Raw genomic sequence first — 288,358 nt, forward strand, 5'->3', positions numbered from 1 at the left:
TGAAACCGTGTCTCTACTAAAAATACAAAAATCAGCCAGGCATGGTGACACATACCTGTAATCCCAGCTACTTGGGAGGCTGAGGCATGATTTTGCTTTAACCCTGGAGGCAGAGGTTGCAGTGAGCTGCGATTGTGCCACTGCACTCTAGCCTTGGCGACAGAATGAGAATGTCTCAAAAGAAAAAGAGAGAGACAGAAGGGGAAAAAGACTAACAGTATACACAACATCTTTTCCAATTACAATGGAATAAAACTAGAAATGAATAACACCAGGAAAACCAGAAAATTCACAAATATGTGGAAATTAAAGTCTTAAACAACCAGTGGGTAAAAGAAGAAATCACAAGGGAAATTAAAAAGTATTTTGAGACGAATAAAAACAAAACACAACATAGCAGTGCTAAGAGGAACTTATAGCTGTAAATGTATATGTTGAAAAAGAAGAAATATCTCCAATCAATAAACTAATTCTACACCTATGGAACTAGTAGAAGCAAACTAATGGAGAAAGAAGGAATCATAGTGGTAGGGCATAGATTAAGTACAGAATCAAAACTCAATAGAGAAAATCAATGAAACTAAAAGTTGATTCTTAAAAAGATCAACAAAACTGACAAATCTTGACTAGGAAAAAAGGGAGGAGACAAATTACTAAAATCTTTCATTCTCGAAAGGGGAAATAAAAAAAGAAAAATTATTACTGAAATTAGAAAATGAAAGTAGAGATACTACTACCAATTTTATAGAAATGGAAAAGACCATAAGAGAATGTTATGAATAGTTACAAACCCACAAATTAGATAACCCAACCTAGGCACAACTTAAGACGCCTAATTAGATGAAATAAATAAATTCTAGAAACACACAATCTACCCAAACTGACTCAAGAAATGAATGCAGGCGGGGGTCCCATGGAAGGCAAGCTGGCAGTGTCGAGGGCTGTTGGGGGTGAAGGCATCTCATACAACAGGGCCAGGCGCAGACATGCATGTCTTTGTAAAGTGAAACATTCAGTGATAATCTCCTTCTGTAAACATGCTAAAGACTGTTCTCATGCCAAAGAACACAGCATGTATATCCCAGTATCAGAGCTCAGATACTGGGGAAGACTGTTCTATGAAAGCAGGCTTCCAACCAGACAGTGATCACTTTGGACTCACTAGCCTACATTTTCAGTCAGCTTGAGAGGAAGGCTTCTGAAGATTGAACAGTTTTCTATGATCCTTACAGGAGAAATGCCCCAGAGAAATGCAGTATTTATGTATAGTCCATTGGTATGTATTGGATCTCTAGGAAATACCAGAATTATCAGTGTAGAATATGTTCAATGGTTCATGGGCCACTACGAAGCGTTATTCTATAGCTTGACAGTACAACTCCCGGAACCAGCTCCTATTTCTGCAATGAGGTGTTCTTTCAGAGTCGGTGATAATGTACCAAACCTGGAAATTCATGTAGGGCACATTCTGAAGTGAAAAAAACAAAAAGGAAACCTAAAGATGCATTCTATGTTGCAGGGATAACAATGATTGATCTTAACCCAAGAGACACCTGGAATTTTGTGTTTGGACAGGCTTCTTTGACAGATGGTGTGGGGAATTCAGCTTTGCCAGGTATGGCAGTGATTTTTATTGTTCATGATATAAAAGCAATGTGAAGAGGTCCCAGAGAACATCTTCAAGTGACAATTACAGTCCTGGAATGGCGAGTATTTTGCCACTTCAATGCTGCAAGACTTGAGCGGGAGATGGATGACTTGCTTAGTAGGTACAGTGTGTGTTGCTCCAAGGATGGATGCACTGAGGGCCCTGTCTTCACCACAACACAATATATTACAGTGTAGCAGAACTGCGTTTTTATTCCTTGAATATATACAAAGAAAGAAAGAAAGAAAAGAAAGTTTTTCTATAAGAATAATTTAGGCTGGGCATGGTGGCTCAGGCCTATAATCCCAGCACTTTGGGAGGCTGAGGTGGGTGGATCGCCTGAGGTGAGGAGTTCGAGACCAGCCTGGCCAACATAGAGAAACCCTGTTTCTACTAAAAATACAAAAATCAGCCGGGCGTGATGGTGATCCCAGCTACTTGGGAGGCTGAGGCAGGATAATCACTTGAACCTGGGAGGCGGAGGTTGCAGTGAGCTGAGATCACACCACTGCACTCCAGCCTGGGCAACAAGAGCAAGACTCCATTTCAAAAAAAAAAAAAGGAATTTAAACCCGCAAGGCGTAAAAGTGTAACAACTCACCCTCTCTACATATCATAAAATTCTGAAATTTCCAAAAAAAAAAAAAAAAAAAAAAGGCCAGGTGCACTGGCTCACACCTGAAATCGTAGTACTTTGGGAGTCCAGGACAGGAGTTCAAAACCAGCCTGAGCAAGAAAGCAAGACCCCATTTCTATAGAAAATTAAAAAATTAGCTGGGCATGGTGGCATGTGCTTGTAGAGCAGCTACTCAGGAGGCTCAGTGGCACAATCGCAGCTCATTGCAGCCCATCTATTTGCCCATCTATTTCTGCAAGTTGCAATGTGCTACGGTTTCAACACTAGAAAGGTAACCAAGTGCTTGATGATGAAATCTCCTGACATTCCTGGAGTCACTCTGAAACATCATCATGGGAATAATGTGAATTTACCAGACCCATGGAAACTTTTAAGAAAAGAGTGGATAATAAAATGCCTTGCAGCCCTCCAAAATAAACAATCTTTTAATAGGAGTAATTAAAATGAAATAGTTGCACACAAAAGAAAAAAGAAATAGAAAATCTGCAAACAGTCATCTGCCACATAATGACGTTTTGGGCGAGTCAGACCTCATAAATGACTGTGGTCCCATAAGCTTTAATGGAGCTGCAAAATTCCTATTGCCTGGTAATATCGTAGCCATTGTTGAGCAACGCATTACTCACGTGTCTGTGGTGATGCTTGTGTAAACAAATCTACTGCACTGTCAATCATAAAAGCATAGCACATACAATTAAGTACAGTACATAATACTTGATGATAATAAACAACTATGTTATTGGTTTATGTATTTACTACACTATACTTTTAATCATTGTTTTAGAGTATATTTGTTATGTTTTTTGAAACAGGGTCTCACTCTGTCACCCAGGCTGGAGTGCAGTGGTGTGATCACAGCTCACTGCAGCCTCGACCTCCCAGGCTCAAGCAATCTTCCCACCTTAGCCTCCCAAGCAGCTGGGACTACAGGCACGCACCATCATGCCCGGTTAATTTTTTGTATTTTTAGTAGAGACGAGGTTTCGCCATGTTGACCAGGCTGGTCTTGAACTCCTGAGCTCAAGGGATCCACCTGCCTTGCCTCCCAAAGTGCTGGGATTACAGGCGTGAGCCACTTGTGTCTGGTCAGAAAAAATTTGTAAATTAATTTAGTGTAGCCTAAGTGTACAGTGTTTATAAAGCCCACAGTAGTGTAGAGTAATGTCCTAGGCCTTCACATTCACTCATCCCTCACTCACCAAAGCAGTTTCTAGTTCTGCAAGCTCCATTCGTGGAGAGTGCCCTATATACAAGTACCATTTAAAAATCTTTTACACCATATTTTTACTGTACCTTTCTTATGTTTAGATATGCTTAGATACACAAATACTTACCATTATGTTACCACTGCCTACAGTATTCAGTACAGTAACATGCTGTACTGGTTTGTAGCCTAGGAGCAATAGTCTATGCCATATAGCCTAAGTTGGTGTAAGTACAACCTGTGATGTTTGCACAACAATGAAATTGACCAATAACACATTTCTCAGAATGTATCCCTGTCATTGAGGGATACATAACTATAGACCTAGAACTATTAAGGAAATTGAATCAATAACAAAAAACCTCTCAACAAATAAACGCAACCAAATGGCTTCTCTGATAAATTATAATAATTCTACAACAATTACTCACAAACACTTCCAACATACTAGGGAAAAGGGAACACTTTCTATATCACCCTACAAGTCCAGTATTACCCTGATGCTCAGATTAGACAAAAGTACAAGAGAGATATAGACTAATATCCTTTATGAATATACATAAAAATACTCAGTAAATACTAGTAAACTAAATTCAGTGGCATGTAAAACAGATTATACACCATGACTGAGTGGGATTTATCCTTAGAAAGCAAGGATGGTTCAACATACTAAAGTTAATGTAATATATCATATTAATAGAAGGAAGGAATAAAACCATATAATGACATTTTAAGCTAGATGATTAAAACAAACAAGTAAAAAAAAAAACAAAAAAAAAAACTATATGATCATCTCAAATGATGCAGATTTGAAAAAATTTAACCTCCTTTTATTATAAAAATACTCAATGAACCAGGAATAGCAAGAAACTTCCTAAACATGATAAAGCCAATATGAGAAAAATTTACAACTAACATAATAATCAATGGTGAAAGACTGAATGCTTTCCCTCTAAGGTCAGGATCAAAGCAATGGTGCCCACTTTCACCTCTTCTCTTAGAGTCTCACTCTGTCGCTCAGGCTGGAGTGCAGTGGCATGATCTCTGCTCACTGCAACCTCTGCCTCCTGGTTTCAAGTGATTCTCCTGCCTCAGCCTCCTGAGTAGCTGGGATTACAGGCAAGTGCCACCACGCCCAGCTAATTTTTGTACTTTTGTAGAGACAAGGTTTTGCCACATTGGCAAGGCTGGTCTTGAACTCCTGACTTCAGTGATCCACCCGCCTCAGCCTCCCAAAGTGCTGGGATTACAGGTGTAAGCCACCACACCCAGCCCACTTTCACCTCTTCTATTCAATGTAGTAGTGGATGTTCTAAGAAGAACAATTAGGTAAGAACAAGAAAATGCATCTAAATTAGAAAACAAAATAAAGTTATCACTGTTTGCAGATGACAGAATCTTTTTTTGATGATCTTATTTGTAGAAAAACCTAACAACTCCACAAAAACTATTAGAGATAATTTGAAAATTCAGCAAACCTGCAGGATACAAATTAACTCCCAAAAAGCAGTTGTATTTTTATACTTTTGCAATAAATAGTCTGAAAGTAAATTTTATTTATTTTATTTTTGGAGACAGAGTCTTGTTCTGTTGCTCAGGCTGGAGTGGAGTGGTGCGATCTCAGCTCACTGCAACCTCCACCTCCCAGGTTCAAGTGATTCTCCTGCCTCAGCCTCCCAAATAGCTGGGATTACAGGTGTGTACCACCACACTCCCCCACCTAATTTTTGTATTTTTAGTAGAGAAGGGGTTTTGCCATGTTGGCTAGGCTGGTCTCGAACTCCTGACCTCAGGTGATCCACCCGCCTTGGCTTCCCAAAGTGCTGAGACTACAGGTGTAAGCCACCATGCCTGGCCTGAAAGCAAATTTTTAGAAACAATTCCATTTATAATAGCTTCAAAAGAATACTTAAGAATGTAAAATGGGGCTGGGCGCAGTGGCTCATGCCTGTAATCCCAGCACTTCAGGAGGCTGAGGCAGGTGATCGCCTGAGCCCAGGAGTTCGAGACCAGCCTGGGTAACATGGCAAAACCCTGTCTTTACAAAAAGTACAAAAGTTAGCCGGGCGTGGTGGCACGTGCCTGTGGTCCCAGCTACTTGGGAAGCTGAGTTGGGGGGATCACTTGATCCCAGGAGGTTGAGACTGCAGTGAGCCAAGATTGTAACGCTGCACTCTAGCCTGGGCGATAGAGTGAGACTCTGTCTTAAATAAATAAATAAATAAATAAATAAATAAATAAATAAAAGAATTTAAAATGTTGCAGCTACTATAAAAAATAGTTTGGTGGCTATCCACAGAATTATCATATGATACAGCAATTCCATTCACAGATATAGATCCAAAGGAATTAGCCACTTAAACAGACGCTTGTATGCCAGTGTTCACTGCAGTATTACTTAAAACAGCCAAAAGGTAGAAACAACCAAGTATCCATCAACACATAAATTAATTAAAAAAGTGATATATACAGTGATATATACTTACAATGGAATATTATTCAGATTTTAAAAGGAATGAAGTCCTGATGTGTGCTACAACATGGATGGACCCTGAAAACCATCTGCTACATGAAATAAGCCCAACACAGAAGAACATATATTGTACAATTCTAGTTATACAAGGTATCTAGAACAGGCAAATTTGTAAAAATAAAGTCGATTAGAGATTACCAGGGGCTTATTGGTTACAAAGGAGTAATGAAAAACTCTTAGAATTAGATAATGGTAATGTTGCACAACATGGTGAGTATAATGATTGCCACTGAATTGTACCGTTAAAATGGCAAATTTTATGTTACATATATTAATAGTTTTAAAAATTAGTAATTTAATGTATCAAAAATCTTTGAACTGTATACTTACAATGGGTAAGTTGCATGATATATGAATTGTATCTCAATAAAGCTGTTTAAATTTTTTTTTTTGAGATGGAGTCTGCATGAGCCACTGTGCCTGGCCAAAAATGTAAAAAAAAAAAAAATCAATTGTATTTCTATTGTATACTCATTGGTTTTGTAGTACCAATGAGTACACCAAATATGAAATTAAGAAAACAATTAAGAAAACAATTCCGGCCGGGCACAGTGGCTCATGCCTATAATCCAAGCACTTTGGGAGGCCAAAGCGGACGGATCACCTGAGGTCAGGAGCCTGGGTGACAGAGTGAGGCTCTGTCTCAAAAAAAAAAAAAAAAAAAAAAAAAAGTCAATTGCTTTTTCTATATACCACCAGTGAGCAACTGGAATTTGAAACTGAAAACATAGTGCCATTTACAATAGTACCAAAAAAATCAAACACTTACAAATCTTAGTGAAATACATATAGGATGTATACGAGGAAAACTGCGAAAACTCTAGTGAAAGAAATCAAATATATAGATAAATGAAGGGATAGTTCATATTTGTGGATTAGAACACACAACACTGTTATCAATTATTTCCAACTTGATCTACAAAGTCTACATAAAGCTAATCAAAGTCTCAGCAAACTATTCTGTAGATGTCAACAGTCTATAATTTATAGGAAAAGACAAAAGACCTGAATAGCCAACACAAGAATGAAGAACAAAGATGAAGAACCGACATTGCCCAACTTTAGGACTCCCTATAAAACTACACTAATGTGCTATTCATCAAGGAAGTGGATCCATGGAACAGAAGAGAAAGCCGCACAAATACAGTCAATTGATCTCTGACAAGGGAGCCAAGGCTTATTAGCAAAGGCTTCAAAGAGAAATCTTACTAGGATTTCAATGGAGCAAGGAGAGGCTTTTCAACAAATGGTGCTGGAACACAACTGGATATTCATATGACAAAACAAAACACAAAAACCCTGGCTGGGCGCAGTGGCTCACGCCTGTAATCCCAACACTTTGGGAGGCAGAGGAGGGTGGATTGTTTGAGCTCAGGAGTTTAGGACCAGCCTGGACGACATGGTGAAATGCTATCTCTAAAAAAATACAAAAATTAGCTGGACATGGTGGCATGCGCCTGTAGTCCCAGACACTTTGGAGGCTGAGGTGGGAGGATCGCTTAGGTCCAGAAGATTGAGGCTGCAGTGAGCCATGATCATGCCACTGCACTCCAGCCTGGGTGAGAAAGCAAGACCTTGTCTCAAACAAAAACAAAAACAAAAACAAAAAGTCCTTGACAGACCTTACATCTTTCATAAAAATCAACTCAAAATGGGTCATAAACCTAAATATAAAACATAAAAATATAAAATTCATAGAAAACAGGAGAAAACCTAGGTGCCTTAGGTTTAGCAATATCTTTAGATATAATGTCCAAGGCACAATTCATGAAAGAAAAAATTAAAAAGTTGTATTTTACTAAAATTAAAAACTTCTGTTCTTCAAAAGGTACTACTGGCCAGGCACAGTGCTGTAATCCCAGCACTTTGGGAGGCTGAGAGGCTGAGATAGGAGATTCCTTGAGCCCATGAGTTTGAGACCAGCTTGGGCAACATAGTGAGACCCCATCTCTACAAAAAATACAAAAATGAGCTGGGTGTGGTGGCACATGCCTGAAGTCTCAGCTACTCGGGAGACTGAGGTGGGAGGTTTGCTTGAGCCCGGGAGGTTGAGGTTACAGTGATCTGTGATCATGCCACTGCACTCCAGCCTGGGAAACAGAACAAGACCCTGTCTCAATTCAAAATAATAATAATAATAAAAAAGGCAAAGATGTGAATAGATATTTCACCTGAGAGGATACTAAAGAAGGCAAATGAACACATGAAAATGCTCAACATCATATATCACCAGGGAACTGCAAATGAAAATGAAATACCACTACACACCTATTAGAAAGACTAAAATCCAAAAAGCACTGACAACACCGAATACAGGAACTCTCATTCATTGCTGGTTGCAATGTAAAATGATACACCCCTATTAGAGGACAGTTTTGCAGTTCCTTACAAAACTAAACAGTTTTTCACCTTACAACCCAGCAATCACACTCCTAGGTTTTTACCCAAACGATCTGAAAAGTGATTTACACATAAAAACCTGCACACAAATGTTTATAGCAGCTTTATTCATAATAGCCAAAAATGGAAAGCAAACCAATGGGTCCTTCAATAGGGAAGTGGACAAACTGTTGCATCCTCACACAGAATACCACTCAGCAAGAGAAACAACATACTGATACTCATGACAAATGGATGAAGCTCAAATTATGTTGAGCAAAATAAGCCAAACACAAGTGTGTACTGCATGAATCTATTAAATGAAGTTAACGAACAGACAAAACTAATCTGTGTTAACAGGTGGTAGATGAGTATTTACCTTTTTTTGTGGGGGGCGGGCTGAGGCAGAGGGGTACTGACTACAAAGAGGTGCTCCTTTGGGATTATAGAAATGTCATGTGTCTTTATTTGGGTGTTGGCGATGGGTGTATATATTTGTCAAAACACAAGATTTTGACAAATCTTATTAGGATTTGAGCATTCGACTCTGTACTACAATAAAAATGATTATTTGGAAAAGTTAGTGGGGCACTGGAGGGCTGTGATTACATGTGGCAGTGGCGAAGCTTCTGGAGATGACTGACAAGTTTCTATTTCTTACCATGGGGGTGATTTGAAAGTTGTTCTTAAGAATTGATGAATCTATACATTTGCTTCATGTACTAGGCTTTTGGATGTGTGGTATTTTATAATGTAAAAAGAAAAAAAATTGTTTTTAAGGAGTCCATTTCATCATTGGTTGGGTTGGACTACATAATCTGTAAATAAATATTCAATCCTGTAATTGTATGACTCTCTATTATTACTATGACAAAATCAGTAGGTCAGGTGCAGTGGCTCACGCCTGTAATCCCAGCACTTTGGGAGGCTGAGGCAGGAGGACTGCTTGAGGTCAGGAGTTTGAGACTGGCCTGGGCAACATAGTGAGATCCCGCCTCTACAAAAAATTAAAAAACTAGCTAGGCACGGTGGCGTGCACCTGTAGTCCCAGCTGCTCAGGAAACTAAGGCAGGAAGATTGCTTGCACTTGGGAGGTTGAGGTTGTAGTGAGCTGTGTTCGCCTCACTGTATTCCAGCCTGAGTGACACCAAGACCATCTCAAAAAAAAAAAAAAATCACTCGTTATGAAGACATAAAAATATTACAAGCCATTTTCTTTTTAAATGTTTTCTTGTAGAAGTGGGGTCTCACTATGTTACCTAGGCTGGCCTCGAACCCCTGGGCTCAAGAGATCTTCCTGCTTCGGCCTTCCAAAGTGTTCAGATTACAGGCGTGGGCCACTATTCCTCTTTAATAAAACTGTATTTTTGTTTGTTTTTAGACAGGGTCTCACTCTGTCACCCACGCTGGAGTGCAGTGGTGTGATCTTGGCTCACTGCAGCCTCTGCCTACCAGGTACAAGTGATTCTCCTGCCTCAGCCTCCCAAGTAGCTGGGACTACAGGCATGCGCCACCACACCTGGCTAATTTTTATTTTTTTTAGTAGAGACGGGGTTTCACCATGTTGGCCAGGCTGGTCTTGAACTCCTGAGCTCAAGTGATCTGCCTGCCTTGGCATCCCAAAGTGCTGGGATTACAGGTGTGAGCCACTGCGCCCAGCCAATAAAACTATATTCAAAAACCATTGTTTGTAGGCAAGAATCATCCCCTTTGCCTCTAACTTCTGACTGCATTGTCCTCATAAGGGGAAGAAATCCTGAAAACACTATTTTCTTACCTGCACTGACTTCGAGGCTTGTACTGACAAGCTTTCTTCAAAAAAGTAATCTCTAGCCTGAGCAACACAGTGAGATCCCATCTCTTAAAAAGAAAAATAAAAAAAAAAATAGCTGGGTATGGTGGCAAGCACTGGTAGTCCCAGATACTCAAGAGACTGAGGCAGAAAAATCGCTTGAGCCCAGGAGTTGGAGGCTGCAGTGAACCACGATTGAGCCACTGCACTCCAGCCTGGGTGATAGAGTGAGATCCAGTCTCAAAACAAAACAAAACAAACAAAAAAAAAGCCATAGAGAATTATGTCTATAATATAGGATCCCACATACCTGAATCCTTTCCTGCTCTAACCAAAGACCACATGTGACCACTAAGGCAATGTGTGTACTGATGAGAAACTGCAGCAAAGGAACACTATTCTAGGAGTTATGCTAGATTGGCACCTAGTAAAACCTTCTCAAGTTTTCTCCATATCCTCATCGAATACTCTAGTCAAGCAGCCTCGATTGCGCCCAGGCTGTCTTTAGCCTAGGCTCTGCAGGCCTGGGTGGTCTTCCCAATCCCACAGATGACAGCTTACCATTCTACTATGAGGAAGGCTGTCTCAGGTGAGCCAGGGCATTGGTCCCAAAGGCATGGGTAGAAATGGAACACGGCCCATCTCAAATCTGTTCAACTCAGAGCAAAGGGAAGCACTCTAGCCCCAACCTGGTAGCTGAAAGCAGGTGTCCTAAGGAAGGAGGGTGGTCACGTCGTGTCTGCAGAGGCAGAAGCCTCTGAGAAAAATCTTTCCTGGTCTGTTACATGGAGGCCAGATGGAGACGGTTGGTCTTGTGCCCAAAGGAAGCCGATCTGAGCTGCCTTTCCACTCAGGTTAGTTCAGACGAAGAGCAATGTGTGGAGAGGATCCACCCGCCCGAAAGCTCCGCCCCCAGTACTGCAGCCTTAATAGTCCTGTAATCGGACCAATTTTTATCCGCACTGGGCCACAATACAGGCTCGTATTTAAGGGAGCCAAGATCCAACAGGTTTCACCACTGTAGCATATTTAGACTACCCTCTAAGAGGAACTCTATGCGAACAGCATAACTTCAACAAACAAAGTAGGCTCCCAACAATGTGTGAAAAACTGAAGCAGGGTAAACATTTCAGTGAGGGTCAGTATGGCACTGATTCACTTTACAAAAAGATGCAAACTGCGCAAGTACAAAAACCTCTTTGAGTCCTTTATTAACGTCTGGAGATGTGTGGTACATACAATTAACAGCATCACACCAGCTACAGAAGTACAGATAACCAAGAATGTACTTCAGAACAAGGATCTGAGAGCAACTTATGGTGTTGCCTGCTCTGAACCTCCACAAAAACCCAGTTCTGACACACGCAAGACAGACGATATAACAATTTCACTTGGGAATGGTTTTTTTTAAAAAATGACAAGAACTAATAGTTCAAACCCTTTAGAGTGTGAGATGTGGCAGCTCGCTTGGTGCCGTGGCACTGCTGTAAAAGGCCAACATGGGCATTTGAAGGTCAGGCAGAAGAACCGAATGGGGTGGGTGGAAGAGGTTTTATTTTCAGTGTAGAGAGATAACAGATGGTCCGAGTGGATACTTTCAGTCCAGGCTCAGTATGGGGCCTGCAGGAATCCACTAGATAAATACAGTCTATAAACCGGAAGGCTGAAAAACACCAGCCAGCCATCCTTGTCATTGCTTCCAACTGGTGGACACTGATGCATCCGGAGTCACTTATGACACAGATCAGGTTTAACAGGGGTGCACCCGAACGCAAGAAGGCAGCTCACTATGTCCAGTCAGCTCTGATCCTTTCACGCCCTTGGATGTCATGGGTTCCTCTGCTTTCACACGGGAACTAAGGAACACTTCCTTTATTTCAATGTTCCACTTTGGAAAAAACCAAAACCCTCCCCCCACCCCCACCATCATTCTTCATAAATTTGCTTCCAATCTCCTGATTGTTCTGGGTCTAGACTTTTTCCTTTCGCTTCAATTTGGACACTTTTTTGACAGTCCCGTTCTTGTTAAGCAGCTTCAGGACACGGTCTTTATGATCTAAAACCTTAAGCATGGAGTCTCTGGCTTCACTGATTTGATCCATCACAAGTTTACACCTCTGCATATTTCCCTGAAACAGAAGACATTGCATCATCAATCAGTGACCATGAGGATAGTACAGCTTTTAAAAAACTGCTTGCCTTTGGGCAGAGGCCATGTTGAGGCTTCCACAACAGAGAAAATGTCTTTTTGTTTCTCAGGAGTGCAGGCTGAAGCACGTATGTTTTTACTGAAGATATGAGGGAGACGGGGGGAAACGGGAGAAGTAGGGCTTTACAGAAAGCAACTTCATAAAGTAGATGATCAGAAGGGAAGGGGCGCACTCAAACCTGTATCAGTTCGTTTATTCGGTGGAGATCATCATCTGTTGCTGCTTTTTTCTTTGGGATAATCCCTTCCTGCAGGTTAGTAAGTCTTTCATAGACATCATGTTCTAGATTCGTCTGCAACACACAAAAGGGAGGGTATCATAAGCTCGGAAATATTTTTCTATGTCAACCCCAGGCAAATGAACCCACCTTCAATCACCTTTGTAAACTGTCTAAGAGTTGTTTGGGTGACAACGTCCTTTCTCCTAAGGACTAAGATACTAAGGTTTAAAAACAGTAAAGGGGCTGGGCGCGGTGGCTCACGCCTATAATCCCAGCACTTTGGGAGGTCGAGGCGGGTGGATCACCTGAGGTCCAGAGTTTGAGACCAGCCTGACCAACAAGGTGAAACGCCATCTCTATTAAAAATACAAAATTAGCTGGGCGTGGTGGCGCATGCCTGCAATCCCAGTTACTCGGGAGGCTGAGGCAGGAGAATCGCTTGAACCCGGGAGGCAGAGGTTGCAGTGAGCTGAGATCCCGCCATTGCACTCCAGCCTGGGCAACAAGAGCGAAATTCCATCTAAAAAATAAATAAATAAATAAATAAATAAAATAAAAACAGTAAAGGAAACTGATCAACAAAGATTTACATTATAATTTGCCATAGTTCAGAGCCTATCTTCAAGGATAACTTTTGAATACTGCCTTGAATCCACAATTCTTCTGAAACACAAGTCTCCAAGTTTCATAGAAGTGATTTCTGCTAAGTCAGAAGTAGCCAAGGCACTACATTTTTTTAGATACTGACAACAGACAATGTTCTTCAGGTCACTGCTACTGAAGAGGAAAAACTTTATGAGGTTGTTGCCTCCTCTTCACCTGCTGGTGAAGGAGGGATTCTTGCCCTAGGGTTATAGAAATGGCCAAACATATAAGATCCAACACTGGATGGATAAGATTAACAGCAGTTTATGAGTCACAAATACAGTCATGCTCTGCTTAATGACAGGGATACGTTCTGAGAAATGTCTTTAGGAAATTTTATTGTTGTGTGACCATCACAGAATGTACTTACACAAACCTAGATGTTATGAACTACCACATATTTAGACTATATGATAGAGCCTACTGCTCCTAGGCTACAAACATGTACACCATGTTACTGCAAGGAATAGTGCGGGAAACTGAAACACAGTGTTAAGTATTTGTGTATCTAAACGTATCTATACATAGAAAAGGTACAGCAAAAATACGGCATGACAGATTAAAAATGGTAAAGAGCACTTACATGAATGCAGTCTACCAGGACTGTTAAGTTGCTCTGTGTGAGTCAGTGGGTGAGCAGGGAGTGAATGTGAAGGTCTAAGACATCACTGTACACTACTGTAGGCTTTATAAGCACTGTGCCCTTAGGCTACACTAAATCTATTAAAAATATTCTTCTTTCTTCAATAACAAATTAACCGTAGCATACTCTTTTTACTTTATAAACTTTTAAATTGTTTTAAACTTTTTGACTCCTTTGCAATAAAACTTAGCTTAAAACACATATTGTTGGACAAATGTGGATACTGTTGGGCGGTTACAAAAAATATTTTCTTTCTTTGTATCTTTATTCTATAAACTTTGTTTTCTTCCTTTTTTTTGAGAGTGTCTTACTCTGTTATCCAGGATGGAGTGCAGTGGTGCGATCATGGCTAAGGGCAGCCTTGGTCTTCCGGGCTCAAGAGTTCCTCCCACCTCAGCTTCCCAGGTAGCTGGGACTAGGGGGTGTGCACCACTACACCCGGCTAATTAAAACACTTTTTTTTGTAGAGACAGGGTCCCACTATGTTGTCCAGGTGGGCCTCAAACTCCTGGGCCCAAGCAATCCTCTTGCCCCAGCCTTCCAAAGTACTGGGATCACAGGCCTGAGCCACTGAACCTGGCCCCTTATGTTCTATTAAAAAAAAATTTTAACTTTTTATACTTGTTAAAAATTAAGACACAGTACAGCCTGGGCAACATAGTGAGACCCTGTCTCTACAATTTTTTTTTTCCCCGAGAGGGAGTTTTGCTCTTTCGCCCAGGCTTGAGTGCAGTGGCATGATCTCTGCTCACTGCAACCTCCACCTTCTGGTTTCAAGCAATTCTCCTACCTCAGCCTCCCGAGTAGCTGGCATTACAGGCGCCTGCCACCACGCCCAGCTTATTTTTGTATTTTTAGTAGAGACAGGGGTTTCACCATGTTGGCCATGGTCTCGAACTCCTGACCTCGTGATCTGTCCACCTCGGCCTCCCAAAGTGCTGGGATTACAGATGTGAGCCACCGTGCCTGGCCTCTACAAAAAATTTTAAAAAATCAGCTGTGTGCAGTGGCTCACACCTGCAGTCCCAGCTGTTTGGGGGTGCTGAGGTGAGAGGATTAACTTAAGCCCAGCAGGTTGATCATGGCTGTAGTAAGCCATGGTCGTGCCACTGCACTCCAACCTGGGTAACAGAGCAAGACCTTGTCTCAAAAAAAAAAAAAAAAAAAAAAAGAACAGGAGAGAGGGAGAGGTATGCCCCGGTCTCTGAATGATGATGTGTGTGACTGGCTTATCTGAGTAACATTGGAAATTGGAATACTGGAAGCTGGCAGGGAACTGGAGCCTACTACTCAGCAAGGAGCAGGAATTGTGTGCCTGGTCCCTGTGGTATGAAGGGTTGTTTGCCTAGGAGACTTCATCTGAGGGAGCAGAGTTGGGAGGAGGGACTCTCGGTTAGGCCGTTTGAGGCTCCCCCTATTTCAGATGTCACAATATCACATAACACTGAATCTTAAATTTAGGTCTTACACCACAGTTGTTCCATATATTTTGGATCTGGATACCAGAACTTAGATATATTTCAATTTTAATCACATGTAACTGACACAGTGTGATATTACATAGCACACATAAAAATTCTATCATAACCCATGTTAGCTGGGAATGCTTCAGAGTTACTTTTAAAAAGTTCTATGAACTCAGCTATCTGCAGTGTCTTCTCCTCTCTTCAGCATGATGAACAACTGCTAGAACTCCACCTACCAGCTGTAGTAACTGGGCAGCACAGAGGTGGACTTTCCAGCCTTGAGCACGACAGGATACTCCTTTCTGATTAGCTATTTCCTGCAGCATAGCTTTCTTCTCCTCTGGAACCATAAAAAATAAAAATACATGTATTTCAGTGTTTAAAAAGGTAAATGATTTGTGTTCGAGCAGTGTAAATGCCATTATTTTAACAAGAATTTTATTTTTTTTTTGAGACAGTGTCTGGCTCTGTCACCCAGGCTGAAGTGCAGTGGTACAATCTCAGGTCACTGCAACCCCTGCCTCCTAGGCTCAAATGATTCTCCCACTTCGGCCTCCCAAGTAGCTGGGACTACAGGTGTGCGCCATCATGCTGGGCTCACTTTTGTATTTTTTGTAGAGATGAGGTCTTGCTATGTTGCCCAGGTTGGTCTTGAACTCCTGGGCTCAAGCAATTTGCCTGCCATGGCCTCCCAAAGTGTTGGGATTATAGGCATGAGCTGCCGTACCTGGCCATAAGAACTTTTTTATTTGAGGTAATGGTTTCATCTAGGAGAGGCAAGCCAAGAGGACACCAGGCTGCTTACTCCCCTCCTTTACCTCCACTAAGTGCTACCTCCTAAAGCAGGGCTGTCACTCAGAGAGAAGCTTGCCACGTGTCAAGCCAGGGCCTCCCCCATCTCTAAGGCCCTGGTTCAAACATTTTGCCGGAAGAAGTGGGCTGTAAAACAGATACCTTCTAATTTCTTCCTGAAGGAAGTGAGTCCATTTGCAAGAGTGTGAAGAAGTTCAAACCTAAAGGTGCTCCCCATAACAGTGGAGGCTGTGGCAAAGGGAATTGGGGGAGATTTGTGAACTAATGAAGATATAGCCTAGACTATGTGCAGGCTGGTTTGAAGGAAAGAACAAAGCATAAGACAGCTGGGGGAGCCTTTCCAAGGGCAGAACAACTTTATCAAATCAAGGAAGAACCCTTCTTTTTCTGTTTTTGAACACTGTTTATCATGAAAAGGTGTTTAATTTTGTCAAATTTTCTATATTGATTGATACAATCATGTGATTTTTCTTCTTTAGCTTTTGTTGTGGGTTGAATGGTTTTCCCCCCAAAGACATGTTGAAGATCCTTGGTACCTGTGACTATAACTATATTAGAATGTAATGTAGTCTGACCGCAGTGGCTCACACCTGTAATCCCAGCACTTTGGGAGGCCGAGGCAGGTGGATCACTTGAGGTCAGGAGTTCGAGACCAGCCTGGCCAACATGGTGAAACCCTGTCTCTACTAAAAATACAAAAAATTAGCGGGGTGTGGTGGTGGGCGCCTATAATCCCAGCTACTCAGGAGGCTGAGGCAGGAGAATTGCTTGAACCCAGGAGGCGGAGGTTGCAGTGAGCTAAGATCGCACCATTGTACTGCAGCCTGGGGGACAGAGCGAGACTCCGTCACAAGAAAAAACAAACAAAAAAGGTAATTTGGTTAAGAAGTCATACTAGATTAAGGTGAGCTGTAAATCCAATGACTGGTGTCCATACAAGGAGGGAGGGAGACAGAGAAGTAGAGAGAGAGAGAGAAAAGGAAGGGGAGAGAAGGAGAGAGAGAGAGAAAGGAGGATGGGAGAGGCAGAGAGACACAGAGAAGAATGCCATTTGAAGATGGAGGCAGGGACTGGAGTGGTGCAGGTGCAAGCCAGGAACACCAAAGATCGCTGGCAATCACAAGAAACCAAAGAGACAAGGAAGGATTCTCCTCTACTGCTTTCACAGAGAACATGATCCTATCAGACCTTTATTCTGGACTTCTAGCCCCCAGAACCATGAGAATAATTTGTACTGTTTTATGCCACCCAGTTCACAGTACTTTGTTATGGCAACCCTAGGAAATTAATAAGGCCAGTTAATATGGTGGATTACTTTGGTTTTCAAATGTTGAACCAGCTTTGCACAGCAAGAAAAAATTCTACTTGGTCAAGGTATATACTGCTGGATCTGATTTGCTAATATTTTATTAATGCATTTTTACATCTATATTCATGAGGAATATTGATCTGTCATTTTCTATATTTGTACACTCTGTCTGGTGTTGATAGCATGAAAATATTGGCTTCATAAAATAAATTTGGAATGTCCTTGCCTATATTTTAAAAGACACTGCAGAGAAATGGATCATTACCTGGTCAGCCGATTATCTTATCAGTATGTAATATCCCTCTGTGTCTCTAGCAATTTTCTTTCCTCAGAATTTTACTCTATGTGACATTAATATAGCCACTCCTGCTTTTCTGTAAATTAATTTCATATTGTGTGAATTAATTTTGTATTGTGTGTGTCTGTGTGTGTGTGTGTGTGTGTGTGTGTGTGTGTGTGTTTTGAGACGGAGTCTCACTCTGTCACCTAGGCTGAAGAGCAGTAGCATGATCTCGGCTTACTGCAAACCTCCACTTCCCGGGGATTCATGCAATTCTCCTGCCTCAGCCTCCTGAATAGTTGAAATTACAGGTGTGTACCACCATGCCTGGCTAATTTTTATATTTTCAGTAGGGACGAGGTTTCACCATGTTGGCCAAGCTGGTCTTGAACTCCTGACCTCAGGTGATCCAGCCATCTTGGCCTCCCAAAGTGCTGGGATTACAGGCGTGAGTCACCACACCTGGCTTGTATGTATTTTTCCAGTCTTTTACTGTCAATCTACCTATGCCACTGCATTCAAAGTGAGTTTCTTGTACACAGCACATAGTTGGACTGTGTTTTTTCACTGATTCTGCCAATCTGTGTTTAATTGGTATGTTTAGACTATTTACATTTATGACAATAACTAGTATGTAAGGCTTAGGTCTGCCACATTACTATGTGTTTTCTGTACTTCTTTTTTGTTTCTCTTTTCTTTCCTGTGAGTTTTTTTTTTTTTTTTTTTTTTTGAGACAGAGTCTTGCTCGGTCACCCAGGATGGAGTGTGGTAGCGGTGGTGCGATCTTGGCTCACTGCAACCTTTGCCTCCCGGGTTCAAGAGATTCTCCTGCCTCAGCCTCCTGAGTAGCTGGGATTACAGGCACCCGCCATCATGCCTGGCTAATTTTTTTGTGTTTTTAGTAGAGACAGGGTTTTACCATGTTGGCCAGGCTGATTTTGAACTCCTGACCTCCAGTGATCCGCCCGCCTCGGCCTCACAAAGTGCTGGGATTACAGGCGTGAATCACCGCGCCTGGCCTCCTGTGAGTTTTAGTCTATCTTGATGTATTTATATATAATTTATGTTATTTTATAGGTGAGGCAAAATAGCTGCACTAAAGTTTCATAGTCAAGAGGCACTGTGTAAAGGAGGTTAGTATGAATATATTGAAACAGAAGATTTAGGGATCATAAACCTTTCAGCTGTCAAGTTATCTTTCTTGAGATAGTTTTTGAAGAGCGAGTCCCAATAAGCATTTAGACTCTTGTAGTGTGGCTTGAAATGCTACCAGGCAAATTCCTAAATATTTTTTCTATGGAATTCTTGTGGCATGAAGAGATGTTTAGTGGTTCATATCCTACTTCCACTAAAAGGCAACACTCCTTGACCTCTGGAAATCTCACCCTCTTTCCAAACCTCAGAGTACACTTGTGAGGAAGAAAAGCTGGGAAATGTAGCCGCCTCTGTAATTCCATTCAGAAACTGAACTGTTAGCATGTCCACCTCTGCTTACTTAGTCAGTACTCCATCCAAGTTAGACTCATCTTGAGCCTTCAAGAAAACCCTTAGAGCAGTTTCCAAATGGGATTTATGTAAGAGAATGGGAAATGTGACCAATTATCTAGAGGCTCACATTTCTTTGTACATATATTATATTTGAGATTAATGGCACTTAAAGTCCATCCGTAGAAATATTTGCAGGTATTTGCAAAGTACTATCAGCATTTTCAATCATATGTGGGTTTATTAAAATGTTATTCTCAGGTTCCACCAGAACAACAGAACATTCATTGAGGGCTTACCTTAGACCACTCCAAGAGCGTTGCATATTTGTTAAACAAAAGATCTTTTGGCAGAAATGCTTACAATGCATGCGTATTTTTAGCATCTTAGGAACTACTGTGGACTGAGAACTGTGTTACACAGTAACCCAGTACAGCTCTTCCACAATGACTCTGGAAGCCACAGGTATCCTCTATCAGTACTTTGGGAGCTGTTAACATGTGGGTTTTACAAAAACCAAGGCTGTCACTTAACCATTAAACTGCAATTCCAATAAATACACACAGCTTGCTAGGGCAAAGGGTAATTTTCTAGGTTTTATATTCTACAGGATATACTTAAACACTAAAGCCTCAAGATTTTGTAACAAAAACTTATGGTTTTTTTGAAACCGGAAAATTGTGGTTCTGTTTTTCTCTTCTATTTTAATTAAGTTTACACCAATTTCATGCATTAATATCAAGTGTTTCTGGGGAAACTAACCTTTGACCCGGACGTCACTGTACCTCTGAAAGTGGTGGTAAGCAGCTTTCCAGGGGTTCCGATAGTGACGAAGCAAAGTAATGGGGGGTCTTGGACGCACTGGGACATATCTCACACCTTCCTCATCTGTTAAAGAGAAGACATTAAACAACTTAGTAACACTGTCAACAATCCTCAAAGTTCATTTCCAGTAAGTGAGGTACGAGTGAGGCTGACTATGTAACGAGCCTCTGGGTTGGACTCTGACTTTATTGGGAAGCATCATAACACAAGTCAGCCTGTGACCATTACCAATATACTCCTTGGGAGGAGACTTGCGCTTCTCAGCCTTCACCAGAAGACTCTTGGCAGTGGACTTCTCATCATCAGTGCTGTTTGTCTCCATCATGTCACCTTCTTCTGTTGAGATCACATGCTGTTGCTTTCGAGGCTTTTTCCTTGGGGAGGCACCAGGTGGTAGGTCACTTGTAGGCATGGACAAGTTGTTTGCCAGCAATGCAAGAGATGGAGACACAGTGTTGGTAGCCAGTGGAGGAACTGCTGTCATAGGAAAAGGAGCACACATATCTGTAAGAACTCAAAGATAACAGAAAGTTTCACTTCCTTCCTTCCAACAAAGATGATTAAGAAGACAGCACAGAGCACCAACATTTATTGTCTTCCTATGTGTCTGGCACTGTGCTAAGCACTCTGTGGCAGAAGCTGCAAACTCCTCCCTTATAGCCCATATCTTCATCTTCCTTAGGTCCAGGACGTCCTTTGACAAGGACACAATGATATTCAGCTAAAGAATGTACTTCCTAGCCTCCATTACAGGTGTGGTCATCTAAGATGGAAGTAGAAGTGTTTTGTAGCACTTTTAGCAAATTTCCAGGAGGGAGAGAGAGAGCAGGTGTGATCTCCTTGTCTTCTTTCTGTGATCCTGGAACTCAGACGAGATGGCTGCAGCATCAGCAGCTGTCCTGAATTAAGAGCATGAAGGTCAAATCCTAGGGGTGGTGGAGCAAAGAGGTGGAAGGAGCCTGGCTTTCTAATAATTTGATGAAGTCCACACACCATCCCTGAACTGTTTGCCTCAGGACTTGCTCCAAAGGAGATAACAGGACCTTATGAGTTAAGCTACTATTTTTCACACTTTTTAAACATAAATGCCTAGCAGGTAACCTATTAACTCATTATCGTAAAAATCATCTGAATAAGTAGGCATTATTATTATCCTCCAATTCACAGATGAGAAAATATGGCACAAGTCACACAAGTATGAAGTGGGCAAGCTGGGATTGACAGAGGCAGTCTGGCTTCAGAGCTTGCACTCTCACCGACCGCAGTGTGCTACCTCCAGATAAAAAGCATGTGTTGTGAGGACGTAAACATTTGCTTGAGCTTGTATGAATCATACATCTAGGAATTTAAAAATCATGTTAAGGGCTCACCTTAACTCTTATTTTCACTCTACCACATACTTGCCCTATTTTCCTCTACCCACTCTGCTGCCCACTCCCAACAGTCATACCCTAAACTTTCCTGTCACCATTAAATAGAAACTGCCTCACACCCAATCTGAATTTCTAGCATCCAACTCCCTAGGTAAATCCAACTCCCTTTCTAGGTTCCTCCCCTCGGTACTCAGCCTCCAGCACTTCTTAGGCCTACAAGGAACCTGTTCATCCGACCATGTTCCTGCAGTCACTCATCCCTCTCATGTCTATCCTCCCCCATCGCTAGGTCTGAACCCTATAATCACTGTATTCCTTTTCTTCCTTCATTGTCCCTTCCTTTTCTTGCTTTACTGTGCTCATTTAGCAAAAGGCCAAGAGGTTAAATCCTGTTCTCCAACCAGTCTGCACCTACGCAACTGAATGTCGCCAGAGGGAGACACACTACCATGCTGACTGGCCTCACTTGGACAACCCTATCTGTTAAGTCCAGTCTCTCTTGGGATGACTACTTCACACCTTCTTCTCCCTCAAACACTCGATGCCTCCTCCACCATCTGTACTCTCAGTGGATGGCCTTGCTTTCTATTTTACTGAAAAAGATAGATGCAATCACAAGAACATGTTCATCAAGTCCCACCACCTTATCTCCCCATCTCCACTGTGTCCCTATATTCTCCTTCTCTCCATGCTTTCAGCAAAGGCCAAACTCTTCAGCTACACACAAATCCCACCCACTCTCGCCTCCTCAAACAGTGCTCCAGGAATTCACAACTTTCTCCTGCATCATCAATTCTTCTCACTCTACTGGATCATTCCTATTAACATACAAAACTCTTATTTGTCCCATCTTAAAAAAATCTTCTTCTTGGCCAGGTGTGGTGGCTCACATAACCCTAGCACTTTGGGAGGCTGAGGCGGGCAGATCATAAGATCAGGAGTTCGAGACCAGCCTGGCCAACATGGTGAAACCCCATCTCTACTAAAAATATAAAAATTGGCTGGGTGTGGTGGCAGGTGCTTGTAATCCCCGCTACTCAGGAGGCTGAGGCAGGAGAATTGCTTGAAACCAGAAGGCAGAGGTTGCAGTGAGCCAAGATCACGCCACTGCACTCTAGCCTGGGCAAAAGAGCACAACTCCATCTTAAAAAAAAAAAAAAAAAAAATCTTCTTGACATCATGTCACTTCAAACACCTTTTTTCTCTTCCTTTAGAACAAATGCCTCAAACGTGCTGTTTATATATAATGTCTCTATCTCTCCTGGCTTTCTCCTGAACTTGCCCCCAGTCATGCTTTTACCCCATCATTACAGAAAAACTGCTTTTCTCAAGACCTCTGTGACTTCTGTTTGCCAAATCCAAAGGTCACTGCTCAGACCTCATCTTCCTTGATCTCTCAAGAGCATGTGATCCACCTGATCATTGTCTCCTCTCTGAAATATTTTTGTTCTTGCAACTTCCAGGACACCACATACTATAAGTGATATTCCTACCCTGTGTTCCCTCCATTCAGCCTCCTTTGCTGGACTTTACTTCCTCCCCCATCTCATGATAGCACAACACCATCCTAAGACTAGATCATGGACTGCTTCTGTCTTTATCAACATTCATTCCCTAGGTGATGTGAACGACTCATCCAGGCTCATGACTTTAAATACAATTTATATATATAATGACAACTCCCAAATTTGTATCTGCAACTTCATTTTCTATTCCAAAAGCCAGCCTCATAGATCCAACTATTTATTTGATGTCTACATTTGAAATGTCTAACAGACATCTGAAACTTACCCTATCAAAAACTAAACTCCTAATCTTTCCCTACAAAACATGGTCCTCCTGCAGGCTTTCCTAATTCAGCCAATGGCAACTCTATGGCTTCCAGTTGCTAAGGCCAAAAATCTTGGAAATTGTCCCAGATACTGTTCTCTCACACTCAACATCCAATCATTACACACTCTTAGCTCTACCTTAAAAACATAAACAGAATCCTACCACCTCACACCACTTCCGCTACTACTACCCTGGTTGAGCCTTCATTGCTCCTGGCAATTAATGCAACAGCCGCTTGACAGGTCTCCCCGATTCCATCCCTGTTCCCAGAGTCTGTTCTTTCCCCAGCAGCCAGAGTGTTTATCTTCAGTCCTAAGTGAGTGCTTGGCACTGCTCTGCTCACACTCCCTGCTCTGCTCCAACAGCTCCCTGCCAACCCCAGCAAAGCCAAAACCTTTACAACAGCCTGTGGGCCCTGTTCTACCATGATCTGATCCTGCTGCCTGCCACTCCCCTTATTACTTAGCTCCAGCGACCTTTGGTTCTTTGCTATATTTTGAGCACATCACGCATGCTCCTATCTCAAGATTTTTGTACTTACTGCTCTCTGGCCTGGAATACCCTTTCCCCGGATATCCTCATGGCCAGGAACTTCATTTCTTTAATGTCTCTACTCAATGGTCACTTCCTCAGTGAGGCTTTCTCCTAAAACTCTTTACACACATTCCAGCCCTGGCTACAGCTTTCCTTATATTTTGTCCCTGCTTTGTTTCTCCATAGAACTTATCACCCAAACATATATATACATACATACATACATATATAATTTAGTCATCTTTTTGCTTTTGTCTCCCTTGCTAGAATGTAAGACCTAAGAGGATAAAGCTGCATTTGTCTTACACAAAGTTGCATCGTCAGTGCCCAGAACAATTCCTGGAATAGACTCCTATAGGTTGAGGTAGGATTACAGGCAGTTTCCTAGCACAGAGAGGTAAAGGGAACCAGCGAAAAAGAGCAGGTGAGTAGCATAACTGAGGGTGCTTCATTTTTCCCTTCTGGATTACTCATGGTATCTTTTGAAGAAAGTGCCAAGGGTAAATATACCCACAGAAAGAGATTTCATGGCAGAATAAACAGATGAATAAATAAACAGTAGATTAAAAAAACTACAGACACAGCACAATCACACCTCTATCGGGCAAACAGCATGAGAAAGAAATGGAGGACTTCTCACTGAAATAGCAGGTAATACTGGGTACCAGAGCACAAATAACTTGCTTTCTTCTTTGGATTTGTTTATACTTCACACAGTTTGTATACTGAATATGTTACTTTTGTAGGAAAAACAAAATTCCACATAAATTATTAAAAAAAAAAAAGAAAGAAAACCTCTCAAGTGACTTGACTTTCTCAAACCGGAAGTTTGGAGTTAAGATGAAGTGGTAAAGGGAGAAATGAATTGTTTTAAGATTTTACTAATCACATATAGGTTTTTCAGCAACACAAATCTTACTTGATTGTATAACAAGGCAATGAAACTTGGAATAAATAGTACTAAAGCCATATTGTGCCTCCTTTTACATAGTAGTATTTTCTTAATACTACTTTCTTAATACTACTAGGCATGGAAGGAAACTATGTTGAAGGATATCCATGGGGAAATATTAATCTCTTTCATGATTTTGGCCAGAAATTAAACTTTATTACAAAAGGGAAGCAAAGTAGTTTTACTTTTCACAATGAGTTTACTGCTTTCTTCTACTTATCAAAAACTAATGACATGCAACATCTAAAATGGGTTATCAGGGAGTCTTGGCTGAGGGTTACAGAAGAATCTGGATGCTGGAGGAGAATTAGGGAAGGGGAAGAGGCAATTGCCAATGGAGAGTATTCTATGGACGGACTTACCAGAAACTGGCCTCATGATATCCATTGGTTCTACTTCTTCTTTCACTTTAATTTCAGGAACGGGAGGGCCCAAGACGGAGGAAAGACTGCCACCCACAGTGACTGATGGAGGTGGTGCAGCTGCAATGGTGGTGATGGGTGGAGTGATGGGGACCGCTCCAGGAATGGTTGAAAGGGCAACGGCTGGTTGTGACGGGGGACTGGCTGCTGCAATCATAGTTGGAATGGTCGGTGGGGGCTGCTGGGCAGTTGGAGGGACGGCAATGGTAGGCTGATCATTATTTTGATTGGATACAGTCTCCATGGACACAGTGACCGGAGTGGCCATAGACACGTGGATTTCAGACTTGGGTTTGGCACTAAAACACAAAAGAAAAGCACATGTAGCAAATAAGAAAAAAACTGCCTTCATCTACAACATCTCAGAGGATGAGTATTTGTCCAATTATTTCTGTCCAGCACACTGCACAATTTATACTCTATTTCCTTTTTTTAAATTTTTAATTTTAAAAAAATTTTGAGACAGGGTCTCACTCTGTTACCCATGCTGGAGTGAAGTGGCGTGATCTTGGCTCACCGCAACCTCTGTCTTCTGGGCTCGAGGGATTCTCCCACCTCATCCTCCCGAGTAGCTGAGACTACAGGTGTGTGCCACCATGCCAGGCTAATTTTTGTATTTTTTTGTGGAGATGGGGTTTCACCATGTTGCCCAGGCTGATCTCCAACTCCTGAACTCAAGTGATCCGCCTGCCTCGGCCTCCCAAAGTGATGGGATTACAGGTGTGAGCCACCACACCCAGCTCTAATACTCTATTCCTTGACTTTAAAGTTTAACAAAGCAATTTTAAATGGAAATCAGGTTTTAAAGATATACTGTATGTCCTGCTCCCAAGTTTTTATAAGCAGTAATAAAATTAACTAAGAAAATAACACTTTAAAGAACTCAAAGTCATATCGTCATAGCACAACCAATTTTCATAATATTAATGTATCTTTTCTCCCAGAATTCCTTAATATATATGTTGTCTTTGGAGTTGTTATTTTTCTGTTTTTTTTTCTTTTCTTTCTCTTTAGCTACAGTTGTAATTGAGAGGGACTGAGGTTGAGCTGATTACTAATGGCCAATGCCTAATCAACCATTCCTGTATAAATGGAATTTCCATAAAAACTCTAAAAGACTGGGTTCAGGAGCTTCTGGGATAGCTAGCACGTGGAAATTCCTGGAGGGCAGGCGTGCCTGGAGAGGCCATGGAAGCTTCATGTCCCTTCTCCCAGGCCTTATGCTTCTGTTCCATTTGGTTGGTCATCTGCATCCTCTGTAATAGCCTTTATGAAAATAGGTTAGTGTACGTAAAGTGTTTTCCTGAGTTCTGTGTGCTGTTCTAGCAAATTAATCAAACTTATGCATGGGAACTAGCTGGTCAGAAGAACAAGTAAAACCACCTGGGGCTTGCATTTGGCGTTGAAAGTTGGGTGCAGTCTTCCGCATGTTCTCACTCATAGGTGGGAATTGAATAATGAGAACACTTGGACACAGGAAGGGGAACATCACACACCAGGGCCTGTCATGGGGTGGGGGGAGGGGGAGGGACAGCATTAGGAGATCTACCTAATGTAAATGATGAGTTAATGGGTGCAGCACACCGACATGGCGCATGTAGACATATGTAACAAACCTGCACATTGTGCACATGTACCCTAGAACTTAAAGTATAATAAAAAAAAAAAAAAAAAAAAAGAAAGTTGGGTGCAGTCTTGTGGGACTGAGCCCTCAACCTGTGAGATCTGACACTATCTCCAAGTGTCATAATTGAATTGGAGGGCACCCACCTGGTGTCTTCTGCAAAACTGATTGGTTGGTTGCTGGGGAGAAATCCTTCCCCACTTCTTACTAACCAAAGGTCACAGAAGTTTCTGTGTTGTTGTTGAGTGAGAGAAGACAAAAACAAAAACATTTTGGTTTTTACTCTTATATTCTCAGATGAGAAATTGTATACTTGGGATTTTCAACCTATAGAAATGAAAATATTGAGTTGGGCACAGTGGCTCATGCCTATAAATTCCCAGCAGTTTGGGAAGCTGAGGCGGAAGAATCATCTGAGGCCAGGAGATCGAGACCAGCCTGGGCAAAATAGTAAGACCCCATTTCTTAAAAAATTTTTTTTAATTAGCCAGGTGCACTGGCATACACCTGTAGTTCCAGCTACTAAGGAGGCTGAGGCAGGAGAATTACTAGTGCCCAGGAGTCTGAAGTTGCAATGAGCTATAATTGTAACACTGGCACTCCAGCCTGGGCAACAGAGGGACTAGAAGTTCTGGAATACAAAAGTGTAAAGGCTGAAAGGGGAAAAAAAAGAAAAAACACTAGAGTCTGAACTGTATATTTGAATAGGCATAAGAAAGAACTGGCTAGGCGTGGTGACTCACGCCTATAATCCCAGTGCTTTGGGAGGCCATGGCAGGAAGATCGCTTGAGCCCAGGAATTTGACACCAGCCTAGTTAACATAGGGAAACCCCAAAACTACAAAAACAGAAACACTAGCTGGGCGTGGTGGTGTATGCCTGTGGTCCTAGCGACTCTGGAGGCTGAAGAGCAGGAGGACTGCTTGAGCCTGGGAGGTTGAGGCCGCAATGAGTTATGATGGCACCACTGAACTCCAGCCACAACAGAGCGAGACCCTGCCTCTTAAAAAAAAAAAAAAGATAAGTTATGGCAAAATATTAAAAGTTACATATGTTTGATTACTATTATTTTCTCTATTTTCTCAGACATTTACAGATTTTCATATTGAGAAGGCTTTAAGATAAAGTTGAAGATATCTAGAAAGAAAAAGAGAGAAGAGAGACAGTAAATAAGAGAGAAAAAATAAAAAAAATCAATTCTAGAAGTTCACCTGACAAATAAGAGTTTCCCCAAAAAAAGGAGGAGATGGAAATTGAGTAGCAGAAAACAAATCATGAAAGAAATAATACATTAAGATTTCCCTGTACCGACCAATACAAGTTTTCAGACTGAAGAGACCACTGAGTATACAGCACATATAAAACCAACCAACTGGTACAACAAACCACCATGGCACATGTATACCTATGTAACAAACCTGCATGTTCTGCACATGTATCCCAGAACTTAAAGTATAAAAAAAGGCTGGGCACAGTGGCTCACGCCTGTAATCCCACCACTTTGGGAGGCCAAAGCAGGAGGATCACGAGGTCAGGAGTTCGAGACCAGCCTGGCCAACATGGGGAAACCCTGTCTCTACTAAAGATACAAAAAATTAGTGGGGCGCAGTGGCGAGCGCCTGTAATCCCAGCTACTCAGGAGGCTGAGGCAGAAGAATCGCTTGAACCCAGGAGGCAGAGGTTACAGTGAGCTGAGATCATGCCACTGCACTCCAGCCTGGGTGACAGGGCGAGACTCCGTCTCAAAAAACAACCAACCCAAATTCTACTGTCAAGTTTTTGAACATTGAGAACAAAGATCATTAAAGCGTTCAGAAAGAAATGAACACATAAGATATAAAGATCAGCACTCAAAAATCATATCTGGGTTTTCAAAAATAAAAACAAAATGTAGAAGACAACAGAGTAATACCTTTATATGTATGCCACACACTCTCTCTCTCATATATATGAGAGTGAGACAGATGAGAGAGAGAGAGAGAGAGAGAGAGAGAGAGAGAGAGAGAGAGAGAGAGAATCTCTCACTGTGTTGCCTAGGCTGGTGTGCAGTGGCATGATCATGGCTCACTGCAGCCTTAAACTCCCAGATTCAGGTGATCCTCCTGCCTGAACCTCAGTAGCTGGGACTAAAGGTATGTGCCACCATCCTTGACTAAGTTTTGTATTTTTTGTAAAGGCGGGGTTTCACCATATTGACCAGGCTGGTCTTGTACTCCAGGACTGAAGCAATCTGCCTGCCTTGGTCTCCTGAAGCTGTGGGGTGAGCCGCCACACCCGGCTAATATTTTTAAAGAGAAATGATTTCCCATCTAAAATTCTGCCTGCCATTCTATCATTTAAGAGTGAGGAGTTGTGTTTCAGGCATGATGGAGTAGACATACTTTTTCCTATTCCTCCCACAAAGTATAGCTGAAAATTGTGTTATATATAAACCAAGCACAACGAGCTGCTGAAAAGTGAGGAGAAAAAGGCACATTGTCTAGGACCTCGGGACCCCAGGAATGGCACGGCAGTCAGTTCCCTGGATTTGCTTTTTTCCTTGTGTGTCCCGGACAGGGCGCTGGAGAAGCTGATAACATGGAAATGCAAAAGAGCAGAGACAAAAAAAAGTCCCAAGAAAAGCCTACTCTGTCTAGCCCAAGAACCAAGAAAAAGGGGTGGCTTGGCATGACGAAAATCCTGTAGACAATAATTGCTATACTCCAGTGAAACGTCACAGAAACAACTGCGGCCTTGGCAAAGGCTGAGAAGAGTCTAGACTTACCCGGCCAGGTTGTAATGAGAGACCTCAATCTCCTCCCCATCCCACTACTCATGTGGTATCATCAGAGGCCAACCGGGAACCTGGCCTTCACTGATCACCTGGCAGTAACAAGGCAATGCCCCCTCTTCCCTGCTGGTGTAGTTTGAGAGGAGGCCTGCTAAAGTATAACCTATATATAAATCCAGTCTTATAACTTAACACTTAAAATGTCCAGTTCCAAACAGAAAATCACTCATCAAGAAACAGGAAAAATCACAACTTGAGTAAGACAAGAGATAAATGATGAAGCAAATTACCTGACAAGGACTTTAAAGTAGATATCATAAATATGTGTTAATATGCAATTACTAATTCACTTGAAATGAATCAAAAAGATAGAAAAAACTTAGTAAAAAAAAACCCCAAAGTTATAAAAATTTTGGAACCAAATAGAAATTAAAGAAATAAAAAATGTAATAACTGAAATAAGACGGTCTTGCTGTGTTGGTGAGGCTGGAGTGCAGTGGCTCTTCACAGGCATGATCATTGAGCACTACAGCCTCCAACTCTTGGCCTCAAATGATCCTCCCTCCTCAGCCTCCTGAGTAGCTGGGACTGTACAGGTAAGAGCCATCGCATCTGCCTTAGAATCAATGAGGCCGAAGATGGATCAGTATTATTAGCCTAATCTGAACAATATAGAGAAAACAGACTGAAGAGTGTGGATAGAATAAAGATGTTTTCTGATATGCCAAGTATCAAAAACTGACATCTTGGGCATTCTGTCCCTACTACTGAAGAGGTGCTCTTACAAATCAAGGGGGTAAATCAAGAAAAAGGAAGCATACAGGCTCCAGGTGACAAGGTGAAGGGAATTCAGAGCCTGGCGGAGAAAGGAGGCACCAGGAACAACAGCTGGGCACCGAGTCCAGACAGGCACCGATACAGACTGCGGCAGGCAGAAGCAGGGCTTCAAGGAGGGATATGATCAAGAAAAACCAAAAATGACAGAGATCTGACAGGTTTAACTCATTGAGAGCAGTTCTGTAGGTTTGGTGGAAAGTTTGAAGATGAACTAGTGATATCTAGAAAAGCCTACACAAACATTATAAGCCTTGTAGTACTACATAACTTAAAAAAATTACATTTACTTATATTGACAGCTATTGGATTTCCTTTTCAAATCTATTTTATATTTTCCAATATATTAATTTTCCTTAAGTTTTTTTGTTTGGAATTAGTAATGCATTCACATGTTTCAAACGATATATCAAGAAAGCTCCCTTTTTCTAACCCATCTACTATTATCTTCCACACAATACCACTATATCTCAGCATTCTACTGACTCTAAGATGGCAACAGTTATAAAATGAACCATTATTTTGTGCATACTTAAAAATGCAATAACTGAATTCTAGAATATTAAGATGTCATCAGTTTTAAGATACTGATTTTAGAGATGCTATGGTTTTAAAACCTTGTTTCTCACAATCAATGAAATATAATAATTTCTTGTATGACCTTATAATACTTATGAATGAGACATAAGCAAATACAAATGTTTTTTCTTTCTTTCTTTCTTTTTTTTTTTTTTTTGAGACAGGGTCTGGCTGTCGCCCAGACTGGAGTACAGTGGCACGATCAGGACTCACTGCAGCCTCGACCTCCCAGACTCAAGCAATCCTCCCACCTCAGCCTCCCAGTAGCTTGGGACCACAGGTGTGCACCACCACACCCAACTAATTTTTGTATTTTTTGTAGAGATAGAGTTTCGCCATGTTGTCCAGGCTAGTCTCAAACTCCTGGGCTCAAGCGATCCACCCATCTCAGCCTCCCCTCCCCAACCCCTCTAGCAGCTGAGACTACAGGGGTGTACCACCATGCCCAGCTAATTTTTTTTTTTTTTTTAATTTTAGTAGAGACAAGGTCTTGCTATGTTGCCCAGGCTGGTCTCAAACTCCTGAGCTCAACTGATCCTCCCATCTTGGCCTCCCAAAATGCTGAGATTACAAGTGTGAGCCACTGCACCTGGCCCAAATGTTATTTTCTTACCCAACTTCCCTGCTTATTTCAAAACTGTCATAGCATATACCTCATACCTTGCTTTTTTTTTTTTTTTTGACTCAATTGGGTTGCTTTTTTGACTTGTAACCATATTTTATTTACCCAGTCCCCTATTTGTGGAGTAGAGTATAAAGACCAATACAGGTAACAACATTCAACAGACTAAAAAACTATAAATTTAACTGGGAATATTTGGAGGCGGAAGGTGAGCGGAATGCACGCACTTCCCCAGGCTCCCCATCCTACCAAGAAATGCAATGCCCAGCCACAGTGGACGAACCACTTGCTGTCAGAGCCAGACTTCCCAAAGTATGTTGCTTCCTTGGTTCTCTACACTAAGGAATTTGGGGAACGTGAGGGTGGCATGAAAACTATGGGGGTGGGAGGAGGTATTTCTGAGCTCTGGTGCTGACTGTTCAGGAGAGCTGCATTTCAGAGTGGAGCTGTCCAGGGAGCAGCAAGCCAGCTATCTTTCAACAGAGCCCTTCCAACTCTGGCGTGTTAGCTCTCAGCACGTTGACACCTCTGTCATCTGATATATGTGCTAGTGTATCTGAATAATAAATTACCACACATACCTGGGAAAGAAAAATGCCTCTGTAATTTTGGTAAGTATTGCGAAGTTGCCTTTCCATAAGGGTTATAACAGTTTGCACTCTCACCAAGAATAAAAGCACCCAATTATCCACAGCTCTTCCAACAGCATATTTCAAACTCCTGGGATTTTGCCAGTATGAAAGGTAAACGTTGATGTCTCAGTGTGCTCTCAGTTGCTCATCTCTTGATATAAAGCATCATTCCACATGTTATGGACCACTGATACTTCTTGACCTGTGAACTACTTGTTCCTCAGGGATCTAGAACTAGAAATACCATTTGACCCAGCCATCCCATTACTGGGTATATACCCAAAGGATTATAAATCATGCTGCTATAAAGACACATGCACACGTATGTTTATAGCGGCACTATTCACAATAGCAAAGACTCAGAACCAACCTAAATGTCCAAAAACGATAGACTGGATTAAGCAAATGTGGCACATATACACCATGGAATACTATGCAGCCATAAAAAATGATGAGTTCATGTCCTTTGTAGGGACATGGATGAAACTGGAAACCATCATTCTCAGCAAACTGTCACAAGGACAAAAAACCAAATACCGCATGTTCTCACTCATAGGTGGGAATTGAACAATGAGAACACATGGACACAGGAAGGGGAACATCACACACCGGGGACTGTTGTGGGGTGGGGGGAGGGGGCAGGGATAGCATTAGGAGATATACCTAATGCTAAATGACAAGTTAATGGGTGCAGCATACCAACACGGCACATGTATACATATGTAACAAACCTGCACGTTGTGCACATGTACCCTAAAACTTAAAGTATAATAATAATAAAATTAAAAAAAAAAAAGATGACTGGCTTGATGTCATAGAATAAACTAGAAATAATCACATAAACCTTAAGTGTTGCTGCTTCAAAGAAACTGAATAAAAATAAATTGTATATAAATGTCTGAAAAAAAAAAGAAAAAACAAAAAGGTTGTTCATTTTTCTACTGGACTTACTTCTTTATTCTTCATTTCTGGCAGTTATTTATATACTATGAAGATTAGCCGTTAGACTGTGATATGAGTTGGAAATATATCTTCCCAATTCATCATTTGTCTTCCACTTTGCTTATCAAGTTTTTTCTTGACAAAAGTAGTTTGTTTTTTAAATAATTTTTACTGAGTCAAATTTCTCTCTCTCTTATTAAAGACAGGGTCTCACTCTATCACCCAGACTGGAGTACAGCGGCATGATGCTGGCTCACTGTAGCCTCGACCTCCCAGACTCAAGCAATCCTTCCACCTAAGCCTCCTGAGTAGCCAGGACCACAGGTGCGTGCCACCATGCCCGGCTCATTTTTGTATCTTTTGTAGAGATGGAGTTTGGCCATGTTGCCCAAGCCGGTCTCGAACTCCTGGGTTAGAAGCAATCTGCCCACCTTGGCCTCCCAAATTACTGGGATTACAGGTGTCAGCCACCATAACCAGCCCTGAGTCAAATTTCCCAAAACTTTCTTTTTATAGATTCTGAATTTTGAGTCATAATGTGTTATGGTTTGGCTCTGTGTCCCCACACAAATCTCATCTTGTAGCTCCCATGATTCCTATGTGTTACGAGAGGGACCCTGTGGGAGATGACTGAATCACGGGGGCGGGTCTTTCTTGTGCTGTTCTCGTGATAGTAACTAAGTCTCATGAGATCTGACGGTTTTAAAAAGGGAGAGTTTCCCTGCACAAGCTCTCTCTTTGCCTGCCACCATCCACGTAAGATGTGACTTGCTCCTCCTTGCCTTCTGCCATGAATGTGGGGCCTCCCCAGCCACATAAATTTATGCATGGTTTTTTCTATCATTATTTGCATAGAACTACGTAAGTTCAATGTAAAAAACTCCTTTTTAATTTTTTTATGGGTTATCTTGATTGGGATAGTGTTAGGCAGGCAAACTAGAAATAGGAATGAAAGGAGAAAACAGAAAGCCCTTTTTACCCATTTTAAAATGTTCTCTGAGAGCTGAGCATAGTGGTATGTGCCTGTAGTCCCCTACTCAGGAGCCTGAGGCAGGACGATGACCTGAGCCGAGGAGTTCAAGGCTTCAGTGAACTGTTTCACACCCATTGCACTCCAGCCTGGATGACACGGTGAGACCCTATCTAAAAAATAAGGAAATTTAGGCTGGGCGCAGTGGCTCACGCCTGTAATCCCAGCACTTTGGGAGGCCAAGGAAGGCAGATCACTTGAGGTCAGGAGTTCGAGACCAGCCTGGCCAACATGGTAAAACCCCACCTCTACTAAAAGTACAAAAATTAGCTGGGCGTGTTGGTGGATGCCTGTAATCCCAGCTACTCGGGAGGCTGAGGCAGGAGAATCACTTGAATCCAGGAGGTGGAGTTTGCAGTAAGCTGAGATTGTGTCACTGCACTCCAGCCTGGGCGACAAGAGCGAAACTCCATCTCAAAAAAAAAAAAAAAAAAAAAAAAGTAAATTAAAAAAGCCACAATGAAAGCATTATACAGCAGAATCAGTGGGCTGCAATGAAAGCATTATTTAGAAGAAAGTTCATGGCCTTAAATACTGAAAACTGTTAGGCTGAAAAACTAGAAAACAAACAAAAAAAAATAAAGGAAACAATAAATATAAAAACAGAAACTAATAACTTAGAAAAGAGACTAACACTGGCTGGGCGTGGTGGCTCACGCCTGTAATGCCAACACTTTGAAGGCTGAGGCGGGTGGATCACCTGAGGCCAGAAGTTCGAGACCAGCCTGGCCAACATGGTGAAACCCCGTCTCTACTAAAAATTCAAAAATTAGCCAGGTTTGGTGGCACACACGCCTGTGATCCCAGCTACTCAGGAGACTGAGACACAAGAATCACTTGAACCCGGGAGGCGGAAGTTGCAGTGAGCCGAGAACGCGCCACTGCGCTCCAGCCTGGGTGACAGAATGAGACTCTGTCTCAAAAAAAAAAAAAACAGGCTGGGTGTGGTGGCTCATGCCTGTAATCCCAGCCCTTTGGGAGGCCAAGGTGGGCAGATCGCGAGGTCAGGAGATCAAGACCATCCTGGCCAACATGGTAAAACCCTGTCTCTACTAAAAATACAAATAAATTAGCTGGGCATGGTGGTGTGCACCTGTAGTCCCAGCTACTTGGGAGGCTGAGGCAGGAGAATCGCTTGAACCTGGGAGGCAGAGGTTGTGGTGAGCCGAGATTGCGCCACTGCACTCCAGCCTGGCAACAGAGCGAGACTCCGTCTCTAAACAAAACAAAACGAACAGAAAAACCCAGACTAACACTAACCCAAGTAGTCCCAGCTACTTTGGAGGCAGAACAGGGAGGATCACTCAAGCCTGGGAGGTCAAGGCTGCAGTGAGCCAAGCCAGGATTGTGCCACTGCACTCCAGCTTGAGTGACACAGTGAGATTCTGTCTCAAAAACAAAAAAAGTGAGGGGTGGAGGGCGGGGCAGGGAGTGGGCATGGTGGCTCACGCCTGTAATCCCAGCACTTTGGGAGGCTGAAGCGAGTGGATCATTTGAGATTAGGAGTTTGAGACCAGCCTAACCAATATGGGAAAACCCTGTCTCTACTAAAAATACAAAAATTAGCTGGGCATAGTGGCACACGCCTGTAATCTCAGCCACTCGGGAGGCTAAGGCATGAGAATTGCTTGAACCAGGGAGGTGAAGATTACAGTGAGCCGAGATCATGCCACTGCACTCCAGACTGGGCGACAGAGCGAGACTGTCTCAAAAAAGAGAGAGAGAGAAAAAGAAAAAGTGTAATTAACACAGGGAATTTAATATTATCTATTTCCCCTTATTATTATTTCGATTTATTATTATATCCTATTTATTTGTTGTCTGCTAGAACTGATGAGGCCTAAAAAACGTGAATTAAAGCCCTTTTGCTCCTAAGCTGCTCTTTGAAACTCTCCTCATACTTCTTGTAAATTCTGCTTTATGAGTCTTAATGCTACATTATTTGGTACACAGATATTCTTAACTGTTAAAACTTCCTTGTAGGCTAGGTGTGGTGGCTCACGTCTGTAACCACAGCACTTTGGGAGGCTGAGGCGGGCGGATCACAAGGTCAGGAGTTCAAGACCAGCCTGACCAACATGGTGAAACCCAGTCTCTACTAAAAATACAAAAAAATAAGCCAGGCATGGTGGCGTGCGCCTGTAATCCCAGCTACTCAGGAGGCTGAGGCAGGAGATTCTCACTTGAACCTGCGAGGTGGAGGTTGCAGTGAGCCGAGATCGTGCCATTGTACTCCAGCCTGGGGGACAGAGCGAGACTCCGTCTCAAAAAAATAAAAATAAATAAAACAAACAAACTTCATTGTAAATTAGATTCTTCAGCATTATAAAGGACCCTCTGTGGGCCGGGTGTGATGGCTCACACCTGTAATCCTAGCACTCTGGGAGGCCGAGGCGGGCAGATCATCTGAGGTCAGGAGTTCGAGACAAGCCTGGCCAACATGGTGAAACCCTGTCTCTACTAAAAATACAAAAATTAGCCGGATGTGGTGGCGCATGCTTGTAATCCCAGCTACTCAGGAGGCTGAGGCAGGAGAATCGCTTGAACCCAGGAGGCGGAGGCGGCAGTGAGCTGAGACTGCGCCACTGCACTCCAACCTGGGCAATAGGAGTGAAATTCCGTCTCATGAAAAGAAAGAAAAAGGACCCTCTGTGTTTTGCTTTTAAGCTGAATTCCACCTTTTCTGATAAGATTTCAATTTGTTTACCTTTGCTTGATAAATCTTTTGAAAAAATATTTGTGTAATTTGAGTCCTCAGATGACATTATCTTTTTTCACTGGTATTTTAAAACTGGTTACCATGGGATTACAATCAACATTCTAAATTCATATCAATCTAGTTTGCATTGATACCAACTTAACTTCAATAACATACAAAATGTGAAACGATGGAAAAAGATATTTCATGAAAACAGTAAGTAAAAGAAAGCTACGGGCCTATATCAATATCAGAGAAAATGGATGTTAAATCCAAAACAAGACAAAGGACATACTATATTAATAAAAGATTCATCAAGAAGATCAAAGAACTTGGAGAAATGAGCAGTTACTAATTAAAGGGCATAAAGTTTCAGTTAAGCAAAATGAAGAAGTTCTAGAGCTCTGTTGTGTGACACCGTGCCTACAATGAACAACAATGTACATTTTAACTTCTCCCTACCAGGGCAGAACTCATGTTAAGTGTTCATACCACAATAAAGAGAAAAAGAAACAGCAATTATAAACCTTCGCACATCAAAGAATAGTGCCCCATGTGACAGAATAAAGGAGATACTGACAGAATTAAAGGGAGAGACAGAGAGGATGACAAGAATAGCTGGAGATTTCTTTTCTTTTTTTGAGACGGAGTCTCGCTCTGTTGCCCAGGCTGGAGTGCAGTGGCGCAGTCTCAGCTCATGGCAAACTCTGCCTCCGGTTTTCAAGTAATTCTCTGCCTTAGCCTCCCGAGTAGCTGGGATTACAAGCATCCACCACCATGCGCAGCTAATTTTTGTATTTTTAGTAGAGACGGGTTTCACCATCTTGGCCAAGCTGGTCTTGAACTCCTGACCTTGTGATCCACCTGCCTTGGCCTCCCAAAGCACTGGGATTACAGGCGTGAGCCACTGTGCCCGGCCATAGCTGGAGATTTCAATAACCCCACTTTCAATAATGGATGAAACATCCAGACAGAATCTTGGCAAGGACACAGAGGACTGGAACACTAAACAAACTAGACCTAACAGATATATAGAATACTCCACCCAACAACAGTGATTGTACATTCTTCTCGAGGGCACATGGGACATTCTCCAGGATAGACCATATGTTAGGTCAAAATTCAAACTTCAAAAAATTCATAAAGTCTGAATCCAAACTAAAGATCTTTTCCAAGTACAATGGAAAGGACCTAAAAAATCAATGAGGGAAAATGGAAAAATTCACAATGACAGGTGAGACTTCTTCCCTGAGTCAGGTAACGGTTTTGAACATATGCAGAACACTTCCTTAAACTTTTGGCGTCTTCATAATGTAACAGCTATAGTAAAGCATTTTTTTTTTTTTTTTTAGGCAGAGTTTCACTCTTATTGCCCAAACTGGAGTGCAATGGCACCATCTTGGCTCACTGCAGCCTCTGCCTCCTAGGTTCAAGAGATTCTCCTGCCACAGCCTCCGGAGTAGCTGGGGATTACAGGCGGCCCCCACCATGTCCAGCTAATTTTTTGTATTTTTAGTAGAGACAGGGTTTCATCACGTTGGCCAGGCTGGTCTTGAACTCCTGGCCTTAGGTGATCTGTCCGCATCGGCCTCCCAAAGTGTTGAGATTACAGACGTGAGCCACCATGCCCGGAGTTGGTTTTTTTTTTTTTTTTTTTTTTTTAAAGACAGGGTCTTGGGAGGAGGAGGTTGCAGTGAGCAGAGATCGCACCACCGCACTCCAGCCTGGGTGACAAGAGCAAAACTCCGTCTCAAAAACAAAAAAAAGACAGGGTCTCACTCTGTTGCCCAGGCTGGAGTGCAGTGGTACGATCTTGGCTCACTGCAGAGATCTGCCTCCCAGGCTCAAGCAAATCTCCCACCTCCCGAGTAGCTGGGACAACAGGTGCACCACTACGCCTGGCTAATTTTTGTATTTTTAGTACAGACAGGGTTTCACCATGTTGGCCAGGCTAGTCTCAAACTCCTGACCTCAAGTAATCCACCCACCTCAGCCTCCCAAAGCGCTGGGATTAGTGAGGGCACTGTGCCCAGCCTGACAAGCACTTTCAAGTTCTGTATGACTAACGTTTTCTCCATTACTTTCTTACGTCTAGACCAGGCGTTGACAAACTATATCCCAGCCCAACATCAGTTTTGCAGATGAAATCTTTCAGTACAGCTACACCAGACATGAGGACTCATGACAGAGACTACGCGACTCACAAAACCTAAAATAACTTACTATTTATCTTTCCCCTTATTGAAAACGCTTACCAATCTCTGCTTAGATGATCAACAAAACAGTAAACAAAGTGCTATTGATAATTTCTGTGGAACAAGTGCTCCAACTGGGGCCAATTTCAAGCTGCCAATGCTAAATGACTCAGTGTGGAGTGGGGTGGAGGTTGGCGGGGGGAGAGGGAGACATGAAACAGCACACCATTCTACATAATTATTCCATGGGAAGAAGGATAAAATGTAGTTGAATAATTAGCAAGTACTGGGTATTTTAATTTAATTACGAGTTTTTACCCAGGATTATAGTTTTTTCAATGGCTGTGTCTAACACTCACCTCATAAAATTCCTGATAATGTATCAATCTACTCTTGTGAGTTAGCACAAGTCAAGTTCAGCATCCCTTTACTTAATGTTTCATTCTGACCTTCCTGAATCACTTTGTGTTTGGCCTGCCTCTGAATACAAGGCAGAGCAGAAGTGGGTTCTGCTTTGCAATGCAATCTGGAAACAGGTGAGTTAAGACCTGTATTAGATTGCTAGAGCTACCACAACAAATCATCACAAACTGTGTGGCTTAAACAGAAGTAGCTTGTCTCACAGTTCTGGAGGCCAGAAGTCTGAGATCAAAGAGTTGGCAGGGCTGGTTCTTTCTGCGGGCTTGAAGGACAGACTATTCCATGCCTCCTCTCCCAGCTTCTGGTGGCTTTGCTGGAAATCTTTGTTATTCCTCGGCGCCTTCCCGATCTCTGCCTTCATGTTCACATAATGTATTTGTCTGTGTCCTAATTTCCCCTTTTTCTAAGAATACTAGTCATGGGTCAGGTATGGTGGCTCATGCCTGTAATCCCAGCATTTTGGGAGGCCAAGGCAAGAGGATCACTTGAAGCCAGGAGGTTGAGACCAGCCTGTGCCATATAGCAAGACCTTGTCTCTACTAAAAAAATTTATTTAGGCCAGACGCAGTGGCTCACGCCTGTAATACCAGCACTCTGGGAGGCCGAGGTGGGCGGATCACGAGGTCAAGAGATCGAGACCATCCTGGCCAACATGGTGAAACCCTGTCTCTACTAAAAATACAAAAATTAGCTGGGCATGGTAGCTCGCACCTGTAGTTGCAGCTACTTGGGAGGCTGAGGCAGGAGAATCTCTTGAACCTGGGAGGCAGAGGTTGCAGTAAGCCGAGATTACCTCACTGCACTCCAGCCTGGGTGGGAGACTCCGTCTCAAAAAAAAAAAAAAAAAAATTTTAAATTAGCTGGGCATGGGCCAGGTACAGTGGCTCATGCCTGTAATCCCAGCACTTTGGGAGGCCGAGGCGGAGGGATCATGAGATCAGGAGATCAAGACCATCCTGGCCAACATGGTGAAACCCTGTCTCTACTAAAAATACAAAAATTAGCTGGGCATGGTGATGCGTGCCTGTAATCCCAGCTGCTCAGGAGGCTGAGGCAGGAGAATAACTTGAACCAGGGTGTTGGAGGTTGCAGTGAGCCGAGATCGTACCACTGCACTCCAGCCTGGCGACAGAGAGCAAGACTCTGTCTTAAAAAAAAAAAAAAAAAAAAAAAAATTAGCCGGGCATGGTGATGCATGCCTGGAGTCCCAGGTACTCGGAAGGCTAATGTGGAAGGACCACTTGAGCCTAGATCACACCGCTCACTGTACTCCAGCTTGGGTAACAGAGCAAGACACTGTCTCCAAACAAAACAAAACAAAACAAAAAAAAGACCAGTCATATTCAATTGAGGATTCACCCTACTCCAGTAGGGCTTCATCTTGACTAACCACATCTGCAATGACCCTATTTCCAAATAAGGCTGCATTCCGAGGTACTGGGAGTTGACTTTTGGGGGACACAACTCAACCCACAACAAAGTCACTGACATGACATGATATGACGCATGCTTGGTCTTACTTCTATCACGATATGCTCTGTATGGTTTTTCTTTTATCTTTCTCTCTTTTTTTTTTTTAGACAGGTTCTTATTCTGTCACTCAGGCTGCAGTGGAATGACATGAACACAACTCACTATAAACTCAACCTGCCAGGCTCAAGCAATCCTCCCACCTCAGCCTCCTGTGTAGCTGGGACTACAGGCCCATACCACCACACCTGGCCAATTTTTTTATTTTGTTTTTAGAGCTGGGGTTTCGCCATATTGCCCAGGCTGATATCGAACCCCCGGGCTCCCCCCATCTGTTGACCTCGGCCTCCTAAGGTGCTAGAATTATAGGCATGAACCACAACACACGACTATCTTTCTTTGTATTTTATCCACTTTTTCATTTCTTTTTTTTTTTTTTTTTGAGACGGAGTCTCGCTCTGTCACCCAGGCTGGAGTGCAGTGGTGCAATCTCGGCTCACTGCAAGCTCCACCTCCAGGGTTCACACCATTCTCCTGCCTCAGCCTCCCGAGTAGCTGGGACTACCGGCACCCGCCACCACGCCTGGCTAATTTTTTGTATGTTTTTAGTAGAGACGGGGTTTCACCGTGTTAGCCAGGATGGTCTCGATCTCCTGACCTCGTGATCTACCCGCCTTGGCCTCCCAAAGTGCTGGGATTACAGGCATGAGCCACCGTGCCCCGCCACCCACTTTCTCATTTCTATCTTCCACGGCCAATACTCTCTTGTGCAGTTTTAATTTTGCCTTCCTTCTGTGGTATCTTCATTAGTTCTCTACTGAGTCCTGTCAAGTCCTGTGTCATCACTTCATGTTTTGCCATTTACTCCAGGAGTCTTTTGTATTTGAACTTTGTGTTTTTCTTCATAGAGGTGGTTATTTTGTTATGTTATTTAAATTCATGGTGGCATGTTTCATTATAAATTTCATCTGTCCCCTGTCAACATCTTTTGGTCAGTGTCTTAAGGAACAGATTAATATACTTTGTTGTTCTTTTCCTATGTTTTAATTTTAATTATCTTCATATTAATCCTTTTTTGTTACTCATCAGTGAATGGAGTTGGCTATTTCTAAAACAGCCATTTATATGAGATTACTTTTACTTGGGTGTGGGAGTGTGGGGGGTTTATTCTTCCAGCTAGTTATTTCTTCACAATCCAAATGCTCTCTTCTTTCAGGTGCCACAGATTGACTACTGCAAATAAAGCCAGTCTGAGTGCCTGTGTGGGCCCTACCTCCACAACTTCTCTGAAGCACAGCAAATCCAAGAAAGAGTCTAAAAAAGAGACCCTGCTCACCCTATTTCTGCACCTGCTGTTGCTCACAGGGAGACTTTGGTACCTCATGGCAGGTTCTTCACCTTCAGGACCAACACTTGAAAACTAAGTCCATATGAGACTTTGTTTTGAAAAAGACAAAAACAGAAACAGACCAGGTGCAGTGGCTCATGCCTGTAATCCCAATATTTTGGGAGGCCAAAGTGGGAAGATCAGTTGAGGCCAGGAGTTCAAGACCAGCCTGGGCTACACAGTGAGACTGCCATCTCTACAAAAACAATATGAAAATCAGCTTAGCAGGCTGGGCGTGGTGGCTCACCCCTGTAATCCCAGCACTTTGGGAGGCAAAGGTGGGCAGATCATTTGAGGTCAGGAGTTCGAGACCAGCCTGGCCAACATGGTGAAACTCCGTCTCTACTAAAAACACAAAAATTAGCCAGGTGTGATGGTGGGTGCCTTTAATCCCAGTTACTTGGGAGGCTGAGGCAGGAGAATCACCTGAGCCTGGGAGGCAGAGGCTGTTGTGAGCCAATATGGTGCCAGTGCACTCCAGCCTGGGCAACAGAGTGAGATTCTGTCTAAAAAAAAAGTAAATTAAAAAAATAAAAATAGCTGGGCATAATGATGACTACCTGCAGTCCCAGCTACTCAGGAGGCTAAGGTGGGAGGATCCTTGCACCCAGGAGTTCAAGGCTGCAGTGAGCTATGATCACGCCACTGCACTCCAGCCGGGGTGACTGGGCAAGACCCTGTCTCTAAAAATAAAACAAAAATAAGCAAACAAAAACCCGAAGTGTTCATTAGCTGAAGACTAACTGTGGCACCAACACACCTCAGAACATCACACAGTATAGGGAAACAGTCACTTTTTCTGGTTTTTCATTTTCCTGACCTCTAAAGATGCTATGTCCTCAAGCCTGGTCCTTGCACCACTTCTGTTCTATTTATACTACCTTCCACTCTCATGGCTCTAAAGAACATCTACCTGCTTACAATTCCCAAATCTCTATCACCAGCACGGACTTCTACTTCAATTCTAGAGCTGTATTACTTCAGAATTTTTTTGTTGTTGTGAGATGAACTTTCGCTCTTGTTGCCCAGGCTGGAGTGCAATGGCGTGATCTCTGCTCACTGCAACCTCTGCCTCCTGGGTTCAAGAGATTCTCCTGCTTCAGCCTCCCAAGTAGCTGGGATTACAGGCATGCGCCACCACGCTCGGCTAATTTTGTATTTTTAGTAGAGAGGGGGTTTCTCCATGTTGGTCAGGCCGATCTCAAACTCCTGACCTCGGGTGATCCGCCCGCCTGACTCCCAAAGTCCGAGGGAGTGCTGGGATTCCAGGCGTGAGCCCCTGTGCCCGGCTTCCTTCAGAATTTTCTATCTGTCTATTTGACATCTCCACTTGGGTATCCAATCATCTAGATATTGCAAAAGTAAAACGACTGAAACTAACCTGATTTTTTTCCTGCTATTCTCATAGCTTTCCTCATTTTAGAATGCTCAGGTAAAATTTGGGAGCTATCCTTGACTCCTCTCTTTCTCTCCATTCCATCAGAAAATTTTGTCAGCTGTACCTTCAAATCATATCAAGAATCCAAACACTTTTAAGACATATGGGCAGGGTGCGGTGCTCATGTCTGTAATCCCAGCACTTTGTGAGGCTGAGGTGGGAATACTGCTTGAGCCCAGGAGTTCCAGACCAGCCTGGGCAACATGGTGAAACCCCGTTTCGACAAAAAAATACAAAAATGAGCTGGGTATGGTGGCTCTTAAGTAGTCCTAACTACTCAGGAGGTTAAGGTTGCAGTGAGCTGAGATTGCACCACTACACTCCAGCCTGGGTGACAGAGTGAGACCCTATTTCATTAAAACAAACAAACAAACAGACAAACAAAAAACACTACCTCCATGCAGGTTCAAGCCATGAAGATAGTTAACGATTTTATCAGCTCTCACCTGGTCTTCCTGCTTCCACCCTTGCTCTGCTGCAGTTTATTCTCAGCACAGTAGCCAGAGTGATTCTTTTAAAATAAGTCAGATCATGTCACTCCTATGCCTTAACCCTCCAATGGCTCTCCGTCTTAGAATAAAATCCAAAGGCTTCTGAATAGCCCACAAGGCCCTAAATAATCTAGCTCTCAATGTCATCTCTAAGCCATCTTGTACAACTCTCACCTCTGGTTCCAGGCTAGTCTTCCTTGCTGGTCCTGTGATATTATTCCTAATATACAGGGAGTCCTCACTGAGCACGAAGCTCACACATGTAAATATCAGATATAGTCATGCAGCACATAAGGATTTTCAATGAACAAAGGACCATACACATGACAGTGGTCCCATAAGATTATAATTTCTGGCCGGGCGCGGTGGTGCACGCCTGTAATCCCAGCACTTGGGGAGGCCGAGGTGGGTGGATCACCTGAGGTCGGGAGTTCAAGATCAGCCTGACCAACATGGAGAAACCCTGTCTCTACTAAAAATACAAAATCAGCCAGGCATGGTGGTGCATGCCTGTAATCCCAGCTACTCGGGAGGCTGAGGCAGGAGAATCGGTTGAACATGGGAGGCAGAGGTTGTGGGGAGCCGAGATTGAGCTACTGCACTCTAGCCTGGGCAGCAAGAGTGAAACTCTGTCTCAAAAATAAATAAAGATTATAATTTCTATGTTTAGATACACAAATATGTACCACTGTGTTACCACTGCCTATAGTATTCAGTACAGTAAAGTCCTGTACAGATTTTTAGCCTAGGAGCAATAGGTTGTACCACATAGTCTAGGTATGCAGTAGGCCATCCCATATAGGTTTGTACAAGGACACTCATGATGTTCATACAACAATGAAATTGCCTAGGGATGTATCTCTCAGAACGTATCCCCATTGTTATGTGGCTAGCTCTATGGTCCCCAAATCACCATGTAACTAACAGATGCCCATCATGATCAGTAACCAGTCACATCACTTCTTAAGTCTGGTAATGATCAATCACTGACCATAAACAGTTCTGCATAAACAGTTCATAAAGAAAACAAAGCATGTAGTTGTGTTGCTCTGGCATCCTAGTGATAAACCAATGTGAAATTTTAAGAAAATGGAAGACTGAATGTGAGAATGGGTCAACCAAGATGAAAATGCAACAAAAGACCAAAAAGGGATAAGGCCAGAAGTGAAATTGTATGTGATTTGAAGATTTCAAAATGGCCCAGCAAAAAGAAAAAAGGATAAGACCTAGACTTGTAAAAAGCTGTATGGACCATATTGAAAAAGTCTAGTGAATATAAAAAGGAAGGTAAAGTAGCTTTAATATAATCTTTCAGTTTAAACTGCATCAGGAAAGCCACCTATGGCAGAAATAGTTTATTTCTATTTTGGATTGACAATAGTAATAACCAAAAAAAATTACAATTATTCAAGGCTGAAGCGTTGAAGTTAGCTGTCACACTGAAAGAAAATGGTAATTAGGAAAATGAATTACTGCTAGTGAAGGCTGGTTTTAGCATTTCAGAAGTCAGTATGACTATGAGTGGTGTTGAGTGAATCAGCTAACTGCCATCACACAGAAAGATGGTACTATAAAGTGTGTACCCAGAGTCCGAGGAGAAGTGAAGGCAAAGTGGTTTTGAGGAAAAAGATGAAGGGGTCTCAGAAGTTACGCCGGCAAAAACCTTCACATTTAATGAAGTCTTGGAGATGTTCCACGACACTGTCACCCAGGCTGGAGTGCAGTGGTGCGATCTTGGCTCACTGCAAGCTCCGCCTCCTGGGTTCACGCCATTCTCCTGCCTCAGCCTCCTGAGTAGCTGGGACTACAGGCACCCGCCACCATGCCCGGCTAATTTTTTGTGTGTTTTTAGTAGAGACAGGGTTTCACCATGTTAGCCAGGATGGTCTCTATCTCCTGACCTTGTGATCTGCCCGCCTCGGCCTCCCAAAGTTCTGGGATTACAGGTGTGAGCCACTGCGCCCGGCTGGTCATTTTTATGTTACTGCACTAATGTGCAAACTGACAACTGCAAGTATCCTTATATCAAAGCCTTGGTTCCTCTTTCCTCTGCCTGACACATTCCAGCATCAAGGAGCACATGGCTTATTCCTTCATACTCTTCTCAGAGAAGCCTTTTTCTGTAAATCATCACCTCTTCCTCCCATTACTTTTTATTCCCTTTACTCTGTCTCCCTTTCTTCTTATATTTATTATTTCTTCACATCCACTAGAAAGTAAACTGAAAGGGAATGGACACATTACATCTATTTTTGTGACTGCTCTATAGCCCCACATCCTAAAATAATACCAGGCACAAACAAGGCATTCACAATTTTTTTTTCTCAAATGCGGTTTTATGAAGAAGTAAATCTAAATATACTAACATGGCAAACTATTACTGATATAAGTAAAAGTGCGAGACATAAAACAATATAATCAGTAAGATCTCTTTTAAGAATCTATCAACTGGGGCCGGGCACGGTGGCTCACGCCTGTAATCCCAACACTTTGGGAGGCCAAGGCGGGCGGTTCACGAGGTCAAGTGATAGAGACCATCCTGGCCAACATGGTGAAACTCCGTCTCTACTAAAAATACAAAAATTAGCTGGGTGTGGTAGCACGCTCCTGTAGTCCCAGATACTCAGGAGGCTGAGGCAGGAGAATTACTTGAACCTGGGAGGCGGAGGTTGCAGTGAGGGCCACTGCACTCCAGCCTGGTGACAGAGCAAGACTCTGTCTCAAAACAAACGAACAAACAAAAAGAATCTATCAATCTATCTACATGTGTATGCAGAAAAAGACGTGGAAAGATACTTATCAGAACTATTATCTTGATCATAGAGGAAGTCTACAGGAAAAAACAAACAAACAAAACCCCAAAACTGTTACCAGTCAACATTATTCTAGGAAGTGGGATTGGCAATGTGGGTAGAGAATGAGACAATAATTTTCACTTTATACTTTAAGTATTTTTATATAATCTAATTACTTTTTCCAGTATAATATTACTTGTGGAATTAAGAAGAGAAAGAACAAATACTGTCATAAGGCCCGGCATGGTGGTTCATGCATATAATCCCAGCACTTTGGGAGGCTGAGGCACGTGGATCAATTGAGGTCAGGAGTTTGAGACCAGCCTGGCCGACATGGCGAAATCCTGACTCTACTTAAAATACAAAAAAAAAAAAAAAAAAGCCAGGTGTGGTGGCACATGCCTGTAATCCCAGCTACTCCGGTGGCCGAGGCAGGAGAATTGCTTGAACATGGGAGGCCGAAGTTGCAGTGAGCCGAGATAGTGCCACTGCACTCCAGCCTGGGCAACAGAGCAAAACTCTGTCTCAAAAACAGAAAAAACAAAAATAAATACTGTCACGATGTCATTTTTGAATGCCATAGCAACTGGGTGTTTGCTATAAGGCACATACAAAGTGTTTTAAAAGTATCATTTTGTTTAAATACACAAAAATTCTATGAGGTAGATGTTATAGGAATGCGCAATGCCCACTTTATAAATGAGGCAAATGGGAATCAGAGAGGTTGAAAAATGCGTTCAGGTCATGCAGCTAGAAAGTGCATATAAGTTGGGAGTGGTGGCACACGTCTATAGTCCCAGCTACTCAAGAGGCTGAGGCTGATCACTTGAGCCCAGGAGTTCAAGGCTGTCGTGTGTTACAATTTTCTATGATGGCGGCTGAGAATAGCCACTGCACTCCAGCCTGGGCTATATAACCTAACAAGACTATGTCATGCAGGAATATTAGACTCTCCCCAACTGCAACGATGTGTGGGTAAAAGCAAGAGTGCGAAGAACACTTAGGTGCTCACCCTGCAGGCCTAGGTGACCCAGACGTACTCCGCATAGAGCTTTCCACTCGAGGACTAGCAACATCAGGAGGCTGAGGAGGAATGAGGGTTTTCCGAACTGCCATTCTGAAAGAGACAAGAGACAAACCCGGAGAACAGCAGTCCAAGGGCATTCAAGGCTAAGAAATACAGGATGCACATTTGCCAGGCATACCTAGGACAAAATAAAGCCCTACATTGACTAAGTATTTTTAAAATGGATTTTCATTTTCTCGGATACCACAGACACATTACCAAAAAACTCAAATAGTACACAAAATCTTAAAAAAAAAAAGAGCAGGTCCCTTCCCCATTCCTGCTCACTTCCTGCCAGGCTCCCTCCAGGAAGCAACCATTGTGACTCTTTTAGCCGCTGCTTCTAGCATGCCACATCTCCTTTCTACTTAATGTTATTAACACTGACATCCATATTAAGTGTTTACAATTATTATTATGCCTATGGTGTTTATAAAGACCCCGAAGCCAAGTGAAAAAACCTGATCCAGGAAGAGTTGGAGATCAATTGTGCTGTGCAGCAGAGAGGCCACGTAAGGCTCTGACAGAGAATTATCCATCAGGTTAGCACTTTGAAAACATGAGCAATCTTGACATGTTTAGTTTTGACAGAGTGGTGGGAACAAATACCAGTTGAGAGTGGATCTGAGAGAAAATAACTAGACAGGAATATACCAGTTTACAACACATAATCACTAATGGATCCAGGTACTGATCTTCAGAGCCACTAACATCTCAAAAAGGGTGAGCACCAGACATCATGTGTCTTCTGGTAAGAGACTAATCACCAAACTATGAAGTAGTCTTGCCATAAGAAGAAATTAAAAAAAAGAAAAATCAGATCAAACCTTCAGAGTCAAGTAACAACTTACAGAAAATGTGGAAGATAGAACAAGTGAAATTACTCTACGGGTGCAGTCAGTTGAACTGAGTTCTTTAAGAAGATACATGTAAGTCCCAATCTTTAGTAACTGTGAATGTGACCTTACTTGAAAAAAGGGCCTTTGCAAATGTAATTAAGGATCTCAAGATAAGAGATTCTTAATTACATTTAGATGTAGAGTTTTGGATGTAGAGTTTAGTTTAAAATCCAGTGACAAGTATCCTAGTAACAGAAAGGGAAGGGAGATTTGAGACACAGGTACGAGGGCAAGGCCATGTGACGACGGAGGCAGAGATTGGGGTGCTGTGCCTGCAAGCCAAAGAACACAAAGATCAACAGCAGCCACTGGCAGCCAGCACAAGTGGATTCTCCCTGAGAACCTCCGGGGGAACTGACCCTGATGACACCTTCATTTCAGATTTCTAGCTACTGGAACTATAAGATAATACATGTCTGTTGCCTTAAGCCAGAAGATTTATGGTAGTTTGTTACAGCAGCCCTAGGAAATGAATACATTGGGGATGCCATCAACAAAATCCAGAGGGGGTATGGCCCAGAAGACCAAGTTTCTTCAACAAATAAACTGCAGGAAAAAAAAAAGATAGAGGAAACCTCGATAATAAAATGGCTTTTAAAGTCATATTAACTAATCACAATGTATGCATCTTATCAGAATACTCATTCAAATAGATAATATAAAATATAACAAATTGTGTGACATTTCAGACCATTGGAAACCTGAACAATGACTGGCTATTTGATATTAAGGGGTTATTGGTTTTTTAATGTTATGTATCTCTCCATAGGAACATGCTGAAATACATACAAATGAAATGACATGGTATCTAGGATTTGCTTCAAAATAATATGATACGAGCAGGTAGGTAAGCATATAGGTGAAGCAAAATTAGCCAAGAGCTGATAAGCTGAGAACTAAAGTTGGGTGACAGGCATATATTCCTATGTTCAAAATTTTTTTCTTTTTTTTTTTTTTTGAGACAGAGTCTCGCTCTGTTGTCCAGGCTGGAGTGTGGTGGCACGATCTCAGCTCACTGCAATCTCCGCCTCCTGGGTTCAAGTGATTCTCCCGCCTCAGCCTCCCGAGTAGCTGGGATTATAGGTGCCTGCCACCATGCCCTAGCTAATTTTTGTATTTTTACTAGAGACGGGGTTTCACCATGTTGGCCAGGCTGGTCTCGATCTCCTGACCTCAGATGATCTGCCCGCCTTGGCCTCCCAAAGTGCTGGGATTACAGGCTTGACCCACCGTGCCTGGCCACAGGATTTTCTTATGTTTAAACTTTTCCATAACAAAAATAAGGATAAAAGTTAAAAAAGCAAGACCAACTGCATTGCTGCCAACCCTCCCACCCCCAACACTGGCCAAAAACTAACCAAACCAAAAACAAATTTAAAAAAAAGAACCTAATGCGAAACATCACTATAAACCGACAGAATGACCAAACTCACAAAGACTGCCCAGAACAAGTGTTGGTGAGGATGAAACAATGATTACTCCTGGTGAGAGTGTAAATGGGTAAAACCACGCAGAAAACCATGCTCCATGAAAGTTTAAAACAAGCACACCCTATGACATAGCAAATCCCTCAGTATTTAACAGAAACGTACTCATGCATGAATCAAAAGTCATGCACAAAAATGTTCAGGGTATCATTACAGGAAAACATGGAAGCAACCCAAATAACCATGGATAAAACACGGTACTGTTATACATGGTATTTTATACAATTAAAAAATTACAATCAAGGCCAGGTGCTCACGCATGTAATCCTAGCACTTTGGGAGGCTGAACCAGGTGGAATGCTTCAGCCCGGGAGTTCGAGACCAGCCGGGGCAACATGGTGAAATCCCATCTCTACTAAAAATACAAAAACTGAGGTGGGAGGATCACCTGAGCCTGGGGAGGTAAATGCTGCAGTAAGCTGTGATCGCGCCACCACAGTCCAACCTGGGAGACAGAGTGAGACCCCCATCTCAACAACAACAACAACAAATTCATAGGCAATAATGCAGATGAATTACATAAAACCGAGTGATGAAAGTCAGACTCACACAAAAAAATGCACATCATATGATTCTATCTATCCATTGGTTAGTTACCTTTGGGAAAAGATGTTGGTAACTGTTAAGGTCACCACGACCAGACCATTTCCTTCCCCTCCCACAGGCCTTACAATACAGTCCCTTGCACTCTCCTCACAGCTACCCGAGGGCAAAAGACAAACCCCCACCCCACCCTTCACTGACCCCTCCAGTAACTGTCCAGTTACAGGATGCGGTTAACATGTCTGTTCACCTCGCACAACAAAGCTGGCAAAAAACATCTCCAGGATGCGGGTAAAGACACCTGTACCCGACTCAGCACTCCCACCCTGACCCAGTCCTCCTGCACCCCCAATTCAGCTCCCCCACCCCAACCCAGTCCTCCTGTACCCTCGACTCAGCTCCCTCACCCCGACCCAGTCCTCCTGCACCCCCGACTCAGCTCCCGCACTCCGACCTAGTCCTCCTGCACCCGACTCAGCTCCCTCACCCCAACCTAGTCCTCCTGCACCCCCGACTCAGCTCCCTCACCCCGACCCAGTCCTCTTGCACCCCTGACTCAGTTCCCCCACCCCGACTCAGTCCTCCTGCACCCCTGACTCAGCTCCCCCACCCCGACCCAGTCCTCCTGCACCCCCGACTCAGCTCCCTCACCCTGACCCAGTCCTCCTGCACCCCCGACTCAGCTCCCCCACCCCGACCCAGTCCTCCTGCACCCCCGACTCAGCTCCCCCACCCCGACCCAGTCCTCCTGCACCCCCGACAGCTCCCTCACCCCGACGCAGTCCTCCTGCACCCCGACTCAGCTCCCCTACCCCGACCCAGTCCTCCTGCACCCTCGACTCAGCTCTCCCACCCCGACCCAGTCCTCTTGCACCCGACTCAGCTCCCCGACCCCGACCCAGTTCTGGCCCTACAAAACCCTGCTATAGTCTGTAAGGGGGGCTGCCTCCTCTAACTGTGGTGGAGCAGCCAAGCAGCTCAATAAAGCTTGCTTGCCTGACTTTGGGTCTCCTCATCCTTTCTCTTGGCTGACCTTACAGTAACATTGTTTCTTGACCTATACAGTGGTTGGACACTGTTTATTTTGAGACTATACATGCGTCTGTGACATTTTCTATATACTTCCATGAAAATGATGAAAAAAAGACGGACAGAAGAACTGGACACAGCAAACACAGACAATTTCTTTTTACAAAGAAGAGCAAAAAAAAAAAATTTAGGGTGGTAGATAGTAGAGCAAAGTGAGCTCAACAGAAGGATATTTCATACAGAAGAAATGACGGCATGTTTATACTGTTTATGTGAATGATCTACTAACAAGAAAAAGCTGAGGCCGTAGGAGAGAGGGGGAGAAGAACTAGAGCATCATTCTTGAATAGACAAGAGAGGAGGAGACAGGGCATGTTGGAGAGGAGCCCATAGAGCTTGTCTAGAGGAACAGACAGAGGCAGGACATGGGGTACTGCCACCGTAAGTATTATAGATGTGATAGCTGCAGACTGTGGAAGTTGTCTTTTGATTTTCTTTTTCTCAAAAAAGGAGCAATTTGTCGACTAACAGTGAAGACGGAAGAAGCCTGGGAGTTTTGAGAGAAGGAAACGTAAAATAGTTATCTGGAGTGGTGCAAGAGAGTATACTTTGATGGGCTGCTTTAAGACCTTAGTGCGTCTGCGAGGCTAAGCAAGACCAGTTGGCAAAGTGGCTTTCCCTGCTGCAATTTGCTGTACATGTGCCAGCGTAAATGAAGCAGAAAGTTGGATTTAAGTCTGGTTTTGACAAAGCGAAGTGGGATGGGGGTTAAGGAAATGACTGCAAGTGACCACAGACTCTGAATCAGGAAGAGCAGAGAAAGAGGCCATGAGAGGCAGTGAAGAACATGAAAAGGTGGATCAATGGACTGGAGGCTGCTGGGGTCCCTCTGGAGCTGGAGTTCCATTGGGAGGGAGGTGGGAAGAAAGAAGATGGGCTAGGGGCATGGGAGCACAGAGACAAGGTCAGGAAGGCTCACTGAGCTTATGTGCTAAGTGCCCAAACTGGTGGGGAGGGTGGAGGCAGGAGAAGCATTCAAGCACCTGAGGGGCCAGGGAGCTGGAAAATCATTTCTGATCATTAAAGGTGAAGAGAGGGTTCCACTATCACTAAAAAGTGCCAGACATCATGTCCTTCCAAAAGGCATACAGATACACCTGCAAAATCTAACTTGACTCTGCGCCTCTAGATCTGCCCTGCCCAACAAGAAGGCCATATGGTACTACTGAGCAACTGAAATGTGGCAAGCGCAACTCAGGAACAAAATTTTTAATGTTATTTCATTTTAATTAATTTGAATTTTATAATGGATACTCGATCCAGTTACTGAGAAACTTTTTATTGTCTGGAATAACTTGGCTATGTGAAACTACTTTTTCAACTGTACATTTTATGAAATCTAAATACAGATCAAGTGCTTTTGAGGAGAAATGGTCTGAAAATGGCAGTGAGGCATGACAAGGACACCCTGCCTACCTCCAGGCTGAGTGACAGTAGGGATGTGGAAGAGAGGCAGGGACCACTTTAGACAGCTGCAGGGCAAGTTGAGTCCCAGGTTTAAAGCAAGAAGGCGTGGAGAAAGAAGAGACAAGGGCACTGGGGTGGAGGTTGGAGTGTCATGTGATGACAGGCTGTGAATTAGAGGGCACAGTACAAGGGTCTTTGGGAGGAAGTACGGGAGAAGCAGGCACATCTCTTTGTCTCCAGTGCTGCCAAATTTCAAAATACTGGCCTGAGTTTATTGCATCCATTGAATACTGTGCAGGGCATTTCTGTAACCAGGAAACTCATTTCTTTCAGTTTTGGTAATTTTCTATTACTTTGTTGTTTTTTTTTTTTTTTTTTTTTTTAAACATTTATCTATGTATTCAGAATCACACACAAGTTACCTTTACAGTTCAATTTACTATATAGAAATCATTGGGTTTTATATTTGCAGTTAACTTTTGAACTGAGATTACAATATTATAACAAACTCCTTACTTTGTAATCCCTGTTCCTTTTCTCTGATCTCTCTTGTTGAAACCCATTACCTGGAGGCTGGATTTCCTGACCTGGTTCTTTTTATTGTTGTTTTAAATTTTCTCCTATCGTTTTCTCCAATTTTCTTGTCTTTTTGTTCCACGTTTGAGATTTCTTCAATTTTATCTTCCAACTCTTCTACTGATCTTTCAATTTCTGCTATCTTATTTCAGGACCGGTTCTTTTCTCCTCTGAATGTTCTTTTTGCATAGCACTGTGTTACTGTTTTGTGGATGCAACCTTTTCTTTTGTCTTTCTGAAGGCATCACGGATACTGTTTGCTTATCCTTGCTCATTTGTTTTGTGTTTTATTCTCCCTGCCAGGCCTCTACATCTTCCAAGGTGCTTTGGGCATGTATTTATTGTGGTTTCTGTCTTCCACCGTTAGAGGTCCCCTCAGATATGTGCCTATCTTTGGTTGTATGTTCATGATTAAGAGTCGGGGAGAGGGACTGAAATGCTGGCTGGGAGCTCTGAGCTTTGGAAGGGCATGTCTACTATGAGGTCCACTGTAGGGTAATCTAACCCTGTCCTTAAGGAAGCCCTAGTGTCAGTATCTTTAGAGCTTCCCCTTGGGCTGGATAGACTCCCCAGAAGGAAAGTAGAGTCCTCTTCTCATTTTCTATCTAGAATCAAGTTCACCTGCCAGAGTTCTATCAGCTGAAAGCAGGGAGTGGACTGGGAAGTGTTCAGCACTCCACACACACACGGTGAGTCACAATCTCTTTCTGGTAAAATACTCATGACCTCTATAGTGCTGGGTGACCCTAGCGGACCATCTGCAGAGTTTGAACTTTCAGGCTCCTGCTAAAGTCGGGAAGGGGCAGTACACCACATGGCATAGGTAGAAAATGGGATTCTGGGCTCTAACTTTAACACTTTTCAAACTCAAAGGTTTTAACTTATCCTCCTTAAAGGACAGAGCCCCTTCCTTCGCCCCCAGGATTTGCCTGTTGTTGGTCCTTTTGAAGATTTTCCAATTTTAAAAGAGGATGGTTCTCAACTTTCCCCTACGCAAGCTTCACATTTAGCTTTCTCAGAGCCAGGACGCCATCGCGTGATGGTCTGCTTCCCAGCTTCAGTTGCTACTGTGTCCTCTCCTGTTCTCCCCATCCTTGTGTGTTTACAACTTTTTTGAAAAAAAGTTATATAGGGTTATGAGACAGAAAGATTTTAGATGTGTGTAATCAATCTGTCATCTTAACCACAAGCTTTGCCTTGTGTTTTTACTAATAAGGTAACTTTGTCATGGACTGACTTATCCTTTAAAAAAGTACAAAGTATTCATAAACAGCAAAGATAGGGACTCTGGTATATGCACAGCTCTGTGCAAATAAAAACCCTGCATGGACCCTAGTCCCAGCAATTTAAGTTTGCACTTGCTTTAATCTTTTGATGTTGATGCTATTAGCTCAGCTGAGCCACAGAAACTCTGCTCTCTGAAACATGTCTGCTCATCTCCCACCTCCAGAATGTTTAACTCAAACAGCACAGCACATACCTTCCTGCCTATGATCCACCAACTGAGAAGCTTACATGGCAACACAAAACACTATCTGCTACCAAATATGACCCTTACTACACTTCAGAATTTGTTTGCCCACAGTGACATAGAAGGGGAGTAGGGAAGTGCTGGGAAGGGGCGGGTCCCTGGTGAGGGCTCCACCCCCAGCCTGTGCCCACGGATCTAGGTGAGGACAGGCATTTTTGTTTTCCTGCCCAAATGTTGCATTTCCCCCAGACCACCCTGGCCTGCTACGCCCTGATCCTGTGCCTGTAAAAACCTCCGAGACCCTAGCAGACAGGCACACAAGTGGCTGGACGTCAAGAGGAACGCATTGGCAAAAGACACAAGCAGCTGGACGGCGAGAGGACAGCAAGGGGAGCATGCCGGTGGAAGAGCACATGACAGACGCTGGCATGCCAGCAGGCCCCCGACCAGCAGAACGACGCAGTTTGGCCAGGGCAGTCAAGAGAGCTGGGGCCGCTCCATCTCCCTTCTGGCTTCCCCCATCTGCTGAGAGCTACTTCTACTCAGTAAAACCCTACACTCATTCTCCAAGCCCACGTGTGATCCCATTCTTCCAGTACACCAAGGCAAGAACCCTGGGATACAGAAAGCTCTCTGTCCTTGCCATAAGGCAGGGGTCTAATTGAGCTGGTTAATGCAAGCCATCTATGGATGGCTAAACTAAAAGAGCACTCTGTAACACATGCCCACTGGGGTTTCAGCTGTAAACATTCACCTCTAGACACTGCTGTAGGGTTGGAGCGACACAGCCTGCCTGTCTGTATGCTCCCCTAGAGGTTTGAGTAGCAGGGCAATGAAGAAGCGAGCCACTCCCACTGTTGCACGCCCTGCGAGGGGGACAAGGGAACTTTTCCCGTTTCAACAGCAACGATTCATGCTGAATGAAGTTTATAGTATGAGTTAAGGTAACTACCTACACAAGCCCAAGAGTTACTTATAAACTACTTTAAAAGTTCTATGATTGAAGTTCCAGAACTAGAGAGAATTAAAGCAGTATGCAACAGATGCTTACAAACTAACACCTCACTGACTCCAGGATTTGTTAAGATCTTACAGTCTCAGCTGGGTAAGGCTCTACTGAATAATCCTGTGGTCAAGTTGTTTTGGAGGAAATTTTAACACACCACAGAAAATGAGAGATGAGTTTGATACCAGCATTAGATAAGAGTGCCTATTATGTATACCAGTTATATCCAGAACCAGAGGTGTCATTCGGCACTACCAGGTCTACTCACCCATCTGTGGCAGGTTTCTTCCGGAGTATGCTTGGCCGTGGCGATGAGCCCTGGGCGGGAGCGTTGGTGCTAGCACTCTGGCTGTGGGTCTGCACCACGGTTGTTGCTGCTGGAGCAGCACTGAATGGATTGCTAATAGGGTTGGCCACAATTGTGGCTCCATCTGCCAACACCACTGCTACAGGAGAGAGGCAACAGGAAAGAACATTGAAGAGAGGGAAACAAAATGCCATAGAAGACATAAATAAAAATGATGAGACCACTAGAATTAGGTATCCATGTTCTAACTGTCCAATTTCAAACTGATAAGGGACAGGAGCACAATGTTCATCCGACAAAGAGCAGATAGCTAAATGGGAGCAGTTACTAAGTCTACTGATGCATGATCCATACCATTATTTTTTCTTTTTCTTTGTTTGAAAGAGAGTCTTGCTCTCTTGCCCAGGCTGGAATACAGTGGTGCAATCTCAGCTCACTGCAACCTCCACCTCCCAGGTTCAAGTGATTCTCCTGCCTTAACCACAAGAGTAGCTGGGATTACAGGCGTGCACCACCACACCTGGATAATTTTTGTATTTTTTAGTAGAGACGGGGTTTCACCGTGTTGGCCAGGCTAGTCTCGAATTCCTGACCTTAAGTGATCCACCTGCCTTGGCCTCCCAAAGTGCTGGGATTACAGGCGTGAGCCACCACACTTGGCCCATACCATTATTTTTTCTTTGCTCTATAATCACAGTTACTAATAAATGAGATAAGGTGAACAAAGTACATAGTATCTAGTATAGTCTCTCACTCTACTAGTTACTTTACATTTTTTACTGATATAATTCTTACCATCATTGTAATTTCCATTTTAGAGATAAGAAAACTGACAGACAAGAAAGGCTTAATACAAGAGCCACAAATAGAAAACACTATCTACCAGCCTGATAGCATGCTCCAATGTACACTTCAAGAAATGTACTCATTCAGTTTTTGTAAAATACCAATCTCTCTCAACCCTCAATAATGGTACCCTCCCCAGTCTATCTTTAGAAACACATTCAACTAACAGATATTTTAACTATACACTTAAAGTTAGCATCAAAATACTGGTGAGCATGAGATCATAATCAGAAAATACCTGTGTTTGACAGTTTTTGACCTATAAAAATGGCAATTTCATAGGAGTCAACTTAATATCATGAGTTTTCTGGCAGGTGCCCTTAAATATGTAGTACACCATCCTACCGGGTGGGTCATCATGGGTAAATTGCATCTCTATCATAGACATTTAGTTTAGTAATAAAAAATCAGAGAGACTTTGATTAAATAGTTGAATTCAAGGTCTACAGAACAATTAAAATTCATAGCTCCAGCCAGGCACAGTGGCTGATGCCTGCAATCGCAGCACTTTGGGAGGACAAGGCTGAAGGATAGCTTGAACTCTGGAGTTCGAGACCAGCCTGGGCAACAAGCAATATCCTGTTTCTACAAAAAATCAAAAATAATTACCCAGGTGTGGTGGCATGCACTTGTAGTCCTTGCTACACGGGTGTCTGAGGCATAAGGACTGCTTGAGCCCAGAAGGTCAAGGCTACAGTGAGCCATGATTGTACCACTGTGTTCCAGCTGGGCAACAGAGTGAGTGAGACCTTGTCTTTTTAAAAAAAAAAAAAAAAAAAAAATCAGTGCCTTGGCTGAGAAACAGCCATTTTGTTTTTTTAAACTACATTAGAGAAATGGCTAATCAATAATAATCCAAGTACATGGAATCTTAAATTCAGCCAAAAAAAAAATAACCTAGCTGGTGTAATGACTCATGCTTGTAATCCCAGCACTTTGTGAGGCCAAAGTGAGTAGACTACTTGAGCCCAGGAGTTTGAGACCAGCCTGGGCAACATGGCAAAACTCTGTCTCTATTAAAAATACAAAAATTAGCCAGGCATGGTAGCTTGCACCTATAGTCCCAGTTACTCAGGCGGCTGAGGTGGGAGGATCACTTGAGCCCAGGAGGATGAGGCTGTGGTGAGCCAAGATCACACACCACTGCACTCTAGCCTGGGTGACAGAGTGAGAATCTGTCTCAAAAAGATCTAAATACAGTGACTTATTCCATTTTTCAAAATGTTATTCCACTAGTATTTCTTTTTAAGAATTCATAATATTAGCTAACATCAGCATAAGGTTTTACAGCTTTATGTACAACTCTGAAGAAAATCTTCAATGAGAATACTACTTATAAGGTGAATTTTTTCCCACAACTAGGAGCTTTTAAAAAAGATAACACTTCTCATTATGTTCAAATGAATACTAGGGCTGTTGATGTATACTGTATCTTTTTTTTTTTTTGGAGACAGAGTCTCACTCTGTGGCCCAGGCTGGAGTGCAGTGGCGTGATCTCGGCTCACTGCAAGCTCCACATCCCCAGTTCACGCCATTCTCTCGCCTCAGCCTCCCGAGTAGCTAGGACTACAGGCCCCCGCCACCACGCCTGGCTAATTTTTTTGTATTTTTAGTAGACAGGGTTTTACCACGTTAGCCTGGATAGTCTTGATCTCCTGACCTCGTGATCCACCCGCCTCAGCCTCCCAAAGTGCTGGGATTACAGTGAGGTATATTATTTCTAACGTTTACAGTGACCCTGAAACTCTAAGTTCTAAGCAACTCATATTATTAATACAAAGAAGAAAAGGCCTAGAGAAATTATAAGACGACAAAGCCAGTGGCAGAGAAAGGATTTAAACCCAAATGTATTTCTTTTCTCCAAACCACCTTCTATGCAAAAATTTAAAATTACCTGAAGTCTTTCCTTCAGGCTGAGGCTGCTGAGTACCCATAGGTGCAGGCTGAAGCCCTTGTGTGTTGATTGGGGTTGCTGAGTGAATTCCCTGTGTGCCAAGTGGTGCAGGCTGTATCCCTGGGGTCCCAATGGGGGCCGGCTGGATACCCTGGGTACTGATGGGTGCTGGCTGGATCCCTTGAATATGTCGAGCATGCGATGCATCCACTGTCATCAACTGCATGGGGTTTAGGTGGACGGTAGACGCTACCCCAACACCAGTCTGAGCTGTGATGGCAGAGTTTGGAGCCTGAGCTGAAACTAAAAATGATGCGAAAGGTAACTATAAGAAGGTTAGCTTCATTTCACACAGTCCACATAAAGAGAGAAACACTAAAAACGGATTTCCTCCACTGTATAAGATCTAAATCCATGGTTTGAAAAAAAATAAATAAATAAACATTGTTACTTGAAACTTACTATACTTGGGATTGTTATTTCCTTTCACTTCCTACCAATATGATGTTGTTTTTCTACAGACTACTAGAAATATGATTAAAACAAGAAAAAAGGCAATCAGCTATTAAATTGCAAATATTAGCCAGGAAACCATGCTAAATAATTAATATAAAACGTCAGAAATACACCCAGAGGTCCCAGGTCAAGAACCTCTGCTTTAATTGATAGGGCCACTATCACAGGTGGTTTTGAAATACAGTAGTTATGAATTTCAAATGGCATGTATCCACCAGAAACAGAGAACAAGCAAGTGTCCTGTGTCTTACAAGGCAAACACCCCATCTACTGTGTATATTGAAAAAAAAAAAAGAAAACAAGAGCATTCACAGAAAGCAACAAAAAAGGAGGAATTTCTTACTATCTGTGGAAAGAAAATAAACACAGAGGACTTTTTCCTCAGTCATCAAAACAATCCAGAGATGTTGGAACTTGTTTTCAAAGCTATTTAAATATCTTACACTTATAAGCTACCTTTTCCCTAAATAAACAAGTATCTTACAATGTTTGAAATTTTAGACCGGCACTGTTCAATGGCATAGTGGGTCACTCACACAACTTTAAATTTGCCAGTGGCTACAATAAAAAAGTAAAAACAGCCCGGTGTGATGATTTGTACCGATGATCCCAACGCTTTGGGAGACTGAGGTATGAGGAATGCTTGAACCCAGGAGTTGGAGACCAGCCTGGGCAACATGGCAAGACCCTATCTCTATAAAAAATTAAAGAATTAGCTTGGCATCATAACACATGCCTGTGGTTCCAGCTACTCAGGAGGCTGAGATGGGAGGATTCCCTTGAACTCAGGAATTTGAGGAGGCAGTGAGGTATGATTGCACCACTGCACCCAGCCTGAGTGACAGAGAAAGACTGTCTCAAAAAAAAAAAAAAAAAAGTAAAAGAAACAGGCCAGGCACGGTGGCTCACGCCTGTGATCCCAGCACTTTGGGAGGCCGAGGCAGGCGATCATTTGAGAGCAGGAGTTCAAAACCAGCCTGGTCAACAGGGTGAAACCCCATCTCTACTAAAAATACAAAAATTAGCTGGGTGTGCTGGCGCATACCTATAATACTATCCACTGGGGACAGTGAAGCAGGAGAATCACTTGAAGCTGGGAGGTGGAGGTTGCAGTGAGCCAAGATCACACTACTACACTCCAGCCTGGGCAACAGAGTGAAACTCCGTCTCAAAAAAAAAGAGACAGACCAAATTAATTTTGATCATATATTTTATTTAACCCAATATATTCAAAATATTACCATTTCAATATGTCATTAATAAACATTTTTTTTGGGACAAGGGTCTCGCTTTCTTGACTAGACTTGAGTGCGGTGGTGCAAACAACATGGCTCACTGCAGCCTCAACCTCCTGGGGCCAAGCAATCCTCCTGCCTCAGCCTCCCAAGCAGCTGGGACTACAGCACGCACCACACCATGCCTGGCTAATTTTTGTATTTTTGGTAGAGACTAGGTCTCATCTAGCTTGATCTCAAACTCCTGGTCTCAAGCGACCTTCCTCCTCAGCCTCCCAAAGTGCTAGGGTTATAGGCATGAGCCACCGCACCTGGCCTAAAAATTCTTAACAAGATATTTTACATTCTCTTTTCTATATTATGTCTTCAAAATCTAGGGTATATTTTACTCTTCGAGTACATCTCATGAATTTTTATCAGAAATGCTTAATCTGTATTTTGATTTCATAAAGCCTACAACTGAAAAAGTAGTTTTGCATTGCTAAGTTGTTCCAAACATACTTGAAATTTCTTGAAATTAAACAAAATTAACAATCGAGTTTTTCATGTACTAATCTACTTCAAGTGCTCTGTGGCCACACATGCCGCTGGCTGCCATATAGCACCGTGTGGCAGGAGGGCAATGTCCACAATCCAGGCAGCAATAACACTTTCTTTTGTCTTTTTTGTTTTTTTGAGACAGGCTCTCACTTTGTTACCTAGGCTGGAGTGCAGTGGCGCCATCATGGCTCACTGCAGCTTCAACCTCCTAGGCTCAGGCAATCCTCCCACCTTAGCTTCCTTAGTAGTTGGGACTAGAGGCACGCACCACCATGCCCACCTAATTTTTTAATTTTTTGTAGAGATGGGGTCTCCTTATATTGCCCAGGCTGGTCTCAAACTTTTGGGCCCAAGTGATCTGCCCACCATGGCCTCCCAAAGTGCTGGGATTACAGGCATCAGCCACAGCGCCCGGCCCCAGGCAATAAGGCTTTTTTTTTTTTTTTGAGATAGTTTCACTCTGTCACCCAGACTGGAGTGCAGTGGCACAATAGTGGCTCACTGCAGCCTCCGCCTCCCAAGTTCAAGTGATTTTCCTGCTTTATCCTCCCAAGTAGCTGGGATTATAGGCATGTGCCACCGTGCCTGGCTAATTTTGTATTTTTAGTAGAGACAGGGTTTCTCCATGTTGGCCAGGCTGGTCTCGAACTCCTGACCTCAAGTGATCTGCCTGCCCTGCCTCAGCCTCCCAAAGTGCTGGGATTACAGGCATGAGCCACTGCACCTGGCTGGAAATAAGGCTTTCTGATGCCCAGAGTGACCTGAGGGTTCCACAGTAAAAGACTACACAGACTCTGACATTTAAGGATTGTTTTTCCTGGATTAGCAAAAAGAACACTATTCACACGTCATCATGATGAGAGGAGAGCATAACAACTAAAAAACATATAACTGGTACACCAAATCCCTGTGCATGCAATTTATCAATATAACAAACCTGCACAAGTACCATGGAACCTAAAGTAAAAGTTATTATAAACAAACCTTTATAAATTTTTTAAAAATATAGCCAAGATTTGCATAAAACAATGGAAACCCTATAAAAGTGCAGCTCTATTCATTGTAACTACTGTCATTTTAAGGAGTAACAAAAATTGTTAACATGAGTATCCTCAGGGTGGCATAATACTATGCAAATATCACTAATGAGTAACAACTTTTATAGATCACAAAGATGATTATTTAAGACCTTCAAGCTTCACATTTTATCTGAATCTGAAAACAGAAGCTGAAATAATTAATCTCATACAAAAAATAACCCCTCATCAATTTCTACATTATTGTTGGCAAAAGTTAAACTGTGAAAAGTCATCTAAAAAGCAGGGCTCATACCTGGATACTGTCGGATAGTGGACACGGAACTGGTGATTGGGGTGTAGGTATGTGCCGCCAGTGGGTATGCAGAAGGGGGGTAAGTTGGCAAAAAATATTGGAACTGAACGGGAACAGACGGTCTAGAGACAGAACAGATGATAGCAAACAAAATAGTCATTTTCTTCTTTACTTTCAAATGATCCTATACCCCAGTTCCTCTTTGTGTCCTTCAGAACTGTCAAACAAGCTTTGCTCAAATTGTGTCCCAAACAAACTCTTACATCACAGGACACACACCAAGAATGCAAAATTAAAAAAAAAAAAAGTGGATACTATAAATACCTATATCAATAAATGTAAAAACATAGATAATATTCTATGGGTGATTTTTGAGAGTAAGTCTGAAAACCAGTTCACAAAATCTCAGTAATCAAATCTTCCCTGCTCAATTCCTCATGAACTACACTCAACTCAAATTGGTTTTACTGGCCAATTTCATTAAAAATACATAAAACAAATAATCCCAATTTCATTCAAACTGCTTCAGAAACAATGGAAAGAAAAAATGGGATCCAATTTATTTTTATTTTTTTAGAGACAGGGTCTTGCTATGTTGCCCAGGCTGGAGCGTAGTGGTTATTCACCAGCACAATCATGGTACACTATAACCTTGAACTCCTAGGTTCAATCAAGCCTCCTGCCTCAGCTGCCTGAATTCTGGGACTACAGACATGTGCCACCGTACCTGGCTCCTAGTTTAGTTTTTGAGCTTAATATAGCCTTGTTACTAATATTGGAACAGGAGAATATGACAAAAGAAAGATTATAAACAAATCTAACTCACTACAACAACAAAAAAACCTACATAAAATTGAATTAAGTACCATATAAAGTTAAATACATCATGATCAAATAAAGTTTATCATAGGGAGAGAAATACTTCAACATCAAAATGTCTATTCATGTTTTAGATAAATTTTAAAAATTAAAAGAGAACAATAATTTAAAACCTAAAAGATAAAAATATTCGACAGCAGTCAATAGTTATTCATGATATAAATGCCTAAGAAAATAGAAGTAGGCCAGGCACAGTGGCTCATGCCTGCTATCCTAGCACTTTGGGAGACTGAGGCAGGTGAATCATTTGAGCTCAGGAGTTCGAGACCAGCCTGAGCACTCTGGGAGGCTGAGGCAGGCAGGCTATTTGAGGCCAGAAGTTCAAGACCAGCCTGGCCAACATGGCGAAACTCCGTCTTCTACTAAAAATACAAAAATTAGCCAGGTGTGGTGGCACACGCCTATAATCCCAGTTACTCAGGAGGCTGAGGTATGAGAATCACTTGAACCTGGGAGGCAGGGATTGCAGTGAGCCGAGACTGCACCACTGCACTACAGCCTGGGCAACAGTGTGAGACCTCATCTCTACAAAAAATAAAAAAACTTCGCCAGGCATGATTGCATGTGCCTGCAGTCCCAGCTACTCGGGAGGCTGAGGTGGGAGGATCATTTGAGCCCGGAAGTCGAGGCTGCAGTGAGTTATGATGGTGCCACTGCACTCCAGCCTGGGCAACAGAGCAAGATCCTGTCTCAAAAACAAAACATAAAAACAAATGAAAATGATAAGACCCTCTTGCTTTCCCCTCAAACTGTCCTTATTTGTAGGCAAAATAAACATGTACATAGGAAATTCATAAATCTATAAACATTTAGAGCTAATTTACAGAATTATTTAGAGAATCTATAAACATTTAGAGCTAACAGGAGTATTCAACAAGGGGGATGGACATATCAATGTATCAAAATCTGTAAGCATTCCTAGACACAAATGATCAAATTAGAACACTTAACAATAACCTGTTTTTGAAACTACTTTGTGTATACTGTATAGGGTTCTTTATGGGAGAGGCAGATACAAACATGGAATGGGGGAAGCGATGGGGTTGAACTAGAGATATCAGCATGAACTCAAATGTTCTTAAAATATTATATACTTTCTACCTCTGCCTGCTCAAAGGGCCTAGAAGAATGACAACCCATAGCAACAAGCAGGGCTAATGCCCAGATCTTGGTTTGTAAATGACAAGGGGCTCCTTGGAGAAACAGCAGATTTCACAGCCAGACAGATAAAGTTCAATAGGAATCTAGAATATCTCGTCATTGGAAAATAAGGAAAGGCTAGAATAGAGGGGATGGGGCGAAATCCACAGAAGCAGACAGAAAGAACCCCCAAAGACCAAATGAGATCATGTGAGCACCAAAATAGATGACAGCAATGGATTCTAATAATGAATAAAAGCAAATCTACAAGGCCGAGCCGATTAAAAAACAGTAAAATGCTCAACATAATAAATAAATGGGGGTGGATAAGAGAAAGTTTCTTTACGTCAGAATGCCAGCTAATATATATAGACAACACGTTAGAAAAACTCACTATTTTGCAACTATCATATTAATAATTGATTCAGCCAGGAATTAATAATAGATCTACAACTATTGAATGAATGTTTACTGGAGAACAGGATATTTATACTCAGATATTTCCATACAGATTACTTGTTTACAAAGGAGAAAAACATGCTTTTCCAGTAGAAAAAACCAGCAAACATCACCTTCACTAAGTAATGAATGTTAACATAACCAATACGGGAAAAACAGACAGCATGAGCTCTCTGATGCAATGGGAAGAACACACTGCTTACCTGGTATAACCTGAATGTAACCATGAAGAAACAACGTGACAGTACCAAATTCCCTAAAACAACTGGCCTCTCCACACTCTTTAAAAATATCCATGAGTGAAAGAGAAGGGAGAGCTCGGAATCCTTTCAGATAGCTGTACCGCGGTGACATCAAAGAATGTCTTTACTCTTCCGTGCTACAAATGGAGGTACTTACGGATAAATGGTCATAATGCTGCAACCCTTACTCTCAAAATGGCCAAAAAATGTTAAACACACAAAACCCAAAAAATGGATACTAGGAAAACATCCATCAAAAGGAGACTGGCTTGAAAAAAATCGCACATAAAAAAAGGAATTATACGAAGTGTTACTTTCAGGGGAAAATCTGAAAACATGAGTAATAAATATAGGCCATATTTGTGGGACACTTTGTTTTATGCTGATAAAGCAGAACGATTAATGACACAGTGAGGCAGAATAACTGACACACAGCCTCCTACCTGTTGTCACTTCGGGTTTCCATGGCCACAGGATTGGGAGAGGCCCGATGTCCGGAGATGGGAATCAGGCTACTCCTCTCGGCAGGGTAGTCTGGCTGGATCCGAGGAGAAGTGTGCGTGATCTGCTGGGGCACCACCTTGGCTGCAAACAGTAAATGCCAATTCCATGACCATTCTACACTTTTTTTTGGCATGCCAAAACATTCTTGGCTAGCAGCAATCTTAGGAAAGCAAACAATTAAAATAAGCCTGGATTTTTAATCAAAATAAAAAATGAAAAATAAGTACAAAGTTCAACAGAATTATTTCAATCCTATCATTCACTGATATACTCCTACTGTTATTAAAGCAGGGTTCAACATTAATACTGAAACAAAGATAGAAGTGACCAGGCTCTTTTCTCCCAACCTGGCTTTTTAATGACAGATGCGGTGGCTCACATCTGTCATCTCAGCACTGTGGGAGGCTGAGGCGGGAGGATCACTTGAGTTCAGGAGTTCAAGGCTACAGTGAGCCATGACTGCACCACTATACTCCAGCCTCACTCACAGACTGGGACCCTGTCTCAAAATAAATAAATAAACACACAATTTTGGATTAAAAAACGGAAAAAACAAACAAACAAAAAACCTTGGATTCTACTCCAGGTCCATAATTATAAAATGTAGCTAATTAGCAATGAGAAAACGACTTTAATTCCCAAGTCTGTTTCTTTACCTATAAGGACACCTTCTCTAGATCACTTAATAATTTCTAAGGTCCTTTGAATGTCCTACGATTTTATATAATACTTTAGAGCAAAATTAAAATCAATGACCATAGAGTTTTCAAATTCAATCTGAGGCTCCAAATGTGTACTCCTTTAAAACTTGCAATCCAATTTTGTTTGGAAGGTATAGCTGAACTAGAATACACTTGACACTATTTTTTATAGATCTATCTATTAACAGTATGCCTGGGAATTCAGAAAGAAAAGCCATGATCTATATCAGAAATATAGACAGACAGCTTCCATCTTTGTAAAAACCCGTTACACCAGTGAGAGGCACATTAACAAAGAGACTAGACTAGGAGGATGCCAACATATTACCCTAAATGCAGAACATTTAACACCAAAGGTAAGCTGCACAGACCCACTGTGATGCCCAGCCAGCTCCTGTGGGAGGCAGCTGGAGAAGTTTTCGCAGGGTGATAACAGGAATGCCCATCTGACCACTGAAGATCGCATCTATTGGCCAATGCAAAGAGAAGTTGGCATGATAGGGTTTTCCATCAGGGAGGTAAGCAGTGGGGATGGTGAGCAGGGGGCAACTAAGCCTTGTTTTTTTCACTGAGCCCCATGAAAGGTAGAAGAAAATGATGCTTCCAGTAGGAATGAAGCTGCCATGTGACAGAGTAGCTAACCAGCGGTTGGTAACCAGACATACCCCACCACTCAGCCATTAATTTAAATCTTTGTTTTCTAATTTAAAAAGCCATAAAGGCTGGATGCAGTGGCTCATGCCTATAATCCCAACACTTTGGGAGGCCGAGGCGAGCAGATCAACTGAGGTCAGGAGTTCGAGACCAGCCTGGCCAACATGGTGAAACCCTGTTTCTACTAAAAAGACAAAAATCAGCCAGGCGTGGTGGTATGTGCCTGTGATCCCAGCTACTCGGAAGGCTGAGGCAGGAGAATTACTTGAACCTGGGAGATTGCAGTGAGCTGAGAGCATGCCACTGCACTCCAGCCTGCATAATAGAGTGAGACTCCATCTCAAAAAAAAAAAAAGAAAAAAAACCATACATTCTCAATAGTTAAATAAAAACCAAGGAACTATATAGCACAGAAAACATTAAGTCTGCCATAATGTTATCTCCAAAACTTATCCCTATTTTCTGAATGATGTGATCACCAGATTTTGCTTTCCATAATTCTGAGAACATGATCATATGTTGACCAGAACATGAAGAAAATAAGAATGGTATTCCATTGGAATAGAGGCAAAAACCTTATACTTGTGATTTATTAGGCTTTTTTTCTGAGCCAACATATTCCTAATAAGAATAGCTGAATTCGATTTAATATCACCTGGAGAGGGCAAGCTCACTTGGAAAAAGTCACTTAGGTGATTTTAATATGTATGTTTTACTTCCCAACTTGAAAATCAGTGGTCTAGGGTTATATCAGGTTTCCCTTCTCAACTGAGCTACCTTTCTTAGAGAGATCCTATTATAATACAGAAATATTGGGGTTAGCATAAAAGAGAAAAACAAAATGACAGCATAAACCCCATGGAACATAGGAATACATGTATGTACGTTTCCTGGTACTTTTTAGTGAGTCTACTTCCACAGTGGGATCTCTTAGGAAGATAGAAGGACATTCACAAGAACCAATCTCTAAAAAATTCTTCATGGTGGAGGGTCAGGAGGAAACTAGACAGTCCCTCTGGGCCACAAGGGCCCCTCTTTATTGGTCTGACTTTCGATCATAGATACAAATACCCGAGTGAGGCTCCTGACTTGATAAACGTTAAGCGTCTGGGCTTGGCTCTGCCGTGATAGCACTCAGGAGAGCTGATGACGCAGGCAGAGGAAGGAAATGGGCTGAGATGGCAATATGGACAATTTACTACCTTTTCAACAGGTGTGTTATGCTAAACAGATACAAACAAAACAAACTTCTTTTGACAAATATGAATTAAATTCAGAAGGTTACGGGAAAAATTTGGTCTCTCCAATGGCAAGTCATGGTGAGCAGTGATGCAGAAAAGACCCAATAGTAGCACCCTCTGTGCTAAAAGACTTCTGTGAGGCTGAGCACCTACTTAAGGGCTGGTGTAGGCTGGTCACCCTAGAACAGGAGTAGGGACTTCCTGGGTACTACCATTATTCCAGAAAATGGGCTTCAAAGTTTGCTCAGAGGGGCTGGAACCCACACTTTACGTCCAGTCACCAGTATGTCAGGGTGTCCTCTTCACAAAAACTGCCTTATCTCAGCTGAGTGCGGTGGCTCATGCCTGTAATCCCAGCACTTTGGGAGGCCGAGGCGGGCAGATCATGAGGTCAAGACCAGCCTGGCCAACGTAGCGAAACCCCATCTCTACTAAAAATACAAAAAAATTAGCCAGGCATGGTGGCATGTGCCTGTAGTCTCAGCTACTTGGGAGGCTGAGGCAGGAGAACTGCTTGAACCCAGGAGGTGGAGGTTGCAGTGAGTCGAGATCACGTCACTGCACTCCAGTTTGGGCAACAGAGTGAGACTTAAGGAAAGAAAAAGAAAAGAAAAAAAAAAAAAAGAGGAAATCAACAATGGTAAAAATCAATACTAGCCATCACCATGAAGGCCTAGTCTGAGGGGTTACAGCACTCCTGGTAAGCTTCTGTCCGAAGGCAGCAGGCCACTTACCGACTGGGATGTTTGAGGTGGTCACAGCAGTAGCATGGGAGGAATGGGAGGGTACTGTCATGGTAACAATGGTACTTGTGGGAGCTTGCGTGTGTGACACAGATCCTGAAATAGGGGAAAAAAGGAAATTCTTTAACAAGAACTTCTCTGCACACGTTACAGATTCTCAAAAACCTGGGAAATCTCCTGGAAAAAGTTAAGAGAATTTTTCTAGCCCGTTGTTTTTCTCTGACTGAAGGTGAGAAATGAAAAATTAACCCATCACTCTTGCCTCCTTTTTCCCCAGTAGAAGGAAGAGGAGGGTCGTGGACTTACCAGCTGTGGTCGCTGAAGGAATGGTGTTGGTTGCCAAAATAGGTGCTACTGTGGCTGCAGCCACTGGCGTGCCAGTACTGAAGATTGTTTTCTGTGAGGGAAACCCCACAACACAGTTATAAGAACATTATCCACTGCGTCCAGGGTAAACACAATCAATGCCTTCGGTATCACCAGGCCCTCAGCACATTTTGCCCACTTTTGGTTTTACCCAACAAAGTACACAGGTGGTTCTCCACTTTTGGTTTTACCTGAGCCATTGTATGAAGCTGCTGTTTTGGCGTCCCTAATGCAGGGTGAGATGGTAGTGTGATTCTTGTTGTGACATCTCGTGACTGGGCAGGACGCTGAATACTGATTGCTGCAGATGGAGGATGCTGGATAGACAAGGTTGGCCTACTGAAAAGATAACAAAGACACAATGCAGATGGGCAAGGTCATTTACAATCTTCTCCTAGGTTAGTCATGCAAGTTATACTTTTTCATAGGTCTATGAAGTTCGGAGTTAAACCAATACTTGGTCTTTAATCACACCAATGTGGCAAAAGGTGCACTGAGTTTGTCTTGTTTTAAAAGGCATCAATTTGTACCACAAACTGAAGAAATTAACCCTTACTTGTTCTCAGAATCCTTGATGTAGTTAATCAACACTCCGTAACAAACTTGAGTTAATATCATTATAATAATTGCACTTCAGGTCAGGTGCGGTGGCTCACACCTGTAGACACAGTGCTTTTGGGGGGCGCAAAGGCTGAAGGATAGCTTGTGCCCAGGAAGTCAGGGTTACAGTGAGCGATGACTGCCACTGCACTCCAGCCTGGGGGACAGAGTAAGACCTTGTCTACATAAAAAATAAAAATAAAATAATTGCACTGAACTCTGTGGATAAATCTGAAAATATACTATAAATTTACATGCTGTAAGTTTTTGACAAATTTCCTGAAGAAAGATCAGAGACAATTTGGATTAACAGCAGCTTAAACTATGACCCTTGAAGCATGGACCTTCCTCCCAATTTTACATCATTCCTTAGCAAATGTAAGAACACTCCTAAAATGATAAAAAGTTAGTTATGGCTGCCTCAGGATTGGAAGGGAAATCAACAGAGGATGCCAAATTAATTGGTAGCAAGCTACTGAAATGGCAACACTGGCAAGAAAATTTGACAGTATAACAAAGTTGGCTATTCAAATCAGAGGGGAGGCCACAGGCGGCAGCTCACACCAGTAATCCCAGCAGGAGGACCGCTTAAGCCTGGGAGGCCAAGGCTAAAGTGAGCTCTCCAGCCTGGGCGACAGAGTGAGACCCTGTCTCCAATAAAATAAAATGCAAAGAATCACTTCAGGTGACATTCAAACACATTGCCACTCTGGTTAGTGGGATCTAGCTGGAGGACAAAAAGAACTGTGAAGTTAGTTACTCGGTATTCTTATTGTTAGTAGTAATCTACAAATAGCAAGAGGTTAATTTGTGTCAGATGGACAAATGATACAGGTGCCTCTTTTTTAATCTTTTACACTGTATTTTTACTGTACCTTTTCTGTATTTAGATATACAAATACCATAGTGTTACAACTGCCTACAGTATTCAGTACAGTAACAGGCTGTATAGGTCTACAAACTAGGAGCAATAGTTATAGCATCATAGCCTCGGTGTGTAGTAGGTAACACCATCTAGGTTTGTGTAAGTATACTCTTATGATGTTTGCATGTCAAGACTGCCTAACTATTCATTTCTCAGACTGTATCCCCATCATTAAGTAATGAATGAGTGTAAAACCTCAGAAAGCAAAAAAAAACCAAAACAAAACTGTAATGTTAAATTTCATCTGTAAATACCAATATGCGTCCATTACCAGAGAAGGAGTGAAAAAAACTTTTTTTTTTTTTGAGATGGAGTCTCACTCTGTCACTAGGCTGGAGTGCAATGGCATGATCTCAGCTGACTGCAACCTCCACCTCCCAGGCAGAGGCAATTCTCCTGCCTTAGCCTCCTGAGTAGCTGGGACTACAGGCGCGTGCCACAATGCCTGGCTAATTTTTGTATTTTTAGTAGAGACGTGGTTTCACAATGTTGGCCAAGATGGTCTTGATCTCTTGATCCGCCCGCCCTGGCCTCCCAAAGTGCTGGGATTATAGGCATGAGCCAATGTGCCCGGCCAAAACTTTTTAATTAACATAAGATTTAAAATAACATAAGATTTTAAAACAGGTGGTGGCTCACGTCTGTAATCCTAGCATTTTGGGAGGCTGAGGCAAGTGGATCAAGTTCAAGACCAGCCTGGCCAACATGGTAAAACCCCATCTCTACTAAAAATACAAAATTAACCGGGTGCGGTGGTACGTGCCTGTAGTCCCAACTACTCCAGAGGCTGAGGGAGGAGAATCACTTGAACCTGGGAGGCAGAGGTTGCAGTGAGCCAAGATTGTACCACTGCACTCTAGCCTGGGTGACAGCGCAAGAGTCTGTCTCAAAAAAATAAATAAAAAAATAAAGAGGAAAATATCAGCAGGAAGACATGACTATCTTTACTATACTGAGTACCTCTGTCCCCAGAAAGAGCCCAAAAGCAATGACACACCAGAAACAATGAACACTTCTAACACCCAGAACTTGGGTGTTCTACTCTCCACTAAAAAGAACCAAGGAGAATTGGCTTATTTGAAAACTAAAACAAAAAACAAAAAACAAACAAAAAAAACAGGAGAAAGCATGAGACATCGTGTATCAAAAACAATAAAGTACTCAAAGGCTAACGGGAGTCATCAAAAGGAAACTTGGGCCAGGCCTGGTACAGTGGCTCACGCTTGTAATCCCAGCAGCACTTTGGGAGGCCAAGGCAGGCAGATTGCTTGAGTCCAGGAGTTCAAGACTGGCGTAGGCAACATGGCGAAATTCCACCTCTACTAAAAATATAAAAATTAGCTGGGCATGGCACCACACACCTGTAGTCTCAGCTACTTGGGAGGCCGAAGTGGGAGGATCGCTTGAGAGCCCAGGAGGCAGAGGTTACAGTGAGCTGAGACTGTGCCACTGCACTCCAGCCTGGGCGACACATGAGAGGGTCTCAAAAAAAAAAAGACACTTGAGCCAGCAAAAAGGGGTTCTCACTAGCCCAATTTGGGGCACTGGGAGCAAAAGAAAGAGACTTTGATTAAAATATTTTGAGGCTGGGCGCAGTGGCTCACATCTGTAAGCCCTAGCACTTTGGGAGCTGAGGCAGGAGGACTGCTTGAGCCCAGGAATTTGAGACCAGCCTGAGCAACATGGCAAGGCCCAGTCTCTATGAAAAATAAAACAACTAACCAGGCATCTTGGCATACACCTATGGTCCCAGGTACTCAGGAGGCTGAGGTGGGAGGACAGCTTGAAGCCCAGAGGTTAAGGTTGCAGTGAGCTGTGACTGCGCCACTGCAACCTTGACTTCTGGGGTTCAAGGTCTCCTCCCACCTCAGCCTCCTGAGTACCTGGGACTACAGGTGGGCGTCAAGATGTGATTCAGCCTGGGTGACAGAGTGAGACGTTGTCTCAAAAACAAAAACAAATGACAACAAAAAAAATCCAGTCTGAATATTTAACATCGACAGGTCCATAGTGACTCACCCACACGTACCAAAAACAGTCAGAGGGAGTAAGTAAGGTCATTCAGAAAGTGCTCCCTAATCTGTTGTCTAATCACCATATTACAGGTTGAGTATACCTTATCTAAAACGTTTGAGATGAGAAGTGTTTGAGATTTTGGAATTATATACTTACAGACTCAGCATCCCCAATCCAAAAAGCAGAAATGCTTCAAGGAACATTTCCTTTGAGTGTCATGGCAGTGCTCAGTTTCAGATTTTGGCATATTACGGATTTTGGTTTAGGGATACCCAACTGTGTAGTTCTCCCACAGATCAGCTTTTTTTTTTTTTTTTTTTTTTTTTTTTTTTTGTTGACAGCCTGAAAGGCAACTCCAAGGATAGAGCCCCAATTCAGTGATCTGACATCTACAGAAAATACAGGGGTTAAATGATAAATGGACTTGTGATTATCCTCCAGTGTTCAGATGGGTCCTTGTATGACTAGCTTATTTGGAGGACAAGGGGATTGTAGGCAGAGACTGCCAGTGTGGTATTTTCTCCTTCTCCTCTCAGAGGATAGTAAGGAAATAGTAAGGAAAACAAAAAAGAGAAATACAGTATCCTCCTTTCGCAAAATTAGGAGACATCTGAAATCTCAAACCACAGGACAGAAGAACTGCCAAAGGTAGGGACAACCAAACAGGGACTCAGGAGCCAGTGAAAGGAGGATTGCTTTCTTTCCTTTTTTTTTTTTTTTTTTTTTTTTTTTAAAGCGATAGATTCTCACTATGTTGCTCAGGCTGGTCTTGAATTCCTAGGCTCAGACAATCCTCCTGCCTCAGCCTCCCAAAGTGTACGATTACAGACATGAGCCACCCTGCCCAGCCTGAAGAGAGAATTTCTGGGGCTATAATTCTGGGGATAAAATCCAGTAAGGAAGTATAATACTCCAAAATGAGGAGCATAAACTGACAGAGAAAACCAAAATCTTTTGTGTAACAGTGGAAATGAAGCTGGCAGTGAAGGAGCATTTGGACCAGTTCCAAGGGTTAAAAAGCAAAGGATCTAGGGTTAAACCAGGAATCAGACACAGACACAGATAAGCCCCGTCTGTGGGGAATAGTGTGCGGGGGACCTAGGGAAGAGAGGCTTTGCCATTTTAAGTGGTCTATCTGCACTGACAGGAGTGAAGTAATGGCCAACAAAATTCAAACACAGGACACTGAGTCATTTGGAAAATTTATCCAAACCCAGTATATAGTCCAGGCTACAATAAGAACCAATTACAAATGGGGATCCAGAATAAAGCCAATCCAATCAAAGATGAATACTCAGAAAGGATCCAAAACAGGATCTATTTAAAGATGCTAAAAGACAAAAGGTGGAACAAAACACACCAGAAGTGCTTTCACTACGCAGATGAACACTGTACCATGAATTTAAAAACTTAATGAAGTAACTGCTTCTATGAAATGGAAACACAAAGCAAAGACATAAGAACTCAGTGGAAATGATGAGAGAACAACAGAAGAAGACAAAATATATGGGCAGAGCTCCAGAGAGAAACAGAAGGCAACTGCTCAGCAGTTTCAAGAATGAAGGCAAAATTAGAAGTGGAACATGAGAGACAATGCTGAAAATGCAGTCAAGGGCGGAGAAGAGTATGAAAGCAACATTAAAGGGAACAGTTAAAAAAATTACATAGGAGTGCAAAAAGATTCAACACTTGGGAATCACCTGTAATCCCAACACTCTGGAAGGCTGAGGTGGGTAAATCACCTGAGGTCAGGAGTTCGAGACCAGCCTGGCCAACATGGCAAACCCCCATCTACTAAAAATACAAAAATTAGCCAGGGGTGGTGGTGGGTGTCTGTAATCCCAGCTACTCGGAAGACTGAGGCAAGAGAATGGCTTGAACCCGGGGGGTGGAGACTGCAGTGAGCTGAGACCGCGCCACTGAACTCCAGCCTGAGCAAGACTAGGTCTCAAAAGAAAAAAAAACAAACAAACTGTTCATATAGTTTTTCTTTCTTTTTTTTTTTTTTGAGACAGTGTCTCGCTCTGTTGCCCAGGCTGGAGCGCAGTGGCGCGATCTTGGCTCACTGCAACCTCCGCCTCCCAGGTTCAAGCGATTCTCCCGCCTCAGCTTCCCAAGTAGCTGGGATTACAGGCATCCGGCCCCATGCCCAGCTGACAGACAGGGTTTCACCATGTTGGCCAGGCTGGTCTCAAACTCCTGACCTCAAGTGATCTGCCTGCCTCAGCCTCCCAGAGTGCTGGGATTAGAGGCATGAGCCACCATGCCTGGCCAATGAATAGTTTTATGCTACAGATTGAAAAGGCACACCATGTTTAGAACAAAACCATAAATAATGGTCATTACAAAATAAATGCTATGAAATTTGCTGATATTCAACGAAAAAGAATCAGGCAATAAGGCAAAAAGACTAAGGCCTTTGTAAGCGGTTAAAAAAAAAAAAAACAGACTCCAGTAACATCCAGATCTAGAAGACGGGAAAAATTACCCATCAAGTAATCATGGAAAGAATATAGAAACAATAAAACACTCAATCAGCCAAACTATTGCCTAAGTATAAATGGGAAATGATTCTCAGCACGTAAACTTTCAAAATATTGGTGCTTTAAATTTTGCCCTTTTTGAAGAAAGTGATAGAAAATAAATTTCATTCAACCAAGTAATGACTGAAAAGACAAGGGTCAAAGAACTGACAGACTGAATGTATTTAGTAGAAAAATTAAGATATGACTTACATTTTTCTGGAATTTTACTTTTTTTCTATACCTTGAACCAATTTCATTATCACTGATTTATCTGGCCCCTTTGAAGGTTTGGTAGAATTCTATGAAACCAAGGCTGGGTGTGGTGGCTCACAATTGTAATCCCAGCACTTTGGGAGGCTGAGGCAGATGGATCGCTTGAGCCCAGGAGTTTGACACCAGCCTGGGCAACATAGGGAGACCCTGTCTCTACAAAACATTTTAAAATTAGCCAGGCATGGTGCATGGTGGCACGTGCCCGTAGTCCCAGCTTTGGGAGGCTGAGGTAGAAGGATCACTTGGGCCTAGGAGGTCAAGGCTGCAGTGAGCCGTGATCAAGCCACTGTTCTCCAACCTGGCTGGCGGAGCAAGACGTTGTCTCAAAAAAGAATTCTATGAAACCAGCTGGATCTGGTGCTTTTGTGAGAGATAGTGCTTAAAATTTTTTTCTATTTCTTCTAAGGAAATTGGTCTGTTGAAGAAGTTCTATCTTAATTCCAAAAAAGTTAGACATTAGGAATTTATTGTAGTTGTAGATATAAAGAGAAAAATCATCTGATTAGGGTTTTTGTCTGTTTCATTCACTACTTGTAGTATATTGCTAGTGTTATATGAGTGAATGCTAAAAATGCATTCAACAAAATTCAATATCCAGGTTTTATTAAAACAATCAACACAATGGAAAAGATACTTTGACAAAACGATTAAAAATAAAAAGCCTACCCCTAGTTTTCATCATACAGTTGGCCCTCAGTTTCATAGGTGCCACATCTATGGATTCAACCAAGCATGGATTGAAAATATTCAAAGGGGAAAACAATTTCCCCAAATTCCAAAAAGCAAAACTTGCATTAGCTGAGCACCAAGTACTATACGGAATCCACATGAATGAAGTGATGTGCAGGCATCATAATAGGCACTCCAAGTAACCTGGAGATGATTTAGAGTACATGGGAGGAGGTGCGTAGGTTATACGCAAATACTATGCTACTTTATATGAAGGAACTTGAGCGTCCTTGGATTTCAGCATCTGCAGGGGCTCCTGGAGCCAAGACCCCATAGATAGAGATGACTGTATATCCATTTATACCTTGTGAATTTCCTCATACCATCTGAATACATTAACTTTTATAAAGTTAAAATGAGCAACAACAAGTAGTCTATTTTATGTTGGGTAGTTCTGTCTCTTTGTACCTCAGGCAACATATTTATTAATAACTGCCACAAAGTAAAGTATCCCTTTTATTGAAGAGAGAACAAAGGATCAGGGGAGTTGAAAACCTGCTTAATGTCACACAAGTAGATAACAGAGCTAATGGCTTAAGATAAGTTCCAGGTATTGCTGTTCATTTAAACATAATTTTCTTCAGAGTTCTGTTCTAGGCCCTCTTCTCACTCTCTAGTACCCCTGGATAGACACCTGAAGGCTTTCATTGTGGCCCACACATTGATCACTCCTAAACCCATTATCTCTAGCACAGACATCTCTTCAACCACATACTGACAACAGCCACTTGGTTGTTACACAGATAAACTCAGTATCCCAAAGCTCAAGCTTTTCTAAAACCTGCTTTCCTTCCCTTGTTTTGATTTTCATTTACTCGGACAAGTAAGGAGGAAATCAAAGAGGCATCTCCGATTCCTCTTTCTTCCTCACCACTCTGCCCTGCTTTTAGCTGACAGGTCCTAGTGGTGCCCCGCCAGCTTCTAACAATTCCTCTCTCCACACCTACTATCCTTGCTTTGATTCAGTGAATCTCTTCTTGTCTGCACTATTGCCAAAGGCTCCCTTCCCTCAACATAACCAATGGCAAGAATCAACTGCCCTCCCTAACCTCCCTGTAATGTGACTTGGAGATCATGAGGAAAAACAGCATGATGTCATCCCTGATTGTGTCACTCACAAAAAGCCTTTAAGATCATCCCTCATCAACCACACTTTATCCCTGTATGGCTCTACAAATCTTTCTTGCTTCTTTTTTTTCAGAGTCAGGATCTCGCTCTGTTGCCCAGACTAGAGAGTAGTGGCACAATCATAGCTCCTAGTAATCTCAAACTCCTGTGGTCACATGATCCTCCCACTTCCGTCTCCAAGTACCTAGGGCTATAGGTACATGCCACCACGCTTACCTTTTTTTTTTTTTTTTTTAATTTGTTGAAATGGGATCTTGGTATGTTGCTGGGGCTGGTCTTGAATTCCTGGCCTCAAGTGATTCTCCCACCTTGGCCTCCAAAAGCACTGGGGTTACGGGCACGAGCCACTGCACCTAGCCTAAATCCTTTTCCTGTTTGTTTTTTTTTTGGTGGAGATGGGGTCTCGCTCTGTTGCCCCAGCTGGAATGCAGTGACATGATCACAGCTCACTATAGACTCAATCTCCAGGGCTCAAGTCATCCTCCCACCTCAGCTTCCCATGTAGCTGGGACCATAGGTACACACCACCATGCCTGGCTACTTTTTTATTTTTTAAAGAGATGGGGTCTCCCTATGTTGCCCAGGCTGGTCTCAAACTCCTGGACTCCGGTGATCCTCCTGCCTCAGCCTCCCAAAGTGCTGAGATTACATGCATGAGCCATTATATCTTGCCATCACAATCTTAAAATGCCTAAAATCAAAGTATAAAACTCCTTTCCTAAACCTCCCACTGTCCTCCACCCTGTTAGGTATACAGGCCAACTAGCACTGGCAAATAATCGTGACTCCTCTCCTTCTTTCACACTCCCACACCCCCACCGCCTGCCCCAGTGATTCCTCAGAAATCTTCTTGACTCTATCCTTCAAAATCTACCCAGGGCCAGGTGTGGTGGCTGGCTCATGCCTATAATCCCAGCACTTAGGGCGATGCGAGGATCACTTGAGCCCAGGAGTTCACGACCAACCTGGGCAACAAAGTGAGAACCTGTCTCTACAAGAAAATAAAAAAATTAGTTAGGCATGGTGGTGCACATCTGGAGTTCCAGCTACTTGGGAGGCTGAGGCAAGAGGATCACTTGAGCCTGAGAGTTTGAGGCTGCAGTGAGCCATGATCGTGCCACTATACTCCAGCCTGGGTGACAGAGTGAGACCCTGTCTCCAAAAAATAATAATAATCTACCCAGAATCTAATCATGTCTTTCTACATCCATTTTCATCTCTCCTACATGCTGGCTATACCCTTCTACCCAACTCTGCTTCTAACTTGGCCTCTCCAGAGCCTATTCTATCCAGCAACCAGGCTGAACCAACTGAAACTTCAGATCATTGCATCGGTCTGCTAAAAACTCCACTAAGGCTTTCCATCATGCCCCAGCCGAGTCCATGTCCTTAGTGTGGCTCCTAAGGGCCTATGTGATCTGGAGACCCTGCTACCTCCCCAAATCTAACTCTTGCCACCTTGGCCTCACTGGTGGTCCTTATAAGTGGCAAACACAATCCTGTCTCAGAGCCTTTGCGCTCACTGTTCCCACTGCCTAGAATACTCTTCTCTCCGATAACCATATAGCTCACTCACTTCATTATATCTTTTCATTTTCTACTGAAATGTATTCTTATCAACAAAGCCCTCTCCGACCACATTACATGAAACTGTAAGTCCCCTGCACCACCCACCCTGTCACTCCCAATCCCTTTTACCCTTATTTTTTTCCAAAGCACTTTTCACCATCTAAAAAGCTACATATTTATCGCGTCTCCAGCCTGTAAAAACAGAAGCTCTGTGTGGGCAGCAATTTCTTTGTTCACAGCTTTAGCCCCAGGATTTAGAACACTACATAGCTCATTATAAAAAAAAAAAGCCACTCAATAAATATTTACTTAAATGAAGGAACGAAAGAAAAAAGAGTGAAGGAGGAGGATGGCAGGAAGGTTCAAACTTCATACTCCCCATGTATACCTAAGTGCTGAATCAGTAGCATGCGCCGCTGTCGTAGTGATGACTGGAGACTGAGCTCTGGTGGCTGAGACAGTTGCTACCACAGCAGGAGGGATGGCATTGGAGGTGGTCACAGGTGGCCGAGACTACCAAAAGAGAAAAAACAGTTCATTTAAAACAAAAATAAAATAGAGGAAGTCAAATACTAAATGTGTAATTTGAAACTTGAGCCTACAGATAAGCATGTTTCTGCCCAAGTAAAAATAAATTCTCACCATTCCAATTAAGGAATTCTCTTTTCAGATAGGTTGTTATAAGACCAAGAGCCAGGCCGGGCACGGTGGCTCACGCCTGTAATTCCCAGCACTTTGGGAGGCTGAGGTGGGCAGATCAACTGAGATCAGGAGTTAAAAGACCAGCCTGGCTAACACAGTAAAACCCTGTCTTGACTAAAAATACAAAAAAAATTAGCCGGGTGTGGTGGCACGCGCCTGTAATCCCAGCTACTCAGGAGGTTGAGGCAGGAGAATCGCTTGAACCTGGGAGGCAGAGGTTGCAGTGAGCCAAGACCGCACCATTGCGCTCCAGCTTGAGCAACAAGAGAGAAACTGTCTTGAAAAAATAGAAAAGAAAAAAAAAAAAGACTAAGAGTCAGAATTATTAAAAAAAAAAAATCCCTTAAGATACCACTGACAAGTGTTTTGAAAAAAAAAAAAAAATCCCATTTTGATTGAACAGTACATGAGTCCCTCCTGTACAAATGTGATTGGAGTCAAAATTCTGCCCTACTATTGGTACCAATGGGATCTCACCCTTCAATCTAGAGTTGCCACAGGTCTGTTGTTGGTCCTGGTGTAGACATTTTACGCTGCCATCCAACCCAGCACCTCCACAGAGGGCCTACTCAGCTGCTGAATAGAGCTGTTGGCTCTCAGGCCATCTACGTTAGTGAGTACAAGGGCAACTCAAGGTAACAGTATTCTTTTCTAGGTAATCGTTCAGGGTGCCCATATCCTTTCTGGATGTTTTCACATGGACAGAGTGCCCTTATCACACTTACGTGTGAAATCTTCCTCTAAAAAATAAGCTCCACACTGGGCTTCATCCACATACCCACCATTATTCTTCGAATCACCTGAGTTCTGATTCTTCCCTTGCTCTTAACCCTGAAACATGCATCTAAATGGCCGAGCTCTGCCCATTCCTCATCCTTGCTTTTCATCTACAGCCCTTTTACCTGCCGCTTCTACCATGTGCAGGTGCGTGTCTCACACTAGGGCTACAGCACCAGCTTCCTCACTCGGGAGCTCCTTGTCTTGGTTCTCGTCTTCCTCCAACCCTTCATATGTATCACATATACTACTAGAGGCCTAATACTCCTCCGACTCTGTTTTCTTGGCCAGAAAAGTATTTATCTTGAAAGCTGTAGGCTAGACAGATACTACCCAGTATCATAATCAAGACTTCCTTATTATCTTAAACCCAGTTGTTTCATACATCTGTCTGTCCCCTGAAAGTGCTTAAGGGGACAGACCTCCTGTATGTGATTCAGCTAGATTAATCTTATCTTTCTTATTTTTTGTGAGATGGAGTCTCACTCTCTCGTCCCAGCTAGAGTGCAGTGGCACGATCTTGGCTCACTGCAACCTCTGCCTCTCGGACTCAAGTGATTCTCCCACCTCAGCCTCCCAGGTAGCTGGGATTACAGGCACGCACCACCATGCCCAGCTAATTTTTTGGCATTTTAGTAGAGACAGGGTTTCACCATGTTGCCCAAGGCGGTTTCAAACTCCTGATCTCAGACAATCCGCCCGCCTTGGCCTCCCAAAATGCTGGGAATTACAGGTGTGAGCCACTGCGCCTGGCCTAATCTCATCTTTCAACAGTATTACTTTAATGATACACAGAGCCATTGTGTTAAAAAGACAAAAATGATTTTTGGCCGGGCACAGTAGCTCACGCCTGTAATCCTAGCACTTCAGGAGGCCGAGGCAGGCAGATCACTTGAGGTCAGGAGTTCGAGACCAGCCTGGCCAACAGGGTGAAATCCTGTCTCTACTAAAAGTATAAAAATTAGCCGGGCATGGTGGTGCACACCTGTAGTCCCAAGTACTTGGAAGGCTGAGGCAGGAGAATCGCTTGAACCCAGGAAGCAGAGGTTGCAGTGAGCTGGGATCGCACCACTGCACTTCAGCCTGGGCAACAGAGTGAGACTGTCTCAAAAAACAAAAACAAATAAACAAAAAAACGCAGTGGCTCTCTACTGTATATAAAGTCTAGTTTATACTCCATATCCTAGAGAACCCAATTTATAGATACTATATTTCCTGCAAATATATTATACTTCAGTAATAATGAGGTCATAGATTTCCTTAAGAAAAAGCTGAATGGCATGGACCATGTTCTTGGAATATACATAGATATACACCTAACTTTTAGGAGTCCACAGATCCCCCCAATCCAAATTAAAATCCCTCAATCCTAGCTAGCCTTTACTAACTGCTGTCTACAACCATCACTCCCTTCCTTGCCACTGTTCATTTCCCCCTTCACTTCCTCTTCACTTCTCTGATTCCTCGTTAGCACAGCCTTTCCAACAGGAAGGCTTCCCACCATCTCTCCTCTGCATTCTTACAGCTTGCCACATGACACTGTGCATCTTTCAAACTTCCCTATGTCTTGGCAACTAGATGGAAAGTCCCTGAGGTCAAGGATGTGCCTAGTGCCTGGCAGAATGAATAACTCCAATGAGGCCCTTAATGCACCCCAGGCTCCGACGTGCCTGGATTGGTTGGTGAATGATGTGCTGTACTGCTGGCTGAGCAGTAGCAGCATTTGGCAGCTGTGAGGTCGGCCTCAGGACTGTGGTTACTTTAGAACTGGACATCACAGCAGCAGCAGCTGCACCTGAAAAAAAAAAAGTGTTTATTATATTTATTCTAGTTATATTCCCTGGGAAAATAATCAGTATGTTTCCCAAAACTCAGATAGCATGTCAATATCGAGCTGAAGTATGGTATGTATACTTCCCATTTCATCACAGAGAAAACAAAGAAAATGTGTATTCAAGAGATTTAATAATAATTTATATTGCCTCTTCACAGACAACCTTAAGTGAAACTAGCTGCTGTTTTTTGTTTCTGTTAACTGCAAGTGTGCACAGTGGTAAAGCACACAGGGAACAGCAGTGTGATGCCACTGCCTCAGCTCTGACGAGGCTCGGACACTTTGCCTTCCAGTCTTTGTTCCATTAGAGCAGACGTCGACATTGCCAAAGGGACACATTATGAACCTTAACCTTAAACCTAACCCTGCACTTTTCACCCTGCAGACCCCCATAAGGGCCTGTGAACCACATTTGGAGAACTGCTGAGTTATGCTATAACCAAGCAAACCTGGTCTTGCGTTTGCTAACTTGATTTTGCCAACAATCTCCAATTGTTGTAAAGTCTCCAATAAAAGGTAAAAATTTCTAGTCAAAATTCATTTATTACCTCACAACCTATTAGAACTTAAGGGTAAAAATAAATTAATCTTAGCCATGTGGTGGCTCACACCTGTAGTCCCAGCCACTCAGGAGGCTAAAGTGGGAAGATCGCTTGTGCCCCAGAAATCTGAAACCAGCCTGGGTAACCCAGTGAGGCCCCATCTCAAAAAATAATTATCATCATCATTTTATTGTTACATAAGTTAAAAAACTGAGTAAAGATCATCACTGAACTTTAAAAATATTCAGTATTAATATTTGTGACTTATGTATTAAAAATAAAGACCATGTTGCAGATAAGCAGTCTAATAATAAAGACCATGTTGAGATTATCAAAGCTTGGGCAGTTCCTCAATATATAGGACAATTTTAGACCATATTAAACACTTTAATTGCATAAATATACACACTTGTAATACAACTATAATAAGCACATATTAAACCATGCTAAAAACATGGATTGCTCTAAGTTTATTTCTACTGTCTTGCGATTTTTTTTCTTTTTCTTGAGACAGGTTCTCGCTCTGTCACCCAGGCTGGAGTGCAGCGGCGCAATCTCAACTCATTTCAACCTCTGCCTCCCGAGCTCAAGCCATCCTCCCATCTCAGCCTCCTGAGTGCCATCCTCCCATCTCAGCCTCCTGAGTGCCATCCTCCTATCTCAGCCTCCTGAGTGCCATCCTCCCATCTCAGCCTCCTGAGTGCCATCCTCCCATCTCAGCCTCCTGAGTAGATGGGACTACAGACGCATGCCACCACACCTGGCTAATTTTTTGTATTTTTGTAGAGACAGGGTTTCGCCATGTTGCCCAGGCTGGTCTCAAATTCCTGGACTCAAGTGAACCTACCACCTCAGCCTCCCAAAGTGTTGGGTTTATAGACATGAACCGCAGCACCTGGCCTTTTTTTCTTTTTAAATAAAAGAGGTTTATTTGGTTCACGGTTCTGCAGACTGTTGTTCTGCAACTTTAACAAGCTGATTCTAGATACATTCTGTGTTACGTATTTTACCAAATGTATATCTACTACTACATTTTGAGAGTTTGAACAAAACTTGCAAGTCGTTACCTCGAGGTAAATGAGAAGCTCCAATGTGAAGAGGGGGCCCAGGAGCATTGCTGCGGATGATAGACATTTGCACATTTGTAGTCATGATGTGATGCAGGTTACTGGGATGGCCCTGAAAGAAAGAGGATAGAACGTTATTTTTACATGTTTGCTCTTAGCCATTGCCTCTAGGAAGTCACCTGCCTCCAAATGTGGGTCAGGTTGTTTTTTAGATAGTGAGTATCCCAAGAGAAAGGGCTAAGGACATTCAGCTTGAGCTACTTTTACATGCCATACCGTACAATGAACTGTGCTAACAGGCATGTGAGAAGTATGAGGACCCCACAACTGCTGCAGGCCCACATAATTACAGATAATATACTTCGATATCTACGTTTAGAAACTCTCATCTGCGATATTACCTTTCACACTTGTTTTCCCTGTTCTGGCCAAATGCTTATTTTTTTTCCCATTCTCACTATTTCCTTTACATACCACTGCATCCATCCATTCTTTAAGCTTTTTTGTTTCTAAGTAAATGTCAGTTGGTATCCAACAGGTGCTCCCTACCAGTTCTTCAGCTCAACCCTGAAATGTCCCTTACATTCTCCCAAACCACAGAGTTCAGGGCTTCTCAGCTAAGGGTTCTGGTACTTCTGAGAGTACTCAGCAGTATGACAAAAGGAAAAAACACAGTACACCTCTTTGGGATATAAATTTTTCTTGAAAATGTGAAGGGAAAGTTTTTAGATTTAGTTTTTTTCCCCAGGTAAAAAATGTAAAATATTTAATTAATCAGGTACACAGCAGAGTAGGATTGCAAAATTTCACAAAAAAACCTTAAAACAGAAGACTTCAGAATAAATGTTCGCAACTAAGGCTGGGTGCGGTGGCTCATGCCTGTAATCCCAGCACTTTGGGAGGCCGAGGCGGGCAGATCATTTGAGGTCAGGAGTTGGAGACCAGCCTGGCCAACATGGTGAAACCCCGTCTCTATTAAAATAAAAAAATTAGCTGGGGGTGGTGGTGCCCGCTTGTAATCCTAGCTACTCGGGAGGCTGAGGCAAGAGAATGGCTCGAACACGGGACGTGGACGTTGCTGTGAGCCAAGACTGCACCACTACACTCCAGCTTGGGTGACACCGTGAGATTCTGTCTCAAAAAAAAAAAAAAAAAAGTTTGGAACTAGAGAGCTGCTTGAGGTAACCTATCCCAAGAGATGCACATCTGCTCTCCTCAGAGAAACCACAGAGCAGCACTGCCTACCCCCGGAAGGCAGTTCTTGACGCTAAAACCAAACACGAACCGGACTCCGGACTCCTCAAGGACACGGACTGTTTTATCTAGATTTATATATCACACTAGGGTCGAATCGAGCATCTAGTAGCTGCTCAATAAATTCTAGCTAAATGACCACTATGGACACTGGCTTCTACTCCCTTTACAGTTATCCTTCTCTCTCAAACCTACTATCTTCACTTGCAGGTATCAGTGACTGTTTGATCTTTTTTTATTACCGTGACTAATGTACTGCTAGCATTCAATAAATCATGATCAACAGTTTGGCATTTCAGTTTGAAAATCAGCAAATTAAAAGGAAGAAAAACCTGTTGTCCACTGATTGTTGCCACAGGAATGGCTGAAGCTTGAGGGATGCTACTCTCCATGGTAACGGTAACCTGCCCTGGAACCTTGGGGGGAAGTGACAGGGTAGAAGGTGGAGCAGGAGCAATGGGACGGCTAGGCATGGTGGGCTTCGGGGGCGGCTGCAAACAGAAAACCACACAAAACATATCAATGGCCTCATACTGGTGATGCATTTCAATCCACAATTAAGAGTGCACAAATCGAACCTGGAAAGTGCCAGGAAAGATGCCGTAAGCTTTATACATTTTATCTATTATCATCACAGTGTTTCCACTGAAGTACTAGCATTTCTATTTCACAGATAAAGAAACATACAAAGCAAGGCTAACTGACTTGCTCAAAGCCACACACACAGTAAGAAGTAGAACTGGGAATAAAGCCCAGAGCTGTATGGCTCACAGCCCACACCCTTTCTTCTACATGATGCTGCCTCCCAAGTTTGGGTGGATTGAACAAAACTCCCAGTAACTGAAACACAACCCCAAGGTAATACACAGGCAATATTCTCAGAAACCCCCAAATTAACCAGTTATTAAAACAAACCTTAAAGAAGAGTGCCACTCCACTTGGTCCCATGGTACTGGGTTATCTGAACTTATAACATTACTGTCAGCTGGGCACAGTGGCTCACGCCTGTAATCCCAGCAATCTGGGAAGCTAAGGCGGGCAGACCACTTGAGGCCAGGAGTTTGAGACCAGCCTGGCCGACATGGTGAAACGCCATCTCTACTAAAAATACAAAAATTAGCCAGGCGTAGTGACGTGCGCCTGTAATACCAGCTACTTGGGAGGCTGAGGCTGCAGAACCGCTTGAACCTTGGAGGTGGAAGTTGCAGTGAGCCAAGATCGCACCACTGCACTCCAGCCTGGATGACAGAGAAAGACTCCGTCTCAAATAAAAACAGAAACAAAACATTAATGTCATTAAGCCCCCACTGCTAAATCTGACTGGCTTAAAAAAAAAAGAGGGTCCCTTCAAGATTGTATCTAACTTAACATGCCCATAAGTTGAATAATATCAGTATCAAAATGGATAACAGCAAAGATCCTATGATGCCAACTGCCCAGCAGCACAAGACAAGGCACTGCAGAAAATCAGGGCTGAGTTACAGAAAGGAGCTGAACTCATATGTCATAAAGAAAAAATGAAATGTGATCCTAAGATACAGCCTAAGATTTTATACAAATTGTTACAAACATTAGCCAGTCTCGAGCTCTGGTTCAGTGTGAAGTTTTAACCCTCTCCATTACCTTCATAAGTCCCTCCGAAAATGAAAGTGGCACTGCTGGCGTCAGGTGTGCTGGCGGGGCTGTCACTGCAACAGGTGTGGCTGATGCGACAGCATGGTGTGTCGACAACATCTGCACCTGTGGATAGGGCCTTACCACAACAGGCTCTTGCTTCTCCTCCCGGGACTGGAGGGAGCTGCTGGAACTCATGTGCTCCCTGGCACTGACTTCAGAATCTCGACCAGATTCATCATTGACTAGTAAAGACATTAAGAGTGAGACAGTATGTCACAGTCTCCCAGTGTAAGATAGCAGCACAGACAAGAGTGGTACCTGAAGTTAAATCTCAGGATTGACAAAGTGGCCATTTCCTTGTGATGTTTTCTTAACAAGGTCAATATGGGCACTGGATTCTCCTGATGGACATCAGACAAAAGAGCCACAACTGTGGAATATAGAATTTATTCTGGATATTGTAGCCTTATGAACAAACTACCTGAAAATCATCTAAAATGAGCTGAAATAGTTAAAAGTACAATACAGGATGTAAGACAATTTCATTTAAAACATCCTCTTAGAAAGTTATAAAAGCCTGACATTAAAAAGATATTTTATGCTGGCCAACATGGCAAAACCCTATCTCTACTAAAAATACAAAAAAAAAAAAAAAAAACAAACCAAAAACCAAAAACCACGTTTTTTTGTAATCCCAGCTACTTGGGAGGCTAAGGTGGGAGGATCACCTGAGCCCAAAAGGCAGAGGTTGCAGTGAGCCAAGATTCCGTCACTGCACTCTAGCCTGGGCGAGAGAGGAAGATTGTCTCCAAAAAAAAAAAAAAAAAAAAAAAGGATGGCTGGTGCAGTGGCTTGCACCTGCAATCCTAGCATTTTGAGAGGCCAAGGCAAACAGATCCCTTGAACCCAGGAGTTCAAGACCAGCCTTGGCAACACAGTAAGACTCCATCTCTGCAAAAAATTTTAAAATTAAATGGGCATGGTGGCATGCACCCGTAATCCCAGCTATATTGGAGGCAGAGGGAGGAGGATCACTTAACCCTGGGAGGTCAAGGCTGCAGTGAGCCAAGCCATGATTGTGCCACTGCACTCCAGCTTGGATGACACAGTGAGACTTTGTCTCAAAAAAAAAAAAAAAAGGTGGTTGGGGGCTGAGCACAGCCTGTAATCCTAGCACTTTGGGAAACCAAGGCAGGTGGATCATTTGAAGTCAGGAGTTCCAGGCCAGCCTGACCAACGTGGTGAAACCCCGTCTCTACTAAAAATACAAAAAAATTAGCCGGGCGTGGTGGTACACACCTATAATCTCAGCTACTAGGGAAGATGAGGCAGGAGAATCACTTGAACCCAGGAGATGGGAGGCTGCAGTGAGCTGAGATTGCGCCACTGCACTCCTACCTGGGTAACAAGAGTGAGGCTCCATCTCAAAAAAAAGAAAAAAAAAAGATATTTTAAGTACGGTTCCTAACTTTAAGAACATATAATTTTTCAAAACTGAGGGACAGAGATAGGAGAGATATTTTCCAATGTATGCTCTTTTTCTTTTGGTGTTTTGGTCTACCAGAAGACAATCTATTTAAAAATTTTTTTTAATTAAAAAAAATTTTTTTTTTGAGACAAGGTCTCACTCTGTCTCCCAGGCTGTAACGAAGTCACAGGATATCAGCTCACTGCAGCTTCAAACTCTTGGACTCAAGTGAGCCTCTGCCTCCGCTGCCCAAGCAGCTAAGACTACAGGCACATGCCACCACACCTGGCTAATTCTTTTATTTTTTTATGAAGAAAGAGTTCCACTATGTTGCCTGGTCTGGTCTTGAATACCTGGGATCGAGTGTTCCTCCCACCTCTGGCCTCCCAAAGTGCTGAGATTACAGGTGTGAGCCACTGCACCTGGCCTATTTAAAAATTAAGTATTTAAAAATTCAGTGGAGGCCGGGCGTGGTGGTTCACGCCTGTAATCCCAGCACTTTGGGAGGCCAAGGTGGGGAGATCACTTGAGGTCAGGAGTTCGAGATCAGCCTGTCCAACATGGTGAAACCCTGTCTCTACTAAAAATACAAAAAAATAGCCAGGTGTGATGGTGCACACCTGTAATCCCAGATACTCAGGAGGCTGAGGCCAGAGAATTGCTTGAGCCCGGGAGGTGGAGGTTGGGAGATCCTGCCACTGCACTCCAGCCTGGGGGACAAGAGCAAAACTCTGTGTCAAAAAAAAAAAATTAAGTGGAAAAAAATCAGAGAACAATACTGATGTAATAAAGGAAGAGCTTGTGAAAATATTAACTCATATTTGTCTATAATTTTTCCAAAATAATTTTTTTTCTGAGCATAAAGATAATATTTACTTATGTAGAGAATTTAAATTATTTGGAGTACCATAAACAAAGTAATGTTGCCCCCAAACTTACCCCACAAAGGCACCAACACTTAAAGTTTTGGTGACAGTTCTCGCTTCTTTTAAATTTTGGGTTTTTATTCATTTGACTTTTTTTTCTTGAAGTATGATTTTCATAAAGATAAGTGCACAAATGTTAGCTGTGCAGCTCAATGGACTTTCACAAACTGAATAAACCTGAGTAAATAGCACCCAGCTCAAGATAGAAAACATTATTGGTCCCCCAGAGACCCTTAGTTTGGCCCTATTCTAGCCACTATCCTCCGAAGGAAATCAATCTTCTACCTTGTAACACTATAGATTAGTATTGTCTGTTTTTTAACTTTACGTAAACAGACTTATAACAAATACACCCTATTGTGCTTTGCCTCTTTCACTTACAGGTATGAGATTCATTCACATTAGTGTACACAGCTGTAGATCTTTCATTCTCAATGCTGTATATAGTACGACACACGAGTAACGTACAAATTATCCATTTTACTCTTAAGAGGCACTTTAGTTTTCAGTTTGTTCCTATTTTGAATAGTGCTAGTAATGTTCTTGTACGTGTCTTTTGGTGAACATATGTACCACTTCTACTCAATATATACCTAGGATTAGAACTACTGGGTAGAGAATACTGCATCATTTTTTAAAGGTGAAATGGGGCCGGGCACAGTGGCTCATGTCTATAATCCCAGCACTTTGGGAGGCTGAGGCAGGTGGATCACCTGAGGTCAGGAGTTCAAGACCATCATCCAACATGGTGAAACCCCGTCTCCACAAAAATACAAAAATTAGCTGGGCATGATGGCGGTTGCCTGTAATCCCACCTACTCGGGAGGCTGAGGCGGAAGAATCACTTGAACCCAGGAGGCAGAGGTTGCAGCGAGCCAAGACTGTGCACTCCAGCCTGGGCAACGAAGCAAGACTCTGTCTCAAAAAAAAAGTGAAATGGGATTCTATTGTATAGATGTACTATAGCTTTTAAAATCACTGTATCATTGATGGGCTTTTAGGTTATTTCCAAATTTTTGCTTTTATCAACAATCTTGTCCAATGATCTCTTCAGGAAAAAATTCCTAAAAGTACAAGTGCTGGATGAAAAGAGTGATGTGGCCGGGCGTGGTGGCTCAAGCCTGTAATCCCAGCACTTTGGGAGGCCAAGGCGGGCGGATCACAAAGTCAGGAGTTTGAGACCAGCCTGGACAATATGGTGAAACCCTGTCTCTACTAAAAATACAAAAATTAGCTGGGCATGGTGGCGGGCGCCTATAGTCCCAGCTACTTGGGAGGCCGAGGCAGCAGAATTGCTTGAACCCGGGAGGTGGAGGTTGCAGTGAGTCGAGATCGCGCCACTGCACTACAGCCTGGGCGACAGAACAAGACTCCATCTCAAAAAAAAAAAAAAACAAAAAAACAGAGAGGAAAGAAAAGACTGATATACGTTTTCTTTTTCACTATATATTGACTTTTCTCCCAGGTCATTCAGAATTTTTAAAATTTTGATCTATAAAACCTCTTTATTGGGGAATAGATTACATAGAATACCACCACTGGTTTACAAGAAAAGTTCAATAATTTTTTTACAAATATCCTCAGCAACACCAAGGAGCAGAATGGTTGGGTCAAATGGTAAGTATATGTTTAACTTTGCCGAAGTCATTTCCAAAGTGATTGTAGCATTGCCTGTTCCCATTAGCAGTATACAAGCTGCTCCTCTTCCTTACTCATTGCTTGATATACAGCCATTCTAGTGGGTTGTAGTGTGTGTCTCACTGTAGTTTTAATTAGCATTTCCATGATGACTAGTAATGTTGAACATCTTTTTATGTGATCCCAGCCCATTCATATATATCTTCTTTAGTGAAGTGCATGTTTATCTTTTGTCCATTTTAATCAATTAGCTTTACTGAGGTACAATTTACATATAAAATTCACTAATTCTTTGTGTAACATTAGATAAGTGTTCGCAAAAGTATACAGCGGTATAACACAATCATGATACAGATCATTTCCTGTTACTCCAGTGAGTTCATTCACACCCCTTTGCAGTCAATTCCCTCCCCACAACCTCTATTCTCCAGAAACCACTGATCTGCTTTCTGTCACTATGGCATAGTCTTTTCTGGAATTTCACATAACACAATCATACCATCTGTAGTCCTATGTATCTGGATTCTCTCCTTAGTGTAATGTTACTGAGGGTTATCCATAATGTTGTGTATACTGGTAGTCTGGTCCTTTTTATTGCCAAGTAGCATTCCACTGCACGGATGGACACACAACAATTTGCTTATCCTGTCACCATCTGATAGACATTTGGTGAGAACCCTGTTTTGGCTATTATGAATACAGTTTCTACGAACATGTGAATATAAGTCCTTGTATAAACATATATTTTCATTTACCTTTGATAAATACCTATGGAATGAGATTGCTCAGTGGTGTGGTAAGTGTATATTTAATTTTATAAGATATTGCCAAATTGTTTCTTGAAGTGGCTAGCCATTTTGCATTCCCAACAATAAAGTATGAGTTCTATTTGCGCTACAACCATTCCAACACTTGGTATTGTCAGTCTTTGTAATTTCAGTCTTTCTACTGGATGTGCAGTAGTTTCTCACAGTGGTTTTAATGTGCACTGCCCTGAGGATTAATAATGGTGAGCATCTTCTCATGTGCTTCTTTGGCACTTATCTAGCTCTTCTGTACTCAAATATTTTCCCGTCTTAAAAAAAATCAGGTTGTTTGTCTTTTTACTACTGAGTTATAAGTTCTTGTTTTTTTTTTTCCTGGAGACAAGATCTCACTCCGTCACCCAGGCTGGGGTGCATTGGTAAGATCTCAGGTCACTGCAACCTCCGCTTCCCAGGCTCAAGCGATCCTCCCACCTCAGCCTCTCAAGTAGCTGGGACTATAGGCATGAGCCATCACACCTGGCTAATTTTTTTTTTTTTTTGAGACGGAATCTTGCTTTGTTGCCCAGGCTGAAGTGCAGTGGCGCTATCTTGGCTCACTGCAAGCTCTGCCTCCCAAAGTTCAAGTGACTGTCCTGCCTCAGCCTCCCGATTAGCCGGGATTACCGGCACCCACCACCACGCCCAGCTAATTTTTGTATTTTTAGTAGAGACAGGTTTCACCATGTTGGCCAAGCTGGTCTCGAACTCCTGGCCTCAGGTGATCTGCCCACCTCAGCCTTCCAAAATGCTAGGATTACAGGCATGAGCCACTGTACAATTAGCCTGGCCTCGGCTAATTTTTGTATTTGCTGTAGAAACGGGGATTTGCCATGTTGCCCAGGCTTATCTCAAACTCCTGAGCTCAAAGCGATCCACCTGCCTTGGCCTCCCATGGTGCTGGGATAACAGGCATGAGCCTACTGCACACAGCCTTTATTCCCCCATAATGATGTTATGATCTTCCAGCACTATTTTACTGAAAAGACCATCAGGCGCAGTGGCTCATGCCTGTAATCTCAGCACTTTGGGAGGCTGAGGCGGGCAGATCAAGAGGTCAGGAGATCGAGACTATCCTGGCTAACACAGTGAAACACCGTCTCTACTAAAAAATACAAAAAATTAGCCGGGCACGGTGGTGGGCGCCTGTAGTCCCAGCTACTCAGGAGGCTGAGGCAGAATGGTGTGAACCTGGGAGGCAGAGCTTGCAGTGAGCCGAGATCATGCTACTGCACTCCAGCCTGGGAGACAGAGTGAGACTCCGTCTCAGAAAAAAAGAAGACTATCATTTCCCTATTGAATTACTTAGGAACTTTTATCAAAAATCAATTGGCTATATATATCTGGTTCTATTTCTAGATTCTCTACCTGAGTTGTTATGGAAGATAGAGTCTTCTGTTATTCTAGAGAATAATAATATTCTCTAGAATATTCTAGAGAAAATAACATCTAAGTTGAAACTTGAAAAAAGAAGGAATTAGCCAAATAAGTAAGTATATGGAAAGAAACAAGGAAGACTATGGCAAAAGGAAAAGAATGTGCAAAGTCCCAAAGTCGTGAAATTGGGAATTTTTTAATCATTTATTTAGAAATATGAGTAGATACCATCGAGCAGGAGTCATAAGTAGCTTAAAGTCACTTCAAGTCTAAAGAGAACTAAAATAAATTTATAACAAAAACTAAGTTGGCGGCCACCCAAGTGGCTCACACCTGTAATCCCAGAATTTTGGGAGGCCTAGGCGGGAGGATTCCTTGAGGCCAGGAGTTTGAGACAAGCCTGGTCAACATAGCAAGACTCCATCTCCATTGGAAAAAAAAAAAATTAGGTTGGCAGGAGGAAGGCTAAATAGTAAGAAATGAGGCTGGAACATTAGACAAGGGCCATAGCTCATAAGAAAACGCAGAGCAATTAAAGATGCTTCCAGCTCAGCACAGTGACTCACACCTGTGATCCTAACACTTTGGGAGGCTGAGAACGGAGGATTACTTGAGTCCAGGAGTTTGAGACCAGCTTCGGCAACATTGTGAGATCCCCTCTTTACAAAAAAATTTAAAATTAGCTGAACATGTGGCTGGGTGTGGTGGCTCATGCCTGTAATCCCAGCACTTTGGGAGGCCAAGGAGGGTGGATCACTTGAAGTCTGGAGTCCGGAGTCCGAGATCAGCCTGGCCAACATGGTGAAACCCTGTCTCTACTAAAAATGCGAAAAAAAAAAAAAAAATTACCCAGGCATGGTAGCGCATGCCTGTAATCCCAGCTACTCAGAGGCTGAGGCACAAGAATCACTTAAACCCAGGAGGCAGAGACTGCAGTGAGCTGAGATCGCACCACTGCACTCCAGCCTGGGCCACAGAGTGACACTCTGTCTCAAAAAAATTAAAAAAATAAAAAATAAAATAAAATTAGCTGGGGAGCCCAAAAGATCGAGGCTGCAGTGAGCTGTGATTATGCCACTGTACTGCCGCTTGAGTGACAGAGTGAGACCCTATTGCGCAAAAAAAAAAAAAAAAAAGCCTCAGCTACTGGTTTGAGCAATGAGTAGACAGTGGTATCATTTACCATAAGGAACACCAGAATCCAGTGGTGAAGAAAAAGGAATAGAAAAGCATTTATTTCACTTTGCAATGTCATATATTTACTTAATACATAGAGAAAAAGAGTATTTGAAGGAATTCCTCAACTTCAGCACTGCTGACTGGACTGGATACTTCTCTGTTGTGGGGGGCTTCCCATTACCTTGCAGGATGTTAAGCAGTATCCCTGGCCTCTACCTATCAGATGCCAATAGTACTCTTTAGTTGTGACAACCAAACTGTCTTTAGATATTGCCAAGTACTCCCCTGGAGGAAAAATCACCTCCCCAAACACCTGTCACTGAGAACCACTAATTTCTACCACTCAAAGGGTATAAGACTAAAAACCAAGTTTTATCTATGTGTATACAATCAGCCCTCTGTATCCATGGGTTCCCTGATGTGAATTCAACCAACTTTGGATGTTAAATATTCAGGGGGGGAAAAAAACCCTGCTTGCATCTGTACTAAGCACATACAGACTTTTTTCTCTTGTCATTATTCCCTTAGCAATACAGTATAACAACTATTTACATACCATTTACATTGTAGGAGGTATTACAAGTAATCTAGAGATGATTTAAAATATACTGGAGGATAGGTATAGGTAATATGCAAACACTATACCATTTTACATCAGAAAGTGGAGCATCATGGATTTTGGTATCTAAGGTGGGTCCTGGAAACAATCCCCCACAGACACCATAGGGAAACCGCATATCCTTTGTTTTCCACTTCTTTTCCTAGATAATAAACCCCTAAAAGACAAGATCTGTTCCTTAAACACCTCTGGGCTCCCTCACAGCACTAATGCTATACTCCTGGACATTAATTAAACAAGAATATATTAATGCATTTCAAAAACAGTTCTTACAGGCACGCTTTGCTATAAGTTGCATGTGTACTCTATGTGAATGAAGTGGTTAAAACAGGAAGGAAAAAAAGCCTTGTTTAAATTAGAATAGTAATATACCCTTTCTTCAAATTCAAGAAACAAGAATTTACTAAAATCCTAGAAGAATCTGCTAATTTTTAAGTTAGAAAACTGGTAATATTCTTAAAGTAGGAAAAAATATATTAGAATATTACATATCTCACCTGTAGCAGCTGGGTTTATCAATCCAGCAGAACCACTGTTTGCAATCTGAGAAGGGGCCTGGCTCAGCCCGGTAGAAGGGGCTCCTAACCGAGGAAACTGTTGAGAACTCATTTCCACCTGTAGTACATACAGTTATATGGTTATTACTAGATTCTGAGATCTGAATCAATACTGAGAAATTAAAGCATCTTTAGTACCTATGAGATAGTCCCTTGGAAAAGCAAATGCTGCATCATTTATTTAAAAACAATAACTTGGGATCAATATAAATGCAGACATTATCTAAACTACCTAAGTTTTCTACAAATATTGTTTATACGGAGCTGGCGGGTACTATGACCCTCCATAAATACTTGTGGATTGCTATGCTAAAAAAATCACCATTGAATCCTGTACAAGAGTCACATGACAGGTATTACCACAATGCATGTGTATTTCTCTGTGTAAAGTTTTATGGAAAATGGCATGTCTCTTTGAAACACTCAAATCTCACACCAAGGTGAACAGAACTGTGATTAGTATGTCATAGGAACATTCGGAGGAAGATATCCAGCCCTAAGAAAAGATCCGATATCTTACATCCAGACCCGATGCAAAAGGAATTCTCCAATGCTTTTCGGCAAAGGCCTCCATTTACGGATTTCCTTTTCCTTCTCTTCCACAGATCCCCTCACAGAGCCAGAGGACCCTACACCTTCTCCATCTTCCCTAAAATCGCCCCCCACTTTTCCCTCAGGAGCCAAGCGATCTCCCGATTCGCCCGCAACCCCACCCCACCGCGAAGCCCCCGCTGAGACCGGAGGACGCCGGTTTCCAGACACCTCGGAGTGTGAGACCCCCGTCTCCGGGGTGGGGGTGCGGACGGGCGATCTGGGGACCCGACCACAAGACGAGCACTGTGCCTCTTTACCTGTAGCCGCCGCCCGCCGCCCGCACCGCCCGCTTCTATCTCGCCGGCCTGGGGGTGCCGCGGAGGGCCCATCTCGGCGGCGGCGATGTGCTCGGCGGGCGCGGGGAGGGATCGCGGCGGCGGCGCCCGGGGCCCGCTGCTGTCCAGCCCCGCTGGCCCCACTCACCCCCGCCACCCGGCCGCCGCTGTGCTCGCAGTCCTCTTCCCCCGAACCTGCCCCTGCCTCCCCCGCCCGCCCATTGGCCCCACGCCCGACGCGTCAGTGGAGGCCCAGGACCAATCCACAGCGACCTGCACGTTCAGAGCCCGCCCCACCCTCCCGCCGACTGCCAGCCAATCAGGCGCGAGCCTGGCCGGGGCAGCCCAAACCCCTCGAGGCTGAGCCAATGGCAGAGGAAGACAGGCGCCCCCGGCGAAGGGGGCGGGGAGCGGGGAGGCCCCGCCTCAGCCAGGGTCTGAAAGCGGCGGGCGCAGGGCCCGGATGTGGAGAGTCACTTTAAACTGCTCCAGGAGCCAAACTCCCTGGGCCGGCCGCCCGCCCGCCCGCCCGCCCGCGCTCCCCCGGCCGCTCTGCTTCCCCGCCAAGGCCCACGTCCGCCACGCCCCCACGCCCGGGTCAGCCCACCCCTCCCGGTGCCTCTCCCTTCCTCGCCACAGGACACCCAGCCCCTGTCGCCGGCCCAACCGCCGTGACCAGCTCGCGAAAGAGCCGCGGTCCGAGCCGCAGGAGACGAGGATCCTCTGCCCTTCCCCGGGGACGCGCAACGGGACGGACGCTGCAGCCCGGCTCAGCCGCCCCGCCCCCTCGTCTCCTCCCCTTCCCTCCCGGGCGCCCGTCCCGCCATTACCTGGGTGCTGCGCCCAGTGGCCGCCGCGCCGCCTTGAGCTCGCTCCCGCGCGCTCTCCGTCTGTGGGGCCGACGTCCCCAGGCTCCGGACCCGCAGCCACCGCCGGGGAGCTAGCACTCTGCCCCCCACCCCTCACTCCAGCGCCGCTGCTTCCGCCGCCGTAACGAGCCTCCCGTCTATTGGCTGGCGCAGGCCCCGCCCCCTGCCGAGTCAGCCAGTCGCCGGTGGTCGTGAGCGGGAGAGCGGACGGGCCCGCCCCTCTGAGCCGCGGCGTCCTGTGGGAAATGTAGTCGCCGGAGTCAGGAGGGCGGGCCGCGAAGGAGGTGGAGAGCGCCGGGGCGGGGCCGCAGGCGACCCGGCCAGGGCAACACACCCCTTTGCTGTCTGAAGTCGGTTCTGCCTTTTCTCTTGGCTAAGTGAGAAGACAGTGGATCCCACCCTATGCCTTAACCTGAGGGCACTGGGTTTCATTTTCCCCGCGGGGAGGCGCGGCGCGGGAAAGGGTAATGGAGGCCAACTGCGGCGGCCAAGGGATCCGCGGGCCGGGCCAGTGTCGTGACGGTGCCCGCCTCCCTATGCCGCGAGTGGGACTCGGTGTCCCCACCGGGAACCGCGGTCGGCACAGCCTACGCGCGGCGGGAGCCGCCAGGCGCAGCGCGGGCGCGGCTCTGTGAAAGCAGGCCGGCAGGGCGCAGGGCTCTGGGCGGCCGGGGCGCACCTGCGCGCGCTTTCCGGATTATAAAGGAGCTGAAGGGGGCAGTTTTATTTTGTCATTTTGCTTGGGGTTCAGGGTTGGAGTTTATGCACCTGTAGAAGACTTAGCCATATCTTTTGAGGCCACATTTGTGTCTGATAAGAGATTAAGTCTCCCTCTTCCCTTACCAGATGGTAATTTAGGCCTGGAGTTTTGTGATTAGTTAGGAAATAAATGGGGCTCAAACCCCCCTCTTCCTATCATGCACAGCTGTGTAAGACAACTGCTTGGTTAGAAGAGAGTAGCTCCTGGCTATAGCCCAGGGATGAGTCTCAGATACTCCTCCTCTTCAAGCCACTTTCCTTTTCCACCTTCATGCCTTCATTCTCAAACTTCTAAAGAGTGACTCCTGTGATAGACTTCAGCCTCCTCTCTGCCTAGGCAGTCCTTATCCCTTTTGGAGTTGCCACTCTTCTCAGACTGCTCCCCAAAAGTTGCCAACACCTACTCAACTTCAAACCCATCGGTCCTCACTTAGATCTCATCTTGTTTAGCTTACTGACCAGTAGTAATTCCTCCTCATGTCTTCCCTTGGCCTCTAGAACCAGGCTGTCTCCTGCTTCTACTCCTATGTCAAGCTCCATTATACCTCCTCTTTCTCATAAATACAGCATTCTTCAGGGCTCCAACACGCTAATGCTATACTGCCTTCCTAAATGGTTTAATGTATTTCCACAGTTTCAAATGTCATCCTTTTTGTTTTTTGTTTTTTTGAGACAGGTTCTCAGTTCAGCCCAAGCTGAAGTCCAGTGGCGTGATCACAGCTCATTGCAGCCTCGACTTCCTTGTCTCAACTAACTTATTGCCTCAGCCTCCTGAGTAGCCAGGACTGCAGGCGCATGCCACCACACCCCACTAAACATATATATATGCCAGGCACGTGGCTCATGCCTGTAATCCCAGCACTTTGGGAGGCCGAGGCAGGCGAATCACCTGAGGTCAGGAGTTCGAGACCAGCCTGACCAACATGGGAAAGACCCCATCTCTACTAAAGATACAAAATTAGCCGGGAATGGTGGCAAATTCCTGTAATCCCAGCTACTCAGGAGGCTAAGGCAGGAAAATTGCTTGAACCCGGGAGGCAGAAGTTGCTGTGAGCCCAGATCAAGCCATTGCACTCCAGCCTGGGCAACAAGAGCGAAACTCTGTCTCAAAAATATATATTTATATATGAATACATATATTTTATATATATAATATATATTTTTGAGATGGAGTTGTATGTATATATATGTATATATGTATATATATGTATATATACGTGTGTGTGTGTGTGTGTGTGTGTGTGTGTATATATATATTTTTTTTTTTTTGAATAGAGACAGGGTTCCACCATATGCCCAGGCTGGTCTTGAACTCCTGGGCTTAAGCGATCTGCCCACCTCAGCCTCCCAATGTGCTGGCATTATAGGCATGAGCCACTACACCCAGCCTCAAATATCTTTGAAAATGTTACCTATGCATAGGTGACCTCTCCGAGTTGTATACCTATATTTCCGCCTGATGGGCCAATCCACACAGAAGTCTTAACAAGCCCCTCAAAGTTAATGTATTGAACACCTTTATTGGTTTGCCTCCCCTGTGTACTCCCCTTGATACCTGGGTTTACTTACTGGCATCACCATCCTTTCTGTCTTCAGCTTCATATATGTTCCACACTCTTCCATCTCCCACAGCCGCCATATTACATTGATATGCACCTCTGCCTCCTTTTCTATTGTTTCCATAGCTGTGGCTCAAGCTGCCATTATTTCTTATCTGAATTGCAGCAATGCTGCTGCCCCCACTGAAATCTCTTCCTACACCCACTATGTCCTCCAGAATTCTTTTTCTAAATCACTAATCTGGATCTATCCTTCCCATCCACGATGTTTCCATATCTTCGGAATATATTCCAAATCCCTATGCCCATTATCCAAAGGCCTTAATAATTTAGTCTCTCCTGCCTCTCCAGACACTGGATACTCTGCCAACAACAGTTTCTACTAGTTATCTGCGCAGTTTGGCTTCCAGCATTTTGCTCTGGCCTGAAGTGCCTTCTAATAGGCTAGGATGCTCAGCAATCATCTAGAAGAGTTCTGCCAATTCTATAATGCCTAACCGGAAATAAAACTGTTTCTCTTCGGCAAGAAGCCTTCCTCCAATTCCTCTCTTTTCCCCACCCTCTAGAATATTTCCATAGAACTTCCTCAGTACCTCTCTTACAGCACTGATCTGTGTCTGCCCATATTCCTCCTGGAGTAGGCAAACAGAGAAATTATTTGTCTTTATATCTCCTGTCAACAGGGTTTTAGATCCAGGAAGCATTCAATAAATGTTTGCTAAATATAATCACAAACACATCGGCGTTACTATATGATTGAAATTGGAGTTTTCCTGAGTTACTTGGGACAGTAGCTATGGCTTTATTCATCCATGTCTCTGGTCCTGCACATAGTGGACACTTAAAGGAAAACAGGTGCTTCACCCATCTTTTATCACTAGGGTTTAGAATTCCCATCAACTGAACTTGGTGTGCAGAAAACACACCTTGTGCCCCAGCCAGACTGAACCTTCTACACTCCTCAAGTATTCAAGCCCTATGCCAGTTTCAGGAGCTTACTAGTATTTGAGGTTCTTGAAAATTGGCCAGGCGCGGTGGCTCACACCTGTAATCCCAGCACTTTGGGAGGCTAAGGCGGACAGATCACTTGAGGTCAGGAGTTCGAGACCAGCCTAGCCAACATGGTGAAACTCCATCTCTACTAAAAGTACAAAAAGTACAAAAATTAATCCCAGCTACATGGGAGGTTGAGGCAGGAGAATCATTTGAACTTGGGAGGTGGAGGTTGCAGTGAACCAAGGTTGCACCACTACACTGCAGCCTGGGCGACAAAGCAAGTCTCAAAAAATAAAAAAATTAAAAAAAAGTGTTGTCCACCCATGATCTTTTGAATAGATTAAGCAGATATACAATAGGCATCATATCTGCTCGGTGATTTTCTAGAGAAAAGCAGATTCTCCACGTGAGTGTTCTGTGGAAGTCAGTCAGATGTCAGCGAATGGTCCCTGAGACTTGGTGATGTGATTGAAACCACTTTTGCAAAATCGTGACAGTGAGAGATATCTAACATAGTTGACTCCATCCTACTTCTGACCTCCACGCTGTCTTTGGTTATTCCTGGGTATAGACTCAGCTATGTTTCACAATTTATAGTTTAACTTGAAAGCAAGGATGATAATAGTCCCTTTCTAAAACTAACCCCCTCCTTGCTTGGGGACCAAAACCACCTTTGTAAACCAACGAAAGACCACAAGAATAGGATTATGAGAGGGGCCTGAACTCTGCTAAAAAGTAGTCAGTTTCTATAATCCTTTACTGCTCAGGAGTCATGTGGCCAGAGGTCTCAGATTTATGACTTCCCCAGTTGCTCCTATAGATAACATCACTGTTGTAAAGATTTTTTTTTGAGATATCTTTCATACTGATCCGATCTGAACTCGTGACTCATGGCTCTACTGGTCCTGTGGCCCTACCTAGAGGCAGACTCAGCACACGAGGAATGTCTTCCACACCCCTATGGTTTCATCCCCAACCAATCAGTAGCACTCATTCCCTATCCCCCTGCTTACCAAATTGTTCATAAAAACCCTAAGCTCTGAGCCTTCAGGGAGACTGGTTTGAGTGATAACTCTAATTCTTCCCTGTTGCCCACCTCCTGTCAATTAAACACTTTCTCTGCTGCAATGCCACGGTCTCAGTGGATTGATTTTGTCTGTACAGTGGACAGGAAGAACCCACTGGGTGATCCAACACTTTGTTGCATTTTTTTCTCTTAAAGAAATTTTTTTTTAAGAATTCCAGGGCAAACTGGTGGTAGTAGCCTGCAACTTTTTATTGAATAGTACTGCTCCTTGTGGAGCAGGGCTAACTCATAGGCAGTATGCCCAGTCAGCCAGGTAATTACACTTTGGTGGGCCTCTTTACCATCGGACCCAGACGGTTCTCACTTAGTCACTGCGTGAGCAGTCTAACGATACTGACTCTCTGCAGTTGCCCTCTGTCCAAATACTCCCCTTGACTCAACCTCCCAGTCAAGGAAAGCCTAGTTTCTTCCAGGTCACTTGTGTAACATGAGCATAACCTTATTTATCTCCAGCTTGTTGTGTAGATTAAATGAGCCATACACATAAAGGATGTGTTGCTTTTGAGCTTGCCTGTATCCATCGTTTTTACAACTTCCATCTGTTTATTACCCTGGGCAAACTCAAGAATCTCTCTCTTCCTGGTATCACATTCTATACCACTGTCCCCACCCCAGCAGCACCTATGCCAGGTGTGGCAGGAGACTCTAGGATGGTCCCGCGTGATCTCTTCCCAGTGGTCCTACCCTTATGTAGGAACCAAGGCAAAGGGATCATTCCTTTGCCTTGAGTGTGGGTAGGACCTGCGACTTTCTACTAACCAATGGCAAATGGCAGAGGTGGTGGGATGGCACTTCCTGTACGATGTTAACTTATACAGCCATGTAGTCCATGGCAATATTTTGGTCAAGGACAGACTGCATATATGACTAGTTCCATGAGATTATAATGGAGCTGAAAAATTCCTGTCATCTAGTGACCTTCTAGCTGTCATAATATCTAGTGCAAAGCATTACTCATATATTTGCGGTAATGTTGGTGTAAACAAAACAAAATGTTGGTGTAAAAAAAACTGAGCCAGGTGTGGTGGCTCATGCCTGTAATCCCAGCACTTTGAGAGGCTGAGGCAAGAGGATCCCTTGAGCCAAGGAGTTCGAGACCAGCCTGGGCAGCATCATGAGACGCCATATCTATTTTAATTTTTTTTTTTTCAAGACACAGTCTTGCTCTGTCACCCAGGCTAGAGTGCAGTGGCGTGATCTCGGCTCACTGCAACCTCCGCCTCCTGGGTTCAAGCGATTCTCCTGTCTCAGCCTCCCGAGTAGCTGGGATTAAAGGTGTGCACCACCACGCCTGGCTAATTTTTGTATTTTTAATAGAGATGGGGTTTCACCATGTTGGCCAGGCTGGTCTTGAACTCCTGACCTCAGGTGATCCTCCTGCCTTAGCTTCCCAAAGTGCTGGGATTACAGGCTTGAGCCAGTGTACCCGGCTGCCATATCTATTTTAAGAGACAAAACAACAAATAAAACTACTGCTCTGCCAGTTGTATAAAAGTATATAGCATACAATTTTTTTGTAGAGATGGGGTCTTGATATGTTGCCCAATCCGGTCTTGAACTCCTATGCTCAATCAATCTTCCCACCTCGGCCTCCTGAAATGCTGGGATTACAGGCGTGAGCCACCATGCCTGGCTTGTTTTCTTACCATAATATTTTTATATACCACAGTACCTATGTTGACAAAAAAAGCCAATCTTGGCCAGGCATGGTGGCTCACGCCTGTAATCTCAGCACTTTAGGAGGCTAAGGCTGGCACATCACTTGAGGTCAGGAGTTCGAGACCAGTCTGGCCAACATGGTGAAACCCCGTCTCTACTAAAAAATACAAAAATTAGCCAGATGTGGCAGCGTGGACCTATAGTCCCAGCTACTGGGGAGGGTGAGGCATAAGAATCCCTTGAACCTGAATGGCAGAGGTTGCAGTGACCCGAGATGGCGCCATTGCATTCCAGCCTGGGTAACAGAGTGAGACTCAATCTCAAAAAAAAAAAAAAGCCAAACTCTGTAAATTTTTTATTTTTTTATTTTTTTGAGACAGAGTCTCACTCTGTCACCCAGGCTGGAGTGCAGTGGCGCCATCTCAGCTCATTGCAACCTCTGCCTCCTGGGTTCAAGTGATTCTCCTGCCTTAGCCTCCCAAGTAGCTGGGATTATAGGTGCCTGCCACCAAGCCTGGCTAATTTTTGTATTTTTATTTTTATTTTTTATTTTTTTATTTTTTTGAGATGGAGTCTTGCTCTGCTGCCCAGGCTGGAGTGCAGTGGTGTGATCTTGGCTCACTGCAAGCTCTGCCTCACGGGTTCATGCCATTCTCCTGCCTCAGCCTCCGGAGTAGCTGGGACTACAGGTGCCTGCCACCACGGCCAGCTAATTTTTTTTTTTTTTTGGTATTTTTAGTAGAGACAGGGTTTCACCATGTTAGCCAGGATGGTCTCGATCTCCTGACCTCATGATCCACCTGCCTCGGCCTCCCAAAGTGCTGGGATTGCAGGCGTGAGCCACCTCATCTGGCCTAGTTTTGTATTTTTAATAGAGATGGGGTTTCACTATGTTGGCCAGACTGGTCTCAAACTCCTCACCTCAGGTGATCTGCCTGCCTTGGCCTCCCAAAGTGCTGGGATTACAGGTGTGAGCCACTGCGCCCGGCCCAAACTCTGTAAAATATTTAAACAGGTTTATTCTGAGCAAAGTATGATATAACAATGGCCTGAGGCACAGTCTCAAGTGGTCCTGAGAACATGTGCCCAAGGTGGTTGAGTTACAGCTTGGTTGTATATGTTTTAGGGAGACGGATGACATCAACCTATACATGTGATGTATACATTAGTTCAATCTGGAAAGGCAGAAAAACTCGAAGCAGGGGAAGGGGTGCTTACAGGTTATAGGTGGATTCAAAGATTTTCTTTTTGTTGTTGTTGAGACAGGGTCTTACTCTGTTGCCCAGGTTGGACTGCAGTGGTGTAATGATGGCTTGCTGCAACCTCAATCTCCTTGGCTCAGGTGATCCTCCCACATCATCCTCTGCAGTAGCTGAGACTACAGACACGTGTAACCATGCCTGGCTAATTTTTTGCTGTTATTGTATTTTCAGTAGAGACAAGGTTTCGCCATGTTGCCCAGGCTGGTCTTGAACTCCTGGGCTCAAGCAATCCACCTGCTTCAGCTTCCCAACATGCTGGGATTACAGGAATGAACCACTGTGTCCAGCCAGATTAAAAGGTTTTCTGATTGGCAATTAGTTGAAAGAGATAAGTTATTATCTAGCCAGGCATGTTGGGATATGCCTGTAATTCCAGCACTTTGGTATGCCAAGGTGGGAGGATCCCTAAAGCCTAAGAGATTGAGACCTGGCTGGGCAACATGGTGAAACCCTGTCTCTACCAAAAACAAACAAACAAACAAAAAAACAAAAAAAAAGCCAGGCACGGTGGTGCATGTCTATAGTCCTAGCTACTCAGGAGGCTGAGGGTGGTGGGGGCATCACTGGAGCCCAGGAGATCTAGGTTTCAGTGAGCTATGATCATGCCACTGTACTCCAGCCTGGGCAACATGGCAAGAACCTGGTCCCTCCAACCACCCCCCCCAAAAAAGTGATTATCTAAAAACCTGGAATCAAGAGAAAGGAGTCTTTGGATTAAGATCAGGGATTGTGGAGATCAAGGTTCTTACTATGTAGATGAAGTCTACATAGGTGGTCACCCTTAGAGAGAGATGGCAAATGTTTTGGGTTTTTTTTTTTTTTTTTTTTTTTTTTTTGTATTTTTAGTAGACAGGGTTTCAGGGTTTCACCATGTTGGCCAGGCTGGTCTCAAACTCCTGACCTCAAGTGATCCACTTGCCTTGGCCTCCCATAGTGCTGGGATTACAGGTGTGAGCCACTGTGCCTGGCCAAATGCTTCTTATTTAGACCTTTAAAGGATGCTGAACTCTTAGTTACTCTCTTCAGGATTGGGAGGACCTGCAAGGGGAAAAAAAATCTAGTTATATTGATAGAGATTTTTCACAGATGCAAATTTCTCCCTGCAAAATATGGCTTTGCAGGGTCATCTCAAAGTATGGCAAAGAAATATATTTTGAGGTAAAATATTTTCATTTCCTTCTTTGTCATGTCATGATATAGTAGAGTCAGGTTGGAATTTGCTATTTTCTTGCTACAAATAATCTGTTTTGTCAGTCTTATGATCTCTGTTTCAATGTTAATGCTGGTCAGTTGTGCCCAAATTGGAAGGGAAGGAGAGTACAATGAGGCATGTCCAAACGTCCCATTCCTGTCACAGCCTGAACTAGTTTTTCAGGTGTCTTTGGGTCCCCTTGGTGGAGAGGGGGCTCCGTTCAGTCAGTTGGAGGACTTAGAATTTTGTTTTTGATTTACATCCGCATTTTTGTTGTAACACCTCTAATTCAGACATTGGTCAACTGCCTTTTGACCTTCCTAGCGTCAGAGATGATAAATTCCTCTTCAAAAGTTTTTAATTCCCTGTTCTTCCAGTTCTTTGTTTCTCTGGTTTCTATAGTTGCCCATGCTGTAAACAACTCATCCCACCCTTGCTGCACCCTGACATGCCTGACAGGCCTAGACATGCATTATGTCATAAAGGATAGCCTTCCCCTTCCCACCTAGATAGCTGTGTTCAATTTCAAAGATTAGCCAATCAGGTCAGTTTAGACTGTGCGGTCCCACCCCAGCCAATGAAGACAGAACACAGCAGTAGGAACCAATTGCATTAGGGATAAAAACCCCTGCCCCACCCTGCTCAGTGTGCTCTTGCAATCGTGACTGGCGCAAGCTGCACACTTCTGCGGAAGTAAATTTGCCTTGCTGAGAAAATTTCTGTTTGAGTGCTATTTCTTTTGCAGCACTGAAGCTTGTTTCTAACAAATTTGGGGGTTCGTCCAGGATTCCCATTCTCCTCTGGGGAAGGGTCCAGTCCTCTCCTGTGAGGAGGTGTGCCCTGCTGCCTCATTGCAGTGGACTCAGGGGTAAGGAATCAAGACCCACCTGGTGTGACGAATAAACCTGGACTCTCAGCAATGCAGGAAAAAACAGACCAACAACTTGGGAAAAAAAAAGAAAAAGATCATCATATACCATGGCAACCAGGTAACTCTGTGCACAGACCAAGGTAAGAAACATTACTGGGTTGACAACGTATTTCCTTGATTGTTGGGAGATCTTGGAGGTTGAAAGCTGTAAGTGTGTGAATAAGCACTACTAGCGTGCAGAGTGAGTTGAGTTCAATCTGTGGTTCCATGGTCACCTCATATGGCGGCCTTTCGAGGGTCCCATCAGGGGTTTATACTGATTCGCCAACGTTAAGAGGGACCCGATGTTCCCTTTGGGGAAGTGGCCAGAGAGGATGAAATGAAAGGAAAAGAGTGCAAGAAGCCCCCACCAGGGAGGGTTGAGCCTCTAGAGAAAAGGAAGGCAAGAAATCCCTAATACGAGGCATTGAGCCTCTAGAAGAAAGGAAAGGTGAGAAATCTCCAGTAGGGGGCACTGAGCCTCACACAAACCTCTAGTATTAGGGAAGGCAAAAAAATTTCCAGTAGGGGAAGTTAAGGTTCACCCCAAAACCATCAAGATTGGAAATACCCCAAGTAAGACAGGAAGTAAAAAGGATAAACCTAACAGCAATGATATTCCCCTTGATAGTCCCTTAGGTCTCATGTTAAAGTATTTGAAAGATAATAAAGGACTAAGCATAAGATAAAGCAACGAATGATAAAATAGTTTTATTTGGACCCAGGAACCAATCCTCAAACCCTCAGTTTTGTGGACAAAATTTGGGTCAAATGAGTACTGGATTTGTCAGCTTCTAATAGAACATGTTAATATCAAGAGTCTTGTTTCCCAAGAAGAGATAGATTATGCCTTGTTTTGGTGACAAGGACCTGTTCTTCTCTACCCCCCAAAACTCTAAAAGATAAGCGTAAGCCAGAGAATGTTTCCCCTAAGGAAACTGAAACTCTTAACCCCAAGCAATCTACACCTCGGACCTGCTAAATCACCTTCCCCCACCAAACACTCCTAACTTTCCTCCCCCTCAAGCAGCTGCTGTCCCAGACCCTTCTCCTACCCCCGTTGTTCCCCCTCCTTATAACCCTGCCTCTTGGGAATCATCCCAAGAGCCCAATCACTACCAGCCTAAGTACCCTTCCCTAAAGGGACTTCAACGTGAAATAGAGAAATGTAAAAAAGATATTCAAAACTTCCCCAAACTTTCCCTTCCCCTCTGCCTTAGGGGAATCAGCTCCAGCTCTCTTCCCCTTGAGGGAGGTGCCCCTAGGAGGAGGAGGCATTGGCTTTGTAAATGCTCCTTTAACCAGCTCAGAAGTACAAAACCTAAAAAGAGAGCTTAAGCCACTATTAGACAACCCTTACGGGGTAGCAAACCAAATTGACCACTTTCTAGGACCACAGTTACATACTTAGGCTGAGCTAATGTCCATCCTAGGCAACTTCTTCTCAGGAGAAGAAAGAAGCATCATTCGTAGAGCTGCTATGGTAGTCTGGGAACGTGAACACCCTCCTGGCCAAAACGTTCCTGCAGCAGATCAAAAATTCCCCTCCCAAGACCCCTGGTTGGACAATAACAATGCAGCCCACCAAGAAAATATGCAAGACCTTAGGGAAATGATAATAAAAGGAATTAAAAATCAGTACCCTGAACCTAGAATCTTACCCAGGCATTTCATATTCAGCAAGGGAAAGATAAAGGGCCTATAGAATTTTTAGACAGATTAAAAGAACAAATGAGAAAGTATGCAGGTCTAGATCTCGAGGATCCTCTTGGGCAGGGAATGTTAAAACTTCATTTTCTTACTAACAGTTGGACAGATATTTCAAAGAAATTACAAAAGATAGAAAATTGGAAAAACCGTCCCATGAGTAAACTTCTTAGGGAGACTCAAAAGTGTACGTAAGAAGGGACGAAAAGAAACAACAGACAAAGCAGAAGGCAAAACTTCTGCTGTCAACCGTACCACACAGTACTCAGGGGGCGAGAACCTATAAAGAGCCTAGGCCCCCACTTTCCAAGCCATATAAAGAGCACCAAAAAGCGAAGCCTTCGAACTTAAAATTAGAAAAGGAAGAAAGGATCTCTTTGAAGGCTATAATGCTTTGAAAACTGTGTTGGCAGTGTGGCATGACTGTTTAAAGTAGATAAAAGCTTGTCCTTTTACCCCATCCCGGCATGACTGTGAAGCTGGCAAGGAAAGAGGAAGAAAGGCAAGTTCGGCTGCAAGCTGGGCGGCTGGGACAGGTTGGCTGAGGGACCACTCTGGAGGGCTCTTGCGCCCGGCATTGCCCACTTCAGCCCAGCTGTGTGTTTACGGCAACCAGAGTCCCTGCAAAGGTGTGGCTGGCTGCAGTCAGGGCCTACTAGGACCGTCAGCACACTCCCGTCAGCGGCTCAGCTCCTCTCTGCTAGGCCAACTAATAGTGCTTTGTCCTGGGTAGGACATAGGGGCTGAGAGAGATGGGGGGAGACATAACACCCAGGAATGAAAATATGGATTTAAAGAAGGAACCAGTAAGTAGGAGACACAAGTGAAATATAAAAACCGATCAGCTAGTATCAAATTTCTATTAATTCCAGAAGCAGGGACAAATCTATTAGGAAGGGATTTCATGCTAAAATTAGGCTTAGGACTCCAAATCAATCATGGAAAATTCCTCCCCTCTCTAAACTTGCTCACCACCGCAGATGAAGAACACATTCATCCCGAGGTATGGTCAAAAGACGGGAATAGAGGAAAGTTACAGATTCCTCCAATTCTTGTTAAATTAAAAACCCCTGGGGAAGTAGTAAAGCGAAAGCAATACCCTATTCCTTTAGAAGCCAGGGTAAATTTAAAACCTATAATTAAAGGTCTCCTCCGTGATGGGCTTCTTGAACCCTGTATGTCTCCCTATAACACTCCGATACTGCCTGTAAAGAAGCCAGACAGGTCATACCGGTTAGTGCAAGACCTTAGAGCTATTAATCAGATAGTCCAAACTACACACACTGTTGTTCCCAATCCTTATACTGTTATCAGTAGGATCCCATACAGTCACCAGTGGCTTACAGTAATAGATTTAAAAGATGCCTTCTGGGCTTGTCCAATAGCAGAGGACAGCCGAGACCTATTTGCCTTTGAGTGAGAAAACCCTCACTCAGTTTCTCAAAAACTATATATTAGGTCTGCCTTCTGCCCTTTCCTCCCTTAAGACTCAAGGCATTCTAGCCCAGACTCCACCTCTTGAATTTCCAGTTCACCAACACCAGCCTAGAGATCACGTCCTCATCAGGAGTTGGAAAGAAGGGAAGCTTGAGCCCACTTGGGAAGGACCTTATTTAGTGCTCTTAACAACTGAGACAGCAGTTCGGACCACCGAGAAGAGCTGGACTCATGACACTCAAGTTAAGCAGGCACCACCGTTCCCAGAATCATGCACCATTGTTCCAGGACCAACTGTTTCCAAACTAAGTCTAAAGCAGGTTTAACCCTCTTATTCTGTATTTCTTTCCTTCCCTGCCCCCCACCATCGCTAGTCCCCTTATCATTAATGTAACCAAGTCAAGCTCACCCCAAACTATTACCTTTGATGCTTGCCTTGTTATACCCCACAGAGATTTGTCAAGTCAAAAGCAACTCTCCACCTCAGAAAAGTATCTCTGTCCTTCCTGGCTCTCTTCAGATTGGGCATTTGTTAACTGGGATAAGTTAGTTAGGGAAAAGTTTGACAAAGATTCCAGTGTGAACCAGGAATCTTGTCCTCTTAGAGCAGAGCTTCTCTGCTGAAGTTGGTCCAATGTTCTATGAAATACTAAAGAGCAAGTATGAACCACCCCAACGAGTACTTGCAGTTTCTTAAAACCATATATTCATTTTACTAAAGGAATTACCCCTCCCCATTGTCAGCTGAACCAATGTAATCCAGCACAGATTACCATCTCTGCTCCCCAGAGTTCTTCCCCTTCATTAAGCCATTTTTATGATATAGGAGCAGAAGTCTCAGGGAAGGACCCCATAGGATCCTTTGAAATGTGCTTCATTGCTTCCCCACCTCCTGCACCCCCTTCTCCCTCTCCTAAGTTCTCTGCTAACCAAACCTTTTCTCGTTATATATCCAATGATAAAACCAAAGTAGCTGTTGTAGTGGTTAAAGATTTAAAACAAATTATAGCAATTGAAACACGGTATCAGGATGCAAATGCTTGTCTGGAATGGATTAAATATTCTGTTCACAAGCTAAACAAAAGTGACTGTTATGCTTGTGCGACAGGCAGGCCAGAGACCCGAATTGTCCCCTTTCCACTTGGGTGGTCCACTCATGGACTCTCATGACCAGGCATGAGCTGTATGGTAGCTCTCTTTCAGAACCCCACAGCCTGGGGTGATGAGTCATGCAAGACTCTTTCACTGCTGTTCCCTGAGGTCAAGAGCCCTGTGGGTCAGCCCTGAGGGCCATCTGGCCTCCAGTCCCTGATGTTAACTTCACCTCATGCCTTTCATGGCAGGGGGAAATGTTAGAATTCCTTGGAGACTTAACAGGGTGCAGTGAAACCAAGCCTTTTCAAGAGCTTACCAAGCAGTCTGCCCTTGTTCATCCCCGAGCAGGTACGTGGTGGTATTGCGGGGGACTATTGCTGGGTACTCTGCCAAGTAACTGGAGCGGCACTTACACTCTAATTCAATTGGCTATCCCTTTCACCTTGACATTTCATCAACCAAGAAAGTTGAAAACAGAATATTTTAAAAAGAGAGATGTCTCTCACGGATCATTTGATCCTCATATTTATATAGACGCTACCAGAGTACCGTGAGGGATACCAGATGAATTCAAATCCTGAAATCAAATAGCTGCAGGATTCGAGTCTATATTGTTCTGGTGGTCAACTGTAAACAAGAATGTAGCTTAGATAAATTATATCTATTATAATCAACAACACTTTGTTAATTATACTAGAGATGCTGTTAAAGGAATAGTTGAACAATTAGGCCATACCAGCTAAATGGCCTGGGAAAATAGAATAGCCCTTGACATGATATTAGCTGAAAAATGTGGGGGTTGTGTCATGTTTGGAGTCCATTGTTGTACTTTTATTCCTAATAACACCATCCCCAATGGGACAATAAAAAAAGCCTTACAAGGTCTTACCTCCTTATCAAATTAGTTAGCTAAAAATTCTAGAATAAATGACCTCTTTACAAAGCCTCATGGAAAAATGGTTTGGAAAATGGAAAGGAATTATGACCTCAATACTCACCTCCCTTGTAATCATTATAGGCGTGCTCATTCTTGTAGGATGCTGTATCATATACTGCATTCATGGTTTAGTGCAAAGATTATAGAAACAGCTCTCACCAAAACCTCCCTTAGTTCACCCCCACCTTATTCAGATAAACTCTTCCTTCCAGATGCCCAAGAAGAACAACAGAGCTGAGATATGCTAATACATTTTGAAGAGGAAAAACTATAAAATCTAGAGGGGGAAATTGGCAGAGATGATAAATTCCTCTTCAAAAGGTTTTAATTCCCTGTTCTTCCATTTCTTTGTTTCTCTAGTTTCTCTAGTTACCCCTGCTGTAAACAACTCTTCCCACCCCTGCCGTGCCCTGACATGCCCTGAGAAGCCTAGATATGCCTTCGGATATGCCTAGACATGCATAATGGATAGCCTTCCCCTTCCCACCTAGATAGCTGTGTTCAATTTCAAACATTAGCCAATTGGGTTAGTTTAGACTGTGCAGTCCCACCCCAGCCAATGAAGAAAGAACACAGCAGTAGGAACCAATTTCATTAGGGATAAAAACCCCTGCCCTACCCTGCTCGGTGTGCTCTAGCAATCGTGACTGATGCAAGTTGCATCCTTCTGCAGAAGTAAATTTGCCTTGCTGAGAAAATTTCTGTTCCAGTGCTATTTCTTTTGTGACACAAAAACTTGTTTCTAACGCTAGCTCAGTCTTCAGTCCCCCTGCCACTTGCTAAATATCCTTGATGCTCTTCTAGTCTCTCTTTATTCTTCAACTCTGACAACTTCCCAGCCCTGTCTCTGGCCCCATAAACAAACAAAGACTAAGGCTAAGCAGGAACATAGCAGAGGAATCCTCTGGGGAAGAGGAGGCATCAGAATATGTGAAAAGCCAGATGTTGGCATGGAGAAATGCAGAAATTATTCTCTAAAACATGGCACTTGGGCATGCTGAGTATTTCTGAAAATTGAAATGCCTCGGAAATAAGCCCCAGAATCAAGGACCCTCTAATCTTGTATTGTTCTTTCTCCCCTCCCCTCCCCCAAAGTGCACAGACGGACTCTCTCTGAAATTTTCTTATCTAAACTAAGAAAGCTTCTTATCAAAAGAAACACAATTGCCTTCTAAACCCCTTACTGAAATCTCATTTCAGACCTAGGGATGTTTGAATTCCTAGGTGCAAAAGTAATTGCAGTTTTTGCATTTTTGGAATTTGCCATTTGATATTGGAATTCATTCTTAAATAAATGTGGTTATGGGCTGGGCACGGTGGCTCACGCCTGTAATCCCAGCACTTTGGGAGGCCGAGTTGGGTGGATCACTTGAGGTCAGGAGTTTGAGACCAGCCTGACCAACATGGTGAAACCTTGCCTCTACTAAAAATACAAAAAGGTGTGGTGGTGGGTGCCTGTAAGCCCAGCTGCTCAGGAGGCTGAGGCTGGAGAATTGCTTGAGCCCGGGAGGCAGAGATTGCAGTGAGCTGAGATTGTGCCATTGCACTCCAGCCTGGGCAACAGAGGGAGACTCTGTCTCGATAAATAAATAAATGAATAAATAAATGTGGTTATGTTATGCATCATTTTAGCACACATTTCTCGCTTCATTTTTTTGCTAATGACTTATTACTTGATGCTTATTTTATGTTTATTTTAGACTGTGGAAATAATGTTAGACAAAAAGCAAATTTGAGTGATTTTCTTATTTGATTTCAAAATGGATCATAAAGTAATGGAGACAACTCACAATGTCAGCAACGCATTTGGCCCAGGAACTACTAATGAACAGTGCAGTGTTGGTTCAAGAAGTTTTGCAAAGGAGATGAGAACGTTGAAGATGAGGAGCATAGTGGCCGGTCATCGGAAGTTGACAATGACCAGTTAAGACCACTCATTGAAGCTGATTCTCTCATAACTACTCGAAAAGTTGCTGAAGAACTCAACATCGAACATTCTATGGTTGTTAGGCATTTGAAGCAAATTGGAAAGGTGAAAAAGCTCAAAAGTGGGTGCCTCTCGAGCTGAGGGAAAATTTAAAAAATTGTCATTTTGAAATGTCATATTTTCTTATTCTATGCAACAGTGGTGAACCATTTCTCAATTTAATTATGACAGTAAAAATTGGATTTTAGATCACTTGAGGTCAGGAGTTTGAGACCAGCCTGACCAACATGGAGAAAGCTTGTCTCTACTAAAAATACAAAATTAGCTGGGCATGGTGGCGCATGCCTGTAATCCCAGCTACTCGGGAGGCTGAGGCAGGAGGATCAATTGAACCCAGGAGGCGGAGGTTGTTGTGAGCCCAGATCGAGCCATTGCACTCCAGCCTGGGCAACAAGAGTGAGACTCCATCTCAAAAAAAAAAAAAAAAGAAAAGAAAGAAAAGTGGATTTTATACAATGACCAGTGATAACCAGCTCAGTGGTTAGACCAAGAAGAAGCTCCAAAGCACTTCTCAAGCCAAACTTGCACCAAAAAAAGGTCATGGTCACTCTTTGGTGGTCTTCTGCCAGTCTGATCCACTACAGCTTTCTTTCTTTCTTTTTAATTATTATTTTTTATTTCCATAGGTTATTGGGGAACAGGTGGTGTTTGGTTACATGAGTAGGTTCTTTGGTGGTGATTTGTGAGGTTTTGGTGCACCCATCACCCGAGCAGCATACACTGCACCCAATTTGTGGTCTTTTATCCCTCACTCTCTTCTCACCCTTTCCCCCTGAGCCTGCAAAGTCCATTGTGTCTTTCTTATGCCTTTGCATCCTCATAGCTTAGCTCCCACATATGAGTGAGAACATACAATGTTTGGTTTTCCATTCCTGAGTTAATTCACTTAGAATAATAGTCTCCAGAGGCCAGGAGTGGTGGCTCATGCCTTTAATCCCAGCACTTTGGGAGGCTGAGGTGAGTGGATCACCTGAGGTCGGGAGTTTGAGACTAGCCTGACCAACATGGAGAAACCTCATCTCTACTAAAAATACAAAATTAGCTGGGAGTGGTGGCACGTGCCTGTAATCCCAGCTATTCGGGAGGCTGAGGCAGGAGAATTGCTTGAACCCAGGAGGTGGAGGTTGCAGTGAGCCGAGATTGCACCACTGCACTCTAGCCTGGGCAACAAGAGCAAAACCCCGTCTCAAAAAAAAAAGAAAAACAAAAAGAGGAATAGTCTCCAATCTCATTCAGATGACTGCAAATGCCATTAATTCATTCCTTTTTTTTTTTTTTTTTTTGAGACAGAGTCTTACTCTGTTGCCTAGACTGGAGTACAGTGGCGCAATCTTGGCTCACTGCAACCTCTGCCTCCCAAGTTCAAGTGATTCTCCTGCCTCAGCCTCCCAAGTAGCTGGAACTATGGAACTAGATGCATCTGCCACCATGCCTGGCTAATTTTTTGTTTTTTTTAGTAGAGACGGGGTTTCACCATATTAGCCAGGATGGTCTTGATCTCCTGACCTCGTGATCCTCCCGCCTCGGCCTCCCAAAGTGCTGGGATTACTCGCGTGAGCCACTGTGCCCAGCCTAATTTTTGTATTTTTAGTAGAGACAGGGTTTCACCATGTTGGCCAGGATGGTCTCGATCTCCTGACCTTGTGATCTGCCCACCTCAGCCTCCCAAAGTGCTGGGATTACAGGCCTGAGCCACCACACCCAGCCAGTTCATTCCATTTTATGACTGAGTAGTATTCCATCGTATATGTTTACACCACAGTTTCTTTCTTCTTTTTTTTTTTTTTGATGGAGTCTCGCTCTGTTGCCGAGGCTGGAGTGCAATGGCACGATCTTGGCTCACCCAACCTCTGCCTCCCAGGTTCAAGCAATTCTCCTGCCTCAGCTTCCCAAGTAGCTGGGATTATAGGCACCTGCCACCACACCCAGCTAATTTTTGTGTTTTCAGTAGAGATGGGGTTTCACCATCCTGGCCAGGCTGGTCTCGAATTCCCCACCTCATGCGATCTGCCTGCCTCAGCCTCCCAAAGTGCTGGGATTACAGCTGTGAGTCACTGCGCCCAGCCATATATACCACAGTTTCTTTATCCACTCATTGATTGATGGGCATTTTGTTTGGTTCCACGTTTTTGCAATTGCAAATTTTGCTGCTATAAACATGCATGTGCAAGTATCTTTTTCATATAATGACTTCTTTTCCTTTGGGTAGATACGCAGTAGTGGGATTGCTGGATCAAATGGTAGTTCTACTTTTAGTTCTTTAAGGAATCTCCAAACTGTTTTCCATAGTGGTTGTACTAGTTTACATTCCCACCAGCAGTGTAGAAGTGTTCCCTGTTCACCACACCCATGCCAATATCTATTATTTTTTTTTCAGTTATCTTTTCATTATTATTTTTTTCCATAAGTTATTGGGGTACAGGTGGTATTTGGTTACATGAGTAAGTTCTTTTTTTTTTTTTTTTTTCTGAGACAGAGTCTCTCTCTGTCGCCCAGGCTAGAGTGCAGTGGTGCGATCTTGGCTCACTGCAAGCTCCGCCTCCTGGGTTCACGCCATTATCCTGCCTCAGCCTCTCGAGTAGCTGGGACTACAGGTGCCCGCCACCACGCCCAGCTAATTTTTTGTATTTTTAGTAGAGACAGGGTTTCACTATGTTAGCCGGGATGGTCTCGATCTCCTGACCTCGTGATCCACCCACCTGAGTCTCCCAAAGTGCTGGGATTACAGGCATGAGCCACTGCACCCGGCCCGAGTAAGTTCTTTAGTAGTGATTTGTGAGATCCTGGTGCACACCCATTACCCGAGCAGTATACACTGCACCATATATGTTGTCTGTTATCCCTTGTCCCCCTCCCACTATTCCCCCCAAGTCCCCAAAGTCCATTGTATCATTCTTATGCCTTTGCCTCCTCATAGCTTAGCTCCCACGTATCAGTGAGAACATACAATGTTTGGTTTTTTATTCCCGAGTTACTTCACTTAGAATAATAGTCTCCAGTCCATCTAGGTCATTGCAAATGCTATTAATTCATTCCTTTTTACAGGTGAGTAGTATTCCATCATATATATATATCACAGTTCTTTATCCACTCATTGATTGATGGGCATTTGGGTTGGTTCCAGAATTTTGCAGTTGTGAATTGTGCTGCTATAAACACGCGTGTGCAATTATCTTTTTGCTATAATGACTTCTTTTCCTCTGGGTGGATACCCAGTAGTGGGATTGCTGGATCAAATGGTAGTTCTACTTTTAGTTCTTTAAGGAATCTCCACACTGTTTTCCACAGTGACTGTACTAGTTTACATTCCCACCAGCAGTGCAGAAGTGTTCCCTGTTCACCACATCCACGCCAACATCTACTGTTTTTTGATTTTTTGATTATGGCCATTCTTGCAGGAGTAAGGTGGTATTGCATTGTAGTTTTGATTTGCATTTCCCTGATTATTATGATGGTGGCCGTTTTTTCATATGTTTGTTGGCCATTTGTATATCTTCTTTTGAGAATTTTCTATTCACGTCCTTAGCACACTTTTTGATGGGATGGTTTTTTTCTTACTGATTTGTTTGAGTTCATTGTAGATTCAGGTTATTAGTCCTTTGTCAGATGTACAGATTGTGAAGATTTTTCTCCCACTCTGTGGGTTGTCAGTTTACTCTGCTGACTGTTCCTTTTGCCATGCAAAAGCTCTTTAGTTTAATTAGGTCCCAGCTATTTATCTTTCTTTTTATTGCACTTGCTTTTGGGTTTTTAGTCATGAAATCCTTGCCTAAGCCAATGTCTAGAAGGGTTTTTCCAATGTTAACTTCTGGAATTTTTATAGTTTCAGGTCTTATGTTTAAGCCCTTAATCCATTTTCAGTTGCTTTTTGTATAAGGTGAAAGGTGAGGATCCTGTTTCATTCTCCTACATGTGGCTAGCCAATTATCCCAGCACTATTTGTTGAAAAGGGTGTCCTTCCCCCCTTTATGTTTTTGTTTGCTTTGTCAAAGATCAGTTGGCTGTAAGTATTTGGGTTTATTTCTGGATTGTTTATTCTGTTCCATTGGTCTATGTGCCTATTTTTATACCAGTACCATGCTGTTTTGGTGACTATGGCCTTATAGTATAGTTTGAAATCAGGTAGTGTGATGCCTGCAGATTTGTTCTTTCTGCTTCTTAGTCTTGCCTTGGCTATGTGGGCTTTTTTTTGGTTCCATATGAATTTTAGAATTGTTTTTTCTAACTCTGTGAAGAATGATGGTGGTATTTGGATGGGGACTGTGTTGAATTTGTAGATTGCTTTTGGCAGTATGATCATTTTCACAATATTGATTCTACCCATCCATGAATATGGGATGTGTTTCCCTTTGTGTCGTCTATGATTTCTTTCAGCAGTGTTTTGTAGTTTTCCTTGTAGAGGTCTTTTGACTCCTTTGTTAGGTATATTCCTAAGTATTTTATCTTAGTTTATTTTATTTATTTATTTATTTATTTATTTATTTTTTGAGATGGAGTCTCACTCTGCTGCCCAGGCTAGAGTGCAGTGGCATGATCTCAGCTCACTGCAACCTCTGCCTCCCAGGTTCAAGCGATTCTCCTGCCTCAGCCTCCCAAGTAGCTGAGATTACAGGTGACTGCCACCATGCCTGGCTAATTTTTGTATTTTTAGTAGAGATGGGGTTTCACCATGTTGGTCAGGCTGGTCTCGAACTCCTGACCACAGATGATCTGCCCACCTTGGCCTCCCAAAGTGCTGGGATTACAGGCATGAACCACCATGCCTGGCCAGTATTTTTTTTCTTTTTTTGCAGCTATTGTAAATGGGATTGAGTTCTTGATTTGATTTTCAGCCTGGTCACTGTTGGTGTATGGAAGAGCTACTGATTTGTGTACATTAATCTTGTATCCAGAAACTTTGCTGAATTCTTTTATCAGCTCTAGGAACTTTCTAGAGGAGTCCTTAGGATTTTCAAGGTAAATGATCATATTGTCAGCAAACACAGATATTTTGACTTCCTTTTTACCGATTTGGATGCCCTTTATTTATCTTGTCTGATTGCTCTGTCTAGGACTTCCAGTACTATGTTGAAGAGGAGTGGTTGGAGTGGGCATCCTTGTCTTGTTCCCATTCTCAGAGAGAATGCTTCCAACTTTTCCCCATTCAGTATTATGTTGGCTGAGTTTGTCATAGATGGCTTTTATCACATGAAAGTATGTCCCTTGTATGCCGATTTTGCTGATTTTATGCGATTTTAATCATAAAGGGATACTGATTTTGTTGAATGCTTTTTCTGCATCTATTGAAATAATCATGTGATTTTTGTTTTTAATTCTGTTTATGTGGTGCATCACATTTATTGACTTGCATATGTTAAACCATCCCTGCATTCTTGTTATGAAACCCACTTGATCATGGTGGATTATCTTTGTGATATGTTGTTGGATTCAGTTAGCTAGTATTTTGTTAAGGATTTTAGCATCTATGTTCATCAAGGATATTGGTCTTTAGTTTTCTTTTTTGGTTGTGTCCTTTCCTGGTTTTGGCCTCATAGAATGAATTAGGGAGGGTTCCTTCTTTCTCTATCTTGTGGGATTGTGTCAAAAGGATTGGTACCAATTCTTCTTTGAACATCTGTAGAATTCTGCTGTGAATCCATCTGGTCCTGGGCATTTTGTTGTTGGTAATTTTTAAATTACTGTTTCAATTTCGCTTCTTGTTATTTGTCTGTTCAGGGTATCTAATTCTCCCTGATTTAAGCTAAGAGGGTTGTGTTTTTCCAGAAATTTCTCCATCTTTTCTAGGTTTTCTAGTTTATTCACGTAAAGGTGTTCACAGTAGCCTTGAATGATCTCTTGTATTTCAGTGGTGTCAGTTGTAATAACTCCTGTTTCATTTCTCAGTGAGGTTATCTGGATTTTCTCTCTTCTTTTCTTGGTTAATCTTGCTAATGGTCTATCGATTTTATTTATCTTTTCAAAGAAACAGTTTGTTGTTTCATTTATCTTTTGTATTATATATATAACTATATATGTATAATATATAATTACATATGTATAATATATAATTATATATGTATAATATATATATATTTATATATATATAATTTTTTTTTATTTGAGACAGAGTCTCACTCTGTCACCCAGGCTGGAGTACAGTGGTGCAATCTTGCCTCACTGCAACCTCCACCTCCTGGGTTCAAGAGTTTCTCCTGTCTCAGCCTCCCAAGTAGCTGGGATTACAGGCATGCAACACCACACTTGGCTAATTTTTGCACTTTTAGTAGAGACGGGGTGTCACCATGTTGGCCAGGCTGGTCTCAAACTCCTGACCTCAGGTGATCTGCCCACCTCAGCCTCCCAAAGTGCCAGAATTACAGGTGTGAGCCACCGAGTCTGGCCCTCTTTGTTTCTTTTAACTGCTGTTGCTTTAAAGTTTGTTTTGCCTGATATAAGAATAACTACCCCTGCTCTCTTTTGGTGTCCATTTGCATGAAGTGCCTTTTCCCTCCCCTTTACTTTAAGTTTATATGAGTCCTTATGTGTTAGGTGAGTCTTCTGAAGAAAGCAGATAGTTGGTTAGTGAGTTCTTATCCATTCTGCTGTTCTGTATCTTTTATTTTTGAGATGGAGTTTTGCTCTTGTTGTCCAGGCTAGAGTGCAATGGCATGATCTCAGCTCAGTGTAACTTCTGCCTCCTGGGTTCAAGAAATTCTCCTGCCTCAGCCTCCCTCGTAGCTGAGATTGCAGGTGTGTGCCACCAAGCCCAGCTAATTTTTGTATTTTTAGTAGAGACGGAGTTTCACCATGTTGGTCAGTCTGGTCTTGAACTCCTGACCTCAGGTGTTCAACATTCTCTCTACCCGCCTTGACCTCCCAAAGTGCTGGGATTACAGGTGTGAGCCACCATGCCCAGCCATCTGTATCATTGAAGTGGAGCATTTAGGCCATTTGCATTCAGTGTTAGTATAGAAATGTGAGGTACTGTTGCATTCATCATGCTTTTTGTTGGCCTGTGTACTTAGTTTTGTTTTTTGTTTTTGTTTTTTAACTTGTATTTTTGTTTTATAGGTCCTATGTAATGTATGCTTTAAAGAGATTCATTTTGATGTGTTTTCAGGACTTGTTTCAAGATTTAGAGCTCCTTTTAGCAGTTCTTGTAGTGGTGGCTTGGTAATGGCAAATTCTCTCAGCATTTGTTTGTCTGAAAACAACTGTATCTTTCCTTCATATATGATGCTTAGTTTCACTGGATGCAAAATTCTTGGCTGATGATTATTTTGTTTGAGGAGGCTGAAGATAGGGCCCCAATCCCTTCTAGCTTGTGGGGTTTCTGCTGAGAAATCTGCAGTGAATCTGATAGATTTTCCTTTATGGGGTACCCAGTGCTTCCTTCTGTCTCACAGCTCTTAAGATTCTTTCCTTCATCTTAACTTTGGATAACCTGATGACAATGTGCCTAGGTGAAGATCTGTTTTCAATGAATTTACCGGGTGTTCTTTGTGCTTCTTGTATTTGGATGTCTAGGTCTATAGCAAGACTGGGGACGTTTTCCTCGATTATTCCGCAAATATGTTTTCTAAGCTTTTAGAATTGTCTCCTTCCTCAGGAACACCGATTTTTCTTAGTTTGGTCATTTAACATAATCCCAGACTTCTTGGAGGCTTTGTTTATATGTTCTTATTCTTCTTTGTCTGTGTTGGATTGGGTTAATTGGAAGACCTTGTGCTTGAGCTCTGAATTTCTTTCTTCTATTCATTCAGTTCTATTGTTGAGACTTTCCAGAGCATTTTGCATTTCTAAAAGTGTGTCCAAAGTTTCCTGAATTTTTTGTTTTTTCTTTAAGCTATCAATTTCATTGAATATTTCTCCCTTCACTTCTTGTGTCATTTTTTCGATTTCCTTGCATAAGGCTTTGCCTTTTTCTGGTCCCTCCCTGATTAGCTTAATAACTAACCTCCTGAATTATTTTTCAGGTAAATCAGGGATTTCTTCTTGGTTTGGAGCCACTGCTGGTGAACTAGTGCGATTTTTGGGGGGTGTTGACGAGCCTTGTTTTATCATATTACCAGGGTTGGTTTTCTGGTTCCTTCTCATTTGGGTAGGCTCTGTCAGAGGGAAGGTCTAGGGCTGAAGGCTGTTGTTCAGATTTTTTTGACCCACAGGGTGTTCCCTTTAGGTAGCACTCTCCCCCTTTTCCTACAGATGTGGCTTCCTGTGAGCCAAACTGCAGTGATTGTTGTCTCTCTTCTGGGTCTAGCCTCCCAGCAAGTCTACCAGGGTCCGGGACTGGTACTGGTGATTGTCTGCACAGAGTTCTGTAATGTGAACTGTCTATGGGTCTCTCAGCCATAGATACTAGCGCCTGTTCCGGTGTAGGTGGCAGGGGAGTGCAGTGGACTCCAGGAAGGTCCTTAGCTTTGGTGGTTTAGTGCTCTATTTTTGTGCTGGTTGGCCTCCTGTTAGGAGGTGGTGTTTTCTAGAAAGCATCAGCTGTAGCAGTGTGGAGAGGGACCAGTGATAGGCAGCATCCTAGAACTCCCAAGATTATATGCCCTTTGTCTTCCGCTACCAGGGTGGGTAGGGAAGGACCATCAGGTGGGGACAGGGCTAGGCATGTCTGAGCTCAGACTCTCCTTGGGTGGTTCTTGCTTCAGCTGCTGTAGGGGACGGAGGTGAGGTTCCCAGGTCACTGGAGTTGTGTACCCAGGAGGATTATGGCTGTCTCTGCTGAGCCATGCAGGTTGTCAGGGAAGTTGGGGAAAGCTGGCAGTCACAGGCCTCACCCTACTCCCACGCAAACTGAAGGGCCAGTCTTACTCTCACTGTGCCCCCTGCAATAGCCCCAAGCCTGTTTCCATGTGGAGGGTAAAATGGGCTTGAAAATTTGCCCATGGCTTCCCACCTCCCAGTTGTGAAAGAATTGGGCTTTAGTTCTTCCTCTGCATGTGAATTCTGCCAGATTCACACCCTACCCGCCCCCGCCGCCGCCGCCCCAATTCTGGCCAGGAGGCTTCTTGCCCGGTTCAAACTGTTACTAAGTTCAGCTAAAGAATCCCTTCTCCCTGCGGAGTTTTACCCCCTTTGTGTCCGGAGTTGGTTCCTTCTGGTGGGTTCTTGGTCTTGCTGACTTCAAGAATGAAGTCACGGACCTTCGCGGTGTTACAGCTCTTAAAGGTGACATGGACCCAAAGAGTGAGCAGCAGCAAGATTTATTGTGAGGAGCAAAAGAACAAAGCTTCTGAGTGGGTTACTGCTGCTGGCTGAGGGGCTGGGGGTGGCCAGCTTTTATTCCCTTATTTGTCCCCACCCACGTCCTGCTGATTGGTCCATTTTACAGAGTGTTGATTGGTCCATTTTACAGAGTGTTGATTGGTCCATTTTAAAAACCTCTAGCTAGCCACAGAGCGCTGATTGGTGCACTTTTACAGAGCACTGATAGGTGCATTTTACAAACCTCTAACTAGCTGCAGAACGCTGATTGGTACATTTTACAATCCTCTTGTAAGACAAAAAAGTTCTCTACGTCCCCACTCAACCCAGAAGTCCAGCTGGCTTCACCTCTCACTTGCTCCTGTGGCCACCCTCCTAATGGATCCCTATGGTGCCAGGCAGGAAAGGGGTGCTTGGGGACCCAGTGAGCTACCAGGGCCTTTGTGCTGCTTCCTCTACCCCTGTGTTTCACTCAGCTTGGCTCTAACTTGACTCAGCTCCAGGTAAAGTCGGGAACTTCTCCTGCAAACAGACCTTCAGCTTCTCCAGTAGGGGGTGTATGTTCAGGAGAGTGGGGGGGGTCTCCCTTTCCCTCTTCTGTGGTTGGGATTGGGGCGCTCACAGTATTTGGGGTGTCTCCCAGGTCCTGCGGGAGCAGTCCACTTCCTTCAGAGGGTCTGTGGGTCCTCTCAGGATTGCGGTCTGTTCTTGTAGTGGATCTGGAGCTACAATTCACAGTGCAAGCCTCCACACACTGCTGTGTCCAGGGCTGCAATCTGGTCCTCCCTCCCATCCGCCATGATCCAGCCCCAGCTCAACATCTATTATTTTTTTATTCATTACAGCTTTCTGAATCCCAGCGAAACCATTAGGTCTGAGAAGAATGCTCAGCAAGTCAATGAGATGCACCGAAAACTGCCACGCCTGCAGCCAGCATTGATCAACAGAAAGGGTCCAATTCTCCATGACAATGCCCGACCTCATGTCGCACAGCCAACGCTTCAAAAGTTAAACAAGTTGGGCTATAAAGTTTTGTTTCATCTGCCACATTACCCTGACTTCTTGCCAACTGACTACCACTTCTTCAAGCATCTTGACAACTTTTTGCAGGAAAATGCTTCCATAACCAGCAGGATGCAGAAAATGCCTTCTAAGAATCATGAACTTTTTTTTTTTTTTTTGAGATGGAGTTTCACTCTTGTTACCCAGGCTGGAGTGCAATGGCGCCATCTTGGCTCACCGCAACCTCTGCCTCCTCGGTTCAAGCCATTCTCCTGCCTCAGCCTCCCAAGTAGCTGTTATTACAGGCATGTACCACCACGCCAGGCTAATTTTGTATTTTTAGTAAAGACGAGGTTTCTCCATGTTGGTCAGGCTGGTCTCGATCTCCCAGCCTCAGGTGATCCACTCGCTTTGGCCTCCAAAAGTGCTGAGATTACAGGCATGAGCCACCGCGCCTGGCCCTGAAGCATGGATTTTTATGCTACAGGAATAAACAAACTTATTTCTCATTGACAAATATGTGTTGATTGTAATGCTTCCTATTTTGATTAATAAAGATGTGTTTGAGCATAGTTATAATAATTTAAAATTCATGGTCCAAAACCACAATTACTTTTGCACCAACCTATACCTGGATGCACTTTTTCACAAGATTAACGCATGCCTCTGAGGCTCATTCAAGTTCCAAACAGAATCATTTGTAAGTGAATTTTTATCTCCCTTGTCCATTCATTCTCCCTAATCATCATTTACTGCCCTTCAAAAGAATTGTGTACATTCCCGTGTCCTCCCTCCCCTATGAAAAAGGGTAGGTACAGCCGGGCACGGTGGCTCCTGCCTGTCATCCCAGCACTTTGGGAGGTCGTGGCGGGCAGATCACCTGAGGTTGAAAGTTCGAGACCAGCCTGACCAACATGGAGAAACCCCATCTCTACTAAAAATACAAAATTAGCTGGGTGTGATGGCACATGCCTGTAATCCCAGTTAGTTGGGAGGCTGAGGCAGGAGAATCGCTTGAAGCCAGGAGGCAGAGGTTGCAATGAGCCGAGATCGTGCCACTCCACTTCTACTGCATCCGGGGTGCCAGAGCGAGTCTGTCTCAAAAAAAAAAAAAAGAAAGGCTGATCAAAGACTCAAAAGGATGCAGGCACTTGCCTCTTACCTACGCATACCCTTTTAAAAATTACTTCTCTCTCCAATACTCTCCCTTTTCCCTTTAAATATTGAGACCCCTTAGACTCTTTTTGGAAAAAGCGTAGACCACAGTTTTTCCTGAGGGCCTAAGGTCTTTCCTGGGAGTGTCCTTAACTTTGGCAAGTAAGCCTCCTAAAATATTCAGACTTACCTCAGTCATTTTCTTTGATTTACAAATGGGAGAAAAAGGTTTGTGTGACTAGTTGGGTATACAGACTCTGGATATTTTTGGTATGAATATTCGTATTGTCTGACCTTTTTCCTCCCAGAAATAGTCTTGTCATTTGCCATAGTCTTTCTATGTTGTTCCGTCATAAAGAGGGATATGATGGGGGTAGAACATGGCCTAAAACCCCGTAAGCCCATTGTTCCAGTTGGCTTTGCACACTGGTCAGTTTTGTGGTTCTGACCATACTGGCATCTATTTAGATAAACTTTGTTGTTGGTCCTCAAAATAAAAAGTCTCATCTTGTTTTAGGTCCTTGAGAATTTGATTTGTGACCAAGTTGGAACACTCTCTTGCTCTCCACCATCTGAAAGGTGTAATTTTTGGGTGATGTCAGGTGGCCAATCTAAAAATGGCTGAGAACCTGGAGACATGTAAGATTTTTTTTTTTTTTTTGAGACGGAGTCTCGCTCTGTCTCCCAGGCTGGAGTGCAGTGGCAAGATCTTGGCTCACTGCAAGGTCCACCTCCCGGGTTCACGCCATTCTCCTGCCTCAGCATCCTGAGTAGCTGGGACTACAGGCGCCTGCTGCCATGCCTGGCTAATTTTTTGTATTTTTAGTAGAGACGGGGTTTCACCATGTTAGCCAGGATGGTCTCGATCTCCTGACCTCGTGATCCGCTCACCTCAGTCTCCCAAAGTGCTGGGATTACAGGTTTGAGCCACTGTGCCCGGCCGAGACATGTAAGATTTTAACCAGCACACTCTTTGTTCTAATTCATAAGAGTCTGTCATCTCAACTCTTATTTCCTGGTTAGTCCTGGGGAAGTCCAAGCCCAGCAGGACCTACTGGGTGTCATAGATTAATGGGTCCATGACTGGTGGCCCTCCACAAATTTGTGGGATACTAGAGGTATTGTGTGCACAAGCACCATCCTTAACCTTTTGTGGCAACAAGTCTTTTCCCATCTTAGCCTGTTCCTGGGAATGAATTTCTTGAAGTGGGGGGGTTGGATCATCAGGACTGCCTCCTTGATGCCCTCTCCGGGAAACACCTAGTTTACATGGTAAAAACTTATGCTAAACCAGGAAAACTACCTCTATGTTTTCCATGAAGAAGCTTATTGAATTGAGTCACTATTGGAATGAGAACACCATGGGAAATTCTAATAACCAGTGGCCAAAAGATGAATCCTATCAATTAGAAAGACCCTTAAATTAAAAAAAAAAAAGATTTTAGCAAGATCTCTTGTTCTAAACAATCGCCTTTTTTTTTTTTTTTTTTTTTTTTTTGAGATGTTGCCCAGGCTGGAATGCAGTAGCTCCATCTGGGCTCACTGCAGCCTTGGCCTCCTGGGTTCAAAGGATTCTCTTGCCTCAGCTTCCAGAGTAGCTGGGACTACAGGCAGGCACCATTGCAACATACCACGCAGGGCCGGGAAGCATGATTTTAGCACATTCAGGATATTTAAGGGCTCAAAGGACAGTATTGTTACAGTAAGTTACAAAAAAAAAAAAGATGATTGCCTTAGCTACAATATGAAGAAAATATTACAATGAAGATAGGTTGAATAAACAAAATGGGAGGTATTGTTACATCTCACATTATCTGTCTTACTTTAACTTTTGCTCTTGCCATTCCACAAGAAAAATGTGAAACATTAAAGAAAAATATTGAGATAAAGTATCCACGTGTTGATAATTGAATTAAATGTGGAGCCTGAAGAACAAGCTGATTTCTTATTTACATTGAAGAATGATTATGAAACATTAAGATGAAAAAATGTAACTATCAAGTAGAAAGATTGTAATGTTATTATTATCACTGTTTCCAGTGACCTTCCAATGTCAAATACAAAGGCAACCCTGACCTGATTAAAGTCAAAAGCGAGTCCTGGCTCTTGTGCATGGTGTATTGTCCATGTGTTTCAGGCTGTACTGAATGTATCAAGAAGCAAGGACACTCATTACAATATATATAGAAAATATGAAGTAATATATACATTAATATATAACTATAAAATATATGATATAAGAAACTTTTTTTTCCGAGTGTAAGAGTGTGGATTTGTTTATCTGTTTGTTATGTACTGAATGGTTGTGTGTCTCCTCACATTCCTATGTCCCCATTGTGATGGGATTCAGAGGGGGGCCTTTGGGAGATAATGAGGTCATAAGTGCAGAGCCCTTATTATGGGATTAGTTCCCTTCTAAAAGAGTCATAAGACAGATGATCCATCTCTCTCTCTACCATTTGAGGATACAAGGAGCAGATGGCATTTGCAAACCAGGAAGAGCACCCTTAGGAGACACTGCATTTGCTAATGCCTTGATCCTGGACTTCCAGCCTCCAGAACTGTGAGAAATAAATGTCTGTTGTTAGCCACGTGTGGTGGCGTGCAACTGTAGTCTCAAGCTACTACTGGGACAGGAGTCCAGGAGTTCCAGGCTGCAGTGTGTTATGGTCATGCCTGTGAATAGCCACTGTACTCCAGCCTAGGCAATGTAGAGAGAGCCTGTCTCTTTGTTTTTTTGAGACAGGGTCTCACAATATTGCCCAGGCTGGAGTGCAGTGGCAGCATCACGGCTCACCGCAGCCTCAACTTCCCGGGTTCAAGTGATCCTCCCAACTCAACCTAACGAGTAGCTGGGACTACAGGCACATGCCAACAGCCCGGCTAATTTTTCTGTATTTTTTGTGGAGACAGGGTTTTTGCCTTGTTGGCAAGGCTAGTCTCAAACTCCAAACTCCTGACCTCAAGCAATCCACTCACCTTGGCCTCCCAAAGTGCTGGGATTATAGGTGAGAGCCAAGGGCCCAGCCAAGACCCTGTCTTTTTTTTTTTTTAAAGTCTGTTTTTTAAGCCACCCAGTCTATGGCATTCTGTTATAGTGGCCCAAATGGACTAAGACGCTGCTGTATTTAAAGAATATTTTGGGCCGGGCGCGGTGGCTCACGCCTGTAATCCCAGCACTTTGGGAGGCCGAGGCGGGCGGATCACGAGGTCAGAAGATCAAGACTATCCTGGCTAACAAGGTGAAACTCCGTCTCTACTAAAAATACAAAAAAAAATTAGCTGGGCGTGGTGGCAGGCGCCTGTAATCCCAGCCACTCGGGAGGCAGAGGCAGGAGAATGGCGTGAACCCGGGAGGCGGAGCTTGCAGTGAGCCGAGATAGCGTCACTGCACTCCAGCCTGGACGACGTCTGTAATCCTAGCACTTTGGGAGGCTGAGGTAGGCAGATTGCCTGAGCTCAAGAGTTCGAGACCAGCCTGGGCAAAAAGGTGAAACTTTGTCTCTACTAAAATACAAAAAATTAGATGGACGTGGCAGCGTATGCCTGTAGTCCCAGCTACTTGGGAGGCTGAGGCAGGGGAATTGCTTAAACCTGGGAGGTGGTTAAGCAAACCTGGGAGCCAAGATCACACCACTGCACTCCAGCCTGGGCAACAGAGTGAGACTCTGTCAAAAAAAAAAAAAAAAGAAGAAGAAGAAGAAGAATGTGGCCGGGTATGGAGTCTCATGCCTGCAATCCTAGCACTTTGGGAGGCCGAGGCGGGCAGATCACTTGAGGTCAGTAGTTCGAGACCAGCGTGGCCAACATGGTGAAACCCCATCTCTACTAAAAATACAAAAAAATTAGCCAGGTGTGGTGGTGGGTACCTGTAATCCCAGCTACTTGGGAAGCTGAGGCAGGAGAATTGCTTGAACCCAGGAGGCGGAGGTTGTAGTGAGCCGAGATCATGCCACTGCATGGCAGCCTGGGTGACAGGGCGAGACCCGGTCTCAAAAAAAAAAAAAAAACAAAGAATATTTTTATGTAAATATAGTTGTTTTTCCTTACTATATATTATGGGGAGGATGATGTTCCCCCTAAATTCGTATGTTGAAGTCCTAGCCCCAGGACATGAGAATATGACCATATTTGGAGGCACAGATTTTAGGTGATTAAGTTAAAATGAGGTCATTAGCACAGGCCCTAATAGAATCTAACTGGTGTCTTTTTTTTTTTTTTTTTTTTTTTTTTGAGACGGAGTTTTTTTCTTGTTGCCCAGGCTGGAGTGCAAAGGTGCGATCTCGGCTCACCGCAACCTCTGCCTCCCCGGTTTGACCAGTGTCTTTATAGGAAGAGGAAGTTTGGACACAGAGCAACTTCAGGAGCATCCAACTACATGGAGGAAAGATCATGCGAGGAAGTGGCTACCACAAGGAGAGAGGCCGGAGAAGAAACCAACTCTGCTGAGACCTTGATCTAGAACTTCCAGTCTGCAGAACTATGAGAAAACAAATTTCTGTCGTTTAAGCCCCCTAGTCTGTGGCATTTTGTTATGACAACGCTAGCAAATTAATGTACTATATGGAGTAGAATATTCTTTTCTGAAATTGCAGTTTCAGTTGTGAGTATGTGTGCTGGGTGTCAGTACAAGATGCATTTCTTTTTTTCTTTTCTTTTTTTTTTTGAGATGGAGTCTCACTGTGTCGCCCAGACTGGAGTGCAGTGGCACGATCTTGGCTCACTGCAACCTCCGCCTCTGGGTTCAAGCCATTCTCCTGCCTCAGCCTCCCAAGTAGCTGGGACTACAGGCATGTGCCACTACGCCTGGCTAATTTTTGTACTTTTAGTAGAAACGGGGTTTCACTGTGTTAGCCAGGCTGGTCTCAAACTCCTGACCCAAATAATCTGCCTGCCTCGGCCTCCCAAAATGCTGGGATTACAGACGTGAGCCACCACGCCCAGCCAAGATGCATTTCTTATTATGGGGTGTAGGTCAAAATGCATGGAAAATACTGAGCTAGAAGAAAGGAAAGCTTCTGCCTCTCCCTCTGAAGCAAGACAGTTGAAGTAGAACCTTCCACAAGGCAAACTTAGAGAAACCCTGGTCCCACATTTCCCAGGGAAGGACTAAGAAAAAGAAATGGCCTCTATGGCTTTGGGTTCTGTAGGTAAAAGACTCTAGAGCACTGATCTAAAGTGGAGGAGTCAAGATAGAATCTACTGGGTCTGTGAACTTGGATGGGAAAAAAGTGCATATTAATTTTCATCAATGTCTCTGAAAATTGCCATTTCCTTCCATTATACATACAAGAACAGATTTTGGTAATATTAGCAGTACCTGTAACTTTGTCACCAATAGAAATTACATGTATTTTCAAATCACATTGCACAAACTCTATGTCAAAATAGAAATTGGAATCATCACCATATTGAAGGTATATTGGTTATTAGATTTACTGATAGAGTTTGCTCCTTAAAACATTGATAAAGAGGCATAGGTATTAATATGCACAGATTTGCCTTGCCTTGCCTTTCGTTTCCCTTTCTTTCCTTTCTTTTTTTCTTTTCTTTTTCCTTCTCTTCCCTTCTCTTCTCTTCTCTTTCTTTGAGACAAGGGCTCCCTCTGCCACCCAGGCTGGAGTGCAATGAGGCGATATTGGCTCACTGCAACCTCCACCTCCCTGGCTCAAGCAATCCTTCTGCCTCAGCCTCCCAAGTAGCTGGGTCTACAGGTGTGCGCCACCACATCCGGCTAATTTTTGTATTTTAGTATAGATGGGGTTTCACCATGTTGGCCAGGCTGGTCTCGAACTCCTGACCTCAGGTGATCTGCCTGCCTTGGCCTCTCAAAGTGCTGGGATTACAGGCGTGAGCCACTGTGCCCAGCTAATTTTTAAATTTTTTTGTAGAGATAGGGTCTCATCATGTTGCCCAAACTGATCTTGAACTGCTGGGCTCAAGTGATCCACCCGCCTCAGCCTCCCAAAGTGCTGGGATTACAGGCATGAGCCACTGTGCCTGGCCCAGCTTTGTTTTTCATACATTTTGATAATAAACATGTGTGTATATAATTTGTTCCCTTTGGGGCCCTATGTATTTTATCTTACACACTTAAGGACATTTTTCTTTCTTTTCTTTTTTTTTTTTTCTTGAGACAGAGTCTCGCTCTGTCGCCCTGGCTGGAGTGCAGTGGCTCAATCTTGGCTCACTGCAACCTCCACCTCCAGGATTCAAGCGATTCTCCTGCCTCAGCCTTGCGAGTAGCTGGGACTACAGGCGCCTGCTACCATGCCCGGCTATTTTGTATTTTTAGTAGAGATGGGGTTTCACCATGTTGGCCAGGCTGGTCTTGAACTCCTGACCTTGTGATCCGCCCGCCTCGACCTCCCAAAGTGCTGAGATTATAGGCGTAAGCCACTGCACCGGGCCGAGGACATTTTTCTGAGAAGGATGACTGGGCTTCTTAAGACTGTCAAAGGTGGTCTGTGGCAAATGAAAGGTTAAGGACATCTCTACAGCTCTATTCTTAGAGACTCAGGCCCTGCCTCTTCTGTGCTTCACCTTGATTCTTGTCTTATCTGTTTCTTCCAGCTTCCATCCTTTTGGCGACTACCAAGATCTCCTTCTGACCAGTCTCTTTTAACTGAGGACTTCCTTGGTCCTAACATTGACTTGACATCTTCCTGAGGCTGCCTCTTCATTTTCCATCTCTGCTTTGGCAGTGCAGCTCAAGGGTAGTGGTCCTGCTCTGGCACCTGGCCCAGGCGATGATCCACAGTGCCATGACCTCAGGACTGCCATGCACCAGCCAGAAGGTATGTTAGCCACCCAAGGCCACAAGGCCACCCAAGAAGCCGATCGCCGTTAGAAAAACAGCTAATAGCATCAGGCCGGGAGCGGTGGCTCATGCCTGTAATCCTAGCAATTTGAGAGGCTGAGGCGGGTGGATCACCTGAGGTCAGGAGTTTCAAACCAGCCTGGCCAACATGGTGAAACCCTGTCTTTACTAAAAAAAAATACACAAAAAAATTAGCTAGGCATGGTTGCAAGAGGGAGGCTGAGGCAGAAGAATCGCTTGAACCCGGGAGGCGGAGGTTGCAGTGAGCCAAGATTGTGCCACTGTACTGCAGCTTGGGGGACACAGCGTGACTCTGTCTCAAAAAAAAAAAAAAAAAGAAAAAGAAAAACAGCTAACAGCATCAGCAGTACAGAATGGGAATTCCTGCAGTCCCACGTCCCGTGGACCTATTCCTGCCTCCTGAGGGTTTTGGCCCTACTTCTGTGGCTTCCCTGACCATATCATTTCATATTTTGATGGCTGGCTCATGACCTGCATTTGTAGTGCCACACATGGCCTTCTAGATTGAAGACGTCCGCATTTCCATTGCTCACTTAACCCCGTCAGTGGCCATATGGAACATATCCACCTCCCGCAGTGCATCCTTGCAGAGCCCGTCTGCCAGTTCACAGTAATTAGGTTTGCCACTCCCTTGGTTTTCCTTAGCATTCCCACTCTGGCACCTGCTCAACATTTGGAGGAATTCCATGCTCCCATAAGACCAGAATGATACCTTCAGGTGGCAGGAAAGAACCACTCTTAAATCTCCAACCAACCAACCTCATTTGTAGGAGAGGTCATCCCAGAGAGAACTCTGTGCAGCTCAGCTCCTGCACTCCCTGTGTGTCAGTGGCACACTCTGGCCTCTAGAGGGATCTCCAAGAACGAGGAAGAGAAGGAGGCTCCACACGGTCACAGAATGGGGGTCCAGGAGCTTAAATCATCAGCTGTCCTGGAAAAGGGGGCTCATGTCTTGACCGTATCTCCAAATGCACTGATGTCCTTTCGTATCCTTTGGGCAAGCACGTCCTACTTGATTTACCCTGCCTGGTCTGTTTTTTCTCTCTGGTTACTGGCAACATTCATCTATGACTGCTTAGGCTGAGCCTGGCCTCACCATCAGTACCCAAGCACTCCCTTAATGGAGACTCCAGAGTTTGGCCAGGCGCAGTGACTCACGCCTGTAATCCCAGCACTTTGGAAGGCTGATGCGGGTGGATCACCTGAGGTCAGGAGTTCGAGACCAGTCTGGCCAACATGGTGAAACCTTGTCTCTACTAAAAGTACAAAAATTAGCCAGGTGTAGTGGCGCATGCCTGTAATCCCAGCTACTCAGGAGGCTGAGGCAGGAGAATCACTTGAACCTGGGAGGTGGTTGCAGTGAGCTGAGATCATGCCACTGCACTCCATTCTGGGCGACAGAGTGAGACTCCGTCTCAAAAAAAAAAAAAAAAAATTCCAGAGTTTGACAAACAGGTACAGTGGATATATCTAGAAAGCAACCAGTCTGGGCAAATGGGCAAATGTACACATCCAATCTCATCTAGGCTTCTTCCTAGGATGAAACAGTGTTCTGCATTATGTTTAGTTTTGACTTTGTCCTTAAAGCTTACTGTCAGAAGTACTTAAAAATATGTTTCTTTTTCCATCTGATTTTGAAATTTTCAAACATCACAGAAGACATGGAAAAAAAGTATAATGAGCAGCTATATTCCACCCACCTAGAGTCAACTTTTTTTTTTTTTGAGACTGTTTCTGTTACCCAGGCTAGGCTGGAGTGCAGTGGCGCAATCATGGCTCATTGCAGCCTCAAACTCCTGGGCTCAAAAGATCCTCCTGTCTCAGCCTCCCAAGCAGCTGGGATTACAGGGTGCATGCCACCACACATGATTATTTGTTTGTTTTTTTTTAGAGATGGGGTCTCACCTTTTGTTTTTTGTTTTTTTTTGTCCAGGCTGGTCTCAAACTCCTGGGTTCAAGTGATCCTCCTGCCTTGGCCTCCCAGAGTACTGAGATTACAGGTGTGAGTCATCACGCCTGGCCGATTCAACAATTTTTAACATTTTGGACATCTGCATTTCTTGTGCCCTCAGTCATCCCCCATACATGTATATAATTGTGTACATTTTTATACGCCCACTTTTTCCCCCTGAACTGAATACACATTCAGGCATAGTTGCTTCACTATAAAATACTTCAGTAAGCATCCCCTAAGAAGGATAATTTTCTCCAACACTAACTTGCTACAATGAGCTCCAGAGTCCCCAGAGAAGCTGAGTCCTTTATTATTCAGTTATTCCCCCAGGTGGCTTCTCAGCAGGTGGATCAGTAGGGACAGGCAGGCACCCAGTGCCAGACTGTTGCCTCCAGCTATTCCCAAGGGCCAGCCATTGAGCCTGTCTTTTAATAGTTCGGTGGGGCCTAGTCCTGATTCTGTTAAGAGGCCAGAGTCCAGGCTTTCTAGGAACAAAAAACCCAGTAATCCCTTTATTTTATGTTTCACATTTTATTCTTTTTCAACAGGCCTTGCGGCTGGGCTCAGTGGCTCATGCCTGTAATCCCCGCACTTTGGGAGGCCGAGGCGGGTGGATCACGTGAGGTCAGGAGTTCGAGACCAGCCTGGCCAACATGGTGAAACCTCGCCTCTACTAAAAATACAAAAATTAGTCAGGCATGGTGGCGCACGCCTGTAATTCCAGCTACTTCAGGAGGCTAAGGAAGGAGAATCGCTCCAACCCAGGAGGCAGAGGTTGCAGTGAGCCGAGATCTGAGATCGTGCCACTGCACTTCCGCCTAGGTGACAGAGTGAGACTCCACCTCAAAAAGAAAAGGAAAAAAAAGGCCAGGTATGATGGCTTACACCTGTAATCCCAGCACACTTTGGGAGGCCAAGGCGGGCAGACCGCCTGAGGTAGGGAGTTCAAGACCAGCCTGGCCAACACGGTGAAACCCGATCTCTACTTAAAAAAAAAAAAAAAAATTAAAAACTTAGCCAGACGCAGTGGCTTGTGCCTATAGTCCCAGCTACTCGAGGGGCTGAGGCTGGAGAGTCGCTTGAACCAGGGAGGCAGAGGTTGTGGTGAGCCGAGATTGCACCATTGCACTCCAGCCTGGGTGACAGAGTGAGACTCTGTCTCAAAACAAAACAAACAAACGAAAAATAGGCCTTGCATTCACACATTATAAATGTGTGTACACGGCAAAGTCCTCCCACTTCTGTCTCTTGCTTCCTTACTTCTCTCTGGAGGAAAACAACGTTACCAGCTCTAGTGTGTCATTCCCAAGGTTGCCTACATGCTTACAAGAAAATCTGTGTGTATATATGGTTCCCTTTCGTTACAGAAACAGTAGCACATTATATATACTGTTCTGCACATGTTTCCAACAATACTTTAAAAGCATGTAACTAGAATGAGGGTCTAAGTCCACGCAGCCAAAGACCATGGTTAGCAAGATAAAGGTGTGCAGATGAGCTGGGCGTGGTGGCTCACGCTTCTAATCCCAGCACTTTGGGAGGCTGAGGCGGGCGGATTACCTGAGATCAAGAGTTCAAGACCAGCCTGGCCAACCAATATGGTGAAACCGGCTACTAAAAATACAAAAATTAGCCGGGCATGGTGGCAGGCGCCTGTAATCCCAGCTACTCGGGAGACTGAGGTGGGAGAATCGCTTGAAGCCGGGAGGTGGAATTTGCAGTGAGTCAAGATCAAGCCACTGCACTCCAGCCTGGGAGACAGAGCGAGACTCCTTTTCAAAAATAAAAATAAAAATAAGGCTGGGCACAGTGGCTCATGCCTGTAATCCCAGCACTTTGGGAGGCTGAGGCGGGCAGATCACAAGGGCAGGAGATCGAGACCATCCTGGCTAACACGGTGAAATCCCATCTCTACTAAAAATATAAAAAATTAGCCGGGCATGGTGGCACACGTCTGTAGTCCCAGCTACTCTGGAGGCTGAGGCAGGAGAATCGCTTGAACCCAGGAGGCGGAGGTTGCAGTGAGCCAAGATCATACCATTGCACTCCAGCCTGGGTGACAGAGTGAAGCTCCATCTCAAAATAAATAAATAAATAAATAAAAATAAAAGCATGTTACTAGAGTGAGGGTCTAAGTCCAGGCCACCAAAGAGTATATGGTTAACAAGATAAAGATGTGCAGATGAGCCGGGGAAGTGGCTGATGCCTGTACTCCTAACACTTTGGGAGGACAAGGCGGGCGGTTCACTTGAGGTCAAGAGTTCGAAACCAGCCTGGCCAACATGGGGAACCCTCATCTCTACTAAAAATACAAAAAATTAGCCTGGTGTGGTGGTGGACGCCTGTAATCCCAGCTACTTGGGGGCTGAGACAGGAGAATCGCTTGAACCTGGGAGGTGGAGTTTGCAGTGAGCCGAGATTGTGCCATTGCACTCCAGTCCAGCCTGGGCAACAGAGCAAGACTCCATCTAAAAAAAAAAAAAGTGCAGATGAGAGCAGCAATTAACCAAAAGTCAATAGAAACTGCTGAAAGAAAACACCTCAAAGAGTTGCTGAGAGCTAAATTAGCTGAATGTGGCTGGAATTGTAAAAGTAATCAGAAAGAAAGGACTGGAGCACATTACTGTTGATGACTTGGTGGTTGAAATTACTCCAAAAGGCAGAGCCCTGGTACCTGACAGTGTAAAGAAGGAGCTCCTGGCCAGGCGCAGTGGCTCATGCCTGTAACGTCCGCACTTTGGGAGGCCGAGTTACGTGGATGGCTTGAGCCCAGCAGATCAAGACCAGCCTGAGCAGCATGGCAAAACCTTGTCTCTATGAAAAAAAAAAAAATTAGCTTGACATGGTGGCACAAGCCTACAGTCCCATCTACTTGGGAGGCTGAGATAGCAGGATCACTTGAGCCCAAGAGTTTGAGGCTGCAGTGAGCTATGATCACTGCACTCAGCCTGGGTGATAGGGCAAGACCCTGTCTCAAAAAAACACACATGTAAAACAAAAAAGGCAACTGTGGTTTTGACTGCTGCTAGTTAGTTTCCAGAGTGTCAGAGGCCAAGTACAGGCCAAGCATCATTAGAAACAGGGTCATCTTGCTGGTCCAAGTGCAGTGGTGTTTACAACCAATTGATCACAGCCAGTTACAGATTTATTTGTTCCTTCTCCACTTCCACTGCATCTCTTGACTAGCCAAAAAAAGAAAAAAAAAAGAAATAGGGTCATCGTTATCGTAGTGGACAGTAAGCATGGATGGACAATAATCAGAATGGCTTTACTCAAGATATTCTCCCTGATGTCTCATTGATTGTGATGTCCCTAGGCATAAAACATATGGGAACTGCACTAAAGTCTTACTTGATTTTTTTTGTTTTGTTTTGTTTTTTGAGACGGAGTCTCGCACTCTCTGGAGTGCAGTGGCGTGATCTCGGCTCACTGCAACCCTGCCTCCTGAGTTCAAGCAATTCTCTGGTCTCAGCCTCCTGAGTAGCTGGGATTACATGTGTGTGCCACCATGCCTAGCTAACTTTTGTATTTTTAGTAGAGATGGGGTTTCACCATATTGGCCAGGCTGGTCTCGAACTCCTGACCCTCAGGTGACCCTACTGCCTCAGCCTCCCAAAGTGCTGGGATCACAGGTGTGAGCCACTGCACCTGGCCTTACTTGATATTAAGAAGTACAAATGTTCTTTTTTTCCCCCCCAATACAGGGTCTCGCTCTGTCACCCAGGCTAGAGTGCAGTAGCATGATCTTGGAACCTCTGCCTCCTGGGCCTCAAGCCATCCTCCTGCCTCGGCCTCCAGAGCAGCTGGGACTACAGGCATGTGCCACCACTCTCAGCTAATTTTTTTATTTTTTCAGCAGAGACAGGGTTTTGCCATGTTGCTCAGGCCTGGTCTCTAACTCTTGAGCTCAAGTGATTCACTCGACTTGACCTCCCAGAGGGCTTAAACTACAAGGATGAGCCAACGCACCTGGCTGAATATGTACAAATGTTATAATTATGGAGTCCCCAGACCTGATTGTAGGGTCATTATCTCTCATCCAATTCTCACACTTGAGCCGGTTTATAGACTTAGCGCTGCTTGAATAAAGGGGAGGAAAAGCCCCGGGGAGAATGACCCTGCAGTGTGGCCACACAGACAAACGGCCTCTTCTTCCTTGCCTTGCCACGCCACAGGAGATCTGTAGCCTTTTACCATAGTGGTTGTGTACTGTAGAAAGGAAAATACCCAGAACTGTCAGGGATTGCTGGATGCTGTCTCTTAATTGATGCAATGTCCTGAGGAATCTTTGTGTGGTGGGCTGAATAATATCCCCCCAAAATGTAGTCCACTTCCTAATCCCTGGAGTAGAAACTGGGAATACGTGGCTTGGCAGATGTCATTAAGCTGAGGATCTTAGACGGGGGGATTATCCTGGATTATCCATGTGGAGCCAACGTGATCGCAAAGGTCCTCATGAGAGGGAGTCGGGAAGGTCAGAGAGACAGGACATGTGACAACAAAGAAGAGATTGGAGCATGTGGGGCCACGATCCAAGCGATGCAGACAACCTCTAGAAGGTGGAAAAGGCAAGAAAACAGACTCTCCCCTAGAGCCTCCAAAAATAATGCAGCTGATCAACCCATTTTAAACTCCTGACCTCCAAAACCGTAAGACTTCAAATTCTAATTGTTTCCTGAAAGGGCCGTAGGCACTGTGCATGTTGACTCACGCCGGTAATTCTAGTATTTTGAGAGGCCAAGGTGGGATGACTGCTTGAGCCCAGGAGTTCAAGACCAGACTGGGCAACATAATGAGATCCCATCTCTTAAAAAAAATCAACTGGGTGGCTGGGCGCAGTGGCTCACGCCTGTAATCCCAGCACTTTGGGAGGCTGAGGCGGGCAGATCACCTGAGGTCGGGTGTTCGAGACCAGCCTGACCAACATGGAGAAACCCCATCTCTACTAAAAATACAAAATTAGCCGGGCGTGGTGGCACATGCCTGTAATCCCAGCTACTCGGGAAGCTGAGGCAGGAGAATCATTTGAACTTGGGAGGCAGAGGTTGCAGTGAGCCGAGATTGTACCACTGCACTTCAGCCTGGGTGACAGGGCGAGACTCCATCTCAAAAAAAAAAAAAAAAGAAAAGTGCAGGACAATTGAAGGCAACCCTCCAAGGAGAGTATATGAGTCATAGCCTATAATTTGATAACACCAAGGTTGGCATGCTCTTACACTAAAGACAGTAAATAAAGTGGAAATCCTGGAGGCATTCCCAGGACGTGGGTTAATCAGAAGTCAACATGGAAGATTAGCGTCCAAGATGGAGTCACTAGTGTCTCCACACTAGTCAAAGTGGCAACTTTTGGAGTCATGATAAATGGAGTTATCGTCTAAGTTCATCCCGCAGTAAGTCTAGTGGTCTGTGAACCCACTCTGTATTTTTTTTTCTATACTCAATAACTGGTAAAATCCTCACATTGGCTTTCTAACCCATGGAAGGAAGGCTGCTGTTATGGTAGGAAGTGCCAAGTGGAAGCCCTGAAATTGCCCCCACACGCCTTCAAAAGCAATATAGCATCCCTTGGGAAATTTCAGAGATTCATATCACTATTAAAGAACACAAAGATGTGGAATTAGTGATTCCCCACTTAATTTACCTATTAGTTCTGTGCAAAAAAATGATTTTGAGGAGATAATGGATTATTGTAAATTTAAATTCCAATTGCAGCCGGGCACGGTGGCTCATGCCTGTAATCCCAGCACTTTGGGAGGCCGAGGCAGGCACATCATGAGGTCAGGAGATCGAGACCATCCTGGCTAACACGGTGAAAGCCCGTCTCTACTAAAAATACAAAAAATTAGCCAGGCGTGGTGGCGGGTGCCTGTAGTCCCAGCTACTTGGGAGGGTGAGACAGGAGAATGGCGTGAACCCGGGAGGCGGAGCTTGCAGTGAGCTGAGATCGCGCCACTGCACTCCAGCCTGGGCGACAGAGCGAGACCCCCATCTCCAAAAAAAAATTCCTATTGCATCTTTTATTTATTTATTTATTTTGAGATGGAGTCTTGCTCTGTTACCCAGGCTGGAGTACACTGGTGTGATCTCGGCTCACTGCAACCTCTGCCTTCCGGGTTCAAGTGATTCTCCTGCCTCAGTCTCCCAAGTAACTGGGATCACAGGTGCCCACCACCAGGCCAGGCTCTTTTTTTTTGTATTTTTAGTAGAGATGAGGTTTCGCCATGTTGGCCAGGCTGGTCTCGAACTCCTGACCTCAGGTGATCCGCCTGCCTTGGCCTCCCAAAGTGCTGGGATTACAGGTGTGAGCCACCATGCAAATGCTTTTTTCTAACAACCAATTAAGAAAAACTGTAAGGTGTTGTTTTCACCTAGAAAGAATAGTGGCGTATCTTCACTTTCTTAGGCCTATGTTAAATCTTCGGCTCTATGTTATAATCTAGTCTGCAAGAAACTTGATCTTTTTTAATCAAGTCATCATTCTGATCTGCCATTGAAAATAATGTCAAAAACTGCGATAACTTTTGCACCAATGTAATACTGAATTCAGCATACAGGCTGGGCGTGGTGGCTCATGCCTGTAATCCCAGTACTTTGAGAGATCGAGGCAGGATCGCTTGAGCCCAGAAGTTCAAGACCAGCCTGAGCAACATAGTGAGACCTCATCTCTATAAAAAAATAAAAACAAAATTAGTCAGATGTGGTGGCATGTGCCTGTAGTCCCAGCTACTCGGAAGGCTGAGGTGGGAAGATCACTGGAGCCCAGGAGGTTGAGGCTGCAGTGAACTATGATGGCACAACTCCACTCCAGCCTGGGTGACAGAGCAAGACTCTGTCTCAAAATAAATAAATTAAAAATAAACAAATAAAAATAAATAAATTGAGCACATGATACTGTTGGACCTAATAATGAAAATACTTCAAATACCCTGGATGTCTTTCTAAGTAAGATACCTTCAAGACTGAGGATGGGTGATAAACCTCATAAAAATCCAAAAGTTTGCCACAGTGTTGAAGTTTCTAGAAATTCTGTGATGCGGAGTGTGTTGAGATAGCCCCTCTCAAATGAAAGGCGAGTTAGCGCATCTTCTACTCCTGCCACTAATAATGAGGCACAGCATTTGGTGGGCCAGTGTGGATTCTGGAGGCAGCGTATTCAGTTGAGTGTGTTTTCTGACCCATTTACTGACTAACCCATAATGTTTCAGTTTTGAATAAAAACTAGAGCACGACAAGGCACCACTGCAGCTGACTCAAGCTTTATTGCTAGCTGCTCTGCCACTTGAGCCTTATGATCCAGCAGATTCAACAGTTACCATGGTATATCCGGCAGATATGATGGAGCCTCTGAGAAAACCCAATCAAGAATGTCGACTCAGACTTGTAGAATTTGGGAGCAAAATCATGCCATCTTGGGAAGGCAACTATTCTTTTTTTGAGAAAGAGCTCTTGATTTATTCCTGAGCCCTGGTAGAGATCATAGAGAAACTTATCCTCTGACCTCAGCTGCTTATCATGGTGTGTTATTGAATCCATGAAGCCATAAGTTGATCATGCATACGAAAAATTCAGCATCCAGTGGAAACTGTATATTTGAGATTATGCCTGTACATGTTCTGAAGGCACAAGGCAGTTGTATGAGCAATAGCTTAGATTTCCATGGTAGCTACTACTGCTTTATTGACATCTCCCTCTCAACCCACGTTATGTGTTCATGGGCAATTGCCTATTACCAATTGGTGGAGAAGGATTGGTTTCTTTCTCAGACCTGGCGTATAGATACTTCTTTTTATTCCCACCCATCCCAGATACTTCTGCATGCTATATTAATATGTTAGTACTGATCTTAAGGCATATTTGTTAATGCTAACATTATAATTTGAGCTTTTTTTTTTTTTTGAGACAGTCTTACTGTGTAGCCCAGGCTGGAATGCAATGGTGTGATCTTGGCCCACTGCAACCTCCACCTCCCAGGCTCAAGCAATTCTTCTGCCTCAGCCTCCCAAGTAGCTGGGACTACAAGTGTGTGCCACCACAACTGGCTAATTTTTTGTATTTTTTCTTTCTTTCTTTTTTTTTTTTTTGCAGGGTGTTGGTGGACAAAGTTTCACTCTGTCACCCAGGCTGGAGTGCAGTGGCACGATCGTGGCTCACTGAAACGTCTGCCTCCCAGGTTCAAGCAATTCTCCTGCCTCAACCTCTCATGTAGCTGAGATTACAGGTATGCGCCACCACGCCCAGCTAATTTATTTTTGTATTTTTAGTAGAGATGGGGTTTTACCATGTTGCCCAAGCTGGTCTTGAACTTCTGAGCTCAGGCAATCTGCCCACCTTGGCCTCCCAAAGTGCCGGGATTACAGGCGTGAGCCACCGTGGCTGTCCTCAAAAATTTTTTTTTTTAGAGATGGCATCTCACTATGTTACCCAGGCTGGTCTTGAACTCCTGGCCTCAAGTGATCCTCCAGCCTCAGCCTTCCAAGTAAACTGGGATTACAGGTCCAAGCCACTGAGCCCAGCTTTGTATTTTTGGTAGAGATGGGGTTTCACCATGTTGCTCAGGCTGGCCTCAAACACCTGGGCTCAAGCAATCCTCCCATTTCAGCCTCCCAAAGTGCTGGGATTACAGGCATAAGCCACCGAGCCCAGCCAGCATTTTTTTTAAGCTCTATTGGACTTGATAATTTAGTCTTTAGATGACTGTATATCAGAAGTGGACTGTAATTGAGCTAGAAAAGTAATGAACATCACCTAGAGAGAGATTAACAGTGATTGATAGGCCTTGAGGTGTCTGCTTCTTAGGGAGAATACGGCAGCATCTCTAATGGCACAAGGTCTAGTAACAGGATGTTAGGCAGGACCTAGATGATGGGGTTACAGTTGTTTGTGGGCATATTAAATATGAGTAGATTAAAAATTATCTATGGAGGCCGGACATAGTGGCTAACACCTGGGTTCTCAGCACTTTGGGAGGCCAAGGTGGGAGGATCACTTGAGGCCAGGGGTTCGAGCCGGGGCAACACAGTGAAACACCATCTCTGACTCAGGAGGCTAAGGCATGAGAATCCCTTGAGCCCAGGAGGCTGAGGTTGCAGTGAGCAGAGATTGCACCACTGCACTCCAGCCTGGGTGACAGAGTTAGACCCTGTCTCAAAAAAAAAATTATTTATTGGGTAAAATGTTCACTATTTGGTAATGGATGCACTAGAACCCAAATGTCACCATTACACAATATAGCCATGCAACAATCTTGCACATGTACCTCCTGAATCTAAAAAAAAGTCAACGAATACACCTCTTCCCCAAAAAAATGTGCATAGAGGGCTGGGCGTGGTGGCTCACGCCTGTAATCCCAGCACTTTGGGAGGCCAAGGTGGGTGGATCACGAGGTCAGGAGATGGAGACCATCCTGACTAACACAGTGAAACCCCAGCTCTACTAAAAATATAAAAAAATTAGCCGGGCATGGTGGCGGGCACCTATAGTCCCAGCTACTCGAGAGGCTGAGGCAGGAGAATGGCATGAACCTGGGAGGCAGAGGTTGCAGTGAGCTGAGATCACACCACTGCACTCCAGCCTGGGCAACAGAGTGAGATTCTGCCTCAAAAAAAAAAAATTGTGCATAGAGGGTGGGTGTGTATGCTGAGCTCCCAAAGGGGTAGAAGATGCCACATGGTCTGTTGTGAAGTTCTCATCACTGCCAGGACCCTCTATATCACAGAGAGGGAGCCCGGAATTATAACACTCACAACCCCTTTCCCCATACTATTCCAAGTTAGAGTCTGCCAATGTGAAGAACTTGCATAAATATTTTTAACAATTTTTATTTTGAAAAAGTTTGGACTTACAGGAATTTGTGGAAATAGTATACAGAGTTCACATATACTCTTCACCCAACTTCCCCTAATTTTATTTATTTATTTATTTATTTATTTTTTGAGACAGAGTCTCATTCTGTTGCCCAGGCTGGAGTGTAGTGGTGCAATCTCTGCTCACTGCAACATCTGCCTCCCAGGTTCAAGCAATTCTCCTGCCTCAGCCTCCCAAGTAGCTGGGATTACAGGTGCATGCCAGCACGCCCGGCTAATTTTTGTATTTTTAGTAAAGATGGGGTTTCACCATGTTGGCCAGGCTGGTCTTGAACTCCTGGCCTCAAGTGATCTGCCCGCCTCAGCCTCCCAAACTACTAGGATTACAGGCATGAGTCACTGCCCCCGGCCTCAACTTCCCCTAATATTAACAACTTAATCACAGTAGAATTATTAAAATCAGGAAACTAACAATGGTACAATACTATTCACTAAACCGTAGGCCTTAACATTTTCCCAGCTTTCCCCTAATGGCCTTTTAATGTTTCAGGATCTAATCTAGAATCCCACATTGCATTTAGTTTTTGTATATCACTAGTCTCCTCCAATTTGTGTATCCTTATTCTTGAATTTATTTCCTTGTGTTTCATGACTTTGACACTTTGACGAGTATTGGTCAGACATTGTGTAGAGTGTTTCCCTGTGTGAGTCTGAAGTTTTCTCGTGGCTAGATTTAAGTTATGCATGTGATATTGTGCCCTTAGTGCATCCTATAAGGAGATAAATCTTTGTTTTTTCTTTTTCTTCGCTTTTTTCTTTTTCTTTTTTCTTTTTTTTTTTTTTGAGATGGAGTTTCGCTCTCGTTGCCCAGGATGGAGTACAATGGTGCGATCTTGGCTCACTGCAACCTCCGCCTCCCGGATTCAAGGATTCTCCTGCCTCGGCTTCCCGAGTAGCTGGGATTACAGGCATGTGCCACCACGCTCGGCTAATTTTGTATTTTTAGTAGAGACAGGGTTTCCCCATGTTGGTCAGGCTGGTCTCAAACTCATGAAGTCAGGTGATCCGCCTGCCTCAGCCTCCCAAAGTGTTGGGATTACAGGCGTGAGCCAATGTGCCTGGCCTGTTTTTTCTTTTTAAAGGAAAAATCTCTTTATTTTCAATAGTACAAGCAAAGCTTCATTTGTAACATAATAAACATATCTTCCACCAATTTTTTTACAGTCCAAAGAATAAGATCTCTAACATCTACTTTTTTTTCTTTTTTTTTTTTTTTGAGACGGAGTCTCACTCTGTTGTGCAGGCTGGAGTGCAGTGGAGCGATTTCGGCTTACTGCTATCTTCGCCTCCCGGGTTCAAGTGATTCTCCTGTCTCAGCCTTCCCAGTAGCTGGGATTACAGGTGCCCGCCACCATGCCTGGCTAATTTTTGTATTTTTAGTAGAGATGGGGTTTCACCATGTTGGCCGGGCTGATCTTGAACTCCTGACCTCAGGTGATCCACCTGCCTTGGCCTCCCAAAGTGCTGAAATCACAGGTGTGAGCCACTGCGCCCGGCCTAAAATTTACATTTTAAGACTGGGCAATACGGCGAGACTTCATCTCTACAAAAAAAAAATTAACCAGGCATGGTGGTGCATGCCGGTGATCTCAGCTACTCAGGAGGCTGAGGCAGGAGGATTGTTTGAGTTCAGGAGGTTGAGGCTACAGTGCGCCATAACCATGCCACTGCACTCCAGCCTGGGTGGCACAGTTAGATACTGTTTCAAAAAAAAAAAAACACCAAAAAAACAAAAAATTTACCTTGTGCCTTAAATATTCCAAAACCCATCCATGTCAATTTTGGAATTTTAACCTTGCCTGATACTATGGTATTTCTCTGCAGGGTAAACCTTGATTAGTGGCATATTCCTAATTGTTGCTGTTCAACCATTTTTCTTGCTCTTACTCTCTGATCCTGTAACAACCCAGTGGGTCCTCCTTGCCTGCTGCCCAGATAGAGCTAATTTATCAAGACAGGCGAACTGTAGTAGAGAAAGAGTTTAATTCACACAAAGCTGGCTCCACGGGAGACTGGAATTTTTTTATAATTTGGGGGAGGAGAGGGTGACTAGGGAATAGGTACTGCTGATTGGCTGGGAGTGAAATCATAGGGGTGTGGAAAATGGGCCTCTTGCTCACTGAGTCCGCTTCTGGGTGTGGCCACAGGACAAGTAGTTGGTGGGTCTGGGTAGAGCCATTGGCCTTTAGAAATGAAAAAACCTGAAAAGACATCTCAAAAGGTCAATCTTAGGTTCTAAATAGTGATGTTTTCTGCAGGAGTAATTGAGAAAGTTGCAAATCTTTTTTTTTTTTTTTTTTTTGAGACAGGATCTCACTCTGTTGCCCAGGCGGGAGAGCAGTGGCACAGTCACAGCTCACTGCAGCCTTGACTGCCTGGGCTCAAGTGATCCTCTCACCTCAGCCTCCTGAGGAAGTTGCAAATCTTTTTTTTTTTTTTTTTTTTTTTAGACAGAGTCTTGCTGTGTTGCTCAGGCTGGAGTAGTGCAGGGGTGAGATCTTGGCTCACTGCAACCTCCGCCTCCCGCGTTCAAGCAATTCTCCTGCCTCAGCCTCCAGAGTAGCTGGGATTACAGGCACGTGCCACCACGCCTGGCTAATTTTTGTATTTTTTTTCTTTTAGTAGAGATGGGGTTTCCCCATGTTGGTCAGGCTGGTCTTGAACGCCTGACCTTGTGATCCATCCGCCTCGGCCTCCCAAAGTGCTGGGATTACAGGCGTGAGCCACCCCACCCGGCAGGAAGTTGCAAATCTTGTGGCTAATTTGTTAGTTCTGCGAAGGCCATCTGGTCTCCAGGCAAGAAGGAGGTTTGTTTGGGGAAAGGGCTGTTACCATCTTTGTTTGAAAGTTAAACTGCAAACTAAGTTCCTCCCAAAGTTAGTTTGTCCTATGCCCACGAATGAACAAGGGCAGCTTGGAGGTTAGAAGCAAGATAGTGTTGGTTAGGTCAGGTCTCTGTCACTGTCACACTTTTGTCACTGTTATAATTTTTGCAAAGGCAGTTTCAATTCCACACATTTCAGACTGTTCAGTGGATTTGTAATAAACTTCCAAAATGATGGGAAATTTCTTGCTCATTATTTGCTTGAAATTGTGGCTTCTGTTCATCTAATTAAACAAAAAATATGCTCCCAAACTGCCCAAAGTTCAGCTTCTAAAAATCCTTTAAAGATCTTTTTTGCTCGTGGTTCTTTAGTGTGAGTTATGCAGGAGCACACGCAAGGGGAGCTGTGGGAGGCCAATCTTCATCTCTTGTTTCAGGTGGTATCTGCTGGGTGTTTCCAATGTAAAATCACTATTTTTTGGCCAGGCACAGCGGCTCACATCTATAATCCCAACCCTTTGGGAGGCTTGGGTGGGAGCCCAACAGTCAGAGACCAGCCTGTACAACATAGCAAGACCCCTGTCTCTAAAAGAAAAAAAGTTGGGGATGGGGGTGCATACCTGTAATCCCAGCTACTCTGGAGGTGGAGGTGGGAGGATCTTTTGGACCCAGGAGTTCAAGGCACCACTGCACTTTAGCCTGGGTGACAGAGTGAGACCTTGTTTCAAAAAAAAAAAAAATCACTATTTTTCTACATTATAATTGAGGAACTATCTTAGGGGAACTGTCTTGGGAGAGATACTTGGGATTATGTGAATATCCCGTTTTGCCCACGGATTTTAGCATTCCATTGTGAATCTTGCCTGGAACGATTGTTACCCTACTGTTTGCCTGATGGTTATTTTACATTTCTCTTATTACTTCTACAATTTTTTTGAGACGGAGTCTTGCCCTGTCGCCCAGGCTGGATGGAGTGCAGTGGTGTGGTTTCAGCTCACTGCAACCTCCACCTCCTGGGTTCAACCAATTCTCCTGTCTCAGCCTCCTGAGTAGCTGGGATTACAGGCATGTGCTACCACGCCTGGCTAATTTTTGTGTTTTTAGTAGAGACGGGGTTTCGCCATGTTGGCCAGGCTGGCCTCAAACTCCTGACCTCAGGTGATCCACCTACCTTGGCCTCCCAAAGAACACGGATTACAGGCGCGAGCCACTGCGCCCAGCCCCTTCTACATGTATAATTGGTATTCTTCCACAAGGCAGGGCTGTTTCTTCCCTCCTATCCCTCCTATTAATTTATTTATTCAATTATTTATTCATATCAGCATGTAATCATGGACTTTAAAAAAATTCTGTGTTGTTATCCATTACGCTCATTGTTTAGTTCATTTCTCAGATTGGTCTGGATTTGGGCATTGAGTACTACTTTGGTTGGCTCTGTGTCCTTTTGAGATTCCCCCATATTTATTCATGCACTACTTTATTTCATGGCATCACAAAACATTCATGACTCCTCTTTTTTTTTTTTTTTTTTTTTGAGACAATCTCGCTCTGTAGCCCAGACTGGAGTACAGTGGCGCGATCTTGGCTCACTGCAACCTCTGCCTCCTGGGTCCTAGTTCAAGCAATTTTCCTGCCTCAGCCTCCAGAGTAGCTGGGATTACAGGCATGTGCCACCATGCCCAGCTAATTTTTGTATTTTTAGTAGAGACGGGGTTTCGCCATGTTGGCCAGGCTGGTCTTGAACTCCTCACATCGTGATCTGCCTGCCTTGGCCTCTCAAAGTGCTGGAATTACAGGCATGAGCTACTGTGCCCGGCCGTGATTCATCTTTTATTTTCCCTTGTATTAGGTGGTTTTGTTGCTTTGCCACCTGGGCTGGAGTGCTGTGGTGGGATAATGGCTCACTGAAGCCTCAACCTCCCAGGCTGAAGTGATCATCCCAACTTAGCCTCCCGAGTAGCTGGGCCTGTAGGCACAAACCACTATGCCTGGCTAATTTTTGTATTTTTAGTAGAGGCAGGGTTTTGCCACGTTGCCCAGGGTGGTCTCGAACTCCTGGACTCAAGTGATCTGCCCTCCAAGGCCTCCCAAAGTGCTGGGATTACAGGTGTGAGCCACCTCATCTGGCCTGCATTAGGGTTTGAAGGCAGAAGAGACTCTATGGTGGCAATTTCAGGCAAATAGAGGGCAGGTGGTAAGTTTTTTTTTTTTTTTTTTTTTTTTTTTTTTTTTTTTTTGAGTCTCACTCTGTTGCCTAGACTGGAGCGCAGTGGCACAATCTTGGCTCACTGCAACCTCCACCTTCCGGGTTCAAGTGATTCTCCTGCCTCAGCCTCCCAAGTAGCTGGGATTACATGTGCGTGCCACCACACCTGGTTATTTTTTGTGTTTTTAGCAGAGACCGGGTTTTGCCATGTTGGCCAAGCTGATCTCAAATACCCTGACCTCAGGTGGTCCACCTACCTCAGCCTCCCAAAGTGCTGGGATTACAGGCATGAGCCACCATGCCCGGCCATAAAATAATTTGTAAAGCATTCATAGCAATAGCTGTCACAGAACAAATTAAAGGACTTGTGATCAAGTGTAGTGGATTCTGTGATGTGCCATTCAGATCACCCTTCAGAATGGAGGCACTCATTTTCTCACTGCTGGGAGTGTCAGTGGTTAACAACTTTCACTGAGTCTCTCTCCATTAGTCGGCCTCATCCAATGAGAGGGTCTTCCTCAAGGTCATATCCTCTCCCTCAGTGCAGCCTGCATCTAATGACTGATTTATGTTGACTGTAGTGGCCTGTGCCCCAAGGTGCGATCATTCTGAAGGACATCCTAACTCCAGAATTCTCTGTGAGATTAACGTTTAAGCAGTGACTGCCACCCACTCACTTCAAGCCCTTCTTGTCAAGAGACCAGCAGGCTAGGATTGAAGTCACTGTCCTGGCAGAAGTGCTTGACTCTGGTAATCACGAGGGCTGTTTATCAGGGCTGTTGTCACATCATGGGGCAAGGAAGACTATGTTTGCAGTTAGGTCACCTACTGTGTTTCTTTTGTACGCTTTGCCCAATTTTGATGGTAAATGGACGAATTGAACAGCCATCTCTGAGAAGAGCATGATGATGATAGGGGTTCAGACCCCTTAGAGATGGGGTTCTGGGTCACCCACAAGGTAAATCACTTAGACCAGCAGAGGTGCTAGCTCAGGTTGAGGAAATCCAGAAGGAAAGCAGGAAAACATGAGCGTCACTTGTGACCTTGAGACTAGTTACAATGGTAGGAGCTGTATCTTTTTCTACTAGTCTTCCTCTTGAAAGTTTGTTCTAGAAGAGAGACCCATCAGAATCCTGGAAGAGCTGATTCCAAAACTTATGTGAAAAAATGCATCTAAGTGAAAAAAGGGATACATTGGTGGATGTTGTAGTATGCCAACCACAGCTCCCCTTTAGGGTGGAGGCACTCGTTTCTCTAGTTTCTTGGGAATATTGGAGGCTGAAAGCTCTCTATTGAGTTGCTCTCTGAAAGTTGCCCTCAACTAGAGGGCAACTCAACCATCTCATTCAATGTCATCCCTCCTCTTCAGAGACAGTCTGCATCCGTCTACTGTAGATGCAGCACTAGAAAAGCATGGAACCCTATCTCAAGGTGGCTATTCCAGCTCCATAGCTCCATGTGAGATAAACTGAGCCCTCTGTTGCACCTGTACTGTAGTTCAGCTTTTCCCTCTTCCCAATTCCAGTTTCTACATTTCCCCAGGAGCTGATCCCAGGAGCACTTCTCCCAAACTTTTCATCTCCAGAGTCTTTTTTCCAGGGAATAGGATCAAATATACCAAGTCATAATACCATCCATTGAGGCAGACCTTTTACAGTAGTGAGAACCATGCATGACTGCATTTGAATCACAAGCTATAATAAGTATATTGTAGACATATAGTCTGTGTTGACATCCTAAGTGTGAATTCAGAAAGTACTCAGCCATTTTGTCTTTTTTTTTTTTTTTTTTTTTGAGTTGGAGCCTCGCTGTGTCCCCCAGGCTGGAGTGCAGTGACCGGATCTCAGTTCACTGCAACCTCCGCCCCCCGGGTTCAAGTGATTCTCCTGCCTCAGCTTTCCAAGTAGCTGGGATTACAGGTGCCTGCCACCGCGCCCGGCTAATTTTTGTATTTTTAGTAGAGACAGGGTTTCGCCATCTTGGCTAGGCTGGTCTTGAACTCCCGACCTCATGATGCACCTGCCTCGGCCTCCCAAACTGCTAGGATTACAGGCATGAGCCACTGTGCCTGGCCGCCATTTTTTCAAACTTTACAAAACTGCAAAACATTTAGCTGAGTAGATAGTTACTAATTACCTCCTAAGTGTATAAATAACCCTGTGGTAGTTGCTTCGGAGAATGAAAATAAATGCAGCATTATCCTTTCTTGTGTTGTCTGGTAGGAAAAACTAACTAAAACATGGGAAGGCTGAGGCAGGAGAATCGCTTGAACCTGGGAGGCAGAGGTGGCAGTGAGCTGAGATCATGCCACTACACTCCAGCCTGGGCAATAGAGCGAGACTCTGTCTCAAACAAACAAACAAACAAACAAAAACCCACCACCACCACCAACAAAAACCCAAACTTCTGGCTGCCTCGCACCTGTAATCCCAGCACTTTAAGAAGCTAAGGCAGGAGGACTGCTTGAGGCCAGGAGTTTGAGACCAGCCTGGGCAAAAAAGGGAGACTCTGTGTCTACAATAAATTACAAAAAAAATAAATTCCCAAATAAAAGGCCTTCTTTCCTGGCAATAATTGTTGTCTCAGTGATTGGCTTTCTTTCTTTTTTTTTTTGAGATGAAGTCTCTCTCTGTTGCCCAGGCTGGAGAGGCTGAAGTGCAGTGGCACAATCTCTGCTCATGGCAGGCTCCACCTCCTGAATTCAAGCAATTCTCCTGTCTCAGCCTCCCAAGTAGCTGGGATTACAGGCACATGCCACCACGCCTGGCTAGTTTTTTGTGTTTTTAGTAGAGACAGGGTTTCACCATGTTAGCCAGGATAGTCTTGATCTCCTGACCTTGTGATCTGCCCGCCTCGGCCTCCCAAAGTGCTGGGATTACAGGTGTGAGCCACGTGCCCAGCCAAGATAGGTGTAGTTTTTATAATCCCTCACAGCTCAGGAGTCATGTGGCCAGAGCTCACAAGATCTGTGACCTTCCCAATTGGTCCTATAGATAACATCACTATTGTAGAAACTAAGATTGAGTCTTTTTGAGATTTTTTTCAGACTGACCCCACCTGTGGGGGTCTGACTCAGCTGATTCTGTGGCCCCCACCTAAAGGTGGACTCAGTGCACAAGGACCATTTCCATACTCCTATAATTTCATCCCCAACCAATCAGCAGCACCCATTCCATAGACCCCCCAGTCACCAAATTGTCCATAAAATTCCCCAGGTTTCTGAGCCTTTAGGGAGACTGATTTGAGTGAGAACTCCAGTTTCCCTGTGTGGGCTGGCCTTGAGTCAAACTCTTTCTCTACTGCAATGCCCCAGTCTCAGTAAATTAATTTTGTCTGCACAGTAGGCAGGAAGAACCCTGTAGTCAGGTGATTACAATGTATGCAGATGATAGGGGTGATCTGACCAAGATGGACTGAAGGCAGGTGATGATTCCTGGGAAACTATGCATTAGTATCCTCTCAATTTGGGTAGGGCTCAACTGGGTCTCCCCCAAGAGGGCTGGGAAAGGAATGGTAATGAGGAGAGTCAGAGCTGTGCCTGGAGAGCTTGCTCACTCAGGAATACACACATGAAATAAGCTGGTGATCAGCAGGACCGATCCTGGAGTCCTGCCAGATGGTACAGCCGGCCCACCCCAGCACCATCATTGCCCTAAAGGTCAGGCTTTGTCATAAGCTCTGAGGGGCCATAGCTAGTTAGACTATAGAATCAGGGCTTCTTGTGCAGGGGAGAAGTCAGGTACATGTGGAACTCCTTGCTCATGCAGACCAGTCAAGCCAGTGCTCCAGTCTCACTGGTGGGGTGGATTGTAGGTGTTCTCTTTCCCTTGCAGCCTCCATCTGCATATTCTTTCTGCCTCTTCTCCTTTCTACTTTATTGTTTGGACCATGTTTGAAATATATTTTAAAAATAAGTTCAATTTTTTTAAGGTAGAGACAGGATCTCACTATGTTGCCCAGGCTGGTCTTGAACTCCTGACCTCAAGTGATCCTCCTGCCTTGGCTTTCCAAAGTGCTGGAATTACAGGCATGAGCCACTATGCCTGGCCAATTCCCCCCTCCCCCCCTTTTTTTTTGAGATGGAGTTTCACTCTTGCTCAGGCTGGAGTGAGATGGCACTATCTCCACTCACTGCAACCTCTGCCTCCCAGGTTCAAGACATTCTCCTGCCTCAGCCTCCCCAGTAGCTGGGATTATAGGTGCCTGCCACCATGCCCAGCTAATTTTTGTATTTTCAGTAGAGACAGGGTTTCACCATGTTGGCCAGGCTGGTCTTGAACCCCTGACCTCAGGTGATCCACCCCCCTCGGCCTCCCAAAATGCTGGGGATTACAGGAGTGACCCACCGTGCCCTGCCCATTCCCATTTTTTATGCAGGTGATATTTGCATGTTTTAAAATGCAAAAGCTAGGAAAGATAGAGTGAAATATTTCATTCCCTTCCAAGATTGGTAAGTATTTAACAATTTTTTTTTTTTTTTTGAGACAGGGTCTCACTCTGTCACCCAGGCTAGAGTGCAGTGGCGCGATCTGGGCTCACTGCAGCCTCCGCCTCCAGGTTTCAAGCAATTCTCCCACCTCAGCCTCCCGAGTAGCTGGGATTACAGAAGTGCGCCACTATGCCTGGTTAATTTTTGCATTTTTGGTAGAGACGGGGTTTCACCATGTTGGCCAGGCTGGTCTCAAATTCCTGACCTCAGGTGATCCACCCGCCTCAGCCTCCCAAAGTGCTGGGATTGCAGGCATGAGCCACTGTGCCCGGCCTAACAACTTGTTCTTAAACAAAAAGTGACCTCTTTCTCCAGCAGGGTAGCCTTGGGCTTCTCTACCTGGAGGTTGAGCCCTGAGAGCAAAAGTGGAAGCTGCCAGATCTCCAAAGGCTTGAGCTTAGAAGTCCTAGAATGACACATCCACTGCATTCTCTGGGTGAAAGCAAGTCACAAGGTTAGTCCAGATTCAAGGGGTAAGAAGACAGACTCCACTTCTGGATGGCAGGAATAGTAACATCACACAACAGAAAGACGTGATTCATGGAGGCCACAACACACAAAATGGATGTTGCTAATTTCTAGTCCAAGACAAAACATACAGAGTACCTGACAATGGGAGTGAGAGGGCTTTGGGACAGTAAGTGAGATTTTCTGGGAGGTTGTCCTACTTGCTAGAAAGCATTTAGCTCTTCTAAGGGACTCCACTTCAGTAGACAGACTGTTTGGCCATACTTTTCTCCTTCCTGCCCCAAAGTCTTGGAATTAGAAGGAAACAATCCCCAAATCTTTTTTCTTTTTTTTTTTTGAGATAGGGTCTTGCTCTGTTGTCCAGGCTGGAGGGCGTGGTGCAATCACGGCTCACTGCAGCCTCGACCTCTTCAGGCTCAGGTGATCCTCCCATCTGAGCATCCCAAGTAGCTGGGACTACAGACACAAGCCACCATGCTTGGCTAATTTTTTTGTATTTTTTTGTGGCGGGGGGGTGGTTCACCATGTTACCCTGGCTGGTCATAAACTCCTGGGCTCAAGTGACCCTCCTGCCTCGTCCTCCCAAAGTGTTGGGATTGCAGGTATGAGCCACCTTGCCCAGCCCCCAAATCTTGATCTCAGTGATTCCCCTCCTGTACCTCTGATGAACTCATCTTCCCCCTCTGGGTTACCCTCTGCTTTTCATGGCTGAACAAGTTTCCCCTGGAATGGGCAGTCTATGGAGAGTAATATTTTGGTGACCGTAACACTTTTTCGTTATTCTGTCTCACCAACTTGCAGTGCAAGTGATGGCCTTCTCATGTGTCACCTTTTGCACATGTGCAATCCAGCACTATACATTTTTTTTTTTTTTTTGAGATAGGAGTCTTGCTCTGTCACCCAGGCTGGAGTGCAGTGGTGTGATCTTGGCTCACCGCAACCTCCAACTCCCAGGTTCAAGCAATTCTCCTGCCTCAGCCTCTCAAGTAGGTGAGATTACAGGCATGCGCCACCACACCTGGATAATTTTTGTATTTTTGGTAGAGACAGGGTTTCACCATATTGGCCAGGCTGGTCTCGAACTCCTGACCTTGTGATCTGCCCACCTCTGCCTCCCAAAGTGCTAGGATTACAGGCGTGAGCCACTGCACTCGGCCTCATCACTATAAATCTCTTTGAGTTGCACTCCTTTTCCATCTGGAAATCAAACATTAAATGCCAACTTTGCTTTCCACAATCAATTTATTTGGCTATTGCATTAGGCCACTCTTGCATTGCTATAAAGAAATAACTGGGACTGGGTAATTTAAAAAGAAAACAGGTTTAATTGGCTCACAGTTCGGCTGGCTTTACAGGGAACATGATGCAGGCATCTGCATGGCTTCTAGGGAGGCCTCAGGAAGCTTACAATTATGACAGAAGGTGAAGGGGGAACAGGCATGTCACACGGTGAAAGCAGGAGCAAGTAAGAGAGAGAGTGGGGAGGGGTAAGGTGCCACACACTTGTAAATGACCAGATCTTGAGAGAACGCACTCAATATCATGAAGATAGCACCAAGCCTTGAAGGATCTGCCCCCACCCCAGACCCATACACCTCCCACAAGGCCCCACCTCCAGTACTGGGGATTATAGTTCAACATGAGATTTGGGTGGGAACTTAGAAACCTAGAGGATTCTATGCTGTGTCTCCAGCACCTCAAGGGGCATTTACTGATTTCAAGGCATGTCCTTTGCCCAGCAGCCACCTGGACGTGAACAGCAACAGCTGGCCATCTCAGCTGAGTGTACCTCATGGATAGAGGAGGGAGGTGCAGAGAGAAATGTTCATCCAATATTGGTTGAGCAATGTCCTAGGGGCTAAGGATGTAGCACTGAACTAAATGATGTCCCTGTCCTCATGGAGTGACACCTAGTGGGGGGTGCAAACTATCAACATACATAAAACAGAAAAAAATAGAAAAGGTGGAGGAGCGATAGTAATAGTTTGAGGACTGAACTTCAAAAAGTCAGGAAAGGCCCTTTGTTTTTGTTTGTTTTTTTGAGACAGAGTCTCGCTCTGTCACCCAGGATAGAGTGCAGTGGCGTGATCTCAGCTCACTGCAACCTCTGCCTCCCGGGTTCAAGTGATTCTCCTACCTTAGCCTCCAGAGTAGCTGGGATTACAGGCATGTGCCACCATGCCCAGCTCATTTTTGCATTTTTAGTGGAGACAGGGTTTCACTACATTGGCCAGACTGGTCTCGAACTCCTTTGAGCTCAGGCAACCTGCCCGCCTTGGCCTCCCAGTGTTGAGATTACAGGCATGAGCCACCGCGCCCGGCTCTAGTGAATAGTTCTTAGACATGTCACTAAAAGCAAGATCCATAAGAGAAAAATGGATAGACTGCACTTCACCAAAATTAAAAACTTTTGCTCTGAGAAAGATCCTGTTAAGGGCATGAGAATACAAGCTATACACAGGGAGAAAATGTTTCCAAATGGCATATCTGACAAATAACTTGTATCTAAAATATATAAAGTACCCTCAAAACTCAATGGTGGAAAACCAAATAATTAGAGAATAAGCTAGGGCATGACAAGGCATTCCACAAAAGGATACACAGATTGCAAATGACCATGTGAAAATATGCTCATCATCACCAGCCACTAGGGAAATGCAAATTGAAACCATGATGAGGAATTACTATGTGCCTATCAAAATAACAAAAATAAAAAAATAATGGCAGTACCAATTGTGGGTAAGAATGCAGAGAAAATGGATCTCTCATACACTGGTGGTGGGAATGTAAAATGGTACAGCCATTCTAGAAAATAGTTTGGCCTTTCCTTACAAGCAAAATGTACATTTACCATATGATCAAGTAATTGCACTCTTGGGCATTCATCCCAGATAAAAAAAAACTTAGGTCTAGGCCAGACATGGTGGCTCATGCCTGTAATCCCAACACTTTGGGAGGCTGAAGCAGGTGGATCACTTGAGGTCAGGGGTTTGAAAACAGCCTAGCCAACATGGCAAAACCCCATCTCTACTAAAAATAAAAAAATTACCCGGGTGTGGTGGCACACACTTGTAATTCCAGGTACTCAGGAGGCTGAGGCAGGAGAATTGCTTGAATCCAGAAGCAGAGGTTGCAGTGAGCCAGATCACACTACTGCACTCCAGCCTGGGTGACAGAGTGAGCGACACTCCTTCCCAACAAAAACAAACAAAAAACTTGTGTCTATGTAAAAAACCTTTACATAGGGCTGGGCGTGGTGGCTCATGACTGTAATCCCAGGACTTTGGGAGACCAAGTGGGGAGGATTGCTTGAGCCCAAGATTTTGAGACCAGCCTGGGTAACATGGTGAGACCTGATCTATTAAATAAATAAATAAATAAATAAATAATTTTTTTTTATTTGAGACAGAGTCTTGCTCCTCACCCAGGCTGGAGTGGAGTGGCGCAATCTCTACTCACTGCAACCTCTGCTTCCTGGGTGCAAGCAATTCTCCTGCCTCAGCCTCCCAAGTAGCTGGGATTACAGGCGCCCACCACCATGCCTGGCTGATTTTTGTAATTTTAAATAAATAAATAAATAAATATAAATACAAACCTGTACATGAATGTTAATAGGAGCTTTATTTGTAATAGTCCAGAACTGGAAAAAACCCAAATATCCTTCAATAGGTGATGCTAAAATGAATCTGTATGTTTGTACCATGGAATATTACTCAGTAATAAAAAGGAACAAACTACTGATATCTACAACTTGTATGGCTCCACAGGTGGTTATGCTGAGTGAATAAATAAATAAAAAAGCTACATACTATGTGATACTATTCATATAACATTCTAGAATTGAAAAATTTTATATTTAATGATCAAAATGATGGTTGCCACAGGCTAGGGGTTTTGGGGGTAGGAAAGTAGTTCTGACTTCATAAAGGGGTAGCACAAGGGAGATCTTTGTGGTGCTGCAATAGTTGTGGGTCTTCATTTTGGCAGTGGTTACACAAATGTACAGACATACACAAAATGATGGAAATATACCTGTCTCCCCCACACAATGTACCAAGTCAATTTCTGGTTTTCATACTTTAATATAGATATTTGAAATGTAATCATTGGGGGAATGGGCTTAAGGGTACAAAGTACCTCTGTGTACTATCTTTGCAACTTCTTGTGAATTTATAATTATTTCTAAATAAAAAGTTTAAAAAATTTTTTAAAATCTGTTTTTATTCAAATAAGGTAGCACTTTTCAGAGAAAGGTTTAGAAAAGGTGAAATCCAACTTTCCTAGAAGCTCTGTGCTACCACTTAGCTGTATTTTAAAACTAAGCAAACTTTGGTTTTGTTCATGGATCACATAGCAGAAGATCAAGATAAGGCCAAGAAAAAGTATATAATCAACTTTGTAATGAGGTGAATTAACAATTTCCTTTTTATTGAAGCATTAGCTGATGTGATTTAAAGAGGGCTAGAAAATACACTATGGAAAGCTAACACAACAGCTCCCTTGTGAAATAAATTTTAAAATGCTCATGTTTTTTTCTTTTCGTAGGTGTGTGTACACATTTAGTTTTATTGTAACAAAGCAACTTGTACACTTTTAACATTTAAAACTGAGCATGATCTTTCCTTTCCAGTGAAACAAAATTTAAAAATAAACAGGAACAAAATTACAATAGAGAATGTCAATTCCAAATAAGATCCTAGAGGTTCTGCTGATTCTCCCACTGAGTGGCAGGGCTCAAGTCATCATTAGGAGAGAATTTATTTTAAAAGCGTCATCTTAAACTGCAAGGATGTGTGTCAAACATCGCAATTAAACATGCCAAAGGAGAAGCCATGTTGTCAAAATGTCCGCTTAACCCACCCAAACATCTCAGACCCACCCTTTGCTGACTTCTAGAATCCCATTTTTTAAAGTTTTTTTCTTTTTTTAAACAAGAGAAAGTAGACAGAAAGATGTTGGTAAATGCTAACTGTCCATATTCACATAGAGACCCAGTGTACTCTCCGAGCCCAATATACAGAGAAAGCAGGAAGAAAGCTAGAATTGAATGCTCTGCTACACATGGGCCTAGAGCCCTCCAGCTTCCAGCAGGGCGAAGGGAGCAGGTTTTTCTTTTTTCCCACAGAGCTGGGGTGATGTTGATTCTATACAGTTTTTGCTCAGACAGGAAGGGATAAAAATGAATTTCGAACAGAAAGGGGTAGAGACTCTTTTCCCATTGTATTCTGCTGAAGTTATTTCCCCCAAAATAAGTTGAGAACTATAGTGTAGAGAAAAGAAACCTCAAGAACAGGGCGACTGAGCACAAGAGAGAAAAAACAAAAAACAAAAAAACAAAAAAACTGCAACTTGCTCCCAGGGACTGGAGAAAATGTAAAAAAAGGAAGGTTGGAATCCATCAGTGTTTTTTTGCTGTTGTTGTTGCTGTTTTTTTTTTTTTTGAGATGGAGTCTCCCTCTCTCGCCCAGGCTGGAGTGCAGTGATGCGATCTCTGCTCACTGCAAGCAACCTCCGCCTCCCGGGTTCACGCCATTCTCCTGCCTCAGCCTCCATCCTCAGCGTGAGCCACCGCGCCCGGCCTCCATCAGTGTTCCATTAGTCATCTCCTTCATCCTCCTCTCCTTCCTCCCCTTCATCATGTTGGCTCATGTTTATTTATTAAAATTATTTTGGGCCGGGCGCAGTGGGTCACGCCTGTAATCCCAGCACTTGGGAGGCCGAGGCGGGTGGATCATCTGAGGTCAGCAGTTCGAGACCAGCCTGGCCAACAGGGTGAAACCCTGTCTCTACTAAAAATACAAAAATTAGCCAGGCGCGGTGGCGCACGCCTGTAATCCCAGCTACTGGGGAGGCTGAGGTGGGAGAATCGCTTGAATGCGGGTCGGGGGGTTGGGGGGTGGGGGGCGCGGGCGGGGGCGCGGAGGTTGCAGTGAGCCGAGATCGCGCCACTGCATTCCAGCCTGGGAGACAGAGCGAGACTCCAACTCCAAAAAAATATTTTTGGCTTTTCATTCACTTTGACTTAATATACTTAAAAATATACCCTCCAAAGAGGTATTCATTTTTGGGTGGGTTAAATGCTACCTATTCCAAAACAATTTTAAACTGGTTTATATTAGTTAAAAAAAAAATACTAAAAGGACAAAGTAGTCCCTGTAGACTAAGCTGCCGCTGTCCGAATAAGAAAGCTCAAGCGGCTCATAAAATTTAAAAAGTCTTCCTTTCATCATGCCTCCTGGAAGGTAGCTATCAAAATTTTAGGGTTTAGTATAAAGTCTAAGATGCTCAGAAACATTAAGACAATTGTCCTTACTGTGCCACCGAAAGGCTAAAGGGAGTAAGCTTTTAACAAAGGTTTAAGGGAGTAAGTCCCAGAGTCCAAACTGGATTTCACCGACTGACTGTTGAAGCTTTCGGGTCTCAGCTGTTGGCCCAACGAACCTTCCCAAGACCTTGAAGACCGGCAGCCTACCCGCCACCCTGAAAGGCGGAAGTGAGGAGAGAGGCAGGACTCCCCCCTCCCCAACCCTCGGAGATGAGAGGGCGACCGCGCGACGCTCTGGGCTGCTAGGTCTCGACTCGGTATCCGGAAGTCCTCCAGCGTTCGCCTGCAGGAAGCGGAAGTAAAAGGGCGGCCGGCAGCTGGGCAATTGCTTTGCGAGGCTGGGTGTTGAGTCGAGCCGCGGGAAAGGCGCGTGTCGGCCTCTCACTGGCGCAGCCTGCACTGCCGCTGCCGCCTCGCCCCGCCCTGCCCTGGCGTTGTCTCTGGCACTGTGGCGGACTGACCACGGCCCGGGCATGGGCTGCAAGGGAGACGCGAGCGGTGCGTGTGCCGCGGGTGCGCTGCCGGTGACAGGTACCCAGGGGTGGCGTGAGGAGGCCTCGTGGACAAAGAGAGGGTTTGGGGCACAAGGCGACCCTGTGCCCCTGTCACATTGAGCTTCCGCCTCTACCGTGACTCAGTTTACCCTCTGGTGTCCTATCCCTTCCCCTATTCGCGAGCGCCCCGAGTTGCCCTCAGTGGTCTTCTTGGCAAGGTATCGCTTCCGCGGGGGTGGCGGCGGGCTCTGTTCAGCGGTCTTGAACCTTCTTTGAAGAGCTTTAGATCCTTGTGCCAAGTGCAGAAGGAAATGGGGGAGGTATCCTACCATGGATTTAGACCAAGCTTGATCCTCAGTGAGTTGAGAAGCAGCACTTTGCAGGACCCTGATTGCAGAACGACGTGCTTTTTAAAATAGATTTCAATTTTTCCTAAAATGAATTCGGGTTGATGCGTATTGGTTACTGTTTTCTTTTAACACTGTGATCTGTTGGCTGGAAATTGGATGATATGGTTTCACTTTTAGCGTGGGACCTGCCAGAATGAGATCTGCGTCCGTCGCCAATAACTTATAGATGTGAACTGTTTTTGTTCCTTGGCCAGAATCTGCAGTTGTTTTGCATTTCTTGCCAGATTTGAGAAGGAGCAATTTTGTTCGTTTGAAGTCCTGGGGTCTTTTGCCTTATTGTGCTACACTAACTGTTTTGGAAACATTCATTGATGTACTTGCCAGCCAATTTTAGTGTAAAGTGCCCTCTTTCCTTCAAGAATCTTACACTTGCAGGCGTTTGAAGACATTTTAAATAGCTATTTAACAGCACCACAAAACTTGGAATAATTGTAGCCTTTTCACTTTGCTTTTTTTTTTTTTAAGCCAGTCGAATTTAGCAACACTTGACTTGCTTTTGATAAACTTAGCTGAAGCTTATTTTAAAAAAATTCTTATTTATTTATTTATTTATTTATTTTGTAGAGATGAGGTCTTGTTACCTACCAGTCTGATCTTGAACTCCTGGCCACATGAAACTTATTAAAGGAAGTGACCATAATACTTTGTACAGTAGCATAGCACATTTATAATGCACATTGAACTTCAGGGGAATATATGAAAGTAAGAAGAAAATTTGCTTAGAACTTTCCTGCAGCTGTCTGTGAGCATTTTCTTTTTTTATCTAAGTTTCCCTGTAACAATACAAGATGATGTGATAATTTTCTTTCTTTCTTTCTTTTTTTTTTTTTTTTTGAGATGGAGTTTCACTCTTGTTACCCAGGCTGGAGTGCAATGGTGCAAGAGATAGTGTTTTAATTTATTTTTTTATTTTTTGTTGGTGAGGCAGAGTCTTGCTCTGTTGCCCAGGTTAGAGAATAGTGACATGATCTTGCTAGCTGCAGCCTCCACCTCCTGGGCTCAGGTGGTCCTCCTACCTCAGCCTCCTACGGATGGTTGTTGATAGTTGGGCCTAGAACTTGTTAAAGAGTGTTTTCTGTTTATTCATCATGCCGCAAGTATAATGCTTATCATGCAAAGCCACATGGCACATTCTGTTGGCCATTATCTCAGACTGTTTGTCTTTATAAGCAACATTTAAGAACCCCTAGGGTCAGAATGATAAGGGATCCTATAAAATGAAGACATACTCAAAGCAGAGACCACTTCAGTGAGATTCTTACGTCTGCTTCTCTGGACAGTCTTTTCCTCTGGTTTTACCTGTAGAGTTAAGAATGTGGGGTCAGAGTGGCAAAGCTCTTTTTTAATGTATAGCTTTCCTCCTTTTTTCATCTCAAATGGTGCTGCATCTCTCCCCAAGAACACGTACTCTCTCTCCTTTTTGAAAACAGTGTAGGGGGATCTCGAGGCAGGCCACAGGTTCATAGGATTTTCATTTTACCTATCTTGCAGTCCTAGGCATTTTATAGCATCTTCACTCTTGGTGCCACACTCCTTTCCTGTTGTTTCCATTCATGCCTTAATGAATGAGGCCTGTGTTTATTTCATTTTGAGAGCCTTCTATGTTTCAGGCATAATGCTAGGCGTGGAGACCATGATAGACAAAACACCCTGCTCTTGAGGAGCTCCCATCGGTCCCCAAAGCCAGCGTAAGTGTGGATCTGTCAGATTGGTTGGTTGGATTGCTTCGGTCCCAGCTTCAGGCCTCCTCCCTTGGTTTCAGGTTAAAACTATTCCTTTCTCAGCCACCTGTCTCCCAAGAACTGTGGCCACTGAAAATCCTTGGACTTGCCTTGGTTCTCACAAGCACTTTTCTCAGTCTGAGTCTGCACAGAGTATGGCTTTTTACCCTTTTGTAAAGCCAGAGAACCAGAGAAGAGAGCACGGTATTGTAGAACTTTAAAAGCAGGAAGGTGTGGGTTCTAAGCACTGCTATTTATTAGTTAGGCAAGGTACTCAGCATCTTCGAGCTTTCACTTATTTTTAAAGTGGAGATGCATGCAGCATATTCATGGACTGTCTTCTGAGTGCCAGGCATCATGCTGTGCACTTTGGTAAACGAAGTAGACATGGTTGCTCCCCTCAGAGAACGTTAGTGCCCTGGGTTGTTGTATGTAAGGATTAGATAACACTGTGTATGTAAAGCACCTAATACAATGTTTAGCTCAGAGTCATTGCTTGTTAAATGCTGGGGTTTCCTCAGGGGACTTTGTCATACCCCCAATTTCCTCCCCACTCTACATGCCATCCACCTGGGGTTACAGTGCAGTGGCGTCCAATTCGTCATCAGGAATCACCACTTTCTGGGGTGTACACATCTAGACCCCTTCAGGACAAATTGTAAACATAGCTAATAGCGTAATACTGCTAGACAGTTCATATGATGCGCTGTCTCCAGTTTATAAACTCATTGACTCAGGCCAGATTAAAAAAAAAAGAAAAACTCTGTAACTTTTGGGGAGAATTTTTTCTCTCAGCCACAGAGGATATATTTCCAATGTGTATTTTTGAGGCTATTTAATAACGATGATGTACTATTCTGTAATTTAGAAGATAGTTTTTTCTTACGATAAAATGTTTTACTACAACAATCAATTCTGGTATAGTACTTGGCACTTTACAAAGTGATTTTTTTATTGCCTCTTCATTTTCACATTGACCCTGTGAGGCAGATACTATTATTCCTACTTTGATAGTCTTCGAGACTAAGGGCCTGGGAAGTTAGGTAACATATATGTGGTTAAACTGCTAGTACGTAGCAAACTCAGGAATTGATCACAGCTGCCCTGATGCTAAAAGGTTCCCTTTTTTTACAAACCGTGTCTATTGTGTCCTGTAGAGCAGGTTTCTGAGGCTGCAGTCTGTGGGCCTGTGGGAAAGGGTGTCTATGGTTAGTCCTAAGAGAATGCTTTTTTTTTTTTTTTTTTTTTTTTTTTTTTGAGACGGAGTCTCTCTCTGTCGCCCAGGCTGGAGTGCAGTGGTGCGATCTCGACTTACTGAAACCTCCACCTCCCGGGTTCAAGCGATTCTCCTGCCTCAGCCTCCTGAGTAGCTGGGATTACAGGCACCTGCCACTATGCCTGGCTAATTTTTGTATTTTTAGTAGAGACGGGGTTTCACCACATTGGACAGACTGGTCTTGAACTCCTGACCTCAGGTGATCCACCCACCTCAGCCTCCTAAAGTGCTGGGATTACAGGCGTGAGCCACTGCGCTGGGCCAGTCCCAAGAGAATTCTTAAGTTGTACATAAAATTTGGGTCCTTGTTTGCTCCTCTGTGGGAAATGTCAGTAACTTTACTAGATTCCAGAAAAGGCCTATATCCTCTTCACTCAACCAGCCAGGAATCACTGCTATCAGGTTTCATTGTGTAAAATCTAGTTTGGTTATCTCTAATTTCAGTAGGTTTCATTTTTGTGTGTGTATTCTTTCATTTCTGCAGCCTCTATAGCAGTTTTTACAAACGTTGATTTTGAAAAACACTTCTGAGTGTTTTTATTTATAAGTGGGATGTTCTTCTTCTTCTCCTTCCTCTTCTTCTTCCTCTTCCCCTTCCCCTTCCCCTTCTCCTTCCCCTTCCCCTTTACCTTCCCCTTCCCCTCCTCCTTCTCTTCCTCCTTCTTTCTTCTTTCTTTCCTCTTCCTCCTCCTCCTCTTCCTCCTCCTCCTCCCCCACTCTCCTCCTGTCCTGCTCTCCTCCTGTCCCGTAACTCCTCCTGTCCCGCTCTGTTGCCCAGATGCAGCATGGACCTCCTAGGCCCAAGCTATCTTCCCACCTTAGCCTCCCAAGTAGCTGGGACCATAGGTGCATGCCACCATGCCTGGCTGATTTATTAATTTTTTTTGGTTTCCAAAGAAGCTGGCAGTGCCTGAACTTAAAATGCTTCTGAAAGCCACTTTTCTATTTGTTATAATTTATTTTGCTTTTGACCATCGTTCTTCAGAGATACTGTATGTTCTATGAAGCAGGATGTTAACACAAATGATGCTTTTTATAAAAAGCAGCTATTGACTAGTCCCCAATGTGGACAGCCTCCCTCAGTGATAGATTTTGTAACCAATATTAAAGAACTGGGATGAGACCGAAGTGAGCCTTACCAGAGCTAACATTCTGAAGCCCAAGGATAGCTTAGTGCTTCCCACATATTCACACCCCCTTTTAGTTCTCATTCAAATGGGTAGAGCTCAGGGGAGGTCCGATTAGGGTTCTGTTAGGTGGACTTTGGAGATGAAAATCAGAGAAATCTGCAGCTGGAGACCTTTTTCTGAAACTGTCTGGATGCTGTCTGAGAGGATCTTGACAGGCTTGGAGCGGCTGCGGAGGGTGTCAAGAGGCCTGCATTCTGTGGCCATCCACTTTGCCAGTGACCCTAGATCCCTCATTTTGTAGATGGGACAGTTGGCTTGGGAAGCCACTAAAATTTTACATTTCTTTATTTCAGAACCTGTCTGAGTTTACATTTGGGACCCATTATGTTAGTTTCCTAGGGCTACCACAACAAAGTATCACAAACTGGGTGGCTTAGAACAATAGATATTTACTGTCTCACAGTGCTAGAAATCCTTACTCAGGGTTTCACAGGACCACGTTCCCGCTGAAATCTTTGGAGGAAGAATCTTTCTTTGACTCTTCAGCTTCTGGTAGTTTCAGGCATTCCTTAGCTTACAGTATAATTTTAGTGTGTGCCTCTGTCTTCACCTGGTGGTCTCCTGTGTCTCTACATAGTTTTCCCTCTGTGCTGTCTTTCTCTGTCCAGATTTCTCCTCTTTATAACATCAGTCATTGGGTTAGTGCCCACCTAATAACCTTGTTTTAACTGATGACCTCTGTAAAGACTGTATTTACAAATAAGTTGACATTACGAGGTACCGGGGGATAGGATTTCCATATCTTTTTTGGGGGACACAGTTCAACCCTTAATACCTATCATTTATATTTTCATCTATCTCAGCTTTATTTGCTTTCATCCTTTATAAAATATGGTTGTGTGCAACCTGGTGTGCCACCAACTGATTTTTATACCCCTGTATGGTGTAGATTGCTTGGGAAATGAAGCAGAGCCTTTGTAGGAAAGAATGTAATAACCTAAGTGCCTTCAGTTACATATCAGTCACTCAGCAAATATCTGTTGGACTAGCTAGATATTAAGTGCTATTATATGTCAGAAGCATTTCTGTTTCGCTAACTTATGTTATTTTGTGTCTCCAAGTATTATTAGGATTGTTATTTTGTGTCTCCAAGTATGAGGTTAAAATTACCTTGTAGCAGGCCAGGCATGGTGGCTCATGCCTGTAATCCCAACACTTTGGGAGGCTGAGGCGGGCAGATCACGAGGTCAGGAGTTTGAGACCAGCCTGGCCAACATTGTGAAACCCTGTCTCTACTAAAGATACACAAAATTAGCAGGGTGTGGTGGTGCGTGCCTGTAATCCCAGCTACTGGGGAGGCTGAGGCAGGAGAATCGCTTGAACCTGGGAGGCAGAGGTTGCATGAGCCGAGATTGCACCACTGCACTCCAGCCTGGGCGACAGGGCGAGACTGCGTCTCAAAAAAAAAAAAAATTTCCTTGTAGCAAAACTTCTTTTCTTTTTTTCCTTTTAGGAGTTTGCTATAAAATGGGAGTTCTGGTTGTACTCACTGTTCTGTGGCTGTTCTCCTCAGTAAAGGCCGACTCAAAAGCCATTACAACCTCTCTTACAACAAAATGGTTTTCCACTCCATTGTTGTTAGAAGCCAGGTAAGAGAACATTTTTTTTCCCTTCGTGTATTTGAGTATAAATATAGGCTCTGACAGTGAACATTCAGGAGCTTTTTAAGGAGTGAGATTATCATCAAATGCATTTATGAAGAGCCTCTTTCAGTGTATACTGTAGGATGTATTGTACAAAGGCTGTTAGGACATAGCATCATTCAGTAGGACAAGGGCTATGTGGGTTTATAGAGCTATGTAGGAACTTTGGACAAATAACTGTGTTGGATAAGTTAGTATGTTACTTTCCAAAAAGCATAACAAGGAAAGAGAGGGTTATGTTTATTTATTTATTTATTTTTGGAGACAGGGTCTCGCTCTGTTGCCCAGGCTGGAGTGCAGTGGTGAGATCTTGGCTCACTGTGACCTCCGCCTCCTGGGTTCAAGGGATTCTCATGCCTCTGCCTCCTGAGTAGCTGGGATCACGGAAGTGCCCCACCACACCCTGCTAATCTTTGTATTTTTAGTAGAGAAGGGGTTTCGCCATGTTGGCCAGGCTGGTCTCAAACTCCTTAGCCTCATGTGATCTGCCTACCTTGGCCTCCCAAAGTGCTGGGATTACAGATGTGAGCCACTGTGCCTGGCCAGTTGTATTCAAATTTTCTCCTTATTTGAAGGAAGTTTTAAGAGGTGATTGATAAAAGGAAGAGAAGAGGGCTTAGCAACGTGGGGGAAAGAGGACATTTTTCCCTTAAGAACGTGGAAGAAGGCTGGGCACGGTGGCTCACGCCTATAATCCCAACACTTTGGGTGGACAAGGTGGGTGGATCACCTGAGGTCAGGAGTTCGAGACCAGCCTGGCAACAATTAGCTGAGCGTGCTGGCATGTGCCTGAGCATCAGATTAGGAGATTATGCCCATGCAGCTCAATCTTTCTTTTTAAATGATAAAACGGTGGCTAGGTACGGTGGCTCATGCCTGTAAATCCCAGCTCTTTGGGAGGCTGAGGTGGGTGGATTGCTTGAGTCCAGGAATTTGAGACCAGCCTGGGCAACATGGGGAAACCCCGTCTCTCCAGAAAAAAATAGCTGAGTGTGGTGGTTCGTGCCTATAGTCCCAGCTACTTGGGAGGCTGACCGGGAGGATCACTTGAGCCCAGGAGGCGGAGGTTGCAGTGAGCCCAGATCACGCCATTGCAGTCCAGCCTGGGCAGCAGAGCAAGACTCCGTCTCAAAAAAAAAAAAAAAGGGAAAGAAGTTATCTTACGATTAAAATGGGTAGAATTTTTCATAAAACAATAGTTGTCTTAAAATTAGTGAAACATAGTAATTTCATGAGAAATTTTGTATTCCAAGTGTGCTTTTTAGCTAGTGTTTGTAAATAAATATAATGAGATACCTGTCTGTATAGGTAGGGCTTAAATGCTTATGGATGGAAGGTTATTTGATTGTATCTCAAGTGATGTAGAGGTGGAACTAGCAGAGACTTTCCAAAGGATAAATGTGGGTAGATTGAGCAGCAAGCACTTGGTAAGTCTTAGTGTTTGAACGTGCTAGAAATTTGGACTGTCACATCACTCCAATCAGCCTTGTGGTCTGTCTTCTTCATCTTCAATTTATATATATATATTTTTTTGAGAGTTTTTGAGACAAGGCCTGTCTCTGTTGTTCAGGCTAGAGTGTAGTGGTGTGATCTCAGCTCCCTGTAACCTCTGCCTCCTGGACTCAAGCCATCCTCCCACCTAGGCCTCCCTAGTAGCTGGGACTACAGGTGTGAGCCACTACCCCTGGCTTATTTTTGTATGTTTTATAGAGATGGGCTTTCACCATCTTGGCCAGGCTGGTCTGGAACTCCTGAGCTCAAGTGATCTACCTGCCTTGGCCTCCCAAAGTGGTGGAATTACAGGTGTGAGCCACCATGCCTGGCCTCTAGAATTTTGTATTCTAACATTTTCCCCTTAATTCCTAGAAAAATGTGGATGAAGAATTTTGCCATGTTGATTGTGTGAACGAATGGTTGCACCTCTTAAGGAAAAAGCCTCATTTGATACTGCTAAAAGGACCAGTGGGAGGGGGCATGTGGCAGCCGGTCTTGGCTAGCTCAGGAGCCTAGCAGACTTTCTGCTAAATAGACTTCCTTCCATCGCCTCTCTCTGCCTTTCTTTCTCAGCATAGAAGTGGCAAAACAAAGACAAAACCATTGTATGTATTTCATGGTGATAACTAACTTGATAAATGGGTCAAGCTTGTCAAATGTCAGAACTTTATTTGATACAGCATAGTTGTAAAAGTGAAGTGGCTCTTTTTTAAGAGTTCTTATTATGGGGGAAAAAAGCCCAACAAAGCAAATAACAAACAAAAAAGCAGTGACTGAAGATATTTTGAGACTGCCTGAGCTGGACTGCCTGAGCTGGACTCTAAAAACTAAAGTTTTTCTTTTCCTTTTTGCTAATCTTATTTTGGATGATTTGTTTGGTATAAAATCTGTCATTGAGATTTACAACCCCCCCCCCCACCCTACTTATTTTTTTTGAGACAGAGTTTCATTTTGTCACCCAGACTGGAGTTCAGTGGCGCCATCTTGGCTCACTGCAACCTCTGCCTCCCAGGTTCAAGCCCATTCTCATTCTCCTGCCTTAGCCTCCCAAGTAGCTGGGATTACCGGCGTGTGCCAGCATGCCTGGCTAATTTTTATATTTTCAGTAGAGATGGGGTTTTACCATGTTGGCCGCCAGGCTGGTCTGAACTCCTGACCTCAGGTGATCTGCCCTCCTTGGCCTCCCAAAGTGCTGGGATTACAGGCGTGAGCCACCGGGCCTGGCCAAGATTTACTATCACTTTCTGAATCATTTTGTACAATTAACTGTAACAGGTGTTTTTGTGATATTCTGTTTAACATTCTTTTTTTGAGATGGAGTTTCGCTCTTGTTGCCCAGGCTGGAGTGCAATGGCGTGATCTCGGCTCACCGCAACCTCTGCCTCCCAGGTTCAAGCGATTCTCTTGCCTCAGCCTCCTGAGTAGCTGGGATTACAGGCATGCACCACCAAGTCCGGCTAATTTTGTATTTTTTTTTTTTTTTTTTTTTAGTAGCGATGGAGTTTCTCTATGTTGGTCAGGCTGGTCTGGAACTCCCCACCTCAGGTGATCCACCCATCTCGGCCTCCCAAAGTGCTGGGATTACAGGTGTGAGCCACCGCGCCAGGCCTCTGTTTAACATTCTTACCCTGAATTACATTTTGTTACTTTCACTTTTATTTACACTAATTTCTTGATAGTTGTACATTCTTGATCATTGTCCTAGAAGATTCTTACAGCATAAAACTATGGACTTTTGAGAAAGAATGCTAAAATTGCCAGCCCTAATTGCTCAATATTTTCAGTTTCTTTGATCACTGTGAAGTGGACAGGGTATACTGTTTTCTTCACCAACTTCCTTATCACAGACATCTCCCCCTTTCATGATATCCCTGGTCATTTGCCATTTTGTTTTATTTTTATTAATTTTTTTCCTTGGCATGTGAAGTAAGAGCTACATTTGCCCTTTTGGTTTACTATTTTTAGGCCCCTTCTCCTGTGGCTATTTGTATACAGTTTCCCAAGGTAATACGACATGTAGGCAACTCATAGAAATGAGCTATGCTTATTAGAATCCACTTAGTATTCACCTCCAGAGCTAGCAGAGCCCACCATTCTTCCTTCTTATGTCTGTGGGAGACCCTGATGTTGGATCAAGGTACTATGTCCATCTGGTTAAGGATGAAGGGTCAAAATATTTTACTACACTTTATGGCATGCCACCACCACAGATCTTTTGCCTTCCTTGCATCTATCCCTTAGGGACTAAAAATATTCCTGTTGTGTATTTTTAGATTGGACCTGATGTTTGTGAAGGAGTTGTAGCTTTGTGATTGTCTATGAAGTGATATTTATCTTTAATTGAAGTAAAACACTAAATATGTTTTCTGCAGCTGTAGCTACAGAAATATTATATAAGGAGGTATTATTAAAATCAAAACCAATAATCATTTACTGAGTGCTAAATTTTGTAATGACCCAAGAATGTAGCATGTTAGAGGTATAAATTAAATAGACATGAATTTATATTCCAGCTTTTCCATTGACTAACTCTATGTCCCTAAGAAAGTCAGTAGCATCTCTGAATGGCAGCTTCTTTATTTGAAAAACGGTTATATCTGAGGGTGGCTGTGTGGGTTTGCGGACACGAGTAAATATGCCAAGCTTAGTGACTGTAACATCGTAGAGCCTCCTTAAATATTAGTTTCTTCCCTCCTAGTTCCACATAGAAGGAAGACCAATGCTGATCTCCCGCAATAGCTTTGGAAATCTAAGAAAACAAGTTGTCACCTGATTTGTACTATCTTGTGGGCATTCATTCTGGTTGTTTGTAGTTTTTTTTGTGTTGTAGATTAAAAACTTGTCCTGGATTATGGCATTTCAAAACATTTATATATGGAGAGAATGGTATAATGTACTCTCTCTGTACCCATCATCCTGTTTTAACAATTATCAATTTAAGTACAATAACCACCATCACCACCCCCTTCTCTCCTCCCGCACTAGAATATTTTAAAGCAAATCCCAGACATCATATAGTTTGTAAAATCATAATTTTTTTTTTTTTTGGGATGGAGTTTCACTCTTGTTGCCCAGGCTGGAGTGCAATGGCACGATCTTGGCTCACTGCAACCTCCACCTCCTGGGTTCAAGCGATTCTCCTGCCTCAGCCTCCTGAGTAGCTGAGACTACAGGCGCCCGCCACCACCCTCGACTAATTTTTTGTATTTTTAGTAGAGATGGGGTTTCACCATGTTGGCCAGGCTGGTCTGGAACTCCTGACCTCAGGTGGTCCACCCACCTCAGCCTCCCAAAGTGCTGGGATTACAGGCGTGAGCCACGGCGCCTGGCCTGTAAAATCATAATTTATGCTCAGTGGAATAAGTATTATATAAGAAGCTAAAAAAACAAAAAGCAACAAAAATATGCTGTAAAAAAAGGCAGCATTTCTTTAATAATATCTTGTATTGTTATTCTCTCCTCTGGGTTGTTTCAGTGGATCTAGTAAGTAATATTAGGACTGTTCCAAGTTTAGACCTTGTAAGACCTTATGTATGCAGTGGGGTGAAAAGAATGTATGTTTCAAGAAGTTTCCCTGTAATTGTATGAAAAGCATGTATTTATTCGTGTGTGGCCTTTACTGGGAGAGTCTTAGTCTGATTGAATCTTAGTTCTCACCACACTGGTGAGTGTGTCACCTTGCCCCTCTCTGCTTATCTTGTGAATGTGCCTTTAATTAATTAATTTAGTGTTTATTTGCACATCCTGATGTATCTGTCTTAGGACTTGTTTTCTTAGACTATAAGCTATGCCAAGCTTGGTGTGGTGTCTATGTCAGTTACTAGAAAGCCTAGAAAAATACTACTTTCAAGGAGGCATTGAGAAATTTAATATATTATGATAATGGGTATTTTCAGAAACCTATTTTTAGAGAAGCTGTGCATTACCAGGAAATGTTTCTTATTTTTCCCATATTTCTGTGTCTAGCTGTGGAGTAGAGTGAGATTGTACACCCCAGTGTTCACAAGTAATGGGAAAGTCTTCCTTTGGCTAGGTAAGCTGAGATCCAGATCTGTAGTTTGCTTTAAGACAGTGAAAGATCACCACTGCATTAGTATTATGGCTCAGAGGAGAAGATAAGCAATTGACATGAATCATTCAATTACTACGTGCATTTCCTCGTAGGGGTTTTAGACTCTTGAATGAAGGGAAATTTAGACTGGCCATTATTTTAGTAGGATAAAGTCGAAAAAAATTAAGATGGCATTAAGTTCTTGGATCTGATTTTGTTAGATCAGTGCTAATTTTAAACTAAGTTTGGTGATCTTGAAAATTTGGATTTAAGAGTGTTAAAAGATTACAACATGCTGCCTTTATTCTCAGAAATTTTTCTACGGTTCATATTTTACTGTGGGAGAACTTTAGGCAAAACATATTTTTTGTTCTTTGTAAGGCCTTTCAGAAAATAAGTAAGCAGAACTAGTACTAGAATCATCAGTTCCTAATTCTTCTTCCACTACTCATAGTATTTTTGTCAATGGGGTTTCATAAGCTTTCTTTATATTGAGACTTCCCTTTTATGTTTTTATTATTCCAGGTTTCTTAAGAAATAGCTATTAAGTGAAAAAATTCATAGGCTAAGTTATTAATAACTAATAAGATAGGACTTGATTATCATTAAAAATATATATATTATACATAAAAGAGTATTATATATTATAGATTAAAAGTCAAACTATGGACATTTGGAAACTTCAAAACTTATTTTTACTCTCTTTAGTAATATAGTTTATATTAGAAAATTTTATTAAGTTGTTTTATTTCTGATCTTTTCTCCCAGTGAGTTTTTAGCAGAAGACAGTCAAGAGAAATTTTGGAATTTTGTAGAAGCCAGTCAAAATATTGGATCATCAGATCATGACGGTAAAATTGAAGCAAATGCTTCTTTGACTTTGGTGTCTGGGAAAATATTAGGAAAAAATTGTCTCTTTATAGTATGTGTGGCATGGCAGTTAATGGAAAACATTGTTGTCTTTAATGACTGGAGTTATGATGGTGGTCAGGAAGAGCCAACACAACACAAATTATTATTTTTGAAGCAATGTATACCTTTGGCTATAAGTGGTACCTTTGTTTTTTTCCCCTCTTGTTTTTGTTCTATCGTGATCCTTTATTAAAGTGCTATGTGAATATTTTGTGGAAGTACATTTCATTTTAAATCATTCAGTATTAATAACCATCTAATCTGATTCACTATTTTTGTTATGAACTACACAACTGAGCTATTATCTGTTAAGTTCATTATCATTAAGTTAGTATCATCCAGAGTGTTTTCCATTATGCCTGCCAGCCACCCACAACTTGAGTGTTAAGGTATCAAATGAATGATTATCCTGTAAAACCTCATTTGCAGTTTTTATGATGTGCTTTCACATTTTTTAAACTTCGTATAAGCTATATAGGGTGTAAACATTAATAGTTGGAGATGCTGATATGTGAGTAGTTAAAACCTTGAATATTAATTTACATTGACAGATATAGGTTATTATTATTTTTTTTTAATTTTTATTTTTTGAGATGAAGTCTTGCTTTGTTTCCAGGCTGGAGTGCAGTGGTACGATCTGGGCTCACTGCAACCTCCATCTCCCAGGTTCAATCATTTCTCCTGACTCAGCCTTGCAAGTAGCTGGGATTACAGGCATTCGCCACTACGCCTGGCTAATTTTTGTATTTTTAGTAGAGATGGGGTTTCCCCATGTTGGCCAGGCTGGTCTCGAACTTTTGACCTCAAGTGATCCACCCGCCTCAGCCTCCCAAAGTGCTGGGATTACAGGCATGAGCCACTGTGCCTGGCCAGATATAAGTTCTTACAGAAGAGGAAATGTTTCAAAATTGTGTGACTGCTGCTGATGTTAATGGGTTGTTTTTTTTTTCTTCTTTTAAAATTATTTAATTATTATTTTTTTAATACAACGGAGATGAGGTCTCACTGTGTTGCCCAGGCTGGTCTCAAACTTCTGGGCTCAAGTGATCCTCCCACCTCGGCCTCCTAAAGTTCTGGGATTACAGGCATGAACCACTGCACCTGGCCTGTATTGATTTTTTTAACTTTTTAATTTTTATTAAAATAATTCATATTTTAAAAATTGTCTGAATCTTTTTGTTTTATTTTTATTTTATTTCACTTTTTTCACTCTGTGATCTAGCCAAAGATTTATTTTATTTATTATTATTTTTTATTTGGGCTAATTAAAAAAATTTTTTTTTGTGGAGACAGGGTCTCGCTGTGTTGCCCAGGCTGGTCTCAGACTCCTAGGGCTCAAGCGATCCTCCTGCCTTGGCATTCCAAAGTGCTGGGATTACAGGCGTGAGTGACTGCACCCAGCTAGATTTTACTTTATTTTATTTTATTTTATTTTATTTTATTTTATTTATTTTTTCGAGACAGAGTCTTACTCTGTTGCCCAGGCTGGAGTGCAGTGGCGCGATCTCGACTCACTGCAATCTCTGCCACTTGAGCTCAAGCTGTTCTCCTGCCTCAGCCTCCCGAGTAGCTGGGATTACAGGTGCCCACCATCGCGCCCAGCTAATTTTTGTAGTTTTAGCAGAGACGGGGTTTCGCCATGCTGGCCACGCTGGTCTCAAACTCCTGACCTCAGGCAATCCACCCACCTCAGCCTCCCAAAGTGCTAGGATTATGGGTGTGAGTCACCAAGCCCGGCCTAGTTTTGATTTTAGAAACAGAGTCTGGCTCTGGAGGCTGGAGTGCAGTGGTGTAGTTCACTATAATCTTGAACTCCTGCTCAAGCAGTGTTCCTGCTTCATCTTCCTCAGTAGCTGGTATTATAGGTGTGTACAACCAGGCCTGGCTAATTTTTAAATTTTGTAAAGATGGGTCTAGCTGTGTTGCACATGCTGGTCTCAAACTCCTGGCCTCAAGACATCCCTGCCCTGCCTCTCGCCTTGGCCTCCTAAAGTGATGGGATTACAGGCGTGGGCCACCATGCCCAGCCTGAATCTTTTTTTTTTTTTTTTTTTGGAGATATAGATATGTAAATATTTTAAACAAGCATCTGTAGGTTTTACTAATTTAGAGGCAACTAGAATTAAGTTATCAAAAAATACTTTATTTTTAAGATTTTATAGAACAAATTTATCAAAGTGGGTTTATAATCAAATTTGAACTTTGACATTTAAAATAACATTTTTTCAGTAAAAATGATAATATTAATTAAAGCTATAGGAGTATGAATTCTATGAACAACATAAAAGCATGTTAAACATTTTATTTGTTTGAAATATTATTTATATTCCTGCCACCCAAAGATTGACACCATTAACATTCTGGCATCATTTTGAGATATTTCTTATCTAGTTTTACGTAGAGGATGCTGTTGCAGTATAAAACCTTTTATATTCTGGCTCATAAAATGTTAATATTTATATTTTGTTTTTTACATGGAACATTTTATTTTCATTATTTACTTATTTATTTTTTGAGACAGTCTCCTCTTGCTCAGGCTGGAGTGCAGTGGCGTAATCTCGCTGCAACCTCTGCCTCCCGGATTCAAGTGATTTTCCTGCCTCAGCTGGGATTACAGGTGCATGCCACCTCCCGTGGCTAATTTTTATATTTTTAATAGAGATGGGGTTTCACCATGTTGGCCAGGCTGGTCTTGAACTCCTGACCTCGGGTGATCCACCCACCTGCCCCTTCCAAAGTGCTGGGATTACAGGCATGAGCCACCGTGCCCTGCCTATTTCTATTTTTTTTAAAAAGAGACGCACTATGTTACCAAGGCTGATCTCTTGAGCTCCTGGGCTCAAGCAATCCTCCTGCCTCGGCCTCCTAAAGTTTTGGGATTACAAGCAAGAGCCACTGTGCTTGTCCTTTAAAATGGAAAATTTAAGTTTTTTGCATGGATATATGTGATTCCGAAGTCAAAGCTGTATAAAAGGTTATACACAGAGAAATCTTGTTTCTTCCTTGACCCTGTTCCTTCTGTTTCTTTCCTGCTTTTTATAACATTTTAAATTAATTTGTTTAGCCTTAAGTGTTTTTTACAGCAAATATATACATATGTATTCTTATTTCTCATTCTTTCTACTGGTTTAAAAAAAAAGTTACTATGTACATTGTTTTGTGCCTTTGCTTTTCATTTATCCTGGGGATTTTTTCACATTCGTATTTGGATTTTTTTTTCTTTAAAATAATTTGGTCCAACTTTTTGTTTAAATGCTTCTTTTCAAACTTTACAATTTCATTAGTATTCTTTAATACTGTGTAACTTCCTCATGACACTGCTCAGTTTTGTTTAGTTTTTGGAGTAGTTACCATATGCTAGGCATCATGGATATAAGGATAAATAGGTCATAGCCTCTTCCTCTGGGGACCAGAAGTCTAAGTGGGGTATAGATAGACAGTGAATAAATAATTTAGTAAATGATATGATAAGTGAAAGAGGTAAACAAAGACGTGTTCTGGGATTGAGGAAGAGGTTTAACTGGTCCATTGAAGCATGGGGTAGGGATTGTGGAGACTTTCTGGAGTAGGTAATTTCACAGCTGAATTATTTCTGAGGAAGTATGTAGCTGTAAGTCATCCAGGTAAGTGGGAAAATAGCGGTCCAGGGGAGGGAATAGTTCGAAAGGTGAGAAGAGAGGAAGAGCCCAACTGCATTTTGTACTCCAGGGAGTTTTAAGCATTTGTTGAGAGTTCAAGACAATATACTGGTAAAACTTGCCTTCACATACCTTTGTAAACACAGCTTTGTGCTTCATGAACTATCTTCTTTAGATATCTCTAGTCATACGCAATTACTTTGGTTAATGTTCTTCCTTGACAGGTACCGATTATTCCTACTATCATGCAATATTGGAGGCTGCATTTCAGTTTCTGTCACCCCTCCAGCAGAATTTGTTTAAATTTTGTCTGTCCCTTCGTTCTTACTCAGCTACAATCCAAGCCTTCCAGCAGGTGGGTCCAGTGCTCTTAAAGAACAGCATTTTAGAGTGTATATCATGATGAATGGATGGACCCCAGTTGTCCTGGAATTGAATTACAGAGCTATTATCACTTTTTTGCCTGAAATTTTCTAGGATTTATGATTTTTAAAAAAAATAATAAGCAAAATTGATGTTAAGTCTTCAACCCACAGATTTAAAAAAATAAAAGAATATCTATATAGAAAAAAGACAGCAATATTTTATTTATGCATTGCAGCCTGGGAGATGTAATCTTGTTAAACCAATGAGCCAGCATCTAATTACAGCCTGTAGTTCTAAAAGCAGTTCACAGGAAATACAGGAGGCAAGAAATGTTTAGCATCACCACAGGGATGCAGTCAGGAAAATCTAGAATTCAGGAATCGTTGTAGTAAAGTAATCTAGTTTCTTCAGTACATAAATTATGGAAATTTCTATTGTAATTGAAAAGAAAAAGAGGGACAGAGGAACCTCAAGTTAAGAGAGACTTAAGAAGAGACAGTCAAAGATGTCTTCACCAACTTGATATTTGATATAAAAGCAATGCTAATTTTAAAATTATTTTTTATTATAAAATAAAACATGGAAAAACTCCTCACAAAAAATATATAGTAATGGACTATTATAATGTGAACATCCTTGTAATTTTCACCCAAGTCAAGAAGCAGGACTTAGTCTGGCACCATGGAAAGCCCTCCGTGTACTTTGTCCTGATTGTGGCCACCTTTCACCCCTGAAACCAACCACCCTGTTAATTTCTGTTGGAATCACTTGCTTGTTACTGTATTGTATTGCCCAAAGGTACATCTTCACACAATAAAGTGATTTTTTTTTTCATTTTTCTTTATTTTGTGACACAGTCTCGCCCTGTCACCCAGGCTGGAGTGCAGTGGCGCAATCACAGCTCACTGCAACCTCCACCTCCTGGGTTTAAGTGATTCTCCTACCTGAGCTGGGGTAGCCTGCTACCACACCCAGCTAATTTTTGTATTTTTAGTAGAGACAGGATTTCGCCGTGTTGGCTAGGCTGGTCTCGATCTCCTGACCACAGGAGATCTGCCTGCCTCTGCCCCGCAAATTGCTGGGATTACAGGCATGAGCCACTGTGGCTGGCCTGTTTTTGCATTTATTGATTTTGTTTTTTTGAGACAGGGTCTTGTTCTGTTGCCCAGGCTGGAGTGTAGTTCTGTGATTACGGATCACTGCAGCCTCAACTTTTCAGGCTCAAGCAATCCTCCTACCTCAGCCTCCTTAGTAGCTGGGACTACAGGCGTATGCCACTGTGCCTAATTTTTTATTTTTTTTATTTTTTGTAGAGATGGGGTCTCACTATGCTGCCCAGGCTTAAGTGGCAGGCTTAACTGCCCAGGCTTGGGCTTAAGTGATGCTCCCACTCTGGTCTCCCAAAGTGCTGGGATTACAGGCACGAGCTACCACACTCAGCCAGTTTCAACAATGTTGTTTTGTCATAATTTAATCACCTATTTTGATTATACATGTCTTTATCTCGTCTTTGGTTAGAAATTTAAAAAGTATGTGTTGTGTCTTATGTGACAGATAGCAGCTGATGAACCTCCACCAGAAGGATGTAATTCGTTTTTTTCAGTGCATGGAAAGAAGACTTGTGAATCTGATACCCTTGAGGCTCTTCTACTGACAGCCTCTGAAAGGTAGATTATGTGTTTCTTTATTTTCATGTCATGCATTTCCAGTGCTGCTTCTGCATTTGGTCTACCTTCTGATTTTCTCATCTGTTTTGTATCATTAGGTGTAATGGTTTAGAGTATGGCTTCTGGAACCAGACTGACTATATTTGAATCTCAGCTCCGTCACTTAAAATAGTTTTGTGAAATGTGGCAAATTACTTTCTTTCCTAATCTCATTTCAAAATGGAGATGATACAAGTATTTAGTATTAACTGTTACTGTTTAGTAATGACTGCATCTGAGCAATGACATAGATTTTGTCATTGGCTTAGTAAGGAATACTGTGTGTATTAAAGCCAATGCCTGAAATAATGATATTAATGATAATATCTCTCAGGATATTATTAGTTTCAGACAAAGGAGGATATTTGAAAGATAATTGCAGGCTTGATTTGAATATTAATTTGGTAACTAATGTACCAGCTTTTTGCCCAAAGGTGGGTTTCCTGTGGTAGACAACTCTGCTATGTATCATTTTGCTGACTGGCTAGGGCAGCAAGCCCTCTGTACCTCCTCTAATGCTGTTCATAAACAGAACCGTGATCTCTCCGTGGGGTTGGCCGGCCCTCTCAGTACTGCTAATGGCAGTTAGGTGGTGTAGGTCTTCTTTAGTGAGATTGGCTCCCCAGCACCCATCCTCTGCCCACCAAATGGCATTAGTGCTTCTTACTCAGAGTGCCGACCAAAAAACAGCGTGCGTTCCAGCCATCTCCGGGTCAAGGCATGGACATTCAGAAATGGCTGCATGGTGATACAGTAGTGCTGTCTCTTGGGGGAAACAAAATTGATGGCTTTGTAATTCTTTTAAAAAACTTTAATTTGCTACAACAATAATGCACACCTTTATGAAGAAAAGAACAACGGTGTCTCCTCTCTCTGAGAGGCGGTAACTGCTTTTAATGGTTTGGCATATATACCTTCAGACTTTTTTCTATGGTTTTAAATTTATACATGTAGGTAGTTTTATTTTTATAAAAGGTATCTTTCAATTTAGTACAAGTGGGTATACCTCGTTATTTTTAACACATGCATAACCTAGGTAAGACTGTCCCGTAATTGGTAATTTACCTCTTACCGATGGATTTTTAAGTCATTTCCTCCTGTTACAATAAGGCTATATGGAGCATCTGTATTCATGTCTTTACTTTCTGCTGAGTTGTATAGTTTATTATAATAGAGACTGGTAGGTCATAAAGTCTGTGCATTAAGATCTGTTAATATCTTGATGCCATCCTTAGATAAGTTTTTTTGGGAGAAGTTTTAAAGTTTATGAGGAAAACTGAAATGTTAAGTCCATTGGGGGCACAAGCCTGTAGTCCCAGCACTTTGGCAGGCTGAGGCAGGAGGATCACTTGATCCCAGGAATTCCAGACCAACCGGTGCAACAAAGTGAGACCCAGTTTCTCCAAAAAGTAGCTGGGTGTGGTGGCAGTAACCACGCACACGCCTTTGGTCCCAGCTACTCGGGAGGCTGTGGTGGGAGGATCACTTTAGCCCAGGAGGTAGAGACTGCAGTGAGCCCTGTTCATGCCACTGCACTCTACCTTGGGCAACAGAGTGAGACCCTGACTCCAAAACAAAAACAGAAACAAAAACGTCCATTAGGAAGATCATAGTAGTAAAAATAGTAGAGGAGATAGACTTAGTAGAATTGGCAAGTAATATGCTGAATGTCATCCTGTGCTTTTTGCATTATTTATACTTATATTTTTATTTATTTATTTATTATTTATTTATTTTTGAGACGGAGTCTCGCTCTGTCGCCCAGGCTGGAGTGCAGTGGTGCCATCTTGGCTCACTGCAAGCTCCGCCTCCCAGGTTCATGCCATTCTCCTGCCTCAGCCTCCCAAGTACAGGCACCCACCACCATGCCCGGCTAGTTTTTTGTATTTTTAGTAGAGACGGGGTTTCACTGTGTTAGCCAGGATAGTCTTGATCTCCTGACCTCGTGATCCGCCCGCCTCGGCCTCCCAAAGTGCTGGGATTACAGGCGTGAGCCACCACGACCGGCCTATACTTATATTTTTAAATAAAAAGCTAATCATATTCTATTTATATGGTAGAAAAATATACTTGGCCAGCCGTGGTGGCTTACGCCTGTAATCCCAGAACTTTGGGAGGCTGAGGTGGGTGGATCGCTTGAGTCAGGAGTTTGAGACCAGCCTGGGCAACATGACAAAACCCATGTCTACAAAATATACAAAATTTAGTTGGGCATGATGTCGTGCACCTGTAGTCCCTCCTTGAGCTCTGGAGGTCGAGGCTGCAGTGAGCTGAGCGATCACGCGACTGTGCTCTAGCCTAAGTGACAGACTGAGGACTTCTCAAAATATAACATAATATAACATATTATATTGGCCAGGCCTGGTGGCTTTTGCCTGTAATGCCAGCACTTTGGGAAGCTGAGGTGGGTGGATCACCTGAGGTCAGGAGTTTGAGACCAGCCTGGCCAACATGATGAAACACTGTCTCTACTAAAAATACAAAAATTAGCCGGGTGTGGTGGTGGATGCCTGTAATCCCAGCTACTGAGGAGGCTGAGGCAGGAGAATCACTTGAACCCAGGAGGGAGAGTTGCAGTGAGCTGAGACCATGTCATTGCACTCCAGCCTGAGCAACAGGAATGAAACTCCATCTCCAAAAAAAAAAAAACCCCCCAAAAAATACTATGTTATATATATATATATATATTACATACATACATACTCAAGTTTTAGTAGTCATTTGAATATGTATCCTGTTTTGGCCCTTTTCCTCCCCTTTTAGGAATTGGTAGCTGTTATTAATTGAGATTTATTTTATTCGTTTTTTTTTTTTTGAGACAGGGTCCCGTTCTGTCACCCAGGGTGGAGTCCAGTGGAATGATCATGGATCACTGCACCCTCGACCTCTGGGGCTCAGGTGATCCTCTCACCTTAGCCTCCCAAGTAGCTAGGACTACAGGTGCATGCCACCATACCCAGCTAATTTTCGTTATTTATTGTAGAGTCGAGGTTTTGCTATGTTGCCCAGGCTTTGTCTTAGTTATGATTACAGGCATCATGCACTGGACCTGCCAGTGTTTACATTTTATAGTTAGTATTTTTTATAATGTACTTTTGTTATTTTTAATCATGAATAAATAAGACTCATACCTGATAGTAATCTTAGTAAGTGAAAAATATTTAAGATCATGCTACCCTTCATATTAAGATGCTTATAATCTTTATTTGAATTTTCATAACTGTACTTTATATTTTGTGACATTTTTAGTGTTTCACAATTATTTTTAAAGTTTTGAGCTTTTATTATTTATTTTCAGACCCAAACCTTTATTGTTCAAAGGAGATCACAGATATCCCTCGTCTAATCCTGAAAGCCCTGTGGTGATTTTCTACTCTGAGATTGGCTCTGAGGAATTTTCCAATTTTCACCGCCAGCTTATATCAAAAAGCAATGCAGGCAAAATCAATTATGTATTCAGACATTATATATTTGTAAGTATTGACTTATTTTACACCTGTTTTGAATGTAATTTGCCTAGCATGACTTTAGAACATAAGCTAATAATCTCCCTCTTTATAAAAAAATCTAGTTATTTGAATCCCTTTTTTGACAAATCCAGTAGTTTCATTGAGTCTATTATTTGCACATATGATGTGCTTTGCTTGGCTTTCTGAAGAAATATAAAACATGCTAAAAAAGTAGCTCGATAAAGTTTACATTTTATTTCAAAATGAACCATGTAAATAATCTTTTCTGATTTTAATATGGTCATCATACTATGGAACTGATTGTTGAATTCAGTTTCCTTTCCAACCTTTTTTCTTCTGTTTTCTCTTTGCCACCTTTTTATTTGGTGGAAGGGGGAGGATTTTCTAAACAGGCGATTCATAGGTAGACTTGATGTAATATTAAGCTTTTAAGACTCTGTGTAGGCCGGGCGCGGTGGCTCACGCCTGTAATCCCAGCACTTTGGGAGGCCGAGGCGGGCGGATCACGAGGTCAGGAGATCGAGACCATCCTGGCTAACACAGTGAAACCCCGTCTCTACTAAAAAATACAAAAAATTAGCCGGGCGTGGTGGCGGGCGCCTGTAGTCCCAGCTACGCGGGAGGCTGAGGCAGGAGAATGGCGTGAACCCGGGAGGCGGAGCTTGCAGTGAGCCGAGATCGCGCCACTGCACTCCAGCCTGGGCGACAGAGCGAGACTCCGTCTCAAAAAAAAAAAAAAAAAGACTCTGTGTAATATTTAGTCATTTAAAATATTTATATGTAAAGGTTGTTAGCCCTTTAAAGTTTCTATGTCATAATAAGCTCAGTACTAAGTTCATGCAAAAAAAATAAAATTTTATTTATTGATTTATTTATTTTTGAGACAGAGTCTCGCTCTGTCGCCCAGGCTGGAGCACAGTGGCGCGATTTCAGCTCACTGCAACCTCCGCCTCCTGAGTTCAAGTGACTCTCCTGCCTCAGCCTCCCGAGTAGCTGGGATTACAGGCACTCACCATCATGCCGGCTAATTTTTTGTATTTTTAGTAGAGAGGGGGTTTCACCATGTTGGCCAGGCTGGTCTCAAATTCCTGACCTCAGGTGATCTGACCGCCTCAGCCTCCCAAAGTGCTGGGATTACAGGCGTGAGTCACTGTGCTTGGCCATAAAATTTTAAATGAAAATTTGTACAAGCAGAAAGTTTTATTGAAGTCCAGTTTTTGATTCTCCCTCTGCCCCCTTCATTGCTGTTAGGATGGATGTTAATGTCTGAAGGGCCATCTTCAGTCAGGATGCTGGTGAGCCTGTGACATCTGGTCACTCCAAGCTCCGCTCGAAGGCATTTAAATTTAATAAAAAGCATACTCCCATGGGCCTCAAAAAACACCTCTGGGACTGAGACCTCACCAGCTTTCAACCCTGCTCTGTAGGTTCTGGAACTTCTTTTTCTCTTTCTCCATTTCTTATGGTTGGGACCATAGCACTTTCAGCTGTCCATTCATCTGGTTTTGCTTCTACCTTGGAATTCCATTCCCACAGTTGTGGCAGCCTACAACATGTAAAGGAGCCTAGGATTTTATAAGGAGAGAATATAGACTCTGGATTGATTTTTAAAACATATAATCAATATTTTAATGGTAGATACGTGCTTTTATTACTCTTGAGTTTTTGGTAGGTTTTGGACTAAAAAAATTTGTTTAGTGAACTTTCTTAGCCATATAGTTAATATCGTTAAAAAACAATTTAAAGATATTTTGAGGGCATAATCCGAGGTAATGGCTAGTAGATGCAACATTAACATGGTCATGCCATGTACACTGTGACATAGAAAGAGCTAGGTGGTAATGATGGAATTCTTGCTTTACTTGCAGAATCCCAGGAAGGAGCCTGTTTACCTCTCTGGCTATGGCGTGGAATTGGCCATTAAGAGCACTGAGTACAAGGCCAAGGATGATACTCAGGTGAAAGGTGAATTTGTAAAAATGGGACCAGTGTGCTTTCTTCAAATATGAGTTAAAGGGGAGTTTGTTTCCATATGAAAAATAATAGATTTAGGTGTATGCTGAACCTGTGTTTGCATCCTGGTTCTGTTACACCTGAGTGGGTGACCCTTAAGCAGATTCTCTAGATCCCAGTTTTCTCTTGTGTAAAGTACAGGTAATGATACATGTCTCTTCCAGTATTGGGGAGGAATAAATAAGGTGTGTAAGGAAAGAATTTTTTCATGTACTAAAAAAAAAAAAAAAAAAAAAACAAAAACCCTCAAAAAAAGAACCTGGCACAGTGGTTTGCCCAAAAACGTTCAGCAAGTAGTAGCTATTGTTGTTGATGTTATAGGGGATTTACAAATAGCCATTTATTTGTGACTCCAACGTGAAATCTTAAAGTATCCTATATTTAACAAACAATTTTATGTTGTTTATTATTTCTGTACATGGAACAGTTTACTGTGGATACTTTCTGTTGTAATACTCTAGGGTTTTGAATTTATTATTTTATCTACAAGTTTTAAATGCTATTTTTTCATTTCTTTTATGCTTATTTTAAAGATAAAAAATCAATTTGAGTAGTAAAGCAGATGGAAAATAAACTACTACCTCATTCTATTTTCTTCAATAATTGTATTAGGATTAAGTTGACTAATTATAAATTCTTCAGAATTTTAATATTGAAAAATTCTTTGTTCATAGTGTTTGACTATTAATTTCATAATTGTCCATAATGTTTAAATGTATTAATTTTGAAGTTTTTAGCATGTAAAATTTTCCAAAGTTTAAGGAAAAATGCATTCTTTATCCAGGAACACAGGAGATATTAAAATGCATTTATCCTGTTTGTTTAAAGAACCATTGCCAAAGGGTAATTGTGATAGTCAGCATTTTAAATGGTATAATTTCAGGGGTTTCTGATTTTTTTCACATTATTCAATTTTATGAAGTTTATGAGACTAGTAACGTTTTTGTTTCAAATCTGAGCAATTATTAATAATATGTATTTTCTATTCTTTCATAGGAACTGAGGTAAACACCACAGTGATTGGTGAAAATGATCCTATTGATGAGGTTCAGGGGTTCCTCTTTGGAAAATTAAGGTATGTATGTTCTGTGTATTTTGGGAAACGCCCTCATTTTCTTTAAGCCTCCAGGCTTTCTTGCATTTTAAGCATCATCTTACTCATTACTGTCTGAGTTTCTCATCTCCTAACAGTACTTTATGTATGCAATCCTACGTGGAGAGTCAACCACTTAGTTTATAGTACAGTTTATGATTTCACATTATTCTTTTTTTTTTGGAGACAGGGTCTCGCTGTGTCGCCCAGGTTGGTGCAGTGGCGTGATCTCGACTCACTGCAACCTCCACTTTCCACGTTCAAGTGATTATTCTGTCTCAGCCTCCCAAGTAGCTGGGATTACAGGCATGCACCACCACACCCGGCTAATTTTTGTATCTTTAGCAGAGATGGTGTTTCGCCACGTTGGCTAGGCTGGTCTCAAACTCCTGGCCTCAAGTGATCCACTCGCCTCAGCCTCCCAAAGTGCTGGGATTACAGGCATGAGCCACTGCGTCCAGCCTGAAGCACATTATTCTTAATTGATAGTATGGCTACCTGCCCACAGTTTAAGTGCGTTTTTCTTGCCTCTCAGTTGATGGCATTAAGTTACATACCATTTTTTGATTGCCATAAGAGGAGAAATTGAATTGTTTCACTTAATATTTTCCCAGGAAAAAATGTATTTAAAAGTTTTTTTCAAACATAGTCTGAGCAAAAATGCGAAATAGATATAGTAAATTTTATACATGCTCAATGGGAAAAACATTTTATTATTATTTTTTATTTATTTATTTATTTTTTTTGAGACAGAGTCTTGCTCTTTTGCCCAGGCTGGAGTGCAGTGGTGCAATCTCAGTTCACTGCAACCTCCGTCTCCTGGGTTCAAGTGATTCTCCTGCCTCAGCCCCCTGAGTAGCTAGGATTACAGGCACCCATCACCATGCCTGGCTAACTTTTGTATTTTTAGTAGAGACGGGGTTTCACCATGTTGGCCAGGCTGGTCTTGAACTCCTGGCCTCAAGTGGTCTGCCTGCTTCGCTCTCCCAGAGTGCTGGGAATACAGGCGTGAGCCATGGCCCCCAGCTCAGAAAAAACATTTTATTAGAATTTGCTTTATGTGAAAGGAAATGGTATTTTAAAAAATTCCATAATTATGTAATCATTTAATGAAAGCATCATCATAACCTGTTAATGTAAGCATCATAGTATTTTATAGCTGGAAAGTCTTCTTAACTGTTATTCTTTTTTTTTTTTTTTGAGACGGAGTCTTGCTCTGTTGCCTAGGCTGGAGTGCAGTGCCACGATCTTGGCTCACTGCAAGCTCCGCCTCCTGGGTTCACGCTATTCTCCTGCCTTAGCCTCCCAAGTAGTTGGAACTACAGGCATCCGCCACCACACCCGGCTAATTTTTTGTATTTTTTTTTTTAGTAGAGATGGGGTTTCACTGTGTTAGCCAGGATGATCTTGATCTCCTGACCTCCTGGTCCGCCCGCCTTGGCCTCCCAAAGTGCTGGGATTACAGGTGTGAGCCACCGTGCCTGGCCTGGAACGTCTTCTTAGCTGTTATTCTAAAAGTTGAAGTTATTTCCCTCATGGCTTGATAATTGTTTAGAGCCCTGAATTCTGCTTTATCTGGCAGTTTTTATTAGGACATTTTGTGTGTGTGTGTGTGTCTGTGTGTGTGTGTGTGAGAGAGAGAGAGAGAGAGAGAGGGAAAGAGAGAGAAAGTGATCAAATAGAAATAGTATATGCTAGACTCAGTTTTATATACTTCAGCTTTGAGATTTGGCCAAGTGAAATAACCAGATTAACAATTTAGAAGAGATATCTTAGTTTACATTGAATTACATGTTGAGTTCATCCTACATGTATATACATTTCTTCTCGTTTAACATCAGTTTTGACCTTGTTAGAATGTAATCATATTCTATTTTTATTTGACTCAGGCTTTCAGAATCCTTTTCTAAAAAAATTTTTTCGAGACAGGGCTTTGCTCTGTCACTCAGACTGGAGAGCAGTGGCACAATCACGGCTCACTGCAGCCTTGACTTCCTGGGCTCAAGGGATCCTCCTACCTCACCCTCTCGAATAGCTGGGACTACAGTTGTGTGCCACCATGCCTGGCTAATTTTCAAATGTTTTGTAGAGATAGAGTCTTGCTATATTGCCTAGGCTGGTCTTGAACTTTGGGTTCAAGTGATTGTCCTGCCTTGGCTTCCCAAAGTGTTAGAATTACAGGTGTGAGCTACCACTCCCAGCTTCAGAATCTTTTTTCACATTTGTGGTGTTTATGTTTATTTTTTGGGTAGCATGATGATTTTATGCATTCACAGCACAAAGGTATTATCAAGAATATTGAGGCTGTTTTACCTTTTGGACATTCAGAATAGTTATTTAGCTATCCAAAGTAATTAGACCTTTTTTTTTTGTTTGAGACAGGCTCAGTCTGTCACCAAGGCTGGAGTGCAGTGGCGCCATCATGGCCTGCTGCAGCCTCCACCTCCCGAGGCTCAGGTGATCCTCTCACTTCAGTTTTTGTATTTGTGGTAGAGATGGGGTTTTGCCATGTTGCCCAGGCTGGTCTTGAACTCCTGGGCTCAAGGGATCTGCCCACCTTGGCCTCCCAAAGTGCTAGGATTACAGGTGTGAGCCACCGCGCCTGGCCTCATTTTTGGTATTTAAGAGTTTGTATAGGTTGAGTGTCTTTTTTCTGAAATGCTTAAACTAGAACTAGAGTGTCAGATTTCAATTTTGGAATATTTGCATGATACTTACCAGTTGGGCACCCCAAGTCTGAAAATCTGAAACCTGAAATGCTTCAATGAACATTTACTTTGATGTCATGTTGACATTTAATGAGTTTTGGATTTTGGAGCATTTTGGATTTCAGAATTTCGGATTTGGGATGCTCAGGCTGTAGTAACTGACAGGAAGTGGGTTGGTTGGACAGTGAACAGTCTGAGGGAATTTTAATTTCTGTATGTTGTATTAAGAAATTTTGAGTTAGCCGGGCGCGGTAGCTCACGCCTGTAATCCCAGCACTTTGGGAGGCTGAGGCGGGCGGATCACGAGGTCAGGAGTTCACGCCATTGCACTCCAGCCTGGGCAACAAGAGTGAAACTCTGTCTCAAAGAAAAAAAAAAAGAAATTTTGAGTTTATGGCATTTAAAAGAAAAAAGTAATGTACTAGCCGTCTGTCTGATGTAAATGTTATATCTCTGCCCCAGATCACCTCTGCTTTACTATAGTGGAATATGCTATATTTAAAGATAAAACCCAGTAACTATGGTTAGCCTAAATTGTATTCATGTTACTAAGAGATTTATGAGCATGTAGGCTAAAGGAAACTCATTTTGGGACTGGCAGCAGTTTTTTTCCCTTCAGTTTTACTTTGAGAAATTACAGTGATTCACAAAAGCATAGAGAAAAATTTATTCCCACATACTTACAACCCAGAATAGATTGCTGTTGTCATACTTGCTTTTCTCTTCTATAGAACTATTTATTAAGCTTTCTTTTTTTCCCAGTATAAGCCTTTTTTTACTTTAAGAACAAAGGAAAACAAACAAAAAATAAAACAGGTCAGTAAACACTGCAGGTATAGCCGAAGTCTCCTTTGTTCCTTTCTTTCTTTCTTTTTTTCTTTTTTTTTTTAAGAGACAAGGTCTTGCTGTGTTGCACAGGCTGACCTGGAACTCCTGGGCTCAAGTGATCCTCCTGCCTTGGCCTCCTCAGTGGCTGGGATTACAGGCGTGAGCCACCACACCTGGCCTGAAAAGTCTCCTTTGTTAACCACTCTCAGTCTCCTTATCTACCTCATAGGGAATCACTATTCTAGCAATTTTTCTATAAATTTTATGAGTTTTAAACTAGCTTCTAATTTTCTATTTTTTTTAAAGAGGAATAATTATACTTCATTTTTTCCCCCTATGTCGTAGAAAATTTCCTAGGGTTGGGAGAGGAAAACCATGAAGATAAAGTTGGTTTACTTCTTCTTATGCTCCGGGAAAGAAAAAATAATGAAAAGGACTGATTTTTATGTTTCTTTTAGAGATCTGCACCCCGACCTGGAGGGACAGTTGAAAGAACTCAGAAAGCATCTTGTAGAGAGCACCAATGAAATGGCACCTTTAAAGGTTTGGCAGTTGCAAGGTAATGAAAACAGGGAGAGGTCATTGGCCTACTTTTTGGCTAAGTTTTATGGCTTTAAAAAATGCAAAATTTGAATTTAATTGTATGTAGTACGTGATTCTGAAGGTGCCTCAGATTTTAAAGATAAGAGTGATTAATTACGATTAATCAGGGAAGAAAGGAAGTCCTTTTGTAAACAGATAACACTAGGTAGAAGTAATATATATAAACAAATGGCAAGTCTTTCTGTGTGACCATACATAAACTTGTAATACGAGAAGCAGGTCATAGTCCTAAGTTCCTATATATATACATTTCTTCAACTGTTTATCTATAGAGTGTTTAAGACATGTCATTGTGGCAGGATGTATGTGTTTTTCTCTGTTCCAAAGAACTATTTTTCAAGTTTTTTTCCCCAACGTCATTTACTAAAAGTCTTCATGCTGTATTTTGTGATGTATTGTAAATTTAGAAAAGGGAAAAGGACTTGGGCCTGATTTAGCCTGTGCTACATGCGTTAGTGTAGCGTTAGTGTGTGCCCTAGTGTTTTCTGCAGATATATCAGAAACGGCTCAACTGAATACTCCAGAGATCTTTGAAGTGAATAAAACCTGAAATTAAATCATGGGCACTCTCTGGAATGGTTGCATTCGAAGATATTCTTAATTACCATGAAAAGAGTGGGAAGTAAATTTGGATTTTGTTTTCTGCTTCTCATTGCATTAGATTAATCCACTTTTAATTATATTTGACATTGTTGCAGATCTCAGTTTCCAGACTGCTGCTCGAATCTTGGCTTCTCCTGTTGAGTTGGCTTTGGTTGTCATGAAGGATCTTAGTCAGAATTTTCCTACCAAAGCCAGGTAATGTAGAATAATGCTCTTCTCCTTAACATCATACCCAGTCATCGTCATGTTCACTTGCCAAATGAGGTAATAACAATATGAAAATTCCTAGAAAATTAAGATTCTTTTTTTTTTTTTTTTTGAGATGGAGTCTCACTCTTGTTGCCGAGGCTAGAGTGCAGTGGTGCAATCTCGGCTTACCACAACCTCCGCCTCCCAGGTTCAAGCGATTCTCCTGCCTCAGCCTCCCAAGTAGCTGGTACTACAGACGTGCGTCACCATGCCCAGCTAAGTTTTTGTATTTTTAGTAGAGACAGGGTTTCACTGTGTTGGCCAGGCTAGTCTTGAATGCCTGACCTCAAGTGATCTGCCCGCCTTGGCCTCCCAAAGTGCTGAGATTACAGGCGTGAGCCACCACGCCTGGCGAAAATTAAGATTCTTTATGACCACCACCACTACTATTGCAGATGGTGCTCTGTGTCTTGAAGATGGCAAGACCATGCATTGTGTGGTTGAAGTGACAGATTTAGGTTATGTTCTTAGCACTTCCACTTATTAGTTGTGTGACCTTTGCAAATAAACAACCTCAGTTTCCTCAGCAGTGGAACGAGAATTAAAATACCTGCCTTTCAGGATTGGATGAGTCTTGCTCATATAACTAACTAATCTAGAGTCTGTCCCAGACCATAGTGGTTTTCTTCATGAAAGGTTTTACATATGTCATCTTATTGAATCTTGAAGAAACTGAGTCATAGAGGCTAAGTGACTAGTTCATAGTGACAGAATAAGATTTTGTTTGGACCGGGCTTGGTGGCTCATGCCTGTAATCCCAGCACTTTGGGAGGCCAAGGCCTGGCTAATTTTTGTATTTTTAGTAGAGACAGGGTTTTGCCATGTTGATCAGACTGGTCTGGAACTCCTGACCTCAGGTGATCCACCCGCCTTGTCTGGTGCTCAAAAGGGGGAAGTGGGCCAGGCATGGTGGCTCACACCTGTAATACCAGCACTTTGGGACGACAAGGTGGGTGGATCACTTGAGGTCAGGAGTTCCAGACCAGCCTGGCCAACATGGTGAAACCGCTTTTCTACTGAATATACAAAAAATTAGCTGGGCGTGGTGGCAGGGGTCTGTAATCCCAGTTACTCGGGAGTCTGATGCAGGAGAATCGCTTGAACCCGGGAGGTGAAGGTTACAGTGAGCCAAGATCATGCCATTGCACTCCAGCCTGAGCAACAAGAACGAAACTCCGTCTAAAAAAAAAAAAAAAGATTTTGTTTGTACGTTTTCTGACATTGCCTTCAATTCTGTAATATTGCTGCACATCTCATAAATGCAAGGCAAAATTGTTTTAAAAGCCACATTTTTAGAAACTATTGACTTGAATGGTTCCCAGTCATTTTCTTGAGTCACTGAATGAAGTGTTTTGACTTCTGATGTGAGATATTTTATAACTAAGTTTGTTTATTTGGGACTTAGACATCATGTAGTGAATTCTCATTTAGTCCAGCTGCTACTTGAAGGTATACATGAATGATTCCACCTCCACCATAAGTGCTTAAGTGGGAAGAGCAATCTGCTGCCTTGGTGTATTCAACATTATCCTTTTAGCCTGAGAGTAGTAGAGATCATATATAGAAATGGGGTGCATATGTTTTAAGAACTTGGAAACAACTGCACCTGTTTTATAATGCTATAGCTGCTACATTTCTTTGATTTTGTATCTTACAAAAAATATACACATCTGAGAAAGGAGAAATATATTTATCAATTATAAAAATTTAAGGTTTTTCCCATTCAGTTTTTTCTAATTTATTGAATAATGTGTTTCATATTTTAAAATATGGAAATTGAAGACTTTATATCAAATATTAAGCCAAGCACTCATAATGTTTTTATTTCCTTAGAGCAATAACAAAAACAGCTGTGAGCTCAGAACTTAGAACCGAAGTGGAAGAGAATCAGAAGGTATTCACCGATAGAAAATACTGACCTGTTTTGTATTCTATCTTTAAAGATAAGGAAATCTGAGTTTAATCAGCAGCATTTAACAGTGTCACTCTTCTTTTATCTAAGATGGTGATTTTTTCATTTCTGTGATCTTTGCATTTTTAGTTTTTAATGAAAGTTCAGTATGCACATAACTGAAAGCATGAAGTGGTGCTACCGTGTTGTTTAGGAAAGCAGCACCCCTAACATGTCTCACCCCGTTCCTGAAGACATTCACTTTCGACATTTAGCTGATTCTTCTGATATTTCTCTCCAGAATTCTAGCTTACATTGGTACTTTATTTTTCACGTTCAGACATTATATATTGGCCTCCTATTTAAACAGTGTGGTTTAACTTTCTTTCACTGCCTCCCCCTCAGTGTCCCACCACTATTCTATATTGGCACTGTTCCTGTCTATCCATCTTCTCAATATTGGATGTTGTGGTTTTACCTGGTTTTGATGTGGTCTGAGATGGACTGGTTGCTCTTTATGCCCAGGGCATGCCGGTCATCCTGAGACCTTCCTTTAACCTCCTTTGTTGGATCCTCTGTTGCTTGATTCCATGTCTTTTGTGTTTTTGGTTTATTTCCTTGTTTTGGTACAGCTCATCATTCTTTGTGAGAAAAGTTGCCTGGGAGGCAAATTTGAAATTCTGAGAAATCAACTTTCTACTTGTTTTTGTTTTTGTTTTGGAGATGGAGTTTTGCTCTGTCACCCAGGCTGGAGTGCAGTGGCGTGATCTCAGCTCACTGCAAGCTCCGCCTTCCAGGTTCACGCCATTCTTCTTCCTCAGCCTCCCAAGTAGCTGGGACCACAGGCGCCTGCTACCACTCCCGGCTAATTTTTTTGTATTTTTAGTAGAGACGGGGTTTCACCGTGTTAGCCAGGATAGTCTCGATCTCCTGACCTCATGATCCACCCGCCTCGGCCTCCCAAAGTGCTGGGATTACAGGCATGAGCCACCGCGCCCAGCCAACTTTCTACTTGTTTTTATTGATAGCTCGTTATACAATATTGGCAGGTTATACAATTTTAGGTTGGAAGTCATTTCAAAATTTGAAACAAGGCATCGCCTCTTGGAATTTTAGTTTCCATTGTGGCTGTTGAGAAATCTGAAGCCTTTGTATGAGATCTCTTAAGGATCTTTTCTTTGACTCTAGCTATCTGAAATTTCATAATTATGTGTGTTTTTAAAAAAATCTCTGTACTGTTAGGTGGTTCGTGGGCCCTTAAAATCTTGAAAATCATTTCCTTTAGCTTTGGGAAATTTTCTTAAATTCTTTGTTTGTGTTTCTTCTCTCTGGTTTCTCTTTCCTCTTTTCCTAGAAATATGTATTTATTTATTTTTTAAATGTTGCACCTCTGACTAGTTTGGCCTTTTAAAAGTCTCTTCTTTCCTATTCTTTTCTCTTTTTCAAAAAAAAAAAACACTTTCTGGTAAGAGTTTTTAACCTGTGTGTATCTTTTTTCCTTTAGTTGTCAAATATTTAATTTTCAGGGGTTTTTTTTGTTCTTTTTATGGTGTTCCCGTGTATCTCTGAAGATAATGGTGCTTGTGTTTTCTGTCTGCAAAGTCTGTTTCCTCTTAAGCTGCGTTTTTGGGTTTTGGTCTTTTCAGTGGTGGAGGCCTTCCTTAGGTGTCTGGTGATCACACTCAGAGTGAGGCACTAAGGACCTGGTTGGAAGTCCTAATGATGTGGCTTTGTGACTGTAAGGTGTTCTGTTGTGACCATTTCCTAGGGAACCCCAGTTACAGTATCTTTGTTCCTTTTCTTTTGGGTTGGTCAGTCCTTGTCAGTCTCCAGAAAAGGATCCGTCAGTCTTCTGGCTGGTGGGTGAAATCTGTTTGCTAGAGCTGTAGAAGCACAGTAGGGAAGAGCGTTTGGTGACTTGCCTTCGATTCCCCATTATGTGTGTGGGGTCCCTGTCCTCCTTGTGCTTGATTTGCCATTGTCCACAGATGTTCTGTTTTGTTCTTTTCCAGGGAATGAGCCTTCATTTTGCTGGAGTAGGGGGTAGCACCGACCTCAGGCACCTGGCTGTGGGAAATCAGTTGGGGGGCTGGGGGGTTTTGTCTTAAAGGGCTTTATATCAGAACTTAGCTAATAATCACCCCTTGTACATGTCCTGTGTGCTGCCAGTTCCTGAGCCTTTGGTGAGTTCCACAGGGTGACACAGGTTTCTTGTTGACCTTTCCTGTTGTTGGTCTAACATTCAGCTTTCTCAGGGCTGTTGGGACAGTGACTCCTCACCCACCTCTCTTCCAGCTTCCAAAATTTGGTGGCCTTTTTCTTTCCTGTTCTCTTTGTCTTTGTGGATTTATAACTGAAAAAGTAGCTCTAGTGACATTTCAGTAGAATTCAGGAGGGAAAAATGTTCTTATGTTCAATTCACTATCTTTACCCCAAATTTCCTTAATCTTTATATCTGAGATATTAGTGAATTAAGTACATCTGAGGGATAAATAAATGTTTCTCAAATGTTTACTAAATTGAAAAACCTTATTGGGAGTTTTTATTTACTTTTTAGTTTCCAAAGTAAAAATATCAAATATTATCTTAAATTTAGGGCCTTTTTCCCCACTAAGGAAGACAAAATTATACTATATTGCTGTTTCATGGAGTCTTAATTTTTTTTGAGTAAAACATTTTATTAAAGCATAAATATATACTTTTTTTTTTTTTTTTTTGAGATAGAGTCTTGCTGTGTCGCCCAGGCTGGAGTGCAGTGGCATGATCTCAGCTCACTGTAACCTTCGCCTCCCGGTTCAAGTGATTCTCCTGCCTCAGCCTCCCGAGTAGCTGGGACTACAGGCGCGTGCCACCACGCCCAGCTAATTTTTTTATATTTTTAGTAGAGACGGGGTTTCACCATGTTGGCCAGGATGATCTCGATCTCCTGACCTCATGATCTGCCTGCCTTGGCCTCCCAAAGTGGTGGGATTACAGGCATGAACCATCATGCTTGACCAAAATGTATTTTTTTTTTGAGACAGAGTCTTGCTCTGTTGCCCAGGCTGAATGCAGTGGCATGATCTAGGCTCATGGCAACCTCTGCCTCCCAGGTACAAGCAGTTATCCTGCCTCAGCCTCCTAAGTAGCTAGAATTACAGGTACCTGCCACCACGCCCAGCTAATTTTTTGTAATTTTAGTAGAGATGGGGTTTCACCATGTTGGTCAGGCTGGTCTCAAACTCCTGACCTCAGGTAATCCACCCGCCTCGGCCTCTCAAAGTGCTGGGATTACAGGCATGAGCCACTGTGCCCTGCCCAAAATGTATATATGAAACACAAAGAGGGAAGCACACAAATTCTCAGTCATTCGTTTGATGAACTTTCCCAAAATGAACCCATCTATATTACCAGTGTCCAGACCTAGAAATAGATATGCTATTCACCAGCTCAGGGTCAGTCTTTTTTTTTTTTTTTTTTGAGACAGTCTTGCTCTGTCGTTCAAGCTGGAGTGCAGTGGTGCTATCTCGGCTCACTGCAGCCTCTACCTCCTGGGTTCGAGCGGTTCTTGTGCCTCAGCCTCCTAGGCAGCTGGGACTATAGGAGTACACCACCATAGCTGGTTAATTTTTGTATTTTTAATAGAGACGGGGTTTTGCCACGTTGTCCAGGCTGGTCTCCAACTCCTGGCCTCAAGTGATCCACCTGCCTTGGCCTCCCCAAGTGCTGAGATTACAGGTGTGAGCCTCTGTGCCTGGCCTGGATCAGCCTTTTTTTATCGTCTGATGGTGCTGTGCACTCAGCCAGCGAGTGAGTAGATGTGAATTCCTCTCTCTCGGAAGAAATTCCAGTTCACAATTGATACACCTTTCCATGATCTCCTTATTTTTTTCTCTTCTTTTTAAAATCGAGAAGTAAAAATTGCATATTTTTGTGGTGTACAACATGTTTCGAAATGTGTATACACTGTGGTATTATCCCCTGTCTTACTTGCCATTGAATCCCAACAGCATCTTGAAGCAAATCTTAGCCCTGCCTTAGGATGCCAAGATTTGTACAGGTAGTGAAGCCCAGAAACAATAAAATTTTTTTTAAAACATTCTCTCACAGCTCCCTAATAATTATTAAAATTTTTCAGTATTTCAAGGGAACTTTAGGATTACAACCTGGAGATTCAGCCCTCTTCATCAATGGACTTCACATGGATTTAGATACACAGGATATATTCAGGTATGGATAATATTTTTCATTCTCTGAAAAGTTTTTGTAATGCGTAGCACCTTGTAACATGTTCATATTGCCGTTCCTTCTTGATATGGCATGATGCAAAGTCTGATGGCTTACCAGCCCCCACTGGGTGGACGTAGGTAGTAGGCACATGCCATGATGGGTAGGCAGGATGACATATCTCCATCTTGTGTTACAGTGTGTGTTCAAGGCCTGAGTGTTTTCTGAGGCTGTCCTTTTAGAAGCTATACTTTTCCACTTAACCATGGGAACATAGAAAAGAACAGGTTCTTTGGCTTTTGGAACAGTGTGAAGTAGATTTATTAAAAATAACTGCCTCTGGGCCTGGCACGGTGGCTCATGCCTGAAATCCCAGCACTTTGGGAGGCTGAGGCCGGCGGATCACTTGAGGTCAGGAGTTCAAGACCAGCCTGGCCAACATGGTGAAACCCCATCTCTGCTAAAAATACAAAAATTAGCCATGCCTAGTAGTGTGTATCTGTAGTACCAACTACTTGGAAGGCTGAGGCAGGAGGATCACTTGAACCTGGGAGGCGGAGGTTGCAGTGAGCTGAGATTGCACCCCTGCACTCCAGCCTGGGCAACAGAGTGAGAATCCATCTCAAAAAACAAAAAACAAAAAAAAACTGTCTCTTGTGTCTCAGAAGGTGTTCTGTCTACATATATTATTTGAATATCCACTTTTTGGTAAAATGTGGTTCAGTATTAAATTGCATTCGATTGTCTTCATGATTTTGGGGTGGGTAGCAGACAGGCACAATTCAGACTTTATTCATTTGTTGTTTTGAGATGGAGTCTCAAAAGAAATTTTTTTAATCACATCTTATTTCTCCTTCCTTTCTATCTTTTTTTTTTTTTGGAGACGGAGTCTCACTCTGTTGCCCAGGCTGGAGTCCAGTGGCATGGTCTTGGCTCACTGCAACCTCTGCCTCCCGGGTTCAAGAGATTCTCCTGCCTCACCCTTCTGAGTAGCTGGGATTACAGGCACCTGCCACCATGCCCAGCTATTTTTTTTGTATTTTTAGTGGAGATGGGGTTTCACCATGTTGGCCAGGCTGGTCTCGAACTACTGACCTTGTGATCCGCCCGCCTTGGCCTCCCAAAGTGCTGGGATTACAGGCATGAGCCACCGCGCCCAGCCCTTCATCTCTATCTCTTCTGTCTCTCCCAGCAAACCTCTAAGTTGGGTGTGGATTCTTTCAGGCTTTTTTCTGTGGTCATATGTTTGCCTCTGTGAATTGGTACTGACATTGAAACATATATTAAGCATATATAATGTAGTATCTCTTTTTAATCTTTATTTTGAGATAATTGTAAATACATATGCAGTTATAAGAAAGAATACAGAGAGATTAATGTACTGTTTTTAAAATCATGTGGTGTAAAAGTATAGATTTAGGGTTATTTTATCCTCAATTTGTGTGTTTATTGCTTTTTTAAATTTCTCAATTAATTTGATTTGGCATTGAGGTTGAACTGATACATTTTTTTTCATGGTGAGAATTTTTTTTAAAAGCTTTTTTTCCTAGTAAATATCTCTTTTTGTTTTTCCCCCCAGTCTGTTTGATGTGTTGAGGAATGAAGCTCGGGTAATGGAGGGTCTGCATAGATTGGGAATAGAAGGCCTTTCTCTGCATAATGTTTTGAAGCTGAACATCCAGCCCTCTGAGGCAGACTATGCCGTAGACATCCGGAGTCCTGCTATTTCAGTGAGTATTTTGTTAGGGTGATCAAAGGACTTTCTGACCAGGAATCTTTTTTATGGTTTCTGATTTGTCTCTTATGAGGGTGAAGTTACTCCCACCATCTCTTTTGTTGGTGTGAAAGATTTATAATTGCTTATATGGGACTTTGTGTATGTAATAAAGTAGGCCCTTAAATGCTTCAAAAAGTTGAGTTATTGTTGCTAATGTGGTTAAGACAGTGATTTTTTTTTTTTTTTTTTCAAGACAGAGTCTTGCTCTGTTGTCCAGGCTGGAGTGCAGTGGCGCGATCTTGGCTTACTGCAACCTCTGCCTCCCAGGTTCAAGCAATTCTCCTGCCTCAGCCTCCCGAGTAGCTGGCATTACAGGAGCCTGCCACCACGCCTGACTAATTTTTGTATTTTTAGTATAGACGGGGTTTCACAATATTGGTCAGGCTGGTCTCAAACTCCTGACCTCAGGTGATACACCCACCTCTGCCTCCCAAAGTGCTGCGATTATAGGCGTGAACCAGTGCGCCTGGCCAAGACAGTGATTTTTTTCACTTGAGCATGCCCCTGGTATTCAGCTGAGCATCTCTTGGGAAAAAGCGTTTAGTTTGTATTTTCTCAATTGCATACAGATCTTGTGTGATGTCGTGACATCTGTAAATTAAAACTACTATTGAAAATGTCACTTTTTAGCTAAGAACCTTCTTTAGTAGGATTTTGATATTTGAGATTTGAAGGATTTATATAGACTTTTGCCTGCCATATGATCTTTCTGAGCCTTTGTCTTGTCATCTGTCAGAGAATGTGGGGAATAGGGCTGGGCTTGGTGGCTCGTGCCTGTAATCCCAGCACTTTGGGAGGCCAAGGCGGGTGGATCACCTAAGGTCAGGAGATTGAGACCAGCCTGGCCAACATGGTGAAACCCCGTCTGTACTCAAAATACAAAAATTAGCCGGGTGTGGTGGCACACACCTCCTAATCTTAGCTATTCGGGAGGCTGAGGCAGGAGAATTGCTTCAACCTGGGGGTGGAGGTTACAGGTAGCTGAGATCACGCCACTGCGCTCCAGTCTGGGTGACAGAGCAAGACTCCGTCACAAAAAAAAAAAAAAAAATAGAGAATGTGGGGAATAGTGCCATCTTGGGCAGTTGTGGTAAAAAATAAGGTGAGTGGAGAGCTGATCTTATTTTTTCTTGGTTTCTGTACTGCATTCATTTTAGAAAAATTTTATTTAAGAGAAATAATGTAGAATGTAGATAATCATTACTTGAATTCATACTTGGTGATATAACTTATTTTGATGAAGACATTGTTAATGTCATTTGCTTTTCTGTTAAAAGTACTTATAAAGAGTAAAAGATAATAACATCAACATGACATGTTTATGCAAACATAAAGGGACTAACAACCATAGGACCCATCATCATGCTTACTAAATGTTAACATTTAATCATTTTGTGTCAGATTTAACTGTTTTCTTGGGGGAAGAAACAGTTTTAGTTGAAGCCCTTCTTTGTCCCTTACCAACCACCCCTCTCCTTCCTGAAGTTCATATCTTTTCTCAAGTTGGTGTGCATTCCCTTGTCCCTTATTTTATCCTTTTATTTTCTATCAAATATATTTTTCTTTCTTTCTTTTGTTTTTTTAGAGATGAGTCTCACTATGTTGCCCAGGCTGGACTCAAATTCCTGCGGTCAAGCAATCCTCTTGCTTCAGCTTCCTGAATAGCTGGAACCATAGGCATGCACCACCTTACCTGACTCCTATTTAATATTCTAAAAATTTGAGGCCAGGCACAGTGGCTCACGCCTGTAATCCCAGCACTTTGGGAGGCCGAGGTGGGTGGATCATTTGAGGTGAGGAGTTCGCGACCAGCCTGGGCAACATGGTGAAACCCCATCTCTACTAAAAATACAAAAATTAGCTGGGCGTGGTGGTACACACCTGTAATCCCAGCTCCTTGGGAGGCTGAGGCAGGAGAATTGCTTGAATTCGGGAGGCAGAGGTTGCAGTGAGCCGAGATCAAGCCACTGTACTCCAGCCTGGGCGACAGAGTGAGACTCTTGTCTCAAAAAAAAAAAAAAAAAAAAAAAAAATTGGGATAATCCAGTCAGGCGCGGTGGCTCACGCCAGTAATCCCAGCACTTTGGGAGGCCGTGGTGGGCGGATCACTTTAGCTCAGGAGTTGGAGACCTGCCTGGCCAACATGGTGAAACCCTGCTGGAATGCAGGAATGCAATCATAGCTCACCACAGCCTTAAACTCCTGTGTTTGAGAGGTCCTCCTGCCTCAGCCTCCTGAACAATTGCTCTTTGTGGACATGAAGTTGTTTCTGATGTTTTGCTGTTGTAAACACTACTTTAATTAGGCTCTTTTTTCCTCTCTTTTTGTGTATACATGTGAATTTATTTGGGGTAGATATCTGGAACTAGAGTATTGTATTGTGTTGTGTTGTGTTGCATTGTGTTGCATTGCGTTGTGTTGCATTGCAGTCTCGCTCTCTTGCCAGGCTGAAGTGCAGTGGTGTGATCTCAGCTCACTGCAACTTCCGCCTCCCAGGTTCAAACGATTCTCCTGCCTCAGCCTCCCGAGTAGCTGGGACTACAGGCGCACACCACCATGCCCAGCTAATTTTTGTATTTTTAATAGAGATGGGGCTTTCACCATGTTGGCCAGGATGGTCTCAATCTCTTGATCTCATGATCTGCCCACTTTGGCCTCCCAAAGTGCTGGGATTACAGGCGTGAGCCACCACACCCGGCAGTACTGCATTTATTTTAGAAAAATTAGTACTAATATAGTCTTCAACTTTATTAGATCCAGTTCTCTAAAGTGTTTGTCCACATACCAGCATTGCATGAGAGTTCTCTTTGCTCTATATCTTTTCCTATTCTTGGTCTTGACAAACTTTCACTTTTTCTGTCTAGCGAGTATGAAATTTCATTGAGGTCTTAGCTCATAGTTCCTAGATTACAATTGAGGGTGTACACATTTCTTATGTTTATTGCCCATTTGGGTTTCCGCTGTTTATTTTTCATATTCTTTTTTTTTTTCCGATTTTTTTTTACATTTTCTTTTTTCCTTTGTTCTTAAAAAGTTTAGGGCTGGGTGCTGTGGCTCACACCTGTAATCCCAGCACTTTGGGAGGCCGAGGTGGGCGGATCACTTGAGGTCAGGAGTTCAAGACCAGCCTGGCCAACATGGCGAAACCCCACCTCTACTAAAAGTACAAAAATTCACTGGGCGTGTTGGTGGGTGCCTGTAATTCCAGCTACTCGGGGGGCTGAGGCACGAGAATCGTTTGAACCCAGGAGGCAGAGGTTTCAGTGAGCCGAGATTGCTCCACTGCACTTCAGCCTCGTCAATAGAGAGACTTCATCTCAAAAACAAAAACAAACAAACAAAAAAAATTTCGCTTCTTTCTTTTATTTTTATGTCTTCTTCATTCTTGACGCTAGTCCTTTATTGGGTTTGTAGGTTACAAATGTCTTCATCTATTCTGTGGCTTATCTTTTAGTCACTCATTTTTCCACTCGATCTTTGTATCTTTTTTGTTTGTTTTTTTGAGATAGGGTCTTGCTCTGTTGTTCAGGCTGGAGTGCAGTGGCACAATCATGGCTCATTGCAGCCTCGAACCCCTTGGGCTCAGGTGATCATCCCGCCTCAGCCTCCTGAGTGGCTGGGACAGCAGCCACCATGCCTGGCTAATTTTTATATTTTTTTGCAGAGATGGGGGTCTCATAATATTGCCCAGGCTGGTCTTGAACTCCTGGGCTCAAGTGATCCTCCTGCCTTGTCCTTCCAAAGTGCTAGGATTACAGATGTGAGCCACTCACTGCAGCCAATCTTTTTATCTTTGAAAATGGTCTTGTCTCACATGATTCTTCTTAAAATATTTTAAAGTCTTATTGATATTATTGCAGGTTTTACTAACTGGTTCCTAATGTGCATGTATCCTGTTGTGTTATTTTTTGTAGTGGGTCAACAACCTGGAGGTTGATAGCAGATATAATTCGTGGCCTTCTAGTTTACAAGAGTTGCTTCGACCCACCTTTCCTGGTGTTATTCGGCAGATCAGGAAAAACTTACATAATATGGTAAGTAAAACTTATTGTCTGGCTGTGAACTCTGTTTCTCCCTTGCCTAGTCCCTCTTTTTTTGTCATGTAGAATGGTCACTTCTCACCTTTACTAGCTGCTTCCTCCCCCACCCTTCACCAAATACTCTTCCCTGTTCACACTGGAAAGGCTTTGTAGTGTACTGACCACTTGTGGGGCTGTGGGATGTAACAGGAGCATTACAGCCCCCCTCAGAGTGTGGGGAAATGCTCATTTTTAACACGAAGGTTTAGACTATTGTTTTAGTCTTTTAATTTGTTTTTAATTTTAAAACATTTTTAATTTTTTAATTTTTATTTTTTCTAATCAGCTTTTCCAGATTGAATAAGTTTCCTTTTCATACTCTTCACACCATTCAGTGATGTGTTTGTTTTTATTTTAAGACTTTATATTTTTTAGGGCAGTTTTAGTTTCATAGCAATATTGTTTTACTAGTTTTAAGATAGCTCTTTTTTTACAGTATATTACAGCATATTGCTACTGTTTTTCTTTAATATCTTAATCCCTAAAATTCAGCAGTTTAATTTATTCCCTTAAATATGGTTGTTTGCCAACTCCTACTTGTTATTCCTTCTTGCACTGCTTTAGAGAGAGAGAGAGAGAGGGTTCTTCATTGGCCCACTTTTTCCCTCTCATTTCTTTCCCTTCCCTCACACAGCCGGGAAAGAGATAGTGGTAGGGTTAGTGCCAAGGTTGGCCTCCTCAGAACTTGCAGGGAAGATTACCCTCTCTACTTTTCTTCTTGTCTGTCTCTTTTCTTCCCCCCACTCCCGCAGAAAGAGTCTTGCTCTGTTGCCCAGGCTGGAGTGCAGTGGCAGGATCTCGGCTCACTGCAACCTCTGCCCCCTGGGGTTCAAGTGATTCTCCTGCCTCACCTCCCAGTAGTGGGAATTACAGGTGCATGCCACCACACCTGGCTGATTTTTGTATTTTTAGTAGAGACGGGGTTTCACTACATTGGCTGGGCTGGTTTCAAACTCCTGAACTCAGGTGATCCACCTGCCTTGGCCTCCCAAAGTGCTGGGATTACAGGTGTGAGCCACCATGCCTGGCCACTTTTCTGTCTCTTGAAACCACTTCTTTCCTTTCTAGTCAGAATTTAAATCTCATTCTGTTTTACCACATGTCTGAACTTTATTAAGCGAGAGAATACGTCTAAGTTGCTTAACACGTAATACGTGTTTATATGCTTGCCTGACAGCTGTGGCTGTGGTCTAAGAATTAGGTTCTAAGTGAATTCTTAATTCAGAGATCCTCAGAAATGAATATACAAAAAGGCAGGCTCCATTTTTTAAGGTGAGAGAGTTGCTAAACTTGGTTTTCATTTGGTGTAGTAGAAAAAGCGGCATCATCACTTTGGAGTACAGTTCCCTTGTTATCAGCGTAAGTCCATGAGAAAATCACCTAGCCCTTCAGTACCAGGTTTTTTGAACATAGAGGGAGGTAGCTGCTATGTGTGTAATTCATCTTTTATGTGGTTCAAGCGTAGCTCGAAAAAGGTTGGCTTCATGTACAGTGACTCATAACATTTTTCTCGGCCCACAGATACTTGAATAAATGTCATTTCATGTGTTCTTTTCCCTTTCTTCAACAGGTTTTCATAGTTGATCCTGCACATGAGACCACAGCAGAGTTGATGAACACAGCTGAGATGTTCCTTAGTAATCATATACCACTAAGGTAACACTGGTATTGATTTGATGATGTATCTAATTTAGCTGAGGTTTTATTTGTCATTTTTAAATGCAAGTCTGGTGCTACTGAGTTGTAGGATAATTAATAGTGCACATCACTAATGGCAATTTTATCTTCTGGTCAGTATGAAGCCAGTGTCTTTTGGGACTGAGAATTTGCTTCTCAATGAATAGAAGCTTACCACCAATGAATTATCAATAAATAGCCCATGTAAAAATAGTTTCTGGCTGCAGCTTGCTTCCCAATGGAAGGGAATTTTCCTAGGTGAGTGTCCACATCACAAAACCTATTTCCACTTTCAGCAGAGATATAGAGCATTGCCAATAACTTGTTAGCCTGTCAAGGACTAAACATATACACAGCCTTTTGTAGATGCAAACAGTAACAGTTACTTCACTTGTGTTGCCAAACCTGCCTACAGGGTACTGAGTGGCTGGATTTCCACTGTCTTTTTAAGAACAGTTTTTTTTATTTTTTAAAGGTTTTACATATAAATGCTAAGATATTTTCACCTACATTCTAAATAATTCTGGTAATTTTACATGTTGGTGAAATTTTAATTCTTAGAAAATGTGAAAATAAAGAAGAAAATAACTCTTTATTCAATAAATATTACTGTGTGTTCCATGATTACTACTGGGCTAAATGCTGTAAACATGTATGCCTTATTCTACCTTCTTGGAAAAGATCCTCTGTATACTTTCAAACCCTTTAGGGAGATATATGATCAACTGCTAGGTTATGTCCTACTGGTTAGTTATAAGTGCGTTAGGATTTCAGGGAAACAAAAAAAATCATTGAGATATTTGGGAAGCCAAAGGTTTTTGGAGAAGTTGGATTTCAAATAGGCTTTGAGGAAAACAGAGGGTTCTGATAGTTGGAAATGCAGAGATTTTGAGTTTCATGACATTTTTCATATAAAGCATGAATACATCTGGTTAGATGGAAGAACCTATTACTGGATCACAACCAGAGCTATGTTTTGATCAAAAGAGAAATATAAGGACACAGAAGAAGTTGGGTCGTGGTACACAGTTGGCACTAATACAATATTTCTTGAATTGAGGGACGAGAAGAGGGCATGTGGTCTTCTGATTGCAAAGGCAGGTGAGAAGAAGGCACTTGAACTCCTAGGCAACTGAGAGATTGTGAATAGTTGGAGAGAGCCAGGCATACAGGCTGCTCTTTCCTTCTTTGTAGGAGCTCATGTGGTCCTGCATGTTGGCTGCTAAATATTGATACATTATTATTAACTAAACTCCATAGTTTACATTAAGATTTGTTATTTGTGTTGATGACACAAATGTATGATGTAAAGTATTCACATTACAATACAGTTTAATACAGATTAGTTTCACTGCCCTAAAAATCTCCTGTGCTTCACTTGTTTATCTCTTCCTCCCTTCCCCTAAATCTTTGGCAACTACTGATCTTTTTACTGTCTTCATAGTTTTGCATTTTCCAGAACTAGGTTGCAGTCATACGGCGTGTGCCTATTCAGATTGGTGTCTTTCACTGAGCAATGTGCATTTAAGCTTCCTCTGTGTCTTCTAGTGGCTTGATAGCTCATTTCTTCTTATCACTGGATAATAGTCATTATGTGGATGTCCCCCCATTTATTTATCCATTCACTTAATTGAAAGATACCTTGGTTGCCTACAAGTTTTGGCAGTTATGAATAAACCTGCTATAAACATCTGGGTGCAGGTATTTGTGTGGACATGTCTACAGCTTCTTCGGGTAAATACCGAGGAGCGTGATTGCTGCATCGTGTGTTAATAGTATGCTTAGTTTTGTAAGAGTATGCTTAGTTTTGTTCTAAAGTAGCGGTACCATTTTGCATTTCCACCAGCAATGAATGAGAGATCCTGTTGCTCCACAGCCTTGCCAGCATTTGGTTTTACCAGTATTTAGGATTTTGGTCATTCTGATAGGTGTGTGGTGGTATGTCATTGTTGTTTAATTTGCCGTTCCCTAATGACATATGATGTTCAGGATCTACTTATATTTATCACCTATCTGTATATCTTGTTTGGTGAAGTGTCTGTTCAGATTTTTTGTCCTTTTCTTTTTTCTTCTTTTTTTCCCCCTGCCCTTTTGTCTCCATTTTTAAAACTTTGGTTGTTTTCTTATTGTTGAGTTTTAAGAGTTCTTTGTAAGCCAGGTGCAATGGCTCATGCCTATAATCCCAGGACTTTGGGAGGCCAAGGTGGGAGGATCGCTTGAGGCCAGGATTTGAGATCACCATGGGCAACATGAGAAGACCTCCATCTCTACAGAGAACTAAAAAAGAGTAGCCAGGCGTGGTGGCACACACCTGTAGTCCCAGCTACTTGGGAGGCTGAAGTGGAGGATTGTTTGAGCCCAGAGGTTTGAGGCTGCAATGAGCTGATTGTGCCACTGCACTCTGGCCTCGGCAACAGAGCAAGGCCCTGTTGAAAAACAAACAAGAAGAGTTGCATATTTTGTTTACCTGTCCTTTATCAGATGGTTGTTTTGCAAAGATTTTCTGCCACTCTATGGCTTGTCCTTTCATTCTGTTAATAGTATCTTTCACAGGGCAGACATTTTTAATTTTAGTGAAGTCCAAATTAACCAAGTGTTGTCTTTCATGGATTGTGCTTTTGGATCTAACATCATTGCCAAGCTCGAGACCACCTAAATTTTCTTCTCTGCTATCGTCTGGGAATTTTTGTTTTTGTGTTTTACATTTAGACCTGTGATCCACTTTGAATGAATTTTTGTGAAAGATATAAAGTCTGGTCTAGACTGATTAATATGCATGTGCATGTCCAGTTGTTCAGCACCATTTATTGAAAAGATGATTCTTTGTCCATTGAAATGCCTTTGCCCCAGTATGTTCAGTGCAAAGTCTTTTTTGCCAGCCCATCTATAGATACATAATAGTATCTCTGTGGTTAATTCCTTTATTTTAAAATTTAAAATCTGATAAACTTTAACCTTGGTTATTGCTTTTTGTCGTGGGACAGTTGTAAACCTTTTTTGGCTTTTCTTTTACCAATAATTCTCATACTGCATGTGCTAAATGTCACAATCCCCCCCTTTCTGTTTACTTTGAAAGTGTGAAAATTTTTATTCTAGTTTTTGTTTAAAATCAGAAAAAAAAAATCTCTTAAAACTATAGCAACGCTCTTCATGTCAGTAAAGGAATCTTTTCATGACGTGGAAATGGCTTGCTTTAACAGTAGAAAGGCCTAAGCCACGTTTGAGAGCCTGCTTTTTTATTAATACTTTGTAAGTGGCCGGGCATGGTGGCTCATGCCTGTAATCCCAGCACTTTGGGAGGCCGAGGCTGATGGATCACCTGAGGTCAGGAGTTCGACACCAGCCTGGCCAACATGGTGAAACCCCATCTCTACTAAAAATACAAAAAATTAGCCAGGGGTAGTGGCGTATAATCGCAGCTACTTGGGAGGCTGAGGCAGGAGAATCGCTTGAACCTGGGAGACGGAGGTTGCAGTGAGCCGAGATTGCACCATTGCACTCCACCCTGGGCAACAAGAGTGAAACTCTGTCTAAAAAAAAAAAAAACCTTTGTAAGTGGTGTATGTATACCTTTGCCAATCATGTTAGAGTAGAGTAGGCTGTGAACTGTGCTTTTCACTCAAAGAGTTTTCCTCTGTTAGCTATAATGTATGAGAAGGGTACAAGGATGTCATTCTTTTTAACCATTTGCATTCTTTGACATGTTTCTTTTTTTCTTTTCCCTTTCCCTCCAGAATTGGTTTTATCTTTGTGGTTAATGACTCTGAAGATGTTGATGGGATGCAAGATGCTGGAGTGGCTGTTCTTAGAGCATATAATTATGTTGCCCAAGAAGTGGATGATTATCATGCCTTCCAGACTCTGACACATGTACGTTTTTGTTCAGAATGGCAAATAATTTTTTCAGATCTAACTTACTCTTAATAACAATGTGTGGTCATTGTATGCTAGGCAGCTGGGGTGTATAGAGCTCAGGGGTGGGTCCTGAATTTAAAAGTCATGTCTGCTGCAGTGTATAGAGATGGATCTGAGGAAGGGCAAAGCAAAGTGGCAGGGATGCCAGTTGATGAGCTGTTGCAGTGATCTCCATGAGAAGTAATGGGGAAGGTAGTTAAGCAGGGCTGCGGAGAATGAAATAGGTTCAAAAGAAGTCACTCAGAATAGTAAGTATTTTATACTTTGTTATTTTATTCACTTTATCTCTGCTAAAGGTTTGCTTTTGTTTGTTTGTTTGAATATATCTTCCACAACGGCTACCTTAAAATTTTATTTATTTATGTACTTTTTGAGACCAGATCTTGTTGTGTTGCTCAAGCTGGTCTCAAACTCCTAGGCTTAAGGGATCCTCCCATGTCAGTCCCAAATAGCTGGGATTACGGCCGTGCACCACCATGCCCAGAGAATATTTTAACTCTGCTTTTTAAAGTTTTTATTTATTTATTTATTCATTTATTTTTTATTGTTATAAGTACACATGTTTGATCGAGGGGGCCAAAGAAGATAGAGAGATGGTACTGTACACAGCTGGTATAGGCTTGGAGGCCGAATGTCACACAGAGACAGACACAGAAACAGTCCAGCACTCAGCAGGGAAAGCTGGGCAGTATTCTGAGGCTTGTAACACTTGGTTGGCAGGTGACAGTCAGCAGGGGATCTGGCCTAGGGCTGAAGGGGCGCAGGCATCCTGGAGGCTCCCAGATCTGAGATCCCGGGTGGCACCTGCTGTGGCGCCTGGGTTCAGCTCACATCATTCAGGGACTTGCAGGCAAACTTGGGCAGTACGAAGGCAGCACTGTACACATCTGAGCAGCTGCACCTGCTCCACCTGCTGCCGTGTCACTTGTTGCATGGGCTTCTGGAAGTTGGTGCTCGGGTTTTTGCTGCAGAGCATGAAGGCAATCTGGCCACTGGGATAGGTGGGGACAGTGCAGTAGGCGTGTGCCACCATGGAGAAGAGTGACTGGCAGAACTACCGTGTCTGCTTGATGAGGTCCAGGTGCAGCCACTGGTACTCGCCCTGGCAGCAGAGAATGCTGTCCTCGTTGAGGGCCATCTTCATGAGTGGTAATAGGATTCCTTGAAGAGGCTCTCAGCGGATCCCAGGAGTCAGTGATCATAATATTGAAGGCATCCTGGTTCTGCTTCACGAAATCAAAATCGTCACCCATATGCAGGGTCAGCTTAGAGCTAGAGAAGCCAATGGCCATACCCGGCAGGAATTTCTTAGAGACCTGAGTGCCATCCTTTTCAGTCTATCATCGGACCACAGACTCCACAGAGGGGTGCTTCACCACCTTGTGCAGGATGCCGTCTTTGTCCCCGACGATCAGCACCTTTTGTGGGATGGGGTGGTTGCTGAATGGCAGGTTGATTCTCATCTAGTAGGAGAACTTGTCCCTGTCCATGCAGGGGATGATGCCATCCAACACCAGCACACTGCTGTGGGTCTTACTGTGGAAAACAAGGATATCCTGGGAGCGTGAGCGCTGGCAGTGGAGCAGCTGCTCCATCTGTAGCAACAAGGCTTCCCTGGGCTCAGGCTGCAGATCTCATGGAACCAGCCCTCCTAAATGGCAGCGTGACCATTGAAGCCAGGCTCCATGTCTCTTGGGCTCTGCGGCCTGAGACTGCAGGCTGTGCAGAGCCACAGCACAACAGGACCAGCTACACCCACCACCCACTGTTTATTTTATTTTATTAAAAAATTTTTTTTAGAGACAGGATCTCACTGTTGCCCAGGCTGGATTGCAGCAGCGCAGTCAGGGTTTACTACAGCCTTGAACTCCTGGCCCTAAGTGATCCTCCTGCCTCAGCTTCCTGGAATAGCTGAGACTACAGGCATGCATCACCATACCCAGCTAATTTTGTTGTTGTTTTTAATTTTTGGTAGAGATGATGTCTCACTATGTTTCCCAGGCTGGTCTCGAACTACTGAGCTTAAACAATCTTACTGCCTTGGCCTCCCAAAGTGCTGGGATTTTACGTGTGAGCCACTGGGGCTTGGCTGCTGTTTTTTATTTCAGAAGTGAAGTAATACTGCTCACTGTAAAAACACTTGAGGCCAGGCGCAGTGGCTCACACCTATAATTCCAGCACTTTGGGAGGCCAAGGGAGGGAGATCACCTGAGGTCAGGAGTTTGAGACCAGCCTGGCCAACATGGTGAAACCCCGTTTCTACTAAAAATACAAAAATTGGCCATGTGTGGTGGCTCATGCCTGTAATTCCAGCACTTTGGGTGGCCGAGGTGGGTGGATCATTTGAGGTCAGGAATTCGAGACCAGCCTGGCCAACATGGGGAAACCTCATCTCTACTAAAAATACAAAAATTGGGCCGGGCACGGTGGCTCATGCCTGCAATCCTAGTACTTTGGGGAGGCCGAGGCAGGTGGATCACGAGATCAGGAGATCAAGAGATCAAGACCATCCTGGCTTTAACACAGTGAAACCTGTCTCTATTAAAAATTAAAAAAAATTAAATGGGCGTGGTGGCAGGCGCCTGTGGTCCCAGCTACTCGGGAGGCTGAGGCAGGAGAATGGCATGAACCTGGCAGGCAGAGCTTGCAATGAGCCAAGATCGAGCCACTGCACTCCAGCCTGGGTGACGAAGCGAGACTCCATCTCAAAAAACAAAACAAAAATTAACCAGACATAGTGGCAGGCACCATGTCTCAGCCTCCAGAATAGCTGGGATTAGACGCCTGCCACCACGCCCAGCTAATTGGGAGGCTGAGGCTGGAGAGTCTCTTGAACCCAGGAGGCGGAGGTAGCAGTGAGCCAAGATGGTGCCATTGCACTCCAGCCTGGGTGATGAGTGGAAACTCCATCTCAAAAAAAAAAAAAAATCAAATAAATAATACTGGAGTCAATTTAGATTTCTCTATCTCTCCCCTCTCCCTTTCCTCATCCCTCCTAAACATCGTGGATGTAGTTTTTATTTCAAGGACTACTTATAAGTGTTGAGATTTTTCTCTTTTTTTTGAGACAGTCTCACTCCATCATCCAAGCTAGAGTGCAGTTGTGTGATCTTGGCCCACAGCAACCTCTGCCTCCTGGGTTTAAGGGATTCGCCTGCTGCAGCCTCCTGAGTAGCTGGAATTACAGGTGTGCACTACCACGGCAGGCTAATTTTTGTGTTTTTAGTAGGGTTTCAGCATGTTGGCCAGGCTGTTCTCGAACTCCTGACCTCAAGTGATCCACCCGCCTCACCCTCCCAAAGTGCTGGGATTACAGGTGTGAGCCACCATGCCTGCCTGGCCTATTTAGATTTTTCTTAACTAATATATTTTTTCATTTGACACTTAACAAGACTGAGCTGATTCCGGCCAGGTGTGGTGGCTCATGCCTGTAATCCCAGCACTTTGGGAGGCCGAGGCGGGCGAATCACGAGGTCAGGAGTTCAAGACCAGCCTAGCCAGTATGGTGAAACCCCGTCTCTACTAAAAAATACAAAAATTAGCTGGGCGTGGAGGCGTGTGCCTGTAGTCCCAGCTACTCAGGAGGCTGAGGCAGGAGAAGCGCTTGAACCTGGGAGGTAGAGGTTGTAGTGAGCCAAGATTGTGCCACTGCACTCCAACCTGGGTGACAGAGTGAGACTCCATCTCAAAAAAAAAAAAAAAAAGAATATTTAATTTCCAACCTAGGAAGCCATCTTAGTAAGGTATATGGAAAAGGAAGAATTGCTAACATGTCCCAATTTGACCTTTCAAGAAAAGTAATTGGCCAGGCGCAGTGGCTCATGCCTGTAATCCCAGCACTTTGGGAGACTGAGGCGGGTGGATCACCTGAGGTCAGGGTTTCAAGACCAGCCTGGCCAACATGGTGAAACCTGTCTCTACTAAAAATACAAAAAATTAGCTGGGCGTGGTGGCAGGTGTCTAATCCCAGCTATTCTGGAGGCTGAGACAGGAGATTCACACGAATCCGGAAGGCGGAGGTTCAGTGAGCCGAGATTGTGCCATTGCACTCCAACCTGGGTGACAGCAAAACTCCGTCTCAAAAAAAAAAAAAGAAAAATAAGTATATTTTCCTCTAAATTCAGAAAAATGTGGAATAAACACTTTGAAATTTGAACTTAAAAGTGTAGTTAACCAACTGTTTTTTCTTTCTTCAGATCTATAACAAGGTGAGGACTGGAGAAAAAGTGAAAGTTGAACATGTGGTCAGTGTCCTGGAGAAGAAATATCCGTATGTAGAAGTGAATAGCATTTTGGGGATTGATTCTGCTTATGATCGGAATCGGAAGGTAAAAAATTTCTTTGTGTTTCTTATTTGATTGCAACATTGTACTGTCCTTAACCCCGTGTTTGGGGGCTTTGGTTAATAATGGCGATGGTGGTTAAAGTGTTTCAGTACTTAGCATTTAAAAGTTTAGAAACCAGATCACTTTTCAGTGTTTGAAAAAGTTTTTATTTCAGTCTTGTGAAGATATGACTGATTTTTAACTTGCTTATTAACTTTTAATGGAACTGTTTAAGTCTCATTTTCTCTTATCCTGTTGAAGAGAAAGTACCAGTAGCTTTTTATTGTGGATGATTATGATATCAAAAGTATTTACTTGAAAAATGATGAGTAGAGTGGACAAACTGGGGAAAGGAGTATTTTTATATCTTTACATGTGTCGAAATCTTGATTGTGCTGAAAAATTGAATGAGAGTATCACACACCATGCTCCTTAGTTTCCTAGACTTGGCCATCTGTACTGATTAGAGGCTCTTCTGTATACAAACAGGTCATATTATTTATATTTCATCCATTTAATTGTCTAGCTTTTTGAATAGAAGTACTCTTAAGGCAGGGATGTGGAGAGTATCCCAGAAGTCCTAACAATCTAATGACTAATGAGATTTTTTTTTTTTTTAACTACAGCAGCTTTACCCCTATACAAAAAGTCCAATGGAATGGATTCTTTTGAAATGGTTAATTTTAGGAAAAATGGCTGCTTCTAATAAATGTCATTGCACTTGTAAATCTGTTCCTTTTGTTATAGTGAAGCTATGATATCTTCTGTGTCTGAAAGAAGTAATTATTTTAAAAAGTAGGCAATGCAATTAAAGTAGAAATTTTAAACTGATGAGAATATATAGTCTGATAGGTATATATTTATATCTTTCAAAGCCAGTAAGATAATGATATTAGGAAAAGTTCTAACCTACGTGGGCAAACACTTTACCTTTAGCATATTATCTTCGAGTCCTTACTAATCTCAGTTGTTTGTGAGTGGCTCAGTATAAAACTACCAAAAATTAATGTTTGTTAATTATTTATCATTATTTAATATTTTTAGTTAGCTGTTGATAGAAAATTTGTCCATATGAATTTTCAGTTTGGCTGTTTGATAATTGTGCTGCATTCTGTTATTTGGTCTTGTAAACTATTTCTGAGTGGTGAAAAAGGAAGCTACATAGTCCAAACACCTCCCTGTCACTCCTGACTTCCACTCAGTTACTGTTTGCAGACAAAACCAATGTTATTTATCTTATTGTATCTTGGAATTATAATGTAAGTTTTCTGGTCTTGTTTTAATTGGTTGACAGGGATGATTTTCAAAACTAAAGTTAGATGAAAATTGAGTTTTAATGGATATCTATGAAATAGTCGAGATGTCAAAGAACAGAATTAACATGGTAAGAGTTTTAGGAGTGTATATTTAAAACATTTAAACTATGATGTAGAGAAGTGGCTTGAACCAACCTAGAAGGCTTTTTAGGCTGTGCCATGTTTTAGGCTGTCAGTTTCTGTGCTGTTACCTGTTATTGAGCTTGTCTGATTAGAAAGTAAGCAGTCTGTTACCGATGACTCGGATTAGTTACCCAATGGGAGTTCTTTTCTACTGGTGCTATCTAAAATGGTTATAAATAATTAAATTCTGCTATTTTCAGAAAATGGCAATTACAAGGTGTGCGATAGACATTTGTAAAGTTGCCCACTTTACATCTTGGGTGGTAATACAGTTTTTACTCTGAAAAGTTAATCTGAGGGACAAGCACCTATGTTGACAGTCAGGAAAAATGTCTGTCTTAGGTACATTTGCCGTTTTGTTGCCCCAGTATTTTCTGGCCAGTGAACCTCTTTTGTCCTGGAGAAGGGAAAAGATTGGATGTATTGTGTCTTAGAGCAATTGTTGAGCACTGTTTCCCCACAAACCTTGTTTTGTTTTCTGCAGGTGTAATTTCTTTGTTAGTGATATGGACCCTTATTTAGAATTGGGTGCAAATATTTACCTCAGGCTTTTTGCATAGAGCGCTTATAATTTATGGTAGCAAAACCTGTGCACCTCATTTTGGCAGCCCATGGTCACATGTAGATTTTAAAATGGAAATTAATTAAAGATTTAGTTACTTGGTCATAGTTGGCAGGTTTCAGGTGCTCAGTAGTTACATGAGGTTAGTGACTACTGCATTGGACAGCACAGACAAGCACAGATAGAATATTTCCATCATTGCAGAAAGTTCTGTTGTATAGTGCTGACCGTAGAATATGTAGTTCAGTTTTGACAGCCTGTGCTACACACACACACAAACACACACACACACACACACACATACACAAACACACGTACACACACACGCACTTCATAATTTGCAAGCTTTTGTGGTCTTGTAAAAACTTGAACTCAGTAATTCAATCTCAGATTTACATAGTAGGATATTAACTTTGATGTCATTTTTCATTTTTTTAAAAAGAAATATCTTGAGTTATTTTTTCTTTACAATATTTCTATTGATTGTTGTTAGAACAGGCATGTAAGAAAAATATGCTGTGTTCCATTTGTCTCACAAAAGGCAAAAATATACTGTTTTTGTGGTTACTTGTGTTTCAGGAAGCAAGAGGCTACTATGAGCAGACTGGAGTTGGACCTCTGCCCGTTGTGCTGTTCAATGGAATGCCCTTTGAAAGGGAACAGCTAGACCCTGATGAGTTAGAAACCATCACAATGCATAAAATCCTGGAGACCACCACCTTCTTCCAAAGAGCGGTGTACTTGGTGAGTCACGTTTCAAGGCTGATTTTTTAAAGAGAACAGTTGGCTTATATTTTTTGTTGCCTCTATAGTAGGCAGTAAAATTCTTAGTATCACTATTTGGGAGGCTGAGGCGAGAGGATGGTTTGAGGGTAGGAAGTCTGAGACCAACCTGGGCAATATGGCAAGACCCCATTTCTAAAAAAGAAATTAAAAAATTAGCTAGGCTTGGTGGTGCACGCCTGTAGTCCTAGCTACTCAGGAAGCTTAGGTGGAAGGATCGCTTGAGCCCAGGAGTTTAAGGTTGCAGTGAGCTGTGATTACCCCACTGTACCCCAGCCTGGGTGATGGAGTGAGACCCTGTCCCGTTAAAAAAAACAAAACAAAACAAAAAACTATTTTCTGTAAGTCACTTGTAATTGGTTTGCAAACTCTTGGCAAGTCCTATGATGAAAATATTCATAAATCTTCTATATATGGTAATTTAAATAACTAGTATTATTGATTTCAGGATTAAATGTTTATTTTAAAAATTGCAGGCAGTTCTAAGAAACATTTATTCTATTTGTAGGGAATTTTGGCTTTGGAGAGACTCAATATTATTTTTCATTTATATATAAATATTAATATATATAGTTCTTGAGATATAATTCAGACAGTATAAAAGTCAGTCTTTTGAACGGTACAATTCAGTAGTTTTTATTCTCTACACACAGTTATGTAACTACCACCTCTAATTTTCAGAACATTATCATCACCCCCAAAAGAAACCCCACATCCAGTAGCAATTACTCCTCTCCATTTTGCCCATTTTGTCCTACTCCCAGCCACCCTGCCATTGGCAAACACAAACCTACTTTCTGCTTAATAGATTTGCTTGTTCTGGACGTTGTATACAAATCAAATTTGCAGAGAACAGGATGATATTGGACAGATAGCTTGTTGCTCAGAACCCCAACTCTCTAATCATGTGGTTGGTCTTTCTAGTGTTACCAGCCCCCAACCTGAGTCATTGCATTAGCACAGACTCTCGGGCCCCACTGTGCATCAACCCGTAGTATAAACCACCATGTGTGTCCTAAGGGGCTCACCATGAATGACAAAGACACTCCTATCACTGGATTTAGAGTTTACATCCCAGAAACTAGGGCCAGCCAAATTATTTACCACACACAGTCCTTTTCTCTTCCCTCCTCTCATTCTGGAAATATGCACATGGTGGTACTCTCTCATGTCCCACAGATCTCTTTATGTTCCTCAGACTGGATAATCTCAGTTTATCTATCTTCAAATTCACTTATTCTTTCTTCTGTCAACTAAAATCTGCTATTGAGCCTCTCTAGTGAATGCTTCATTTCAGTTATTATAAATCCAGATTTCTATTTGGTTCTTTTTGATAATTTCCTTTGGTTTATAGATATTATTTGGTGAGATGTTGGTCTTAAACTTTACTTTGGTAGACATGGTTTCTTTTAGTTCTTGAATATATTTGAAATCATTTATTTAAATTCTTTTTCTAATTAAGTCCAATGTTTGGACTTACTCAGAATAATATGAACATAATGTAAGAATATACATTACACATTTTACTTATATAATAGTAAGAATAGTATGTCTTGGCCTCTTCTCTTCCTGAGTATACACCATACTTTTTTCTTTCTGCATGTCTTTTTTTTTTTGTTTCTGATACAGGGTCTCGCTCTGTCACCCGGGTTGGAGTACAGTGACATGATCTTAGCTCACTGTGGCCTCCAACTCCTGGACTTAAATGATCTTCCCAACTCAGCCTCTCGAGTAGCTGGGACTATAGGTGCATGCCACCATACATGGCTAATTTTTGTATCTTTTTGTGGAGATGAGATCTTTCTATGTTGCCCAGGCAGGTCTCAGGTCGCGAACTCCTGGGCCCAAGTGATCTTTCCGCCTTGGCCTCCCACAGTGCTGGGATTACAGGCATGAGCCACCATTTCTGCATATTTAATAATTTTGTTTTTGACAACTAGGAATTTGAAATAATATAATGTGACACTTCTTCACCGTACCAGGGTTTATGTTGTTCTTTGTTGTTGTTGTAACTGTTATTTGTTTAGTGACTTTCCTGAACCAATTCTTTCTTTTATTTTCTTTCCTTTTTTTGAGACAGAGTTTCGCTCTATTGCCCAGGCTGGAGTGCAGTGGTGCCATCTCAGCTCACTGCAACCTCCGCCTCCTGGGTTCAAGTGATTCTCCTGCCTCAGCCTCCCGAGTAGCTGGGATTACAGGAGCACACCACCACACCCAACTAATTTTTATATTTTTAGTAGAGATGGGGTTTTACCACATCGGCCAGGCTCTAATTTCAGAACATTGGTCTCGAACTCCTGTCCTCAAGTGATCCACTCACCTCGGCCTTCCAAAGTGCTGTGACTACAGGCATGTGCCACCATGCTCGGCCCTGAACCAATTCCTTAACATCTGTATTCTTTTTCATGTGTGGCTTCTGAAGTTTCAGCTTGTTTAACTTACTGGTCAGCTGATGAACGAACAGAGATTTCCTTTGATGCATGAATTCAAAAAGTCTCCCAGTTTTCCCCAAGGGTCTCTGTGTTGTGTTGGGGCACACTTTCCACACTCAACCAGGCAGTTGGCAACTCTGCCTTAGTCTTCCATTTTTGCTTGCACAGAGCCCCAAGGTTAGAGGCAAGGGTTTAAGACCTTCTAAGATTTTCCCTGGGCATTCACGTACCCCTGGGCATGGTGCTTATGGTCTCTCAAATTCCAAGAAGTTTGTCAGAGCTTTTCAAAGTCCCTTATGGACATCCCATTCCCCAGCCTTTTTTTTTCTTTGTTTTTTGACCAGCTTTGTGTTAGCCCATGTGTTATCTGCCACCTCAGGCAGCTAAGATGTTAAACAATTGCCCAGTTGTGTTTGACAGATACCCCCAGGGAAAAGGCTGTTGGCACTGAGTGAGGTCTGGTTCAGCCCAAATAAAGAGAACCCCTGAGAATTCTCTAGTGTCCTAGTTGTTTTATTTTGGGGCCATTGATTTTCAAGGCTTTGTGCAGCTGGGGAGATGTAAATAGTAGTGGGGCAAATTAATTGTTACAAAGGTCACTTTCCTTACCAAAACTTTTTTTGAGACAGGGTCTCTCTGTCACCCAGGCTGGAGTGTAGGGATTGTGATCATAGCTCACTGCAGCCTTGAACTTCTGGGCTCAAGCAGTCCTCCTGCCACAGCCTTCCAAGTAGCTGGGACCATAGGTGTATGCCACCACATGCAGCTAATTTTTGTATGTTTTGAAGAGTTGGGATTTTGCCAGGTTGCCCAGGCTGTTCTCCAACTCTTGGGCTCAAGCAATTTGTCTACCTTGGCCTCCCAAAGTGCTGGGATTATAGGCATGAGCCATCGTGCCTGGCCAGTATTCCATTATAAAAAATAGGCCGGGCGCGATGGCTCATGCCTGTAATCCCAGCACTTTGGGAGGCCGAGGCGGGCGGATAATGAGGTCAGGAGATTGAGACCATCCTGGCTAACACGGTGAAACCCTGTCTCTACTAAAAACACACAAAAAAAATTAGGCCGGGCGCGGTGGCTCACTTGGGAAACCGAGGTGGGCGGATCATGAGGTCAGGAGATCAAGATCATTCTGGCTAACATGGTGAAACCCCATCTCTACTAAAAATCCAAAAAAAAAAAAAATTAGCTGGACATGGTGGCGGGCGCCTGTAGTCCCAGCTACTCAGGAGGCTGAGGCAGGAGAATCGCTTGAACCTGGGAGGCAGAGGTTCCCTCTGGGAACCAAGTGCAGCCGAGATTGCGCCACTGCACTCCAGCCAGGGTGACAGAGCAAGACTCCGTCTCAAGAAAAAAAAAAAATAATAATAATAATTAGCTGGGCGTGGTGGCTCATGCCTGTAATCCCAGCTACTCGGGAGGCTGAGGCAGGAGAATCGCTTGAACGCAGGAGGCCGAGGTTGCAGTGAGCCAAGATCGTGACATTGCACTCCAGCCTGGGCGACAAGAGTGAAACTCTGTCTCAAAAAATATATAAGTAAAATAAAATAAACATTTACTTCATTCCCTAGTATTGGACATTACTTCTACATTTTCACTAGTTACAGACAGTGCTACAGTGAATATTCTAATATGTATATACCTTTGTACATTGTCTTGAAAAATACCAAGTACTGGAAAATTTGAACTAAATGCACTACAAAAAGATGTGTTATCAGCCAGTTGTGGTGGCTGACGCCTGTAATACAACACTTCGAGAGGCTGAGGCTGGAGGATTAGTTGAGCCCAGGAGATTGAGACCAGCCTGGCTAACATAACGAGACCTCATCTCTACAAAATAAAAAAAATTAGCCAGGCATTGTGGCATGCACCTGTAGTCTGAGCTACTTCGGGAGACTAAGGCAGGAGGGTTGCTTGAGGATTGAGGCTGTAGTGGGCTATAATCATGCCACTGCACTCTAGTCTGAGCAACAGGGCATGACCTTGTTTCTTTAAAAAGAATTAAGAGATATGCTATGCCAGTGGTATGAAATTCAAAACAGAAATGTAAATGAAGAGAAACTTTTAGCCATACACCCCTGTGCTGTACTACTCATGATTTCTTCCTCAAGACAACTACCATGTGTGTGTGTGTGTGTCTGTGTGTGCACGCATGTGTGCATGTGTGTGTATACAAGGGCTGGTCAGAAGGTGTTACATTTACAATTATTTATTTTTTTTAATTAATAACTTTTTTTTTTTTTTTTACAAATGTTTATTCTTATATGTACAACAGGCTTCAGGACAACACTTCATTCCAGCTATAGGTGGCAAAAGATGCTATGGCAGGGAATACAGATGTTTAAATATGAATGAAATCAAGGGTCACCATCTCCTCAGGCACAAGGCACAGCTTACTTGTTGCCAGATTTTTTTTTCTTTTCTGTTTTTGAGATGGAGCCTCGCTTTGTCACCCAGGCTAGAGTTCAGTGGTGTGATCTCGGTTTACTGCAACTTCTGCATCCCAGATTCAGGTGATTCACCTGCCTCAGGCTCCTGAGTAGCTGAGATTACAGGCGCCCGCCACCATGCCCGGCTAATTTTTGTATTTTTAGTAGAGACAGGGTTTTGCCATTTTGGCTAGGCTGGTCTTGAACTCCTGACCTCAGGTTATCCACCCGCCTCAGCCTCCCAAAGTGCTGGGATTATAGGCATGAGCCATTGCACCCGGCCCAGATTTCTTAATTTCACCTGCAGCCAGGGGTCCCTTCCCCATAGCCTTCTATTTTAGCTCCTATTTTTGTTTCTTCTGCTCCTCTTTTTGTTTCTGCTTGAAAGTCTTACCTTCCTCGTCCATCTCCTTGGCCTGCTTCTTGGGCTGTTTCAGCAGCACCTTCACAGGCAGACATGGCGCCTGCCACGCCTTCCCCAGGCCCTGCAACCCTACTTTTAAAATTTTTATAGACTTTGCCAAATTCCCCTCCTTGAACTCGATGGGCTTCTAATTGGAGTCAAGTAGATTTATAATATTGACCAAAGTTGTATACATGGGCCAACATGTACAGTGAGCCATCTAATATCTTTGTCTTTTGATTTGTATGATTGGTTCATATGCTCCTTATTAAATAGCTACAAATAATGTCTAATTGGAATTATTTAGACTTGAATGTGTATATTTGATTCACATCTTTTATCTTGAAAATGACTTCAGGTCGGGCACGGTGAGAGAGGATCTCTTGAGCCCAGGAGTTTGAGACTAGCCTGGGCAATGTGGTGAAACCCCATCTCTACAAAAATACAAAAATTAGCTGGGTGTGGTGGCACATGCCTGTAGTCCCAGCTATTTGGGAGGTTAAGGTAGGAAGATCCCTTGAGCCCTGGAGGTCAAGGCTGCAGTGAGCTGTGGTTTTGATTATACTACTACACTCCAGCCTGGATGAAAGAGCAAGACCTTGTCTCAAAGGAAAAAAAAAGAAAATGACTTTAAAGTATACCTGTGTGTTAAATATTTTAAGTTTGATAAATCTGCACATTTGCACAGTTGTTGACACATGGCTCTGAGATCACCTTCAAGAAGTATAACTATTTCTGTAATATTAGCTGTGCAAAAGGGAAGAATAAATGACAATGATTTCCTATCCTCTCATTGTAATTCTGACTCTGGAGATGTAAGTTTATTTGGATGGCTGAGATTGAACAAAGATGGGAGTGGTTTTTATTACAAAGTATATTAACTGCTTGAGAGAAGACCTTTTCCTATTTTTTTTTTTTCCTTGGGACAGAGTCTCACTCTGTAGCCCAGTGCAGTGGCATGATCTTGGCTCACTGCAACCTCTGCCTCCCAGGTTCAAGTGATTCTCCTGCCTCAGCTTCCTGAGAAGCTGGGATTACCGGCACCTGCCACCATGCCCGGCTACTTTTGTATTTTTAGTAAAGATGGCATGTTGGCCAGGCTGGTCTTGAACTCATAACCTCAAGTGATCTGCCTTCCTCAGCCTCCCAAAGTGCTGGGATTACAGGCATGAGCCACCATTCCTGGCCTGGGTTTGCATTTCATAATCACTTTGCATTAGCTTTGTGAGTTTGAGTAAGTTATTTAACCTTTCTGTGCCTTAGCTTCCTCATCTTTACAATGAATGTCAACAATATCTGCCTCACGTTGTTGATAGAGGTAGAGATGCTGTAGGTGATGTGCCCAGGTATACTCGGCAGTGACAGGGACCAATAACATAGTAACTTCTGTCTTAACTATTATTAGCACAGAGGAAGCCATTTATAAAGTTAATAATTTTTTGGTTCCTAATGAATTATTATTGCTAAAATTTGCTTTACCCTCCCCCCTCAACCTCCTTTTTTTTTCTTGCAGGGTGAACTGCCCCATGATCAAGATGTGGTAGAGTATATCATGAATCAGCCAAATGTTGTTCCACGAATCAATTCTAGGATTTTGACAGCTGAACGAGACTACCTGGATTTAACAGCGAGTAGTAAGGAGCATTTCAGGAACAACCTTATGCTTTTTTTGACTTGTGCTTCAGAATCTTTACATTTTTCAGATTTTAATATTCTGATTATCTTCTGCAGTGTTCAGAAGATAGCCCAAGATTGTGACAAAATTTTATGTGTAAACTCTTTGCACCTTTAGTTCATAATATGAGATTCTAAATTCACAAGAGTTTCCTCCTAAAGAAGAAAACATCTTCTGGGCAAAACCCTGTGAACTTTGAAAAATATTTAGTGCCATTTAAATGCCAACTAAACAGACAATAGATGATGAGAATGGACCTGGATTGTTCGCTTCTCTAGTCATAAAGCAGTTCTCTTTCTTCATCCTCATTCTAGAGTCAGTCAGCCATAATGTCAACAAATATCTCAGTGAATTTTACTCTGAGAACTTAGGAAGGCCTTTAGCAGCTTCATCAAGATATGATGTATATGCCATAAAACTCAACCTTTTAAAGTATACAATTCAATGGTTTTTTTAATGAAAAAAACCCCACAAAGTTTGTGCAGTCATCACCACTGTCTAATGATACATCATTATCATCACCCCCCAAAAATTCCCCAGAATTCCATGTACCTATTAGTAGTCACTCTCTGTTCCTCCCTTCCCCTATCCTCTGGCAACAACTAATCTACTTTCTGTGTCTATGGATTTGCCTATTCTAGACATTTCATATAATTGGAAGCCTTTTGTGCCTGGCTTGTTTAATTTAGCATATTGTTAAGGCTTATGCATGTTGTTGTGTATGTCAGCATTTCATTCCTTTTTATAGTCCACTTTATGGATAGTCCACATATATCTGTTCCTCAGTTGGTGGACAGTTGGCAGTTTTCTGCTAGAATACCTTATAAGAGCCAAATATGTTAAGCCCAGGTGCAATTTGTTCCTTGTGCCTTCCTCGAGATTCTGAGGCCTCTTCAGCAAACACCTGGAAATAAGATGGAACTGTCATCACTAGCCCATGAAATCTCACTGGGGAAGGAAAGATGTGTGTAATGAAGTCATAACCAGCTATTTATTGTTATAGTTGAGTATAATGAACATATCAATCTATTTATGGTTGTTAACGTAATGCACTATCTCTAATAGACTTGAAACTGAAAGTTTGTTTTAGGTAGAGGAAAAATACATGTATATATACACACACACACACACACACACACACTCCTATACATAAGCACACACACACTGAGGAAAAAGTGTAAATATAGGCTTATATTTGAGAAAGAAACTACCCAGAAAGTGAGCTTTTTCTTCACAGCCGGGTTTTCCTTTCTTCCCTGAAGTTTCAGTAGAGCAAGGTGAGCGTGTTGTGGCTCTTCATCCTAAGTGTTTATTGTTTTCATCATTTTTATTTAAATTTGAAGGGTTGTCTCTGGAATACACATGAATAAGGAACATAATAGCGGTTTTGTTTTTGAATTTCCTTTTCCATTGAGTGTTGCAGCAATGAGCTATGAAACAGTGCTAGTCCACAGTGGCAAAGTGCCACCTGTCAGCTGAACATAGTGCAGACATCAATTAGGAGGCTCTGGCATCCTCTTGACCTGGTGGTGGTGGCATTGTCACTCAGGTTTCTTTGGCTTTGGCTGTCCTGGAACCTTTTTAGTAGGATACTAATTTTTACCAGCATGGTAAAATTTTTAATTTTATACTAATTTTTATCGGCATGGTGTGCTCTCCCTTCCCCCACGTGATATCATGGACCGTGTGTGACTTATTTTCTACGGTTTTCCTGGATAGTATTCTATGGATAGTAGGTGTTCAGTGTGCATTGTCAAGTGACAGTGTAGATGGATGAGCATGTGCACAGATGAATAAATGAGTGGGTAGGCAGGCAAGCTGTGTCTGACAGACTGTGATGAGAAGACTGACATTTGTATAGGGTGCAATAATGTTTAAGATTGGGGAGATTGTTAGAGACAGAGAGTTTACAGTACTAGGCTGTAAGAAATTACTGGGTAGTTTAGAGCAAGAGAATGACTTGATGAAACTGGAATTCTAGGAATAATAATTTGAGGGAAAATGAGTAATGAGGATTGCCCTTTGACACTAATTGGAGAAGGGACATATGCAAAAAGAGTGAAAATGACCTTTTATTTCTGTTAAGGGTTTAAAAGGTGATATTTTGTTAGACCTGAAAAATAAAAATCAGTTTTCTTACGTATTTTCTCTTTTACCCCTGCTTCCTCTGTAGGAACAGGAAGAGCTTACTCCACTGGTTGGACTAGGGAAGGGAGAAATGAGTTAAGGGGATCTCTTTGAGATTGTCCTCCAGTTGACAAGTGACAGGAATGGGAATAGGATGAATTCAGCCATTAAACTGACACATACTTATATGATAGCTGTGTGAGATATGTATGTTTCCATCAACCTTGTGTCTTTGATGTGTGACTTCAGTAGGGATAGGGGCCATGTTGTGAAGTTGTTCAGTAAACATGGAACTTAATATACTTCACTCACGCATTTCTATAAATCTTATATTATGATCAAGTCAGGTTATCAGTTGAATATTAAGAATAGATTGAACTGGAACTAATATATACGTATTTCATTTTTTCTCCCAGATAACTTCTTTGTGGATGATTATGCTAGATTTACTATCTTGGATTCCCAAGGCAAGACTGCTGCTGTAGCCAATAGTATGAACTATCTGACAAAGAAAGGTAATCCATTTGAGGCTTATTATCTTGCATTCAACATTTTTTTGAAAGTATTTGCATATTCATCTTAATGTGCAAATTAAGAGAGAAAAGGGAAAGAGACTTCATAATTTTTCTTATTTCTTATAAAGCTTTGAGTCTAGAACATATCTATTTAAAGTTTAATTCTTTGTATATTTGTTGAAAGTATATATTTGTTTAAAAATTCAGATGTCTTCATAAATTTTGTATTACCTGTTTTACCTTTTGACTAAAGTCAAAAGGAAAAATATTTCATAGTTCAAATGGAAAAACATTTGTGATGTAAAAATGGGTTAATGAATTAAAAATGACTGTACAGGGTTAATATTATTTTGGGGTTTATAAGATAAAGTTGGTTTTAGAAAGCCTTGTATAATCTTTGAAGCTGATTTTATGCAGAGGTATTTATTTAGGCTAAGATTGTGTAAAATGACGCCCTGTAGTGGCGGACAGATTCTGTCGCCCTCGGGTCAGTGCTTCAGAAAAGCACTGGCTGTTATTTTAAGTCAGCTATTTTTACCGCCTTTTTAAATCCCCGCTGTGGTCTCTCCCCAAGAGAAGTTCTGGTTTCTCAGCTGTATGTAAAGTACAAGCAATTACTCCATTTGGTTCTTTAAAGAAACTGTTTCTTAGGGTACTGGGACAGCGCCATGACACCGACAGGACTAAGCAGCAGGAAGAACCATAGACCGTGTTAGCCATTGTTTAGACTTTCAATTTTTACAGTAGGCATTCATTCCAGAAATGATACTTTTTTTCTACTCTTTTCTCTTTACCTTTGTTCAGGAATGTCCTCCAAGGAAATCTATGGTAACTTAAAACTTCAGAATGTTCTATTTCTTAATTTTCTTCTTTGGTTTCAGTGACCATTGTAATTTAGAATTTATCAACACTTAATTGTACTGTTTCCGGAATCTGTGGGTAACAGGAAGCTATATCAATGTAGATAATTTTTTTTTTTTTTTTTTTTGAGACAGAGTCTCATTCTGTCACCCAGGCTGGAGTGCAGTACCATGATCTCGGCTCACTGCAAGCTCCGCCTTCTGGGTTCAAGTGATTTCAAGTGATTCTCCTGCCTCAGCCTTCCAAGTAGCTGGGATTACAGGCACCCGCCACCACGTCCAGCTAACTTTTTTGTATTTTTAGTAGGGATGGGGTTTTACCATTTTGGCCAGGCTGGTTTTGAACTCCTGACCTCAAGTGATCCACCCTCCTGAACCTCCCAAAGTGCTAGGATTACAGGCGTGAGCCACTGCACCCGGCCAATGTAGATAAATTTTGTATAAACATTTGTAAAGAATTAGTTTCAGAAAATTACAAATTAGTATGATTAAAAATGACAATATGTTACCCACATGTTCAAAGGCTGTTTTTCATTTTACATGCTAACAGATGCCCAGACCAGTGCATTAATCAGTAGAATTAATCAGTGCATGTTCCTAGTCTGTAACTAAACTCTGTGGAAGATTCCCCTGCTTTCCTATAGTAAAGGTTTACGACTTTTTCTTCTATCTTTATTAAGCTTGTCATTTTCTTCTTTTTGCATGGTTCTTACAAATTATTTGGTCAATTTCATTTTCAGAATGTTGAAACACAGAATGTGCTTCTCTCCTCTGACTCAATTAGCTGTTTTTGTTTTTCTACAGATGATTCTTTTATTAGGCCAGTAACTTTTTGGATTGTTGGGGATTTTGATAGCCCTTCTGGACGGCAGTTACTGTATGATGCCATCAAACATCAGGCAAGTATCTATGACTTCATTTTATATTTTTGTTTGTGGCTGTAGTTGTCTTCATGGGCTTCGCTGTGCGGCTAGGATTGTTCAGTGGGAGTTGGGAGTCCTGCTTTCTTAATGCTCGAGGGAACGGAGAATTGTATCTCTAGAGATCTGCCAGCTCTCAAGAAAAGAGATCTAAGACTACAGTATCCAGGCTTTGTTGAACGGGATAGATTCTTATAGAGAAAAAAATAAATAGCGAGATCCTCATCATAGACAAGTTTTATTGCATACCTGTTCATGTTCTTGGAGCAGAGTTGCTCCAACAATTGTGTTGTGTACTGTATCGGGGAGATGGGGTCCTTACCACGACAGAGGTCTGGACATGGGGGCAGTAGCACACAGGAATGGTAGTGTGTGTGTTTAGTAGAAGTAGATCCAGATGCACTGAGGGATACACACATAGGTGTTCTGAAAAGATATGCTGCCATTAATAGTTGGGCTTGAGTGAGTGGCAATGGCAGGTGGTTGGGAAGCAGCTGATTCTTCTGGAGAGTGTCATCGTTAGAGGATGAGATGTCAAAATTCTTTTTCCTGGGCTGTTTCAGTTTGCATCTTCATCCATACCTCACAACCCTCCTCATGGTCCCCTTTCCACCCTGTACCTGGGAAGGTTTACTGAAATAAAGAAATATCCAGGTGGTTTCAGTTTTACTCATATGCCGAGTTCCTTTATTGTTCAAGGAGTGGACCAAATGCTGTGGTCAATTTGAAGTTAGAACAGGGCAGTTCTAGCTAAGGGCGATAGTTATATGTGAAAGGCACTCTAACACAAATGCGTAAATCTTCAAATGGTAGTAGGGTAGGAGAATGGGGAAGGAGAGTTGCATTTTTTAATAACTATTTTAATTGAAGTAAAATGTAGGTTCACAAGAAGTGCTCAAATCATAGGACACACAGTGTCACAAAGAGAACACACTCTTGTGACCACCACTCAGGTCAAAAAATAGAGAATTCTCAAGTTCCTGAAAGCCCTCCCACACTTGTGCCCACCCACACTTGTGCCCAGACACTACGCCTCTTCCCTCTTCTCATATTAGGGAATAGGTTTGCCTATCTTTTAGTTTATTAAAATGGAATGTTATGCAATTTCATTTGTGTTTGGTTTCTTTACCCAATCTTTTGTAAGATTTATTCATGATGTTACAAGTAGGGGTATAGAGTCCTTTTTCATTCTGTAGTATTATATCATATGGCTGTACCACAAAGTTTTATTTGTTTAAGCTATTTGAAGGACAGTTGGGTTTTTAGCTTGGTGCTATTATAAGACTGCTGCAATGAATATTCTCGTATGTCTTTTGGTACACCCAAATATAAATGTCTGTTGCTTATGTTATTGGTACAAGCCCTTTTTTGGCTTTGTGTGTCCTGGGTGTATTCTTCCACTTGGATTCTTGTCTTTTCACCCAGGGAGAGATTGAATTGTACTAGGAATGTGGGAAGGCTGTATGAATGAAGAAGGGTTTGAGGAGAGCACTGAAAACACTTCTAAAACAAGTGCGTTAGAAGAATACAAAATGTGTGGCATAAGAATATAAACTGTGTTGGGTAAAGATAGGACTCTGAGGGTCTGTAATTTATGCTATATTTACCGGGAAGGTAAGAAATGAAGTTGGAAAGGTGGGCTGGGGGCCACTTCATGTAGGGTTTTGAATGCTTGATGATGGCATTTTTAATTTTATTTTGAATGAGGAGGAGAACTATCTGAGACTTTTTTTTTTTTTTTTTTTTTAATGAGACGGAGTCTTACTCTGTCATCCAGGCTGGAGTGCAGTGGTGTGATCTTGGCTCAGTGCAACCTCCACCTCCCGAGTTCAAGCGATTCTCCTGCCACAGCCTTGCGAGTAGCTGGAATTACAGGCGCCCACCACCATGCCTGGCTAATCTTTTGTATTTTTAGTAGAGACAGAGTTTCACTCTGTTGGCCAGGCTGGTCTCGAACTCCTGATCTCGTGGTCCGCCCGCTTTGGCTTTCCAAAGTGCTGGGATTACAGGCATGAGCCACTGCGCCCGGCCTGAGACTTTTAAGAGAGATATTATTTGCTACTTATTGAACATGACTGATGTTAATGCTGCTTTTTAAGTTCAAAAATATCTACAATATGACTCCCGTTTCCCATTTTGTGAACAGAAATCCAGTAACAATGTTAGAATAAGCATGATCAATAATCCTGCCAAAGAGATAAGCTATGAGAACACTCAGATCTCCAGAGCAATCTGGGCAGCTCTCCAAACTCAGACTTCCAACGCTGCTAAGAACTTCATCACCAAAATGGCCAAGGAGGGGGCTGCAGAGGCCCTGGCTGCAGGAGCTGACATTGCGGAGTTCTCTGTTGGGGTAAGGCTCTGAGCCTCTCATGAGGCTGCCCCATTTTGTCTGCCACGGAAGCTCACCCACTGCAGCTTACGTGTCCGGTTCATGATCACGATTTGTCATTTTAGTCCTGAGTCTCAGGGAATTTTTTTTTTTAATTTGGAAGTTTCCCTTTATTACTTTTAACCTTGCCTAGCTTTCATGTGGTGCATGATTTGAGTTTTTGTGTGTTTTAAGTATGGAGCCATTTGTTATGCACAGTTTTTAAGAGAGACAATATGGCTTATTTATAGAGCAAAAAACGGAGATTTGAACCACTTATAGGTTCAAGGCTTATATGTTCTTGATGTGTTTCCAGAATAAGCCTGTGTTTATTCATTTATATTTTATGTTACTTATTTTTTTGACACAGTTTTGTAGTTTTTAAATTTTTTACAGAATGATGAGTATATACTATTTGACGTTTGAGTTAGGAAAACAGGCTGTCACTGGAAATTAGCAGGATTTAAAAATGCAGAGTAAAGGAATGATGAATAGTCTGCTAGTCGAACAAATCACAGGAAAAGATAAGGAAATAGCAGTTACTCTAAGTAGTAGGGAGATGGCGGGGAGACTGGAGAATTGACACATCTTAATGTTAATTATGAAAATTAGTTATTACTTTCCAGGGAAAGAAATTTTTATGGTTTATTCACTGTGTTTATTTGTTTATATGGTTTGCTTAGTAACGACTATTTTTCCTTAATAATGATTACTTTCCTAGGGAATGGATTTCAGTCTTTTTAAAGAGGTCTTTGAGTCTTCCAAAATGGATTTCATTTTGTCTCATGCCGTGTACTGCAGGGATGTTCTGAAGCTGAAGAAGGGACAGAGGGCAGTGATCAGCAATGGAAGGGTGAGGATTTGTCAAGCTTGACTTCACATTAGATCCGTGAACAGTCTTTGCAGCATTCTCCTCTGAAGCTAGTAAACTCTTCAGACAGAGCCACTCTTTTTTCAAAGGTGATTGGGGCTTATGAAGTGCCATTGATGTTTCTGCCTCCTATTTCCAAGGAGCTGTGCTTTTTGACATAGACAAATATCCCCATATGGAGCCTTCCTGCTGTCGGTGAGAGTGTGGTGGCTCTCAGAAAGTCAGTCAGTATGGACTTTGACACATAAAGTAGCCTTTGTTGTTTTTATTCAGGTAGAATTAATGAAAACTACTTTACGATTTTATTTTACTTTGTCCTTGAGGAATTGATAAGTAAATAACTACAAGTATTTGCTTTGGGCTTCACTTTGTATTATTTCACTGATTTTATCTAAACATGTACCTGTCTCAGGTCTTTAAGATGTTCTGGCGTATGAGGTAGCCTGAGGACGCCAGAGGGTTCCTTACCAGCTTGCTGAGTGCAGGCAGCCTTCCAGAGCTAAGCGCCTGCTCTTCTCTCCTTCACAGATCATTGGGCCACTGGAGGATAGTGAGCTCTTTAATCAAGACGATTTCCACCTCCTCGAAAATATCATCTTAAAAACCTCAGGACAGAAAATAAAATCTCATATTCAACAGCTTCGGGTAGAAGAAGATGTGTAAGTTTTGCCATAGGAGGAATTACAGGGGTTATATAATTGGACTTTCCTCATTGATCAGTTAGAATTATATGTTGTTACTCATACTACATATCCCAAGGAGTTTTATTTCCAGTTTAAAATCTAATAATACTCTTCAATTCCAGTTTTAATGTATGCTTCTGTTGAAACAAGATAATTTATTTTGTAGGGTACTATTTAAGGAACTGAACTAGTTCTCTCTTTTTATTTTTATAATTTTTGGTTGTGGAAAATTTCAAATATATGCAGAAGTAAAGAGGCTAGTTTATTTATTACCTGGAATACTTATGTAAAGTGATACTTTTCATCATTATCTATTTGGTTACCCTTCAGTTTTATTTTGTTCAGGAAAGGAAAGGCAGTTTAAATGTTTCTTTTATTTACCAGTGCAGAATACTGAGTTGTTTCCCTTGTATCTTCAAAGGTGATGATGAATTGGTTGTTGTCGGTTTTTAATTTTAATTTTCAGTGTTATTATAAGCTGATGTGTTTTAGTGTGTTATTTTCTTAATGGAAGAAAATAAATTGTTTGGATGGACCCTGGAGTCCATTGTTACATATATGTAGTTTCTGCATTAAATATCAAATGACTATGTAGTTGGAGGATCTATTTCTATGTTTAATTGTTTGAGGAACCACAATACCTTTCCCACAGTGGCTGTACCATTTTACATTCCCACTGGCAATGCTCAAGGGTGCCGGTTTCTCCACATCCTCACAACACTTGTAATTTTCTGGGGGGTTTTTTGTTTGTTTGTTTGCTTTTTATAATAGCCATCCTCGTGGGTATGAAGTGCTGTCTCCTTGTGGTTTGATTCACATTTCCCTAATGATTGGTGATGTTGAGCATCTTGTCATGTGCAGATTGGCCATTTATATATCTTTGGGAAAATGTCTATTCAAGTCTTTTGCCCATTTTTAATTGCGTTTTTTTTTTTTGTCGTTGAGATGTAGCAGTTCTTTATACATTTTGGATGTCACTTTCTTACTAGATACATGATTTGTAAACATTTTCTCCTATTCTGTGGAGATGTGTTCTTTGATGCATAGTTGGAGGATATAAAATTTTAAAGTTCTGCTTGCGAGGTTGCAATGAGCTGAGATTGCGCCACTGCACTCCAGCTTGGGTGACAAAGTGAGACTGTGTCTCCAAAAAAAAAAAGTTCTGCTGGGTTTTTTTCTTACATCATCATGCTGCAGAGTTCAAGAGCATGTTTTAGAGAAGTGTTGACTTGGATAGCTGTCAAAGTCAGCTGTTGCCATGTCTTGTATGACCTGGGAAGAAATCTTTTCTCATTTTGGCCAATACTGGGGCTACAAATAAGGAGGATCCATCCCTCTTACCTCAGTGGCTCCTGAGTGATGCCCCTTGTCCCGACCTGTGAAATGCTTCCCTGATGTAGGTCAGGAGGTACTCGTGACTCGAAGCAGCCATGTCACAGGCATAGGCTTGGTGTGGCATGCTGTTGGACCACTGCAGGGAGCTCCTTGGGGTCTTCTTGGGCTATATAACTGCCAGACTGTGCCTAGAAGACTTGCCTTTTGCCAATGAGAGATGGCTCTCGATCTTTCCTGGGTGAATTTAGGGAAATCAGGTAGTCATGGGGCCAAAAGACTAATGCTAAAACTCTTAGGCTTCCCAAAATTACCTTGTCTGCATCAGGTTTTCATTAGCGCCAGAGCTGCTCCACCTTGGAGTGGCCCCCTTCCCCGTGACAGCCACAGCTATCATTCATGACCCAGTCTGCATCCCCAAGGCTGCCCTGAAGCTTGGCTGTGTATACTTTGATCATTGTTCTTCATCAGCCTTCAGGGAGTTTCTTGTTGGCCTGCTCACTCCAGTCCACGTAACCAAGTGCCCCTTGACATGTTTTGTAACCGTGTTGACACATCACAGGAAGAGAATGGCCTGTATTATATATATTTGGCATTTATATTGAGAAGTTGAACCAAAATAGTTAATTTTATATATTTGCTGGGTTCATAGGAAATGTATGTAGGCTTAATTACAGTTCAAATACATTCACAGTGCTCTTTTAAAATTCTTATTCAGGATTTAGTCTTTGGTTCAGCAAATTGGAGTGTTTTTTTTTTTTTTTTTTCAGGTTTAGTTCAAGATCTTTTTCAGTTAGAAATCAATTTTAGGCTGGGCGTGGTGGCTCACACCTGTAATCCCAGCACTTGGGAAGGCCGAGGCGGGCGGATCATGAGGTCAGGAGATCGAGACCATCTTGGCTAACACGGTGAAACCCCGTCTCTACTAAAAATACAAAAAATTAGCCGGGCATGGTGGCGGGCGCCTGTGATCCCAGCTACTCAGGAGGCTGAGGCAGGAGAATGGCGTGAACCCGGGAGGCAGAGCTTGCAGTGAGCGAGATCGCGCCACTGCACTCCAGCCTGGGCGATAGAGTGAGACTCCGTCTCAAAAAAAAAAAAATTAATTTTAGAAGAGGCAGGGACAATAAAATTCTTTTTAAAGTGGTTTACTTCAGTGTTAATTGTAATAGTGAAATTAGAAACAACACAGATGTTCAGTAGTTGGCTTAATATTTAGATTATTTTGTATCCATAAATGTAACATTATGCAGTCATAAATATATTGAAATAGGCTGGGCACGGTGGCTCACACCTGTAATCCCAGCACTTTGGGAGGTTGAGATGGGCAGATTGTGTGAGCCCAGGAGTTCAAGACCAGCCTGGCCTGTACTAAAACCCTGTCTGTACTAAAAATACATAAAAATTAGCTGGGCCTGGTGCTGCATGCCTGTAGTCCCAGCCAGTCGGGAGGCTGAGGTGGGAGAATCACCTGAGCCTGGAAGGTCGAGGATGCTGAGATCAAGCCCTGGGCAACTAGAGTGAGACCCTGACTCAAACAAACAAACAAACAAACAAAAATATTGAAATATCACTGTATTTATTAACCAAGGAAAGGATTTTTATAATATGTTTTTAAGTGAAAAAGCAGGCTGCCAGTATAATTTGTTTATATGTATTTAAAAGTATAGAATTATGAGCCAAAATATCAGACCTTGTTACTTGATATTATGTGTAATTTCAATTTTTGGCTTTTATGTTTATTTTCCAGTGAATTATTACTCTAATAGTCATAAAAAGTAATAGTTTTAAAAGGACAAGGGAGAATGTAAATAATACTGACAGCCTGTAATGGGCCAGGGCCTCAGCTAGGTGCATTGCAGAGTTGTGCAGTTTTACTAGAGTCATGCAGCGTGGGTGCTGTCTCCATTTCACATGTGGGAAAGTGAGTAACTTCTCCAAGGTTATACCACTAATCACTCTTTCTCATGCCTATCAGTACGGACTTTATACCTTGTTCAAACCATCTTGTTAGAATTCAGTATTTGGGCTGATGATATGTTTGGCAATAATTGGAAAACTTTCAGTTAAAAAGATGTTAAGATTTCTCTAACCCCTTCTTTCAGGGCAAGCGACTTGGTAATGAAGGTGGATGCTCTTCTGTCAGCGCAACCAAAAGGAGATCCAAGAATCGAGTACCAGTTTTTTGAAGACAGACACAGGTATAGAATTAATGTTGAATTTGTGCATATTCTTGAATATTAAACTCTTATGTTTGCTTTACCTCAGCTCCTTCATTTTTCCATATAAGATTTATATATAAGTTCTTACAGGAATTGAACATTTGTTTGGTGTGCAGTTTTCACATGTATATATTTGTGTTCATATATAAAATTCATATGCAAATCTCAGTTGTATGAAAACTGACATTTATTTCTAAATGAATCTGAAATAACTCTGAGTGCACCCTTGTAGTAGAAAATAGACTGCATTTAATTAAACAGAGAAGTTGTACTTTTCTTAAATTCGAGAATAAACACAGGCAGGTCAAGATAGCTCATGCTTGTAATTCCAGCACTTTGGGAGGCCAGTGTGGGAGGATCGCTTGAGCCCAGAAGCTCGAGACCAGCAAACAAAGGGAGACCCTGTCTCTACAAAAAAATTTTAAAACATTAGCTGGGTGTGGTGGCATGTGCATGTTGTCCCAGCTACTCTGGAGGTAGAGGCTGCAGTGAGCCATGATCTCATCACTGCACTTCCAGCCTGAGCAACAGACTGAGACCCTGTCTCACAAAAAAATTAAACAGAGATTGGCTGGGCGTGGTGGCTCATGCCTGTAATCCCAGCACTTTGCGAGGCTGAGGCCAGCGGATCACCTGAGGTCAGGAGTTTGAGACCAGCCTGGCCAACATGGTGAAACCCCATCTCTACAAAAATACAAAAATTAGCCAGTCATGGTGGCAGATGCCTGTAATACCAGCTACTCAGGAGCCTGAGACAGGAGAATCGCTTGAACCCAGGAGGTAGAGGTTGCAGTGAGCAGAGATCGTGCCATTGCACTCCAGCCTTGGAGACAGAGCAAGACTCCATCTCAAAATCATAATAATAGTAAGATAAACAGATTATTAAAGTACTTGTCTCATTCATCTTTTATTGAAAACTTTTTTTAAAAAAAAAAAACAGGGTTTCATTCTGTCATCTGGGCTAGAATGCAGTAGCGTGATCTCAGCTCACTGCACCTTCCGCCTTCTGGGCTCAAGTGATCTTCCTACCTCAACCTCCTGTGTGGAAGAGACCACAGGCGCTTGCCACCATGCCTGGCTAGTTTTTGTATTTTTTATAGAGATGGGGTCTCACTGTGTTGCCCAGGCTGGTCTCAAACTCCTAGGCTCAAGTTATTCATCTGCCTCAGCCTCCCAAGGTGCTTGGCCGAAAACTTTTGTTTTAAATAAGCTTAGCATAGTGAGGGAGTTTGCCTTTTTGTTCTTCACTTTTTTGTTTTGAAAAGTTTAAAACCTAGAAATAGTTGAAAGACTAATATAATGAGCACCCAAATATCCTTCACTTAGATTCACCAGTTGTTGGTGTGTCACATTTGCTTTATCTCTGTCATCTGCACACGTGCATGTTGTGTGCGTGTGTCTGCATGTGTGTGTTTGTGTAGTACTTCTAGTAACTGCTTTAGTAGTTTATTTATATGTTTGCATACACACGGTCATATTTTTTCCTGCACCATTTGGAAATACGTTGCAGACATCCTGATGTAACATGTCTGACGTTTTCCGCATGTGTATCCTGAGTGCTAGGACTTCTCCGCAGTACTGTTAGCTGACCTCAGAAATGTAACCTTGATACAGTAATATTAAAACACAATTTCTGTTCACATGACTCCAGTATCTTTGTAATGACCTTCTACAACTGTTTTTTGTATTTGTTTTGGTCCAGATTACATATTACAGAGTTGTGTCTCTTTGGTCTCCTTTAATCTGGAAGAGTTCTTTGCCATTTTTTTTCCTAGTCTTTTGTCTTTTATGATGACATTTTTTAAGAGTCCAGGACAGTTGTCTTATGGAATGTCTCACAGTCTGAGTTGCTTCCTCATGATTAGATTTAATTGTTTCTAGGAAAGAGCCCTGCGCAGTAATGTATATAGCCTTTGCTGTAGCTGGCAAGTATATACATATACACTGATTGTGCCTCGGAATCCCCAGGGAGGCTTTAAATATAGATGCCTGTGTCCTATTCCTCTGTGTTTCTGAGCTGATCAGTCTGGCATGGATTGGACTTTGGTTTAGTGGGCCTGTGTTTTTTATGACCCATCCTTGTGGGGATCAGGTGTGCGTGGTGAGATCATTTGATGATTGTAGGCTGGAATGGAGGCCCTCTCTGTTTGCACTGGTTGTGTGTCCTAATTTTTTATGTCAGCAGTGGGTGAAGATTCTTATGGCTCCTGGATAATCCTTGTTGAATTTGGCCATTAGCACCCAGATTGCACCCATTTTCTCAACATTTTGTGAACTTTCAGGAAGTAACTCATTAGTCACCAGCGGGAGGAAACCTTTCCTAATCAACCTGCCATCTTGTTTACCCTTCTTGCCCAAGGTAGCGAGTCCTGAGCAAAGACCTCTTCCCTTTTCAGAAATCTTCTTCTCCATGGGTCTCCATGTTTTGTATAATTAAAATACCTTAATTATAAATTCTATTATGAGACAAATTATAATTCCTATTAGAGAAGTTCCTCTTATTGGGAGTTGTGTCAGTTAAATGAATGTTTATTACATTTAACTCAGAAGTTTCTCATTTATGCTAGAAATAGAAAGATCTGAACCATCAGTTATGTATATTCTTGCCCTCAAAGTGTGGTCCATGGACCAGCAGCAAGACATTGTCTGGGAGCCTGTTGGAAATGCAGGCTTTGGACCCACCCCAGTCCTGAGGAATCAGCACCTGCATTTTAACAAGTTGCTCCTGGGGGATTCCCGTGTGCATTCATGCTACTAAGCACAGTATTCGTTGACATTTACTCTACGAACCATAGGCAAATGTGTATAATCTCCAAATCTTGTTCCTGTCTCTGTCACTTTTAGTTTTATTCTGGTCTTTTCTCTGCACAATATAGTGAATACATTTAAACATGATGTTGTTCATATTGTTCCCATTTCCACACAAATACTCCTCTTTCCTTGTTTTTTTTCGAGTCCCTTTTTCTTGTTCTAGAGATGTGGGGTAAGTAAAGGACCTCACAAGGTCAATTTGTGGTGTGCCTGTTGCTGATCACCTAGAACACTGCTGGCTCAGAATGTGAACATGTTGTGTGAATCTCTACCCCAAACCTGGTGTGGGCAGGCATGACCAGATGTTACACTCTTGTGTAGAGTCCTTTTTGAGACTCTCTCTCTGGTTCCCTTGTGAGCCTTTGTATAATGCTATTTTCTAATGAGTTTTTCCTTCTAGAATTCTAGAATAGCAGAGAGGTGCAAATTATATTAGGGCAGTGGCTCTCAAAATTTGGCTTTTACTTAGAGTTTGTTAAAATGCAGATTGCTGGACCCGTCCCCAGAGTTTCTGATTCAGTAAGTCTGGGTTGGATCCTGACTTGCTTCTCACAAATGCCCAGGGGAAGCTGATGCCACTGCTCTGGAGTCACACTTTGAGAACAGTTGTATTAGAGTAACAGAAGTTTTGTTGTGTTAGAAGAATAATGATTGGCAGTGGACTTAATCTGAAATTGTTAATAATGCCAGAGATCGAAAGCACCTACCTCAACACAGATACAAAGCTATTCTCATGGTTATTTCCAAAGCAGTGAAGATGTGAAGTAACCTCCATGAGCATGTAAATTGTTTCCAGTTTTCTTCGTTATGCTGTTTTGTGGTATTCTTTTGTATTCATCCCACTTAGGTAAATGTTGTTTGGTAAAAAAAAAGTAAAAGTAGTGGTTAGTATTGTAACCACATTATAGTATTGTTCAGAGCAAACAAAGTATAATGGTTTAAACAGTTAATGGTTTTCAAAAATTGGGTATAATTTTAAATCCTTTCAAGTTGAGTCCTTTTAAAAGTTCATTAGAGGTTCCTGCTCCTTTTAAGTCACCAGTCTGTGTGACTTCACAGGGAGTCCATGCAACAGGAAGTTACCATTCAGTTAAGAACAGACAAGGGGGCTGGGCATGATGGCTCATGCCTGTAATCCCAGTGCTTTGGGAGGCCAAGGCAGGCAGATCACTTGAGGCCAGGAGTTCAAGACCAGCCTGGCCAACATGGCAAAACACCGTCTCTACTAACAATACACAAATTAGCTGGGCATGGTGGCATGTGCCTGTAATCCCAGCTACTTTGGTGGCTGGGGCGCGAGGATTGCTTGAGCCGGGGAGGTGGAGGTTGCAGTGAACCGAGATCACGCCACTATACTCCCAGCCTGGGTGAATGAGCGAGACTCTGTCTTTAAAAAAAAAAAAAAAAAAAAAAAAAAAAAAAAAAAAAAAAAAAGACAAGGACCAGGTGTGGTGGCTTATGCCATTGCTTTGAGAAGCCAAGGCAGGAGGATCACTTGAGGCCAGGAGTTTGAGACTAGTCTGGTCAATATGGTGAGACCCGTATCTCTACAAAAAAATATAAATTAGCCCGGCATGGTGGCATGTGTCTGTAGTCCTAGCTACTTAGGAGGCTAAGTTGAGAGGATCATTTCAACCCAGAAGTTAGAGGCTTCAGTGAACCATGATCACGCCACTGCACTCCAGCCTGGGCCACAGAGTGAGACCTTGTCTCTAAAAAAGTAAATAAGGAAAAGAACAGGCAAAATATCTATCTATAACTTAATGCTGACGAAGGATGTGGTGAAATTTATTTTTTGGCCTTGTAAATTTGTTTAGTTCTTCAGGAAATGTGGTTGACAATACTTATTAGCCGCAAAGTATTTGTATCCTTTGTCTCCATAATCTCATGTCTAGCACTTCCTTGACTCTAAAGAAATTTCCAAATGTGGAGAAAGTTGGTTGTACAAATTGTTTACAGGTTGAAAGCCATCTCTATGTCCAGCAGTAAAGAAAAGCTGGAGTAAACTCTGACAGCTTCATTTGGTGAATAGCATATTATTTCTTATAGAGGATGCTTGTTGTGTAACAGCATGTGGAAATCTTTATGCTACAGTAGTGAGAGACGGAAGGAAATTGTTTTGAAATTGCTAATCTGTATCTACAACTAATGTTTATACAGGCATCTAGAAAGGATTACGTAGAGATGCAGCTAAGTGGGCTGGGATAGTGAATATTTTGTGATTATATTTTTCCTTTTTCTTTGTTTTGCAGGTTTTCTGGAATGTTCTTTCATTATTTTTTAAAAATTGATTTATTCCTTTTCTTTTTGTACTCTTCTTGCCAAGAAGTAAAAACTGGCATAATGTTATCAGAAGCTAACTTCAGTAGCTTTTCTCAGTTTTTGGTTAAATACAGTTTCAAGCTGCTTTTCCTCTCTTTACATGGACCTTTCAGTCCATTTCAGATCCATTATTAAGGTTTTGCAATCTTTGGGATAGACAGAATCATATAGTTGGCCACTGTCATAGTCTAGTCTTTCTAGATCTAAAGTTCTTTGAAATGCTAAGAAGGTTGAAGGTTATATTGTACAAAAAAAACTTTTGTTTCCTGTGTCCTCCAGGTTAATGTTTTATCCTTGTGATCTTTCAGTGCAATCAAACTGAGGCCGAAGGAAGGGGAGACATACTTTGATGTTGTGGCTGTCGTTGACCCTGTCACCAGAGAAGCACAGAGACTTGCTCCTTTGCTCTTGGTAGGAACGCTGTGCAGGAAGTGTACATCACCTTTGTTTGAAGTTGTCACATGCTCTGAAATTCACTGAGAGCTTCGTTTTCCTTGAGTTGCCTTCAACAGGCACTGGACAATGCTATGGGGTTCTAGGGCAGAGCAATCTTTACAAAGATTGACAGTGGCTGTGAAACAGCCTCACAGCCCTAGAAAGTTGGTGCAAGTGTGGTTGGCTGCCTCATGTAATTTAAAAAAGTGATTAACATCCTCATTTAGAGTAAAACATCCTGGAATTAAGGTATGCTATATTTTAATTTATAATATCAGAGATAAAATAAATATGTTTTTTCATTTTTCCTTTTTTATAACTACCATGGATTTTTTGTCTTGGCATGTCTTTTAGACATGTACAGTGTGTTACAATTTTAGGACATTTAAAAGACCTTTGACAAAGACAGTCGCTCCAACATTCATTGCCGAATAAATCTCTAACCTTTTTTGTGAGTATTGGTATCTCTGTTTTTTCATCCTTTGGCATGTGAGCGGTGACTCTGAGGCCTGTAGTTTTTCCATGATCTGCCTGCTGCTTCCCCACAGGAACTGCCTTCGTGTGAGGAGCAGTGAGCTGCAGCAGCCTACTTCCCATTGCTTTTGGCCACGTCCTATGTATGTGTGATGTAGATTGTGCAGTAGAGTTGTGATTTCCAGAAGTTTCGCCAGTGCAGACTCTGTGGCTGTTATCTTTATATCTTTTCTTGAGATATTAATAGCTCAGTGTCAAATAATAAATTTCTGAAGAAAAAAATCCTAAATATTTTGTCATCTGGTTTTCCTTCTAGGTTTTGGCTCAGCTGATAAACATGAATCTGAGAGTATTTATGAACTGCCAATCCAAACTTTCTGACATGCCTTTAAAAAGGTAAAACATGCTATGTAAGAAAACAGTTGAAGAAATTGTACTGAATCCAAGTTCTGATATTGCATGTTAGAGGATCAGATGGATTTATAGGTGGACATCATGTTTGAAATGGTCATTTACTAAATGTTCAGTTTTGCCAAATTTCATTCTAATCAGAAGTTCTAAGAACATAGTGTGTTTGTAGCATTTAGGTGGCATTAACCCAGGCTGCTTGCATTTGTGCCTTTTCTTTCTTTTTTTCGAGATGGAGTCTCGCTCTGTCGCCCAGATTGGAGTGCAGTGGCATGATCTTGGCTCACTGCAGCCTCTGCCTCCCGGGTTCAAGGGATTCTCCTGCTTCAGCCTCCTTAGTAGCTGGGATTACAGGTGCACACTACCATGCCCAGCTAATTTTTGTATTTTTAGTAGAGACGGGGTTTCACCATGTTGACCAGCCTGGTCTCGAACTCCTGACCTCAAGTGATCCGTCTGCCTCACTTCCCAAAGTGCTGGGTTTACAGGTGTGAGCTACCACGCCTGGCCCCATTTGTGCTTTTCATCTTAAAAGAAGAATATTCATTTCAAGTTGGAATATACATGTTAGAGGAAGCTTGCTTAGCTATATATTGTCATGAGCTTTGGAATGGTCATTTATGAAAAAAGTGATACAGAAAGCAGTTAGCGTTGTGGCTATGGGAAATTTCTAACTTGCCAGTGTGCTGTGTTTTATAGGTTAGCTTCTAAGTGGATTGAAACAGCATTTGAAAGTAACCAAAGGGTTCCCAGCTTCCACCATTATTCTCGTATAGGGGAAATGTTTACATTATTAGTGTTTTCAGGACTAGCCTGAGAGCCCAATCAGTATTTAGGAATTGGTTTTAAAGAGAAAAATGAGTCCTCCTTGAAGGGAGGAAAATGCCCAGGACCTAACTGTGACCCTGACAGCCATCCATGTGAACGAGTGGCCTCCGTTCAAGTGATTGGATTTTGGCTTGCAGGTGGACAGTATAGTGGCTGCTGAGTATGAGCTAGAGTACCTGTTACTAGAAGGTCATTGCTACGACATCACCACAGGCCACCACTGAGCACTCCTCCTCAGTGCTGTCCTTGTTTGCCTTTTCTTGCATCTGCAGCAACCACAAGGAGGCATCATAAGGTCAAAGATGGTTTTGGAAACACTTTTCCCAATCTGGAAGGGTACTCCTCCAAATCTAATTTGTTTTAACCAGTTGTTACCTGTGTAAGGGCTGTGCACTCAAGTCCTGTTGTCACATCGAAAATTATCTAACACTTTCCTTTTCAATTTCAGCTTTTACCGTTATGTCTTAGAACCAGAGATTTCTTTCACTTCAGACAATAGTTTTGCTAAGGGTCCAATCGCAAAATTTTTGGATATGCCTCAGTCTCCACTGTTCACTCTGAATTTGAACACACCTGAGAGCTGGATGGTAGAATCTGTCAGAACACCATATGATCTTGATAATATTTATTTAGAAGAGGTAAGACCATATCTATTGCTTCCAAATACCTAATCATGTATAATACAGCAGATTGAATCATAGTCTAGGTGGGCCTCTGAGACATCAGTGTTCAGGTATGATATTTTTTTAAACAACAGCTTTATTCACATGGAACTCATATACCATAAAATTCTCCCCATTAACGTGTACAGTTGAGAGGTTTTAGTATCTTCACGGAGTTGTGCAGCCATCACCACTATGTAATTGTAGGATGTTTTCAGCATCCCCAGTGAAAGCCCCATACTCATTAGCAGTCACTCTTCATTTCCCCAGCCCCTGGCAACTGCTGGTCTACTTTGTATCTCTATGGATTTGCCTATTCTGACATTTTGTCTAAATAGAATCAAATGTGGTCTTCTGTAACTGGCTTCTTTCACATAACAAATTGTTTTCAAGATCCATCCATGCTGTAGTATGTATCGACGCTTCACTCTTTTTAACTTGCCAGATAATATTTTATTTATGGACATATCACGTTTCATTTATCCTTTCACGAATGGACATTTGAGTTGTTTTCACTTTTTGGTTGTTATGAATAATGCTGCTATGAATGTTGTGTGCAAGTTTTTCTACTGATACGTGAGTACAGGATGTCTTTGCATTTAGGTCTTTAATTTTTTTCAACATTTAGTATCTTATCCTCGTTCGTATTTTTAGAATAACGTCCTTATTGTTTTTTTCTCCTTTCTCTTTCCAACCTAGTTTTTATAATTGTATACAGTCATTAACCACCACTATAGCCACGATGCAGAACATTTCCATTACCCCAAAAAGTTCTTTTATACCCCTTTGCAGACAGTAGCCTCCTCTCGCCTGGTTTCAGGCAACAACTGATCTGCTTTCTGTCATTATACTTTTGTCTTTTCTTGAATTTCTTAAAATATGATCATATATTATGTAAGTCCTTTTTGTCTGCTTCCTTTACTTTGCATAATGCATTTCAGATTTATTCATGTTGTCTCTGAGTGCATTCAAGTGATTGGATTTTGGCTTGCAGGTGGACAGTGTAGTGGCTGCTGAGTATGAGCTGGAATACCTGTTACTGGAAGGTCATTGCTACGACATCACCACAGGCCAGCCTCCACGGGGACTACAGTTTACCTTAGGAACTTCAGCCAACCCGGTCATTGTGGACACCATTGTTATGGCCAATCTGGTAAATAATCTGTTCATCAGATAGTGATATTGTAGTTACGTTAATTTGGGCACTATAATTTATGATGGAGCAATTAGCATTCTTAACCATAGAGTGAGATTAAAATTCATTATGGGCTGAATTTGGTCAATATAGAAATCATTAGTTCAGCTAAATTTGTAGGTTAGAATTACATGTCAAAAGAAAAAACATGCTGGAATACTCAGCTATAACTGAATTGGCCCCCTGAAAATAGATTGCTCATGAGCTGACAGCCTTTTTCTTTTCTTTGGAAGTGCAACACTTATTCATGCATCACACGTTGATTCTTCCCTGAAGCACAGCTAAAGAGCAGATGATTTATTGGTGTGACTGGCCTTTATTGTACTAGTTTTTTTTTTTTTTTTTTTGAGACTCCTGCCCAGGCTGGAGTGCAGTGGTGTGATCTCAGCTCACTGCAACCTCCGCCTCCCAGGTTCAAGCAATTCTCCTGCCCCAGCCTCCTGAGTAGCTGGGATTACGGGCACCCACCACCATGCCCGGCTAATTTTTGTCCTTTTTTAGTAGAGATGGGGTTTCACCATGTTAGCCAGGCTGGTCTCGAACTCCTCACCTCAGTTGATCCACCTGCCGTGGTCTCCCGAAGTGCTGGGATTACAGGCGTGAGCCACCGCACCTGGTCTGTGCTAGAGTTTTTAATGTGTAGTTTTGGTTTTTTAAGAGTTGCATTGATTTGTTTACTGTGTTATTCACATTATAGTTGATTGATATTTCAGAAATAGAAGTAACTGTTCCTCAGAAATAACATTTTGGTGTTTTGAAGAGAGCTAACTGGACTTTTCTTCTTGTCCTAGGGCTACTTTCAGCTGAAAGCCAACCCAGGAGCTTGGATCCTCAGACTTAGGAAGGGACGCTCTGAAGATATTTATAGAATTTACAGGTAGGAGTAAGTGATGCAGTTACATTATCCCAGAACTTTTAGAAATGAGCATTAGCTCTAATTGAATACTACCCTGGCAGTTAGCCAGGCAACATGAATTTAATTTGCAGTTGTATGTGATGAAACAGTGGTTTTTCCAGGAAATTAAATATGGAAGAATTGTTAGAATAGAATTAGATAATAAGAGGTATAGATGCTAATGAGTATAGTCAGGCTTTATTCTTTAATTATTCCTTTGTGCTAACAATATCCCAGAATCAAATCATTCTATCAGTGTGATGCGGCTCATAGATAGGCAGATGAGAAACTTGAAGAAAGGAGAAAAGAAAGAAAGAACAGCCACACTTTTCTGCCCAGAGAGTGTATGTGTTGACCCTGAGTGATTTGCAAATGCACAGTACATGGAAGCTTTGGTCTTGAAGCTGTGCTGTTAGTGCTGGTATTCCTTGGTCTGTGGTGGCATAGTAAGAACATTCCCTCTATAGCCAGCTTTTACCTTAAGGTTTACTGCACATATTTATTAGTTTAAAAATAATTATGTTGCCTTTAAAAAAGTTTGATATAAATTCTGCTTAACACAATTTAAATTAGTTTTAAACTGTGTGAAGAGGCTTCCCGTCAGGTTGTGTAGGGGATGATTTCCATTAGGGCACATTTGAAGCACTCTGTAGTATGTCCTTGCCTTAATTAGCTCCGTAGCGACACACATGAAACAGTGGATTAGTGCCTGGTTCTTACCCAGGAAATAGAAGAATTCTGTATTATAATAACACCATTGTAAACAGTAGAAGGTTTTTTCCCACATAACATTTTCCTCAGATAAGGTTTTACAAAATTTGGGATGCACTTCCGAACTCCTTCCCTTTTGGATGCCCTGGCCCTTGCCAGCCCTCCCCTTCCCAGGAGCATGGTGCCCCCTCTTCCTAGCTGTTCAGGGCCCCACCCCCATTAGAATCTTCCTTTGCCTGAGAACCCTACTCTCTGCTAGATGACAGCAAATGCAGTGAATTCATGTTGTAATTATGACTTTCTGCACCTTGAAATTTGGTGACTGGAAATTTTAGGCATTGCTGTTGATTAGTAGGGAAACATACATTTAATTTTTCTTCCTCTGCTCCTGTCTGCCTGCAAATAGAATTTGTTACAGTTTTTCTGGTAGCGTATAGACACCAGGTTGAGTACAGGGCCTATTGTTGACTGATTGTTGCCTCCGGCAGAAAGAGCGAGCAGATTTCCTTTACAACACTATTCCAGTTAAAGAGTAGTGGCCGGGAGTGATGGGTGATGGCTCACGCCTGTAATCCCAACACTTTGGGAGGCCGAGGAGGGTGGATCACTTAAGGTCAGGAGTTTGAGACCAGCCTAGCCACTATGGTGAAACCCTGTCTCTACTAAAATACAAAAATTAGCCAGGCGTGGTGGTGGGTGCCTGTAAACTCAGCTACCTGAAGGCTGAAGCAGGAGAATCACTTGAACCCCGGAGGTGGAGGTTGCATTGAGCCGAGATTGCTCTACTGCACTCCAGGGCAACAGAGCAAAACTCTGTCTCAAAAAAAAAAAAAAAAAAAAAAAAGAGCGGAGGCAGTGTGGTTCCAATAATGGTTCAGGGGGCCTGTTCCCTGCATTCCTTTATCGAAGGCTCTGTGCTTGGCTCAGAGCTTGTGAACACAGGCGGTTGTTTAGTACTCACCATGTGGTTACCACACATGGGTGCCTCTCACTACGTGATGGGTAATTTGCAAGAGGACTCACAAAGGAGGTTTGGGCATGCACCTTATATAAAGAGAGGTTTCAACACGTGCTTCTGTGCAGCTCGAAGGAGCTTAAGGAGCAAGAAGATAGCTGGATCTGGAAAACTCCTTTATGAGAAGGATGATGGACTCAGATGCTCTGAGAGCATTTGCTGCCTTTTGAGAATTGTGCCTTGTAATATTGATCTTTCTTTTCTCGCAAAGCCACGATGGCACTGATTCTCCCCCTGATGCTGATGAGGTGGTTATCGTCCTCAACAACTTCAAAAGCAAAATTATTAAAGTGAAGGTGAGTTTGGTAAAAGTAGTGGCATTCTGTTATTGGACAGCTGTCATTTAAAAATATGTATCTTGGAACCAGCCCAAGAGTCTCTTTGGAATTTGCTATGGCAATTATAGGGATACTGCTTTAAGGCAAAATGTCTTTGTAACTGTGAGTTTGTGGCTTCCCTCAACTGAAAGATTGTACCTTTTGGGTAATCTCGGTGTGCAGAACATGTCCCATCTTATATAAAATATTCTCATAGATGCTATGTTGTTTATATAGCCACAATTCATAGTGTTGTTGATGATTCTTTTCTCAATATTGGGGGAACTGGCAATGGAAATTTTCAACAATAATAAAATGATAGTCCTATTTAATTTCTTTTGACTTGTACTTTCCGTTCTCTGAATGTTGAAGCTCTTAGTGCCTTAAATTCAAGTACAGTATATTCTTGAAGAAAGAATCATTACACACAGTGAAACCTAAAATAGGCCATCCATTGTTGAGAAGAAAAATGGTCACTGTACTGCCAAGAAGAAACCCCTGTTTGTGCTAGTGAATCCTGAAAACTGGTCATAACATGAAATACCTCCCTCCCAACAGCTAGAGCCCCCAGCAGCCACACTCTTCCCTGGAACTAGCTGTTGACTCATTGAATCGTGCTTCTGGTTTCACTGCACAGTTGAGTTTGCGGCTCTTTGCCTATGTTGCAAGCTGAAAATGGGGTTCATCTAATTAAAAGAGGTTGCTGTCTCCTCACATAAGGTTATGATGTGAATGTCCTGGCGAAGATACTTCTATTGAATCCTTCTAGACTCTGGGTGGGGTTGTGCCTGTTTGTGAGAGAATTGATTGATAATTCCCTATTGATGACAGGCTCACAGTGTATATCCAGTGAGAGGCAGTTTTATGCCTGTGAGACATACTGGGAGTAAGGTTTATCACATTTGATTGCAGGTTCAGAAGAAGGCAGATATGGTGAACGAAGACTTGCTGAGTGATGGAACGAGTGAGAATGAATCTGGATTTTGGGATTCCTTCAAATGGTAAGTTGACATTGTAAGAGTTATGTTTTTAAGGAAAAACTGAGATATAAGCACCATCCATCCCTCCTTTTTGCATCTTGTGATTCTGTCTGGGCCTTTCACATTCTACTTTGTGCAGCTACATCTCACACTTATATTTGGCATAGATGAGTATTTTCCACTCGATTGATCCAAAAGAGGTTCATGTCTCCTAGTGGGGAAGTTACTTCTGCTCCATACTTTGTGACTCTCATTGCCTGTACCTGCTCTTTGGAAATTTGACTGCTCCCTGCTCAGTTTACTTCCCGTTGTGTAAGTTGCATTCTGGTGCAGCCTGTGTTCAGTCTCTTCCTAAAACAACACTGTCGGAGAGTGAACATTCTTTTTGTAGGTTGGTTTTGTCAGTCTTGTGGTCTCTCCAGGGTGTGAGGGAAGCTTCATAACCACTCCTGCTGCAGCTCACCCGCTAGGGAAGGATGGGAAGCGCAGTCTCTTTCCTCTTACTTTCAAAGGCCGTGTGTCTGTATGAGTGTTTCAAGTGGTCTTTTTTTTACCCTTATTGTTATAGGGGCTTTACAGGACAGAAGACTGAGGAAGTGAAGCAAGATAAAGATGACATAATTAATATTTTCTCCGTTGCATCTGGTCATCTCTACGAAAGATTTCTTCGGTCAGTCTTGTTGATTATTTCATTATATATGATGAATGAATTGGTCAGTGTTCTTATTTAGAGAGGAAAGGTTTTGTGGGATTCTGCTCATTATACTCCTGTGTCTTTGAAGCACTCTGAGCATTGTGACTGGCTTGCCATTTATCATTGGATTTGTTTTGATCCCGCCGTCTCTGTGAAGTTGAACTATGTAGTGAGTGCTTCTGGATATTACAAGGCTGCAGCCCTTTAACGTCACTGTACACATTCATAGACTGTACTGTTTACTGCCTGCCAAACATTGCTTAACCCAGAGATTAGGAGGTTGACATAGAGAATAGAATCAGAACAGAACCATGGAATACTTCACTGCCTTGTAAAGATTCACAGGATTTTAGAGCCAGGAGAGAGCTTAGTTCTTACATGTGAACACTTCTGTTTTATAAACAGGCTGAGGCCCCGAGTGTGAAGGGACTTGTCTAAGGTCACACAGCTACAGCCAGAAGAGGCCACGGGCTAGGGCTGCCTGATGTAGTGGTCACCAGAGGCACTGTCAGGAAGGCCTGAGAGTCACTTTTCTCATTGCCAGGGCTCTGTTCACTCTTAATTTTTCACTACAGATCTAGTATAGAAAATCAAAATGTCATTTGTCTCATTTTTAGCCCTCTTATTTCCAAGAAATAATATCCTACCTAAAATAGTGACAATAATAACAACCGAATTTGGTTAAATTCCTCCATTCAAAAATGTGGTTTTGTTTTCTGAGTAAGGAGGCCGGAGCTGGTAGCCTTCCTCTCTAAAGCAGGGCCTCTGTGTAGGCTGCAGGAGGCGCTGTGGTTACACATTCTTCCCTTAGCACCAGATGCTGATGTCATGTGACAGGAGTTTTGGGGAGTGATGTCAGTTACCCCGATTTCCAGGGTTCATCTGGACCATAACTAATATATCAGTTCATGAAGCAGTTTATTTAGAGGTGTAACAGAATTAAAACATTTGCCTCTGTCAGTTAAGTGTAGTTTTATAGGTGAGGAATGCCCCTTCTCTTTAGTGATAACTTCATAAGTTGGAGTAAGTACAATTTTTCATTTTCCATCACTGAGCGTCTCCCTCGGCCTAATTGAGCCATTAGTTAGCTCTGCCGTAAAGAGCATTTAGGTGTCTCGTGATTGACTCTACATAATGTTGAGGTTAAATAACATTGGAAAGCTGTTATTAATTACCTGCTTTTGTTTGGCAGCATAATGATGCTATCCGTGCTGAAGAATACCAAGACTCCTGTGAAATTCTGGTTCTTGAAGAATTACTTGTCCCCCACATTTAAGGTTTGTTTCACAGAGAAAGGGAAAACATTCTTATTAAGGAGATATTTACTGTATATTTTTCATGACTTTTGTTTTATCTGTATACTTTAGCAAATTTTCCATTTACTAAGATACCCTAATTTGGTTGCATATTTTTATTTTGATTATTCTTCCAGATTGGTCTATTTGAAGGAAACAGTTAAATTGTGTTTAAAAACTTGGATGATATGGTAGGAGAGTCTTTTGTTGTTGTTATTATTAGCAGTGTCTTACTGAGATAACGTTTCCTTCCTCTGAAGCCTGCATGCTTGCTTTAATTTAGAAAGCACAGCGATGGTTTACATTGAAGAGAATGATTGGTGTTAGCATGAACCACTCCTAGATGATGTATGGAAGTAGTGCTTCCTCTGTGCAAAACAAAACACGTACTTGGAATGTTTTCTGCATTACTTATATCAGTCAGTATTTGTCATCTAAGTTGATTTATTTGCATCCTTTTTTTTTCTTGTAGAATTTACTAAGTGACTTTTAATATATTCAATAACCATTCTCCTTGATAAGCACTTTACTGCTGGCGCCTAAAGGTGCTTATACTTAGAATCTGAAAGACTTATTCAAAAAGGACAACACATTTGTCCAGAGTTCTGGCTTTGCAGTGTTATTCCCTGGGTTAGATCTGGCCTCGAGGAAGGCTTGTCATCAAGCTCAGTAAATGCCTTACTGAAATCAAGTTTAGACAAATGGACTTAAAGTTCATGTGCTGTAAAAACACACACAGAGGGATATACATCTAAAATCCTTCTCTTGAACATTCTGTCATTTCATGTGGTGACCAGAAGTCATAAAGAAATGGGGATTTGACAAAGGTTTATATCTGTTCTTCTATGTAGTCATGAGTGGGTCACGGCCGGTCTTTGTAAGACCACTGTTTTGGTAAATGTGTTTTATTTGTCCCGTATCATGGTGGTTGGCTTACATTATGAAAGCAGTTTTCTTAATCAGAAGAAATGATTATTTGTTGTTCCCATGTCTAAAAATAGGAGTTTATACCTTACATGGCAAATGAATACAATTTCCAGTATGAGCTTGTTCAGTACAAATGGCCCCGGTGGCTTCATCAACAAACTGAAAAACAGCGTATCATCTGGGGTTACAAGATCCTCTTCCTGGATGTACTTTTCCCACTAGTTGTTGACAAGTTCCTGTTTGTGGATGCTGATCAGGTAGGCCCTTAAAGGCCAAGTTTTGACAGTTTGTATTAAAAGCAACAAATTGCTTCTTTTTAAATGCTATTTTTTCCACTTATGGAAAAGGACATGCTTATTTTACATTTAGAAAATATGAAAATATGTATCACATAGATGTCATCACTTTTTAAATTTGCATTTAGCTTATCTCCTTTACATCTTTTTCTCTGTCTTTTTAACATCATTGTGATGACATAATGTGTGCAGTTTTGTATCTGACTTAATTCATTTAACATGAAAACTAAAAATTAGAAAATTAACATTTAGCAGTGCTTGCCATCATCTCTAATTATCTGCCCAAAAGATAGGAGTTATTGTCATGGGTAATAGACGAAGCTTAAGTGGATACATGGCTTTGGCAGTAGGGAACCTCCGGATATTCTTCCGGCCGTCAGGGTTTGACTTAGTGAAAGGGAACATGTGATTTTAGAGCATACAAACTCAAACAGCATAAGTGTACGTCTGCCCACAGCCTTCCACTTCAGCCCGAGCGGGCGGAAACCCAAGTCAGCCACCTGAGTGGAAGGATGTAATGTGTGTGAAAGTCACTGGGACAGAGACTTCACTCACCTCTTTGGAATTCTCTTCCACTGGCTTAGCCTGAAGTGTGCCTTCCTGATTGTAACATAGCCACATTTAATCCTTGTTGAGTACTTACGATGGGCAAGGCATTATTCTACATCTGTCCATCCATATGTTAACTTACATAATCCTCCCAGCAACCCTGTGAGATAGGTACTGTCATTATCATTATCTCCATTTTACAGATGAAGAAACTGAGGCACAGAAAGGCTAAGCAGTTGAAATTTGTTTTATTCCTACTCCCACACACCTTGCTAAGAAGTGTCTTACATGTTAGTGAGTCAACCAGGTAATAAGTGGAGCAATCAAAGTGCATCTGCCCCTAGTGCCTGTGCCACTAACCACGGAGCAGCCTTCCATGCTGCCTTAAGCGAGCCACTCTGTATCTGAAGGAAACCGCATTAGAGCTGTCTGCATGGTTGCTTAACAAATGACTTTTTATATTCTCCAGATTGTACGAACAGATCTGAAAGAGTTAAGAGATTTCAATTTGGATGGTGCTCCTTATGGTTACACTCCTTTCTGTGACAGCCGAAGAGAAATGGACGGCTACAGGTTCTGGAAGTCAGGGTACTGGGCCAGTCATTTAGCCGGGCGAAAGTATCATATCAGGTACTGAAAAGAAGCACTCCTAACACTGTTACGGGGTTTTCCTTAAAATTGATTTTGTGTGGTTAAAATTGTGAATAGGTAATACATTGGTATGGTTGAAAAATAAAAATGATAAAAAATACACAGTGGCTGGGTGCAGTGGCTCATGCCTTAATCCCAGCACTTTGGGATGCCAAGGCAGGTGGATCACCTGAGGTCAGGATTTCAAGACCAGCCTGGCCAACATGGCGAAACCCCGTCTCTACTAAAAATACAAAAATTAGCTGGGCATGGTGGTGGGCGCCTGTAATCCCAGCTACTCGGGAGGCTAAGGCAGGAGAATTGCTTGAACCCAGGAGGCGGAGGTTGCAGTGAGCTGAGATCACGCCGCTGCACTCCAGCCTGGATGACAGAGTGAGATTCCATCTCAAAAAAAAAAAAAAATACAGTGTAAAAAAAACTTCCTAATCCTGTCTCTCTCTTTCCTACTCAGTTCCTGTTCTCACAGCAGATAACCTCCCAACTTATTGACTGTCTATCCTTCCAGATTTTCTTAATTCTTACAGAAACAGCTGTGAATGTGTATTCTTTTTTTTTTTACACAAAATATGCTACCTATTTATACATTTTGTAACTTGGCTTTTTTTTTTTTTTTTTTACTTAATGTCATATACATCTTCTCAGTGAATAGAGAGAGACCTGATTCCTTTTCATAGCTGCATATTATTCCAGTGTGTGAGTGTTATTTATAGTTTTCCCTGTGACCTACAATGTTGCAATGAATAATCTACTAAATAATTTTTCATATCTCATATATTTGTGAGATAAATTCCTAGACGTAGACCTTTTAGGTCGAACAGTGTGTGTGTTGTTACATTTCTAATGAGCACCCCATTCTCTTCTCTGCGAGAAGTGTGATTTGAAGATGTGCAGGGAAGAGGAACGTGTAGGAAGCGGCACATGCAGAGATCACTGCTGGGGTTTAGTGATGGTGGCTTCATTCTTTACATTCCTGGTCCAAAAGAACTGTAAGGACTGTAACACTCTGGGGTTTTCCCCCCCCTGTAACATTGAAGACATCATCAGGATATCATTGAATAATGGTTGTTTATCAGTTACTATGGCTTTTGTTACTGCCGCATATGCTAGAAATCTTTGGTCTGAGATTATTTCTTTCGGATGGCAAATACAGAACAGTAACAAAAGCATAGCACAGTATAGATTTTGCAGTGACTTTCTTAGAGATCTTTAAAGTAGCACACTTTAACTCCACTGTAGGGCTGTAGCATACCTTTTCAAAGAAAAGCCAGAATATTTGGCTAGTGGCCTGTTCCATTATTCATTGGGTTTAGTTTTCCTGTCGTAATCCATGGTTGGTTGTAACAAGCGGGTCTTCTTTATTCAGTGCACTATATGTTGTGGATCTGAAGAAGTTTAGGAAAATAGCTGCTGGTGACAGACTCAGGGGACAGTACCAAGGTCTGAGTCAGGACCCTAACAGCCTTTCAAATCTTGATCAAGTAAGTGTCCATTTTTTATGGTTAACTGTGAGTGACGGGTATACAGTGTTGCATCAGAAAATGAAGTATTACTTGTGTCTTCAGTCCTCTCCTCACAGGATGGCGTCTTGTTTTTTCATGGTGTGTGTGTGTGTGTGTGTGTGTGTGTGAGAGAGAGAGAGAGAGAGAGAGATTTTTATCTGCCCTCAAGACATATCAGCGTGAAAAATGTCATAGATTTGATGCTGGCTGGGGAGAGAGATGGAAGGAGAATGCTGCCTCTCTGAACCATTAGCATATCTTTGTATTTTGTACTCAAACTAATCTCATAGGTTTGTTTCTCTACCTACTAGGGTCAGTTTGTTTTTCTGCTGTAGGAACTAAATAGCTCAGGATTCGTAGTATAGAATCACAGTATAGTATCACAGCTTCCCCTTTTTCTATGTCAGAAACCATGATGTGTTTCAAGGCTAGCTAAATTACTGTTTGTTAATGTTAAGCATTTTTCAGAGGTGAGATTGTAGTTTAAGGGTTTTGGATACATATTTCACATATTTTAAGCATTTTATTTTGCTTAAGTCTACTTAAATGTTTTTAAACCTTTATTGTGATATGTAGCATCCATAAAGAAAAGTATACAAAAAACATACATACATATTCACATACATCCAGGAATTATTATGAAGCAAATACCCAGATACCACAACCTAGTTCAAGAACTAGAACATTATCAGCATCCCAGAAGCCATCCTTCCTCCCTAACAAAAGTGTCTAGCATCACGACTTTTATGGTAATCATTTTTGTTTCTTTATAGATTTACTGTTTAAGCATGTATCCATAAACACTAGTTTAATTTGCTCATTTTCTTCTCCTCTATCTCAATGGAATAATAAAAGGTAAACTTTTTTGTTTGTTTGTTTGTTTTGAGACAGAATCTCACTCTGTTTCCCAGGCTGGAGTGCAGTGGCATGCTCTGGGTTGCACTCACTGCAACCTCCACCTCCCGGGTTCAAGTGATCCTCCTGCCTCAGCCTCCTGAGTAACTAGGATTACAGGCACGCACCACCACTCCTGGCTAATTTTTGTATTTTCAGTAGAGACAGGGTTTCACCATGTTGGCCAGGCTGGTCTCAAACTCCTGACCTCAAGTGATCCACCCGCTTTGGCCTCCCAAAGTGCCGGGATTACAATCACGAGCCACAGTGCCCGGCTCTACTTACTTTAAAATTTGTGTGATACCTGGTATCTTCTAATTTATGGAGCTACTATGGATCTGATTCTGTTGTATTATTTCTGTTATTCTTTTGTTCATACTGTCTATCACATATTTGTTTATCTTCTGTAGTGTGTCAGGCGTTGTTTTTGCAGAATTATTTTGGGGAATAATTTGAGTTCAAAAATGGTATCACCCAACAGTATTTGTTTCTCTCTTTTTTTTTTTTTTTTGGAGATGGAGCTTTGTTCTTGTAGCCCAGGCTGGAGTGCAGTGGCGTAATCTCAGCTCACTGCAACCTCAGCCTCCCGAGCAGGTGGGATTACAGAGGCGTGCCACCACACCCAGCTAATTTTTCTGTATTTTTAGTTGAGACAGGGTTTCACCATGTTGGCCAGGCTGGTCTTGAACTCCTGACCTCAGGTGATCCACCCACCTTGGCCTCCCAAAGTGCTGGGATTGCAGGTGTGAGCCACCGTGCCCGGCCTTTTTTTTTTTTTTTTTTTTTTTAGACAAGGTCTCACTCTGTCACCCAGGCTGGAGTGCAGTGATGCGATCATGGCTCACTGCAGCCTCGAACTCCCAGGCTCAGGCGATCCTCCCACCTCAGCCTCCTGAGCAGCTGGGACGACAGGCTCACACCACCAGGCCCAGCTAATTTTTTGTATTTTTTATAGAGATGGGGTTTTGCCATGTTGCCCTGGCCAGTCTTGGAACTCCCGGGCTCAAGCGATCTACCCACTTCAGCAGCTATTTTTAAATTTTAGTCTGTTGGCAGGGTTTTGTAGAGAAGTATCATCTATTTATTTTTGTACCATCATGGAACATTCTTTACAAGTATCGCAGTCAATCATTTCTGTACATTTCCTTGTTCCATGTAAGTCTTAGGACAATGGAACATTTTATTGTGGCAAAGTCAGAAGGACTCCACAGGAAAAAGGTTTAAAGCATAGGGTAGCATTGGCTAGAAAAAATGTCGTCTATTTGGGAGCAAGTCTCAATAGACAAGGTAGATTCAGAACTTCCTTGACAGAAGCCTGCAAAATTTACGAACCACCACTCTATTTAGTTGACTTTCAGAAGTCAGTAGGAGTATTTTTCTCAGGATTGCCCTAATGAAGGGAGGGTTAGGTGCAGGCTGTTTGTAAGTTTTAAGCCAAAGCTTTTCAGTTGCTTATTATGGGCAGATGTTTTATGGATCCTCTAAAATTTGTAGTTTTGAATAACTTCTCTAAGGCATTGGTAAGGACCTTTTCCATTTTAAACATTTGTGATTGGCATGTGATCTGTAACGAGCAGCTGTACATCACTGATGTTCTATACGTTTGTCTCCACACGAACTGGCTGGGTGCAGTGGCTCATGCCTATAATCTCAGCACTTTGTGAGGCTAAGGTGGGTGGATCGCCTAAGCTCAGCAGTTTGAGACCAACCTGGGGCAACATGGCAAAACGCATCTCTAGTAAAAATACAAAAATTGGCCAGGCATGGTGGCGGGCCCCTGTAGTCCCAGCTACTCAGGAGGCTGAGGCAGGAGAATCTCTTGAACCTGGGAGGTGGAGGCTGCAGTGAGCCGAGATCGTACTACTGCACTCCAACCTGGGTGACAGAGTGGGACCCCATCTCTCAATAAATAAATAAATAAATATCGCCAGAACTTTAGATACATGTATTTTATTTTTATTTTTTTTTAACCAAACAGGATCTGCCCAATAACATGATTCATCAGGTGCCAATTAAATCCCTCCCTCAAGAATGGCTTTGGTGTGAAACGTGGTGTGATGACGCCTCTAAGAAAAGGGCAAAAACCATTGATTTGGTAAGCCGTATGTGGTGTGCTTCTGCATGTTCATCCACTGGATGTGTGAGTGAATCACGATTAATGATTTTTATTTAGATTCTTAAATTTAAGAATTTCCTAGATTCTTATTTAGACTTTCTCTGTAATTGTGTAGTTTGTCGGGGCTATTCTTATCTTACAGAATATTCTTATAAATATTCTTATCTTATAGAATTAGTATCGTTTGTTGTATAGTAAGCATAAGTATATAGTTTGTTGGGGCTATTCTTATAGAATATTCTTATAAATATTCTTATCTTATAGAATATTTCACTGGTTTTATTTCCCTGCTTACATTAGGAAACCAAATCCCTTAGCACTTAATGGGACTGTTTTCACAACTTACAATCTGCTGAGTCACTCCTTGGCTTCCAGTTTATCTCTGTGCCTTGTAATTTTTCCAAATGGACTTTCACTTTTCCTGCCTTCCATTAGCCACTCACACATTCTTTGTAGATGTAAATACAGCTTTACATAGCCCACTACCATATTGCTTCTGGTAGTATATCATTTGGTTCCTTACTATTGTTTTCTTGTCCAGTTAGGACTTGTAACCCAAGAACCTTTGAATTCTCTATCATGTGGCCTTTCTTCAACTCAGCTGAAGTGTGTTCTTTTGGTTTCACAGTGTAATAATCCGATGACCAAAGAGCCGAAACTGGAAGCAGCTGTGCGGATTGTCCCGGAGTGGCAGGACTACGACCAAGAGATCAAACAGCTACAGATCCGCTTTCAGAAGGAGAAAGAAACGGGAGCACTGTACAAAGAGAAGACAAAAGAACCAAGCCGAGAAGGTAAGCACAAACCGTTGGTTTTAGGACAGTACTTCTTTCCATTTCTGATTTCTGCTTGTTGTAAAGACAATAGAATAATGGATAAAAGGAAGAGAAAAATCTCCTATTAATCCTTCCATTCTAACATCAACCAGTATATATTTTTCATTTTCCTTTTATGTTGGTCTTCTAAACAGTATTTATTAGTGCAATTGCTATGTTTTTTTTTTTTTCTCGTTTTTCTGGTGAGGGGGAGAAAGGGTATTTTAATTGTGATTATAGTTATTTAGGTTCATGAGTTTTGTGATACATAAACCAAACCTTTTGCAGAGTTCTTCTTAGATTCCTTGTTTTTTTTTTCATTAAATCTGTCAGTGTACTAGTGAATGAAAAAATTTAGATCAACACAAATATGTAGTTGAAGAAACTTTTTTTTTTTTTTTTTGAGACAGAGTCTCACTCTGTTGCCCAGGCTGGAGTGCAGTGGCATGATCTTGGCTCACTGCAGCCTCCACCTCCCAGGTTCATGTGTTTCTCATGCCTCAGCCTCCCAAGTAGCTGGAATTACAGGCATGCACCACCACACCCAGCTATTTTTAAATTTTATTTATTTTTTATTTTTTGTAGTTTTAGTAGAGACAGGGTTTCACCATGTTGCCCAGGCTGGTCTCAAACTCCTGACCCAAGTGATCCGCCCGCCTCAGCCTCCCAAAGTGCTAGGATTACAGACGTGAGGCACTGCGCCTGGCCGAAAAAAGTATTCTTTAAAACAAGCATGTTGGGATGGAGATGGAATGCTTGTATTTAATTTAGTGTTAAGTCTTTAATGTCTTCCCTGTTGTGTGTGTCTTGAATGATAGCTACTTGAAAAAATCATTAGAATACGAAATTGACTTTTTAAAATATTAATAAGTTGGGCTCTAGATTTAAGAAAAATTTTAAATGTATTTATTTTTAAATTGTCACGTAATAATTGTACATATTTGTGGAGTCCATAGTGATGTTTTGGTATGTACATGGGCTCTGGATTTTTAAGATTTATTCTGCTTTAGACTAATTCTAAAAAAGTGGCTGGGCACAGTGGCTCATGCCTATAATCCTAGCCTCTCAGGAGGCTGAAGTCGGAGGATTGCTTGAGCCTGGAGGTCAAGGTTGCAGTGAGCGACTGCACTCCAGCCTAGGTAACAGAGAGAGAACCTGTGACCAAGCAAGACCCTGTCTCAAAATAAAAAAATCCAGAACATGGATCTTGGGTGATTTGCCTATACATCCCTCAGACTGTACTATGATATTAAATATCACAGCTGGAAGGTTATATAGTAACCATAAAAGTAATTAATTCCGATTCATCAGTAAAACCCTGAGGATTTCCATAGATAAATGGGCAAAGAATGTGGACACACTGTTCAAGTAAGAGGAAACACAAATAATAAATGAATTTGAGGAAACAGTAATCAAATTAAAGCAGTCTATCACTAGTATCTGCTACATGGAAGAAAACAGACATAGTGATAATGCCATTTGTTTGGGAGGCGGTGATGAAACCGTTGTGGATGTAGCTTGATGAAGCTTTGTGTATTGGAATAGCCCTTGTTACAAAGCAGTACATCTGCCATTAGAAGCCCGTAAGGCGTTTATATACCCTCAAGAATTACTCTCTTGAGAATATATCTGAAAGAAATAATTCAACAGAAAAAACAAAGTTGTATACATGAAAAAATTTATTTTACTATTACTTATAAGCCAGAAGCATCAAAAACAGTTTAAACATCCAAGAATGAGCTACACTGATACATAGAAAATGTTTAGATGCTATTAAATGATAAAAGAAAAATCCCGACTAAAAAAATGCATGCAACGTTTACTGAAAGTAAATATTGTATTTGTGAAAACAATTCAGTTGGAGTGGGGTTTACAGATAGTTTCCATTTTTAAAAAATCTTTAATTTAGTTTTTGCTTTCAAAATACAGTACAAAAGCACAAATCCCAAAGATTTAGTAAGTGAGATAAGATGAAGGTGGAGGTACAAAGAATAGGTTCCAGTGATGAAAAATGCCCACTCAGTGGTGTTTGTAATTTGAAGATCATCTGTTTTCTTTTCTGTGGTTCTCCTTTTCCTTAGGTCCTCAGAAACGTGAAGAATTATGATCTCTGGAGAAGGACAGGAAATCACCCCATTTGAAAAACAGTTTTTATAATAAATGCTAGTTTTTTCTGATCTGTCTATACAACTGCTGATAAGCCGGCTGGGCAGGAGTGCCACACCTTTTGATTCTGAGCATTTGATTCTGACTTCTGTACTCTGGTGGCCACTGGATCTTTGGGATTAAAGCTCTGTTGGATTTGTACCTCAGAGGAAGACCAAGTGGCTGATCCTTTGGACTCTGTAAAGAGCATTCTTCTAGTCAGAGGGTGGAATGGCAGCAGCAACTGGAAGAAAATGAGTTTTTTGGTGCCCACACCCAAGAGCACACACATGCTGCACTGTCTCGGAAAGCAGGGCCAGCTAGAGCCACCATGTTCTTCCTTACCTCAGTTTACCTGCGGCCTGCGCTGCACTGCAGATGCCCACCCTGCCCTGGGTCTGGCCGGCGGAAGCTCTGTCCAAGGTCCACACACCTCCAGGTTTACGCCAACATCCTTGTGCCCTCCCCACCTTCTCTTCCAACGCATTAGGTGCATTGTTTAATTGAAATCCAACCAACAATTGTGTGTCAAGGCTGGTTTGGTGCAGTGGCTGGGCAAATTAATTTTGGGCCAGGATGGGGGTGGGTTGCAGTGAGGGTAGGGAAAATGTCAGGAGTAGGAAGGTTCGGGGGTTAAGGGAAGGGAAGGAAGACCAGAACTGGCCATCCTCTTTTATAATCCATTAGTAGCACCATGGCTCATTTGAAATGAAAATATTACACTTATTCCCCACCCAACCGCAGTGAACTTTCTAGGTAATTGTTTTGAAAACAATTTTTGTATCTGTGAAAGTCTTTGCTTTTTCTTTCCACCTTCTAGAAAAGTCTGCTACCAGTTTCCTTACTGAATACAGCCATACTCAGCCCCTCTCGCATCCAGCCCGTCAGGGTCAGGGTCAGGGTCAGGCTCCCTCAAGACGAGCACCGCATTGTCTGCCCTCTTTTGCGTAGGATTTTTCTCTCAGACCCAGGGGACATTGCCTTGGACTTTTCTCTACAAATGCCCTCAGATGTAAGACCAGAAATGATTCTGCTTGTGGAACTCGTGGCTTTCTGTCCTATTTTCCTTTTATGTGAGCCCTGCAGGTTGCCTTTGGCGCCCACACCAGTTCTGTCTTCATGTCGCTGCATCGTGAAGCCCCATTTGCCTTTAGTCCCTGCTTTGTGTGTCTTCACTTCCACAGCCAGTGTTGCCCCTCAGGGCATACTTTGCTGGTGAACGGGCTGTAGAGTCTTGAGTATGTTATTGGCCTAAGTGGGCATGAGGCCCCAGCATCCGACTCCATCTGCCAGGCTGCAGGGCACAGCAGCACTGGCATAGACAGGCACGCTCTGTCTTCCAACGTGCACCAGCCTTTTCTTACATATTTTGCCTGTTTTTAAAAAATACGAGGAGAGGGTGCAGATGGATACTGTGCCCTCACCCTCCTAAGCCAGGTAATATATTGATGTGCAGACTTTTAAGAAATCTTAGTCTTATCACAAATATCAAGTAATTTATTTTTTCCATTTTCAAATGCAAAAGTTAGCCTAGGAAGCCTCCCAGTCATCCTGAAGGACCTTTTGACTTTGCTTTTATAATTCTGTTAAAAATTGAGGAGGGGATTAATGAGTACAATGAAAACAAAACAAAACAAAAAATTAAGAAGAGGAAAGCTCAAAAGAGGATAAGAGACTGAAAAGGCACCTCAGAATGGCTGCTGTGGGCAGAGTCTGTGACATGACTTTCCCCGCCCTGCCCCTCTGTTCAGAGCAGCTGGAAAGATGGGATCAGTAAGATTAAAAAACTTTTGTTCGGCCAGGCGTGGTGGCTCACACCTGTAATCCCAGCACTTTGGGAGGCTGAGGCGGACGGATCATGAGGTCAGGAGTTCAAGACCAGCCTGGCCAATATGGTGAAACCCCGTCTCTACTAAAAATACAAAAATTAGCCGGGTGTTGTGGCTCACCCTCTATTCCCAGCTACTCGGGAGGCAGAGACAGGAGAATCGCCTGAACCCAGGAGGCAGAGGTTGCAGTGAGCTGAGATCGTGCCACTGCACTCCAGCCTGGGTGACAGAGCGAGACTCCATCTCAGAAAACAAACAAACAAAAAGAAACTTTTGTTCAAGCTGCATCTTCACATTGAATGAAAGCATTCAGACGGGTGACTGCTGCTGTCCACAACTGTGGGCGGAAGTGTGCCTTTTCCCAGTTTCTCGTCCAGGAGGTTGCATAGCAAATACTCAAGTCACTGGGATATATGCTTTCCAAATGCTGGCCCCCATAGCACCTTTCCCCATGTCTTTCTACCAAGCCTCTTATGTTTAATCTGTGCAGGGAAGACAAGAGTAGACCATATTCTCTGTGTGCTGTGCATGTCCTGGTGTCACTCATTGCCTCTTATCTGTCGCCATTCTAATATAAGTCAGCTTAATAGTTGACTCTGAATAATGCAAAACCCAGCTTGCTTCCAGAATGGCCTAGGACCCTCCTCCTCCTGCCAGTTTTTTTTTTTTTTTTTGGTTCATGTGGCATAATCATCTTTCAAAATTAACCAAATGCCCCAGAAAATGATGTTACCACTAAAATATTTTCTCCAAGAAGGCATACTGTAACAGAAAAGATAGGTAAGATATTTTTTTCCCAAGAAGTAAGAATTGATTGTGCTGAATGTTCAAACTCTGGAAACTGTTCACAGTATGTTGTTCTTAGCTGTTATTTATATAAAGTGAATTATTTTCTCTCTCAATCATGCCATAGTGGAGACTTTTGTTTGTGAGTAAGTGACAGAGTAATATGAAATAATGTGATATGTCAGAGTGACATGCAGCATCCTGAGCCTGTTTTTATGTTCTGTGTACAGTGGCATTTGATTGAGATCAAAGCCTGTCACAGCCTGCTGCTGGGGGTGTGGGGATATGCCAGAGTCCTGTGTTTGGTTTTAGAAGTTTACTGAATGTTTCCCACATGGAGAATAATGGATGGCATGTTAGTTTCTTTAAGAGTGGTAAAGTTGTACATCTGTCATTGTTGCATTTCGAATTGAACACATAGATGCTTGCCTGTCTGCTTGGGTGAATGCCTCTTGGGAGAGCGAAGATTACGTGCATGATGTATGTTAAGAAACAGTTTCCGGTCAGGCACAGTGGCTTACACCTGTAATCCCAGCACTTTGGGAAGCCGAGGCGGGCGGATTATGAGGTCAAGAGATAGAGACCATCCTGGCCAACACGGTGAAACCCCGTCTCTACTAAAAATACAAAAATTAGCTGGGCATGGTGGCACACACCTGTAGTCCCAGCTACTCGGGAGGCTGAGGCAGGAGAATCACTTGAACCCGGGAGGTGGAGGTTGCAGTGAGCCGAGATCATGCCACTGCACTCCAGCCTGGCAATAGAGCGAGACTCCGTCTCAAAAAAAAAAAAAAAAAAAAAAAAAAAATTAAAACAGTTTCCATAAATGGAGCTTAATTTGCTCTGCTGTCCTTAAGCCCTCGTGGGTTTTTTTTTAAGAGAGTCTCATTCTGTCACCCAGGCTGGAGTGCAGTGGTGCGATCTTGGCTCACTTCAACCTCTGCCTCCCAAGTTCAAACAATTCTCCTGCCTCAGCCTCCTGAGTAGCTGGGATTACAGGCGCCTGCCACCATGCCTGGTTAATTTTTGTATTTTTAGTAGAGATGGGGTTTTACCATGTTGGTTGGCCAGGCTGATCTCAAACTCCTGACCTCAGGTGGTGATCTGCCCACCTCGGCCTCCCAAAGTGCTGGGATTACAGGCGTGAGCCACTATGTCCGGTCAAGCCCTCGTGTTCTGAACCTTGTCAAGGCTCTGCCTGAATGAGTTTTCATCTGATTGTGGGGACCAAGTCCCTGAGTAGAGGGCCAAGAGCTAGGGACAGGGGGAAGAGACTGGCCCAGGTGGTAGGGAGGAAAGAACTCCCAGAGTTTCCTTTAGCCAGGAAACCTGCTCTACTGACCCCGTGACTTGGACAGTCAGACATCACCCTGAGAGTGACAAGTGTAAAATGACTCCCTTCCTCCCCCGCCCTCCGGAAGTATATTTAGATACTTGAAAGCAGTCCTTTTCTAAAATGGCCTTACCTATGTGGCCTGAACGATTAAAAGAAAGAACTCAGAGTTACAAGGGAAAAAGAAAAAGAGTTACAAGGGAATTGTAGTCTTTTTCTGAATAGAATATTAGTACTGTGGTATTGCATTTCATGGGAATGGAAATGTATTGGTAAAGCTACCTGATGGAAGCTTTCTCTTGGTAACAAAAATGGAGGGTGTATTATGTGCAGTTATTTAAATATATGTATTCCATTGTTGCGTGGTTTTTTTCCCCCCTCAAGACAGAGATTTGCTCTTGTTGCCCAGGGTGGAGTACAATGGTGTGACCTTGGCTCACTGCAACCTCTGCCTCCTGGGTTCAGGTGATTCTCCTGCCTCAGCCTTCCGAGTAGCTGGGATTACAGGTGTGCGCCACCACACCCGGCTAATTTTTGCTTTTTTTTTTTTTGAGACAGAATCTCGCTCTGTTGCTCAGGCTGGAGTGGAGTGCAGTGGCACAATCTCAGCTCACTGCAGCCTCTGCCTCCCGGGTTCAAGAGATTCTCCTGACTCAACCTCCTGAGTAGCTGGGATTACAGGTGCCTGCCACTATGCCTAGCTAATTTTTGTATTTTTAGTAGAGACGGGGTTTTGCCATGTTGGCCAGGGTGGTCTCGAACTCCTGACCTCAAGTGATCCACCCGCATCGGCCCCCCAAAGTGCTGGGATTATAGGCGTGAACCACCGCGCCTGTCCCATTGTTGTGTAATTTTAATAATTAGTTTTTTAAGTACTTGATTTTATGGGCACATTTTTGTGGGATGATTGGAGTTAATCAAATAAAGCTTGTCATGTGTGTAGTTTGGTAAGATAACTTCTTTAAATTCATGTTTTCTCTGCCTTGAGGTAGTGAGGGAAAGATCTTAATCAGTATTTTGGTAATTAACTGATTGAATTCAAGCAAATGAGACATCATGAACTTCAGTGGTTATTGATATTTCAGGGTATATACCTGAAATGCCTAGAGGATACAGATTTCTCATTTCATTCTTTGGTCTTTCATTTCTCTATATACAGAAATGAAATGACACTTCTGGGAGGCAGTAGAAGCAGGAAGTCAATGAATTGAGTAGAGGGTCCCATTCCCTCAGGCTGTCATTGATCAGTGACAATTTATAAAAACAAACTGCAAAGTCTGTGGCAAGTGGCTGCCTGCTTCCTAGAAGGAGCCCATGAAGGTTAAACTCTGTGGTCGGTATTTGCAAGCGCCGGGCGTGGTGGCTCACGCCTGTAATCCTAGCACCTTGGGAGGCCAAGGCAGGCGGATCACCCGAGGTCAGGAGTTTGAGGATTTGCAAGCAAAAGGTCCTCTCCTGAGTCTTTCCCAGATACCCAGCAGTGCAGAGGCTAGCTGTGGAAGGTTGCAGTGGGACAGGAATGTATTGTATGCCTTGCCTTACTTGTCACCATTGAGATTTCCAGAGAAATGGGCATAACGTCTCTTAACAACAACAGCAGAAAGCAAAATACATTAACTTAAGGTTGACAACAAAAGATTATCAAGTACCATGTTTTCCAACCAACCAGTTATTCGTGGTAATAATAAAATAAAGGTGGGAAAATGTTATAATTTTTAAGGAAACTGTGTACTTTAAAAATCTTCTTTATGAATATCCAATGTTACTGTAATCCTGCTCCATTAAATGCAGCATTGTTGTCAGGTGCTGCCTCTTGCTTGGGAACAGCATTGGGCTTTTAAATGTCTGCAGAATCTCTGCGTTCGAAGGGAATTGAGAATGAACTTCCTGGTACTGTAATGAAAATAAGGTCTGCTCAACACAGTAAACGTTTCCTCTCTTCTTTAAAACTGCGCAGTCATTTGGCCTTTGTGTTTAGGAAGGGCAGATTGATAGAGCACAAAGTCCAACCCCTTCATCTAGCAGAAGCTGCAAACCCAGACAGAGGAACGAGGGCTTTACCTGAGTCTTGTCTGCTGCTGGGGCTGGCTTCGGGTTGCATCCAGTTCTTTGGATTCTGAGGATCCAAAGCACCCAGGTCTCCTCCAGGTCCTCAACCTCTGGGAGCTGCCCCAGGCAGAACTTGGCAGGCAGGCATAACAGGTGGGGTGGGAGGGGGAACCTCAAGGCAAGAAGGTGTCATGAGACCCCTGGGCCGGCAGAGTTCCTTAGGAGGGTGGCATGGACTTTGCATTTTGCCAGTTCTCTGAGCTCCTACTCCGGGGTGGATATGCATTGAGGATGTAGTCTCTGTGTGATGATGGGGAGGGCGGGGAGGGGCACCTGGTGCCTGTGAAGGCGCAAGAGAGGGCCCTAAGGTGCAGGACCAGGACTAAGCTGCTACAAGGAGGTGGTGCTTAGGTTGAAGCCTGAGGACTAAGTAGGGGCGAGGGGTGGGCAGAGGGGAGGAGCTTGAGCTAGTGTTTTTGAGGGAGCTGCATGGAAGCCTGCACGTGGCCAGGAGAGGGGGAATGGGTTTGATCCTGGGGGCACAAGAAGGCCCTTCAGGGGTTTAAACTGGGTGCTGGCACTAAATGGGTTTTTTCTTGTAATAAACTTTGTGTTGAGGTCTGTAGCACATACTGAAAAGTACATAAACACACACCTTGATAGTTTTTCACAAAGTGAAAGCACTAGCATATCCATCATCCAGATAAAGAAAAGGAAGTTGGAGTTTATTTTAACACTTAAACATCTGATTACAGTCTGGCATCCAGGAAGGGCAGAGCAGCATGTGTCAGACCAGCCTACGCCTGATCATTACACACACTATTTGAAAAGCACTAGAGCCTGCTGAGATACCGGCAAGAGAGGGAGAGCACGAACCATCAGAAGAAGTGAAACCTCATGTGGCTCACAGGGAATAAAACAGAAGGTGGCAGGCTTACTAGGCCCAGGAGCCAAGTCACTTCAGGACGTTCTTGGCCGCTGCACACTTGTGTGGGGGCACATCCCAGAAAGGAGGAAGCCATAGAAGCCCCCAACTTTGCCTTGTATAGTCTCATCAAGTTCTTGGCGGGTTCCTGTATTATACATAAACAGGGCAGAATTCCAAATGGAAAGCAACACTTGGAAGGCTGGAAAAGCTGAGTAGAGATTTCAGAAGATGTGCTGGGGAGAAGAAGTTTAGAATTCATTTTCCATCAAATTAGAGGGATTTGGTAACTATTTCAGACTTTGCATCGAAAACCCAGGGTGTAGGCCTTAGGATTAGGACCACATCACAGAACTCAAATCTAGGGTCTAGGACTGAGGGCAACACTAAGATAGACCTACCCTCGTAAAGCCTAAAATGAAGGCTTAGCAGAATCAGGGTGATCGCTAGTAACCAAACTCTGCTAAAACAAAAGTTTTTGTGGGAAAAAACTGAATCCAGAGTGTCTATAGTATATTATTCAGAATGTCCTGTATATAACCACATCAGTAGGCACGACAGGAAGTGGGAACATATGACGTGATCAAGAAAAAAAATCAGGCTGGGTGCGGTGGTGCACACCTGTAACCCCAGGACTTTGGGAAGCCGAGGCGGTTGGATTGTTGGAGCCCAGGAGTTTGAGACCAGCCTCGGCAACATGGTGAAACCCCATCTCTACAAAAAATACAAAAAATTAGCCAGGCATGGTGGTATGTGCCTGTAGTCCCAGCTACTCAGAAGGCTGCGGTGGGAAGATCATTTGAGCCTGGGAGGTTGAGGCTGTGGTGAGCTGTGATAGTGCCATTGCACTCCAGCCTGGGTGACAGAGTGAGACCCTGTCTCAAAAAAACAAAATCAAAACAACCCATAAACCAAGGTGTTGAAATCATTCAATAAAAATGTTAAAATAATTATAAACGTTTTTCTCAGACATAAGTGGATGCTTTTTTATTGCCTTTTGATACGTCCTGAGTTTGTGTGTGTGTGTAGGTATATGTGTATATATATATTTATTAATTTAATTGACAAAGATTGTGTATATTCCAGGTGTCCCGTGTGATGATTTGCTACACATGTGCATTGTGTGATTATCACCACTGAATTAGGACACCCATCCCCACCTGTGCTGCACATTAGATCCCCAGAACTTATCTTTTTTTCTTTTTTTGAGACGGAGCCTCGGTCTGTCGCCCAGGCTGAAGTGCAGTGGTGTGATCTTAGCTCACTGCAACCGCCGCCTCCCAGATTCAAGCAATTCTCCTGCCTCAGCCTCCTGAGTAGCAGGGATTATAGGCGTGCGCCACCATGCCCGGCTAATTTTTGTATTTTTAGTAGAGACGGGGTTTCACCATGTTGTTCAGGCTGGTCTCAAATTCCTGACCTCATGATCCGCCCGCCTTGGCCTCCCAAAGTGCTAGGGTTAGAGGCGTGAGCCCCCACACCTGGCCTATCGCGCAGGCTTAAGTGCAATGTTGCGATCTGGCCTCACTGCAACCTCCACTTCCTGGGTTCAAGCAATTCTCCTGCCTCAGCCTCCTGAGTAGCTGGGATTACAGGCAACTGCCACTGCACCTGGCTAATTTTTGTATTTTTATTAGAGATGGAGTTTCACCATGTTGGTCAGGCTGGTCTCAAACTCCTGACCTTAGGCAATCTGCCCACCTTGGCCTCCCAAAGTGCTGGGATTACAGGCATGAACCACCACGCCCAGCCCCACAGAACTTATCTTTAAACTGAGAGTTTGTACTCTTTTGATCTGCATCTCCCCATTTCCCCATTTGCAGAAGAAAAGTCAGTGAACTTGAAGACACGTTAATAGAAATTATCTAAATTGAAAAACAAAGTGGAAGAAGAGATTGAAAAAGAATAAATGAGCAGAGACTCAGTAAACTGTGAGACAGTATAACAAATGCGTAACTAGAATCCCAGGAGAGGAGAGAAAATGTGGCAGAAAAAAAAATACGGAGAAATATTGGCCAAAATTGTTTGTTTTTTGAAAATGCGGTCTTGGCCCAGTTTTGAGGCCCTAGCTTTGAGGTCCTGGCTAGAGGCCAGTCAGTCCTCTAGAGCAGCCAATCAAGTTTACACCCTCAACTACCTCCCTTCTTCAGCTCAAGCTCCAGGCCAGCACTCTGACACCCCAGGGCAGTACCAGACATCCTGCAACAGCCCCTGTGGCCCAGCGCCAGCTGAGATTATTCCAGTCAGTCTCAGTCTGCTGCCCCTGCCTCACCTGTTCCTTCCTGGGAAACCACAATAAGGGGTCTTGCCCACATTCCCCTGCTCCCTGTGCCCCATAACCAGTGGTTGCTTCCACTGAGTGGCCCTGCGTGGAGTGCTGTTTCTCCCCAGGGAACTGAGTGCGACATGTCAAATTTACCGTTTCTCTCTTGATCTGCATCTGGCCTCACCGGAATCACCACTCCCTCCCCTTAAAAGCAGGATGAATATAAAGAAGGCCACACCTAGGTGCATCATAGTCAAATGCTGAAAATTAAAGATAAAATCATGAAAAAGTAGTAGCCAGGAAAACAAAAACACCTGATGTGGAGGGGAACAACAATGAAAATGACAGCTGACTTCCCATCAGGAACAGGGGAGTGACGTCATAGAATGCTGAAAGGAGCTAACATCCTACATGCAGGGAAAATATTCCTCAAAAATGAACCTGGGGCCAGGCGCGGTGCCTCACACCTGTAATCCCAGCACTTTGCGAGGCCGAGGCGGGTGGATCACCTGAGGTCAGGAGTTTTGAGACCAGCCTGGCCAACATTGTGAAACCCTGTCTCTACTAAAAATACAAAAATTAGCCGGGTGTGGTGGCAGGAACCTGTAATCTCAGCTACTCGGGAGGCTGAGGCAGGACAATCGCTTGAACCCGGCAGGCAGAGGTTGCAATGAGCCGAGATCATGCCATTGCACTGCGCCTGGGTGACCGAGGAAGACTGTCTCAAAAAAAAAAAAGAAGTTGGAATAAAAACATTTTGGGGTAACTGAATGCTGACAGCATTCATTGTAGGAGACAAGTACTACAAAATTGCTTTAAAAAAAAAGGCTCCCAGGGGGGTGGCCCCAAGAGTTGGGGTTCAGTGTCCTCCAAGCCCTGGTCCTCTCCAATAGGCCTGGGATCTGCCCCACCTGACCCGTTCTCCCGACCCTGAGGTTGGCTTCAATGCTAAGGAAGCCCACAATATTGTCAAAGAGTGTGTGCTGGTGAAGATTATAATCACATCATCAACCAAGCATAGTGGAACAATCCTTAACACATCTGGTTAAGTTGGGAAAAGCTTATACATATATTGTGACCTGTGCAGTGGTCCAGAAGAGCGCATATGGCTTTCATACAGCCAGCTCCTGTTTTTGGGATACCACATCTGATGGAACCTGTACCATAAGATGGGAGAACTGGACCATGAACCGTATTGTCAACGTTTTTGCCATTGCTAGTGTTCTTTAACTTACTAAAAATGTTGGGCTAAAGCCATTAACTTAAAGAATTTGTCAGTGTATCTTTTCAAAAAATGAGTAATATTTATTAGTGTGCTAGATGACAAGCGTGCATTATATAAGCAAAATGCTGTAATCCCAGCACTCTGGGAGGCCGAGACGGGCGGATCACAAGGTCAGGAGATCGAGACCATCCTGGCTAACATGGTGAAACCCCGTCTGTACTAAAAAATACAAAAAAATTAACTTGGCCTGGTGGCGGGCGCCTGTAGTCCCAGCTACTTGGGAGGCTGAGGCAGGAGAATGGCGTGAACCCAGGAGGTGGAGCTTGCAGTGAGCCGAGATCGCGCCACTGCACTCCAGCCTGGGCCACAGAGCAAGACTCCGTCTCAAAAAAAAAAAAAAAAAAAAAAAGTAAGCAAAATGAAAAGCACTTAGTGCTTTCTGACAGAATTATAGATGTAATTTTAAGAGTTGCTCCTAGCAAGTTAAAAGTGCATATAAAATATGCAACTCTTAGTTAAAGGGTTTAGTATCAGTCTTATCTATACAAGTAGTAAATTTTGTCATTGCTTTAGTTACAACCATCTGTAAATAATTTTAAAGACTTATTACGTGGGGTTCAAATTGAGTGGAATAAAGTATAGATTAAAAGTATACAATTGGCTGGGTGCGGTGGCTCACACCTGTAATCCCAGCACTTTGGGAGGCTGAGGTGGGTGTATCACAAGGTCAGGAGATTGAGACCATCCTGGCTAACACAGTGAAACCCCATCTCTACTAAAAATACAAAAAATTATTCAGGCGTGGTGGTACGTGCCTGTAGTCCCAGCCACTCAGGAGGCTGAGGCAGGAGAATTGCTTGAACCCAGGAGGTGGAGGTTGCAATGAACTGAGATCGCACCGCTGTACTCCAGCCTTGGCAACAGAGCAAGACTCAGTCTCAAAATAAATAAATAAATAAAAGAATAATATTAACAAAATAAATGAGTTTAATGCAGTGATCTTTGTTTTTGGCACATCAGAAATTCTCAGTCATTACTCATGTTTCTTTATGCTGCTGGCTTTTGTGCCCTTGAAGATTATAATAGTGACCAAAATATATATGCAGACTTATTTTTTATTGTTGTTGAAGCCTGGTTTAAGAAAAAAAAATTCATACCTCGTGAACTTGCTATCTTCTGTGTTTCTAATTAAAATATAATAAATATTATCTTCCTGTGCTGAAAAAAAAAGGGCCAGGCACAGTGGCTCGCGCCTGTAATGCCAGCACTTTTGGAGGCCGAGGCAGTCAGGTCCCCTGAGGTCAGGAGTTAGAAACCACCCTGGCCAACATGGTGAAACTCCATCTCTACTAAAAAAAAAAGTACAAAAATTGCTGGGCACGGTGGCTCACACCTGTAATCCCAGCACTTTGGGAGGCCGAGGCGGGCGGATCACAAGGTCAGGAGATCGAGACCATCCTGGCTAACACGGTGAAATACCGTCTCTACTAAAAATACAAAAAAAAAAAAAAAAAAAAAAAAAATTAGCTGGGCGTGGGCGTGGTGACGGGCGCCTGTAGTCCCAGCTGGAGGCTGAGGCAGGAGAATGGCATGAACCCGGGAAGCGGAGCTTGCAGTGAGCCGAGATCGCGCCACTGCACTCCAGCCTGGGCGACAAGAGTGAGACTTCGTCTCAAAAAAGAAAAAAAGGGAAATGATGCCAAATATAAATTCAAACCTCCAGGGAGGAAGGGAGCACTGGAAATAGTAAATATGTGGGTAAATACACTATTTTTTTCTTTACTTGAGTTATTTACAAGACCATTGATTGCTTAAAACAGAAATAACATTGGTATATTGCGGGGTGTATAGCATGTAGAGTAAAATATATGACAACCACACAAAGGATGGGAGTTGTAAGTTTCTTAAATCTACTGTGATTTGTTTTGAGGACAGGGCAGGAGAAACTGATAAGCTAAGGCAGCATATTGCTTTCTGTAGCGCAGCCATCTGAAAAATGCAAAGTGTTATAGCCAAAAAGCAAAAGAAGAGGTACAATGGAACTGCTTAAAACTTTTTAAAAATTAGGGCCGGTGGGTGCGGTGGCTCATGCCTGTAATCCCAGCACTTTGGGAGCCAAGGCGGGCAGATCACCTGAAGTCAGGAGTTTGAGACCAGCCTGGCCAACATGGTGAAACCCCATCTCTACTGAAAATACAAAAGCTAGCCGGGTGTGGTGACGGGCACCTGTAGTCCCAGCTACTTGGGAGGCTGAGGCAGGAGAATCACTTGAACCCGGGAGGCAGAGGTTGCACCGAGCTGAGATCATACCACTGCACTCCAGTGAGACTCTGTCTCAAAAAAAATTAAGGCTGGGCACACTGGCTCTTGCCTGTAATTCCAGCACTTTGAGAGGCCAAGGTGGGAGGATCACTTGAGCCCAGGAGTTCGAGACCAGCCTGGGCAACATAGCGAGACTCCATCTCTACAAAACAAGTTAAAAATGAAAAAAAGTTTTTTTAATTAAAAAATTCCCCTGAAACATAAAACTTGATCAACCCAATAGAAGACAGGAATGGAAGGACAAAAGAATCAGTACAGAGGAGACAAATGACTAACTAGTAGCCATCAAACTCAAAACTAAAAAATATCAGTAATTACAAGTTAATTTTCTTAAACACTCTAAATAAAAGGCTGAGATTTTCACATTGGACTTTAAAAAGGAATTTACCAGAATTGCACGTTAAATGAAAGTAGATAGGGTGAAAGAGATCTAGGGGGTGGTCACTGCACTGAGTCATTGATCTGGCAAGATCAACTGGAAGCAACTATTCTGGAGCTCTGGACCATGTTCAAACACTTACAACCACCAGGGAAGCACTTCCTGAAGGAAGAGACTGCTGATTTGTGAGTGAGTGGCATATGTGACCCACCACCATCCTCCCTCCTCAGTGCCACCTCAGCTGTAGGGTTGGCTGCCTGCACTCTTGGAACATCTCACTGGTGCCAGTGTAGGCAGTACTGATCTCCTCCTCCAAAAAAATTGGATCTGTAAATTTTGGCTGGTCTGGTGTACCCTGAGGAAGCAGCACAGGCACCTGCTTTAGTTTGCCCTCTTGGCAGTGGTGGCAGCTGCTTCTGCTTACCCTTCTATCAGACGATTTAGCTTCTTGATGGGCGCCACCAACATGGTGTTCAGGCACTTTGTGGAGGTTGGCCAAGTGGCTTACATCTCTGGACCTCATGCTGGAAAGCTGGTTGCGATTATAGATGTTGTTGATGAGAACAGGGCTTTGGTTGGTGGAGCTTGCACTCAGGTAAGGAGACAGGCCATGCCATTTAAATGCATGCAGCTCACTGACTTTATCCTCAAGTTCCCACCCAGTGCCCACCCCAGAGGCATGGCCAAGAAGCCTGGCAGAAGGCAACCATCAATACAAAATGGACAGGCACACAATGGGCCAAGAAGAGTGAAGCCAAAGAAGGGGAAGCCAAAATGATAGATTTTGATCATTTTAGTCATGAAGGCAAAGAAAATGAGGAACAGAATGATCAAGAATTAAATTAAGAAGCTTCAAAAGGCTGCTGTCCTGAAAGCTTCTCCCCATATAGCACCTGTTGCCCAGGCTGGCGTGCCAGTGGCATGATCTTGGTTCACTGCAACCTCTGCATCCCAGGTTCAAGCAGTCCTCCCACCTCAGCCTCCTGAGTAGCTGGGACTACAGGCACTTGCCACCAGGCCTGGCTAGATTTTTTTGTATTTTTGGTAGAGACGGGATTTAGCTATGTTGGCCAGGCTGGTCTCAAACTCCTGACCTCAAGTGATCTACTGGTCTCTGCCTCCCAAAGTGCTGGAATTATAGGCATGAGCCACTGGACCCAGCCAAGGACAAATTTCTATAAACATACAAACTAACAAAACTGGGAAAAAAGAACTAGAAAATCAGACTAAACCTATAACAAGTAAGGAGAGTGAACCAATAAGCAAAAACCTCCCAAAAAAGAAATTCCCAGGACCAGATAGCTTTACTGGTGATCTCTACTGAATATTTAGAGATTAATGTACCACTGTTTCTCAAACTCATCCAGAAAATCAAAGAGAGAAGAACACTTCTGAACTCATTCTATGAGGCCAGCATTACCCTGATACCAAAGCTTTGTATCTTGTAGGGTACAAAGATCCTATAAGAAAAGTGGAGGCTAACCTTCCTTATGAAGAAGCAAAAATTCTCAACAAAATACTACCGAACCAAATTCAGCAGTATATTAAATTGATTATATGCCATGGGCAAGTGGAATTTATCCCCAGAGCAAAGGTAGTTGAACATAGAAAAATCTTTCACTGTACCATGCCATATTAATAGAATGAAGGAAAAATACTAGATTCAGCCAGGCGTGGTGTTTCATGCCTGTAATCCCAGCACGTTGGGAGGCTGAGGTTGGTGGATCACTTGAGGCCCAGAGTTCAAGACCAGCTTGGCCAACATGGTGAAACCCCATCTCTAGTAAAAATACAAAAATTAGCCAGGTGTGGTGGCAGGCGCCTGTAATCCCAGCTACTTGGGAGCTGAGGCAGGAGAATCACTTGAACTCGGGAGGTGGAGGTTGCAGTGAGCCAGGATTGTGCCACTGCACTCCAGCCTGAGTGACAGAGTGAGACTTCATCTAAAAAAAAAAAAAAGATGATCTCAGTTGTTTTTAAAAATTGATTAAATTTGATACCCTTTCATGATAAAAACACTCAATAAACTAGGAATAGAAGGGAATATTCCCTGCATGATAAAGACCGTATGTGAAAAATCCACATCATACTCAGTGGTGTAAGACTAAAAGCTTTCCCCCTAAGATCAGGAAAAAGACAATGATACCCACTTTTGCCACCTCTATTCAACATAGTACTGAAAGTTGTGGCTGGAGAAATTAGGCAAGAAAAAGAAATAAAAGACACCCAACTCTTTTTGTGTATGAGACAGGGTCTCATTCTGTCACCCAGGCTGGGGTGCAGTGACATGATCACAGCCCACCGTGGCCTCAGCCTCCTGGGCTCAGGTGATTATCCCACCTCAGCCTCCCTAGTAGCTGAGACTACAAGCACGTGCCACCACGCCTGGCTAATTTTTCTATTTTTTATTGAGATAGTGTTTTGCCATGTTGTCCAGGCTGGTCTCGAACTCCTGGGCTCAAACAATCCTCCCACCTCAGCCTCCCAAAGTGCTGGGGCTACAGGCATGAACCACTGTGCCTGAATATACCCAGATTGGAAAAGAAGTTATCTCTGTTCACAGATCATATGACCTTATATATAGAATACCCTAAGGAATCCACAAAAATTGTTAGCACTAAATAATGAATTCAGCCATGTTGTAGGATACAAAAATCAACACACAAATAGTAGTATTTCTAAACACTAGCAATGAACAATCCAAAAAGGAATTCCACTTACATATCATCAAAAAAGAATAAAATGCTTAGGAGTAAAACAAAAGGTGAGAAAGGCTATACACTAAACTACACAACATTAGTGAAAGAAATTAAAGTTCTAAATAAATATAAAGACATACTGTGTTCATGAATTGGAAGATGTAATGTTGTTAAAATGACAATACTCTGCAAATTGATCTAAAGATTCAATGTATTTTTGTCAAAATCCCACTGTTGTTTTCTGCAAAAATATAAAAATTCATCCTAAAATACATATAGAATTTCAGCAGACCCTGACTAGGCATTCTTGATAAAACAGAACAATGTTGATAAAAACAGAACAATATTGGAGAACACATACTTCCCAATTTGAAAACTTACTACAAAGCTACAGTATTCAAAACAGTATGGTACGAGCATAAGAATAAACATGTAGACAGATGGAACTGAAAGAAAAACCCTTATATATGTGGTCAATTCACTTTTGATGTGGGTGCCAAAACAATTAAATAAAGTAAGAACAGGCTGGGCACGGTGGCTCATGCCTATAATTCCAGCACTTTGGGAGGCCAAGATGGGTGGATCACGAGGTCAGGAGTTCAAGACCAGCCTGGCCAAGATGATGAAACCCTGTCTCTACTAAAAATACAAAAAAATTAGCCGGGCATGGTGGCAGGCACCTGTAATCCCAGCTACTCGGGAGGCTGAGGCAGAGAATTGCTTGAACCTGGGAGGCAGAATCTGCAGTGAGCTGAGATCATGCCACTGTACTCCAGCCTGGGCAACAGCGAGACTCCATCTTGGATAAAAAAACAAAAAGTAAGAACAGTCTTTTCAAAAATAGTGCTGAGACAGCTGAATAGCCACATGCAAGAGGATGAAGTTTAACTCTACTAAGTTGGCAATGGTTTCTTCAGTATACCACCAAAAGCACAGGTAACAGAAGAAAAAAACAGATAAATTGGGATTCATTAAAATAAAAAACTTGTGTGCACCAAGGGACATCATGAGAGTGAAAAGACAACTTAGGGAATAAGAATAATATTTGTGCCTCATACATCTGATGACAGATTAATACCAGATCATATAGGAAACTCCTACAACTGAGCAGAAAAGAAAAAACAAAAAAAGCAAACAAAAGACCTGCCCAGTGAAAAACTGGGTGAAGGATTTGAATAGATATTTCCCAAAGAAGAGATACAAATGAACAATAAGCCCATGAAAAGATCTTCAATATCATTAGTCATTAAAAAATTGCAAATCAAAATCTCAATTTAAAAACTCCAACTATAATTATGCAGTAACATGTATATTTCCCTTTTTAGCTGTCAATTATTGCTCCATGTTTTTATTATTTTTAGAGATGAGGTCTTGTTATGTTGCTGAGGATGGACTTGAACTCCTGGGCTCAAATGATCCCCCCACCTTAGCCTCCTGAGTAGCTGGTAGTACAGGTGCCCACCAGCATGCCTGGCTTGCTCCATGTATTTTTTTGGTTGCAATTTTATTGTGGTGCAATTCATATAACATAAAATTTACCATTTTAACCATTTTTACATGTACAGTTTAGTGATCTTAAGTACATTCACAGTGTTGTGCAACCATCACCACTATTCATTCCCAGCACTTTTTCATCATCCTATACAGAAACTCTGTGCCCTTTAAATCATCATTCCCCCTTCTCTTCTCTCTCCAAGTCCCTAGAAACTTCTTCTTCTTTTTGTTTTTGAGATAGAGTCTTACTCGATCGCCCAGGCTGGAGTGCAGTGGCGCCATCTCTGCTCATTGCAACCTCCATCTCCCGGGTTCAAGGAGGCATGTCCCCTCGTGCCTCAGCCTCCCAAGTAGCTGAGATTACAGGTGCGTGCCACTACACCCGTCTAATTTTTGTATTTTTAGTAGAGATGGGTTTTCACCATGTTGGCCAGCCTGGTCTTGAACTCCTGACCTCAGGTGATCCACCCGCCTTGGCCCCCCAAAGTGCTGGGATTGCAGGGGTGAACCACCGCGCCGGGCCCAGCCCCTAGTAATTCCTGTCTATATGAATTTGCCTATTCTGGGTACCTCATGTAGGTGGGATCGCAATATTTGCCCTTTTATGTCTGGCTTAATTTCACTTAGCATAGTGTCCTCAAAGTTCATCCACTTTGTAGCATGCCTTAGTCAGCTCTGCCCTTAGTCAGCTCTGCTGCCATAACAAAATGCCACAGACTGGGTGGCTTCAACCAGCGGTCCCCAACCTTTTTGGCAGCAGGGACTGGTTTGGTGGAAGACAATATTTCCACGGGGTGTTGGTGAGGGTATGGTTTCAGGATGAAACTGTTCCACCTCAGATCATCAGGCATTCGTTAGATTCTGATAAGTAGTGCGCAACCTGGATCCCTCGCATGGGCAGTTCACGATGAGGTTTGCGCTCCTGTGAGAATCTAGCGGGGTGGCTGAACTGAGAGGGGGTGGAGCTCGTGCGGTGATGCTCGCTCACCCGCCTCCCCGCTCCTGCTGTGCGGCCTGCTTCCTAACAGGCCAGAGACCCGTACCCGGCCACAGCCCCGGGCTCGGAGACCCTGGCTTAAACGACGTAAATGTATTTCTCCACCATCCGGGAAGTGAGGAGCGCCTCTGCCCAGCTGCCCAACTGAGGGGATGTGAGGAGCGCCTCTGCCCGGCCGCCACACCGCGTGGGATGTGAGGAGTGCCTCTGCCCAGCTGCCCAACTGGGAAGTGAGGAGAGCCTCTGCCCGGCTGCCCACCATCTGGCAAGTGAAGAGCGCCTCTGCCTGGCTGCCCACCATCTGGGAAGTGAGGAGCGCCTCTGCCCAGCTGCCCACTGTCTGGGAAGTGAGGAGCGCCTCTGCCAGGCTTCCGCCCTGTCTGGGAAGTGAGGAGAGTCTCTTCCTGGCTGCCCACCGTCTGGAAGTCAGGAGCATCTCTGCCCAGCTGCCGCCCCATTTGGGAAGTCAGGAGTGCCTCTGTCCTGCCGCCGCCCGGTCTGGTATTTGGGGAGTGCCTCTGCCCAGCTGCCAACCATCTGGGAAGTGAGGAGCGTCTCTGCCCAGCTGCCCACAGTCTGCAAAGTGAGGAATGCCTCTGCCCAGCTGCCAACCGTCTGGGAAGTGAGGAGCTCCTCTGCCCTGCCACCACCCCGTCTGGAAAGTGAGAAGCGCCTCTGCCCTGACGCCCAACTGTCTGGGAAGTGAGAAGTGCCTCGACCCAGCCGCCCACCCTCTGGCAAGCGAGGAGCGCCTCTGCCCGGCTGCCGCCCCATCTGGGAGGTGAAGAGCGCCTCTGCCTGGCTGCCCACCATCTGGGAAGTGAGGAGCGCCTCTGCCCGGCTGTCCACTGTCTGGGAAGTGAGGAGAGCCTCTGCCTGACTGCCCACCATCTGGGAAATGAGGAGCGCCTCTGCCCAGCTGCCCACTGTCTGGGAAGTGAGGAGCACCTCTGCCAGGCTTCCGCCCTATCTGGGAAGTGAGGAGAGTCTTTTCCTGGCTGCCCACCGTCTGGAAGTCAGGAGCATCTCTGCCCAGCTGCCGCCCCGTTTGGGAAGTCAGGAGTGCCTCTGCCCTGCCGCTGCCTGGTCTGGGATTTGGGGAGTGCCTCTACCCAGCTGCCAACCATCTGGGAAGTGAGGAGCGTCTCTGCCCAGCTGCCCACAGTCTGCAAAGTGAGGAATGCCTCTGCCCAGCTGCCAACCATCTGGGAAGTGAGGAGCCCCTCTGCCCTGCCGCCACCCCGTCTGGAAAGTGAGAAGCGCCTCTGCCCTGACGCCCAACTGTCTGGGAAGTGAGAAGTGCCTCGACCCAGCCGCCCACCCTCTGGCAAGCGAGGAGCGCCTCTGCCCGGCTGCCGCCCCATCTGGGAAGTGAAGAGCGCCTATGCCCGGCTGCCCACCATCTGGGAAGTGATGAGGGCCTCTGCCTGGCTGCCAACTGTCTGGGCAGTGAGAAGTGCCTTTGCCTGGCTGCCCACCGTCTGGCAAGTGAGGACTGCCTCTGCCCAGCCACCCTGTCTGGCAAGTGAGGAGTGCCTTTGCCCAGCTGCTGCCCTGTCTAGGAAGTGAGGAGCGTCTCTGTCTGGCTGCCGCCCTGTCTGGGAAATGAGGAGTGCCTCTGCCCAGCTGCTGTGCGACCTTCCAAGTGTGAAGTGACAGCCTTGTGTGTGATCTTTTCTGTCTTCCCCAAGTTTGCATTTTCGACATTAAAGTTTACTTTTTAGTTAAAAGTTTTAAATTGGAGAATATAAAATAAAAATTAAAATTAAAAAAATGTATTTCTCTCAGTTCTAAAGGCTGGAAGGCTGAGATCAGAATGCCAGCATGACTGGGTTTGCTGAGGGCTTTCTTTTAGGCTTGCAGAGGTTGCCTTCTTGCTGTGTCCCCATCTGGCACAGGGGAGAGTACTCATGGCTCTTCCTCTTCTTATGGGGCACTCATTCCATCATGGGGTCCTGCCCCCATCACCTCATCTAAACCTAATTTTCTTCCAAAGGCCCCATCTCCAATGCCATCATATTGGGGGCTAGGCCTTCCATACACATTTTGAGGGGGCACAGTTAAGTCCATAGCATGTATCAGAATTTCATTCCTTTTTAAAGCTGAGTAATATTCTGTTGCATGTGACATACCGCATTTTGCTTATCCATTCATATGCTGATGGACTTTTGGATGGTTGCCACCTTTTGGCTATTGTGAATAATACTGCTATGAACACTGATGTACAGTATCTGAGTCTCAGCTTCCCATTATTTTGGGTAAATACCTAGGAGTGGAATTTCTGGATCATATAATAATTATATGTTCAACTTTTTTTTTTTTTTTGAGACAGAGTCTTGCTCTGTTGCCAGGCTTGAGTGCAGTGGCACAATCTTGGCTCACTGCAACCTCTGTCTCCTGGGTTCAAGCGATTCTCCTGCCTCAGCCTCTTGAGTAGCTGGGATTACAGGCTGTGATCCACCTGCCTCGGCCTCTCACAGTGCTGAGATTACTGGTGTGAGCCACCACTCCCGGCCCTCTATGTTCAACTTTTTAAGAAACCACCATGCTATTTTCCACAGCAGCTGCACCATTTTACATTCCAACCAACAATGCTCAAGAGTTCTAATTTCTCCACATTTTCATTAACAGTGGTAATTTTTTTTCTTTTTCCTTCTCGCCTTCCTACAACTGTGCTACTGGGTGTGAAGTGGTATTTTACTGTGCTTTTTTTTTTTTTTTTTTTTGAGACAGAGTCTTACTGTGTCACCCAGGTTGGAGTGCAGTGATGCGATCACAGCTCACCTCAGCCTCGACCTTTTCTGGCTCAAGTGATCCTCCCACTGCAGCCTCTAGAGTAGCTGGGACCACAGGCGCACACCACCACACCCACTAATCTTTGTATTTGTGTTGAGACAGGGTTTCACCATGTTGCCCAGGCTGGTCTGAAACTCCTGGGCTCAAGTGATCTGCCCACCTTGGCCTCCCAAAGTGCTAGGATTACAGGTGTGAGCCACCACACCTGGCCAAGCATCTTTTCATTTGCTTTTTTACCATTTGTATATCTTCATTGGAAAAATTACTCAGATCTTTTGCCTATTTCAAAAAATGGGCTATTTTTCATTATTGAATGGAGAGGGTTCTATATATAGTCTAGATACAAGGCTCTTATCAAACATGTACATATCTATATACATATATCTTGATGTGTCGCTGAGGCTGGAGTGCTGTGGCTCAGTCATGGTTCACTGCAGCCTCAACATCCTGGGCCTGAGTGATCATCTCGTGTTAGCCTCGCCAGTAGTTGGGACCACACGTGTGCCAGCACGCCTGGCTAATTTTTGTATTTTTTTGAACACATTTTTGAATTTGTTGAGGATTTCTTTTGTCTCTACACATAAGAAATATTTCTCTGTAGTTTTGTGTTGTAATGTTTCTGTTTGAATCCCACATTGAATGGGAGTTAGCAGTATTTATTTTGGGAAAATAAATCCACATTTATAATGCCTTTACCAAATAATATAAAATATATTTTTATAAAACTTAAAAAGGTTAACAATCAGCAAAGCAAGGGGCAGAATGTGACAAAGTTATCTGATCACACAAGTAATACTTGTTATGTTGAAAACTTAATGAACAGAGAAAAGTAAAAAGAAAAAACTGCTATCAGTGATTACTACTATTAACATTTTCACATATTTGCATCTATATCCACATATACATATATATTAAAAAGTAGGACATATTGTATCTGCTACTTTTCATTTATATTTATTTATTTATTTTTGAGACAGAGTCTTGCCTTGTTGCCCAGGCTGGAATGCAGTGGCACAATCTCAGCTCACTGTACCCTCTGACTCCCGGGCTCAAGCGATTCTCCTGCTTCAGCCTCCCGAGTAGCTGGGACTACAGGTGCATGCCACCACGCCTGGCTAATTTTTGTATTTTTGGTAGATACAGGGTTTCACCATGTTGGCCAGGCTGGTCTCGAACTCCTGACCTCAAATGATCCCCCTGCCTCAGCCTCCCAAAGGGCTGGGATTACAGACGTGAGCCACTGCGGCTAGCCTTGTATCTACTACTTTTTAACATACAGTTTTACTTAGCAATTTTGTATATGAATGCAGTTGTGTGTCTCTTCGGGCGCTTTAAGCTGTGTGTAAGAGGAAGCCCTCCTCAGGCTGGCACACCCACTCAGAAAATATTCTAATGCTTACATATCAGAAGCCAGAGCAAGGACGGTCTTCTGTCTGAAAGGTTCAGGTGTTCCAAGATGTCCTTAGGTCTCAGGTTCTTCCTGCCTCCCTGCCCCATCATCCATAGCATCAGCTCTGTGTTAGGACGGCTGCCCGCAGTGTGGGGCGCTACATGCTCCCTTGTCCGCACGGTGGGAGGACCTGGCTTCCTGCAGTGATCACCCTGGATTTAGTGTCAGGAGAGACCTTTCCCAAAGACTGGGCAAGCCTCTCCTGTTCCAGAGCCAGCCACTGGGCACCAGCCAAGCCTGTCCCTTGAGCCGAGGCTAATTACTCAGCCTCATTACTGCTATTTTGGGTGGGCTGGGAGAGGGGTGTGGCTTTAGCATGTCCATCGCAGTGTGCACCACGAAAGTTAAAAAAGTCAAATAGTGCTTAAAAATATCAATGAGTCGGCCAGGCGTGGTGGCTCACGCCTGTAATCCCAGCACTTTGGGAGGCTGAGGTGGGTGGATCACCTGAGGTCAGGAGTTCCAGACCAGCGTGTCCAACATGGTGAAATCTCATCTCTACTAAAAATACAAAACTTAGCCTGGCTTGCTGGCGTGCGCCCATAGTCTCAGCTACTTGGTAGGCTGAGGCAGGAGAATTACTTGAACCCAGGAGGCGGAGGTTGCAGTGAGCAGAGAGCACGCCTTTGCACTCCAGCCTGGGCAACAAGAGCGAAACTCCATCTCAAAAAAAGAAAAGAAAAAAATATATATATCCATGAGTCTGGGCGCTGTGGCTCACACCTGCAGTCCCAGCATTTTGGGAGGCCAGGGAGAGCAGATCACTAAAGCCTGGAAGTTTGAGACCAACCTGGGCAACATAGCGAGACCCTGTCTCTATTTTTTAAAAGTCACACACACACACACACACTCACTCACACACACACACACACACACACACGCACCAGCAAGTTGCTGACCCACTCTGTTTCATTTAGAGGCAAATATTTTTCAATTCTTTATGCTATTTTTCCCAGGATTCCCCTCCAAGTTTCTCAAGCATATCCTTCTATCTTCCTGCATTACCATTGCTTGATACCTAGTGTGGAGACTGAGGACTCCCTCTGCTCCCCTACAGCTGCATCTCCCGCCTCCCCACTTCCCCTCCTACGGCATCAAGCTTAGGAGCTATTATGACTGGAATTGTGTTCCCCTATATATGTTGAAGCCCCAAGCCCCCATGTGACTGTATTCCGGGGTAGGGCTTTTAAAGAGGTAATTACGCTTAAATAAGGTCATAAGGGACCATATGAGAGGAAGAGACACTGGGCTTGGGTGTACACAGAGAAGGGCCACGTTAGGATACAGGGAGAAGACAGAAGACGGCTGGCTGCAAGTCAAGGAGAGCAGCCCCAGGGAAAAACAACCCTGCCAGCACATCGAACGTCGGCCTCCAGCCTCCAGAACTGTGAGCAAATCAACATCTACTGTTTAAGCCTCCCCGTCTGTGGTATTTTGTTATGGCAGTCCTAGGAGACTAATACAGTGTTAATCATTAGTAATTAGTAGACAAATACAGTAACAATTTGGCTAAATCAATAGTGATTTTATAATTGTAATTATGCAAATGTTGTTTGCTGCTGAAACAAGCTGTGTACTATAACTTTTTTCCTTTCTGGAATAACTTATTTTGTTTTAACTGGAGGGTAAAATCTCTCTGTCTTTGTCTCTGTCTCTTTTGTGTCTAGTTTTCTTTTTTTTTTTTTGTTTGAGATGGAGTCTCACTCTGTTGCCCAGACTGGAGTGCAGTGGCATAATCTCAGCTCACTGCAACCTCTGCCTCCCGAGTTCAAGCGACTCTCCTGCCTCAGCCTCCTGAGGAGCTGGGATTACAGGTGCCTGCCATCATGCCCAGCTAATTTATATATTTTTAGGAGAGATGTGGTTTCCCCATGTTGGTTAGGCTGGTCTCGAACTCCTGACCTCAAGTGATCCACCCGCCTTGGCCTCCCAAAGTGCTGGGATTGCAGGCGTGAGCCACCACACTGGGCCTCGTGTCCAGTTTCCTATACATCAGTTTCCCCCTAAGTGGTCCAGCAAAAAATGCCTTTCTATCTTCTTCCCGACTCCACACCTCAAATCGGCGGTTTGCGCCTTCCACCCTCCATCCTCAGGTGGGCTCTGTCCTGGCCGGTGGGCTCGAGGCCAGGGTTCTACCGCCCCTCCCCAACCCACCCTTCCGTTTGCCTCTCCCCTGGTGGAACCTGTGTTCTGGGTTCCACGGCTTCCTGTCTTTCGGCTTCCCACCTTGTTTTCCCAAAGGACATCCTTTGTGAACAAGAATGCATGGCAGGTATCTTGGAGTCCTTGCACGTCTGAAGACGTTTTAAGTCTCCCTGACCCTTGGCTGAAAATGAAATTTGAGGCTGGGAGTTATTTTCCTACATTATTGTTATTTTCGGTTATTTCTATTTTTTCATATTATAAAGACTGTGTTAGGTGCTGCCTATTTTATTATTTTATTTTATTTTTTTATTGTAAGAAACAAGGTCTGGCTCTGTAGCCCAGGCTGGAGCACAGTGGGGCCATCATAGCTCAATGTGATCCCTAACTCCTGGGCTCAAGTGATCCTCCTGCCTCGGCCTCCCAAAGCACAGGACACCACGATGCCCAGCCTAGTGTTTTTGGTTTTTTTTATATATATACAGCTAAACCAGTTCTCTAGGATAAAGTCCTAAATGGGTCAAAGGTCGACACATTTTTAAAGGTTTAAAACAATACATGTTGCACAATGCCATCCGGCACCACCCTATTTCAGTGCCTTTGTTCTGTGCTGCTTTTGTATTTTCATCAGACCTGGATATCAACACTTTAAAAAGTTGTTTGCCAGTTTGATGAGAAAAATGATGTTTAGACAGCTGGCTCTAGAAGGGTGGGAGGTGCCGGGAGGTGTGAGGCAGGACCTGGGCCTGCTCCCACCTTCCTTGCCATCTCTGCTGCGCTCTCAGGGCTGGCGGGAGGACGGGGCAGGACAAGCGCTGGAGGCAGCCTCTCCCAGGTGTCCCCGGCACGCTCTGCTTCCTGTTATCCCTCTGTGCAAGCATAAATACGAACATGAAGATGGGAGTAAACCTAAGCTCTACACATGACCTGAGAGGGAATTCCAGGGCGAAAATGTACCCCACCCCGCCCTGGCCATGGAACCCTGGATAAGTCATGGTGGCAGCCGGCTATTACAAATAAAGCTGTCACGGACATTCATGTGCGACCCTTTGCATGGACGTGGGTTTTCATTCCTCCCAGGTACATATTTAGGAATGGGAAGCTGGGATTATATGAAAGGTAAATGTTTAACTTTTTAAGAGACTGCCTAGCTGATTTCCAAAAATAATTTTACCATTTTTCATTTCCACCAGCAGGGTATAAGACTTGCTGTTCTGCTGCACTTTTGCCCACACTTGGTATGGCCAGTGTTTTACAATTTTAGCCATTCTGGGGCTGGGCATGATGGCTCATGCCTGTAATCTCAGTGCCTGGGAGGCCAAGGCGGGAGAATCCTTGAGGCCAGGAGTTGGAGAACAACCTGGGCAACATAGCAACACCCTGTCTCTAGAAAACAAAAATAAATAAATAAAATAAAATGAAAAATTAGCCCACACAACTGTAGTCCTAGTAAAAGGTGAAGCCAGCTGGACTTCCTGGGTCAAGTGGGGACTTGGAGAAATTTTCTGTCTTAAAAGAGGATTGTAAAACGCACCAATCAGCACTCCGTAGCTGAGATTGTAAAACGCACCCATTAGTGTTCTGTAGCTAGCAAGAGGATTGTAAAATGCACCAATCAGCACTCTGTAAAATGCACCAATCAGCACTCTGTAAAACGCACCAATCCGCACTCTGTAAAACATCCTGATCAGCAGGATCCTAAAAGTAGCCCATCGGCAGGGAGGATTGAAAAAAGGGCATTCTGATAGGACAGAAATGGAACATGGGTGGGGACAAATAAGGGAATAAAAGCTGGCCACCCCTGGAGCCAGCAGTGGCAACTTGCTCGGGTCCCTTTCCTTGCTGTTGAGGATTTGTTCTTTTGTTCTTCACAATAAATCTTGCTGCTGCTCACTCTTTGGGTCCATGCCACTTTTAAGAGCTGTGCTGTAACACTCACCACAAATACCGCGAAGATCTGTGGCTTCATTCTTGAAGTCAGCAAGACCATGAACCCCCACCGGCAGGAACCAAACTCCAGATACACTAGCTACTCTGGAAGCTGAGGCAGGAGGATCACTTGAGACCAGAAGTTGCAGGTTACAGCAAGCTTCTGTCACTGCACTCTAGCCTGGGCCACACAGTGAGACCCTGTTTCTCAAAATGAAAATTAGCCTTTCTAGTGGAGATATAGTGGTATCTTATAGACGTTTTTGTTTTCGCTGAAGTTTTAATCTGCATTTCCCTAATGATAGTGAGATTATTTTTTCATGTCCTTATTTGCCACCTGTAGATCATCTCTGGTGAAATCTCTGTTCAAAATTTTGCCCTTTAAAAAAAATTAAACTGGCCGGGCTCAGTGGCTCACATTTGTAATCCCAGCACTTTGGGAGGCCGAGGAGGGTGGATCACCTGAGGTCAGGAGTTCAAGACCACCCTGGCCAACATGATGAAACCCCGTCTCTACTAAACATACAAAAATCTGCCAGGTGTGGTGACATGTACCTGTAATCCCAGCTACTTGGGAGGCTGAGACAGGAGAATCGCTTGAACCCGGGAGGCGAAGAGGTTGCAGTGAGCCAAGATGGCACCACTACACTCCAGCCTGGGTAACAGGGAAACTCCATCTAAAAAAAATAAAAAATGAACTGTTTGTCTTACTATGTTATAATAGCTGTAAATATGTATTCTAGGTACGAGTATATGTTTTGGAAATAATTTCCATTTGTGGCTTGCTTTTCCATTTTTGTAATTTTTTTTTCTTTTAAAAACTTTTTATTTTAAAATAACTGTAGGCCAGGCATGGTGGCTCATGCCTGTAATCCCAGCACTTTGGGAGGCTGAGGAGAATGAATCACCTGAGGTCGGGAGTTCGAGACCAGCCTGACCAACGTGGTGAAACCCTGTCTCTACTAAACATACAAAAATTAGCTGTGCGTGGTGGTGCATGCCTGTAATCCCAGCTACTAGGGATGCTGAGGCAAGAGAATCGCTTGAATCTGGGAGATGGAGGTTGCAGTGAGCTGAGATCGTGCCATTGCACTCCAGCCTGGGCAACAAGAGCGAAACTCTGTCTCAAAAAAATAAAGTAACTATAACTTTTTCGGCTGGCACCATCTTCCAGTAATTCGCCAAAATGACAAACACAGAGGGAAAGAGGAGAGGCACCTGATGTATGTTCTCTAGGCCTTTTGGAAAACATGCCGTTTTTCCTTTGGTCACGTATATGTGAATCTATAAGAAAGGTGATATTGTAGACATCAAGGGAATGGGTACTCTTCAAAAAGGAGTGCCCACAAGTGTTACCATGGCAAAACTGGAAGAGTTTACAATGTTACTCAGCATGCTGTTGGCATTGTTGTAAACAAACAAGTTCAGGGCAAGATTCTTGCCAAGAGAATTAGTGTGCATATTGAGCACAGTAAGCACTCTAAGAGCCGAGATAACTTCCTGAAATGCATGAACTTCCTGAAATGATCAGAAAAACAAAGAAGCCAAAGAGAAAGGTGCCTGGGTTCAACTGAAGCGCCAGCCTGTTCCACCCGGAGAAGCACACTGTGTGAGAACCAACCAATGGGAAGGAGCCTGAGCTGCTGGAACCTATTCCCTGTGGATTCATGGCATCATAGGTGTTAACAAAATAAAAGACTTCTGGACTGTGAAAATATTTCTCTTCATTGAGTAAGAGTGTGGTGTCCTCTCCCCCAAAGAAATATTTAAAGCAAATTTTAACTGGGTCCTAATTCATT

The 288,358-nt window shown here is 42.9% G+C and overlaps 2 protein-coding genes and 5 pseudogenes across 32 annotated transcripts, besides 9 other annotated features; 5 read left to right on the forward strand and 2 right to left on the reverse strand.

The window, feature by feature from the left end:
* LOC100288192 (archaelysin family metallopeptidase 2 pseudogene) lies at nucleotides 1,029-1,745 on the forward strand (annotated as a pseudogene).
* Nucleotides 11,380-98,217, reverse strand: SAP130 (Sin3A associated protein 130). Of its 20 annotated transcripts, none has more exons than NM_001330299.2 (21): nucleotides 98,098-98,217; nucleotides 96,339-96,456; nucleotides 87,838-88,073; nucleotides 86,547-86,705; nucleotides 84,961-85,072; nucleotides 83,188-83,312; nucleotides 80,427-80,551; nucleotides 70,465-70,609; nucleotides 70,214-70,304; nucleotides 69,899-70,003; nucleotides 66,508-66,649; nucleotides 63,345-63,466; nucleotides 59,722-60,024; nucleotides 56,943-57,120; nucleotides 48,143-48,247; nucleotides 25,144-25,502; nucleotides 20,318-20,566; nucleotides 20,027-20,152; nucleotides 15,614-15,717; nucleotides 12,582-12,695; nucleotides 11,380-12,322 (listed from the first exon to the last, which is right to left on the reverse strand). In NM_001330299.2, the coding sequence occupies exons 2-21, from the start codon at nucleotides 96,448-96,450 to the stop codon at nucleotides 12,164-12,166; spliced, it is 3,171 nt and encodes a 1,056-aa protein (NP_001317228.1). In that variant the 5' UTR covers nucleotides 96,451-96,456; nucleotides 98,098-98,217; the 3' UTR covers nucleotides 11,380-12,163. The 20 variants fall into 20 exon arrangements, with proteins under 20 accessions (NP_001317228.1, NP_001317231.1, NP_001317230.1 ...); NM_001330302.2 differs by having other exon boundaries at nucleotides 56,943-57,117; nucleotides 70,465-70,612; NM_001330301.2 differs by having other exon boundaries at nucleotides 70,465-70,612.
* Nucleotides 56,123-56,623: an enhancer, noted in NCBI's record as "H3K27ac hESC enhancer chr2:128743539-128744039 (GRCh37/hg19 assembly coordinates)". NCBI's record gives its function as "activates a minimal SCP1, AML or CMV promoter by ChIP-STARR-seq in naive H9 embryonic stem cells {active_cell/tissue: H9 hESC(naive)}" and the evidence as "EXISTENCE:reporter gene assay evidence [ECO:0000049][PMID:30033119]".
* Nucleotides 97,195-97,484: a silencer, noted in NCBI's record as "silent region_11942". NCBI's record gives its function as "represses an Ori minimal core promoter by ATAC-STARR-seq in GM12878 lymphoblastoid cells {active_cell/tissue: GM12878}" and the evidence as "EXISTENCE:reporter gene assay evidence [ECO:0000049][PMID:35858748]".
* Nucleotides 97,545-97,884: a silencer, noted in NCBI's record as "silent region_11943". NCBI's record gives its function as "represses an Ori minimal core promoter by ATAC-STARR-seq in GM12878 lymphoblastoid cells {active_cell/tissue: GM12878}" and the evidence as "EXISTENCE:reporter gene assay evidence [ECO:0000049][PMID:35858748]".
* Nucleotides 97,985-98,504: a silencer, noted in NCBI's record as "silent region_11944". NCBI's record gives its function as "represses an Ori minimal core promoter by ATAC-STARR-seq in GM12878 lymphoblastoid cells {active_cell/tissue: GM12878}" and the evidence as "EXISTENCE:reporter gene assay evidence [ECO:0000049][PMID:35858748]".
* Nucleotides 98,755-98,904: a silencer, noted in NCBI's record as "silent region_11945". NCBI's record gives its function as "represses an Ori minimal core promoter by ATAC-STARR-seq in GM12878 lymphoblastoid cells {active_cell/tissue: GM12878}" and the evidence as "EXISTENCE:reporter gene assay evidence [ECO:0000049][PMID:35858748]".
* Nucleotides 161,120-161,429: an enhancer, noted in NCBI's record as "active region_16509". NCBI's record gives its function as "activates an Ori minimal core promoter by ATAC-STARR-seq in GM12878 lymphoblastoid cells {active_cell/tissue: GM12878}" and the evidence as "EXISTENCE:reporter gene assay evidence [ECO:0000049][PMID:35858748]".
* UGGT1 (UDP-glucose glycoprotein glucosyltransferase 1) lies at nucleotides 161,358-265,835 on the forward strand. 12 transcript variants are annotated; one of them, NR_027671.3, is made up of 41 exons: nucleotides 161,358-161,754; nucleotides 167,587-167,722; nucleotides 174,090-174,172; nucleotides 178,096-178,226; nucleotides 179,792-179,904; nucleotides 183,242-183,416; nucleotides 185,282-185,378; nucleotides 186,423-186,501; nucleotides 190,514-190,614; nucleotides 191,357-191,456; nucleotides 193,344-193,404; nucleotides 197,519-197,610; nucleotides 199,187-199,337; nucleotides 203,299-203,418; nucleotides 205,034-205,119; nucleotides 208,875-209,010; nucleotides 213,252-213,383; nucleotides 215,961-216,125; nucleotides 222,942-223,062; nucleotides 225,647-225,745; nucleotides 226,550-226,573; nucleotides 227,410-227,504; nucleotides 229,672-229,878; nucleotides 230,618-230,749; nucleotides 231,296-231,426; nucleotides 234,888-234,983; nucleotides 240,446-240,548; nucleotides 241,363-241,442; nucleotides 242,731-242,920; nucleotides 243,939-244,097; nucleotides 244,931-245,016; nucleotides 246,972-247,056; nucleotides 247,990-248,078; nucleotides 248,626-248,727; nucleotides 249,944-250,028; nucleotides 251,048-251,230; nucleotides 252,288-252,448; nucleotides 253,833-253,947; nucleotides 256,841-256,957; nucleotides 257,607-257,772; nucleotides 259,875-265,835. NR_027671.3 is itself a non-coding variant. In NM_020120.4 (41 exons), exons 1-41 carry the CDS (start codon nucleotides 161,516-161,518, stop codon nucleotides 259,898-259,900), a joined length of 4,668 nt encoding a protein of 1,555 aa, NP_064505.1. In that variant the 5' UTR covers nucleotides 161,358-161,515; the 3' UTR covers nucleotides 259,901-265,835. The 12 variants fall into 12 exon arrangements, 11 of the variants coding, with proteins under 11 accessions (NP_064505.1, XP_006712697.1, XP_006712699.1 ...); NM_020120.4 differs by having other exon boundaries at nucleotides 161,358-161,573; XM_006712634.4 differs by having other exon boundaries at nucleotides 161,358-161,555.
* SRMP3 (SRM pseudogene 3) lies at nucleotides 209,600-210,805 on the reverse strand (annotated as a pseudogene).
* Nucleotides 249,393-249,687: an enhancer, noted in NCBI's record as "tiled region #10373; HepG2 Activating DNase matched - State 5:Enh, and K562 Activating non-DNase unmatched - State 12:CtcfO". NCBI's record gives its function as "activates a minimal TATA promoter and a strong SV40 promoter by Sharpr-MPRA in HepG2 and K562 cells {active_cell/tissue: HepG2 | K562}" and the evidence as "EXISTENCE:reporter gene assay evidence [ECO:0000049][PMID:27701403]".
* Nucleotides 256,746-257,945: an enhancer, noted in NCBI's record as "MED14-independent group 3 enhancer chr2:128944162-128945361 (GRCh37/hg19 assembly coordinates)". NCBI's record gives its function as "activates an origin of replication core promoter dependent on BRD2, BRD4, P300/CBP and CDK7 cofactors, and independent of MED14, by STARR-seq in HCT116 cells {active_cell/tissue: HCT116}" and the evidence as "EXISTENCE:reporter gene assay evidence [ECO:0000049][PMID:35650434]".
* On the forward strand, nucleotides 270,052-271,572 carry DYNLT3P2 (dynein light chain Tctex-type 3 pseudogene 2; annotated as a pseudogene).
* Nucleotides 272,710-272,943: a silencer, noted in NCBI's record as "fragment chr2:128960126-128960359 (GRCh37/hg19 assembly coordinates)". NCBI's record gives its function as "represses an EF-1alpha promoter that drives an FKBP-Casp9 reporter gene in an ReSE screen in K562 erythroleukemia cells {active_cell/tissue: K562}" and the evidence as "EXISTENCE:reporter gene assay evidence [ECO:0000049][PMID:32094911]".
* RPL14P6 (RPL14 pseudogene 6) lies at nucleotides 273,509-273,957 on the forward strand (annotated as a pseudogene).
* On the forward strand, nucleotides 287,711-288,267 carry RPL21P34 (ribosomal protein L21 pseudogene 34; annotated as a pseudogene).

The sequence above is a fragment of the Homo sapiens genome, chromosome 2, assembly GCF_000001405.40.
Source record: "Homo sapiens chromosome 2, GRCh38.p14 Primary Assembly".
Lineage (NCBI taxonomy): Eukaryota > Metazoa > Chordata > Mammalia > Primates > Hominidae > Homo > Homo sapiens.

What these genes read in the sequence shown, in the direction of transcription:
- UGGT1 (NM_020120.4), top strand. Translation starts at nt 161,516, where the DNA reads ATGGGCTGCAAGGGAGACGCGAGCGGTGCGTGTGCCGCGGGTGCGCTG. An exon ending in TTGCGGAGTTCTCTGTTGGG is followed by an intron (nt 229,879 to 230,617) that starts GTAAGGCTCTGA and finishes TTACTTTCCTAG; the next exon opens with GGAATGGATTTCAGTCTTTT. An exon ending in TCTGACATGCCTTTAAAAAG is followed by an intron (nt 241,443 to 242,730) that starts GTAAAACATGCT and finishes TTTCAATTTCAG; the next exon opens with CTTTTACCGTTATGTCTTAG.
- SAP130 (NM_001145928.2), bottom strand. Translation starts at nt 97,321, where the DNA reads ATGGGCCCTCCGCGGCACCCCCAGGCCGGCGAGATAGAAGCGGGCGGT. An exon ending in TCCTTCAGCGACCACAGCTG is followed by an intron (nt 70,004 to 70,213) that starts GTAAGTCCACGA and finishes CCCCTATTTCAG; the next exon opens with GATCTGTGTCACACACGCAA. An exon ending in CTGCCCAGTTACTACAGCTG is followed by an intron (nt 12,696 to 15,613) that starts GTAGGTGGAGTT and finishes TGTGTGTTGCAG; the next exon opens with ACGAATCTAGAACATGATGT.